Below are 235,549 nucleotides of genomic sequence, written 5' to 3'. Positions count from 1 at the left end.
TTCTTTTTTAATGCAAGACTATTTTACAATAGGCGATTCCGCCAAAGCCCAACGAGCCACCAGCCCAGCGCCAGCCGACCCCCTGGCAGCACCCACCTGCCTTGGCCACCGTGGCCAAGGCTGTTGCACAGCAAGCTCAAGCAAGGCTAAAATCCTCAAAGAAAAAAAACCAACAACAACAAAAATCAAACCAAACAAAAAACCCAACCGCCTTCCCCCGCAACCAGCCTCAAAATTAGTTAAATAACCCAAACCAAGAGTTACAGCAGGTCAACTTCAATTTATCTCCATTAATTCCTCCACAAACGTAGGCACCTTTGAGAGAAACCACGTAGTTAATGACATCTTCTCTAAAATGACCTGTTCTCGCCCGGGCTGCGTGCCCGGTTGCCGGCGCGTCACGTATGGCAGCGCGGGGAGTTGGGCGTCGTGGCCTAAAACCCAAATCTCTTTTGTCTGTGACTTTATCACCCGCATCAGCGGAGACGTTGAAGGAGTTTCCTCATACCAAAGGGCAAAACCACTCATTCCCTTCACACCCAGGAATCAAAAAAAAAAAAAAGAGCACACAGCAATTCCCGCGCACTCGCACGCGGCACTGGAGATCGCCGAGGTCCAGCAAATATTTTAAGTCAATACAAGAGGTCTGGGTTACGTGGAGCCCGTCACGTTTCTGGGTTAATTTGGACAGAGTAACAGACCATGATGGATGGGGACGCACCGAGATGCTGCCCGATTTCTGCCTGTCATCTCGGGGAAGGCCGGGCGGCTGCCTGGTTCGTGTGCCGGCAGCGCCGCGAGCCCGCCGCTGGATGCAGCTCCGCATGGCCCTTCGGCCACGGGGCCATGAAAAAATAAATAAATAAAAAAAAATGAATATTTTCATCTTGTTTGCCCTGAAGTATCTATTCTGCTAAAAAAAAAAAAAATTAAAAAGTCTTCCTTTCCCTGCATATTACTCCAGAAGGCATTAAAATAAAAAATAAAAAGCACTTTACATATGGCTGAGACAAATAAAACAGGTTAAAATTTCTTTAAGAAATGCCCAGGGGCTTTTCCCACAGACGATCAGACGCACAGACTCGTAACGCTGCCTGGAGTATCTGCTGCCTGGAGCCCATCTTTCCTTCTCGTTTCCTTTTTTATTCCAATAAGCCTCAATCCGACATCCCCTCTCCTCCTCCCCAGAGCCTACATCTTCAAACCAGCGCCACTATATGGCAAAAAAAAAAAAAAAAAAAATTACCTTAAATTCAAATATCTGTTTCCAACTGAAAAGATGCTCATCCCTACAGCCACCCTGTAACCCCCCAGAACCCAGTGACCAGCTCCACAGCCTGCGTCCGTGGATAACACCTAAATTCATCCTCTTTGCATCACATCAGGCTTAGAAAGTGGGTTTCCAGGCAGATAAAATAATGCTTAAAGGACCTTAATGCCAACCAGCCCATCCTGGATGGGGCTGCTGTCTCTCCAGCCGGAGGAACCGGTGGCTCTGCCGGTACCAGAGCATCCGCACCCCCCGACCTGCCAGCACAGGGCTGGGGATGGAGCTGCAAATCATCGGATGGGCTTAGATATTATATCACCATCCGCCAGCTCGCCGGCAGTGGGCAGGGTGCTTCGGTCTGGTTGGGATTAGGGGGAGGGGAGGATCTTATTTTTATTATTATTATCATTATCATCATCTTTTTTTTAAAAAAAAAAAAAAAAGGAAAAGGATTCACACACTCAGGTTCAGCACATCCTCCTCCTCCTCCCTCCACCAGGGCTTTCCAAACTCCAGCGAGCCCGCAAGCCAGCGCTTGGATCATCACCTACCTTCCATCATGGTGGCAGAATTGCATTCCTCACTTTCCAAGGAGCCTGGAAAAAAATTAAAAAAAAAAATAAAAATACAGGAGAATACGATCCCGGTGACCAGATGCTTAATGCCAGCCCTCGGATCGAACGCCTCCGAGTCCCGGCTGGCTCAGCGGGAGGAGAACCAGGAGGAGGATCAAAGAGGCGAGCGGGGGCTACGGGCAGGCCATGGATGCTGCGGTGCCTGTATCACCTCCAGGAGCACCGGAGGATGCTGAGAGAAAGGGAGGACGAGCCGGGCTCGGCTCCGCCAGCGCAGCCCGTCCCTCGTCACATGCGTGCTCGCTCCCGACACATCCCCCCCCCCTCTCCGGGAACACACCAACCTATTCCCTTTTTTTTTTTTTTTCCCCACCCCACCCCCCCCACCCCCCCCCCCGTACACACACACTTTCACCAAAAGCATCACCCCTCTTCGTACCTCGTGACGCACTTCCCCTCCCTCTAATCCTATCGCAGCGGCTGGCAGAGCCAGATTAATTACCGGGCGCTATCAGATTAGGAGCGTGCGTGTGTTCGGGGGGCGGGGGGGGTGGGGAGGAAACATGGAAATAAATCGATGGAGCCCAGGGAAGGCAGCGGAGCTCGCTCCGACAGCGCCGGGCGAGCAGAAGGGCTGCGAGCTCGGGGCCCTCCGCGCCTTCTCCCGCAGCCGTTCGAGGGAGAAAATCCGGGGGGGGGGGGGGGGGGGGGGGCTGACGTCACGTCACCCGCAATTAAGCCCCGAAAGGATGATGCGGGAGAAATTTCTCCCCGACTGCCTTCCCACAGCGCCGGGGGAATCATTTCGCGTGCAGAGCGGCCGGAGTCGGGAACAAAAGAGGCTGGGGAGGGCGGGGGGGGGGGGTGGGGGGAGCTGCAAGAGCTGCTCCTCAGCACCTGCCGGGGACACCCCCCCCAACCTGGGGACATCCCCCCCCCATCTCCCATCGCAGCAGGTCCCACCGCTGCCCCAGCCAGACGATACGAGGCCGTCGCAGCAAACTGCCGCGTCCCCCCCCGTTTCTCTCTGCCAGCCCCGGCCCCCCCCCCCGCCCCGGGACAAGCGACCCTCCCCGGCTGGAAAACTGCGGCTCTGAGCTGCTGGAAAGGCTGGGGGTCGGCTGGCAGGGACGCGTAATGCCAACGCAGGAGTTACGGGATGCTCCCAGGATGCCCCCGGCACCGACCCGGGCGTGCGGGGCGGGGGGGACACTATGTGTGTTCCCCCCCCGGGCACGGCGGCAGCGTTTTAAGCAGAACTGGCCCGTTTCAGCCCTCGCAAATGCAGATTTTCAGCGTGACCTCGTGACCGTGATGGAAATCCTGCCTCTCACCCCATATCCCCATCTTTAGGACCATCCCAGTTAGCTGCGCACATTTCTCAGGACTTTAAGCAAGACCTGCATCATTTCTCCCACTAAAAAAAAAAATAAATCTTACTGGTTTTCCTCCATTTAAAAAAAAAAAAAAACTCCATTTTTCCCATTCAAAAAACCCCAAAGCCAAGCATCTCTGAGGGTCTGCTTACACCAGTGGGGGAATGAGCTTCACCACCACACCAGCAGCTCCAGCACAGAGCGTACCCGGCCACAGCCCTCGCCAATCCCAGCTGGCGAGAAACACTGGGCGGAGGGATGGGATTATTTAACAGATGGTCTGTCTAATCCCGGCACAGACCCGGCAGCCTACAGCTCTCAGGATGCTCCCCAGCAGGGCTTATGTTCCTTAAGCAAGTGGGAAGAGCTGGAGCTCCCCCTGCAAACCCTCTCCCAACACGGGTGATGGATAAACAAGTTATTTTTCCCCCAATTCCTCCATTTCGGTGCCAAGTTACGGCAGCGTCCGTACCGTGCCGGTGTGGACCGTGTCAGCGCAGGTGGAAAATTCATGGGTTAGTGCCAACCGCAGCGCAACCCACTTCTGCCGGCTCTGCGGGATGTCTCCACCTTAGGAAATAATTCCTGCCATGTGACAAGACCGAAACTCATCTCCCCAAGGGCAAAATTAACCCCACGCCAATGGCACCGTGAACCCGCACGGGCTCTTCCCAAAGGCGGGTGGTTGCCAGAGCACAGCCGCCTCTGCAGGGAGGGCAGCGTGCTGGTCAGCCCCTCTCATTTCGAGGGAAAGTTGAAATTTATGGATTCCCAAACAATTTCCAACCACGCTAGCCGACACGTGGACATTTCCCAGCAAAAACGCCGGAAATTTCAAGCGGCTCCTGAAGGACACGCGGTAGGAGGCTACGAGTCAACATCAATGGGCAAAGTCAACGGTCTTAAAAAAAAAAAAAATAAATAAAAAGGCAGAAAATGAGTCACTGAGTGCATTACTCATATCCGAGCGCAGTCATGCTGTAGGTACATGTGACAGGCGCCGCGGGCGCGGAGGAGCCCGGCTCGTCCCCCGGCTGGCCGGGGACACGGTGGCCCCGGGGCGGGCGAGGAGCGCGGGGCGCAGCGCAGACGGGGATTTGCTAAATAAAGCCCCAATCTGCCGGCCTCGTCCCCGCGTGGGATCTGGCCCTGGCAAATCCCCCGGCATTAACGGCAGCAACGGGCAGCCGGTGGATTGTTTACATCTCCGCGGCCGTGGCTCCACAACCCTTTCCCTAAACCGTAATTAAACCTTGACTAAAAATAAGCTCATCCCTTGACCTGTTCCGGGTGGAAACGCAGAGGACGAGGCCAGAGCCACCAGCAGCCCCAGTACTGACAGCTCCCATCACCTGCAAAACAGACTTTCCAACAAAGGTCCACCTCTTCCCCTATAAAATGAGTTTCTTCCACGGAGAGAAGGAAGGATCTCCCTTCCTGGGGACACCGCTGCCTGCGACGCTGAACCAAAACACAGCACCCAGAGATGCTACTGGGCTCAACCACCCCGCGCTGCACATCGCCCGACGGAGCCGTGGTCCCTTGGTGGGAGCTGGACCAGCTTGAGGAGCTCACAGCAACCAGCCCTGCCAGCCATCAGGACCCGGCTCATCCCTTCCTGCCCACCCCGGGGAGCTCCCGGCTGCCATCCTGGGGAGCGCTGGCTGGGAAGAGGAGCGGCGCAGCGCCCGCCTGCATCCCTGAGAACAGGGCCCCTCTTGGGATGCAGCTGCTCCCGGCTCCACGGTGACTCCCGTTACCTTCTGCTCTATTAGTTTCTCTCTCTATTCATCCCGGCTTTCCCCACGCCCGAGGAGCCGCCGGGCCCTTTCCATCTCAGCGAGCTGCTCCGAGGCGGGACGCGGGAGCGAGCCCTCGCTCACGGTGCCAGAGCCCTTTGGGGATGTGGGAGAGCCGGAGGGGGCGGCGGTGCTGGGGCAAACGTGCTTATTGTGTGTTTAAAGAGACTGGGTGCACTCAGCTCCGCTCCGGAGACGGAAAATAGCGAATCTTTGGCACGGAGGAGGCTCACCAGGGATGAGCCAGGAGCTGCACCCCCAGCCCCGCTCCTGCCCACGCTTCTCCGCGTGCTGCCTCTTGCCTTCCCCCAGCGGGACGGCCCCGGCGGGCACGCAACCCCTGCAAAACACACCACACCCTGCCAAGCACCCCCAAAACACCCAGCCCGGGTTGAGAACCAGCACAGCGACATCCCACGGGACCCCGAACCACCCTCAGTGCCCGCAACCCCCCAAAAGCAACACAACTCACAACGGGGCTGGAAACAGGCAACAGTTCCTCCAAAACCCAGCGCGGCGCCTTGTGGGACCGACCGCCCCCATCGGCGGGCACAGTGCTCAGCACCCCCAAAAACTCACATTTTGCCAAGCAGAGCCCCCGTGCCGAGCAGCAGCCGGTGCCCCGTGGCACACGGGTGTCGGCGGAGCAGAGGAGCGACTTAACGCTGCCGGAACCACCGCTGCCTTATTTAACAGCTCCCGTGGAGGCAGAGGTAATTGGGCTACGCCCTGGGGTGCCAGGGCAGGATGGGAGCCCTGCGCAGCCGGGATTCCTGCTCCGGATCACCGCGGTCGGAAACACCCATCGACCAGCACCACGAGCCAAGTGGGACCAAAACCCACCTGCATCCAGCTGGGAAGGGCACCAAAACCCACCTTCCTCTGCTGCTGCCTCTTCTTCCTCCCGGCCCCACCCTCCTAATCAGAGGCTGATCAGGGTAATCACCTTCCCCAGCACCATGCCCTGATGGGGATGAGGTGCAGCTGTCCCGGGGGTGCTCAGGTCCTGCCGTCATCCCATGCCAGAGAGAGGACAGGGCTCTGAGCCCAAATCCCTGCCCTGGCACCGTGGTAGCCCGGTGCCCTCCCGGGTTGTCGCCATTTCTGGGCCTGAAAGGGACAAACCACTCAACTGTTCGGAAAAGGGATGGCAGGGGGAATATTGTTAATGGCTTTCTTTTCTTTTTTTTGGGAAAAAAAAAAAGCATTCTTGTTTTTGGGAATGCTCCAAAAGCCCTTGTGTGCCCCACGGGCATGGGGGTTTGCAGCCAGGAGCCCCGCTTCATGCCCCACGCCTGGTCCTAATTATTATTAAGCCTAATTATTGGATTGATAACTGAGGGCTTCAGCCTGGAGCCTGCTATCATGATGCACCCCCCCGAGCCCAGGCAGGGGGTCAGCACTGGCACCTTGGCGGGCTGGGGACACCCCACCGCCCCACGTTGCGGCCGGTGTCCCCATTGGGTGCGGGGAAGCAGGATCCGGATGCTCTCACACGTGCACGCACAAGGGAGCCCCCAAAATACCATTTCATCTGATTCTGCCCAAAAAGGCACTTGTCTCACCCGAAACACTCACCCCGAGGGTGGGAGGGGAGGCTGAGCAGCACAGGGGGGCCAAGCTGGCATCAACTTTCAAATGTAAAATAAACTCTGTAGGAACGGTGCCGGCTGTGGGTATTTCCAAGAAATTTCGTATTTTTGGATATCATTCCCTTGTTAGACATGAGAACAACTAAAAGCAGGGTCTGAGCTCCTGCGCTGCTCCCCTCTTCCTCGAAGTTTAAGCATCAGCTGAATTAGAGTGTCCAGTAGCATGGGGAAAAAAAAATATTAAAGAACAGAACTGGGGTTACCAATATCTGCAATAAAACACAATAAAGTTGGCCAAAGATGCACAACCAGCACCAGATTTCTGCTCTGGCACCAGCTCAGGGGCAGTTCTCCCCACGGGTGAGCACAGCCCCAGGTATCGCGTGGCTCTGGGATGGGAATATCCCATTGGAAGACAAACTGGGAATTTTTGCGCTTGTCCAAACCCAATGATGTTTCGAAGGTGTTTTTCCCTCAAGAGGTGATGGCTTACGGACTCGAAATTGTTTCAAAAACCCCCCAACCTTGACCACGCGGCAGCAAACCCACACTCCCTGCAAGGACCAGGGCTCCGCTGCGGGAGGGTGAAGGTTTTAACCCAAATATCTCAGCTGAGAACGAAGTTATGGAAAAAAAATACATTATTTTAACGCTGAAAATATTCTTACCGCCGTTCTGCCGTTAATGAAGACCCACGGTGTGCCAGGGCGGGCGGGAGGGGAAGCGTTTGTCCCCACCGGTTTCCAAAGCCCTGAGAAGATGCTCTCCAAGCCCCTGCAAAGGGCACGGGCTTCCTGGCGTCCCCGTCACCCTTGGAGGGTGGGAGGACGCTGCGTGGGGAGGGGATGGCCCTCGTTGAAGGCCAACGGAAGCCAAACGCTCGACCTTATTGCTGCCGCCGTGCGTAACCCCACCTTTGATGTGGCGGCAACGTCACCTTTGGACGGGCACCTGCAAACGCCCTTCACGTGATCGCATCTGCCGGCGAGGTGGGTGCCAGGGAGAAACCTTGACCCCGTGCTTGTAAAAAAGTGATTTCTCTGCAAGATCCGTCTAGTAGGAGTCTGTAAAAATAGAGGCGTGGGAGGAAAAGGGGGTGGCTGGGCGATGGGTCAGGCCAGTTTGGGTCCCACCAGCTGCACTCGCACGTGGGCACAGCGAAGGCGAAACCCTCAGCTCCGGTGGAGCAGGAGGGAGCGATGCCGGAGCGCATTGGAGCGGGGAGAGGGCGGGGGTCCGTGCCGGGAAACGCCTGTGCAACCCAACGGAAAAGGCAGACCAGCACCCCAGAGCAGACCTAGAGGCCTCCAGCTGTGCGAGGTTCCAGCTGTGCAGGCATCCAGCTGTGCATAGCTCCAGCCGTGCAATGATCGAGCTGTTCAGGCCTCTAGCTGTACAATTATCCAGCTGTGTGGGGCTCCAGCTGTGTGGGGTTCCAGCTTGGCATGGCTCCAGCTGTGCAATGATCCAGCTGTTCAGGGTTCCAGCTGTGTGGGGTTCCAGCTGTGCAGTGATCCAGCTGTTTAATGATCCAACTGTGCAGGGCTCCAGCTGTACTCAAGCACCAGCTGTGCTCAGTCTCCAGCCGTGCAGGGCCCCAGCTGTGAGCTGCTCCAGATGTCAGGAGGGGGCCCAGCCATGCACCCCTCCAGCAGCACACAGTCCCAGCTGTGCACCGCTCCAGCTGTGCACGGCCCTGGCTGTGTGGGACCACGGCTGGGCACGTCTCCCGCTGTTTGGGACCCCACTACAAACTGCTCCAGCTGCCTGCAGCTCCAGCTGTGCACAGCTCCAGCTGTGCTGGGCCCCAGCTGTGTGCATTCCCACCGTGCGTGTCCGAGCTGTGTCCCTCGTGATGGACATCCGGGCTGTGCCGTGCCCGGCTGTGCGCACTGCGCTGTGCAGTCGTCTGAGCCTCGGCAGATGGAGCTGTGCAGCTGTGCAGGCAGCTGTGCGCGGGCAGGATGGGACCTGTGCAGCTGTGCAGCCAGCTGTGCACAGGCACGATGGGGCTGGCAGTGGGTGCTGAGCCCTGTGCCATGGGGTCCCGCGCTCCCTGGGGACGGCTCCCTGGCCCTGCCCTTGTCCCACACCGACACCCCGCGGCGTGGGGGCGACCCCCTCCTCTGCTCAGCACGGCAGCCCCAAAACGCCGCATGCAGCACCCCACTGCGTGACACGCCGCACCCCAAACCGCAGCGTGGGGCACCCCGATGAGCCGGGGTCGTGACGCCCGGAGCGGGGCCCAGCCCCGGCAGCTCAGCGCGAGGGTGGCAAAGGAAGAAATAAACCCAAAACTATTTCATGTCACCAAAATCCTCTGCTTGGCCTCACCTGAAGCTGCGTCAAAGACCAGCAACGGGGCGGGGGGGCGAGCTGGGGACCCCGTGTGTGACCCACAGCAGGACCCGCTGCCAGCGGCGGCCCCCTCCCGCGGGAAAATCCATTCTGCAATATATATATATATATATATATCTAATTGCAGCAGTCTTCTCTCTGGGGACAAGGATGTCCCCAGGCTGGTCCCACTGTCCCCCGTGGGTCAGCCCTTCTCAGGGATGGGGGTCCTCGGGGACGGGGGGCCCTCGGGAACTGGCTCCTTCTCTCACCCCAAAAGGGACCTTTGGGAGAGGTAAAACACCTGAACGCATCCTAAATCTCCCCAGCTGGGCCACCCCCTGCCCTGTCCTTCCCAGCCAGCCCAGGGACGATCCCGGCCGGCATCCCCGCTGCCGGGACCAGAGGCCCCCCCTCCCCTTCACACGGAGGCTACCGGTGCCGTGAGCCCTCGGGCTCTGCTCCAGCACCGCAGACTCGATAAAATCTGTTTTTGTGCACCAGCCCCCCAGCTCCTTCCTGTTTTTGACTATGAAACTGTCAGCGTTTCAGATTTTCACTTCTTTTTTTTCATCCGGGGGACTTTTAGGTGAACTCTAAGCCAGCGGCACCTAAATCTCCTCCGGGTAGCAAACAGCTCCCAGCACTTTGCAGATCTTTACAGCTGGATTTCAACCTGGGAAATGCTCCATCCCGCTGGCCGGACACCGCGCTGGGGGCCACGGGGCCCCCATGCCAACGTGGTGGACATGAAGCAAACCTTGGTGGGGCCCAAAGTTGAGCAGAAGGGTCAGCTTCCAGGCACCCAGCACCCCCTTTGCAATAAAAGCACATTTCTAAAGGTGTTTTTGCTGCTTATGCAAACTGGAGGCGATTACTGTGGCTTGAGCCATCCCAGTGTTTGGCGTCTGGTGGCACCAACGCAGGGACCTGTATCCCTGTCCCCAGCCAGGCCTGCAGTGAGGGGCATGGGGCACCCCCAAACGCTGGCCCGATGGCTTGGCACAAAGATGAGAAATCCGCATTCTCAAAGAATTTATTTGAAGAAATCCAAGATTTCTTCAATATTTTTCACCGGTGGAGAACACCGTGAGCAGCTTGGGCTGTGGCAGGCACTGGCACCAGCTTGCAGCCGCTGGCACGCATCGCTGCAGCGGACGGCAGCTGGGAACGCCCGCGCTCATCCCGAACTCCTACGGACCAGGGGGGAAAAAGAACATGGAAAAGCAGCCCCACGCCCAGGAGAGCCGGCTCAGCGCCTGGGAAAAAGCAACAGAGCTGGTTTATTATTTTATTTCTTTGCATCATGGTTTCTATTAACAACGCTGACCTCCAGGTCAGAAGTTTCCTGGCAGCGCTGGGGGTTCCGCGGGACCCTTGTCCCCGCGCCCTGGGCAGCCGGGAAGGGCCAGCTCTGCTCCTGGTGCAGAGGGAAGAGCGGCTCATCCCCGGGATTGATGCCCACAGATGGGTTCACAGCTGGTGGAAATCCCCCCGAAACCTCAGCTCCATGGCCTCAGCGGGAAAGTATGTCCTTGGGATCGGCTGCTGCCGAAGCAGGGGCTGTTGGTGACATCTGTCACTAACGCCGGCAGCAAGGAGGGGACAGCGGGTGCCCCCCCTTGTCCTGCAGCCCTGAGCCCCTCCGGCTGGGCTGGGGTCCTGGCACCACCGACCCCACGCACGCCGCAGCCCCTGCTGTTCCCTGCTCGCACACCGCGCTCGCACACGACGGCAGCGCGGCTGGTTGCGCACCGCGGTCGCACACCTGCTTGCACGCCCCGGTTGCAGACCTGGGAGCCGCCCCCTCTCCGGAAAGGCACACTTTCTGCACCCTGTTTTCTTGCATGTTTTGGTTTTCACCCCGTTTTCCCCCAGGATGGGAGCAGCAGCGATTCCCAGCTCCTCTGGGTGCAGCCAAGACCTGCTGGGGGGTGGCTGGAGGCAGCACGGCTGCACCCCGGGGAGGGGGGACCACCAGGGACGGGGAGCTGGCACCCATCAGCGCCACCCATCCGGGCCATAACGAGGGAGGAGGAAGCACGGCATCGCTGCCTGCACGCGGACGTGCTTCCGATGCCGAAGGAAACCGTGCAAACCCCGCGGGGCGCTGGGGGCCGCCGGCAGTTCTGGGAGCAGGGACGGCAAAGCAGAGCCAAGACGTGTCCTCATTCCCCCGAGGAATGAGCCAGCAAGCTGCCCCACACCTGGGCCGGGACTTCCCAGCCCAAAAACGGAAGGAAAACAGGAGGGATTGGGGTTAGTTTTGCAACGTAGCTGCCATGGGAGCGTTTTCTCCGCTGCAGCAGAGAAGGAGAAGTGAAAGGGGCTGTTATTTCGCAGCACCGCCGTGTCTGCGCGTTCCGGCGGTGAAGCCGCTGCCTGGCAGAACTGGGTCATCGGAAAAGAAAGAAATAAAGCAGGCAGAGGCTGGCGGGGGGGGGGGGGGGAGAGAGGGCGGTGGAGAGGGGGCCAGGGCAGAGCACCCTGTGCCCGTGTCGGCCCTGCACCCGGGCACACCACCTCCCCCCAACACGCCCGGCGGCTGCGGGGTTGGTGGTTCACCTGCAACTTCAGCTCTTTGCTGTCTGTCCTACTTGGCCACTGTCTTCACCCAGAACCGTGAATGTTTTTCCAGCCCGGTAATCCATTTCCTATCTCCACACGTCCCCGGGAGCCACGGGCACAGCGCTGGGCACAGCGCCGGGCACGGCCAGATGCAGCCGCCACAGCAAAGGTGCCTGTAAACAATGCACAGAGGTGGTTTCCCTGGAAAAGAGAAATTGGTTGTGGCATCGCCAAGAAGTTTTCAGCCATGGTTAAAACCCTGGTGAGGTGCTGTGCAGAACACCCTGGGAGGCGTTGTGGCTGGTTGACACCGGGCTGTGCCCACATCCATGCTGGTTGGCATCCCCGCTGCCAAGCCCAGGGTCAGCCAAGCTTCAAGCCCCCGTTCCTCCTGGACTGGAGGTGTTTGCAGGAAGGTGGGTTGGGAATTGCTGTTCCCGTGAAATGCTGTGGGAAGGCTGGCACGGGATGGGGGTCTGGGGAGAGCCCGGAGACCCACACGGTGCCATAGCAGGGTCTCCTCTGGGCACCGTCAGCTGCCCCGGCATCACCCATGCCCAGGGTGGCCCAGGGAGAATCCCTGGTGGCACAGGGTCCCTGCTGCCCCCTCCATCACCTGCCGGCAGGATGTTTTTTTACTGGAAATTCAGTTGTTTTGGGTCAGGCCGGGACATGAAAGCAGCCCGCGAGCTGGCCCCGGTGCCGCCCCGCGCCGGGCGAAGGCTGCGCTGCCGGCCACGGCCATCGCCTTCCTGTCTGCACCGCCTTCCTGTCGCCGCTGCCACCGCCACCGGCCCCGCTCCGCCGCCGGCTGCCGCTCAGGAAGGTGAAGGCGAAGGTCTCGCAGCTGGCATGGCACGGTGGAGAGGGCGGCCGTGCCCTCCGGCTGCAGAAACCCATCTCTTCCCCTTCGAAAGACACGGGCTCCACGTGCCCGCTGGGTTTCAGCCACGGGAGGGTCAGGTTTTACTGCGCCCCGGTGCCAGCCGGGTCCCAGCTGGGCACAGCCACCTTGGCACGAGACGGTGCCCGCGCCGACCCGTCCAAAAAAGCCGCACGAAGAGCCGCAGGCGGCGTCATGCTTTCATTTATTCACTTCATATAAAAATCTCTTAAGAATGCATCTGAACACAATATATAATACTATAACATACATTGTGTGAAACTTTTGGAAACAATAAAATAACCACCTGGAACAATGCAGTGTTCAACAGACATACAAACCCATTGATCATGCACGACTGTGCTATTTTCATTAACTAGTTAGTCACAAGTTGGACCAGAAGCTTGAAACATATTTTTACAAACTGAGATTGACACCGCTCACGATGCCGGACAAGCTTTGTCAGAAGAAGTTTTCACAGCACGATTATTACATCAGTTCACATTTTTGTCATAGAAATTCACATTGGGTTGTTCGGAAATTGGAACGTGACATTTCAAAGCCAGCCCGTTCGAGGGGGTTTCTTTTTGTTTTTTTTTTTTTTTGTTCCACCTCCCCCCCCCCATCCCTCCCCTCCAGGTTTTCAGCACTTCCCACCGCTCGCCCGCTGCCCTGGGGTCGGGTTGCCCCCTGGTTTGCCATGAAGACGAACCCCTGCCACGGGCAGCTGCGCCCCCCCGCCCCCCGAATGCCCTCCCTGGGTTGCGTCTGTCTCTTCAGCTATGTTCAGGTTCTTGTATTTTATGCAATACAAAAGGTTACAAGAAAAAAAGGCAACTCTTATTCCGAGTTTTCTACACAATTAACATCGCCGCCGACAGGCGACGTTAATTCATATAAATTAATAACTTACAAAACATTACAGTATATACATTACGTAATAAATACACTGTTATAAACAGTAATGGAGGTGTTAGAGCTCAAGGCAGTGCAGGAGGAGGACGGCGGACCTAAACCTAGGAAACGTCAACGAGAGGCAGGAGAAACACAAATATCCCAGGGCGCAGCTTCCGCTGAGGCACGGGGCTGCCCGAGGGCGAGCGGGCATCACACGCCGCCTTACTGATCCGGGCACTGCGCTGTGCCAGGGAAACAACCCACCCTCTGCCCTGCCCACGGCATAAATAAAACCCCGTCGAGGCCAAAATACTGTCATTCCTAGCGAGCGAACAGAGACGGCGCACGATGGCAGGAGGTGACTTCAAACGGGTGGCCAGGGGTGTGGAGAAGACTATTCAAGGTGCAGTAATGCAGAACAGAGGGTTTCCCTTCCGTTTAGTCTGTAGAAGTGATTAACTGCGATAAAAGTGACAGGTATTGCCCATGAGAAAAGGAAGACTGCTGCTTGTAACAGGAAGAATCAAAAAAATATCCGTCGATTTTGTAACACTCTGCGTCGCTTGTGATGCTAAACTCCCGTGTATTTAATTAAGAGACTCTTGAAAAGACATGAAAGTGTTTACAAAGAAGGCACACAGGTCTGCAGACAGGTGGTCAGGTGGACAGGTTTTATATGGAGAGTTATTGATCAGTAGTTTCTATCAGTCTAACTGGTATAAATTCCAAAACTAACAGTATAAAATCTCTCAGTTGTGTGTCATTTACTCCTCAGTCACCACCCAAGCCAGCTCCAGGACATCACGATGCTCCGAGCTGACAAGGCTTAAACCACAACGCAAATCACCTGTTAATTTCCTGAGCAATCAATCATTCACTCCACCATCTTTAACCCTGACTCCAATCTCAAGTAGCTGGGAGGATCTTTCAGCCCGTGTCGGACACGGGCCTCAGACCCGGGCGGCCGGCGAGTCCGTGAGACCGCCCGCGCGCTCGTTAAGTGTTGAAAATCCACTCACACGGATACAGGACATTATGTGTCGACGGGAGACGTATCCTCTGTCACAATTTCTATGTTGGCTTCCTTCTGTGGATCCTCCTCCCCCGGCTCGGCCACGCAGAGTGTCTTTGTATTGCTGAAGTAGCCCGCGCTCTCGCCGTCCTTCTCCGGTCCGTCCGAATCCTCCTCCTCCAGCGTCAGTTCAAACTGGAATTTCTCCATCAGGCTCTGGCAGTCCCTGCCCCGCTCCTCCAGCGGAGGAGATGGGCTCTGAGGTATCATGCTCTGGTACCAGTTCCTGTTGTCCTCCAGCGTGTCCAGGATGTCTTGGGCATCGGGCTGCACCAGGTCGGCCCACGTCTCCCAGAGCGGATGGACGATGTAGTCAATGAATCCCACCTGAGAAACACAGGAACATACATGCTTAGAGGAAGGGGATGGCCAGGAGCAGATGGTGTCTAAAGAGCTCAAATGCTGTTAATACACGACTTTTACAAGCAAAACACCCACCTCAGAACAAGCCCCCAGACCAGCACGGTCTCATTGCAGACGTAACCCTCTGATACCCAAAGCTGTACCTACAACGTTGGACTAGGTTGACGTCACAGAATCACAGAATGTCAGGGGTTGGAAGGGACCTCAAAGGATCATCTAGGCCAATCCCCCTGCCAGAGCAGGACCACCTAGATCAGATCACACAAGAACACGTCCAGGCGGGTTTGGAACATCTCCAGAGAAGGAGACTCCACAACCTCTCAGGGCAGCCTGTTCCAGTGTTCTGGTACCCCTACTGGGAAGAAGTTCTTCCTCATGTTTAAGCGGAACCTCCTATGTTCCAGCTTAGATCCATTTCCCCTTGTCCTATCGTTGGATGCCACTGAGAAGAGCCTGGCTCCATCCTCATGGCAGTCACCCTTTCCATATTTATAAACATCAATGAGGTCCCCCCTCAGTGTCCTCTTCTCCAAGCTGAAGAGACCCAGCTCCCTCAGCCTTTCCTCATTAGGGAGATGCTCCACTCCCTTCAGCATCTTTGTGGCCCTGCGCTGGACTCTCTCCAGCAGTTCCTTGTCCTTCTTGAACTGAGGGGCCCAGAACTGGACACAATATTTGGACGCAGCCTCACCAGGCCAAAACCAAACCTTGGATTAGAGTTTAACTAAAAGCAGGAGCCAGCTGGAAACTTGGCAACGGAGCTGCCAGTCCCATCCCTGGCTGCACGCATGACTTTCAGTATCCCTGTAGATGTCCTTTCCTGACATAGCGGATCAACCCCTCCCTGCACAACTCCAGGCAAAGCCATCGCTCTGAAGACAGAACATCCCTCCGAGGGATGCCTCTTACCAGCTGTTAGTGCACAGAGGCGTTTTAGAGGACCGTTGCCTCTACCCTAAGCACTGAGAAAGCTCGCCGTAAGCTCGCCGTCTCAGACAGGATGCCCTGCTGACTGCCAGCAAGGCTGGGGCAGTTATTCCTGGCAGCCCAGCCTTACCCCAGGGTATGGATACGGCTGGCAGCCGTGAAAACATCAGTACCCCAGGGCAAGCACCCGCCCTGGCGCCCAATGCCACGGCTTGAACAGCCTGAAGTTTGACCTTTGGGTGTATTTTACTACAGTGTGTGGTTTGTACCCGTTCTGAACTGTTTCGTGGTGCCGCATCCTTAAATCATAGAATCATAGAATCATAGAATGGTTAGGGCTGGAAGGGACCTTCAAAGGTCATCTAGTCCAACCCCCCTGCAAGGAACAGGGACATCTCCAACTAGATCAGGTTGCTCAGGGCCTCGTCCAACCTGGCCTTGAACGTCTCCAGGGATGGAGCATCCACCACCTCTTTGGGCAACCTGTTCCAGTGTTCTACAACTCTCATGGTAAAAAATTTTTCCTAATATCCAACCTGAATCTACCTCCCTCTATTTTAAAGCCATTACCCCTTGTCCTATCACAACAGGCCCTCCTGAACAGCCTCTCCCCATCTTTCCTGTAGGCCCCCTTGAGGTACTGGAAGACCACTATAAGGTCACCCCGGAGCCTCCTCTTCTCCAGGCTGAACAGCCCCAACTCTTTCAGCCTATCCTCATAGGAAAGGTGCTCCAGCCCTCTTATCATCTTCGTGGCCCTCCTCTGGACCCTCTCCAACTGGTCCATGTCCTTAATGTTTCAGCGTTTCTCCTCTGCTCTGCCAAAGCAGCCACCGGAGGAGCTGGCCCCGGTAGAGCTCTCCTCTCCTTCCAGTTTGTTTTGGAAAGAGTGCAGAAAGCAGGTCAGCTCATCCCAAGAAGTACCCCTCCCGCGCGAAGGCGGACAGACTCCCATGGAGTGACGTGCCAGCGGTGGAAACAGTGAGGGCTGCGGCCGAGTCCGTCAGTCCTTCCGCCGGCTGGCGCGTAAGCTCTGAGCTAAATCATTTTCAATTGTCTGACTAAGAGGACGTACGTCCAGGATGGAGAAAACTGAATGGCCATAAAGAGGATTGAAATTCTTCCGTCTTGGCAGAATGTGTCACTCCTCTCCTCGCTCCGCTGGACAACGTTTCTGTGCAGCAGGAAAATGGCTCTCAGAGGGGCCAGGCTCAACGTGCAGATGTTTGCTTTGGAAATCACACATGCCTCCTTCAGACACAACAGGATGTCAATAGAACCATTAACATTCAATTGTAACATACTGTTGCGGGCAGCTTAAACAAAAAGGTGATGAAAATTTCCTGCAGCACATGTTCCAGAGCACTTTTAAAGTGAAAAAAAAAAAAAAAAAAAAAAAGCCCCTCTGGTTAGCCGATGGCTTCGCCGCCACCCAAAACGCTCCAGGGCTCTACGGCACCAACGGCCAGAGATGGGTCACTTCCTTACCCAGGTCATTGTTTCTTTTCTCTAAACAAACATCCCAAATCATGGAATAGCTGCCCAGATGGCTGAGGACTGATCTTAAAATACTTTGATGTAAAGAGGTAACATCTAGAGCTTTGAAATACTCGCACACTATTTTCCAATCAATCCCTTGTTCCACTCCAGAACGGACATGCCACCTCCCCTTCTCTGCCACTAGCTGGGATTTCAACAGTGGCCATTTTGTGCAATTCCTCTTCTTTTTGCACAGCAAAAATGCCATTTTGAAACCTCTGTGAAGTGCGTATGGGAAACAAGAAATAAGTTGGAGCTCACATGCGGAGCACATGGGCATTTTCTGGCCAAGCCTGGCCGAAGGATTCATTTCTTGTTAGGTTAACAAATAAGACAGATTTTTCCAACAAAATCACCATGCGGTTGAGTGAATAATTTTGAAACCACTTGGCTTAGCCCAAGAGGACATTTGGAAATAATTATCATCAATTTTGTTACTTATTCAAGCTGAAAAACCTCAATGATGACTTGCTCAAGTCATTTAAAAACAACAACCAAGACATCATTATATAAAGATTGGAATATGTTTAGGCAAACATAAATTACTGGCCTCATTACGGACCAACCGGGTGAAATTTTATGGCCTGTGCTACGCAGGTCAGAACAAAATCTGACCTTGAAACAGTTTATGAATCAGAACTAGGGATGAGCCAGTTAATCTCAAAAAGAAAAAAAAAAAAAAAAAGACATATCCAGCTCCTTTTAAGGTTTGTATCCACATAAATAAATATTTCTTTGACATCACCTGGCCCACAGCAGCTCCATCAGACCTCTAACTCAACCGGGCAGATGGTGCACTGCAGAACTGTTCTGCACGAGGCTGAGTAACGACTCACATCCAGACTTTGCCAGTGTCCTGAAGCGAATCTCAGCTGGGAGAAGCTCCTAACCCTGCAGTTCAACGGGGCTGGCACTGCTAGAAATGTCTAACACGGGGTACGACATCGGTAGGTTTAGGAGGTGCTAATTAAGGAGGCTGGAGGACGTGAAGGCAGAAGAGACCTGGCAGAAGAAGAGATCAGAACTGCACTTTTCAAGCCCGGGGAGCAAAAGGAAACCAACTCGCTCTGGAAACTGGGACACAAACAGGGCAAGATGAACATGGGTTTGGAAACCAGGAGACACTGAGGGGCACATAAAGGAGTCTGAACAGCCTCGCCAGCCTATATGAGCTCCAGGCACCGCTGGATGTCAGGGTCAATCAGAACCAACCCTCTGAACAGCTAGCTCTTTGCCTAACTGCCCTAGGGAAAGCAGATGAATTTTGTCTCTGCTTCAAAAAATGCAAACTTAGGCAGCACAACAGTGCAGCTCGCGGCCAGTTACCTGTGATTTTTCCACTGACGCGGTGTGTTTGTCGCACATCGGACTGATTTCCATTCCTCTTTCTCGCTCTTTGTCTCCCTGCTGGAAGAACTCCTCCATGATCCTGTCCGTCCACTGCCGGTACAGCTCCAGAGACTTTGTGGGATTACTCAAGTCCGCACAATGTACCATATTTCGGAGAACCTGCAATTACATTAATCAGAAAACTCGTAAAATCAAATGGAAAAAAAAAGAGTTTCAAGCTGTATCTGCTTGCTTAATTCAGAACATTTAACCACAAGACTCTTCGATTATGCAACAGCCTCTAAAAAAAACGAACGTCGGAACGTCTCCGTATACGAGACCAGCTGCTACGGTCCGCTTCGAAAGCAAAACATCCTATATGTTTGCCAGACCCCTCGATACTTACACGGGGTGCAGTTGTGGCAACGTTCATTACATCATACAGGTTTGTTTTTGAATGCAGGTGCTTCCCACCATTCACAATTTATTTCCATGCTCTCAGATGGTTACAAGCTCCCACTTTCTGAAATGAGTAACATCCCTTCCACGCACACAAAAAAAATGTGCCTGACTAACTGTGGCTGCAAGGATTCAGACACCAACGGAGTGACCTGTTTTAACATCAGCAGTCTTAAATAAAAATGTAAGGAGAGTTTTCCCATGAGTCTGTTCTTAAGAAGTTGGCCATCAAAGTGGAAAGAACATCAGGATGTGTCTTGTCCTACTAACTACGCAACCCTGTTCCAGTACTGCTTTGCCCTTTCTGTAAAACAAGGATTAGATTATATAGGGAACAGATTGTACATCACTAATTTCACCTCGGTGTGAGAGTTGCTTTAGGCATGGAGTTACAAATTAAATTCTTGCCATCTCGCAATGCTATAGCAATCCTGCTATACTTTTTCGACCGGAGAATCAGCAAGGAAATTCAGGAGCCCTCCAAAACTCAGCCTTCTAGATTAACTTCAGAAGAATGTGCATGTTTGCAGTTCCATGCTTTAAGTCCCCTTTCCCTAAAACATATGGGACCACCTTGTATCTCTTTGTGGTGCAGAACAGAAGAAAACGATTGCTGAAAATTTAGGTCAGTATTTTCTATACAGGGTCCATTTAAAAGCCACCGTGAGAACAGGAGCACGGTTTCTTCAATCAACAAAATGCACAAAATCCAGAAAACTCAGCTGTCCTACCTGTATTCTGTCTGTGTAGTTGTCCAGAAGGAGGACTCCTGAACTGGTCACTTTCTTTGTTTCCACCATGGTCTTCAGATCAGCTAACAGACTCATATGCTTGGACATATCTGTCGCCAATACCTTTACAGAATTGAAAACAGGACCTTAGTACGGGCAACCACACAAAAAAGCCATTTTTTTGTTTGTTTAACGAAAGGAGCAGGGCGTGCATAGCTCATACCATGTCAATCACCATCTTCCTGAGCGTCTGACGCTGCTTCTTGGTCAGGTTCTGGAAGATGTCACAGTGCTCCTCTTGAAGCAGTTTGAAACCCACAGCGAGATGGTGGTTCTCCAAGACGGATTCGTCGTTGTACATGAGGGCTAGCTCGGAATCTAGCAAAGCAACACAAACACGTGACTCCAGTACGTCAAATGTGTGATTTCAAACAGCGAACGCTTGTCCTGGGCACTGAAATGTCTATCTGCATGCAATAAATCAGGAAACATTTTCTTTTTTTTTGCCTCGTGTGTGCCAAGAGTGTGTGGTTTCCTAATCCGAGCACATATGTGTGTGATACAAACAGCCCTTTGCTCCGTTCTAATGAACAGAATGGTCCTTGGTAGACTCTAGTTATGGGCTTCAGCATTGCTGACAACAGAAAGCATGAATCCTGCAAACACACTTCCCAAAAAAAGAACAATACACATATTTTGGAATCAAGATACATGCTTAGCCTGTTGCAGAACACAATATGAACCGCAATATTTAGCTTTATCGTTGTCAATAGCAATAGCACTATTTATCTTACATTAACGATAAAATTTGCACTCAGGACTGGAAGAATTATTATGTGTGAGCAAGCAGTAATATTCACAAGATTCAAGGGCACTTTGCAAATTGCATTACAATAGCTTCCTCTGTCAGGAATTTCATTTTAATTACTGTATGTATTTCAAAACTTCTAACTAGTTTACCGCACAATATTTTCAGAAAGCAAAGCAGTCTGAAAGTCGTAATTTGTGACCTCGCTGTAATGGAAAACGCATTCCCATTAGTTTCCAGATGAAGTTATTATGGTATTTGAAACAAAACTCACTTGTATTAATAAGAAATTGATTGGAGACCCCAGGGTGATCCACGTCATGGATTGCAGCTGCAAAAATCGCAGCAAGGATTTCCAAATCAGTGAAGACAGCCTAGGAAGGAAAAAAGGAATTTGTCAGAAAAGCCCTTATGTTTTATCTCCCAACAGTTTGGGAGGCTGATTTAGAGAAACAAATTGTGCTTTTTAAATTAGTTTTCTGAGGACAAGACATTTACTCAGAAGAAAGGTCTAGGAGCAGCCCGTGCTCTTTAAGATGAAACAGAGATTCCAGGCAAAGCTGCTGCTGAAGTTTCTCAAAATGAGCCCTCAGAAGAGCAGCTTTTTGCAAGTCTGAGTGCCACGGGCGACTGACTCAGCTTCAGGTTTATCTTTTCTGTTGACACAGGGAACGTGGTGCCTTTCAGCCCACCCTCCCACCTTGAAACACGAGGGCTGCCCAGCACAAAGCACTGGGCTCAAACCAGGAAACTCACGTCCAGCGCGGGGGTAGAGAGCAGAACGTGCGTGGACTGGGCAACATCAGCAGCGTGGAGGCTGTTGTGGTAGGCGACGTCCGAGTGGTAGTGGTCTTCCAGCGTCATCATGTACGTTACAAAAGTGTCTGATGAGATCTTGAATGTTTTCAGTAGATCTCGCTCCTGTATAATGAACGGTCCAAGCACACGTGCGTTTATTAAATATGTCATACCGTAGGAGGCAACAAAGCAGAGAGCCGTTGGAAACCAAAAAAGGGTTGTAAAAGAACAGGAAATTTGATCAGAAAGCCACGAACCTGGAATATAGCGTACATGATGCAGGTGAGCGGCCTGTTGTGGGAATACCGTGCGACATTAAATATGTTGAGACCCCACTTATTCAGATCTTCCAGTTCCTGTTGAAAGGACAAAAAGAGAATGGTTACAATATTTCTCAAGACAATTCTGCGTTTATCACTCGCACCACGTCTTTTGCGTTTTCCCAAAAGCTTAAAAAGATGCAAATTCAATCTTCATTACGATAATTATCTACGTGCATGAACATGTGTACTTAATCATAGAATCGTAGAATCACAGAATGGTTTGGGTTGGAAGGCACCTCAAAGATCATCCAGTTCCAACCCCCCTGCCATGGGCAAGGACACCCTCCACTACACCAGGTTGCCCAAAGCCCCATCCAGCCTGGCCTTGAACACTTCCAGGGATGGGGCAGCCACAGCTTCTCTGGGCAACCTGTGCCAGTGCCTCACCACTCTCAGAGGGAAGAATTTCTTCCTTATCTCCAATCTAAATCTGCCCTCTTTCAGTTTAAATCCACTGCCCCGTGTCCTGTCACTACATGCCCTTGTAAAAAGTCCCTCTCCAGCTTGCACATGAACACAGAGTAACTGTGCCGAGCTGATGCCAAAGCACTTGTACAAGGAGACGGCATTTCTCTGCGTGGCAGGGGAATTATTTGTGCTGTGTGTTTCCAGGCAGCAAGAAGAAATGCCCTGATGGAGACAAAGGCCCCATAGCCAGTTCGCTGGACACAGCGTTGTTACACATTCCTGTGTTTGATAATTGCTCTCTTCAGCCTTCATCACTTTTTTTTTATTATTATTTTAGGGATCTTTTCAAGGAATTTATGAACATAGAATATGCTGTTAGGGCCTGGTACCATTAATTACAGCATTTGTAATGGCCACATCTCTTCAAGGATATCGATTCTAGTTTTACAAGGAGGGAGGGGGGGCCAAATCCAGCCAGCCAGTCCATCCCCAGCTTCTATATAATACCGATTCTCCCAGAACCGCAAGAATCTGCCATACCTTGGCCAGATGATCTTCCTTTTCGGTTTTCACACCAAACCGTGAAATGCTGGTGTTATTCAAGCTTGAACTATGCATTAATTTTTTCACTCCGCTGATCTGCGTCATGAGCTGCTGTTTTTTCTTCTTCTCTCTGTCTTTCTGGGTGGGAGAAGGAATCTCCACATCATTCTGCTTGTCTGTAACAAATAACAGGTGAAACGAGTCAACACCGTTCGCAGCGTGAGCCCCCATCACCCCCCCCCCCCCTAAAATCAACTCTCAGCTTTGCTGATGAAGTGGCTCTGCACACCAGTTCAAACCCATGTATTTCTGTTGGGAGCTTTCCCTAATTTTGGGACCGAACTGAATCAAAATCAAGGCAAAAGAGTCACATAACCCCTGTTTGCCCTCTGCAAGTCTGAACAGTCCCGCCGAGCCCTGCTGGGACATGAAGTGCCAGGCTGCTTTCCTGGTAGCCACTTCCAAGCTGCATCGCTTGGGGACACGGCACATGTCCAGGAGCTAGCTCGCCATGCCTGAAGGCCACCGGGTTCTGTTAATGGCTAGATCTCAATTAATTTTTATTACCTATTTTCACGAAAGTACAATATATATTCAAACAACACATTTTTCTTCAACGAAGCACATAAGCATATATTTTCATATTAACTCTAGTGATACTTATCAGGGCCAAACCCATCTCCACATCCCCTGCTCTTAAAACATCAACCCAGTAACAAACTGGTGTCACTGATTTATTAACGGTCTGCCCTTTACAGATACGTACAGAGCAACATACAGTGCACAGGCCATATTTCTATTGTCATGCTCAGAGTCAGTAACAACAAGTAGGCACCTAGTGGGGCACGAACTTGGCTGTGGAGATGTGTTTAACAAATAAATTTATCTGCATATGCTACATACTGCCTGTACCACTGATGTATTTTCTGCATCAAAATGGAGACAGAGTGGCTCACTACTTTCACACTAACCATTTTTTAATGGACTTTTAGAAAAGGCTACTACAAGCTCTTTGTACCTTTGCATCTCTGAGGGCCTCTGGAGGGACTAGGCATCTAGGCATTAGTTACTTTTGCCTTGGCTTAATTAAAAATCTCTGAAATAAGAATGACCAGTGTGTCTGCGCACTGCAATTAAGAAGGAAGCCATTATTCACAGCAACAGCCAAGCTGACATCAATGGGTGTTTCCCTTGTGTGTTTTTGCTGAACAACAGAAGGACTTTCCTCTATACAGTCTCCTTAGCAATGACTACACCAAGGTAGTGCATAATGGACATTTTTGCACAGAAATCTCTAACTGGTGAACTCATGCAGCAACAACCCTTGCCTCCTAGGAAAGGGCATGTGCTGAAAGGCCATCATGATCTTAGAATCATAGAATCACAGAATGGTTTGGGTTGGAAGGGACCTCAAAGATCATCCAGTTCCAACCCCCCTGCCATGGGCAGGGACACCCTCCACTACACCAGGTTGCCCAAAGCCCCATCCAACCTGGCCTTGAACACTTCCAGGGATGGAGCATCCACAGGTTCTCTGGGCAACCTGTTCCAGTGCCTCACTGCCCTCAGAGTGAAAATTTTTTTTCTTATATCTTCTCCGTTTACGTGATGTGGCCAACGATTAAACCACCATTTTCCATCTTTGTCCTCTGTACAGATCTGAAGCTGGTGTCCCTGCTCTCACTGACCGAGTGGTGGCTGCAGGACTGGCTGCTCTGCAGAAGACTTTGCTTCTTGGTGCCTTCCTCAGCTTGTTTAATATAATACAGTCAAGAGACTGAATGAAGTCATGTCATTTGGTTTTAATATCTGTAAGTTATCCCCATCTAACAAACCAACACTGTCTGGAAATAAATGAATGTCCTATCCACATATTTCTTGGTTTTGTTTGTTCGACTTGCTCAGTTGTAGAGGAGGAAGTTATTTTGTGTGCTCATTTGGTTTTAAACCAAATTTTAGGGGGGAAAAGAGTAATTCATAAAAATGCAACAGCATGACTTCCTAAAAAGGCTTCAAGATCCTTTTAAAAGCTTTACTCATTTCTTTTTAACATGAGCAATCGAGCTGCAATCTGGCCCAATGTGGAGAGCCCGCACCACTCGCCACCGGCACAGCCCTACGTGGCTGAGCGGCCCTCGTACCGCACACAGCGGCGAGGACGTCACCATCGCACGATACGTGAGAAGAAGCAGGAGAGGAATGAACAAGACCATTGTCAAGACGTGCAAAGGGAAACACAGTTACCTGACCCAGCCTGAGCACGGGGAATAATACAGCCCCATTAGCACCAGCACCAGCTTCAGCTAATTAGCCCCCGCTGAGATACAGACCCCACTAACTCGAGTGTGCGTGTGGTTTATTAGTTTTATACCAGGTCCACAGTATCGAGCCACGTTGGGTATTTCTGCTGCAGCACATCCCACTCCAGAGACATATGCTTACTGGCAAGGGCTGAGGAAGAACAAACTCCCTGAAAACACCGTGGTGGTCACGCTTCCCGGGGCGCTGCGTACGCTCCGGGCTCTCCAGCTGAAGAAGTGGCCAGCTGGCTGGCAGCGAGGCAGCCTTGCTCCTCTTCCCTGTGCTAATTCATGTTCTGGATGTCATGCTTAAGCTGAGCAGCAAGAAAGGGCCAGTGGGTTCCCACAAAGCAGCTACGGACTTACATGGATTATTAATGATGTGATGTGCCCTAAATGCTCGCAGTAGTGCCAGTTGCAACTGGCTATTGAAATCACTTTAAAATCCCTTAATGGAAATAATTGTGTGTCATGGAGTGAACGCGTTCTGGGCCATCTTAGCCGCAGGGCATGAGGCTGTCATGAGCTCCAGCATCCCACGTACCCTCAGCGTTTGAAGCTGTTGGCCTCAGAGACACGTATATGAGGGTTCTGTGCTAAGCTTCTACATGCAAACAGTCACAAATTCTAAAGCTGAATTCTGAAAACACAGAACATCATATTTTTTGTAACAAGTGCATTTTGTAAACACAGAGGATTAATCCATGCCAGTATTCCTACGAGCTCCAACAAAACTAATGACGTGCAAAATATTCTCTTTACTCTTTATTCTGCCTTCCAGTGCAAAATGAGTAAATATTTAATATATAAAATCTCTGGGCTCAACCTTCTTGTCTGAACCCTGTCCCTGTGCGGGGGGTAAGGCAGCTGCACGAGGCAGTGGTTGCACAGATGACAGTATGCAGATGGGCTTCCGTCACTTTGTCCTTTCCATAAGGTCAACACAAAAATCAAATATTGCATAATGCAGCTACCAATAGCTTAACTCAATCCGAGCAGAAAAACCTTGGGATATGCAGAGGGAATTCTTTTGTGGATAGACTTAATCAAACACCGGGTTATTTTCCTCCCCTCCATCCATTTTGAAAGTGAAAAATCAAAACATTTAAATAATGCTCTGCCCCGAAGGAAAACTGGGCTGACTGGTGGGTATTAGGATGCCAGTAATCGTTATCGTTCGGGTCGCCCGAAATCTTGGGCTGCGATGCCTTACCCAGGAAAGTGTTGGAAATGTACTCGGACACCTGGTTGCCGGAGCGGCTCATCTCGGAGAGGTGTGTCAGCTCCCGGTTCAGCATCCTCTTGAACTGGGGGGGGGGAGAGGAAGAGCACAAACACAAAGATGGTATTTTTTCCGACTGCTTTTCCAAACGAATACAGCTTCATCACAAGCAAGTCCACAAAAAAAAAAGATGTTGAAAGCAAAATTCTGGAGATATTTGGAACGGAGTCAGAGACATATGGATTCATTTAGATACTGCTCAGCATCATCATGACTAGATATTTCTTTTCAGTACACTAAAACTGCAAAATTAATTTCCTCCAAAGCAGCATATTAGTTTTTGCAGTAACAAACGAGAAGATAACGTTGCAGGTAACATCTCTGAAAGATCAAATTCTTGTATTGGTTTTAAATTCCACATCCTATAACCTTCTTTTGTTCTGGATAAGTTTGCTCCATTTTGAATTATGCAAGTAAAAGACAATTGCATATATTCAGAACACAACAGAGGAGAAATATGCCATAAATCTGAAGATCTGCTTGGATCATTACAGTAAAATGTAGGATTCAAGCATTTGCTCTCCCCGATACACATGCTACGATCCTCCTAATTTTCTAATCACACATTTTCATTGCTGCATCATTTTATCCCGTGACAGTGAATTCCCAAAGGGGAAAAAAAAAAAATGTACATACATGTACGCCGCATGCACAGTACCCACACACACTTATCTCTCGCCACGGAGTACACAGAAATAACCATTTTTAAAGCATATTTTCCTTACAGAGGTTTTATCCAAGCAACACAGCACGAACCCCCCGACCATTTATAATCCTGCAGGATTTAAACCCACCTTAATATAACCCCAAGATACAGATAACAGATAGTTTGCTTCAGGCATTTTGGAAAACTCCACGCCACCGTCCACAAATCCTCCTGGAGAAATCGTTGGTCAGATAGGAGAGCTCCTCGGGCACACGGACACCCCCCTTCCCCGATCAATAAAAAAAAAAAAATCAGCGTTCCTCCCAGGCAGAGATGCTCCGAAGCCCGGCCGTTGCTAAGCCCAGACAAAGCCAGGCTTGGCACAGCATCCTCAGGGAGGGCTGAACGTGGGTGTACGCGCTCGCCGGAGAGAATAACGAAATCCGGGATTGCACGGAGAACCGAGAACTGATCCAAACGTATTCAGCTGGATGGCTGGAAGCACTTATGAATTATGAATCGTCCTGGTTGCTCCGTTGGCTGAAGGGGGTCCCCACTCCACACCAGCCCTGCTCAGCTGAGCTGTACGACACAAAAGCGACGCTGGTTTCCGAGGGGCTGCCAGCTTCAGTCACACAGCCATCTTTTTCTAAGGAAGATTAAAATGGAGGAAGCTCTGTGCATATTTAAACAAGCCAAAAGTAGGCAGCAGCCTCTTCTCCATTTTTTTAATCCTCTTCATTACAGAGACTGAGGGCTTTCAAAGCGCGTATTCATGTCTGGGTTTTTAAAAGCATAATTTTTCACATTTCTAGTGCCATGGTGACTTTTTTCCCCCCTACATGCTAAAGGGCAAAATGTAGCAATGCAGCAAAACGTACCTTTGCAAACTGGGAATATTTTTCAGGTAAAAGGTATAAACTGATAATAACCTTAAATCTGTAACGTCAGGCTGCAATCACAACAGAAGATTTTAGTAAATTCTATCTTTCAGGAATATATTCACAATCTAAATTTCAAGATTCAAGCATGTAATTTTTATCTTAAACTGAAATGCAATCACTTAATCACTTCCCTAGGAAGCTGCAGCTGTCCTCTTAGCATCAGACCAAAAGCCAAGCACGTTGTGCTGTGTGGGCAGCAGGGATCACAGCGCGGCAGCACCGCCGATGGGCAGCACTCGTGCTGCTTCAGGACGTCCTTGGTGATGGCGGGCTGTAACGTGCCGCACGACAGCGGCCAGGATTCCTAAAATAAAAGTGCAATCTTCAGTCTAAAATTATTTCCTTTCTCTGACTGCCTGGACTAAACGCTGTCAGCCCGCTTGGAATGACGTCATGAGGCTTCCTCAGGGGACACGCAGGGCGTGGGGGGCAGCCTGGGATGTGCATCGCACCCCCAGGCCCCCCGCAAGAGCTGACGGACCAGCACTGAGCACCACGACAATCATAGAATCACAGAATGGTTTGGGTTGGAAGGGACCTCAAAGATCATCCAGTTCCAAGCCCCCTGCCATGGGCAGGGACACCCTCCACTACACCAGGTTGCCCAAAGCCCCATCCAACCTGGCCTTGAACACTTCCAGGGATGGGGCAGCCACAGCTTCTCACGCCTCGCTGGCCAGGCACCGCTCCAGCCGCTGCTCAGCGCCATCCGAACGGGACTCCTGTATGAGAACCACCTAGAGCAAATGAAGTTTTGAACCCACCTTCTTCTCTCCCTTAAATGAACGATTATCAGAGATGGAAGCGATGCCCCCTCCCTTTTGCCACGTGGCTTATCGGCGCAGACCAAAGATGGGGTGCTCTCTGCTGGGGCTCTGCCACCACCATCTCCGCTGTCTTCTCTTGCCGTGACCTGCCTTGCCCTGCCAGCGTGGACGTCCCACGGCGAGCTTTCACTCGGTGGGTTACTCAAAGGGTTTAAATACCGTCTCACAGGATCCGGGCAGGAGCGGGATGTAAAGGATGCTGGCTGCGCAGGAGCGGGGTCATGAGCAAGGGCTTTTGCTCACAGGGTCTCCGCTAAAGTTCATGCCAACCAAGAGACACAAAAGCCTTTTTGAAACTCCTAAGAGCAACCTTAGTGATGGAAAACAAGCGAGAGCGAGAACGAACACCAAGGAAGAGAGAGCCCGTGGGAGGAGAGGAGAGCTCTGACCCCGTCATTCCTCACAGTGACGTATTTTTGCCGGTCACAAGCACCAGCCACCGACACGTGAGCGCTCCCACGCACTTACGGCGAAGCATGTGCTGAAACGTTTCTCCGGATCGAGGCCTTTATCTTTACAAGGAAAACACCACAATCAGATGATGGCGCAAGCAACTTCTGAGCAACGTCGAATCGGTCGCATTTTCTATACAATCGCCCCTTTCAGACAAATAATCCCCAGTGGTGGACAAACATTTGGAAAAAATGCCTTTACCTCACAACTGGCTTCACAAAGTACAAAGGGTGGCTGCTGCCTTTTTGCAGAGGCACAAAGAAACTACATGGCCTCCACAAGGTCGCCCAAGCCCTCTGCAGCAGAGATGAGGCTGGATAAAAGACCTTGGGATTCTCATATCTGATATTTAACCAGAAATCTGTCTTCTTCATCTCCTCCGAGGGCCTTCATCTCACTCACTTCTCCAGACTTTTCATCAGCACCCTTTTCTAGACGCAGCCACTGCCGAAAGAACTATGGGTGCCAAACGCAGCCGAGACACCCACAGTGCCATGAGAATACCCACAAAGTTTATTGCCATTTACTACCTGACTGATGCTGGCACCTAAGCAGGATTTACCTGGTAACACCGTACCCTTTTAAAACCAACACAGCTCAGCACGGACGCCGTCGGCGCGCTCGGCGATGGCAATGCCTTCACTGGTGGGTATTGGGTGTCCCTTCACTGGTACCCCCAATGGTGGGCATTTGGGACATTTCCTGAGCTTCCCTTGCTACCAGGATGCTCCGGAGCGACGCTGCTTCCTCTGAACCGCTTTGCCACTTGCCCGCAGGGAGAAGGCACGTCGCTGCCTCTCTGCACGGATCAATGACTGATGTCATGTGCAAACCTCTGTAACGATCCCGTCGGCAAATCGATTTGACAGCCAAGGGTAAAACAAACAGCTCGCACGCCAGCGATGAGAAAATGCCAACTGCTCTGCCATTAAGCAAACAGAAGCGTTGCTGCTTTAAAGAGCTCGTGCCCGAGCACGGCGTGGCACGGCCCTCCGCTTGGCAATTACACTAATGCCTGTCACTAACATGGGGATGTGTGCTGTTATTTTCATAATTAATAACCATCTCGGTGCCTTTGACAGAGGAAATAAGCACCGATAACCCCGCTGTACGGATGGGAATTGAGGCGCACACGAGAGCACACGTGTGCGCGCAGGAGGAGGTGCCCGGGAGGGGATGCCCACCCTGACTCCAGGGGGTTTTCCCTTAAAAAGAAGCAAAATCAGGAAACGGGCTTGGAGCTTCCTTCTCTCTACCCCAAAGCCCAACCACAGGACCACGCAATTAACACATTCGACTGACGAATGAGTGCGGATAACGTAAATAAGGCGAAGCTCCAACTGAAATCTTCAGTAACCAAATGCACATGGCAGTACAGCTGACCTTCCCAGCAAGTCACAGAGGTCTGAAACCATCTGGAGGGTTGTAGGAGAAAAAGCCACCGCATCGCGTGGAGTTTTCCTGTTTTGCACGCTCTGAAGCAACTGCAGAAGTCATCTGAACCAAATTAAGTCTCCCAGAAATTGAATCATTCTTTGATTACCAGCAGTGACTCTTTTTCATATATCCTCTGGTAGAGGGAATCACGGGTTCCTTTCCAGCTTTCCAGCCGCGTGCGCATGCGGTAATTTCCTTGATTACCGTTGGGAAAGTTCACTCACGGTTCCCTTCTTGGCTGCCCACGCTGCACCCGCAGTTGCTCTTTTCTTTTCCTTCTTCTGCAGCAGTGTGGGGCTGAGCGCTGGCCCCACAAGGATGCAACCACCAGGACCTCTGTGGGCACATCGGGTGGCGTCGGCACCGAGGGCATGGCAGCTCCCTCAGCCCCGCGGCGGCTGGTCCTTCACCCCATCCTGACCAAACGCTCCGTAGGAAAGGCTGGCTTGCCTGCCTTTTGGTGTAACAGGAAGAAAAATTGGCCTAATTTATGATAGGGATTTGCCAGATTAAGGTGCCCAAGGACGATGGGGCCACCGTGTGCTGTACGGGGTGGAGTCCAGGGCGGCATCCAGCCACGTGTGGGAAATCTTCCCGCTGCTTCAGTGTGGAAAATCCCACCTTTCTGGCTCCCTATGGAAGAAACAACTCTCTTCCTTTCCTAGAAGAAGGATAGGGAGAGCCACGCAGAGGTACACACAGTTCTTGGCCTTTCCAGCCCCACACCAGCTCCAGCAATAGTCCTGTTGTTATTCCTGTTCCTATTCCCCTTTGGAGTAGGGCATCAGAGGTGTTCCTGGTGCTTTACAGGGAGAATAAAGACAGGAGGATGTATCTGCTGCTGATGTAAACGCTTTGAAGTCAATTTATACCAGCTGGGGTTCCCTGAGGCCAAGAGTCCTTATGCAAAGAGGCTGCTTAAAAAAGTTTTAGTCATTTGCAGGAGCTGAGGGCAATTTCGAGATAAAAGAGCTGCTAAGATGCTGCGGGGTTCCAGCCCGGAGTACCTACGGAGAGCGGGGTCCCACCCCGCACTTTGATGGAGGAATCTTGGTGCAGATCTCCAGTGTGTAAAAATGTTTATAAACCCTGTTGCCGGCGACCCACCCTTCTGACGCAAACATGACATCCCTGGCTCTTCCACCGCTCCTGGAAATCCTCGGAACAAAAGGATTTGTGGTACGAGGGTTACTTTCGCCTTTGATTTCCACGCAAAGGCGGCTGGGCTGGATCCTTCCCAGCTTAATTGCCCAAGTAAATCACTTGTTTCAGAGGTGCAATTAAACTCTGGTGTAACTCCATTCATTCCAACAGCTTTTCTCCTGGGAATAATCGGATGCCCAGCACCGGGAGCTGGGAAGAGCTGACACTCACCTGCCCGTCCGACGGAGCGGGACCGAGAGTCCGGCCGGAAATTATTTACACGCAGGAGGGAAATTACTCATGTGTGTGTATGGCAACCAGGTCAAACAGCAAATGGGTGATGATGCTTTTGTCGGGAGCTCCGGTCGCTCCAAGGGAACGGACATGATGCTCGTGTGCAACCGCAGGTTTTAAAAAACGAGATTAATCTCACTGCCTGTGATTGAGAAGCTGGAAGAAGGATTTGTAAATGCCTAACCTTCTCTTCCCGACACGGATCCCTCGTTCCTGTATCACACTAACCCACGGGCAGACAAAACTCCAGGATTTAAGGTTTCTCCTGAGCACAGGCGGAGGGAGGCTCCCAGGCTGCGATGCCCAGTGCCCCGGGACAGCGGTCGGTACCAAACCTGGACAGCCCCTGCTTGCCCCCGAGCCGGGCGGGGAAGCAGATCTCTGGCACACGAGCACCTTGGAACTCTCTGACAATGATTATTCATTACTCTGGTTTTCCCCCAATCCACATTTGGAAAATTTGCTGATTCTGCAGTGCTGGAGCATTTCTTTTGTTGTTTCTTACCAAGTTTGCAAGTCAAAAGAGTTAAAATTAATTTATTGGAGCAGTAACCTGACCGTTTAGCTGTGCTGTCCTGATGTTACATCACTTCCAGAAAGGAGCGTGCCAAACAAATTTGCAGCTGTCCTTGTTACTTCACAATTTCTATCGATTTTCCTTTTTAAGCACTCGCACGAAGGATGACTGGAAGGTGCATTTAAATGTTAAAAGAAAAAATGAGCCCGTTTCACACTAAATCGGTTTTAAAGGAGAAAGTTTGCAGACATATTCCAGTGCCTGAAGAAAAGTGGAACGGCTGCAGTCAACTATCAGTCATTAAAAAAATCAAAATGCTTTTGCAACTCTTTCTAGTACTTGTTTCCTAAAACAATATAGTTTTTAATGCACTAGAAACTATTTTTAATGAGGTACAAAGTACTATTTGTTTTTTTTGTGTTTTTTTTTTGTTTTCCCTTCAGCTTATTTTTTAAACCAAAAAGTAAACACACGGTTATGAAATCTCCAATTTCACATCAAAGTCGAGTTGATTTATACATACGTTCAAAGGAAGACTTTAAAGGAGTAACATCATGACCAACTTGTTGGCCTTATGTTATTAGAATAATTTAAAAATCCACAATGTAAATGTTGATAAATAAATAGCACGTTGCCATAAATCAGCATGTGGCTGCTCATGAAAGCAATAACACATATCTGATGTAGACAGAACAATATTCAGATTTTACCCGTGAAGTTTAGCATTTCTGAAAGCAGTAGAACCTCCCTTGGGTGGGACGTATTTACGCAACACGGGGCTTAAAAAGTGATGAAGTGGAACCTGAAGCAGGAGCGTTACCACCGGTGCATTTCCAGCTCATTTCCAGACAAATGAGACTTGAACTATGCAAATTGCATTAAAATGCCGGAAAGGAAAAACTCCCTATAGGATCCTGCCCAAGGAAAGCACTGTGGATCAGCACTGCTTAGAGACGATACTGAATTTCCTTGTTTAAAAGCAGGCTCGGGGCATGTTACTCACTTGCTGGGAACTGGTAAGGCAGAAGAAAAACCCCCTCCGCTCCATGCTGGGGAATCGGTAAGGTCATGGAGAAACCACCCCGTTTACTTTCCTGAAAATGAATGTGTCATGTGTTCATAAGGTGTGCCCGCCTGAGTTTTTGTTGGCACCCGGAGAAAATGCCTGCCATACCCTGCAGGGCCAAATCTGCCTACCACCTCCTCCGTCAGGGCAGTATCCACTGCCGACAAATTCCAGTCTCGGTGTAGCCAGTACCATTGCGTTCGGTACCCAGCGGCCCTGGGTTTGGGTTTACATTTGTTTGGATTGATACGAAACGGCAGGACCGAGAGAGTTTAAGATTTCACGGTGTTACAAAGCACATATTGTGCGTCTCCTTGGGCGGAAAAACTGCGGCAGCGGGGTATGGCCCAGCCTGCACCTTGAACTGAAGCTTTGGGTTAGAATCATAGAATCATAGAATGGTTTGGGTTGGAAGGGACCTTAAAGGTCATCTAGTTCCAACTCCCCTGCCATGGGCAGGGACACCCTCCACTACACCAGGTTGCCCAAAGCCCCATCCAACCTGGCCTTGAACACTGCCAGGGATGGGGCAGCCACAGCTTCTCTGGGCAACCTGTGCCAGTGCCTCACCACTCTCAGAGTGAAAAATTTCTTTCTTAGATCTAACCTAAATCTCCCCTCTTTCAGTTTAAAGCCATTGCCCCTTGTCCTATCACTACACGCCCTTGTAAAAAGTCCCTCTCCAGCTTTCCTGTAGCCCCTTTAGGTACTGGAAAGCTGCTATAAGATCACCCTGGAGCCTTCTCTTCTCCAGGCTGAACAGCCCCAACTCTCTCAGCCTGTCTTCATAGCAGAGGTGCTCCAGCCCTCGGATCATCTTCGTGGCCCTCCTCTGGACTCGTTCCAGTAGCTCCATGTCCTTCTTGTGTTGAGTTCCTTTGGAAGAAGCTCAGGTTGCTTTCTGCTTCATCCAAAATGCTCTTCCTATACTTAAGAACAGGTCTCTTCCAGCCAACTAATACATGCAACTCTATCTGCAGTCCACACGTCAGCTTACTAGGTTTTGTGCGGATTTCCTCACCAGTAAGTGCCAAACTGCACGTGGCAAGAGCTCTGAACCAGACAGAAGCTCAGCAGCGATCCCCTGGGACCTGCGCTCTCTCCATCACTGAAAGGTGCATCTTATGCCATAAAAAAACTGCACTGTAAGGAGGAAGGACCACAGATATGGCAAGTTACAGGCAAGGGATAACTCCCAAGACTCGCACTACCTTTTCTAGAGCAGCTGAGCACAGTGTGGTGAGCATTTGTACCAGTTTCTCATCCCTGCACTGCTGTTACTCTTCACTCGAACCAGAGATGAGTCGATCAAACCAGAAACAAGCAAAACCACTTGTTCTGCAAAATCATTTTTATAGAGTTTCACCAGGCGGAAGAACGTTCGTCGTGTTAACTGCGAAAGGAAAATCAGGAAGAAGAGACGCCGAGTGCCAGCCCAAGCTAAAGGCTAGGAAGCAACAGCAAAATTAAAACCTACAGCAGCTTGTTTGTTGACATAAAGTTGATTAAAGAAAGACCTGACGCAGCTGACAACATCTGTGGCCTCCAGAGAAGATAGAGCTCCAGAAGGCTGCAGATCTCAGACCAAAATCTTTTGTCAGTCACACCCATGCAAACCACACCGATGATGCCTCGAGTGCCAAAGGAAGCCAAAGGACTACGTAAAGAGAGCCCACAAACCAGAGCCTCCCCAGCTGCTCGTCCCTGCCAGGGCAGGCAGGGAGTGGGCAGAGGCATCCCTGCTCCTGTGGGGCTCCGGGGTGAACCGTAAGGAGATGCTGGGCATTCGGATGAAATACGCCCGGATTATATTCTCAATTTTCAGAAAAAATAAAATAAAATAAACCCAACAACTGAGGGGGAAGAGCATTTGCCATTTAACAAGAGAGCAGTGCAATCAAACATGGGATTTTGTTAATTGTACGAAGCAGCAATTTAAATTTAATTTTAATTTGAGTCAGGCTCTGCAGTCATCATTTAGGCAAATCCAGCTGGGGTTTTACCTGAGCAGGAGAACAGGCTTTGGAAAATTCAAATAACTTTGAGCCCTGAGATGACTTCGCCAAGATGCCCACGATGAGAAAAACTCTGGCGACTTTTAATCGGCAGAAGTCTGTTTGCTTCAGGAAACACGGGATAAGGAGTAAGTCCTGGGAAGAAGTCAGCATAGCTCCACAACACAGTATTCACCCCAAAAAAACCGTGGCAGTGGGTCCTGCCAAAATGAAAATGAGCCTAATGCAAGCACCAAAACCATATGGAAGGCACTAATTAATGTAAATATATTGAAATTAAAAATCCTTCTGACACAGAGATAGGCAAATGATTCGCAGAATAATTTCTACGTAGCGTTTGCCCAGCTGTGCTAAACCAGCAGCGAGGTGAGGCACTTCTCATTTGTTTGCTTTAAACACAGAGCAAAGGCTTTAATCAGCGGAATCTCTCCCTCTAAGAGCTCTGACGGATGAGCCTTCAAACCAGTACATCTCCACAACATGTTCTGGCTTTGATAACACGACATCTTTCAATTAAGTTTCACCCAGTGCAAATATTTTGATCGCCAGCTTGCCCCAGCGAAAGCAGTTGCTCCGCAACTGGGAAAAAAAAAAAAAAACAAACGAGGAGTTCAGAGTCAGGCTGTGGAAACTGGCCTGGTCCACAAAATCAGGGTCAGGATTAGGACTGCTCCGAGGATTAAATCCCACTTTGAAATCCTTCACAGCTCACCCACATCCCAAGTGATGCTTCTCCTCTGAGATTTCATGCGTCTCCAGTATCCTCACTTCACTTCCAGAGAGCTCACTGCTCTGAACAGTTAGTCACTCTCTGGTCCTGCCCTCAAATCATGATTCATTTTGAACCTGCCTTTGAGCTACTATTTATTTAAGCCCCACCCTAACGTGTTATAACGTAAAAGTCTGAGAATGCAGAACTTTAAAACCCATCACATCCTTAGTACGAGCAGAAATGTTTAAAGGACATGCTAGAAGGTCCTGGGCATCGCTGTGTCCCGGAGGATGGCAGCTCCCCAGAAAGGCTCCTGGGAAGATGGTTTTGAAGGAAAATTCAAACCCCGAAGTCTTCATCTCTGCTGCAGCTATCTAGATGTGCACCAGCAGCACGTATGGTCTGCGGCTGTGGAATCGCCCTCGTATGGGCTTTTCTCACCCGTTTACTGCACCAGTCTGAGAGGATAAGAAAGCATCTGCCACTCAAAGTCACTTTGCTCTAGGAGGGTATCTCCAACCGGCTCCTAATTCTGTACCGGCACTCTTCACAGCCAATGCTGCAGCTTTCCAATATTTCAGATTTTTAATATTTGAATTCACTGAGACGTCTGCAAACTGACAGCCCAGAGGGCTGGCAAAACCAAAAAATTAGATTGTTAAATAAGCCCACGTATGGCCCCACTATTCCACCCCACTCTTACAGCATATTTAACATAAACTTCCAACCCAAACCATTCTACGATAATCAGAATGATTTTATTTTAGAGGCCAAAGAGCAAGGGAGGAGGAATAGGATGGATACGGAGACAGCTGCCCTAAAAGTCCATTTACGATAGCGACGAGAACCGACACACAGCGGGCGAGTTGGACCCAGCTCCCCCAAGTCTTGAACACCCATAAGAGGCTTTGAGGGGTTTCAAGAGTCTGGGGCAGAGGCACCATCCAGACCTGGCTCCTCCTCACGCAGCAGGATTCCCTAGAACCCCATGTTCCCCACTCCCAAGTGCCCCTGCTAAAATCCGGGCTCCCGCATCACGCGCAGCTCTGCCTTCGGCAACGCGGCGCCCCGTCCTCTACAACAAGGACACCCTCAACACACGTGAAAAGCCGTCAGATAAAACAAAGCCGGAGCGAATATTCCCGACCTCGGATACAAAGAGCTCCTACCGCCGTTCTCATCCAGCATAATGAGCGTCCGGTGTCCCCGCTCCGCAACCAGCAGCCGTCCGTCTCGGAAACGGTTAACCGCCGCGGAGCGCGCCCGACTACGTCAAACCCGACCCAGGCAACGCTCTGCAGGGACCAGCTCTGCAGAGCCCGCCGTGCCGCAACGCCGGCGGCTGCTCCCGCCGCGCTCCGCAGGGCTCTCCCAGGTGCTCGGTCCGGAGCCCTGTTTCCGGAACGCCGAGTCCCCAGGCGAGGGGAATACCGGTGCGTGCGGCTGGGGAACCGCGTGCGGAGCTCAGTGATTCATCCCCAGCTTGTAAAAACAGGAGACGTGGAAGTCTCTTTGTCTCGCTGGCCGCTGCACAGGCGAACAAGCCTCTCTTTGTGCGGCGCTCGGCTGTTTTAAAGCACGTTAAACAAAGGAAGTTACAGCAAAAGCAAGGGAAAGACTAAACAGCTCGGCACCGCTCACGGGAAACATCACGTACGAAGGGGACGAGGTTTGGGGCTGATGGAGCGGCAGAGCGAGCGCGGAGGCTGTGCAGCCCGGCACATACGCCGCTGGCACTCGGCCCTGGCGCCGCGCTCGACCTCCACCACGGACCTCGGGAGTTTACACTGCTGTCCAGATGTTTACTTAGCCACTGTCTCCTGAAAGCCGAAAATGCCCTTTGAAACACAAGCAGAACGAAATCAGTTATGTTTATCTTAGCGGCTCCTGGCTCACAAGCTACCCAGATAGGAGTGCGGAGCATCGCCGTGCCGCTGCCCCGAGCTGGTGGCTGGATAAGGCCTTGGGTGGCAAGATTTGAGTCACGCCATTCAGCACCCGCTACAACGGAGACGTCCTGAAGAGCTGAAACAAGAGTTTAAGGATTTGCTCTGCAGTGTTTGTAGCTGCACGGGCAGCGCTGGCGGGGAAGGGTCCCCCAGGGAACGGTCCGGGGAGAGAAGCGGGTTTTGAAAGTTGCAAGAGCACAAGGCAGGCGCCCTGATGACACCACTTGTGTCTACTCAAAATCAGAGTCTCTCCACAGACCACAAATTCTGTTATCTGTACGTTTACTCGATGGGCTGCAAAAAGCTCTAAGTAAGACGGGTCTAATTTCAGGAGACATCAAGGTGCTGCTTCGGTCCATTCAGATATTGCCACTTTACGTGTCATCTGGGCTGCAGCACAGGCAGGTAGCTCTTGAGAAATAATCCATTTTCTCCATCCCTCATTTCTATGATACTACAGCCCCATGAAAACTCGGAGCTGGCAAGACCAGCATTTCAGCTGGGAAAAATATTCGCCTCTTTATATGACTCGGGGGCTGCACTGAGCACGTCCTCCCCCAGATCCCAAATATATTAGGCTATATTAGGTAATAGAGTTGAGGGGGTCCCGTGCTTCCGTCTGCAGGACAAGCGAGGCTGCAGACAGCTGCCTAATGCCAACTGCAACATTACAGGGTGACCACCAGGAGAGAAAATACCCCCTCCTCTTTATCAGCAGGCCTGTGACTCACAAATCCTGCTGAGACACAGCAGTTGCTGTGCTGGAAGCTGGACAGGGTGATAAATGCAGGGGAAAAAAAAAAATAAAAATGTTCAATAATGTAAAAATGTGCGGTCTGCGTCTACAGGCAGCAGCGAGTGCCTGAGAACTTTGCAGGTAATTTTGCTTCATTGCAAAAGCTGCAGTGCCACACTCTGCTCACAGCAAAAGGTTAGTGTAACGTTGGGAAAATAAATTCCCTTCGTGTGGGTTGCATTCTCTGCAACCAGGTAGTTTTCCATGTTTTTTTTTTTTTTTTTTCTCGAGTTTTGAAAGTTCAGGGCACTGTGCAGGGTCAGTTGTTCTTTAGCAGAAGCTTGCAGCTGGAGTGGCGAGGGACTCGGGGCGGTTTGCGGGTCAGGCGCTGCTCTGGGAATGCGTCGGGACTCACGGACGCCGACGACAGCACACCCAGGGAACAGAGTTCCCCTCTTTGCCAATTTTATGCCCGATCCCCGCTCGTAGGACCGCAGGGTCCCACTGTGCAAGCGGCACCGCTCCCTTGGCTCGCACTCATGTCAGCGTAATCAGGCTCGTTAGCTCACAGCAAGATTAGCTGCTCATTTCCTCACTTCTGCTGTAATTAACTCACATCTTAAAAAAGTATACGCACATGTTTTAGCTGATGTTTTCCGAAAACCATCAGCTTACAGCCAGGATGCCGTCCCACATGGCGCTTCCCCCCCCCCCCCCCCCCCCCCAGCGATTCCTTTTCGGCGCAGGGCTTCTGAGAATCGCCCCGCGAACACGTCTGCCGAGATCCTCCCTCTCTGCCTGCTGTTGTTGCAACTCTGGATTTTCTAAACTACGTCTGTCAGGAAGGAGACAGGAAATTCGAGTCACACTTGCAACAGCTGTGCCATGCCTACTATCAGTCTCAAATGACGTAGTTTGGCTTGGGTGGCGCGGGGCCAGGAACTCGGCGAGAGCGGAGGTCAGGCAGATAGGTCACTGTTTATACTGGTCTTGCACTTCAGAGCATGCTGAGCCTAGTTGCCTTCTTCCTATCTGTACTGTTTCTCTTTCCGTTTTTCTTTAATAACGTGGAGCCCGAGCATCCTGTTTTCAAAACATCCGACTCTTTCGCTATTTACCCGTGACAAATTTAAATGCCTTTGACCGAAGCAGGCGACTGAGTGGGATCCTCGATGATGGGAAAAACCTGACCAATTAAGGACCGTCGCAGCCTCCTCCTGAAGATGCACGTTCTCCAACTCAACGGCTTCTCCAACTCGACGGCTTCTCGCACTGGCAGATAGATCGCTCTGCAGATTGCACGTCTGCCACCAAAACGCGAAAACCACAAACCCCCAAACTAATTTGGGTCAATATTTACTGCTGATGAGGAAAGAAGAGCGAGGTGTGAGGCCATTTTATGCTTTGCTTTCACAGATGAAAACGATACTGGAAGTTGACCAAAAGAACGCAGACATTTCAGAGACTGGTTAAGAAAGAACAAAGTTTTGGGAACCTTGTGCTCGACCCAGCTGCAAGCCATTTGCACACAGAGATCACAACTTTTAATTACTACAATAAGCAATTTAGTTAGTCTTTCACCTTCAAGAGTCCAGATGTGGCACTTTTTAGCAAAAATAAAATAAATATCTCAAAAATCAGTGGAGGTGCAGCCTAAACCCTTCTCAACTTTCGCCCTGGCCTCCCTCATCACAAACTCAAAAAAAAAAAAATAGTCCTTTCTTGAAAGCTCGGTCCATAAAACTTTTATTGCTTCCTTTGCCCCTGCACGTCGTGGTAATCACTAACAGAGGAGGAAGACGAAATAACACGGGATTTCTTTGCTCAACTTTTTTTCCATAAAATCAGTTTGTGATTCAGCATTTCTGACTTCATTAATTTCCAATTAGGAAAATAAATACTAACATCAGCCTCGTGCAGTACAACTCAGAACTGGTCAAAGGCATGGATGCAGCGGGCACAGCCCTCATCCCAAGGACCGGGCAAGCTCAGAGTGGGACTGTAGGACCTGCTCCACCGGCCATGGCACGGCTGTAAACGCTCCATGAGAAGCCTGGGTGCAGAAAATGCGCTTGAAAAAAAAAAAACAACCACCCAAGGCACGGGGATGGGGGAGCATCCAGGCTGGCCCGGAGGTGTGCAGGCTCCGCTGGCAGCCAAGCGCTGCCCCGGGCAGCGGCCAGGATCAGAGCGGGGAGGTGGCACCGGCCCCGGGGGAGGGAGTGCCAACCACCCGGCACCCGCCGCTCCGGGAAATTCAGGTCTCACTCGGGGAGATGCTGAAGGGAGATGGGGCAGCGATGCTCTGGCTCGGCGGGACAGGGGCTGGGGAGCCCGGCTGCAGCCCGGTTTGGGAGGGGGCCCAGGCACATCAGCTTCCAAAAGTTGCACCGAGAAGGGCGCGCAGCCCTCGCCTTGCGCTCGCTTTCCTCTCCGCTGCTGCTCAGTACGCCCCTGGGACTCTGCTCTCCCTCCCGCTTGCCCGATTTTTTAGCACACCGTACTTTTTCTTACTTTATTTTAGCGCCTTACTCCTCGCAGAAAAACTCAAGACTCCCTTTTCGCTCCCAGCGCATCAAAAACTAAAGACAAAAAAGCTGCCGGGAGGCGGGCGGGCAGCTGCTCCCCACGCTCCTTCCCGAGGCACCATCTCTGACTTCGCACCCCCAGCCTGTGCTGGCAAGCGGTGCCGAGCCAGCCCACCACATGAAAAACGAAATTAAACGCTTACTGAAAGACAAAACAGCAATAAAATCACGTACCACAATGTTTAGAGTTTACCATTATTACGGACAGACAACAATGAAGATAATTGACTTTTGAAGTGATAATTTGTTAAACGCGGGCGTTTTCGCAGTGTTTCTGGTAATCTCGGTTCCGAAGGGACTGGCGCTAATTGAAACCTCTTTTACTCCTCAGAAACGAGCCTGGCAGGCAGGATCGCTCCCCTCACGCCGTCCCACTGCGGAGGGACACCCGCACCTCCTTTCCCGGGAGTAACCCGAAGTTGCCCTCCCCTACAGAGGCGCAGACGGGCCGGGCATCAGGCTGCCGTGCCCGGCGTCGCTCCGCATCTCCCCGCCCCGCATCCCCCGCTCCGCATCTCCCCACTCCGTATCTCCCCACTCCGTATCCCCCCGCCCCGCATCCCGCTGCCCCGCATCCCCCCGCCGCTCGGCTCACCTTGTTGGATGCCATCTCGCTGACGGAGCGGTAGGTCTGGATGGTCTCCAGCTGATCCAGGCACCAGTCGAGCTCCTCCAGCGTCTCCATGGCCAGCTTCTGGTAGGGCTCCTCTGCGAAGAGGCAGACGGACATGTAGTCGGGCTGGCGCGGCGGCAGCCTCTCCATGCCGGGGCCGCCCGAGCCGCCGCCAGCGCCGCCGGAGGTGCCGCACCGCTCCCTCATCATGCGGCCGCCGCTGCGCTCCCCTCGCCGCCGGCGAGCAAATCCCCGCCCGCCGCTGGCACCCGGCACGGCCCCGGCCCCGGCCGCCCGCCCCGGCCCGCCCCGGCCCGCCCCCGGCCCCGCAGCCCGCCCTGCCCCCCGCGGGACGGGGAACCGGAGCCCCCCGGGCGGGGCGGGGCGGAGCGGGGCCGGGCTGCGGCTTCGGGAGCGCCGGCCACCCCCCCCCTCCCCGACCCCACGCCGGCTGCTGCGCAGCCCGGGCCGCCCCCGCTGCCCGCGCCCGGGATGCTGGTCCTGCGCCAGCCCCGCTCCCCGCCCGGCCGGGCCCCTGCGCCCTGCCGGAGCCCGCTCCTCCCGCCTGCTCCCCAATAGCCCTGCTCCCCAGTCCCGCCTCGTCCTACTTCCCAACCCCACCAGTCCTGCTCCCCAGCCCTGCCTTGTCCTGCTTCCCAACCCCACCAGCCCTGCCTCATCCTGCTTCCCAACCCCACCAGCCCGGCTCCCCAGCCCTGCCTGGTCCAGCTTCCCAATAGCCCTGCTCCCCAGTCCCGCCTCGTCCTGCTTCCCAACCCCACCAGTCCCACTCCCCAGTCCTGCCTGGTCCAGCTTCCCAATAGCCCTGCTCCCCAGTCCTGCCTCGTCCTGCTTCCCAATAGCCCTGCTCCCCAGTCCCACCTCGTCCTGCTTCCCAACCCCACCAGTCCCGCTCCCCAGTCCTGCCTGGTCCAGCTTCCCAATAGCCCTGCTCCCCAGTCCTGCCTCATCCTGCTTCCCAATAGCCCTGCTCCCCAGTCCTGCCTCATCCTGCTTCCCAATAGCCCTGCTCCCCAAGCCTGCCAGTCCTCCTCCCTAATCCCACCTGGTCCTGCTCCCTGCCAATCTCTGTTCCTCAATCCCACCTGTGCTGCTCCCCAGTCCCACCAGCCCCAGTTCTCAGCTCCACCTAGTCCTGCTCCTTAACCCCACCAGCCCCTGCTCCTTGCCAGCCCCTGCTCCCCAACTCTGCCATCTCTGCTTCCCAACCCAGACACCCCTGCTCCCTGCCAGTCCTGGCTCTCTGGCTCTGCTGGCCTTCTTCCCTACCAGCCTTGACCATCGACTACACCAGCCCCGCACCCTGCTGGTCCTGCTCCCCAGTGCCACCCGCCTGTGCCCCCCGGCAGGCCCTGCACCCCAGCCTTGCCAGCCCCTGCTCCCTGCTCCCACCGAGCTCTGCTCCTTGACCCTCTGCAAGCAGGACAACGTGCCCCTGGGTGGCTCTCAGCATAAAAATTGAGGTTTTACACAAACGGATACAGTGAATCATAAAATCTCCCCATGAATGTAACTGCTTCTCATAATACCAGTGACATATGCTTACCCCATAAATCTGTCAAAGTTACTGGATTCAGCATTTCTAATGGCACTGGCTAAGCAGGTAACAGTGACATCAGAGGTCAGGATTGCTATGATATACACTCAGCAAAGTATCTGCTGTATAGCACATACTCTGTATATACATATGCCCCGTACATGCATCTGCCACTGCCCTCCCTATCAAAGGCTCCCTGGGACTGCATGGGGCTGCCACCCTCTGCCACCCTCCGTGGTCCCCCGTGTCCTGGGGAGAAGGAACTGTGCCTCCTGCCTTCACAAGGGTAGATCCTCTTCGTCAGCCACCACATCCGTAAAGCAACGAACTCGGCCGGTAAAGCGCTGCGCGCAGACCGTACGTTCAGCGTTTGAAGTTACGCGGCAGAAAACAAACGCTGCCAAAGAGCAACGCAGCAACGAACTCGCAGGGAGCACTTGGCACGGCCACGTTTTAAAGATTCAGTAAATCTGAATCTTTGTGGCATCGAAAGTTAACCTTTTCTTCTGTGCTGACAGAGCTCCAAGCATGGCAAGTATGCTTACTTCTGTGATACATGTATCAAAAAGCAGGTGGAAATAGCCAAAACACACAAACTTGGGATGTATTTTCCTTTCTAACACGCATATTGTCTATCAGCTACTTAATCATGCAAATTAGTTGACCCGGAAAGACTCAGATCCCTCCTAATAAAAAATGTTTGCCTTGACAAAACTCACACAGGCTAAATTGTGATTTTAGGAGCAGGAAAAAATCATCTCTTCAGACAAACTGCACAGGAGCTGCCCATATGTTCAACTAACGAACTGTGCTGTGTCACGGTAACGTGTTCCGGACCTGGGCATCCTGCTGATCACGGCTCGAGTGTGTGTTCCCCTAGCAGGAGGAGTGGGCTCCCTGCGGCACAGACCCTGATTTAAGCCATTTGGGTATTTCCAGCCCGGCCCAGGGTCGGGGTTGCAGGAGCTGCTGCCCCTATGACTTCCCGTCAAGTCTTCAGAACCATCAGAGCAACCAAGAACAGAAATCCATGCTTGATATTGAAGGACTTCTTTTCTCCAGAGCTGAGGAAGGGTCCAGGCTATTCCCTTACTTTGTAATTTGAGTTTTGTGTAATAAAAGGGGGAAAAAACCCCCCAAAATCATCAAAAAAATATTAGGGAGAACAATGTGAATTATGAAAAAAGGAAACTTTAGGGCTTGGTTATAGAGGGAGTGCGTTTGATACTAGGCTACTTCCAGCTCTAAATTATTTAAATTGTTGGTTTTAGTTTTAGAAGGCGAGATAAAAATACAACAAATGTTTTATACATTCTAAATTTTTTTTTTTTTTTAATTTTTAGCACAGTAGATCTGGAGAGTTGTGCAAAATGACCCTTCCTTCCCACTGGTGTTTGGCAGTGCGAGCTGCCCTTCTGCTGGGTTTCAGTGAGCCCACCTGAAGGAAGGCTGTGAACAGTGGGGATCCCTCCAGGCTGAAGGCGGTTTGCTCCTGTAAACCCACCAGCATTATCACTTCCTTAGGCCTTTTCAACAGAAACATTTAGGGGACAATAGATTAACGATTTAAATGCAGATGTTTGGAAAGGCGCCACTGAAAACATCTCCAGTCACTTCAATGCCAAAGACGTAGTAAAGTGATAGTAAACAGTCCTTGCTACGTATCGTTTTAAGGAAAAAAAAGGTGACATCTGCTACTGTTCAAAAGCTGCTTAGTGCCCAGTCTAGACGAAGTGTATTTTCATATAAAAGCACTGTTTCCTTCCCAACTTGCTTTTTCAGACACTACACCTGCACGTTTCCACTGGCCTGCCCACAGCTCCACCGGGGTTTTGGGACCCAGGGAAAGATACATCACCTGCATCCTTGGACAGCTTTTCTTATCTTTTGGTTTTGACTCATCTAAATATTTTTTCAGTCATTCTCTTAAGGAAATGAGCCGTGTGAAATGAGGCCCTGATGGCGTGCCTCCCTCCAGGTGTCTGCACATCTTTTGGCTTCTCCACCCTCCCTGCCCACCTTCCTCAGTCATTTCTGAACCTGCTCCTGAGTCCCAGCTCAATGTGCTTGGCCAGTAAGTATGTCAAAAATACCACATTCGTACCAGTTTCAAGAAATCAGAGAAACAAGGAGAAGAAAAGACACTATCTGCCTCGACAGAAGGAAGACAGCCTGAGCTCAACCCTTCTTAGAAATTCCATAACTTTCTTCTCCACCCCTTTCTAAGTGACCCAGTCTGAGACCTGGAAACCCCAGCTTGTATCAAACCAGCCCTCCTTGGTTACGTGTAACTCTACTAACTCCCTGTTTGTTAACCTGTTGTGACTATTTACACATAAATTGTGAAAGCACTGGCTACGATCTCACAGGTAAGGCTAAATTTGCACCAGGTGTTTTTGAAAAACAGCATGTAAAATTAAAATACATACGCCGAGTCCCTAGTGAAATGTCGTAAGGAACACAGCTACCCAAAAATAACAGTCAGATTTAAAGCCAATTAGAAGTTTATCTTCTACAAATGTAATAACTTTCTGTGGGAACGATCTTAAAATGGAATAATGTAGGTTTTCTAACTTTCTTAATAGTTACTATTCATGGAGTCACACCACATTAATCCCATTTGAACATTTCAAAATTAACAGCACATTTTGATGCTGATAAGGGAAAACATACTTCATAGCAGAACCCACCACAGACCCTACAAGAAGCAGCAGCTCCTCCCTCCCTGACTGTGCCACGTTCCACCCTGCCCGGCGGTCCTGCCACATCAGCCCCTGCCCATGGCACAGCCAGCGCTGCGCTCGATACAGCACGACATGCTTCAGTGCCAGCACTGCCTGGCACCAGCAGGACTTGCTCCTGTGGAGGTGGCTGTGTGGGACACAGGAGGGGGCTGGAAGCGATAGTGGGGTTAAAATGCAAGTGGGGGAACAGAGGAACTCTACAAAAGCAAGGGGAGAAGAAAAAGAAGTGTCAGAGGAGCGAGATGAAGCGCATCGGGATTCTCTCGCTGAGCGGTATTTAGTGTCACCAGATTCAAATAAACAGTAACCAGAAGTTTCGGTGCAACATGACATGTTCTTTCCCTGAATCCAGTGTGAGTGTCCCACTGACACCAGGACAGCAACACCCTCTGCCAGAAGCACTCTTAAACCTTCTCCGCTCACAGGCTGCGATCACCTTTCTGGTACGGCTGATGCACGTGGTCACTTACGGAACCAGTCCTGCCATTTCTGGATATGGTCTCCTGGAACACTACATGATGTATCTTCAACCGTATCGTGTTTCAGTTTATATCTGGGTGTTGCATAACCCAGCCCTTACCCGTAACGTTATAACTGGCGTTTCCGTCATGTCTTCTAGCGCCCTCCGCGAAATCGTTTCCCACCCAGAAAAAAGAACTAATTAACGAAAGGAGCTCGTTTCAAACATCGCACGGGGTTTGTGGCGACTCTCCATCCTGACGGCAATTCAGCAGGAACTGAGGTGGCATTTTGTCACAAGACCTGATGTGCTGCCAGCCCACGAGAGGACAGCCTGGCCGAGCCTTCAGAAGCAGCACACCGTTTAACATTTTTCCATTGGCACTTTGGACCCTCTAACATACTTAAATGCCATTCACTTACGTGCCAGTATTTTGCCACAACTGCATTTTTTGCCATCTATTTCTTTCTCGTCTCTGCAAGATGATGGAACATAGGGTATCTCTCGCTACAGAAGTGACTTAGCCCATTTTTAGAAGATTTTTCCTTTTTTACTGACTTGGCCATGCTATGGTTTCCTCACGGTGAGAGCTGCTAATGAATACGGACTTGAGGCTTTTTGTCATCTTGAATACTTGTAAAGTGAAAGGTTGCCCAGAGAGGTGGTGGATGCTCCATCCCTGGAGACGTTCAAGGCCAGGTTGGATGAGGCCCTGAGCAACCTGATCTAGTTGGAGATATCCCTCCCTGTTCCTTGCAGGGGGGTTGGACTAGATGACCTTCTTGAAGGTCCCTTCCAGCCCTAACAATTCTATGATTCTATGATTCTAAGATCATGGCCCTTCCTGGGAGTGGCTGGGCATAAGGACACACATGCACCTCATCCGAAGGTCGATGATGGGGCGCAGATGAGAAGGGGGCTTAAGATGCTGAACTCTCGCCCGACGCTCCTCCCCCCAACCCCGCCTGCACCACGCTCCGCTGCAGCACAGAGCGACAGGGACATCCCTGAGCACGAGGCCAACGTTATCTGCCGCTGCAGCCGCGCAGTCGGGTTCCTCTCTTAACCCACAACCTCACTGTTCTCCATCCTGTTATCCAAGAGCACCGCGCCCCACGAGGCAGCGAGGCGGGATGGTGGGGTGGAGAGCAGAGACCCCAGTCCTGGAGCTGCAGGAGCCAATGGTGGCTTTGCCCTTGGCTTAGCACGGGAGTAAACCAAGTTAGGAAACATTCCGAAACTAGATCCAAATGCCAACATTCAAAGTGAGTTTTTCTCTCTCCTGATTCCCTCGTGATTCTCTCTTGTCACCCGAGTCCCTTTTAAATAAATACATTCAGACTTAGCATGCCTGGCAGAAAGGCTAAAAAGTTTTGAGGGGCCCAAATACCAGGTCCCAAACAGGTGAGTTAAAAAAGTTGGAGAGGAGTCGCCGTTCTCCTCTTTGCTCACTACGGCTGCCAAATGACTAAGTTTTCCATGACCTGGCAGGCTAATGTTACTGACAGGTTTCTCTCTTGTGAACAGATTGACCAATCTGGCAGGTGAGAAACGCTGAATGCAAATATTTGCAGACATCTTAACAAACTCAGCTCTCCTCAGCTCTTAAAGATTAAATTATGGACTGACTGTACTGATAAAAGGCTTAATTCCTAATTCTGCAAAGAAAAGAAATAGTTACGCCTAATGGATCGTAACTTTGCACATAAAACTTAGGCATGTAGAGTTTAAGACTCCCAAACCTCCACAAATAGTCTCTATCAGAAAGAGACTTTTTGGCTTTCTGTGCCAAAAAATGTGAAGAGAAACTTTTATGATGAAGGGTAAAAAGCACAGCGCTGCAGATGACTGTGGTCTTCCCAACTTAAACACGGTATATCCTATTCCACGTGCAAAGCCGCTTGTTTACAGTGCCAGTAAGACATCTTCTGGGTTATTTACTTTTAATTGCATCCTGGCTGCAATAAATTGGAGCTATTTATAATTATAAACTTCTTTAACACGAGGCCACCCTTCCCACAAGCACTCTGCGCTCAGCTCCAGCCTGCCTTCGTAGCAGCAATTCCTCTGGGACGTCAGGGACAGCCACCGAGGTCACCAAAGTGCCCATTTTCCAGCACTTCCAGTTGATTTAATAAATAAAAATTATCACTCTATCTTAACCTTACCTCGACAATAATTCAGACCTGGGATCAAATCCGGTCATTTAAAATTATGACGAGCAGTTGCTCACTTTTGCCTTGGAAAGGTTTTAATACTGGATCTGTTCCCAAATCCAGCACGTACAACGTGGCAATAGGCAGGCACCGAAATGTTCCCCGAATGTTTAACAAACTGATAAAATTCAGCAATACCTGAAGCAGATAAACGCTCATAAGAAACAAAAGAGTAAAATACAAGCATCACAGAAGAAAACGCTTCCTAATTCCCACTAGTGACAGGGAAACAGTCCATAATCAGCAGATTTGGTGAACCGAGCTCCACTACGGCTCTTAGGTGAGCTGGGGCTTTTGAAGTCCTCCTGTCCTTGTATGGGAACATGTAAATGTTTATCCTGGTGCACGAAACTCTGCTTTAGGAAATGTCTGAAAGCACGCTGCCAGGCTCCGAACTTGTAGAAATGCTTGAAGATAACATTACGGGCACAATTTTAATCTAGGGGTGAAACCATAGGACACAATCCCTGTCCCAGAGGTTTTGAATATTTTGCTTATTTACAGATATTTAAAATAATTTACAAAGTAAAAAAAAAAATTAAAATGAAAGCACATTCAGATATGGATATTTCTTAAAAATCATTAACAATATACATTATGAGTTTTTATCGCTTAGAATTCATCAGAGGACTTGAAGACAACCCGTTTTTAATTATGTAACATACTGTATTTATTATAGATTATCACAGTTGCTGACATTATTATAGATGACAAAAAAAGATTAACAAGAGAAGAGAGATCCTCTAGAAAGACAGATTCTTTTGTGAGTGGTACAGATATCATTTATGTTTACTGAAGGCTTCATTTACATTTCTCAGTCCTTGACTACTCGTGACTAAGAGCTTGTTTCTAAGGAAGCTGGCAGAAGACCTCTTTGTGGGATCCTTACGGATGACCTGATCCACAAAAGACTGATCCACCAGCTGAACTCAGCTGTGCTTCAGCTGAGACCCATTTGATTACAAGTCCTGATGCAGGTTAGAGAAGAGAAAAAGGAAGGAGAAGGAGAAGGGGAAGGAGAAGGAGGAGAAGGAGAAGGAGAAGGAGAAGGAGAAGGAGAAGGAGAAGGAGAAGGAGAAGGAGAAGGAGAAGGAGAAGGAGAAGGAGGAGGAGGAGACAAAAGGGAAAGGGAAAGGAGAAAAAAAGATGAAGAGTGGCCTGCGTGATTTCACGAGGTATTCATGTGGCCATGGCTTAGACAAAAGTCACGTAGCTCCAGATCACCAAAGGTGCTCCCTCTGGTTCCCTTCAATGAAAGAAGATGGCTATTTTAACTCCAGAAAGCAAGACTCGTTACATGCCCTGCAATAATTACTAGCCAGTGTTTAGCATCACTCTAAAACCCGGGAGCATGGAGCATGTTGAGTCAAACAGGTTTATCAACACAGGACATGCCAAAACTTGATAGAACAGGGACTTGTGCAGGCTGTCAGCCGTTCACCTTCTGCCTTCCCTAATGGATCTGTGGTTGCTTACAGATTGTGCGGACCTGTTTACATATTTATCCTTGACAATGCCGAGCGAATAACTGACACCAAATAATTTATTTGTTTAATGTATCCTGTTAGTGCATTCATCACTACCCGTGAGCAGAGAGCTATTTCCTTGAATTAAGCCATTGTTCTAACAGATCCAACAAACACGTTTGAGAAAAAACGTTCTGTAGACGGGTTTGAAAATTCACAGGAAGCAAAACCGAAGGCACAGAGCACAACTGCAGGGATTCACTTCAAATCTGCAGTGAAAACGTCCAAGTCTGATGGCACCATCTACAAACTGCAACCACTGAAAAAAACCCCCATCCCTTCATGCCAGTTTCTTTTATAGATGCCCTGTATGTTTTCCAATATCCAGGGAGTCTATGGATCAGATTCCCAACTTTTTTTTTTTTCCAAGCACAAAAGCTAGCCATGTACCTAAAAGAAGGTGTTATTCCAAAGCAAGATGTACCCAGAAGGACTACCCAGCACCACACGTGCTGGCAACGCTGCCAACACACAAACATGTTCCCTCTTGTAGTTCTACGGACACTTGCGCATTCCCGGCCCGCTGGTCCGCGGGGCTGGAATCACGCAGTAATCTAAAATCATGGGAACGACACAGCATTTAGATGCACTTCCCCTCCTCCCCAACATCTCACTGTATGCAATGAAACTAATTATATCTTTTGCAAAGATAAGTGCAGATGTGCTAAGAAAGGCACAAAGCCCCAGCACCTGCGGAACAGGTGGAGCCAGTACGCTCTTGAGCAACTCCCCGAACAAATGGATGATCCTGCCCTTCTCCCCACTCCCGATCGTATTTTTGGGACTCCAGTTCGACCAGTAACTCTAGCTGGCCCCTCTCACGTTTCTCACTACACTGCAGCCTCTCTCCGGCGTGCAAGGGAGGTGTGAGTACGAGCGAAGGGCTCCGCGTTTGCTCCCCGGCACGACGCAGCCACGATGGGCACCGGGGGAGACGTGGAGCGGGGCCGGTGGGTGCTGGAGCTCGGCGGGAGACGGGCTCAGCCGGCGTGGGCACGGGCACTGCACACAAATGAAGGGAGAGCAGCACGGCTCAACGTAACGCTTTTGGGGAAAAGCTATTTTAGAAACGTGGATTTTTCTGTTACCCAGCGGTAGAACATGAGATGTGGTCGGAGTGGCCCCGGCAGCGAAACCCCTGCAAAGAGAGACCGCGGTGGGATTGACTGGTACACCGAAGACGTGGCACTGGAGGAGATCCAGCTGTGGGGGAACGCAGACAAAATCTTAGCACATGCTCAAAAGCAGCAGAAACAATGGAGTCCGCATTCAGAGATGACAGAGGAAGATAGAGACCAAAAAAATGAAGTGAAAGCTTTCTCCTGCTAATTGCGAAAAACGCCAGGAAATGAGAGAGATGCTGCTGCCAGGAACAACGCGTGTGATACTGAAACTGTCGATGAAAGTGTTTGACATGTGCTGCAACCTCGGGTGAAAAAATGGCCAAGATTTTGGGGGGCATTTTTCTTTTTTTTTTTTTTTTCCTAAAGCAACAAGTTGGAGAAGAAACGAACTCTTCTGTTACACTGCTGAGGAGTCTGGCATTAAAAATTCCCTAATTAAAGACAGGTCCTTTCTGGGACACACCATTCCAGAAAGGCTGCTGGGAAAACTCAGCCCCTAGAAAAACAGCTCCAAAATCGCTGAAGACGCCAAGGCAGTGATTAAAACAGCGCCCGCCAAGAACGTTGGGGACACATCCAGGTTCAAACTGGAAGACTCCAAGGAGCAAGCAGAGATGCCTCACCAAGAGAAGGCACGGGGACCACAGCAAGCAATGTGAAAGGGAGAAAGAAAAACCTCCTGCGTGTAGAGGATGACACAAGACCAAACTGCTTCATGTCTCCACGCCGCAGCCATCCCAAGAAGGACGAAGCCACCAAAGCGGAGGCTTCCAGTGACGGAAGGAATGCCTGCAGCGTGACTCGGCCACGACACGAAGCGCTGGAGACGTCTGCTAGTCACTCAACTGCCATAGTAGCAGCGATGTTTCTGAGTCAACAGCCAAGGCGCTCACCGCCCCGTCACCGAGCCAGCTGCAGTGTAATCCGAGCAACGCCGACGAGCAGTAATATTAGCCCGGAGAAATGTCACTGGGGTGGGGGGGCTCCTCGGACCTATCTTTAGCCATCGAAAAGTTAATCGCCTAAGCTCCCCGCAGAGTCAGTGGAAAGTGGCTGGGACCTCCAAGGGGTGATCCTGGTCTATTCTCAGCGCGACTGCTGCGATGGGCTGAATCACCCTCCGGAGGTGCCCGTCCTTCTCCATTCACTGCAGAAGGTACCTCTCTACCCAGAGTCACAGAAACTGGCTGGAAGGGACCTCCAGAGGTCATCTGCTCCAGGATCCCACTTGGAGCAGGGCTAGCCCCAGCTAGCCCCAACACAAGAAGGACATGGAGCTACTGGAGCAGGTCCAGAGGAGGCCACGAAGATGATCCGAGGGCTGGAGCACCTCTGCTATGGAGACAGGCTGAGAGAGTTGGGGCTGTTCAGCCTGGAGAAGAGAAGGCTCCGGGGTGATCTTATAGCAGCTTTCCAGTACTTAAAGGGGGCCTACAGGAAAGCTGGAGAGGGACTTTTTACAAGGGCGTGTAGTGACAGGACAAGGGGCAATGGCTTTAAACTGAAAGAGGGGAGATTTAGATTGGATATAAGAAAAAAAAATTTCACTCTGAGGGTGGTGAGGCACTGGATCAGGTTGCCCAGAGAAGCTGTGGCTGTCTCATCCCTGGCAGTGTTCAAGGCCAGGTTGGATGAGGCTTTGGGCAACCTGGTGTAGAGGAGGGTGTCCCTGCCCATGGCAGGGGGGTTGGAACTAGATGATCTTTGAGGTCCCTTCCAACCCAAACCAGTCTGTGATTCTATGATTCTATGATTCTAATACCAACATCAGCCTGATGCTCAAGTAGCTGCAGGGCACTGACAGATACCCCACACCCTTCCTGTCATCAGCCACCGACTGGACATGCAGCCTTCATCACCACCCCAGGGCCTGGTGGTCCAGCAATAGCCAGCCCTGTCAACAGTCTGTTTGTCCAGACAACGCTGCCTCAGCTTCCACGTGGGAATGCTGCGGAAAACAGTGCCAAAGTTCTCCTTGCATATACCCACCCACAACTCCCACCATGTCCCCACAGCCAGGCCATCCCCCCAGCCCTTGGAGAAAGAGGTCATGGCTTTCAAGAACAATTTTCCCTTGGTAAACCTGTGTCTACTATTAACTTTCTTGTCCTTTTGTCTTTGGAAATGGACTCCAGTGGACACCCTCAGTGACCTCTCCAGTGACCAAGAAGAGTCTGACTAGTCCATAGTTCCCCAGGTCCCCTTTGTCTTTCTCAAAGATGGACCTTTTTCCTGTTGTCACAGACCTCCCCAAGCACCACAACTTCTCATGAAGGACACGCAGTGTCCTGTAATCACATCATCCAGCTTTTCCAGCTTGAATCCTGTCCAACGCTGTGGACTTGAACGCATCCACCTGCTCTAGGTTGCCCCTAGCCCGCTGCTCCCTCATTGCTCTCCATCCCTCTCCTTCCCAAGCAGGCTGGTGGGCGCTGGGGCCTGGGCACATGGCTCCATCTGTGAAGACTGAGACAAAAAAGGCACCGAGTACTTCAGCCTTTCGAGTACCAGTTGTCACTAGGCTGCCTCCACCATAGATTAACAATTTTTTCTGAATTTTCTTTCACTACTCCGTACCCACGTTGGAGTCCCCTCGCTAGCCACAGCTCTGTCAGCCTTTGGTCTGCCCAACTTCACCCCATGCGCCCAAACAGCACTTTTACATCCCTCCCTTGTTACCAGTCCTTTTCACTCTTCGCCTGCTCTCTTTTTCCACTTCCACTCGCTAAGAAGCTCCTTGCTTGACAGAGTTGGCTTCTGCTGAAATTCCTGATCTTCCTGCACAACAGGATGGTTTGCTCCAAAGCTCGCAATACATTTTCTTCAAAAAACAGCCACTGGTTAAGATTGGTCTGTAATTCTTAGGTGGCTGAAGTTAGGTGAAATTAATCTTATGACAATGACGGAGTCTTGAGACCAGGCAGTAAATGGAAGCTCTTGGCAGCAAGCAGAGGAGTTTTTGCAGAGCCCCGATGCTGGCCAGCACGTGCCCTGGTCTTGCTTTGATCCCGGTTCCTGCAACCCACCCCAAAGTGAGTGGCAGAAGATCAGTCATGGGGGCCCAGCCACCATTTTGAGGCAAAAATGAAACATTTCAAGGAACACTCATACCAAGAGATCAGCCTGGAGTGAGAGCCAAGCCCTGATGAAGCCAGTTAAGCCACAACTGGACAAACCTGTGAAAGTCCTGACTATACCCACCAGTAGCGGTGTGCAGGCTGGTTGGGGTGGATCACCAGCCAGGTCATGAGAATCAGGTCACCGAGGACCCACACGGGCTGGCAACTCACCCAACAGACCACTGACTGTTGGCAGTAAGTAGGCAATTGCTTGCCAATTAGTCTACAGTGATTGTGGTTTATTATCGTGGGCGCTGGAGATGTCACTCACTTTTGCCAGGCTTTGTGGCAATAACTGCGGGTACCCACAAACAGCACTTAGAGTTAGTCCTCTACCACCAGTGTCCAGGGTTCACTGGGTTGGGCCGCAGAGCACTGAGAGAACCAAGAACACTGCTCCTTCTTGGAGAGGATGATGACATGGAAGAGGCAAGCAATGGCTGGGATACCTGCCTGGGATAATCTTGGCAGTTCTGCCCGGGTGTAGTGCCCAGCTGGGCACAAGAAGCTGAAGCTCTGAACTGAAGGAGGAGTCAGTTGAGGGGTACAGCTGTAGTTTTGCAGGGGCTGCTGACAGCAGAGCCTGTGATATCCTCACAGAAACCCTAAAAACAGACTGAAAAGGAATGAAGAGAACAGGGAGAGGATGTTACTCTAGTATTGCCGTGCAAAGAACTGGATTTACCGAATGCTGCTCGGAGAGAAGGACCAGAGCTTCAGTGGGCATTGCAGCTGAGTGTAGATGTCTCCTCATGAATCTTCATACCCGCAGAATAAATAATACTAACATCTCTCTTCAGCTGAGATGGAGCATTGGAAATCACTGGGAAGAGACTAGCTAAAAAAAAAAGTTCGGGTCCTGAATTAAACTCGAAAAGTACTTTTACATTTATTTTGTGTGTTTACAGGTGTCACACGGGCATGCACGGTAAAACAAACATCAACTTTAAAAATGCTACAGTACAAAGACTGAAGATCAGGCTTCCCAAAAGGAAGTTAACACTGCACCTTTTGCATGACAATGAGCTGCAAAAATGAGGCGTAAACACTAAGAACACCTTCAGGTGGCTAACACAAACCGATGAAGCTTCCCAGAGAGGTAATTTCTGATCTGCAGATAAGCCTAAAGGTTTAATCTGAAGTGCTAATGAGCCGGGAAAACTGGAGAAGTTCTGAAGAAGGATTTAGATTGGAGATACAGTCTCATTTTAGAGTGGGATGGAGTGTTTTACGAGGCAGCCCCCAGTTTCTGCAGTGTCCTTCCCCTCCACGGCTGCCACCAGCAGCAAACAATACAGCGTGGCTGCCACAAATCAGAAGGGTAAGTGACAGTGCTTTTATGGTGCCAAATGGAAGTAACAAAATGCAGGAAGCATCTTGTCAGATGTCACTTAGCAGTGATATCACGGGGGAATCTGGGAACGGGCTTTGCCTGCATAGTAGGAATTCCTCAGGCCAGGGACAGGGAGAAACAGAAATGGCAAGAGGGGCAGAATCTAATCTTGGCCCGTCGAATGAACGGGAAAGATCGCTCAGCTCCAACTTTATTTCGGGGAGCGAACACACGGTTAGGCACGTTGTCGTTTTACTGGGCTTGATTCCTCGTTGCCCTGTAGGATTCCTGCCTTAATCACAAGACAAGAGGGAAAAGAGGATGCAAGAGAGTACCTCTCCTACACAAGGTCTAACAACACGAGTGCAAAAAACTGACTGTGCTTAAAGGAGGGATGTGCAAGGAGTGCACTGAGAATGATTTTTCCCATGATATTTTGTAAGGAAATAAACACACACTTCAAACACGTTTCCGAAGACACATCACAATTACCACGGCCATTACGAATTTTTAAATTAACTGAATCCCCATCACACCTTTACTCAACACAGTCCTCAAAGTGCAGTGAAAAACAGCCCAGAGAGCTGCACGCTGGGGATGGAGACGACCATCAATTTTGACGGGCTGCAGAAGGCAGCCTCCGGACCTGGAGCTGAGCCTGGGGGATTGAAATCCCAATCCCAACTCCACAGGAAGCCCAGATTATGTTTTTGTTTCTCTAGTTAAACAAGGGAAGGGGGGTTGGAACTAGATGACCTTTAAGGTCCCTTCCAACCCAAACCATTCTACGATTCTATGTTTCTATGAAGGCCAGATCACAGCAAGATGAACATTTTATTGTGTGAGTAAAAATGTTTTCTTCCTGAGCACATGGCACGCAGGTGAACGCACGAGTGTGAGAAAGACACTGAAAAATCAGGATATGATTATGAACCTGCCCAGCTACCCACCTAGGATTTACCTGTGCCGCGCAGCGGATTATCTCATTTGATAAACGTGGGCTGGCTGGGAGAGGGCTGGTAAGCTAACACGTGCAGGGAAACCAACTTGGATCCTGGAAGCAACATCGTTGTGCTAACAAGGTGCTCCACCTAAACTAATTAGCCCTGCCTTTCAACAGGCTTAATTAGGTGGGGCACCATCCTGTGCTGTTGTGGCGAGACGGTTTCCGGTTCTGGAGCCGGCTCATCCACGGCCAAGCTGAGGACTTCTGTGCATGGCTGCCCGGTGCCGTGCACCGAGGACGTGTGCGTTGGAGCAGGAGCTCTTGCCCATGTCAGCCCACAGCTGAGCCCAGAGGCAGTGCCCCTCCTGAGCTGTCTCCCTGCGCACGTATCCGTGCAAAACTGCGTGCCCGCGCCTCTGCCTTGAGAAAACTCCCCCTTGAGAAACCATGAGCTGACTTTCACAACAGGCCTGAGACGAGGAAGGAACTATCTGGACAGACCACAGCAACGATTTTAATTCAATAAAGGGAAAAAAAACCCACCTAAAACATGAAAGATGCAAGGGACTGGCTGTATTCTGTCTCACTGCTTCCTAAGAGTTTTGCAAACCACAAACGAAAAGGTCTGCGTTTGGATCTGCCGCAGAACCCAGAGGTTACTCTCATCCACATACCCATCTGTAGCCATTAAATCAGGTTTTGAACCGGCTTAACCTCGAGATAATAAAACAAATGGTCTAAACATTCTGTCACAGTCCTTGGACTGCGGTGAAACAAATACTGGAGTAGGAAATGGAAGAGGAATCTTGGGGATGAATCCTGGAAGTACAAAGCACAATGCCAATCTACCTGAAAAGCTCCACTTGGCCACTTGCATTAGATGTGCTGACAAAGTTTATTAGTAATCGTTAGCTCTTCACGAGGCACATCATTCAGAAATTTTACATGAGGGTCAGAATAAGGCTCCCCGTGTCACCACAGCGACGTAGAACAGGCTACTGGTAAAATGTTAGACTTAATTAAATCATTTTCCTTGGCTCCTGGAAAGGTTACAATTTAACACAAAATTGTCCTCCATTTCTTAATTTGATTTCCTTAAAGTCTCCAGTATGAAAGTTAAGAATGTGGCTCCTGGAAGCATCCCAACCATAATTCACAGGAATTCCTTAAGATCCATACCAACCTTCATGTCCATATCCCCCGCTCTCAGCCTTGGAAAGTCTAGACATACAGTCACCTGTTATGTTTTGAGCCACCATGCCAGCCATTTAAGTGATATTAATTATAAAATATAATTAAATGTTTTTTTTTTCACGGCTAAATGTAATTTCTTGAAAGCATTATCCTTTAGGGTGGAAGCTTAAAAAACTGATTTAGTTTGGAATTTTAATCTGTTTTCCTACAATAGATATTTTATGTACCCAAAGGGTAACGTGTCGACCCCGCCGATTTACCTCATTTGAACTTTTTGCCCTTGTTTAGCCTCTCAAAAGAAACGCCTAGGACTGTCCTCCTGCAGCTGAAACCCAGAGACACTGCTGCTCTGCGTGGAGCAGAGCCACTCGAGCGCGGAGCACGTTGCAAAAAATGCCCTGTTTTGACGTATTTGGTTTGGAAGTGATACTCTGAGTAAGCCCTATCGACTGATCTGTAATTGCACCCAGCGACACCGCGGGAAGTCAGAGTATTGCTCACTGCAGACCGTGGGCCGGTCACCGAGCAGAACCAGCAGAAATAGCTTGAACAAGCTGAAAGCACACGCAATTCAAAAAGTTGTTTCTTAATCCGTGCTCTTCCAGCTGTTGAAAACGCAGACTGTTTCGACACGTGTCCCTCGGGCAGCTCCCTGCCGGCACCGCGGGACGTACGGATTCACTCTTTGCACATACACACCCCCCGTAACTCTGAACGTTCGGAGCGAGCCTCAAGTCACAAAACTAAAACTCTTCAGACCTGCAGTAGCTGACAACAGAGCTCAAATATCCCCCGTGCTAATCATCTGTATTAATCTGCCCCAGCGAACGATTTCGGCTGCTCGTAGCTGTGACTCAGTGTGCTTTATGTTTACTAAACTGCACGTACAGCCTTTTAGAATAATCTGTTTAAAATCACAGAGTAAGTCCCACGGGTAAAAGGGTGGGGAGGAAGAGGGAGATGTCAGTATCCTACAAACCAGCATCATTTGTTTTGACAGCTTTTAATATTCCATATTAATCCTTTCACGTGCCGATCTCCGCCGTGCCTCTGTGTCACCCACACGCTGAGGCCATCACACCCTGGTTCCCAGTTTTTTAAGAGATGTGTTTGGGACACAGGTCAGAACTGGACCACGTTTTCCCTGACAATGCCAGGGACACTGCCTAAGATTCATTCTGTAGTTATCCATAATCAGAAATAGATAATCTAGAACACCAGATAATACTTCGTGTTTTTTTTTTCTTATTTCTGGATCATTTTAGCCAGAAGGGGATTAAACCTGGAGGTCTGAGTCCTGTAGGGCTATTTTCCTCAAAGCTGGGGTCTCAGTCCTGACCCGAATCAGGATGTTGCACTACAGCTCAGCGACCAGAGAGCTGCCCTGAAGGGGCAGGTGGAGGATGAACTTGAACCCAGCAGCGACAGGCAGGCTTGGAAGTGTATGCACTTCTCAAGCCCTTACAGCCAGCAAAGGTAAGAACAGCCTTTCACTCTCAAAATACATTTAATTAAGGCTCTCAAAATATATTTATTTCAGCACCACAAACTGAGTTCAAGGAAATCAAAATGTCAGCTCTGCTAAAGGCACCCTTATTAACGATCTCAGTTAAAATACCAGATTAAACGGACACGGAAATGGAAATGTTTCCCACTGAAGGTCAACTATAGGTTGGTCTAGTGCAGATTATTCCAGTGGTTACTTTTCAAGCTCTAAGTTTCATGCTACGTGGCACCTCCCAGAACTCCTTACACTCATGAGAGGCACCTCAGGTTAGCCTTGGCCGAGGTCTCTGCACTGTCACTCACGCTACTTCCCTCAAGTAATTAATTCTGCGAAATAAATTCAGAGCAATTCATACAATTTCTGTGAAACGTCTGATTTTAAGCTGCACACGACTTTCCATTTAAGGCCATTTGCAGTAAGAGACATTCTAGCCGCCTGCTAAATTGACCACATTTGGATGTGTGACAAAGGCACGCTCAGAACGAGCAGCTGCTGCTGAAAAATGTGGTGCGAGCATCATCTCTTCTTGTGTTTCATTTTTCTGTTCCTGATCTATAAAGTGTGAGTAACAGATTTTTGGCTTTTACCTGGATAGTACGTTCCCACTGTAAGCGGATGGAAATATTTAAGAGTTTCACGCAATACAGCTGAAACCCAGGAAGCTGCAAACAGTTCGTGACATTTCAGTACGAGGAGTTTCGGGAAATACCCTGCCCAAAGAACTTGAATTAAGATGAAGACCAAGCTCTGGATGTGGACCACATGCCATAAAGCATTACTGCTAAACCAGAAAGCACTCCAGTTAGGCTGGAAAGTTGTGTCTGGATTTCTCTTCTTCTAGAAGCATCTTTGGGAAGAAAGGGAGGAAAACATTTCACAACTGTCAAATTCTAGCAAGATCTACGACTGACAAACCCCGCGCTTGTGTTTGCAAATGCGTTGCCAACTCGTGCATCTTTACTTCTTTGGATTTTTGCTCGCAGGATTGGCCCCACGCTGTGCTAAACTCGCCGGGTGATGGTCCCTGTGGAGCAGATGGGTATATCACATCCTCTCGGGCTGTCCCAGACCAGTACCAGTATTCCCAGTGCGGATCCAAACGTCCTGCACTCGAGTCAGTAACAGCAGGGCCAAGATTCCAGGTCACTTCCCGTAAAACCCAGAGAGGGAAGGAGGCAGGGAAGGAGGGAAGGGGAGCAGGAAGACAGGCTGGCTATTCCACTTCTCGGAATAGTAGGCTGGTTTTCAGTGAACACGACAATTACTCTGTGTCCTGCTTTTGTCAATCCAATATATGGTGTTTAAAGAAAAATACTTATTTTTTGTAAAATGTGACATTTTAGAATCATTTTGCTATTAAGTGCTAAGCTTGTAAAATCTCCCTCAACACATGCTTGGAGCATGAAAGGCATAATGGGATTCAACTCACTTCAAATGAAAAACCTTGGGGTGCCTGGAAGATGCTCTAAGGGCCCTGGCAAGCTGGATCCAAAGCCTTGCTCTCAGCACCTGGAGTCTTTAAGATACAACGCAAAACTGTCTGTTTAAGAAATATTTTTAAGAGTGTGGAGGTGTGGTAGAGGAGATTTCATACGCACAGATGTTTAATTTCCTCTCGGAAAGGTGTATTTATGACAGCAGGATATTTATGACTAGAATTAAAAAGCACAGCTCTTTTGAAATTAAATCTAACCACGCAAGTATTTAGTATTGAATAATGAATAATGGCCACCGATCAGGGCTGCTAGCCAACAACAAAGCACAGCTCTGCTCTTGGGCTGATGAAATTCTGTTTGCCACTGGCCTTTGACAGGCACAGTGCTGAACACAAAACCAGAAGACATTAATTGTCAAATCAACAGCCTGCTAGATTTTGGGGGGTTTTGGTTGGTTTGTTTTTTTTTTTTTTTAACATTCTGAATTCCTAAACTGATTAAGTGCCTGAACGTGTAACAAAGGCAATCAATGATACTTCTAGACATGAAAATATATTCCGCAGTTATGGATGTTTTTAGATGTTTTTTAAAGTCTGCTGGTTAAAAAATTTAAATCTTTGTAAGCAGACATATTTTTCCAGTGAACTGAATTAAGAACCTGGCATGTTTTATTAATAACCATAAATAATTAACAGTTGTTTCCTTCCTGTCAAAAAAGTATCATAATTATACAATACTTAAGGCTGTCACTTACAGACACTTCTTACAGAGAAAACAGTATTACAGCACAATGTTTCATTAACTATTGGCGTAATGTTCTTTACCAGTTGCACAATGACATTATGCTTACATTAATAAGCATACTGTGCATAACTATATACATCTTTTTTCAGTCAACCAGGAGATGGAAAGATACTGATAACAAAATAAGAGCGTTTCTGGGTGATTTGAACACTGAAAACAGCCAATTTGTTCATTATTCAGTATCACCATTTGGGAATCGGCGAGTGTAAACCGTATCTCGGAACGGATGCAATTCCCTAACTGAGTAGAGGGAAAAGTGTGCTAGCAATCCTTTACTCCCTTTTTTAATTCTACCTGGATTATACATTGATTTTAAAAGCTCTTAAAAGTTTTAATTTTTATAATTGCTACCCTACAATTGTAGAGTTAACTTTGTGGTGGGCAAAACATCTACCCTACAGAGGACAATGAAAAAATTCAAATTCTGCCCGTCAAGGCCAGTGCTTTACCCTCTGTATATGCCCCTACAAACACTGCTCCCACCAAGCCTAATAAACACAAAACAGCCAGCGGAGCTCCTGCCCAGCTACGGACCGAACCATTTTGGCCGCTGACAATCACGCCACAAAGTCAGAAATACTTTTTAAAACACAACAAGAAAGCAACTTACACTTGGAATCAGATCCTGCAGGAGGACAAAGTTTTGAACATGGGGACTGTCCGAGGACAGGCTGATGGCTCTGGGATTTGTGCAGTGCATTACCCTGGGAACGTCTCCGCGCAGAATGTGGGATGGAGCCTCTCACACTCCCATGGCCAGCTGTGTCCGGGACACAATGCTGCTGCGGCGAGCTCAACCTCGGCGGAGGAAGGAGAAACTTATATATAGCTGCTGCAGGGATGAGCTGATGGGTGCTTTCAGGAGGCCGTTTCAGCTCCCACTGGCTGGAAAATGCTGATGACATGGAAGTTGAAGGGGCTCAAATCAGTGGGACAATGAAGAACCCTATTCATCACTAAGGCATGCTCAAACTCTGCCCCACGACCCAAAAAAAAAAATCCTCGGCGTGCCAGAAGTTTGGTTTGGGTGTTTTTGTTTGTTTTGATTTGTTTTTTTTTTTTCCCCCCTCAGATCAAGCACGCATTTCTCAAACTCATATGGAACTGATTCAGTACACTGAAGACTGCGATGTCAAAATCTCACCCACAGCAACTATTATCGTTCTGTGCAGAAAACAAAAGAAACACAGATTTTATCAACTCTGATATTAGCGACAGCAAAGTCTTATTGTCTTTGCAGAGGCCTTAAGCAACCCAATCTGAATAGGAGCGGAGTAAAGCAGCACAGGGCTTTCAGGGCTTGACCTGTGCTTAAAGAGCAGAGTGAACACGGGGACGCAACGAGAGCACGCCACTACGAAGGTCTCTTCTTTATCACCTTGGCTTTGCAGTTGCCTGCATCATTCAGAAAGAAATCATCCATCAGGGAGAAGCCCTTTTAGCACCCTATGATTGTTTTTATGGTTTTATCGTACGCAGCAGAGCGTGGTATCGTCAGTGAAATGACCTCAACGAAAAACCCCTGTGGTTTGGCTCCTCGACTGTTCTTCAAAAACGCAGTGCTGCTGCTGATTACAACATACCTGCTTATCTTGTCAAAGGAAAGGTACTCCCTCCACCTGGGTGAGGATGCCATCTATACATACCCTTAGGTTTTCAGCTCCCAGCCCCTTTGGAGCCTCTGTCTGACAGCTGGACCCATTCCTGACACTGGGCAAGGAGAACCACACAACCCGGAGCTGCCTTCGGCAGCAGTGGGCAGGATGGCAGCTCCGGGATGAAGGTATCTAATAAACAGTTTGTCTCGGCCAGCCCAGGAGAGCCCAGCCCACCTCAAAATGACAGCAGGACGGCGTGAGCGCCCGCAGGGAGTCCCGCTGGCATCGCGGCCGCTCACCCCACGGCCGCAGATGGCAGCTGGGCCCCAGGGAGTGACAGGCTCCTGATGGCAGCAGCACGTGTAGCATCTTCATGTGACATCCACAGGTGGGGCGGAGGGGAAAACAGTTTTTGTCCGTTGCTATGGAGTCATGATTAGCTTGTGTGTCTTCAGAGCCTGCCGAGGAGAAACGAAGGCTATTTTCTTATATAGATGTCATGAAATCAATCCTTGCAGAATTTCTGGAGTCAAAGGCTAAACAGGTTTGCCCGAATACCTTCTGTTACTTGATACACGAACGAATCTAGCTGGGAGACCTCAAATGAGTGTCGCTTTCCAGCTGGAGCTGTTGGCCAAAAAAACTACTCTTTAGTCTCGTTTGGAGTTGTTTATGCACACAGTAACACAACCAAAGCGCGTTCGACAAAACGCCGCGATTATTTTCGCAGAAAACGAGCCTTAGAAAATCGAGCAGAAAAAAAAAAACCCCTCCCTCATCGCGAAGCTGCAGCGACTTCAGAAGAAACTTTTCCCTCATTCTCTCCAAACTCTAAAAGAAAACCTGATGTTCTTCTTTTCAAATGTGCCTGCCTCTAGGTCTTTGGCACAGGTTTGCCGATGGGAGGGCCGGCAATCTATTTAATGACTGCATTGACGTCAATAGCATAACTGAAATACTTACTAAGATGCATGAGTCCAACTTTCGGGGGGGTGGGGGGGGGGGGGGTGGGGGGGGTGGGTGCTCGCAGGCAGGCGCAACACGCGGAACGGACTCTCGGCGGGAATGAACTGCCCCCGACGAGCAAGAAACGGCCTCCGGACGCCCCCAGCGCGGGCAGCAGCTCTCACCTTTTCTGCAGGTAACTTCTAAAGTTCGCTTTGAAACGCACTTTTCATTTCTCCCAGCAGTAAGAATCACTTGACTGTCGAACCGCCTTAATTTTGCTCGGTCACGTCGTTAAGCTGATACCTATCTGATTTCTTTCACGGTCCTGCTTAGTTCCTAAATAATCCGCATCATTCTAGCACCGCGTCCTTTAAAAATACCATTTGTAGGCAATAAGGAAGTCTACAGCACCACTCAATTTACTGTGCACACCCGGGTACCTCTGGGCTCAGCTATCTGGCCATACGTGGCTCCTCTTGCACGCTTCTTAAAACCACCACATCTACTTGACTCGTACGATCTTCCTCAAAAGGCCAGATCTTCAGCCAAACTCACAGCAGACCAACAGAATTTCAAAACAAATCCTCTATTTTGTACGTGCCCGGAGCCATTCTCCGCACGCCAGGCAGAGGAAGCATGGTGCCAGAGCACTGGCTCCATACTAATTACTTGGGATTTATAGATATTTGTAACCAAGAGCTGACTTTGATGCGCAGGGCTCGTTAACTCGTACAAAAAGTTGGGACTCTCGTTAGCACAAGCACCAGCATTCTCCAGTCTTTCGTTTATGCTTTATACAAATGTTCGTGCACGGGTCTGTGTACACCTTACACCCACATGAAAAATGAAAGAGTACGAGTTCTGAGTTCGTGTAAAGGCATGTGAGAAGTGCAGACAACCGTGCAGATGCACAGCAAAGCAGAGGCTAAGGCACAAGCACGAAAAAACACCAATCTTTCACTCCCATCCCCAGGGAGGAATTTTAACAAAGCTTTAATCCCACGAGCCCTGAAAAGCCTGTGTGTGACATATCCCAAAGCACTACACCCCCCAACGCCTCGGGTTGCGAAGCAAATCAGCTATATTATATTGCTGGGTATATAATTAATTATGAGGACATACTGCCATTATTCAGTGTTGAAAGCATCCAAGGGGCACTCGGCTGCCTGCTCTTGAGAGAAGTTTCTGCAAACTTTTTTTTTTTTTGTGCAGGAAGCACAAAACACTGCCCGACCCTTAACACCACGCTTTGCTCCTGCCACCCATCAGCAACACTTACACGCAACAGCCCGTCACACGAACCAGTACGGGAAAACACCGTCCACCTGGGCATCGATCTTTTGGCAGAAATGCATCACCTCTCCCCTGTCCCCCACTTCATCTGGAGGAGAGGCCTTGATATTGGGAATCTAAGCCAACGGCACCGATCCTGTGCTGAGCTGAGAGGAAGAACAGGACAAGATGGAAATGTCCTGGGAAAAAATACAAAGGAAGCGAAACAGATGGAGAAAAGATTGTACCGAGATGGGGGGAAGAACGAGAGGCTCAGGCTGAGTGTGGGAGCCAGTGAAAGATGATTTAATTCAGAGGGAATTAGGGCCAGTGAAGTAAGGAAATGTGGAGAAAAGAAGAAAACTCAGCAGGAACAGCCAGACGCGTTGCTGGTTAAAGATTTTATTAGTTGAGTCAATCGGGTAGGTACTAAAGACCTTTCACTGACGCCAGGGGAGGAGAGAGCTGAATCAAGAGGAGGAGGCGCTGATGGATTCACTGAGCCCAAGGTAGCACAAAAGTCATTGACAGGAACTGTGGCAAAGGCCACGTTTAAAAAAAAACACACACAAAAAAAGGAATAACAGGAGAAAGCAACACCACAGACCCTTGTGCGACAACGTGTTCACATCATCATTTCTGCAAGCCCAGAGAAGGCAGTCATAGAATCATAGAATCATAGAATGGTCAGGGCTGGAAGGGACCTTCAAAGGGCATCTAGTCCAACCCCCCTGCAAGGAACAGGGATATCTCCAACTAGATCAGGTTGCTCAGGGCCTCGTCCAACCGGGCCTTGAACGTCTCCAGGGATGGAGCATCCACCACCTCTCTGGGCAACCTGTTCCAGTGTTCTACAACTCTCATGGTAAAAAATTTTTTCCTAATAAAAAAAGTCAGGTGGCACCCGCTCACCGTGCTGGCCCCGTGCAAGCGCACTCCCTGCGCCGCTCAGAACCTCACGGTCTGCAGTATTCCCATTATCCTCCCCAGCTGTGAAGCACATGAGCTAATTAAGGATTTATGTACTTTTTGCTACGGCTTTGTATTTCCATGTTAGGGTTTCTCAGTTAATTCATAAAAGCAATTTTGCTCGTTCCTGTGATCTGCAGCTATAACAAAATAACAGGAAAAATCTGCCAGATTTACTTAAGCTGATACCAAGGACAAAACACAGGATGTTCGATACATATTCCTCTTCCTTTTATGGCTGTGGTTATAAGGTTAAGAAAGCGCTGAAATTTACAGCCATCGGGATCAGCTTTGAAAGCACTTTGTCCCGTGAAAAACCCGGCCAGAATTTTTCACGCTTTCAAGAAAACGAAAGCAAAAAAAAAAAAAAAAAGAAAAAGAATTTCGTAATTTCGACACAGCTCATTCATTTCACCACGGGCCTGGGTCCTCCGTGATGCAACTCCTTGGGAGTACACTAGCAACAGACTTGGCTCCTCTGGGATCGAAACGACTGACAAATCCCATAATATTCTAGCTGGAGTAAACAGCTGGCGCGTATTACTTCCAGTGCAGATGCTGAATGTAATTTGTCTCCCTCCAGGGTAATTTTATTAATGCATGCTAGTTTGCTTTAAACCCTGCGTTCTCTACTTTTCCTAACAGGATATAAATCACTCCGCTAACGACAAATAAAAGGAGACAGACACGAGGTGCTCGTTCTGATGTCAACTGGTTGCCTTAAATCTAGGAATCAACGGGTGACATGGGAGAGCTAAAATAAAATTCCGAGCTTTGCCGGCTAACCAACCCAGACAATATAAACACAGCTCATTTCAAAACACGTTCTTTTATCTACGGGGATGTAAGGCGGTCTGGTCCCAACCAAAACATCGCTGTTTCCTTCTCCAAAACTTTCAGGAAAAACACTCTGCGGCCTTTCAGACAGGAGTCATTGGCACGTAACTGAAGCGTTCTGATAGGAAAATCTCTCCTTCCTTTCATAATTTCCAAATCAGAAGCCATCTAGGGAAAAAAAGCTGCAAACACTGAAAAAAAAAAAAAAAAACCCACGCAATCCAAAAATCTTTGTTCTTGCTGCATTTAAACGGAAACTTCCTTAGAAAGCAAACGACCGGCCTTTGTTCTCGGCTACACCGGAATGAATGACAATATATACCAACGGCTGCACATGGGTAAAGGAAGGCAGTGCCCAAGTGATCAGGGCAAGGGCTGTACAGAACGACTAAGGCTCCATGGGAAACAAGAGAGGCTCTACATGAACCTGGAAGATGCTCTGGACAGCCAAGTGGGGACAATGAATGCGACAATAGGGGCAGAAATTCAGAATGGTCTTGGCTTACGTGCTAGAAAAGCACAAAATAAGGACAGAACACCACTGGCATTCCTCACTGCAGCTCTATTTTCAGGTGAGCATGGGGAGAAGGTGAGCTGAGGGCACACAACCCACCATGGAAGCGAGCAGGCAGGTGTCTGGTGCTGGCCTCGCTGGAGACGAGCTGGTCCCCTCTCTCAGCTCCGACCCTGAGCCTTGTGAACTACCTGACAATTTGTGAGTGTGGCAGCTCTATCTGGCTGGTTTTCAGTCTTCCCTCAACGTGTCAGAGCTGCTGTTCCTGCTCACCAAGCTCACTCCTGACCCCCCCAGCACAGGGCTGCGACACAAGATGCAATATTTCAGGCTGGACAGGAAAGGACTGCTTCAGCCTAGAGACTAAATCCTGTGAAGAGTTGGCAAAATTCATCAACAAAGATAATCTGAAACTGAATTTAACTAAGAACCCCAGGCTTTTCCACTGATAATGTCAGTATTGGCTTCCTTCCTGTAGGAAATAACACAATTTCTCACCAATCTCAAAAATATTTCGTATTCTTACCTACAAACTGTCACAATTCACTTAAGTTGTAATCATAGAATCACAGACTGGTTTGGGTTGGAAGGGACCTCAAAGATCATCCAGTTCCAACCCCCCTGCCATGGGCAGGGACACCCTCCACTACACCAGGTTGCCCAAAGCCCCATCCAACCTGGCCTGGAACACTTCCAGGGATGGGGCAGCCACAGCTTCTCTGGGCAACCTGTAATGATACAATTAACATTTTTTGCTTCGTTTGAAGACTTCACCTAAAGCCAGTTAAGGTACGTGGTTAAGAACTCGTTTACTTGAGGGGCCACGAATCCAGCCTGTACTTCTCTACTTTTTACAATTGCCATAACCACTGAGCCGTGGGTTTCTTCCACAGTCCTTTAGTCACCAAATAAAAATCTGCACTCAGAAAACGCATCCAGTGTGAATCATTTCCACATCTGGACATTTTCCTTTTTCACAACACAGGTAAGATGTTAATATAATTTATTTTAGATATATCCACCTATCCCCATGTAATTACCAGCACTGAAACATTAAAAACCATGAGTCAGGATCACAAGGTTAAAAATGCTAAAGGTTGGATTCTTCTCAGTTGCCTTCTCTTTTTGAGTTTTGCAGGGTAACACAGAACTTGCTCTACAATTATGTGTGTCAGACCCTTCAGTCAAAAAGGGAGCTGACATTTTCATGTATTCCTAGCGTTAGAAGCTTGGGTTAGCTAAAAAGTAATAGGTATCCTACATCTCCTGTTGGAAATACTGCAGAAAAAATATCCACAAAGTGTTAAAAAGTTGAAAGCGATTCTTGCCACAGAAAGTGTTAAGAAAATTAATCTAAAAATTCCTGGAAGGGAATTCTCTCCTCTTTATCAGATTCTGTAACCTGCATAAACAGATCTATGAAAAGCTTATGAAATTTTCCATGATTTTTTTTTTCCACACAGGCCACAAAATCACAGTCTTGCTAGAACAGATTTTTAAATAAAGCGACGAGTTGTGTTCCTGCTGGCCCTGACTCGACACTGCTCACAGGGAGTGAAGGAGAAGGCGTTTAAGATCCCGTTGTCCAGTTTTCTTTCCGCATCAGAGGTTCCCACATCCCATTAACAAGTTTTGAGGAACTGAACCTGGAAGTCTCCAGGACTATACATGTCTCCAGACAGTAAATAACATACAGCATGAAAGGAAATGATATGTTAGTTATCCAGGCTTCGCACACTGTAAAAATTAAACTTTACTAGTCCCTCCAAGCACGTAATTATTGGGAAGGCTGAGATTAAACCTTACAAATGGGCACTCCTCCAAATCTTATCTCCTTCTCTGTGGGAGTAACCTTTAAATTAGTGCAAGTAGAGCCAGCTCTGCTCCTGAGAGGGGTCCCACAAGCCCCCAGCACTGCAAGGCTGGTGTGAAAATAGACACTTGTCATAAGGAAACAGCAGGATGCCTCTGCTTCCCATCCTCAGCACTTCATCCTACCTGAGCAGCCCCCTGCTCCCACCACCACCGCTCCCTGCCTCTGCTTGCTGGGCTGGCACTGCTGCCTACCCCCCCTTGCCTTGGCACCCGGGGCAGACGCAGAGCCCCCTCGCTTGCCCGGCACCCTCCATCCAGAAGCTTTCCTTGGTGTTATCCTCCACCAGGATCGTAGTCAAACCTCCTTGTGCTTGCTGTACACGGGGGTGAGGACAAGGTGACCGAGGGACACGGTGTGCAGGGGGGGAGCAGACAGGGCAGAAGATGCGATCGGCCACGCTCACTGACTTCTGCTCTCCTTCCAGTGCTAAATGTGGATTTCAGGAGACCGCAAGCAAAGAGTGAAACTAAAAAATGCCATTCCAGGGCAGCCTAATAAAAGCAGAGGAAGTTTCACCTGAGAAAGGTTTTTGAGATTGCAATTTTTACATAGATCACATGGAAACAAACCGAAATAAACAGAATAAAAAAAATACAGCTGTGTCTGAGCCTGTTCAAGGCTTGTAGGCTGGGGCTTGTCCAGGCCTGTGCAGTACAGGGACTCAGAAGAACAGCAGTCACTGTGGCCATGACTATCAAACCAAAATCATGTTCGTCTTTTATGCTAACATATAAGGATAAACCCGAAACCCAAACTATTTAAATAACAACATTTTGGGCCTGATGGTTCTCTTGTATTGGTTTTGCACGAGTAACTCAGCAGAAGTTCTACGAGCCCAGAATTGCACCAGGGGGAGTAGGTAGAGAAGCAGCTGTTGGTAAAACGATGTGCAATAAGCGTCTTCTGCATTTGACCTGGCAGGTGATTATCAAAGTCACACACGTACCTTGCAGGTTAACCCTGGAGACAGGTGGCTGACTTGTTGCTGGAGATCTCCTAAGAAGGACAAAGAATAATCTATAAATACGTATTGTTTTATCATTTCAAACCTTGTTGGCAGTTCAAACTGCCAACTCCCACAGTTAAAAATCTCTTGTCCATACGCACAAAGAAGCCCAAAACACTTCAAAATGATTTGGCAGTTAATGAGCAGAATCAATATATTTGATAGGAAAACCCAAAGATGTATGTCCCCTGGCAAGGCACACACACTCACACTGGAAAGAAGGTTTATCAGGAAACAAGTGCCATCATCCCACCTTTGCAACTTTTTGCTCAAAATCATAGAATCATAGAAGGATAGAACGGTTTGGGTTGGAAGGGACCTCAAAGATCATCCAGTTCCAACACCCCTGCCATGAGCAGGGACACCCTCCACTACACCAGGTTGCCCAAAGCCCCATCCAACCTGGCCTTGAACACTGCCAGGGATGGGGCAGCTGCAACTTCTCTGGGCAACCTGTGCCAGTGCTTCACCACCCTCAGAGGGAAGGATTTCCTCCTTAGATCTCATCTAATCCAGTCTCTTTCAGTTCAAAGCCATTACTCCTTGTCCTGTCACTACACGCCCTTGTCCAAAGCCCCTCTCCAGCATTCCTGTAGCCCCTTTAGGCACTGGAAAGTGCTGGAAGGTCTCCCCAGAGCCTTCTCTTCTCCAGACTGAACAGCCTCAACTCTCTCAGCCTGGCTCCATACAGAGGTGCTCCAGCCCTCAGATCATCTTTGTGGCCTCCTCTGGACACGCTCCAACAGCTCCATGTCCTTCTGATATTGGAGGCCGCAGAGCTGAAGGCAGTACTGTGGGGAGAGGGTCTCCCGAGAGCGGAGCAGAGGGTCAGAATCCCCTCCCTCGCCCTGCTGCCCACGCTGCTTTGGATGCAGCCCAGGACATGGTTGGCTTTCTGGGCTGCCAGTGCACGGTGCCGGCTCATGTTGAGCTTCTCATCAACCAACACCCTCACGTCCTTCTCCTCAGGGCTGCTCTCAATCCATTCTCTGCCCAGCCTGTACTTGTGCTTGGGATTGCCCCAACCCACATGCAGGACCTTGCACTTGGCCTTGTTGAACTTCATGAGGTTCTCACAGGCCCACCTCTCCAGCCTGTCCAGGTCCCTCTGGATGGCATCCCTTCCCTCCAGCGTGTCCACAGCACCACACAGCTTGGTGCCATCAGCAAACTTGCTGAGGGTGCACTCGATCCCACTGTCCATGTCACCGACAAAGGTGCCTGTAAGTCAGCAAGAGCTTGGTCTCTGTGGCTGAAGGGGTCAGTGGGTCCCTCAGAATCAAGGGCTTCTCCTGAAAAGCTTTTCCCTACAAGGGCTGGGCTGGACCCCGATGTCAAACACTACACCAGTGTGCAGGCTGCAAGGCAATGCCATAAGTAAGGTGAGAAATGCACAGCTTTGAATCCTACAGTTGTCATTCTGAATTGCACCTGGAAGCAAGTAAAAAGACACTGCAGTCACTAGTGTAAGCTCTGAAACAGTTAAAGGAGAATTTTTTGACTAGGAGCAACAATTTCATTAGAAAAGTCTGGATTTCAGAAGGACCAAAAACCTATTTGAAGAATTGGTTCAAGTCAAACAAATAAGGTCTAACTGGAAAAAGGGTGCAGTGTTTCTCCAAATGTCAAAATATTTCATTGTGAGATTTGCCAAATAAAACTGTTAATTTTTCAAGCTGAAACTGTAATTTACTTGGGGGAAAAAAAAAGAGACTTCTTTTTAAAAGAAGTTAAAAAGAGCTGACACCAAAATCAAGATCCTTCATTTTGGATTGAACGCAGTATTTCAGGCTGACCAAAATGAAACTTTGGGCTTCTGCTTCCCTAAGAAGTTTCTGATACATCTTAACCGAAGCCAGATTTCCCCACACTCTCTCTTAGCCAACCTCCTAACCCCAATTTTTTTGAGTCAGCCACTGAACTGAAGCATCCATTATTTGCCAGCTCTCCTTTGAAGCTAAAATCAAAGCAAGTGAGCGGCTCAATTCTGCTGCAATTGTAGCTCCAGGGGGTTCTTCAGAAGTGCTCCAGGAAGGCGTCGCTAACCAGGTAAGATCTGCGTTAGAGGGAGGCAGCTGTGGTCCTGCTCCAAACCCTGGCCACCCATCCTGATGTGTCCTGAGCAGCAGGGTCCCCTGGGCGCAGCGCCCGCTCGCCCGCCGGGATTTCAAAGGCTCAGCTTTTCCGGAGGGAGCTCCAGGACCCAGATGCTTCGAAGGGTTCAGCACAGGGCGCACACGTTGGATGCCGACTTCTCGGAAAATCTGCCCCGACCTGCCTCTGCTGAGCCTTTGAAAAGCCAAATCTCGAAATCTCGAAAAAACAGAAACTCCCCAATAGGGACACCATGCCGGGGCTGCAGCGCTTCCAGTATCTGGGGAGAGGTGCTCCAGGTATCTCCAAACCCTGTGCTGAGACATGCCTTCGGGGAGGGCGGGGAGGGCTGAACCAGTGTTCAGTAGAGTATTCCATGCTGCAGAGCCTGAAAAGGGAACAGCACCGCTCCCGGCATCCTGGAATTACATCCTGGCTGTGCCCATCCCTGTTTCTGGGGCAGTGAGGGCACCAGCAACGGAGACCCAGAGATCTGGGTTTCGACAGCGCTGTCCCTACTTCGACACCATTACGCTCAAGGGTACACGGCTCCCGCTTCCCGCTCCTTCCCTCTTCCCGGCGGGTATTAAGAGGAGCAGGCACCGGATGCTTTCTGACCGTGTCCTGGGCCACATGTGCCAAACTCAGGCACTCTGAAACCATTAATCATACTCTCCTTTTTTTCCAATCAGGAAACTGTCTTAAAAACCCTGACGTTGAAGTCCAAAAAATATGACTTCTACTTGTTTTTTTTTCCTCCAGCCCTTAACATTCAGATTTTCCAGCATTTCTGTAAATATGTGGGACGGCATCCTCTTTTTCGTTCTCGGGGTGGGGGGATGGAGAAGAGGAAAAAAGAGGAGAGAGGAGGGGCTAAAGAAAAGCTGACATTCTCATGATCCCCAGAGCAGAAGTTTAAGTAAAATACCACATATCATGAGACATATGATAAAACCATGAGCTGGCAGCGTGGCCGTAACCCAGCAGAGCTGTCTGGAAACTGTGCGGGAAGCTCCGCAGAGCCTGGAAGCACATTCCGCCACGGACTTGGATGTTTGGTATATAATGGTTTAAACATTTAACGACTTTTGCTTTGGCTGGACAAACGACTTTATACCTCAACCAAATGTGGGAACGTTTTCAAAAGGACACTGCAAGATGCCTGTGTGTCCTACAGGTTACGCCCTCGCTTCCTTCCGGCCCCGTCCAATTTCAGAGTCCTCATTAGGAACTGCTGAAACGCTCGAGCTGTTCAAAAAAGCAAAGCTTGAAAAAAAGGATCTATTTCAGCCATCTGTTTTTCTATGAACCTCCATCTTGGGATGCGGCGGCTCCTCTGCCAGCCCCTGCCGCGTGCCAACCACCAGGGAACGCAAAACGACGGTCTTACTTGTTGGAGGTGCCGTGCAAATTGGTAAGGAGCGTGAAGTTGCTCCTCACGCTTCGTAGGCTCGCCAGCACCTGAGAGGGAGGCAAAAACCCCAGATGTTATCTTCTCTGCATAAGGTTTTCGTTGGCTTTTTTATTTTTTTATTTATTTTTTTTTTAATTCGAGAGGTCAACTCACCTGGGCGAAAGGCGTGACAATCAGGTCGTCGCCATGCCTGAGGAGAAATGGAGAAAATGTGTAAATTTACCTCAAATGGAGCATCGTTCACTCCACGGAAAGAGCGTTTTACAAAAAAACATTAACCCGTGCGGCGTTTATTTACATAAAATCTTGTTCCTAATGGAAAGATCTCACAGGGTCTATTCAAAACAACCCCACTGGAGTGACTGTTCAGACTGGTAACACTGGGCAATAAAAGCCAGGAAATTCAAAAATTAAGGCAGCACATTGGCACCACGGTGGAAAAAAACCCAAAACGTAACAGCCTGGGGAAAGGTCAGCTTTGAATTTCCTGGCTTTTGTCGATCTCTGTCACAGTCTTTAACGTTTTTGTGACGCTGAGCTTTGTCCGGCCGTTTTCATCGTGGAAGATTTGAGCAGAAGTTCTGTGAAAAAGACATCATCACCACCAATAGGAGGGATTTTTTTTTGGTTTTTTTCGATATTATATATAGCACTTGTGCGTATATGAAGAATCCGGTACGATTTACCTAACCGAAACACGGCAGCGTAGAGCTACCGCTGCCCAGCGCAGACCTGCTCGTGGCTGGAAATGAAGGCAAACCAGTGCGGCTGCTGGTGGGCTCCCATCCCGCTGGGTGCTTCCTCCCATGTGTTTTTGATGCACCGAGCCAGGGCAGGACAGCAGGGATGGCTGCAAGATGCCACTGGCACCTCTAGAGAGATGCCCACCAGCGTGGATGACCTTCAAAGTGGTATTCTCCCTGGCTGCGCTGCCCACTTATCCAGACTCAGGTACCAGTGCTGCTAGGTCTATGTTTTAATTAACGTTGTCTCAATGATGCCAGTGTGAAGGTGCTGGTTCCCCGGGGTGCTGCAGGAGCCTTGATGCCCACAGTAGATGGACACCTCTAACTGCAGGCAGCTATGATGCTGGGGGAGCGGGGGTGGTGGGCACAGCTGGATGGGGCCCTCCGCACCCCAGCACACAGCTGGGAACACGGGGCAATTGTTAAAATCCACCTTTTACACAAAACACGGTATTTGCATAATTTGGAGTGGTTACTTTGTCCCTGGTAAATATTTACTAAAGGTTAACTAACAGGGAGGGATGCTCTCTTTCAGGAGAATTCTCCTCACGGATCTCACTAATATTTAGATTTCTATTTCATGACAAAACTTTGCAGGGCTTTCCTAACCCTTAAACTTTTTTTTTTTTTTTTACAAGAACTTTTTTAGAGCTTAATGGTCACTTTACAACTTTAAACTGTGCTTTTTAAAATAAAGAGCTGCCAATCCAGGACACTCATTTAAGCTCCAGCTCTGGGTTGCATTGATCCTCTCAAGCTCAACCATCTGTCTCGACTTTCTGCTACATTTTCTGCTCAGCTCTAACGAACAACCCATGACAGAAAACAGGATGGAGAAGAGTAATATTGTAAATGCAAGTACAGTCATATTTCTGTTGTCCAGGCTAACGGAGCGTTACCTGCTTCAGAAAAAGCAGAGATGATGTTAACCAGGCTCTGAGAACACGTGGTGAGAGCATAATGGAGACAAGAGAGGGCAGAAAATCACTGAGCAAGCCAAGTGCTGGAGTGACAGGGCTCTCCTGCTGGCAGCACCAGTGTGGACACGGGCAGCTGGCAGCGGTCTCTGCCCGCAGCACTGCCCGGGCTTTACCCTGCAGTGTGCTGCAAGCGCTTCACGTCCCAAACACCAATTCCCACGTGGAGAAATAGTACCAGGAAAGGTAAAATGCAAAATTATTTCAGGGTACGGATTTGAAAGCTCCTCTGCTCAATTATGGAGAAAAGGGGAATATTTCAAGGATGGGGAGAAGCAAGTCATGACTTGGCAGACCATAAAAGCGACCGTTTTGGGCACTCAGGCTACGAAACGTGACTAGCACCCATCAGCACCTCTTAACAGAGCTCTGAGGATGGCTGGAGGCCATGTACAACCCTTAGTTACCGTAAAATATGGTGTGAGCTGAACTAATGCTTACTGCTCGCTGGGGAGAGAAGAGTTCCTGGACATGGTCTTTGGTGATAAGTCATAGTCGCTGTCGGATCTGTACAGGAACGACTCCCGGCGCTGGCTGTGGCCGGGGAATGTCGTGTGCAACACGAGTCCTGACGAGGAGCTGGCCTGCGGGTCCAGCGGGCTGCGACCGGGGGACGGGCCATTTTCCACGTCGAAGCTGCGAACAGAACACATACCGTGTGTCACACGCATCTGCCAAAAGGTGTTTTCATAGATTTCATAGATTTCTAGGTTGGAAAAGACCTCAGAGATCATCCAGTCCAACCATCCCTAATCCCCATTAAACCATATCCCTAAGGAGATCATCCACCCTATTCTTAAACACATCCAGGGATGGGGACTCAACCACCTCCCTGGGCAGCCTATTCCAGCGGCTGACAACCCTTTCAGAGAAGAAATACTTCCTAACATCCAACCTGAATCTCCCCTGACTAAGCTTATACCCATTTCCCCTTGTTCTATCACCCATCACTAATGTAAAGAGCCCTTCAGCGCACGGGTCGCGCTTGCGTTGCCCACACCGTGTCATTTGCTCACTACAAGACGCAGGGCTACATGTTCTGGACCCTCTCGCTGGCATATTTCTATTATATGCAAGCAGGACTCTGCATTAGGATAAAACATTTACCCCTGAGGTTTCTTTCTTGACTACATCTGCTCAGTCTTCCTTCAGCCTGAATTTCTCTCAGCTCAGCACAGCTCCTGTCGCTCCCAGCACCAACACGCAGACACCGTCACCGAGCTCTGCAGCTCTCCCGTGGCCGCAGTGTTTGCACAAGTCAGGGGGTTTGGTTTGCCAAACCTCACTCCGAGCCCCACCAGCATAATAGGGACTAAAGGAGCTTTGACATGCCACCAGCCTCAAGCCCTGTCCCCATCTGCTCGCGAAGCAAACTCTTGAAATCCTGCGAGACTGGTGAAGACTTGGCAGTTGTGCAGGTGGCATGCCCGAGGCTCTTTTCAGCCTTGGCTGTTCGAGATATTAGTTCAGTGAATTTCTACGAGCTGGGCTGCAAAACGGAGGACTGTTTAAAAAGTTTCAGAAAAGCCCCAAACCTTCTGTCACCGTTTCCATCATACACCCACTTTCTTACGGTTTCATAACTTGGCTGCTGCAACTTGTGGCTGAAGTCACCCTGGACACTTTAGCAAGTGACACCCCTCATAAACTCTGAAAATGAGCAGGTTGGCCTCCTTTGCTTGGGCATTTGGGTCTGATATAAATACCATATGTGTGACCACGTTCCAACTCAGCCAAGTGAAGGACGGCTGCGCTCAGGAGGAATTTTCTTGCCTTTGGAAGTCTGAGGTTTCATCTCACTTGCAACAGGAGTTGAGTTCTCACTCCTACCAGGGCATGTGCCTCTCCCTGTTCCCGATGTTCTCCCAATTTATTGTGCCTGATGACCGCCCTCAACCACACCGCCCAGCGGGGCATGCACTCGGACCACGGCCACGACGTCGCGCTGCGATCCCTGCCATACGTTTCTCCATCCCTCCCTGTTGCTGCCTGCCCCTGATCAGCCTATTGAGTCAAAAGATCTCCCTAAGCGTGGTGGCCAGGAAGACCCCATCTCTCCCTCCACTCTGCAGAGCACACAGAGTGCTTTTTGCTACTGCAGGAGGACAAAAAAACCCAGCAAAACCTCTGGTAGATCTGCAAGTAATACACAGAATTGCGAAAAAAAATAACGAGCCTGCGTCCAGTTGGAAAATGTATCTCAACTTACTGTCCTTCTCTACTGTGAGTACAGCACAGAGGTTCACAACAGGTGGACTGAAGGATAAATGAGAAAAGGAAAACACTGCAGAAGGGAATGGCAGGTAGATAAAAAGGGAATGGCAGGTAGAGAAAGTCTCGGAGACACCCACTGACACGAACGTGCCATCGCTGAACTCGACCCGCGTTATTTAGAGACACCAGGCGTGGAGAACACCTAATTTGTACGAAGAATGACTGGTGAACTACAGAACCATTTGGTTCCTCAAGAATTAAGAAATGCAGGAGTATATGCATTTAATTAATGCAATTAAAAACGCATAAGCACCAGTGCGAAGCTTTTGGATTCTTTGGAAATCCAAAGGCAGGGCACGGTACATGTCAAAGGAGATTCCTACACCTACTGTGCCTCACTGTAGCGTTTGCTTACTCAACTGTAAATACATCTTGAAACTGGTAATAGCTCAATTAATACTCTTTTCTTTTACTCTTTGTTATCTGCTCTTTTACCAATGACAGCTTGAGCACACTTTATTCGTAGCCACAAAGTAATTCACAGAAGAAACTCAGCTCTGTAAAGATGGCAGCTACAAACAACAGGCAGCTGATAATTAATCCACACCTGTTCAGAAAATTAACTCTAATTACTCAAAACGTTCTACTGAAAAAACCTTAAATGGAGAACATTTAGTTTCCTGACACAAATGGAAATACAGCAATGAGCTAAATCGGAGCATTTAGCTGAGCAGAGCTTCTTCTGGCCGCTTGACACTGGACCAGCTGCTCCCTGGTAGACTTTAGTGATCGGTTTGGGAAGAAAAGTTTACACATGAGGTTTAAAAAATGTGTAAGAGGCAAAGGGAGGGAGGCAGGGGGCAAGGCTGGATCTTTTGCAAAGACGACTACCAGCAGCAAAGGTGTAAGTTTAGTAAGAGGGAAAGTATCCACTGACGATCTGGTTTTGCATGGCTTACTGTAGCATGGCTTCTATATCTCAAGGTAGGTGGAAGATACCCAAATCTCTTTCCCTTTCCCCCTTTTAACATTAAAAAAAAATAGTTCTCTTAAGTTCTTTTCCAGCCTAGGTCTATCCTGACTCACTCCTGCAGAAATTCCCACCTAAGACTCAGGAGATTTTCAATACCTTCAGAGGATCACAGAATCACAGAATGTCAGGGATTGGAAGGGACCTCAAAGGATCATCTTGTCCAACCCCCCTGCCAGAGCAGGACCACCTAGATCAGATCACACAAGAACGCATCCAGGTGGGTTTGGAACATCTCCAGAGAAGGAGACTCCACAACCTCTCTGGGAAGCCTGTTCCATGTGAACAGTGTTATAGCTGGAGGTGTAAGAAGGACCCTGGAGATCTGTAACCTGGGTGAAGGTGGAGGTTAAACCTTGGCAAAGGCAGAGCTCCCCAGGAAACAGTTTGCCTGAACCGTGCAAGTTCTCCAGGTTTCTACAGCACTTGCAGCTCACGCTTGGATGAGCCGGAGACACTGAGGCTGCGGCAGCGAGAAGCCCGGCACAGTTGATGCCCAGCTCAGAGTGCTGTGACTGCTTCCATGCTGCGTGTGCCAGTCGCTGCAGCACGGATCACGCAGTTAATCCAGCTGGAAAGGCGTTTTTGTTTCTTTCCACAAGTTCAGCTTGCAGCCATGCCGGCCCCCTCACCTGGCTCCCCTTTCTTGGGCCTGATCCGGTGCTCGGCCAATCATGTGCTCAGCCATTAAGTTGGCTAAGTTAAGAAAATTCTCCCCCAAAAAGTGAGGGCTAACCAGGAATTTGCAGTCATCTCTACCAAGAGTGTCCTATTTTGTGCTTGTGAATAAGCACTCCCAGCAGCACGGCTGGGTGGGCAAGGTCTTCACCGGGATGGCCAAAGCCCAGGTCTAAGTCTCTGCGGCCGTGTTTTTTTTTAATAGTTACAAGAAGTCAAATATGGGACACTACTTCCCCCAGATGACCTAACATCAGGAGAACGTGGCTTGAGATACGTAGAGCAAGAGCTTGACCTTGTGTTTTTCAGTCTCTGCTGCACATTAAGTTCACCGGTTCCTCTTGGTTTGTACAACAGCCCATCTGGAATCGCATCCTGATGCAAAACACAACTCCCAAACAAACATCTGCTGAAATTGGTAAGAATTGCAATTAGATGGTAAAGTTGCCCTCTCGGAGCTCTATCTTCAACTGAATTTTTTCATTGGAAGTTAACTGATGAGCTCTGCTGGAAAAACTTAATCATCAGTGTGGCATCATGCTCAGAATACTCCGCAGACTGTAAAGGTCCTCTCCAAAGACTGCAGCACCCCACAGTCTTCATGTAAGTGGAAAATGAAGCTGCATTTGTCTAGTTAAAAAGAAGGATGGCCAACTACAAAGCACCACTACAACAGCCTACAGAAAAAAGAGCTAAAATTTGCCTTGCAGTTTATCTTCAAGCAACAGCACTCGCAGTCAAGACACTCCGTTTGTGAAACAGCATTGGCACCGGAGCACCGAAGCAGTGGCAGCAAGCTCTGGAGGTAAAAGATCAGCAAACCCTTATTCTACGGTTGCTCCTCACCCCATGTCCATACCAAGGGATGGTGGACGAAATATCTTTGGTGCAAAGCACAGTCATTCACCATAAAAACCCGTTCCCTGTAGAATCACAGAATGGTTTGGGTTGGAAGGGACCTCAAAGATCATCTTGCCATTGGCCTGGGACACCCTCCACTACACCAGGTTGCTCAAAGCCTCATCCAAGTAGGAGAGGAGATCTCCAAGAGTAGGAGATCTCCTCTCTAAAAAGCGTGCCTTGCTCTACGGTCTTGGGAGCTCCAGTGCACCGAGCTGACACCGTTCCCGCTTGCCTCCCTCATGTGTCAGCAGGTTTATCCAGCCGACGTTTCCAAGTGCTGTGACAGTCTCAGGGGGTGACGGTGTGTCTGGAGGCCACCGAGGGCTTCTAAGGAGTTGAGCCCAGTTGCACAGAGCCAAAAACCGGCTCCACGGGAGGAACGGTGACAGCGTCTGTATGAGATGGGCATTAGTTAACCACTGACACGAACCAGAGGTGCCATCCCTATGCCAGAAAATAACTGCAGACCAAAGATCTGACTGACAGACAGACACAAGTCTCCCGAGGCCCTTCTGGCTTTACTGGCAGATTCACAAATGCACAATTCCTGAGCGGGGTGAGTGGCACCCCTGGGGTGAGCCTATTCTCCGGGTTACTGACCCCCAGCAGAAAGCCAGCAGCAGCAGAGGAAGAGAGGGATCAGTGGACACAGAAAGCCACAAATCCCAGTGCCAGCCAAAGGGAACGGCAGACCCACCGAGCAAAACCCAACCTGGCAAGCGCACAGCCAGCGCGGCGAAGGCAAAGCGTGCGAGACGGCACCGGCAGCGCCGCAGCCCGGCAAGTCGCCCTTTCCAGTGCTGCAAAGCTGTGAAGGAAGGTGGCCTGTCCCTTGGCTTTCTCCTGGAGCCAGGCTACAGTCAAATTTGATGTCCAGGCTCTCTGCTTACTTGGAAAGCCGGGGGCGGCGGAGGAGAGGAGGCGGCGGGGTCGGCAGTGGGATGAGCAATGCTCAGCAAGGAGGTCAACGCGAGCATCGGGGCAGCCGCAGCCCCATTCCCTTTGTCCCTCTGCATCTTTTAATAAATCTGGATCTTAATAAAGTGAAGAGCAAAGAAGAAGACAGCAGGTGGCAGGAGTTAGCTGTCCCTCGCTCCGACTAGCAGCTAAGGGGAGACTTGCCGTGGACCTGTGGGAAGATGCGATTGTAACAGGGTAATGAAGGAAACAGGCACCGGCAAGCCAGGAGGAATCACGCTCAAACACAAGGAGCTTTCATGCATCGTTCTGCAAAGCAAAGAAAATTAATAGAAGCAAAGCCCAGCTGTCCAAATTCTGTAGTTTCACAGCAACGACTACATTTCTCTACCTTAAAAACTACTGCAGTCCTCTATCATAACGGGAAAAGGTCCAACCAAGCCTCTGCAGGACCCCTGCTGCAGGACTCCCCATCGCCCTCCAGCCGTCTTTGCCCCCACCCAGCGATGGGGCCAGCTCCCTGCAGCGTGCACGAGGATCTGTTCCCATCAAACCAGTCTTAAATCAATCCTAAACCAGCCCTGCTCCTTCCTCACACGAAAACACGGCAGCTTCCAAGGTGTCCTGAGAGAAGATGCTGCCTCCAACTCATCCAACAATTCAGGCGTTCGAGCTCTTTGATCTACCTCTGCAAAGTGGGTCTTGGCACAAAAGTTTTTGGTGGAGTAGCAAAAAGGAAGAAGAGAGCATCGGGAACGCACTGTCCCTGGATTAGCATTGCCCGCCAGCAGCCTTGGAACGTGGTAAGGTTTGGCATAAAACCCGAAAAATAGGATTGTGCCGGGATTTTGCTGTAATTCAGAGTCATTTGAATAGTCATTGCAAGTCTGATGGTTACCATGAGAGCGACGCAGCCCCACAGCTTGTTTCTAAACCTGTGATATAAACCACACAGACAGACACATTTAGTCCACCAAATGAGGCAGGTTTGTGATTTTTTTTTGTTGTTTATGTTACAAATTTACACTTTTCGTGAGGATGACAGCACTGACTTTACAAGAGGGCTTACCATCTGCCTTGCCTTCCTGGACTCATTCCTGAGGGAGTTACTCCTGATCTTCTAACTGCAGTACCACCTTTACTCTGGTATCAAATATGGTTCCAAACCACAACATTTCATACAATCATGGAATCACAGAATGTTTTGGATTGGAAAGGACCTCAAAGATCATCTAGTTCCAACCCCCCTTGCCATGGGCAGGGACACTCTCCACTACACCAGGTTGCCCAAAGCCCCATCCAACCTGGCCTTGAACACTTCCAGGGATGGGGCAGCCACAGTTTCTCTGGGTGACCTGTGCCAGTGCCTCACCACCCTCAGAGTGAAAAATTTCTTCTATTTCAGGAAAGTTGGAAAGACTCTGCTAATTATAAAGGTCTTCTCGCAATCATTAGAGCCCTGCTTCTCACCAAGACGTTCAGCTGCATTTTTAACACCGCTGGCAACGAAAAATCCTGTTTCTTACGTCTTCAGATGTGTACAGGCACGGCTGCTTCTCGCTGCTGTCTAATTCTGTGCACCTGCTTCCCATTATCGGAACAGCTTGCTGTTTTTTCTAAATAATCTTTCACGCGGAAAGGTCTGTGCTGGAAACCATCAGCACTTAATGGAACAGGCTCGGACGCGCAGCGGGCATGCCGGAGCTGTGCGCACCAGCAGCCGGTGCAGATGCCCTGGCACGGGCACCAGGCTCCACAAGGCTGACCGTCCACAGCACCGCAGGAATTAGTGCTTTTTTTCCCCGCTCCTGACCTTCTCCCACCAAGGGGAAAATCTTGTTGCTCTCGGGGGGCCTCTCAGAAGTGTTCAAATCCCTCTGCCAGGTTTGTCCCTCGTGACTCCTGACTCTTTTTTTATCTCCCGAGCCTAAACACCCACGTCTCCTGAAATACGGCCACCGAACTCCTCGTGGTGCCCCCCCAGCACCGCATATCCCAGCCGCCTGGCATGGAAAACCCACCAGCACTTACTCAAGAGTTTGTAACATAAACTGTCATCTGCTCCTAAACATAGATTCATAGATTCATAGATTTCTAGGTTGGAAAAGACCTCAGAGATCATCCAGTCCAACCATCCCTAATCCCCATTAAACCATATCCCTAAGGAGATCATCCACCCTATTCTTAAACACATCCAGGGATGGGCACTCAACCACCTCCCTGGGCAGCCTATTCCAGTGGCTGACAACCCTTTCAGAGAAGAAATACTTCCTAACATCCAACCTGAATCTGCCCTGACTAAGCTTATACCTATTTCCTCTTGTTATTAAGCCTCTGTGTGTATCACAAAGCAAAAATACACTCTTATTTGACTTTATTAGCTCAGAATAAAGAAGTTCACTCTTCCTAGCAGCGCTCTTGCTCAACGCATACAACGGAGGCAAACACCAGATCAGCCACCATCTCGGCACGAGCGCTGCTGGGTTTTAAGGGATGTTACAAAGTGCTCATTTATTTTTTTAAAGCCTTTTTCACTACGAAGAAGCCCTTGTGCTACCTGCTCAGTCAGCGTCTGCGGCACATCAGGTCCTTGAGCTGTTACTTCTCCCCATTGCCATTCCTGCCCTGGCGCTGGTGAAAGCCACCAGGCTGCAGAGCCGCCGCGTGTGCCCGAGGATGGCACACGGCGCCGTGCCACGCCGGCTGCAGCCTCACACCTTGCCCAAATGGCCACTGGGAGATGGTTGGAAAAGTACAGGAGGAAGGTAAAAATGAGTTTGGATTTTCTTCTAGTGTGGACTGTTCCAAGAAGTCTAATCCTTTTCGTGTTTACAACAGATAAGTAGCTTGACGTTATCCTATAACAAGGGAACATCATGTGGTTGTTTAAGTCCCCCAAAGAAGAAATCCTGAATTCTATAAACCAGTTGTTATTTTTCCAAATGCACATCCTGGGCTATTTTATCATCTTACTATGGTTCACTGCCATTAATCTCTGGAAAATGCAAGGCATGGTCAAACGCAGCAGACACACTCCCTATTTTCACTTCCAGAGCTTGTAAATGCCGTTGGGTGTGAGCGTCACCGCTCTTAGCACGGGCAGCAGTGCCAATTCCTAAGGGCTTTTTCCTCCCGAAAATATTCTAGCCAGCAACCTACGGAGTAGCTGCTTTCCTTCCCTACCACTGCTGCTCCAGTCAAGGTATTAACAAGGTATTACCCCCCTGTGCAGCACTTACACAGCTCTTCTCACCTTGCAGGTGGTTTTGCCCAGCACCCTCCACCCGCTCACGGCTCATCAGGACCAAATCTGCTCCAGCACACGAGCTCCGCTTTAGCTGCGCTGAAGGACCCGGCTGGGTCTCTCCGAAGGGACAATCACCACCTTTTCCCTGCTGCAAAGGTGCTGGACAGGCAGTCGTGGGCCCGTGGCCAGCGGTGCAGGTGGCCCAGGGACAGCCCTGTGCAGACTCTCGCCGGATTTTGGCATCACCTGCTCTGTGAAACGGCGCTGTTCTGCGGCACAGATGTTTACGTTCAAGTTACGGGACAGTATTTATCCCAGCCTGGCCAGGCTGTGATGCTCTGCTCAGTGTCCGTTCAGTTTTTACAGCTGCTTCTGAGCACCGTAACATTTTACAGACTCTTTCCCAACATGCAAGACACGGATGTTGCCTCCTGTGCAGGTGGCTGCCCACGGTGGCCTGGCTCGTGTGATGGAGACACCAGTGTGGGGCTGCAGCTGAGCCTGGTGCCTTCTGGTGGGGCTCCAGGACACCTTACAGCACCTCTGCCTACAGACAAGCCCCACTCCCACCCCAGTGCCAGCTTGGGGTGGGTAATTCCACCCAGCAAGTGGGTACACAGCGTCCAGCCTCACCTTTTCCCCATCAGGTATTACTGCTAATGAGAGGACTGAGAGTCATATACTGCACCTTTTATCAACGCATCTTAAAGCATCTCATATACCTATAAAGCACGATCCGCACCGAAACGACCTCTGGTTCCAACACGTACGGAATGGTTTCCGTAGCTGTACGGAACCGGAGCATCAGGAGGCTGCCGGCCAGAGGCATGGTTTATTTCATCCTGACCTGAAAGAAGATCAGCTGGGATGGTTCCAAGAGGCACTTTTGCCTTTTCCAACAGGCCAGTGAGCTCACGGCGAGCCCCTTTGCTCGGCCCTGACTCCGTCTGGCTGCAACAGGTTGCACGAAGGCGTCAGCTACAAATCAAATAGCTGTTCTGATCCGCTGTCAAAGAGACTGGAGACAGGAAAAAAGGGACAACAACCTTTAACAAGTTACAGAGACCACAGATTTTTCCATCTTACCTGGCTAATCTGAACCGGGAGGACAGAGAGCCTCGGAGTCAGAAAATTTACAGATTTTCCGCACTAAGGTTTTCCACAACCCTCAGCCCATCTACGACACCCAAAAGTCCAACAGCGTCTGTGCACAAAGCTGCTGCACTTAGAAATGCACCCAGCCTTTTCACTTGGTTCATAAAATAACTATTTGTCCTGGTTTTTGGATTTATCTCCATAATTGGAATCTGTGTTCCCTGCCAGCAAAAAGACAATGAAATGTCCTAAGATGGTATTCAGATTATTAAACTCTTCAGAAACTCAGCCCTCCCAAAAATAATTAAGCCGGTTGGGTGCATTTCAGTAAAATTTCACTTGCTTCACATCTTTCAAGTGCCTGTACTCTTCATCTTTTGTATCAACAGGAAAAGAGACAGTATGCAGCAAATGGCAAAGTATACTGATGCGATTTCAAGGGCAACCTCTTTTATAGCTCTTATTGATCAGTTCAGCCCAGCAGAAGCTGAATGCAAAAGTAGCCTCATCCAAAACACGAGCATCTGCCAACTGGTACTATCTGAGGACAAAATATTAAGGATGGAAAAACCTGGCCCTTTGGCAGAAAACCGCACGTTTAAGTGGTTTGGCACGTGGACCGAACGGACGGTTGGCAACGGCACCCCCTTCCAGGGTCCCGCAGTAACGAACACCAACACCCTGTGGTTAACACAACTTCAATTAAATGTTTGCTGTAACTATTTCCCTGCCAATCGTGGTATTTCCATCATCGCTGCAGCCAAGCAAACACAGAGAAACGGCTCACAGGTACGATTTTAAATTGCAGCTCCTGACTCGCTCCGGTCAATCACGGTTGCAGCCGACACCGGGCTTCTCGCTGCTCATTTGTTTTATTGCCATCAATGTATCAGGTTCTTGGTGGTGAGGCCATTCATCCTGCTGGAACGCCCACTGTGGGATGACGTCCTGCTTCTGTACGTGTACCGGGGGCAAAGGCCAGCAGAGGAGATGAGATCTTCAAGCTAAAGGACAATGCTGGCACAAGGACAAGTGGGTATAAAACGGGCTTGAATAAATTGATGCTGGAAATCAGAGGAAAATTGCTTTGCCTCGAGAGCAGACAGATCACTGAACAGCTTTGCTGTAGGAGTGATGGGGGTAAACACCAACTTGATGTTATTACTGGTGGGATTAATAGCATAATTGACTACAACACTGCAGGACGGAGCCTGGCGACGTAGGAGGCTCATCCCACAGCTGGCCCTTGGGCTTTGCCCCCGATGGTAATGGGAGGGAACCCCCCTCCTGGCTCACTCGGAGGGAGCTGACTCCTGCAGTGCCCACATTTCACCCTCGGTGTCTGTGAATTGCCATGGATGAGCTGTATCCCACTGAACATCCATCCGGCGAGGTGGCAGGGACCCCCTTGGCAGTGACCAGCAGTGACACGCTCTGCCCGCCCGCCCGCCCTTCCTCCTCAGGCTGTTGGAAAACAAAAAGGGGGGAAAAAACCAGGGTGAATTTAAAACACAGGGTTTTATTTTCTGCTGTTAAATCACGTGCTCTGAAATGAGCTTTTATAATTCCAGACAGCAAACTGGATTTAGCAGAAGGAAAACCTTCCACAACATGGAGAGAAGACAGAAATGGTGAGCAGCAAGAACAAAACCGTCTATAGGAGTGACTCCAGGCCCAAAAAGCCAGGCAGGGCGACAGTTTTACAGCATATTTCATGTAGTTTATGCCAAGTGGTGAGCTCATACAGTGAAAACAAGCCCCCGGATTTTCCAGGTGTGGTGGAAGATGTTGGTCCTTGCAGGGCTGCCAGCTGCTGATGGCAGAACGCTTTAGGAAGGAGGGAAACGTTATTACCCACTACACACGATACACATTATCTGGTGGGTTTTTTTTCCCCTTTAACCTTTCTAGCATCCTTACAGCTTGCTCCTCCATCCGAAACAAGTCTGCCAAGCTTGTTATGGTTGGACTCGATGATCTACAAGGTCTTTTCCAACCTAGAAATCTATGAAGCTGTGGCATGGGTCCAGACTGACGCAGTTCTCATCCCAGTTGTCCTGCTCTGGCCGACCCGGCACAGGAACCTCTGCTCCATCCTGGCTCCCACCGTGCAGCTGAACCCCGGCTTCCTCCACGAACAGTTTCCCAACCGTCTTGTGACTCCTCTACAGCACGTCTGCGCTTGCAACAGCCATTGCCAAATCACCTCCTTGCTCGAGTCCTACCTCAGATCATCATCTCACCACGAAGCCCTTCGGAAAAGCTCCTGCCAGCCTCCTACGCTGCCTCCTCGCGCGCTGCGTCTCAACCGGCTCCTCCGCGCTGCCTTTCGAAAAACCTCTTGGGAAGGAATGATTTCTCTGATGTGAAAGCAGATAGCGCGCTGTTGGCACCCAAAATATCGTTTAATAACACTGTTATTTTTCTCCAGACCTGCAAATCTTCCCAAGACCTGCTTCAGGGCTCATTTTGATCTTCCTTAATTAGTGATCCCTTAGAAGCTCGGCTTCATGTTGAAAATCAGTTGCTGGAATCACTATTTCGGAGTCACTTAGCTACAAATCATAAAGCTGCACTGTTCAAAAGAAATAGAAATGTGGGAGCACAGAGCAAAATGTGTTGCAGCTGCAAACAATGCATATGTTAAATGCAGCTATAAGTCATCAAGTCCAGGAGTAGCAAACGATGCAGCAATACAGCCACAAACACTTGGAGATGAGGAAGAAATATTAGCAGGGTACGTGCTACGATTGACTACCATTTAATAATGCAGAAGGTGAGGTTTTCAGTGGGAATAAGCATAAATGTGTAGGCATGGCACAAAATCATTATATCTGACTGCCGTTTAAGACTCACGTCATCATAGTAAAAGCTTCATTCTGGAGCTAATAGAATTTAGATAACCTGAGTATTTTACTGTATTGATAAAGGTTTGTACTGAGCTCATGAAGAACGAGCGGGCAGAGGTAATCAACATCCAGACCCGATCCACTTAAGAAACATTGATGAATTGTGTGAAAACATTCCATGCTGCAAAATCTGAAGACAGTATGTGCAGAAGTGTTACTGCAAGGGGGAGAAAGAAATGTTTGATTTCACTGATGAAACAAAAGAGAGAAAACACCTGAAACTGGGGCAGCAGGCAGGGCTGCAGGGCAGGCAGGGGTGGCAGGGCAGGCAGGGCTGGCAGGGCTGCAGGGCAGGCAGGACAGGCAGGGCTGGCAGGGTGGCAGGGCTGGCAGGGCAGGCAGCAGGCAGGGCTGGCAGGGTCGCAGGTCTGGCAGGGCAGGCAGCAGGCAGGGTAGGCAGGGCTGCAGGGCTGGCAGGGCAGGCAGGGCAGGCAGCAGGCAGGGCTGGCAGAGCTGCAGCAGTGGCTCCAGCACACGCAACCTGTGCCCCGGCGATGCCAGGGCACTGAGCAAACACCCCGGTGCACACCAGCACCTCCTGCGAGGGCTGAGCCCAGCGGTACGTGCTCGACAGTGGTTTTCAGATCAATAATTCCATAAGCTGTAGACATGAACGTTCTTCCCACAGCTCCGCACCCAACCGGGGGTGTTTAACCCTTCATCTGCTTGCAGAAAAGTTGCACGTGCTAGACTGCTGCTAGCCATATCATTTAAATTGGAAAGATGGATTAAAATTAGCCTGTTCAAGCTCAGATTAAATCCCAGCAGGAGACTGGAAGGAGACTCCCACTCCAGCTCAGGCATCTGCCTTCTCCAGCCCAAGACGAGAAGCAGATTCTGAAACTTCTCCCCTTGCTCTCCGGGTTTTTGCTGGACTCCAGCTGAAATTTGTCTCCTTCCTTCCTCCCAGCTTGGAGCTTTCAGGTTAGGAAACCTTTCTGCAAATGTGTTGATGTTCTTGGAACTGGACGATGTCCAAGAAACCCATCAGTGCCGGGGCAAGCAGGACTGTGTGCTATCTGTCTGCCAGCCGCCCGGAGCGTCTGGAAAAGATCAAGATTCCAGAGCCAGGGTGGGAGACAAACAACAGGTATTCCCTTGATACTGCTCAGCCAGAATAAAATGTGACACGCTATATTAATAACCTGGCGTCACCCAGCAGAACATCTGACCGAGGGGAACACAAAATGCCACGCCGATAACGAGGGGCTGATGGCGAGTCACGCGAAGAGCGAACCAGATAGCTGGGTGGCACGAGACGCCGGCGGGGAACAAAACCCTAATGTCAAAGCCCTTTTGTGCTCAGCAGAGTGGGCCCTGAACGGTCGGCCACTTTCGCTTTCTGCCAAGGTACTGCTTTAATTGGGCAAGGGAGAGCGCCCAGTGTGTTCCATAACACAGAGCGGAGGGGAAAATGGCATGTGCCAGGCTCAGAAGCCACCCTGCTCAAGTGCAAAGATCTATTCCTGGTAGGGCACATCTCATCCATTATGGCTTTTTACGTTACTATTGCTAAGAAATGTTCTCCAGGACTTAATCTGATTAACAGCACATCCTTTTTTGTGCGTCGTTAACCAGCCACACACACAAACTGTTCAAATTCTGTCTAAATCTCCCACCCCTTTTCCTTTCCGTAGATTAGCTGGAAGCAAAAAGCCACCGGCCGCTGAGACAGCCCATGAGAACACAACCATGGACACACTGGTGGAGCTCGTCCCCGCGGTGACTTTCGCCCACACTGGCCCGGTGGCTTGGTGGTGGCCAGGAGCCAGCAGTGTCACCTTAACCATACACTGCTCTTACCTGCACGGCCAGGGCAACTCTCACGAGGGCTGATGGAGCAAAGTTCTCTCTCGGAGCAGGGGCTGAAACCTTCTGGGTACCTTCAAGACATCAAAAGTTGGCCTAACTCCTAATCAGAGTGGTGACCCATGGCAGGATGCAGCTTCTCAAGCAGATTTGTGATGTAGAAAACGTGAGCGAGCGTTATTAGTTACTAAACCCTGGGACTTCGTCACAGCAGTTACATCCCAGCACTGCTCCTTCCTAGACTCTTGTAGCAGCTCCACAATCATCTCAATAGCGTCTTCAGTACTTCAACCTCTTGCCAGCACAAAGGCAGTTCAATAGCACCATTCAAGCCCGGAGTAGCTGGACTGGCTGCGCTCTGTCTTCACAAGAGTATGAAATTTTTGCTGCAGTCTAAGCAGGAAAAATCACTTAGCACAAATAAGCTCTTTTAAACCCACTGATTAAATAGATATTCACCAGACAGAGCACAATGGCTTTGATGGAGCCATTGCAACCTATTACACAAATCCTCGTCCATGCCCATGAGAGCTTTTCCTTTTCTTTTTTAATAACAGAAGAGCTAATGCAGCCACGTAAAAGATATTAAATGGCATAAATATGTGTGACTGGTAAGTTCACGACTTAAGAGAATCATCATAGAATCATAGAATGGTCAGGGCTGGAAGGGACTTTCAAAGGTCACCTAGTCCAACCCCCCTGCAAGGAACAGGGATATCTCCAACTAGATCAGGTTGCTCAGGGCCTCGTCCAACCTGGCCTTGAACGTCTCCAGGGATGGAGCATCCACCACCTCTCTGGGCAACCTGTTCCAGTGTTCTACAACTCTCATGGTAAAAAATTTTTTCCTAATATCCAACCTGAATCTACCTCCCTCTATTTTAAAACCATTACCCCTTGTCCTATCACAACTGGCCCTCCTGAACAGCCTCTCCCCATCCTTCTTGTAGGCCCCCTTGAGGTACTGGAAGACCGCTATAAGGTCACCCCGGAGCCTCCTCTTCTCCAGGCTGAACAGCCCCAACTCTTTCAGCCTATCCTCATAGGAAAGGTGCTCCAGCCCTCTTATCATCTTCGTGGCCCTCCTCTGGACCCTCTCCAACTGGTCCATGTCCTTCTTATGTTGGGGACTCCAGAACTGGACGCAGTACTCCAGGTGAGGTCTCACGAGGGCAGAGTAGAGGGGGAGAATCACCTCCCTCGACCTGCTGGCGAGCGAAGAGACGGACAGTTTGGGCTGGATCTCTTGGCTGCTGCTCGGTCCCCAGCTGCGAGCTCGCCGGAGCCGCGCCGTGGCCTTGGCTCAGCCGCACCAGAGCTCGCCGGCTCACTCGGATCAGCTCCGCAGCACCAGCGCTGCAGAACCACCCCTCGTCTGAAGAACGGGATTGAATTGCAGAGTTTATTTACGGATGCACGGGAGGGCTGAGAAGGAGAGCAAAGCACCTTCCAGCCCCGCGGCCAACGTGCGTTCGCTGTACCCGACCGAAGACAATACTTTTGCTAGAGCTTTGGCAATTTGCTGTGTTTCCTCCCCGGAATGGCTTTTTTTTTTTTGTTCAGAATCCACTTCTTAACACATTTAATCTCAAATAAATACGTAATCTAGCATCAGTCATCCGCTGGGCTTGCTCTACTACAGCTAGTGGTCTGGGAATGCAGCAGTAAGCGCAGAGTTTAATAAAATAGTTTTTAAAACGCTGTATAATTTTACTGCAGTAAAGCAAAAGGGGGTCAGCTTGTTCCTCCAGACTCCACTCCAAACAATTTACTATCTTTGTAGATGAAAAAAAATGTAGGCAGCCTTTTGTGATCTGAGTGAAACTAGGACATTCAATACATACCTGCTTCAAAACTTCACTCCCAGGTGTCTGTTCCTTCAGCTAATACTTAATTCTCCAGATTTTCAAGACACCCCTTATGCAGCCTACATGGCCAGACACAGACACAGCGTCTCCTTCACTGCCACTTTCCTCCAGTAAATCTCTGTTCTCATAAGTGTTTCCAGCCACAAATAGATGAACTCAAGTTGCAACCAGGTGGACTCGCTCTCCCCAGAGTTACGGTGTTGTATGATGCTGGGAGCTCGGTGGCCCTACCAGGGTGGTCATGACTTTGGCCCGATACCAGGACTCAAACCAGAAGCCAGTATCCTCGTTGAGACAGCAGCAAGAAGCACGTTGATCTCAAGAGATCTGTACCTTCAGGAGCAGACAACGTGTAATGAAGAAGTCCTCTGCCTTGCTTCTTTCAAGAGAGGGACCAGTTTGTGGCTGCAATGAGTGGTGGGCTTCCATCCAAATCCTGTGCGGTCCACAGGCGTCCACGCAGTGGTTCTTCACAACCCCACAGGACACAGCTTCTTCTCATGGATTTGTTGAGACAGGCTGTGGTCCCCACCTCACACTCACTGCCCATTGATGAGGACAGCATGCAGAACCGACCGCTTCTTTTCTGCTCCTCATCATCAGGAAGGGTTAACAAGGAACACTTGTTAAGGAGACCAACAGGCTCTCAGTCCCAAAACTGGACTCAGATCACAAGAAACACTCATCTTAAACCTCTCTGGGTGCTCAGCCTTGCTCTGCTCTGCTCTGCAGAGGAAACTCAGCCAGGAAAACTGGGAATTTAGTTCATTGGCATCACCCTCCGTGTGAATTCATTCCTTTTCCTCGTGATGTCATCCAGCTTCGACGCTTTCGCCAGAGTCAGGAACTGTTGACACGTGCGGGGATTCTCACTTTGGCTGAAGTAGAGACAATTCATAAGAAACCCCTGACTGTGCTTCCTCCAGCTGGCTTCAGCATCATTCCTTTGGTGTTTTTATGGCAAAGCTTCTCCAGGGCTCAGCCCGCCTGGGGTTGACCACGCTCTCCCCCACCTGCTTCCACCCGGCACAGCGCTCACCTGAGTCTAAGTTTTCCATGGGTTTACTGAGCTGAGCTGGCCCGGCAGGGTCACACCGAGCCACTGATCCCATGGCTGGACCCCGTACTTGTGGGGATGGCTCCCAAAAGACCAAGAGCCAGGAATAGGGATCGGGGTCTCCAAGACCATCAGGACTGGGACAGACTGCAGCACTTCAGTAGGAAGTTCACCTCACTTTCCCAGGTGCCAAGGAGCAGGCGCACGTTTCCATGAAGCATCACGGCGGAGGACCGGTTGTCCTCACGTGCCGCGGTGCCGGCGCGGCTGATGCCAGCTCATCGCTGGCACCAGTAGCCGAGTGGAACGGGTGGCAGCGGGGATGCAGCCATGGGGAAGTGACTTCCCTGGTCACCTGCCGTGAGCCACAGCCTCACTTCTCTGAAATTAATTATTTTATTATATGTTTATCTGAAGATTGCAAACATCTGGGAAATATGAGGCAACTGCTGGAGAGAGAGCAAGCTCCTCTAATTAGCAGGGAGCTGATCATGGCTCCTTCCTCCATTCTGTGAAAGGGGAATTTTGGGGCCAAATTCTGCAAACTTGCTGCCTCTGGCTCCCCACAGTACCTGTGGCAAGACACAACAGGTTTATTCCTCTATTTTTTTTTTTTTTTTCAATCTACAGCCTTTGAATCATTGCCAAATATATTTGGTACCAAATACAACAACTCTACAGCGAAACTGCTTCATGCTCCATCTTGTCTCCAGTCAGATTATGCCAAAATGCTCCAGATCTGCTCCTACGGATGACAAAACTGCCAATAAAATTTTGGTTGGAAAGGTCCCTGTCTACACACCAAAATATGCTTCTTGGATATGCTGCGGCTCAGCTCACAACGGGATTTCAACTGGGGACAAACATGAAAGAATCTTCTCTTCCCAATAGGTACCAACAAGAACATGGGCTGCTTTGAAGTCTACCAAAGCCTTTTTTTTCTCTTCTCAGCTCTAGGTAAAGACGAAAAAAAAAAAAATCTCAATGCTACAGCAACTTTCCACGGGCAAACTTGTCACCTACCTACAAATAAACAAGTGTACCTCAACACTTCAGGTGAGCAGAAACACTGGTGGGAACATGACAAACCGTGCAGGGATCAAGATCTTTTGACTCTGATGCCGTACCCTATGCATCAACGTATGACAACATTGAGACAACGTCCCTGGTGTTCAAGAGCCACAAGTGAAACACAAGGATTCAGGCTTAGAAACACGGCAGGGAATCAAAATGTTACCCAAGTGAATTCTGATGTCTTGGTTTCTTCACCTAAAATCATTTCTAACAGGCTCTGGCTGATGTGGTCAGAAACAAGCCAGCTACACTACAGAAATAGGTCCAGTTCCAGCAGATGGCATGTGGCTCCTCTTGTCCAGAAGGCTAAGAAGGATAGCTGTTCTCTTGATGTTTGTCAGCAATTCCACATACGTTTCCAAAGAGTGTTACCAGGGAAGGATTTCCTGCCCGATTGTCCCTGCCCATGGCAGGGGGGCTGGAACCAGACGATCTTTAAGGCCCCTTCCAACCCAAACCGTTCTACGATTCTATGATTTCAGACTCCTTGGTGCTGAGGGCTGGAGAGCATCATGAAGAGCTTCCTCCAGCGAGGCGCCCACGCAGAGATGAGTACAGCAGACCCACAGCTAGTGGAGAACGATTAGTCTGAAAAAATTACCTGAAATTTTAATTCTGAATGTGTTTTTCGTGACGCTTTCCTCTGCTGGTGTAAGTCATGACACGTGAGGCACTGCTGAATCACGTCTTTGCAGAGGTGAGGGTCAGCCCTGTCTGCACAGTCCCCAGAAATTCAAGACAGCCATGTTGGCGTGTGCAGGTAGGAGATGAAGGAGCCATCCAAAAGGGTAAGCCGGGGTATCCTGCCCCTAGGATATGGGAACAATGCAATGCTTTGATGGACTGAGACCTTAAGGAGGTGACCTTCTAGAATGGATATGGGGCTCCCCCACAATTTCTGGCGATGCAGAACGCGAGAACAAGTATTGCATGTATCTAAAAAGGAGCTGTAGAAGCAGGGTGTGAGTTGGTGTGAAACTGCAAGACAAAGCAGCATTCACACACTGCTCGCAAGGGGCACCCCAGGCTGGGAACGCTGCCCAAGAGCTCCAGTCCGGGTCCAAGGGCTGCGTCTGGGGCCAGCAGCATCCCCGAGCTCTCCGTGCCAGGCTCCCACGACACCCATGTCATGCTGGGGGCCTCTGAGAGGGTTTAACACCCACTTTCCTTTTTTTTTTTTTTTTTAGGAAAAAGATCTTGCCAACAACCTGCCTCTCACTCCTGCAGAGCAGCGGTGCTGCTTTTTCTTGGATAAACACGTACGGACCAGCCCTTGGCAATGAAGGCTGTTTACGAAAACAAGTACCGGTCGGGGGGGACTTGGGTGGCAGCACACGCTCCCTAAAAGCTTTTGGATCTCCTCATCCCCCTCCAGGGAGAGCCAGCAATTAGGAGGCCATGAGGACAACTCCTCCAACAGTTACAGATTCAGCCCTTCTCCCACCCAAGAAACGATGACCTGTGGACTCCTACATGGATTTTCCCCTCCTACCAGTTTCCAAGACCGCACGATTTTACCCCAAATATCTGTTTATAAACTTACGAACTGGTGAATGATGCGCTAAGAAAAGGTGAAGTTTGTGCAGCAACACCTCCAAAGCTGCCTTATTGATAAAGAGTCAAATAAAACCAATATAAACAAGGTGAGATTTAATCTCTTAGTTCTTCTCGCATTAAGTCATTCTGAGGACTTAATTTTAAAACACAGAAGTGTTCTGAGAATATTTTGCAATTACAAACCAATAAGAAAAATCATCCAGGAGGAATAATTACATAATTTCTAGATGAACTCACTGCTTAGAAGAACTCACAGCTCAGAAGAGCAGTAATAAATAGATCCTCATATCATTACTGTTGCTGCGGCTGATGACTCACCACTGTTACTGGGATCATATCCCAGAATAGTCATGCTACTCTGTGCACTGCATACAAAATTAGCCACGAGGGACTTACTATTAAATGAAACAGATTTGGGGTTTTAGGATTCATGTGGTCATACCATAAAAACAAAAGCTGTTAAATATTTCACTCGAACGCAGCGATTTTTCGATCCCAAACCTGAAGGCATCTGCTCTCCATCAGGTGGAATGAGCATCTGCCAACACCGACTGGGTGGTCTGCAGGTAACAATTTCACCTCGTACCTTCTGGTTCTGCCAGTGTAGGACAGCCCTTGAACACGCAGCAGCGAAAACGTGCCGTCAAGAGAGAAAAATACACACACTTGTATAGAAACAGAAGGGATGGTGTATCATTTTGATGGAGCTTAACTCAAAACGCGTAACAAACCAGAAGGAGACATTAGAAACTTCCTGCTATGAGCCTACTCTATCAGCCTCCAAGAAACCTGCTGGAAACACCAACAGTTTCCTCTAATAAATACCTCTTCAATCACGTAAGGTAGGTGGTGTCTGCACTGACGTGCCTCACCCAAGTGCGGTTTTGGGTTCTCTGTGATTTTCAGCAAAGACCATGAGTCTTTGGGAGCTGCAGGGCAGATCCCCACACAAGCCACCTAAGTACGGCAGGACTAAGAAAAGACTTCCCCCACCCGACTTCACAACCTCATTTCCAAACACCTTCTGTTCGTTCACCTTCTGGTATCCATGTACATCTCTAACTGTGCTGCATCCTTCACCTTCCCATCATGTTAACTGGAAAGAACATTAGGAACACCCAAAGTTTACTTTTTGGCTGAATAAACCCCTTTCCTTGTGCATTATAAAATGATCCAGCACGTATTACAAAGGAAACACTTTTTTTTTTTTTCCAAAGTTGCAACAGTGCTGTCTACCAGCTCTAGAGCCAACGCCGATGACCCCGGTAGAGATGTATCTAGGAGATCTATCTCCTAGATGCCTCTGGCTCCCCCAGGGAAAGGATGTGCCCGATGTCCAGCACCTCCATGCTTCAAACACACAACGTGCCTTCAAGCAACTCGTCTCACTCACAGCTCCTTCCCAGAAAGCTCACGGGTAAAGCAGCTCGCTTATCTTCTTGGAGTTGGGGTAGAAAACACAAATAGCCACTGAAATTACACATATGGGTTTTTCAAACCAGGTTGAAGGTTCTCTGAGATCAAGAAGTCGGTTGAACTGGTGGGCAGCAACACGAAGGGCCTCGTCCCTCCAGCTCCCGCCGTCACCCTGCAGCCCACCCCACTGCTGCCTCGTGCTGAATCTGCCTCTTTTTCCACTTCAAACCCTGAACTCCCAACAAACGCTGGGACTTCTTTGGAAATGCGTCAGCTGCTGCCCTAGATACCAAGTCTGCTACGCCAAACGGGCTTTTCCAGACGGCGTGGTGACTACCAGCTTCTTTCCCGTGTTATTCTCAACATCTTTCGGGTCATCCCCATTTCGCGGTTCCAGCCACCCCACCCGGAGTGCCACCATGCTGCTGCCCACCCTTCCCACCTCCCTCTCCTCTCCTCTTCTCTTCAACTAACATGCAGGAAACCAAGTATTGATTTGTCACCTTTTTCAGATTTTTCAGCCTTTAGACAACAAGAGTTTTGCTCATTTCCCTGCAGACAGTAACTCCTCCAGGCTAAGTAAGAACAGGCTCCCTGAAGCAGCCTCTCCCTGCAGACCTTCCAGCAGCCTTCCAATACCTAAAGGGGCTACAAGAAAGCTGGAAAGACGCTTTTGACAAGGGCATGCAGTGACAGGACATGGGGAAATGGCTTTGAACTGAAAGAGGGGGGATTTAAATGGGATCTAAGGAAGAAATTCTTCCCTCTGAGGGTGGTGAGGCACTGGCACAGGTTGCCCAGAGAAGCTGTGGCTGCCCCATCCCTGGAAGTGTTCAAGGCCAGGTTGGATGGGGCTTGGAGCAACCTGGTGTAGTGGAAGGTGTCCCTGCCCATAACAGGGGGGCTGGAACTAGATGAGCTTGAAGGTCCCTTCCAACCCAAACCGTTCTATGATCTTGCTGATGCTCCCTGCATCGCCCACCCGCGTTTTTACCTAACAGCCAGTTTTCTGGCCGTGTTATAGCTCTCCTCTTGTGAGAGTCAACTTGAATACTGGCAGTTGTATTTCATGCTCTCCTAAAAGCTAAATATATACTGTCTATCAAATTCAGTTCCTCTCCCAATTCTCTTACTTCTATAAACAAACCCACCAATCACATATGCTGTGTTTTGCTCATGCTTGTGCTTTTGACAGTGGGCCAAACCATCGCAATCAAAAGAGCTTCTGAGCCAGGGTAGGCAACACAATATATGCTTCTTTAAATGTGGCAAATCTGCTTTTAATAGGCTTTTAACGATGACAGATTTTAATCCTGTGGAAGCAGTTGTCTAGACTACTACCTGTTCATTTTTACAAGCACATACTACATTGGCTTCTTCCAGACCTCTGCTTTCCCTGTATTCCTATCCCAAAACTGTATTACTTAAATCATCAAGTAACGCTTTTATTCTGTTAGTTTGTATTATCGACCGATCATGTTTCATCCATGGCTTCTAAAAATATTTTATAACGGAATCAGGCCCTTTGAATTAATTCAATTCACTATCATTTCACTACATCTACTGGCACAGGTTGCCCAAAGAAGCTGTGGCTGCCCCATCCCTGGAAGTGTTCAAGGCCAGGTTGGATGAGGCTTTGGGCAACCTGGTGTAGTGGAGGGTGTCCCTGCCCATGGCAGGGGGGTTGGAACTGGATGATCTTTGAGGTCCCTTCCAACCCAAACCATTCTAGGATTCTATGATTGCTTTCATCTAAGAAAAAGTATCAATATGCAGCAGGTTCACACATCCTCTGGCTTTTAGGGACTAGCTCCTAGAGAAAACCTTGGCATCATCATTCTTTCACCTTTAACAGCAAATCTGGGGGCACAGTGTGCGGGATTTACTAGAGAGGCCCCCGCTGCTTGTCGCAGATGCTGCACATGGTCCAGCAGCTCTCTGGAAAGCAAAGGGAGAGGCTGGAAGGAATCTTCTTAATACCAAAGTCCACAGCTGACATCTACAAACGACAAATACAAGTTTCACGCTGATACACAATCCAGGCAAACACACAAACAGAAAGAAAAAAGAAATATGGGAAGTCTTCCATCATAAAAGAGGAATCGCGAGAGTTTTTATCAAGTTTCAGAATTACGTTAACCACTACAGACTTAGCTCAGGTTTTTTGCTGTTCCTGCTTACGTGAATCATTAAACTTTATTTGGAGTGACCACTTGCTCGTGGTGGGTATGAACACCTGGGAGGGAGACACACAGCAAAAACAGCTTAAAACTCCCCTTGCCAGAAGCTGGGTTCACTGTGATGCTGCCACCTCGCTGAGCTCCGCCTGCTCGGGATGAAATTTGCCCGGAAAGTTCCTGCAAAAACTACTGAGCTGTTCTGAAGAATAATATTATGGAAAACACCTTCTGCCCGCAATAACAAAGGGTCTGTCAGAAGCCGGCTGGAGGTTGCTGGGTTTGATTTTTTTCCCCCTCTTTTCTGTTCCAGGCTATTGCTTTAAAGGCTTAATTTTAAACTTGGCAAAGGTGCCGACCAGTGTTAGTCAGGGATCAGCCTTTCCCCGAGACAAACACTCATGGTTGACTCACTGAGAGTCTTTTGAAGGCCAACCTCAGCACACACGCACTCATTGGAGCCTTTTTCGTGCGGGTCCGTTAAGCAGCCCCAAAAGCAAGAGGGGCAGGAGCAGCGGCCGGGACAATGAAGAAGCTATTCCAGGGTCCAGGCAACGGATATTCCCCTCAACTGACTTCTGCTCATGATGCTTCTGCCCAGAATAAAGCCAGGCGTGCCCTATGCAGCAGCACCCTGACCAACACCATGCCCGGAGCAGGACAGACGGACGCTGCGCCCTGCCTGCTGCTCCCCAGGTCCAAAGCTCAGCCTAAATTTAACTAAAACAGCGCATTTCCCCTTGTGTAGTCCTGTTGTTGCCCACATCCTGGTCAGCCCTGGGTAAGAGACTGGGAATTACCAACCACGGTATTTATTCCTCATCTAGATGAGATTCCAGAGAAGGACCTTTTTAAAGGAAATCAGATGTGATTCAAAATTGTCCCCCTCACATTGCAAAACCAAACCTGTAATCACTATCCAACTCCTATTTCTCTCCCAGGAAACTCTGGATTACAGCAGATTTATGCCACGAGAGCAGAGCCATCTCGAGCCGTGCCCAGGTCACCCTCTGGTTCCCAACGAGCCATCCTGCCTTCATAATTTGGAGGGAAACCATATACAACAGAAAGATCCTGAAGTTTATAATGCAGAACACAAAAAAATACCATTCCACATAACATAACGATGCTGGCAGCATGCTTGTTTTTTATGAGTGTTGTAAAATTATGTCCTAAACTGACTGAACTACTGTAAAAAAAAGCTGTGTGGCTACCTCTGGAAGAACGGAGAGCATCTGTCTGAGCGGAGGTGCCGGCATTTCTCGGCAAGGAGATGCTACAGACCTCACACATCCATGTTCACGCAGCCCACATGCCCATGAGCTGCTTTGGCATTTAAAATGGTCAACACCCCCCACCCCGTACTCGGAAAGTGTTTTTTTGTTTTTTTTTTTTTTTTGTTTGGTACAATTAACGATGAAAACGGTATTAAAAACTGGAGATGTGAACGTATTAAAGTGCTAAAGCTCTTCACTAAATGTTGGAATTTTAATTTCTTTTTGGAAGAAAAAATAGGGCTCCAAGGTAACAAAAGTGTTGCTTTGCTTATAAAGGGACTTAATAATTACTTTACAGGATATATTCCCCCCCCGCCTCCAATACTTGTGTGGTCCTGTTGCTTTTTTATGTAGCTCTCACTACAAATTCTAGAAAATAAAGTGACTGCAAGCCTTTAATAGCAGTTTATCTTTCTTACCTTTTTTTTTTTTTTTAAGGAAAACATATGAAAATGTGTTAATGCTGTCAATCTAAGTGTTAAACATGAAAACAAGCTCGGTGAGAAGCCGCTCCACGATGCCATTTGACCAACGGAGTACTGCTCTACACTGGGAAGCCACATCTGCTCATTTCACAGCATCTCCAGTTTATCAAGGAACGGTCCCGTTTCATCCAGCCGTTCTTGTCCAAGATGTTCAATCCGGCTGCGTGAGCACGGTACGGCACAGGACCGCTTGGTGCGGCGCTCATCTGAAGAGCCAGACGGCATCTCCTAAGCCACCGTGGAGCACGTGATGGGGAGATGCTGGGAGGAACGGGCATCACTGGTGGAAACGCAGTGGTGGCCAGGATGAGGACTCAGGACATGGCCACAATAGCAGGGAAGTTGAGGGGATCATATAGGAAGAAATAAAATGATCTTAACTCTCCTTAGGGCTATTAGCAATGACTTCTCAAGCTTATACGCAGTGGTGATGAGGGAAGTATAAAAATCAGAGACCCAGAAGCGTGCTTAGAGTTTGGAGAGCAGGGAAGGTAACCAGCAGACCTTTGCAAGTCAGTGGAGCACCCAAAGGTATCCCCCTTCATTAGGAAGAAGACCACTGCCTTCCTCTCTAAGAGCGTTCAAGGAGAACCTGGTCTCATATGAGAAACTGTTTTCAGGGCTGCATCCAAAGCAGCGTGGGCAGCAGGTCGAGGGAGGGGATTCTGCCCCTCTGCTCTGCTCTTGTGAGATCCCCCTGCAGTGCTGCGTTCAGCTCTGAGGTCCTCAACATCAGAAAGACATGGAGCTGTTGGAGCGGGTCCAGAGGAGGCCACGAAGATGATCCGAGGGCTGGAGCACCTCTGCTATGGAGACAGGCTGAGAGAGTTGGGGCTGTTCAGGCTGGAGAAGAGAAGGCTTCAGGGAGACCTTCCAGCAGCCTTCCAGTATCTAAAGGAGCTACAGGAAAGCTGGAGAGGGGCTTTGGACAAGAGCGTGTAGTGACAGGACATGGGGCAATGGCTTTAAACTGAAAGAGGGGAGATTTCGATGAGATAGAAGGAAGAAATTATTTACATTGAGGGTGGTGAGGCACTGGGACAGGTTGCCCAGAGAAGCTGTGGCTGCCCCATCCCTGGAAGTGTTCAAGGCCAGGCTGGATGGGGCTTTGAGCAACCCGATCTAGTGGAAGGTGTCCCTGCCCATGGCAGGGGGGTTGAAACTAAATGATCTTGAAGGTCCCTTCCAACCCAAACCATTCTATGATTCTATTGTAGGAAAGTCAACATGTGGCTTCCTGATCACCCCTGGATGCCACCTAAACCAAAGGGTATTCACCAGAGGCCCACCAAAGCCAGCCTGGGAAGCAGCATCTACTGAGCTACCCAGGGCAGCTCCTCCATCCAGGCTCACCCTGACCTGTTGATGGGACTGACGCAACGAGGGGTGTCTGCATCAAGGAAGGACTTAGATCTCTGCGTCTTAGACAAGTCAACAAGGAGGAGGAGAGGAAAAGCCTCAAAAACCAACTCAATGTGCATGCCAGATATAGATATACATGAACTTGGCTAAAATGAGTTCCCCATCTAAATAAAGTTACATAGACCAGTGCACTGGAAGTTAATGAACGTAAATATGATAATGTAAATAATGACAGGAGCAGCTTCCAGTGCTCTGACTCCTATCTTCTGCCTTGCAAGACCAGTGTGAAAATACAGCCAGAAACAACTTGCAGAGATACAGCATGAAGAGAAGGGAAAGGTCTGTAAATGCCAAGCACCATTCCTCCACCAGAACCCCTCCGTAGGCAGCTTTCCAAACAGCGAAAGCAAACGCTGCGTTGCTCAGACCCAGACAAATCTCCACCATTTTATGGTTAAAAACCCCGTTCCAGCCAGGCATTGTCTTCGCTGCAGACATGTTTCAACAGCACAGTCTTTATTCTTCCTACAGCCATTTGTGAGCACAAGAGAAATATTTGGCTTTCTCTTTCTAAATTGTGCCCACAGATTTCTGAGTTATGTCTCTCAAACCTACCCTCTGCATATAAATCATCTCTTTGTCGAAGACACCACCTATTTATAGAAGGCTACGGAATTTCTACACGAAGACAATCAAAATGTTTTAAGTATGTCTAAAGTCACAGCTGAGCCCCACAAAAGCCAGATAACTTGAACGTAGAGCAGATTTTTACCCATGACAACTCAGACCATACCCAACTCTCTCCTTCTCTGAGGAGAAGGGCTAGGTACTTCAGAAAGGAATTTAAAACTCAGAGTCAGTATATATGGTACCACACTATAAAAAAATACTTCCATAGATTTCATAGATTTCTAGGTTGGAAAAGACCTCAGAGATCATCGAGTCCAACCGTCTCTAATCCCCATTAAACCATATCCCTAAGTAGATCATCCACCCTATTCTTAAACACATCCAGGGATGGGGACTCAACCACCTCCCTGGGCAGCCTATTCCAGTGGCTGACAACCCTTTCAGAGAAGAAATACTTCCTAACATCCAACCTGAACCTCCCCTGACTAAGCTTGTACCCATTTCCTCTTGTTCTCTGCGAGTTGAAGGAGCTAACACCAGGACGGCTGGTTTGCACCCTGTGGTTATCCCCCCCGTGGTAAATATGTTTATCTTCCAGTATTGATAGCCAAGAGCTCGTGCGACTCTGACTGCAGTTCCCCGCGGGCTGGGGAGCACCTCTAGGAGATCCCAGTGATGCCACCCAGAGCAGACACCTGGGGTTTCGTTCCACCACTCCCCCATCAACACAAGGCGGCTGCCATTGAGTCTCTGCATCACTTGGGCAGAGGACAGGCTCGAGTTTTACAACGTCATAGAGTCATAGAATGGTTTGGGTTGGAAGGGACCTTCAAGATCATGTAGTTTCAACCCCCCTGCCATGGGCAGGGACACCTTCCACTACACCAGGTTGCTCAAAGCCTCATCTAAAACGTCTCTATCAACGAGTGCCAACCACAGAGTTCCCCACTTCTCCATCACACCTTTAGAAGAAGTGGTGTGCTAGTGCACTCCCAACCACAGACGGCTCTTTCCTATTTCCCCACACCAGCTTCTGAAGCCCCAGTCCAGCCAGAGCATCCCTCAGCACCGTGCAGAGCCCTCATCTCTACCCCCCCGAAAGCAGAAGCGACCGAAGCCCCACACCATCATCCATGTGCGGACTGGAACCACCAGCTCCTCCTTGATGCTGGTGGAGAACATGGTGCTCGGAACCCGAAGGCCACCCAGGCTGGCCCCAGGCTGCGCCGTCTGAAGAGCTTCTCTGAAATGCATCGTTAGCGTCTGGTTTTAACGATCCCTTTGCAATACAGAGCAGTTGTTTGTTTGCTTGCACACCCACCTGGCAGGGAACGGTTACTTGGTTGATTTGACTTGTTTAATTTAATTAAGACATTTTGGATAGTTCAGATTAGTGAACAGCTATGCTTCCACCAACATCTACAATACTTTTTCTTTTAAAGTTCAGTTAAAGAGCTTGGTTATGCATGATGGGACAAAGGAAAGAGAAGCTCAGAAGAAGACCAAAAATTTACTAAAGAGGAACAAAATGCCTGAGGACACAGTGCAAATGGCTAACGGTAATTAATGATGCTCAGCCATGACGTATGCTCTATGGTCACAATTAGCAAGAATCAGTCTGAAACTGTAACTAGAGCAGTGTGGGGAGAAGAACATCCTTGATTTCCACCTGTGCACAGGTGAAGTGAATTTTTATAGGAAGACCCCTACCTCCTCCTTTGTAAATCGATACCCTTTGACCTCTACACTTTTAAATAATCTGAAGCTCCGCTGATCGATGAGATCAGCTCCGATGGTCCCGCTTGGCTCCGGGACCCATCTCTGACAACCCTCCCTCTTGGGATTCCGATGCTATTGAGCATTTATTTCAGTTCTACGTTTTCTAGAGCTAAAATTACTTATGTTGCTCTTGAGACTCCAGAAATGTATTTCTCCCTTCTCCAAATGAAACGTTTATTTCCGTAACACCCTTTTCCTCCCGACCCGATATTCCTCTACCTTGGCTTACTAGGGTTCCTCCTCAAGAGAAACGTCCTAAATCCAACCAACAATTCCTCCTGCCAAAATGTCAAGGGGAAGCCAGGGTAATAATTTCAAGATAAGTCTTAATATGGGCTCTGCTAACGCGCAGCAACACCTGCCCCTGCGTCAGGCGCAGCCACGCGATTCCTCACTTATCTCCGTCCTTCAGACCTGGCACGTCGCTGAGCGCTGGCAGCAACGGCACATCTTCCTTCCTGAGCTCGCCCAGCCTGATCCGCCGGCGCCGGACCGCATTCCCCACGGCCGGCTGCCTTCGGAGCTTGCTCGTGCACAGAAACAGTTCTGCAGGGACAATGTTATACAGATCTTGACGCTCCCATGGGTGCTGCTTGTCGAGATCCTGCTAGGACCTTCAACGCGCACACCTGGATGTCACATCCGAACTCTCCTGTCCCGCTGCAGACGAACGGGCACGTATGGAGAACGGAAAGCTGAAGTATTTTGCTCCAAAGATGACGAATGCTGGTAACATGCGTGCCTGAAACTACAAGACTGTGCGATGCGTTGCACAGCAATTGTACATCTGACACCTCGATGACATGGTCCTTGTTTCTCTGCAAGCATTACAACTGCTTGGGGGTGAATACAGGAGTCATGGAATCATCATAGAACTGCAGAATGGTTTGGGTTGGAAAGGACCTCAAAGATAATCCAGTTCCAACCCCCCTGCCATGGGCAGGGACACCCTCCACTACACCAGGTTGCCCAAAGCCCCATCCAGCCTGGCCTTGAACACTTCCAGGGATGGGGCAGCCACAGCTTCTCTGGGCAACCTGTGCCAGTGCCTCACCACCCTCAGAGTGAAAAATTTCTTTCTTAGATCTCATCTAAATCTCCCCTCTTTCAGTTTAAAGCCATTGCCCCTTGTCACTACATGCCCTTGTAAAAGTCGAACAGAGTGGGCACGGTAAGGACAGGAGGACAGGAGAGGTGGCACGGTCGCCAGGACGCCCACCCAAGCAGCACGTGCTGGACCTGCTCGGCTGGGGAGGGACCTGTGCTGCCAACACCCTCTGCCCTCTGGAGCACACAGCAGCCGTGTGAGCAGGTGAGGTGACACATGCCACCGGCTCTGCCCAGCCGAAGGGCAGAGGGTGCCCGGGCAGCACCGTGCCACCCGCCGTGGCTCTCCTGGGCCAGCGGTGCCGGCAGTGGGAGGGAGAAGGACCTCGTTGTCCATCCCAACCCACAGGGCAGTGGAGAAAGAGCAATCTTTCCCATCTGAGCTATCAAGGGATTCATCAACACCCCACTGAGCGCAGACGACACAGCCCTAATGTTTATGCAATGTAAGGACAGATACTGTTGTCTTTTTTAATTAAGAAACCCTCACACCGATGTGAGCCGGTCTTTGGGAAGGGAGGACACGCAGCACCTCGCCTGGAGAGCTCATGCAACCAGTGGGACCCTCCTTCCTTCCCCTTCTTGCTGCCTCCTTCTTTACAGGGCCCCTCATTTCTTCCTTTCTTAACGTCTGCTTTAACCAGAGGTCTTCTGCTAAGACACTAATGTGCTTTTCCTTTTCTCTAAATATTTACCTCTCCATTCTCCTGTCCCTGAAGCACCACACACGGCTCTCCTCGACGAGCAGACCCGGTGCTCTGGAGAAGGAAAACTTAACTGTGCATCTTTACAGCCCCGTTTGAAGACTGAGAGCCTCGATATTTTTATTAATATACACAAATACTGAGCTATAGGTTCATCTTGGAGCCTAATGCAGAGGGAGCCACAGTTAAACAATTATAAGCAATAATAAGATTACACAGAATAAATTCCACGTAAGACCAGAATATATGTGAATAGGTAAGATCACAGAAAACAGTATTTGAATATCTAGAATACTAAATTCTCTCTATTTTACATTCTTATGAGATGCTGTCTAGACTACATCTGCAACTATAAGAACACATATCACACAATCCAATGACTTCATACCTGATCTCCAACAGCGGACCTTGACCTACACCAAGGAGAGCCGTTCCGGTGGAGTCTCTCCAACCCAACCTGCGGTACCCGCCGTGGGACGTGCCTCCCAAGTTGCCCTCACATCTCCCTCTGCCCCGACGCGACCGGATTAACGCAGAGGCAGCAGCTCCGTCTGCTCATCACAACGCAACAGGAGTTGACAACAGACTTGAGAAGGTACAGAGGTAACACCAGGGAATCACCCAAGTGAAGAGACGTTTTAGTGACTCATTACTTTTTAAAATGAGAATTTAGGTTCATACACACCTTATAAAAAAAGTAATTCAGCACAATACAAAATTTTGCGTTGTTTTCACACACGTTCCCCCCTCCTCAATTACGAGGTGTCGTGAGGGTGCGTTGCGAGATCAAAATCCGATCAGGAAAGACGGAAGAAAAGAAAATATTCAGCAAGCACCGTGACAATTTTACAGCTCGAGGGACACGTATCTCCTTATCAATGCTTACGTTTAGCAGCTCCTTTTTGCAAATGTAGAATTCCACATTTTCAAGCTCTTTTGCACACCAGAACTGCTCCGAACCGGACAAAACTAAGTAACACTTACCAAATCCACGAATGACGGCGATTAGGCAAAAAATTAACGTTTAACATCTTCCAAGATGATACTTCTCATCTACTTGTCCGAAAACATTCAGTACATTTTCCACTTACTCCAACCTTCTCTCTTTCTGAAGTTGCATCAGTGGAACGTAGATGTTTCCAGGAGTTTTTATTCTTTGTGATTACATGTCAACTCCCAGCGCAGGGTGGACGTCACTTTATATACGAACACAAACGACTCGGCGATCAAAACGTGAGGGTGCATGTGGAGCAGCCTCTACGGGCTCCTATATTTCTTCATTTATATCAGAAGGAAAAAAAAAAAAAAAAAAAAAATCTATTTCTGGCAAAGCCCCGACTGCAGTTTCCTGCTCTCATTTGTATAATCCCTCGCAGTGATCCCGAGCCGGGGCGGCGGGGGAAGCGAGCCTCTTCCAAACGGGAGGAACATCCCCATTTTCCTGTTTATCCTTTCCAGGGCACATCCCTCGTTCATTCACCACCTTCCCAGACGAATCAAAGTTTTCTGACGCCGCAGAAACTCCGCTCGCAGGTCCCTCCTGCGGAACCCACTCCGCGCCGCGAGCGACGAGGCTCCCGGGGTGACAGGGGTGCAGGTGGTTACGGGGGGACCCGGGTCCCCGTCCCGATTCGGGGTTACAGCCGGGAGGGAGCTCGTCTCTCTGGCAAAAGGCCTGGCTTCTCCATCCCACTAAACCAGAGAAGAATCAGCAAAGCTTTCGGAGGGTTGTGGGGTCACCCTGCTGAGCCGTGGGTGTGCTCTGCATCACCCCGTCCCTCAGGGACGGGTGGGTGTTTTTGGCTGGGATGCCCAGCTGCCCCCCCAGCCCTCCCTCCGTCTATCCGGAGAGGTGCTCTGCCCGCAGGAAAATCCTCCCAGCAGGTACGTCCGCAGCTGCAACTTCACCCCGAGCCTCTGAGCGAGAGCAGATCTGCCCGTCTCTGCAGAAAATGGAATTTTACAAGATTTACATCTAAATCCCGCCGCTAAACATCACACCCAGCGCAGCTCCCCGGTGCAGCGAGACAGCAGGGGGTGGGTGCTGTGGATCCCAGCTCCCAAAATAAGGGCTTTCGGCACCGGCGCGGCGCGGGGCTCGGCTGCCAGCCCCCCACCACGCACCCGCTCCAGCGCTCGGTGCCGGGGCCGCAGAGCCGGGGAGGGGACGCAGGGACAAAGGGAGGGCTGGTGAAGTCCAGGAGGATTTAAAGCGCTCCCAGCAGCACCAGCACGACGGTTTGGGAAGGCTGTAAGGGGATCTGCCTGCCCACGCATCCCTGCCCGGGCAGCACCTCCGCCCACCCCAGCGCGGGGGCGAGGACGGGGGTTCTGCGCGTCCTTCTGCCTGGGAAACTGAAAGTTCAATGTCAAGAAATGAGCAGCGTGTACAGGCAAATTTTCCCTGTACTGGATTTTTTTTTTTTTTTTTTTTTTTTTTCCTCCTGGGGAAGTCTAGAGACATTTCACCTTGACAACCAGGCGGGAGGGATTTTATCATCAGCTGAAATCAAATGCATAAGCAACCACCTATAAATGGGCTTTCTATAGGCGGCGTATAAACGGGCTTTATGTTTCATCAGAGTCCTAAGTGATGCACAACGTTCCCTCCCCACGGAGAGGAGGGGACCCGAAGCAGCAAGAGGGGACAGCGCGGGGGCCGTGGGGCACGGAGCAGGGGGTGGCACAGTGTCCATAAACCAAGACCTGAAACCTGCTGGACCACCCCACCGTGCCGCTAAGTCCGAACTGGAAAAGGGAATGAGGAACTCTTTTATTAATTAAGATCCTAAATCCAATTTCAATATACACAGGAGGGGGTAGACTGGCAACGTCATGACACATCAACAGTTTGCACCGACACGGTCAAAGCTAAGAAAAAAACCCAGAACTATGTGCTCTCTTCTGAAACTGTGAGATGAAGCATTAAACCATATTTATTCTATTGAAATTAAAAAATATTTCATAAAAATGTAAGGGCAACTTAAAAGTATAGTAAAAAAGGAACGTGCCTGTGAAGAGGGAGGATGGATAACCAATACGCAACAGTTTGCACCTCTCGTTTGCTTTGCTACATCTCCTCTTCTGTCAATTTTATTTTGGAAGGAGCCCATTTGACACGCAGTGGTGAATAATTTCGCTTTCAAATCACCGTAGACCACAGAATTATGCATCTTTTATATGAAAAAGGCCCACAAACATACATTGTGGGAGGTAAATATACAGATAGGCAGACACACACCCATCTCCAACCCCAGCCTGCGGATTGTGCTCCTGGTACAACAGGTAGTTGTACAAACGGCCAGTTTTACACACAGCCAGCAGAGATGTCAATTCTGCTGTTGCAGGAAACGTATATTGGTTTGGACATGGTTAAAAACCCAGCTCAGAAGATCTTTTGGGCATTTCTTAATGATGTGGAGATTTCTAATCACTGCGCCCTCCGTCTCTTCTGTGAAGTGAAGCCCAACATCACAGCCTGCTTCTCGACACGCTTGGCACCTGCAGTCAGGCTTGCAAAACCCCAGAAAACCCAACACACTGATACCCCTCATACAGTTTTCATAAACAAAAAACACCGTGTATGAGAGTTAAATTGAGCAACTTCCCCCGTGGGGCAGCCTGAAATTTAATTTGCTGTTGAATAAGAAAAATTCAACTCACGAGCTTAACCCAAGTCTCTGGGCTGTTCTCAATGGACGTGCCAACATCGTGGGCTCGGGGAGCAACAAACCACCGTCACCCCCAAAAACCTCCCGTCCGTCACTCTGCTGGCTTCTCAGCCAATCTTCATCCAACGGGTTGAAAACTCTCACATTTCATAAGACTCAAAGAAATTCCTTTTTAATGTCCCCCTCTTGTCCTACATGATTCTGCCCTTTTAGCTTTTCCCCAGCCCTCAGGCCAGTACATTAAAGTATCACCAAGTTTAAAAGGGCTGTGCCCTCCACTCCCCATGCCTGGGGAAAACACTGGCATGTCCCTCTCGAATAGAAAGTCCGTCACGTTGGCCTTCAACGTGGTTCTCACTCTTTTCGGTGAAAAAAGACAAAATTAATTCACTGCTAATTTGGTAGAAAACATTTTCACGCTCTATTGCTTCTTTTCTATCCTACCACACTGAGGTTCTGCATGTTCTCTCCCAGCTCCCACTTGTGTGGTATCTCCCTTCACGTTCTCAACCTTTCCCTTCATCGAGCATCCTGAACTTGATGTGGATAATTGCAGGGAACATGGCAGTAATCAAACGGTGGCTGGGTGGGAAGGATAGTAAGTCATTCTCCTGTTTTCTTCTCCTATAGCTTCTCCGACAGTTGAATAATTATCCTCCACTAAAGACCCAAACGAAAGACTAGCAATTGCAGCATCAACATGACACAAATGAATAGAACTCTCAGGGCTATGATCAGAACCCACTGCTACCTCACTTCTGGGTCTACGCGCCACCGAGTGCCCTGCCTCCTACTCCTACGTGCTTCAAGAAATCATCACATTGTTCATTTTGATCTTTATCCATTGGGTGTCACATCTACATAACTAGTATGTTTATTAATTAGCGGATAAAATGGCTCTACGGGTCCTACTGATGATGAGTCCTAGTCCCACCGGCCCATCCCGGCAGCCCCCATCCCGATGCTCCACTGGGGAAACGTCAAACGTTTTGTGAAAAATCGCACCGACTCCTCAAAACCATTTTCTAGGAAACGGGCATGTAACATTTTTTCACATCTTTCAGACGAGTTACATAACGCAGCGATGGCGCAACTGGCCCAGCTTGGAACGCTCCAGGCCCTCCAGCGCTTCGTTACCTTTATTCCCTCAATCAAGAGCAGGCTGCCGTGAAGGCTCAGGAACGGTCTCTGCCCTCGAAAGGCACAGACACAGCAGCCTGAAAAAAAAAAATCACCGGAAAAAAAACATTCTGGGTGTTCTTGAGACAAACCATTTGTAGAAACGCGCACGTTCGATTTCCAGATTAAAGACCCTACGCCAACGCAAGAGCGTATTGGGGTTTTCACCCCAGGTAAATAAATAAAATACTAAACACGTTGAGAGGAATGCTTTGTCCTCCTCCTAGCTGTTAACAGCGGACTCATCGGGATAACACGCAAAAACTGTTATCAAGGAAAACCATGAAATCCACTCAGAAATGGATTTCTGCTCTAACGCCGCTCCCCGGTATTTTATCCGCTGATGGGCACAGTGGTATCGACCCCTTCACGAAATGTTGATGCTGTCGGGGTTCACGGTCACGTGCCGCTGGCTGCCCATTGATTTGGAAAGGATGCGATTGCTCGCGCGCCAAACCGACCGCTCAGCCACGCAGAAGCTTTTCATTCATTATTCTTTCTTTCTTTCTGGCCACACTGATTCAGAATGATGGAATACTGATTTGCAATTCTAATTTCCCTTTTTTTCCTCTAAAATAGGCCTCGGCCCAAGGACTGAACCAAGAGCTGCAGGAACACGACCTTATCAATCCTTACATTAAATAACACCGTTCTCCATGTGATACTGAAAAATAGACTTATTTAAGAAATGCAATCATAAAATGCATACCCATTCAAAATAATTAGCTCACAAACATAATTTTAAGATGATCTATTTTTTTTTTTTAAATTTCAGAATTCTATTAATAGAATCATAGAAGGATAGAATGGTTTGGGTTGGAAGGGACCTTCGAGATCATCTAGTTCCAACCCCCCTGCCATGGGCAGGGACACCTTCCGCTACACCAGGTTGCCCAAAGCCCCATCCAGCCTGGCCTTGAACACTTCCAGGGATGGGGCAGCCACAGCTTCTCTGGGCAACCTGGTCCAGTGCCTCACCACCCTCAGAGGGAAGAATTTCTTCCTTAGATCTCATCTAAATCTGCCCTCTTTCAGTATAAAGCCATTGCCCCGTGTCCTATCACTACACGCCCTTGTAAACTCACCAAATAATAAGCTATACCTGCTGTCAGGTGACTTGAAACCTGCAGGTAATTTGGTGTGCCAGGAAATTACTGGCTCCAAAACCCGACCTGGATCTCCCACAGACTTTTCTGCAAAATGTGCATGCCAAAGACCTCGCAGGAACACAGTCTGAGATAAGCCAAGCGACTGGCTGCAGAAAGCAGAAGCGTAATTACAGGCACGTGCTCATTAGGGACAGGCTCACTGAAACCTCTTGCCAACGCAGATGACTCTTTAATTGTCAACTCAACTCTTCAGGGCTGTTTTTTGCCCTGCTCTGCAGCTGGTGCAGCCCCCACACCTGTGCGAGGGGTGTTCAAGAGGTGCTGAACGTGAACGATGGGCTCCCCCGCATCGTCTTACGCTTGGGTTGAACTCGCTCCGCAGAGCTCTGGGTAAATACAGGCGGGAGATGGCACAAGAATTTCATGTTTTCCAAAAACGGTACCACTAAAAGTCATTTGGCAGCAGGAACCTTCAGCTGCTGGAACGACGCTCTCACTCCATCCTGAATCTCTCCTCCACAAACGCGAAGCCAAAGTGCCCCCAGGACGATTCATCTTTTCAAACCAGACACATCACCTCCATCTTTCTCACCAACACCTTCCTCCCCCTCACTAAAACTCTATTTTCAAACGGATAACACTCAAGCCAAGCAACTGAACGTGGAAGAGGAGGCGTTTCAAAGCAAAGCGTTCGCACAACGGGGGCTAAATCCGAGAGACGGTGGTTGCCTTCAGAACAGAGCGTGGCTTTTTCCCTTGGAGGAAGCCCCGACCCTCTCTCCCAGCTGCCACTGGGCACCACACAGGGCATCGCCTTCCGCGCCGCAGACCACGCACCGACATGCAGGACCCGGCTCTTACGTCATACCCCAGTCCAGTGAGCCCCTGACGATGTACCAGACTGGTGTGGTTAAGTGGGAGAGGGTCAGAAAGAGCCTAGATAAGAAACAGAGGAAACCAAAAAAGGGGAAAAAAAGAGGGAAAACAGCTCGCTGATACTCGACCCACCCTGCAACTTCCCAGCGAACGCTTCTGAAAAGTTTCCAACAGAAAACAACATAATGAATCAACAACGGCAGCTGGTTTGTGAATACCGAGCGCCATGTTCTTCATAACCATCTCCAAGGAGTCTTGGTACTGACTTAGCTTGCAATTAATTAGCGGGAGAGAGTTTTTCTCTCTTTTACGTCAACAGCATATATGATGACATCCTTAGAATGCACAGTTTTGGTGAGAGGACACCAAAATCCCAAAGCTGGGAATGTGCTGTGTACAGAAGTGCAGGCACTGAACAGGTTTCCATCTGGATTATATTTTGATCTACAGTTTTATGGCATCTTTAGGGAGCTCTAATTTTATGTTCCACTTTGGCTACTTCCAGCCTCCAAAGCTTCCGCAAACCAATTTGTGGAAGAGATGCTGCAGGGGACACGAGTTCCCACCGCAGCACGCAAAGTGACTAAACCAAAACCAATCATCATTTATCTGACGGAAGCAGAAACCACCACATATTTTTCAAAATGAGCTTTGCGCCCGAGATGAAATTTATTTGCTCTCGATGCTCCAGCTCCACTTGTTTGGAGATGCAGTTGCTGTATTACCTCTGTTAGGGAAGAAACATTGATGGCTGCTCTCTGGATGAAATTAAATGAAGTAACAGAGAAAAAGTGCTGAATATTCCTTGCACATCACAGTACCCTCACCTGGAAGCAGACTGATAATTAAAGATGAGGCACCTCAGAATAGTTAAATGGTAACGTATCAAGCATCATGAGGCTTCCCAAGCTTTCCAAGCCATGACTCTGGGCTCCCCCTCCATCGGTGGAGCCATCTGGAAAAGCAGATGCCAAAACAAATGCCCAACGACAGTGTGCTCTTCCATCTTCCCACTCCCTGCTGCAGGCCAGGAAGAAAATCCAAGCACCACACCGGGCTGGATGTCCTCTGGATGAGTAATACAATCATAGAATCATAGAATGGTTTGGGTTGGAAAGGACCTTCAAGATCATCCAGTTCCAACCCCCCTGCCATGGACAGGGACACATTCCTCTACACCAGGTTGCCCAAAGCCCCATCCAACCTGGCCTTGAACACTTCCAGGGATGGGGCAGCCACAGCTTCTCTGGGCAACCTGGTCCAGTGCCTCACCACCTGCTGAGTGAAAAATTTCTTCCTCAGATCTAATCTAAATCTGCCCTCTTTCAGTTTAAAGCCATTGCCCTGTGTCCTGTCACTACAGACCTTTGTCCAAAGCCCCTCTCCAGCTTTCCTGCAGCTCCTTTAGGTACTGGAAGGTCTCCCCGGAGCCTTCTCTTCTCCAGGCTGAACAGCCCCAACTCTCTCAGCCTGTCTCCATAGCAGAGGTGCTCCAGCCCTCGCATCATCTCCATGGTCTCCTCTGGACCTGCTCCAACAGGTCCATAACCACAGCCCTGGGCTCTGCTTTCAGACTCAAGTATCTAAAGCAGGACTCAAATTTGGGTACCTGCATAAAAGACGGGATTTCTAGACGTGGGAAAACACAAGGACCAAGGCAGCAGGAGGGAAGGCGCTCAGCAGCAATGAGCTTTCCTGGCTTCCCTAGACCTCAGCTACAGCACCGAGTTATATGTGAAAAAAATAATTGCCTCTTTAACATAGGTCACAATATTATGACTTATAACCCTCAACACTTCTTTTTTTCTTCTTTTTTTTTTTTTTTCCCCCCTGTGTCTTCAACCCTTTAAGCCGTAGTTTTCGAGAGCATTAGCTTTCATAGCTCCTTGACTGAAGCAGGGGTGTTTCTACATGATGGCATTTTGTGTTAAAACAAGCAGATGACAATTTTGGAGCGCGGTACTTAAGGAGCGATTTCCTGACAGGAGAGGAGGGAAAGCAGCAGTTTCCTCCGGCACTCAGATTGCTCCTTTCTGCTCTCTCCCGTAACGTTAACTCCCATCACGCTCTCAATTCCCTTGCAGTACAAATCCATCTGCAAGAAAATATTTTAAAATATTCTCTGTTACATCTGATCTTGTGACAGGGAGGAAGCCCCAGAACGGACAGGGAATCTGCAGTTTCTCAGACTCCTTCCAAAAACTAAAAAAGCTAAGACAATATTGCAAAAGTTATCAATACTAAGAGTTTATTTAATACATCATTTCCATGGCACATCGAAACTTCCCTCTCAATGATGTATTATATCTCTGTAACAAAGCAGTAACTTATATTGCCAATAGTTATTTTTTTTTTCATATTGAAATCACTCTCATTTTAACTTCCAGCAGCAGAATAATACGCCAGTCTCCATGCATTCATCCAAGCCAGGAGATTTTGGCGTGCTAAAGCCGTGAAAAATCAGAACAGCAATAATTTTTAAATAATTTGAAAACAGCCAATGTGCCATCATTATCCCAGAACATTTTCCCAGAGTCTGCTACACAAAGTAAGCCGAGCTTTGTCATTAAACGCCTGTTACGGAGCGCGGCGCGCTGTGAAATACGTACGGCACACGGCAGTAATTTGCTCTGAACTGGGTCCAAGGCAGGTGAGCTCCAGGGTGGCTTAGACGTCCTATGGATACTTCTACCTCCTCTCAGTGCTCCTGGCACTGCTGGGATCTGGTTTTAAATCTCCTCCACTTGGGGGCATGAAAGAAGTGGTGGTTTGCTGAACGCGGGACGTTTTCTCCTTTTTTTGCTATATTGGCTGAGCTGTAGTCTTTGTAAAACTGCAAACCCCCGAGCACGGGGAACTCCACTCAAATCCTTCAGTGGCCAAGCAAGGTGAAAATGAGAGAATTTTAACCATAGTTTAACAAAATGGGCAGCAAACATGAAGAAACACGCTTGGAAGCTATATCAAGGAGATGACAGCTTCATGGCCACAACATTTACTGGTTTTACACAATCCTCATCTTTTACAAAGACTTGAGCTATTAAACTGATGTATGTGTGAGCCAGATGGATATTTAAACGTCCATCCGAGCACTTTCCGTCGGGATCACCCTACAAAGAGATCTCAACTGCTGTGCAGCAGCAACACAGACGAGCTGAAACGGAACTGAACAAAAATGACGTGTTCTTTGCAAAACCTGCTCCTCCCCTGTATTTAGCAACACATCATGCCACTTACATGACTATTATATTTTGTTCCCACCGAATACACAGAACCGTTATTCGGAAGGTACGTACATCAGGAATCCATCTCCCTCATCTTCCCATCTGCCCTGGTGGGAAACCAGCTTTGGAAAACCAGCAACAATGGATGTAAAGAAACGCAGAGGGAAAAGACTCCTTAAAGTCATTATTAGTTCTTTATTTTCTAAGTTTATTGTCCGGGTTGAATCTAATTAGAGAACAGGTATACCCAGACAGAATCAGGGAATATCCACTTTTCTTCCAAGCAGAGCACTTTCAAAGACAGCATCATTAGGATCAGCTTCACGGGAGCACTTGTACTCATCTGTCATTTAGATGTGCACCGAAGGGGATAATGTCACGGAGCAGTACAGAAAGAGTTTGCCCACACACCGCTCCTTTTCCTGCCAGTCTTACTAGGAGTGGAAAAGCATCTAATTCCCAAGGTACGGCAGCCTTGGGCAATGCTGGTGGGTGTTACAGCACCCACACAGCTCTCCCGCCATGGCTGGAAGCACCGCTTCTCCCAGCGGATCAGACTAGGGATTTAACAGTCCCCAAAGTGTCACTCTCTCTGAACCAGCTGAAATTTCCGAGTTTGGCCAGCAAAGGCTTTGCAGGAAACTGGGGATCTCGCTATTCAAGAGTGTGAGCTCTGCCAAAGCCTCCAGAAAACATCCACCTGTGTTACTGGTTACAGCAACATTTTGAAAGAGAAATGACATTGCACACGATTTAATACATATTGATTTCAAACAGATACATCTGATTAATCTAGCTTGACTGTGCAGTTCAACACCATATGTAGAAGCACACAGTTTCTACAGAAACCAGGGCTGAAACGAGGTTTATGTCAGTCCTGTCTGGTCCAGGACCTGGTAAGAAGGACAGACTTGTTCTGCACCAAGTCTCTAGGCAGAGAGGTGCCCTTAGAAGAGCTTTTCCCATGGTTCTCAATGATGTTTTCTACGGACTGTTCTTGTCTGGCTTTCTGGGTGACCTACGCTATATGGTGAAAAAATACTCTTCCTAGAACAGATTTCATGAAGAGGTTTAAGTCCTTCGAGAGACTTACTCATACATCTCAGAATAGTCCACGTCGCAGCCCGGCATCGTGAGTGTGTATATTTAACTGTTATTCCATATCACTCAACGTTCCCTACCCTCTAAATATCACCATCTCAGGAACAGGGAGAAGGCACGCGCTTCCTAAACGTTTCCAACTTTTGGGAAAAAAAAGCCCTACGCACACACAAAAAACTTCTGGACTTTGGCATCTGGACTCTCTCCAATTTGTTTACTCTCTACTACAGTTTTAAAACTATTTTTATTGCTCTCATTTCCCTGACAAAACAAAATTTCAGAGAAAAGGGCAAGAACTGCCCAAAGCAGAGCACATCTCCATAAGGTTTTGTAGACCTGACAGTAGTGATAGATAAAAACGACAAAAACACGTCTCCCCAGAATACGTTGACTTTCTTTATCTAATACGGAAAATAAAAGCTACGTGTAAAAATGGAGAAGTATTATAAAATAGTGAGTGCACTATTTTAACCGTAAAAGATGCTCCTATAGTACTGCATATTTTTTTCAAGAGCACTTATGTCACCTGCACGGAAGAAACTCCACTGAGCCGGAGTGACAAAGCCCGAGACGCCAGAACTGGGATGCCAACACCACACCGCTTTTTTCACGCACCCAGACAGCGATTTGAGAAACCTGCTCCCAGTTTCAGGAAAACACGAACCCAGATGTTTTTAGAAAAAGGTTCTGCACAGGCCACCGTTACCTCCCGACACCGTTCTCTCCCGGGAGCCTGGTTATGGCATTTTCTTACAGGAAACATTTGATGCAAGGCAAGTGCAGCGCATTTGTTTCCTTGGAAACAAACCCTTTCAACCTCCATTGCACACAATCTTAAGCAAAAGAAAACTCTGCAAATTAGGCCCAAGGTCTAGCTATTTCGAGCCAGCAAGATGTTAAACCACAACTATTTCATTAGCAAAAGAACACAATGAAAACGCACTTATCTCAATTATTGGAGTAGTAAGTCTTGTATCAACCAAAACAATAAACCCATTGAATTACACTGAGAAATATAATTACTTGCCCATTTAAAAGAATTTGTTAGATTTGGATTTAGCTATACTCTGCACCAGGATTAAAAGAAAAACCTTTAAGTGACAAACAAAACTGAAACAATCAAGAGGTGACACTTATCCATTTAGGAGACTTTAAAACCTTGAATAACCATCAACGTGTTGCTGTTAGCACCTGTTGTAAACGACATTTGGCCACAAAGGCTGAAGCACTATCAAATACCACCACCCCCATGTACGCTGTCAGTACTTTCTTCAGGCTCTAGTACCAAACACTCTCTTCAGCACCAACTTTTACCCAAATACTGTTTGCTCTACAATAAACTACTGTATAACACTCAACATATTGCTTGATTGATAGGCTTAGCTATGAAGTTTTTGTAGTCAGGAGTAAAATCCCTTTGCACACCCCAGAAAGATGATGGACCACCAGAGACCCACTTATAAGCGTTGGCAAGGGCTGGCGTGGTTGTGTCAAGATGAAGAAACACGCGTATCCTGGTCTTCACAATGCCTGTTTTCTAAATCTTTATATTAATAAAGAAATGGGCTCAAGTTGCGCCAGGTGAGGTTTAGATTGGACGTTAGGAAAAATTTCTTCACCAAAAGGGTCGTCAAGCACTGGAACAGGCTGCCCAGGGAAGTGGTTGAGTCACCATCCCTGGAGATATTTAAAAGACGCGTAGATGTGGCACTTAGGGACACGGTTTAGTGGTGGACCTGGCAGCGTTAGATTAACGGTTGGACTCGATGATCCTAAAGGCCTTTTTCAACTTAAATGCTTCTATTCTATGATATCACTGCCCAGGAGTCAGAACACAGAATGGCCCAAAGAGTAAAGTGCTCTGGATTTTCACCAGCACGGCTCTCCCCAGCAGAAGCAAAGGTGAACGCTTGTATTTGCTGCTGCAGTCCCAGTGCTGCACTCTGGATGAACACAGCCACCACGCAAAACCAGTTCAAGAATCAAAATACTGTAGTCAGAGAAAGTAGACAGATTCTTTCACTAGAAATACCAATATAGCCTGAGGAACTTAGTTAAAAGGAACTGGGTAGTTTAGTTTCAAATATACCGGCCGGTTCTATTCTGCCTATGATTCCTCGATGTTTTTCCTGCAGAAAATCTCTGTATCGTTTCAATTAAAAATATGCCAATTGAATTTGACCAAAAAATGATCTGAAATGATACATGGAAAAGAATTGCGTTAAATTTTATTGTGAAATTATTTTTTTTTTTCATATAAAGAAGTTTTAAAGAATTGCAGAATTATTTATTCCATAAATCTGTAGTTTTATATCGTTCTGTAACTCTATTGTTAATTTTTAGACTTTCAGAAATTATAGAATATTCTTGCTATGCACTGAGCAGATTATCATGTATCAAAACATTATTTCTGTTAAATCCTACCACTAGACTACTTGGGGGAATGGATCATTAAAAACATGATTTACAAAATTATAACTTCATGTTTCATACAGCAAAACTGACGCCGGGAGTGAAACTGTTTCACAGCCCTTAACTCGTACTTGCCGTTCTCTGGAGATTCTCTCACTTGCTTCTGATAGATTTTCCTTTTCCTTTTATAAATGTTTAAAAATGAGAAAGATTTATTCCATGACCATCACCTCTGTTTGATTAAACGTTACACTGCAGGGTTTTTCCACAATAACCAGAGTGATTTTCAACAAAAGGAAGCGTCTTGGCAATTGTGAGTTGAATCACTTGAACAGACAGAGGTAAATCGCAGGGAAGCGAATGGGAATGCTTTTGTGGATAAAGATTACTGTGCTTAAGTTTCTTGCTGAAACAGAGTTCTCATCTCTTCATGGCCACAGCACCGTCCCGAGAAGAATCACAGCTAATAGTCCCCAACATAAGAAGGACATGGACCAGTTGGAGAGGGTCCAGAGGAGGGCCACGAAGATGATAAGAGGGCTGGAGCACCTTTCCTATGAGGACAGGCTGAAAGAGTTGGGGCTGTTCAGCCTGGAGAAGAGGAGGCTCCGGGGTGACCTTATAGCGGTCTTCCAGTACCTCAAGGGGGCCTACAAGAAAGATGGGGAGAGGCTGTTCAGGAGGGCCTGTTGTGATAGGGCAAGGGGTAATGGTTTTAAAATAGAGGGAGGTAGATTCAGGTTGGATATTAGGAAAAAATTTTTTACCATGAGAGTTGTAGAACACTGGAACAGGTTGCCCAGAGAGGTGGTGGATGCTCCATCCCTGGAGACGTTCAAGGCCAGGTTGGACGAGGCTCTGAGCAACCTGATCTAGTTGGAGATATCCCTGTTCCTTGCAGGGGGGTTGGACTAGATGACCTTTGAAGGTCCCTTCCAGCCCTAACCATTCTATGATTCTATGATTCTAAGAGATGAATCTCGAATCATCATTTGAAAATGCAAAGCTCTGTACTGAAATACTCTGTTTTCTTATACGTGTAGATTATACAGTGGCAGGGGAAGTACTGGGGGAAAAAGGAGAATACTAAGTAATAGGAGGCAGGGAAGGCAAGAGGAGAAAGATAACATTTCATGTTATCCAACGTAAATACACGTGTAAGTAGACACTGCAGCTGAGTCAGCAAAATAAGACTGTTGGGGTTTGAATTTGGGAGGTGCGTGTGTTTTCACAGATGACCTCCACATATTACCACAAACAGCAGTGAAGCTGGTATGTCAGGAACTAGTTCTGTCATGTATTGAGGACAATACATAAACAGCCGTTTGGGCAGAAAACATCATTATAGGGAAAAGATGATGATGAATATTCTATTGAAGGTCCTACTGTAGTCTACTTAGAAGTTATGGAGTCTACTGCTTTTGTAAGTCAAAAACTCTTTCAGATGACTAAAACTACCATAATATAAAATTTAACACAGATAGCCTTGAAAGAAATCTGCTGATCTTTCTGATGGAGAGCTGGGAGGCCATCTTCTCTTACTTCTACAGGAGCTTGTCCTATTAAAGACCAGGGTTTAGAGTCACATTGACATTACAAACACAATAGGTAGGTCCAGGCTGAGCAAAGGTTCCTCCCTTGTGGATTGAAGTGACTCCCTGAAAGATAAGCATTACTTGCCTCTCTATTTAAGTTGATTTGAGAAGAATACATCCTCTCCTATCTTCAGTCAGGTGTGCTTTGGGCCTTCCTTTAAAGAAAGGGCTGAAGGACTCCAACAGAGACTACATGCAACCCAATACCTTCAGGTTTTGGTGCTTCTCTATTATTCACACAGCAATCGAAGAATCACTGTATCACTGCAGAACTGTTACCAACGTTTTCATGATGGACAGCAAATATACGACCCAGAATTGCAACAAAGCTACACAGATTTAGCCCAGTCTGCCCTCATCATTAACAGGCATTCACGAAACGTCCTCCTCCGTTCACGTTACAATACTCCGGTACGTACAGTGTGTCAGGATCTCACCGCTGGAAGGAAGAAGTGGTAGTTAACTCAAAAGTGATGACCTTCACAAACGCCAAGGTGTGAGCAGCGGGGTGTTACGCACACACCCCCAGCTCCACGCGTCCACCGCAGGAAGGCTGGCCAGCTGAAATCATAGAATCATAGAATGGTTAGGGCTGGAAAGGACCTTCAAAGGTCATCTAGTCCAACCCCCTGCAAGGAACAGGGATATCTCCAACTAGATCAGGTTGCTCAGGGCCTCGTCCAACCTGGCCTTGAACGTCTCCAGGGATGGAGCATCCACCACCTCTCTGGGCAACCTGTTCCAGTGTTCTACAACTCTCATGGTAAAAAATTTTTTCCTAATATCCAACCTGAATCTATGAAACGCAAGTTATTGCTGCGGCATGCAATATATTGCTGCTTGTCCCCAAGGAGCAGGTTAGATATTAAATTCTCTCTCTATTCCGAAAGCAACTGACTCCACAGCAGAAAATTCAGAGCTGGATCTAGTCCCCTAAACGAGGCAATTCACGGCTGATAAATGACACTCCTCTGTCTGCCTAAGAAATGCTTCATTAGAAGCGCGGCTCAACCCCTACTGTTCAGAGAGAAAAGATTCACCTACTCAGAGTTGAGTTGGATCCTAATATCATGCCTCTGTCTCTCCAGCTCCTCTGAAACAACGGCTATATACAGCTCTACACATCACAAAGAGACAATCTACCTGCTGAGACAGAAAATTGCCCCAGTTGTCACAGAAAATACATAATACTGGGAAGCAGGTGGCGTGAAAACTCTTGTGTTTTGAATGATAGGAAGCTACGCTTCTTAATGTTTTTCATTCCTCCAGTCTCCAGGGTATGTTGGATTCTCTTCTGCAACAGATGACTTAACACTACAGGTGACATCGTAGGTAGATCATGTTATATGTCAAATTGATACCCAAAAAGTCAGTGAAATTGAACTTTCCAAGGCTCGTTTTGGAGTTTTAGAAAGCAGGTATTCTTCATTGCGGCGCCGGGCAGCACTGGGGATCGCTCCACCACGAGTGCTCCGCCAGATTCACAAAATCGTAGAGATTATGTGTTACACAAGCATACGTATTCATGAAATTTCCGAGAACTAATTTACTTAAACATGAGATTTCCTGGAAATCATGAAAATGTATAAATATCTATCTCGCATGTGCAGTTGTCTGCCTCGGTGGTCTTTGGGGGTCCTCTGGTGGTCTTCCGTTAGCCGACCTTTTTCTCAATTCTGCGCAGTGAGAAGTTTTCTACGTGCTTTGGACAGCACATTTGAAAGAACGCTTGCTAGCAGCTTCATTATCAACACTTCCTTCATTATCTTCCTTTAACATAAACAGTGTTGACTCAGCAGCTTGAATTATGTGCAAAAGGGTTAAAAGGCTATCACCTTCCCAGAGAGTTAAACGAAACACAGTCTTGAGTTAATCAGCTAAGGCATTTACAACATCATTTGTGTCCTTGGTTGGGCATCTTTTTCAAAATAAAGTCATCAATATGCATAAATGTAGTGGAGGGCAATGTGGACCACGGAACCATCCCTCATTTGGAGCACAACAAGACCAGCCTGCGTAAAGAAGATGAAGCAACTACAGTTGCCTCTGTTCTTGCATCATATTGCAAAGTCCCAGAGAACACTGGCCAATTTCTCTGTGGTGTATCAAAAGTTCCACCAAAATCTCAAATGCCAACCTCTGAGAACCTATGAGCCTGCACAACTCAAAAGAGCATTTTCCGCGGTGAGCAGTCACAGGGGGAAGCTGTAATTGCTCCTGAACTTCAGAGAATGGAAACTTGGACCGAACCTGATTTTTCCTCGAAGTCCCCCATGTGAGAAGCACATCTGGAAGACATTAGCCTCCTATGTCGGTGTGTTTAGACATAAGAATTGGACAAAATGCTTTCTAGGCCAGTGAATATGTATTTTTTTTTTTATCTGAAGAGCGACCAAAAACTGTTATGTCTGATATTAGCTGAAAATTTTATCTAGTTAATAGAATCAGAAACAAACAAGTCGAACGTCATTTCTGCTGAAGAAAACAGTAACATATAGATTAATGTTCGTTTAATTGTACATGACAGTAATTCTACCGAGGGGGCTTCGAGTGACAGTAACGAGGCTGAGCAGATTATTAATCTCACAGTAGCCCCTCCGTGGGATTTCAGCTGCACATGAATAATTCAGCTTGCTTAAAAAAAAATAGCTTAATATGTATTTTATTCCAACTTTTTCATTATGAATTTTATCCTCCCTACGCTCACTGCTTTCAAAACTGGAAAGAGTAATTTATTGCGCTTTCAGCTATACTCTTCTCATGGTGCACCAATTTTTAACTCTTTATCTGAGGGAAGTTGGTACGTCTAATCGCCTTTGACTTCAAGGAGATGTTGTTAGAATATCTGGAAATCCGTCCCAGAAAGACTAAAAAATTAGAGACTGATCTATCAGGGAGGTGGTTGAGTCCCCATCCCTGGATGTGTTTAAGAATAGGGTGGATGATCTACTTAGGGATATGGTTTAATGGGGATTAGGGACGGTTGGACTCGATGATCTCTAAGGTCTCTTCCAACCTAGAAACCTATGAAAAAATCCATCAGCAACAGTTGGGAGATCTGGCTGAACGTAACCGCTGGGATAAACTCACATTTTGCTGACAAATAATTAAACATAACTGGTTACATGTCTCCAACACACCAATTGGCACCGAAGCAATCATAAAATTTGTTAATAAAACCCCAGTTCTACTTTTGAAAATTTCACTCAACAAGCCCAACTTCACCACCATTCACACGAAATAGGTCTTTAACACTAATCACTTTAAAGCTCTAGTTTTTGCTAATTGTCCTGGTAGGTCATTATGAAGTTCATTATGAATTCATTAAAAATGAAACAAAGCAAAACATTTAGTGCCAAACTGTACTGCTTTAATACTGAAATGTAATATGAATATTAAAAAAATCACTGAGGACAGATCTAAAAAAGCACGGAAACTCAGAAAAATCAACTCCGAGAAAATGAGCCACACAGATCTGCTGACACAATGCCATTTCTCTTTCACCAGTAAGGTCCTTCGTGTGCCTTATATTCTACTTCTGCATCCATCCAAAAGTCCACAGACTGACTTACCACTGTGCCTAGTTCCCACCCCAACCTGTTGCCATGCACAAATCAGGCTCCTCCAAACTGGCAGCCCCTCACGGGAAAGCTTGACACATGAACCTCACCGAATCTGGCAGCTACCCACACTCGGGACAGAGACGCGTTTCCTAGCAGGGGATCCCAAGGCTGGAGCTGGACACTCACTGGTCAGGCCAGTATGGACAAACTGTCCCTTGGAAAAGAGGTCCATCAAGAGCTGGAGGCAGCAAGACGTGCCTTCCTCGTGGACTACCTGCACACATCTTCCCGTCTATCTCCCCAAGGCACAGAGATCAACTTGCCCAAGCCACAACGCCAACGATGGCAGTCTTCAAAATCGGGATCAGCTCACTACATCCTCATGAGATAATCCTTGAAAACTAGAAAGGCAATTTGCTACAGACACACTTTAACAACATTAAAAGGTATTTGAAGTTAAATCTTGGAAAAAATCTGCGAACAAACGCAATAATGAACTGCAACCTTTTCTGTTTTTTGTTTGTGACAATTTATGGGCATTAACATTCATTATTTCAAACATGAGTAATACAAAAATATGAAAATCACATACTAGGAAAGCATCAAAATGACAGCAGCAGCAAATACATAACTCTTTTAAAATTAGACTACTCTTTTATAATGAAGTAGAGCTCTTTTCCATTGCAGCAAAGTAATATGTAAACTAATAATTTCATGTGAACTGGAAGGTGTGAGAGAAAATAAGAATTAAACAACACTTTCATACTTACAGTAAACTTTACACACTACATGCAAGTGTAGATTTAATAGACCAAGCATCTGGAACCACACAAGGATGCGAGTTGACGTAAGGTAACTGGTTTGTCGGAATAAAAATTGACCATCCTAATGTGTGCTGCATATAAAATTCACTGAATACCAGTGGAATGAACAGAGCCAGGACTTATGGCAATCCTATTTAGTGCCACCTAAGTAATATATAAGAGTTCATAAGATGCTGATATTAGACAAGACAGCTGAAAAAGAAGCGGTGGAAATTCATTTGACGTAGCCTCACCAAGAGAAGTGCTGAATTTCTGAATTTCGTGATTCTGAAATGCAAAAAATACTTTTGTAAATGAAGGGAGTTTGTCTTTTCCTCTCCTTGTTGAGTCCCACAGCCAGACTGGAGCTCGACTTAGGTGCTGGCGTTGGGTTGAGGAGCAATCCAGTTGCAGCAACCCAGAGCACAGCCTGGGCTACCGATGTTCTATTGTCTCTCAAGCATAAATTAAACAAAAAAGAATTCCAAAGTAACTTAATTCCCGTAGGGTTCAATGACGGAGCTAGTCAACAGACCAATTTTTAAAAATGGACTTTTTCTGAGACAAGCACCTTGCCTGAAGCTGTCCTGCCTATGACCCACCCAGTCCCTGCAGGCAGGCACAAAACGTGATCACCAGAGGCTGACCAGATGCAAACTGAAACAAAAAGGTTTAGGCTGGCTCCTCCTGCTCTCTCCCACATTTTTATTTCAAAACTTTACAACACAAATATACGAATTCTTATACGAGCAGGAAAACACCTATTGAATAGTTTGCCTTAGAGTAGCAAAATATTTTCCAAATCAGCATCTAATAAGAGTTATGAAATTAAAAACTGAAGATTTTATCAGTGTGTAGTGAAAACAGGCATTCCACTGATTTTCTGGAAGACCTTTGGGCAACCTGGTGTAGTGGAGGGTGTCCCTGCCCATGGCAGGGGGCTTGGAACTGGATGATCTTTGAGGTCCCTTCCAACCCAAACCATTCTGTGATTCTATGATTCTATAAATGTGTCTTGCTTTAGTGGAAATAAACAGTAATTCCCAGCATCCTCTTGCATATTGAAGTAATACGCATCAACATCCTTAAACTTTCCCAAATGTCCCTGCTGCTCTCGAATTCATCGCACTGCGTTACTATTCCGAGCAAGATACTTACAAAAATTCAGAGCTCTTTTACTGTTCGTATTTATTTTTCATGAGCATACACAGATCATACAAAAAGAAAGAGTGGACTTGGCTTGAGCAATGGTTCAGTACGTTGATTTGATTCGAAAGAGAATAAAATTAAAGCTTACAGACCTCTGAAATAATTTCTTCTGGCTCTGACTGCTGTGTTTGATTCCTAATCAGTAAATTCTGAGGTCGGAACACTATGGGATTTTAAAAAGAGAAGAATTTTCTCTGCAGAACCATATACTTTTCATCTCTGTTACTGCAACAAAAATAGAGTAGAAGACATTGTTAAGGATCATAAGGCTGGAGCAATGCCTTGACATCCCCAGGTCAAGAAAAAAATCAAACTTATTTACACACTCCACTGCTCTTCAGAAAGAAACAAGGACCAATGTCCTTAGAAGTTCTAATTTTAAAGACAGTAACACTGCTAATAGTGTTAAGCGACGTCCAGTGGTGGTATGGCAAAAAAAGAAACAGCACTGGTCTTCAACAGAGATGAATCAAAGGAAGTTGTTGGGAAGAGCATGGGGCAAACAAGCAGTTGTCACAGAGTGACTTCAAAGGAGGCCATAAAGATGATTTGAGGGTTGGAGCACCTCTGCTACGGAGACAGGTTGAACGAGTTGGGGCTGTTCAGCCTGGAGAAGAGAAGGCTCCAGGGAGACCTTCCAGTACCTAAAGGGGCTACGAGAAAGCTGGAGAGGGCGTGTAGTGACAGGACACGGAGCAATGGCTTTAAACTGAAAGAGGGGAGACTTAGATGAGATCTAAGGAAGAAATTCTTTCCTTCTGAGGGTGGTGAGGCACTGGCACAGGTTGCCCAGAGAAGCTGTGGCTGCCCCATCCCTGGAAGTGTCCAAGGCCAGGTTGGATGGGGCTTTGAGCAACCTGGTGTAGTGGAGGGTATCCCTGCCCATGGCAGGGGGGGTGGAACTGGATGATCTTTGAGGTCTCTTCCAACCCAAACCATTCTGTGATTCTGCGACTATGATTCCATGACATGTAGCTCTAAGGGAACACCGGCACTGCTTGGCAGAAGCAACAGGCAAAGCAGTTATCAGAAAATCTCTACCTTCCAATTGCCAGGAGAACCACCAGTCAATTATCCAAGGAAAGAGGTTCAAATCCAAAGATTTGCAAACCACTAAACCCTCTGCCCAAAGGAGAGGCAGCAGCAAGCAATAACGCTGCGGTACAGGCAACGGGGAGGGGAGATGCAGCTCTGCAGATGTGCCACAAAGAGTTAAATCTTTGAGATCTTTGAGAAAAAGCTTCGGGCAAGCTTCAGGTCAACACCTACAGCCTCCTTGTCCCGTTTGATACAGACCTCCGAGCACTTCATTTGCTTGGCTGAAGGTATTTGAAATGACCAGTCCCGAGCCCACAAAGAGGAGCATGCGGACGCGGCGGGCGGTGCGTTCGGAGGTTTGCTGAGGAAACCCATCCCGTGGGTGAGTTCAACATCCCCTTTCACATGAAATTTTATTCTATCAATAAACGAAATTTAACATAGATTTGTAATTATTCACCGTTACATTTGATAGCACCAGTCCGTGGCAAGACGATCAGCCTGTGCGTCCGTCACACTCCCCAACGCAGCCGTCGAGCAGATGGAGCAGTTAGATCCATCCTATGGAAACCAGTCAAGAAAACCTTTGCATCCCTGTTTACTGCCTCAAGTTTCCTGAAAGCGACTGGTACAACCCAATGAGTAGAAACAATGGCAGAAAAGGAGCCGTTTGCACCCACCAGTCACGGCACCCGCAGTCTAAACATTTTAAATAAACAGTGTTCACCAAGAAGCCCGCAGTGACATCTGCGTGGGCGTTTTAACACACTTGGTAAATAAAACGCGTTCAAAAGATCTCTCCAAATGCCTACAACGGAGATGACTGAACGGGGAATTTGTTGACGGGAAGCGGCTTGTGAGATTTGGTGGGATTCCACCAGGAACCCATAAAACCTGTATTACAGTGCCTACCCCCCCGCAGAGCCAGAGCTCTCGGATAAAAATACACCGTTGAGCAGCAGCTGTGCTGGATTTACCCAGGAGTCTCCAGTGAACATCTGAATTGGGTTTTTTGGGGGCTATTTTTAAAGAAATCCTTCAGAGCTGACCTCTGGTTTTCCCTCATTCAAATCAAAAGAAATGCAAACTAAACCGAGAAAATATTGGAATTAATACAACGGTGGTAACACCACAAGAAACTCAACTACCAAAATGAGGGCTCGAACCTCAACGCACATCGAGGAGCTTCTAGAAGAGACAGCAGAATACGCCTTCATTTTTGTACGTAGATGCTGGAATTACTTTTCCATGAAAATGCTGTACTGTCCACGGCATTGCATTGTACAGCACAACTAAAATCATGGTTCTCGATACAATCAAGATACCGTCATGAATTTTTCTACTGGTCTAAAGCTCATGATGGACGACATCCAGATATCAAAGCTTGAATTAAAACAAAACACAAAGACATAAAAAAGAGACTTCACTTTCTGTAGCTTAACGTTGAACGCAACTCAGCAAGGCAGAAATATAATCCGTAAGACACTGGGGATGAAACATTTAAGAAACTGTAATTCTACTAATCTTTAATTGATATAAAGGAAATATAAGAGCTAAGGAGAGAGGAAGAAGACAAATCCTTGGTCTGATCTAGAGCTGAACTTGTAGGAACATCTCATCGTAGGACTTGGGTACTTCACAGAACTTTTCCTTACATCTTTAGGGTTGTCTTCTTTCTTCTTGGAGCAAAATACTGATGCAGCCTCTGCCCTTTACATCAGGTTTTAAGTTTGTTACAGGGTGCTGGAAAACGCAGTGGTGGTGTGTGGGCACTTCTGGATCATCTCTGCAAAGGGCTAAATGGGATAACTCTGCTCTCGTGAGAATCCACCTGCAGTACTGTGTTCAGCTCTGGGGTCTCCAGCACAAGAAGGACGTGGAACTGCTGGAGCAGGTCCAGAGGAGGGTCATGAAGACGATCCAAGGGCTGGAGCACCTCTGCTATGGAGACAGGCTGAGAGAGTTGGAGTTGTTCAGCCTGGAGAAGAGAATGCTCCGTGGAGACCTTCCAGCACCTTCCAGTACCTAAAGGGGCTATGAGAAAGCTGGAGAGGGGCTTTTTACAAGAGTATGTAGTGATAAGGCAAGGGGCAATGGCTTTAAACTGAAAGAGGGCAGACTTAGATGAGATATAAGGAGGAAATTCTTCCCTCTGAGGGTGGTGAGGCACTGGAACAGGTTGCCCAGAGAACCTGTGGATGCCCCATTCCTGGAAGTGTTCAAGGCCAGGTTGGATGAGGCTTTGGGCAACCTGGTGTAGTGGAAGGTGTCCCTGCCCCTGGCAGGGGGGGTGGAACTTGATGATCTTTGAGGTCCCTTCCAATCTTAACCATTCTATGATTCTATGAACTCGAGTGCTCTCTTCTAACTGTCCTGCCGATTGAGACTACGTTAGCAAGGCTTCTGGGCCAGGATGAAGTTCCTGCTGTGCTCTCTGCCACTGCAGCTAATGCAAGAAGGAAAACTACCTGCCTTGAAAGAAGAGGACATGACGCAGCTCCAGCATTAGGTCACCCATGAAGAACACTGAGTCACTCTCACCGACCTGCTTGCCACACCTGCTAACTGAGAGGAAGAGTCGCCATCGGCTAAACACAATGTCAACCCTGAATTAAAAGTTGTTGGGCAAACTACAGGCAAGGAACCATTAAAATGCTGGTGTCACGAGCTACAGAAGTTACTTTCACACAGAGTACAGCCCAGGTGGTAGAAAGAAAGCCTTTAAAAAGATATTAATTTCTAGGAACCAACATATAAAATTTATTTATATCCCCCTACTAGAGGCAAATCTAATACAGAAGTAGAAAGGCAGTGGAAGACATTCTGACACCCTCACTGGCAACCCAGGTAACAGCATTAGGTTTCAAGCAAAACAAAAAGGTTTCTTTTTTTTTTTTTTTTTTTTATTACAGCCGGATTTGCTCCAGGTTACACATTAACCTGCTGCGTTTGTGAGGCAATAGCATCGTGCCGCGTGTGGGAGTCAGCAAATTAAATTGTAAAGCTTCTCTGAAAACAGTCTTCTCACAAAGAACACAAAGCCATTAAAATAACATAAATGATTGAGGTGGAGGAGATTTTTCTGAGTTTCCCGTATTTTTTCCAAGAAGGTATCAGTTACCACCCGAATAAAGATCTCTCTGACAGCATTTTTCATTTTGAAGATCCTCTAAATGATTACATATTCTTACATTAGATGGTAATTTTAATATAAAATTTAGCTTCATACGTAACAGTAGGAATACATTATTCATCTGAATTTTTATGCATTAAGTTAAAACCGTTGGGATTTACTGTGCTTTGCCTCCCAGATGAAAGGGGGGAAGTGAGAGTGGGGATGTGCTGTCCTGTAGCCCAGGGATTCCCCAGGCACGGGGCTGCGAGGACACCATGAAATACCTTGGATGGAGGAAACCCCAGGAAGCCTACCTGGATGGATTAGTATGGAAATTCCTCAGCTCTTTGGCTAGCTTTTAGAAGGATTCACTCCTTCATTGCCTGCTGAAAACCTTGCATTTGACGTCCGCCCAACTGAAACGTTTGCAAGAAAAAATAACGCTGGTTACAGCTGAGACGTAGAATATTACAGTGTGTAATACACGTACATCTGCTTTCTGCTTCATCATCCTACTTTCCCCTTTTCTCCTCTCTTTTCTCCTTCTTTTTTCATAGTGGTCTTGTAGGAAGATTTTTCCTAGCAGCAATGTGCAGGAACTTGCAAGCGTCACAGCTGGTGTGGAGTAAGAAATCAGATTATTCCGTTGCTGCAAGGTATCTACATTCTTTCCTTAGATATCTGAGCTAGCCAATATGCACTAAAGGACTCTAATCTATCTGGACCACAGAAATCCTGGACTCACAGAACAGTTTAGGTTGGAAGGGACTTCTGGAAGAGTCTCATCCAAACCTTGCTGCAAGCAGGTCCAAGTAGACCAGGTTGCTCAGGGCCTTGCCTTGTGAAATTTTGAGCATCTCCACGGATGGTGATCCCACAGCCTCTCTGCCCCCTCTCCCAGCGTTTGACCACCCTCCCAGCCAAAACATTTATACCTTACAGTAAGTCAGAATCTCCCATGATATAAGAAGAGGCTGGCTCTGTCTTCTCGACACCGTCCCATCGGACATCCAGAGGCAGCAATGAGATCTCCTCTTGCTCTTCTCTCCCTAAGGCTGAAAGAACCCAGTTTTCTCAGCCTCTGCTGATACGCCATGTCAACCTGCTGGCTCTGTTACCCATAACCCAGCCTGGTACGAGGTCAGCTCCAAGGGCAGACTCTTGGCTCAAGCTCAACACCTCAACCAGGACCCCCAACCCTTTTCTGCTACGCTGCCTTCTACCCACTGAGCACCCAGCCGGGACCCGTCGCACGGGGTAAGCTGATGTAACTGTTAGTGTTACTACATTCCTGTAGTAGTTAGCCTAGATGTTTTCCATTATTTTCTTCTTTAGTTGTTGATTAAATCTACGCTGTTTTGCCTTTGCTTGGAATCTGGTTTTCATTCCAGAAGTTGTTGTTTTTGAAAGTATGCTTATCATTCCCATCAGCTCTTTACGAACAAACAACAGACCTTTAAAATATTCACTACCTCATCGAAATTGATTTTAATTTGAACTGAAGCATAGGGATAATTTATGTTATCAAAGCACATGCATTTTTCATGAGGAAAGTATGCGTCTTGAAAAGCACCGACTTTAAAAAAATACTAATGGCTTAGCGACCGTCTACATTACAGCTATAAAAAATATACACCCTTCGAAAACACAATAGGAAGATTCTGCTTTAAAAAATATAATTGACTTTTCCAACACTGCCAGCAGGTATTTCCAAGAAGGATGTATGAGTAATGTCTCAAGTATGAAGGGAAGAGGTTATTTGCCCCTTGAATAGAGCAAATAATCAGGTTGACCTGAAACATTAAATGACAAGGCTTAGCACACAACTCGTCACTTACAGTGTCACTAAGAGAGACATATAGAATCATAGAATGGTTCGGGTTGGAAGGAACCTCAAAGATCATCCAGTTCCAACCCCCCTGCCATGGGCAGGGACACCCTCCACTACACCAGGTTGCCCAAAGCCTCATCCAACCCGGCCTTGAACACTGCCAGGGATGAAATATGCTCCATGAGAAACCCCTACACACGGACTGCAACGGCTGCCCTTAGCTCCACACCTCCCCTGTTCTTTGTCCACTTGCTTTGATACCTGATCATCAAGATGAGATCCTGATTTGGTGAGCTCTAGTCAATGAATGCGTCTCAATGCATGTGATTTGTCCCACGACCCCAGGTCAGAAATACAAAGAATTGAGGAAAAGTCTTTGGCTCATCCTACTTTTGTGGAATTCTCTGTGTTATAGATAAATATCATATATGTATTAAAAAAAAAAAAAAAGAAAACAGGAGGTATGTGTTCCTTCTGTATGTACTAGCAATGCACTCAAGTTAGATCTCTAACACTTTTGGCATGAAATATTAATCATTCTGAACATTGGGAACTTCGGTTAGTTCCCACCACCGACCTGCTGTGCCTGGATAAATTCCTGCTTATTACCTATTACGCAGAATTTTTCCTTCCTTCACCTCTCTGGGAAGTGAAGATCCACAGCAACCCTTTTTCTAGAAATAAGGAACGGGAACTGAAATCTACTGCTCCATGACCCTGTTTCACTCCATGGATGGAGAGCACAGACACACGTGTGGATGACCACCTGCAGGCGCGCAAAGCGTGGCAGCAGATGTGGGACCAAAAGGGACACTGGCTCTATCTAAAACTCCAGGCTATGGAACATGTGGATGACCCAACAGTCTATTGACTTGCTCCTTTAACAGGCGGTGCTGCTGTTTGGAAGAAAATGTGAGGAAGACAGAAGATCCTCTTGAACTTCGAAAGAAAAGAATTTATATCTTAAACCCAAAGATCAACTAGCGGTTCTCTAAAAATTCCTCTTATTTGATATGCACGCAATGAAAAACTCTCTTTTTGCATTTACGCTAGTATTTGTTAAAAATAAAGAAAATATGTCGCAGCAGATGCTTTTCCTTCCCCTGAGTTCAAGGAGTTCACATGGGGCAGCCGAGGGGAGGGACTGGCAAACCAAGAATCCAGCACATCCACCCTCACTTCTGCGTGCAAATACGTGTGGTCCAGGTCTGAACTGATGTCAGAGAAACACACATTTATTAATCTGTTCAGAAGTATAAATGAGTGCTGCTAACGAGATAGGATCAGTAAAGTTCACCACGATGCCATAAGAGGTGATGGACAAACACGTAAAACTACCCAGAAACCAGGAATGTCCCCAGTACACCCACTAATTAATAAAACAGATAGATAAATTAAGCGACTTTATACAAAAGGAATATTCTTTTGAGGGAGAGGGAATTTTTTTGTTTATTTAGATGTTTTAAAAAAACTCGATGCTTTTAAACTAGAGCTGAAAAAGATGGATGGAAATGAAGTATTTCACAGGAGTAAACTTTCACTTTATGAAATGTATTCCCTACAGCTGTAATACAACCAATTACAACCTGAAATTCAGATCTCTAATATTACTTCTAAGCAGATGTGATGCATTTCTTCAGGAAAGGGGCATTTTGTTTGGAATAATAAATTAGAACAATACTTTTATAATACAAAGTTAATGCATTTTTATCTGTAAGAACTGAACTAAACAGGCTAAGAAAAAAAACAAAACCCACCTTCAAAGAAGGTATTATTGAAACATGTCCTCGATTCGCATGATAACAGGTATCAGGCACAAAAAATTGTCAATATAATTTCTCCTGTACACATCACAGCTCGATAACTCTTAACTCGTTGCTTCTGGTATTTCCCATCTACAAATCTGCCCCATCTACCACTCGCTTTTTTGACAAGACCATCAGAACACAGTACGTAAAAGAACCGGAATTTCTTCACCAACAGGTTTTTCCTGAATCTGCTGAACACTTCAGATGATTAAACGTCCTCTGAAAAACTCTGGAAAATTAACATAAAACTATTCCCCGAGGAGCATTATTAATTTTTTTTGTCATGTAACCCACGTCATACTCCACTTGGAGCAAGAACTCATTGCAAGCGTTGATGCTGCCCGTCGGGGACGTGTATATACCAAAGGTTTCCTCTGGGCCATTTATTCTACCAGATTTACAAAATCCATTTCAAAACTTGTATAAACGACCCATTGTTAATGACACTTTATACCATCAACTGGAAACCTTGAAAAGATTTCCAGGCTGTCAGTTATGATATGTTTTTTTTCTTTTTGGATTTCAGAGGTGACTATAAAATGGATAAGCCCAGGAGATTTTATAAACAATCTGGATGTGCTGTACAGTATTACCCTGTATTTCCTGGGCTTTCTCAATTTACTGTCAGAGATGGACAGCATCCTGTAATTTTTAAAATATTCCTCCTGATGTAACAGAAAAATAACCCCTCAACTTCCACTGAAGTGGCAGTAGCAATTGATAACGCTTAGACATGAAAGGTTTGGCTTTGAATTAAATCAAAAAGCTCCAGATGGGCTTCTTAGCAGCACGGGGCTGGTGGGGAGGGGGGCTGGAATTAAAGCTTATTGACCTGACGGGTTGGCATGGTGTGGAGACAAGCAGAGATGGCAAATCTGAGGTTTGCTCTGCAGCTTGCAGGGGTATCTAATAACATCTTTTTCATAAAAGATGAAAGAGTTGCAGCTGGAGATTAAAAACGTCACTGAAGGCCTCGGTAAAAAAAAAATAAAATAAAATATTTTCTACCTAATGTTTCTAATCGCAGAATTCTGCTAAGCGTGATAGTGGACAAATTTCATTTTTAAATAGAAAATGGGCTGCTTCTCTGTATATTGCAATATTTAACTCAGACTTTTTTAATAACGGACAACATGAATTTGTTCGACCTTGCAAAAAAACAGATTTACAGGGGCAATGCAGCCACCACCACAAGAAATACAGTTCTGCTGTACCCTAATTTGATTTAAATAGCATCAAAATTAGGTTTACACCTCAGAGAAACCCAAGAAACGACAACTCAGCTGCAATGCATCGACCTGCTCCTACGGTGAAGCGGCTCCTACGCTGCGAGCAGCCTCCTCTCCCACCACGAGAAATGGTCCCACCATGGCATGAGGCATGGGGAGCACCCTGGAACAATCCATTAAGGCCACAGCGATCTGACCTCAGCCAACACCTCGTGTACTGATCTCTAAACTAACGCCCCAGGTCCTCTGAAGCTCCTGCAAGAGGGAGGTAAGGAGAACTACCAGCCCTGCTGCAACCACCAAATGGAGGTGGAGGCTCTTACTTGGTGGCATCCCAGTCACCACAGGACTCAGGTCCTCCGCATGGAAAGCAGTAACAGGACTAAAGATAAAAAACCCACCAAATTAAAAGGAGACTCGTCATCTGCATTGGTATTGTCCTCACTAAAACCACTAAAATCTTGATCAACAGAACAAACAATTCACACCTGAACCCAAAATCTCGCACCAGCTCCTACAGCTCCAGCACAAGTTACAAAGAATAATAAAGAAGAGCAGGACTTGGATGGCAACAGATTCTGTGAAATCATCATGTCCACGAATCACCTTCCTGAAATTAAAAAGCACAAAGCTAATTCAGATGGCCATCCAACACTCTCCTGGGACAAGCAGAACGTGCAGCCACAGGTGCCATCTTCACTTGGGCAGGAGAGACATTGCAAACCGTGGAAAGAAAGCTCAGCTGATGGAAAGGCACTATCTGCACCAACTTCCAGAGCAGAGCCAGAGAAGGTACTTCCCAAAGCCACCAAGAATTACATTAAAAAAATCAGAAAACATTAAGCAGAAGACAGTGATTTGTTCAGATCTAAATACACTGAAAAAGCACCCAAGTGCTGGCCGGTTTTGCGTCCTCGGTGTCGCACAAACGTGTTGGATGAGTTGGCGGCTCTGGGCTGAGATGCCCTCACCCCACAGCACTGCTCCTCCTGGTTCACTTCGGTGCCAAGTCTGACCAGGCACCAGCCTGGGAAGTGCCAGGTTGGCTCACGTCCTTGTGCATAGGGAGGACCTTCAGGCTCTTTACCCTGAAAGGGCTTTCCAACAGCAGCACCACAGGGCCCGAGGCTCAGCAGTGGGCATGGTTGACCACCTGGGGCTCCAGCTCACACTAAACTGGGGTACAACTACCAGTATAACTGGCTCCCATTACAAATATGGCATAAATAGCTCTTAAGGCTTCTTTCGCTTTCAAAGGGTGGATTATTTCTGGACCTGCTTTTTGTGTGACCCTATTCAGACTTCTTTGAGAACAAACACAAAGGAGAAACACAATGAGAGCATCTGGCATTACTGATAGGTCCTTCCCAAGCACCACCAGATTCAACACGCAACACTGAAAAAGGGTAGCGTCAGGGATAAAATTGTACATTCCCAGCCTGAAGAGTTTCTAGTGCTCTTCCTCTTCTCTCCACTCCTTGTGGTGGGCAGAGGTTCAGTTCTCGCTGTCCTTGTTTTGATACCAGGAGGAAACAAACACATGGATAGGGAGCCCAGAAGCGGCAGCGTGGGCTGAGCTCGTTATCCGCAGCGACAGCCGCACAAACGAGCAGCGGGAACATCTTGCTTTCTAAGGCTGATGCCTTCACTGACTCCACGGGAACGAACTCATCAGCCCAAAGCCATCTCGTACCCCACTACAGAAAATCTTCTGGGTCACTCCCATAAACGATTAGTATACTTTCTTCTAAAAAAAAGAACGTGAAACCGTATCGTTTGACTCACTATTATGATAAGAGGGCTGGAGCACCTTTCCTATGAGGACAGGCTGAAAGAGTTGGGGCTGTTCAGCCTGGAGAAGAGGAGGCTCCGGGGTGACCTTATAGCGGTCTTCCAGGACCTCAAGGGGGCCTACAAGAAAGATGGGGAGAGGCTGTTCAGGGGGGTCTGTTGTGATAGGACAAGGGGTAATGGTTTTAAAATAGAGGGAGGTAGATTCAGGTTGGATATTAGGAAAAAATTTTTTACCATGAGAGTTGTAGAACACTGGAACAGGTTGCCCAGAGAGGTGGTGGATGCTCCATCCCTGGAGATGTTCAAGGCCAGGTTGGACAAGGCCCTGAGCAACCTGATCTAGTTGGAGACATCCCTGTTCCTTGCAGGGGGGTTGGACTAGATGACCTGTGAAGGTCCCTTCCAGCCCTAATCATTCTATGATTTCCTCTGGTCGTCTCTGAGTACTGCACTCCATGTTGCCAGTTTCCATCCCCAACTCCCGGACTCCTGTCTCCCTGCCACCCCTGCCCCAGACCACAGTACTCTATCCCCTACTAATATCCATTCCGTGGCAGCCCTCACACTAATGTGTCTTCTCCTGTGCTCATCTTGGCTTTCACCACGTTATTTCACTATGTTATTACATTCAGCTTTTTCCTTTCTCATATCCCTACTCCCTCCCTCTTGCTCTATGAAGCAAGTGTAAAGTAATTTCCACTTGCTTTCCTAACTGCCAAAACTAAACACACAGCCAGGACATTATGGGCTATATTCTGATGACTGGTGCCAAGCATTGTGTAACTATGTTAATGGCACACAAGACAAGGGGCAATGGCTTTAAACTGAAAGAGGGGAGACTTCCATGAGATCTAAGGAAGAAATTCTTCCCTCTGAGGGTGGTGAGGCACTGGAACAGGTTGCCCAGAGAACCTGTGGATGCCCCATTCCTGGAAGTGTTCAAGGCCAGGTTGGATGAGGCTTTGGGCAACCTGGTGTGGTGGAGGGTGTCCCTGCCCATGGCAGGGGGGTTGGAACTGGATGATCTTCGAGGTCCCTTCCAACCCAAACCATTCTGTGATTCTAACTTTGTATTTAAAACTGGATTCATCAGAACCGGTCTTCATATCACAAGAGTTAAGGATCACGGCAAATCTATGGTGCCTTCTCCTCTGAAGCCTCCACCACGTACTGTTAAAATGCCACCCAGCCTTCACTGAAAGGTCTTTTTTGTCCCCACGTCAAGGACAGCAAGAACAAAGTTTTTGCTCTTGACACCAGCCTCCTGGGAAGGGCTTTGCAGAATAAAGCTTAATATTAAGCACAATTTCCCCAAGAGATCCGATTACAACATCTGGACCAACATGTGAACAGACCGATCACTGGATGGCAAAAAACTGTGACGCTCACATGCTAGAAAGAGTCTTCTAGAGCAGGGATTGACTACACAAATTTGAGTACAAACAGAAACAACTTCAGTTGAACGACTCCAACTCATCAAAAAATGACATTTTATGATACCAGAGTCTAAAAGGCCAAATGGACACCCTGGGATGAGGTTGGGGGGTGGGAATGGAAAAAAAGAAAGCAAAAGATCTTTGTATTGTCTCAACAGTCTGATTGCTTCATGATGAAAAAAGAATAGGAGGACGTTTGTACATTCCTCTTTATGGATGTCAGCAGAGGAATCCCCGGCAAGTTCTCATCCTCACTTTGCACGGAGACGAGCTTACGAAGAGTAGAAAATAAGTCCATACAACCTGCAAGCCTCCAACTGTTCTGTAGCTGACAAGACCATCACATTCTTTCTTAAATGCCACTTTTCCCACCTTAATGGACTTATTTTCCTTCAGACTGACATTTTTTTTCCTACAAGCTCTCTTCTATCAGTATGAAATGTAATTGATGAAACGTTTAGCACACTATCAAGGTACTTATTTAAGTAACACTAAATATTTAACATCTCTTGTGTTAATGAAGGGAACCAGACCACGAAACGACACAGTACAGAAAGCAAATGGTTTTGCGACAGTGCAAACAGGAATAATATTGTATTTGTGTGTACGCCACGAGAAATAATTGAGATATAAACATAAGGAACGATGCGGAGAAGAATGGGAAACAGCATCTGTCAGTAAGGCCAGCTCTGGGCTGTATTACGTTTGATTTTAAAAAAGGAGATATGAAAGAATCACTACATTCTAAAATATGAAAAAAAAATTTTAAAGTTTTAAATTTTTTTAAATTTTAAGGGTAAAATTGCACAAAAGAAAATAAATAACCTTTTAAGAGTATTTAGTTAACTAGAAAAATCACTATTTTCATGGTGAATTTCTGCTTTTACAAGTAAGAGGTGTTCATTTAATCCGAGGTGAGCCCTTACTTTACAAGGCTACACCTGCCGCGAGCCCGGTGCGTCGGAAGCCCCAGCACTGATCCCGGCGATGAACGTGGAACAGCTCACAGCTGCCTTCCGAAAAAAATTAGCCAGAAATACTGATGTGGGGCCATCATCACCATGAGGTCACTGCAGGCAGTTTGGAAAGGAAGGTGAGCAGTCCCGTTACCAGCTTCCCTTCCCTTGACCAACGGGCCACCACCGGATGCCAACGAAGCCCTTTTCAAAGATGCCGATGCTGAAGCAAACAGCCCCAAAACAGAATAAACCCCAAAACCTCACCTCCTTTCTAGTCCCTCTGCTCAAACTTGGACAAACCATTTTTGTCTTCCACATTCGGTTTTCTGGAGCTCTCTGTAGACACCGGAGAGGAAGGGTTCAGACCTTGCTCAAGGTCAAGGAGTCCAACATCTTGCCAACATGAGCAACCAGAATACGCAACCCTGTTCCCCTACTGACGTGCAATTTAAACTAAACTAAATCCTTCCACTTTTCAGCTTACATTGTCAGGTCTTAATAATTCATTCTTCTCTGCTGGATTAAATAAACTGGTGTTCTCGGCGTTGGACCTGTACCTGAGTCAGCACTGACCTCCTGCGTGGCACAGCAGCCCAGCTTTCTCCTTTTTGTCTAACAAACTTCTCAGCATTTGTTTATATTCTTCCAATTTTCTAATGTCAAACCTCTTTTGTCAGTGCTTATTTTAACCCTACATGTTCGACTACACAAAATGTGGCTTTCTTTGGTGATGTTCCTCCTAGAGATGGCTCCTTCTAGCACCATAAAGATCTCCAACGGCTGGAATGTTGGCTCATCCATAACACAATGCGAAGCCCACTCTGAAACGATCCTCTTCACATGCCCTCCCATGTTAGAGGCAAAAAAAATATTCCATTAATAATGAAGTTTGTTTATATCAAAAGATTTGGATGATGAACTTCTTGAATTCAGTTTATCTGCATGACATACCTTGGTGTTTGGTGACCTTACAAGTTTTTGACAGAGAAGACTCTATATTTATCTCCTGACAAACAATGTCAACCGCTAGAATACACACTGGGGTTAGAAAAATTACCTATTTCAAATACGTTGAAAAAACAAACTGAAACTAAAGATTATTACGTGAATCCAATGTGCCTATCAAAGGGCAACAAATGATTTAATCACGCTTTTCCTTGGCTCCAACATCCATGCCCGCACTTCCAATAAGCAATGCTGCCTAACAATGTCAAGAATTTCCATGAAACCGACGTTGAAAATGCAGTCTGATTATTCATAATATAATTTGCATAGAAAGTACATTTTCAAACAGAAATAAACCTTTAAATATTTAGTGGTGCTGGTATCACCAGAGCACGTTTTCGCCCAGGAAACAGAAAGTGTTGTCCACAGAATTAAATTAACCAAAACCTAATTAGCATTCAACTGTAATTCTTCAAAATCTTAAGCGTGTTTGTGTCAACAGCATAATGTCCACATTACAGTAATTTCTCAAAGTGATTTTGACACGCTTTGTATAAACTAAAAACTATTTTCCATGAACAAGAACAACCTTTAGGATGTCTGGATTTTTTTATTTTAGATTTAGGGGTTTTTAAGTCTAAAATTAGGAAAGTTTTCAAAAGTCTGAGACACACAATCCAGCCAATCCAGGACAAAGACAGGGAAAATCTAATAGTAGAAAGGATTTTTTGCACTTGTTCCACCACGGAACCTCCTTATCCAGCAGAAGTCTGGCTATTTCTCTTTTTTTTTTTTTTTTTTTGCATTTTGCCCCTTCTCTGTGTTTTATGCTAAATATTTTTAGATTGCCATGAAATTCCAGTAACTCATATCTAGATGGCACATGGAATTTCTCATGAAAAAGGTGCTGTATAGACAATTACACTTTTATTATAAAGCTTAAAATCTCCACTTCCTCTGAAGGGCTTAAATATTACATACAGCTGATGAATTTGTAGACCTATACAAACAACTGGAAAAATAAATTCAAGCAATACTCTATGGCAAGAAACATCACAAACCGCTTGTGCTACCAAAACCAGCTCTTTGAAAAAGAGTGGAGGGTGTCCCTGCCCATGGCAGGGGGGTTGGAACTAGATGATCTTTGAGCTCCCTTCCAACCCAAACCATTCTATGATTCTAAAAAATCTGACACAGAACTAAACATCTTATGCCTTTAATTACATCATTTGTAACGAAGGCTCAACTATGTATAAGCACAGGATGACATTTTTTTTTTAATTACAGCTCTTGGTACACAGAAAAAAAAAATGTTTATACTGGATTAGTGGCTTTACAGATAACCTCCTTTTCTTATCTTTTATGAATGACTATAGTACTTATGATAAAGCAGCACAGTGGACCAGATGAAGGATAAGCCCTGTGCAGGATTGCGCTAATGCGCAGCAAGCCCAAATCGCGTCCTCGTTCCGTTCAATCTGGGGAGCAAGCTGTCGTCGTTTCCCGGAGCACTACAAACTTATCAGTAAAAAAAAAATCTCTGCTCCAAGAAACTTGGACTAATTAGTGACCACAGAAGGTGCAACTCTAGCGAAACCAACGTCCCCAGCACGGGCATCGCGGAGCTGCCCTTGCCCACCATCACGACCAGTCAACCTCCTTCTTCTCTGGGACAGGTTTGCAGTCAGGAACGTGAAAACTGCAGGACATTACAGTACTAAGGAATTCCATATTCTCTCACTTTAGGACACAACTTACATTAAATCCCATTATCTGTCCACTAAAACTTGAGCGAGTGCTTAGGAAGAACGACGCTTGCATAGCACGCTGCTCCGCAGTCGTTTGGGATTAGCCATCAATTAACACCCTGATGAGGTTCTAGCTCTCCTTTCCATCTTCCTTTGCCACCAATTTTAAACCTCCACTATCCATAAGATAAGCTCCAGATTGGGAGGGGAGGTGCATGTCAACCCCACTGAGCGAGCTGCTCCCAGACCCACACCCACGGCACGGGAAAGGTAACCCCGCACGGGAGCGACCGCTTCGCAACGGAGAGTCCCAGCACTGGAGAACACTGATTTCCAGTAAAATTCAAGAAGAAAATTAAGATTTAAATTAAGATTTAATTTAAAAAGAAAGTTAAGATGCACGGAATACTTTATAGTATAATGAAACTTAATAGCTTAATGAAACCGCTCTTTGCTTAAAGGAATAAATATTGCCATGAGATGTTTCAGCATCAAAACCATTTGAAAAACACTGAATGACCCCATTCTCAATTTATTTCACTAGAAGAATTTAAGAAGCGGCTAAAAAAAATCTCCAGCTACTTCAGTGTTGCAGATTCTCAAGACAAGTAACTATATATATATATATATACACCATGAGAGTTGTAGAACACTGGAACAGGTTGCCCAGAGAGGTGGTGGATGCTCCATCCCTGGAGACGTTCAAGGCCAGGTTGGACGAGGCCCTGAGCAACCTGATCTAGTTGGAGATATCCCTGTTCCTTGCAGGGGGGTTGGACTAGATGACCTTGGAAGGTCCCTTCCAGCCCTAACCATTCTATGATTCTATGATTCTATATATTTCGTACTAGAAGGAGGAGTCCAACTTCAGCTCTTACGGAACACGACAGCACTCGACAGGAGAGTCCACGTGGCAAAAACGTTCCGATTCGCTTTGGTGCCAAACCCAAACCGCGAGGAATTCCCGCAGGCGGCGGGAGGAACGCCACCACCTTCTGCTGGAGGAAGAGGAGGGGATGCTTCCAACTGGGAAAGTGTCTGAATTCTATTTCGGATGTGATCCGGATACAAACACTCACCTGGATCTGGGAGCAGCAGCTGGAACAACCAACAGCTAAAGCTGCAAAGAGTTACGGAATGCTGAATTCCCCCAGCTACTCAAAGTAGTAACAGGTGAGTTATTCCTTTGTTAATCCACTGACACAAACCCCACTAAATGGGAACTTGCAGAAGCCAACGGCCCGTTCTGTTGACCTGGTTTTCATTAACAATTAATGATACGTTTCAGTTAATAATGTTAAAAATGCTCTGCAAATGCTGCAAGTCCTCTTTTTTTTAAAAAAAAAAAAAAGTCCGTTTCAGAGATTTTCTTGAGATAAAAGGAAACCGGACGATATTAAAACACAGTATTGATTACATCGTTAATTTTAATTAAAACTACAAAGAGGTTATAAACTGGACTAGAAGCTTGTTCAAGGGAAAGACACAATAGTTATTTTCTCAAGGAAGAAAAAAAAAAAAAGCTCTAAATGTCCATGTTTCCATAGAGACAACCTCTATCCTTTTGTGCTTACTAATCTGTCTTGGTCGATCAATACTTTATGGTAATTGTTTCCATGGTAATTGCAACTATAATAATCCCCCTTTTCAGTATAAAAGGAATGTATAAAAGCAAAAACAAAACAACTTGGGAAACACAGCCTTGTGCCTGCAACAGTGACAGCAGAACACATTCCTTTGTCTTGACGAAAAGAATTTAAAAATTTGTGCTTAATTAACCCAGCCGGAGTTGACAGTTTAGGTGAAGTTTCGTAGGGAAAGTGAGGATGAGGAGGCAAAGCCAGTTCTGCCCAACGCCAGGCTGAGCAAGCCAAGAAAAAATAAACCAGAGAGCTTTTGGGGGAGATTTCCCATGGCATGAAGGAATAGCACGAGGCTCTGGGCATCGCTCCTACCCCTCCGCGCTCCCTTCTTGTCCTGGCACCCTGCTCACGTGGACAGGGAAAAGAATGAGGTGGTGCCAGTCCCGAACATCAGCGACAAAAGGAACGGAAAAGAACGAACCCTTAGTGACAAAATAAAGAATCAGAGACCTGGGGGAGGAGGGGTTTATTTCCTCGCTGGACGCACATCCAACCTGATCACGCAGGCAACACGCAGAAGGTATCACCCATGGGGCACGGCAGAGAACAGCCCCGAGACCTTTATCTTAGTCATTAACCTCCAGAAATGATAATTTAAATGTTAATTATGTTGTTCAGTCTGGAGAAGAGAAGGCTCCAGGGAGACCTTCCAGCAGCCTCCCAGTGCCTAAAGGGGGCCTACAGGAAAGCTGGAGAGGGGCTTTGGACAAGAGTGTGTAGTGACAGGACACGGGGCAATGGCTTTGAACTGAAAGAGGGGAGATTTGATTAGATCTGAGGAAGAAATTTTTTACATTGAGGGTGATGAAACACTGGACCAGGTTGCCCAGAGAAGCTGTGGCTGCCCCATCCCTGGAAGTGTTCAAGGCCAGGTTGGATGAGGCTTTGGGCAACCTGGTGTAGTGGAGGGTGTCCCTGCCCATGGCAGGGGGGTTGGAACTGGGTGATCTTGAAGGTCCCTTCCAACCCAAACCATTCTGTGATTCTATGAATTATCATTCAACCCCAACAAACAATAAAATAAAGTGACAACACAAACTTCACGCTTCGCATGGGTCAGTATTTCAGCTCCAGTTTGCAGTGAAAAGGCTCTCCAACAGAGCCACGCAACGTTAGATCCTCAGTAAAATCATCTCCTTTTAAATTTTTCCTCCTGACCTCGACTTTCTGTTCTGCCCATTAAAACACAGAGCTGCGAATTTTACTGCCTTTTTGCAAAGACAGAGATGTCGCTCCCTAAGTAGTATTTTCACACAGTTAAATCTCAAAGCAGCAGGGTAAAGGTAACGTCAGGTAAAACAAATTTCATCAATATAAAGAGCAGCAATTAGCAGCTAGCTAAAAAGGAAATCACCTGCAATACTTAAGGAAAATACTCCTCCCGAATTAGGACCAATTTAGCAATTTCTGATCGCTTTCCATGTCAACCAAGGAGAGCAACAGTATAGAAATTAATTATGTTGATTATGTACTTGATTACGGGGGATTAAAAAGCATTATACAAGTGCTGTTCCCATGGCACTGGGAACCGTGTCGGCTTCACAAACCTCTGCCACCAAAATGCAGCAGCTCTGAAACCTGGGGTTGGCCAGATCCTTCTCTACAAAGAAAGAAACTGGTCACAGTGGTTTTGTGGTTAAAGCATCTAGAAAAAAGCAAGATGTGGCACTCGGCTGAGCTCGTGGCTTTAGGTCTGCTATATTTATATAAGCAAAAAGTGGAATATAAAGCAGGCACCAGCCAAAGGTCACGTTTGTTACTGTGTGTTGGCTCATGTGCATTTGCCATCGCTCTGAGAAGAGCTCAGCCCGTCGCTTTTAGGGAAGCGGGCACAGAAACCTGAGCCTAAAAAGTACATTTTAATATTATTTTTTTTTAATCATGGAAAAAGGAAGAAATAAAAACAAAGGATACTTGGTGGGGAGAAGAGTAGAAAGGATCTATTTGTTTATGTAATCTACAGTACAAAATAAAATTCCCCACACTAGCCCAGAGATTTAAGCCCTACGCTAACCTGAGCTCATGCCAGGGATTAGCTGGTGGCATCAGCGGTGGCAGCAGCAGCTCTCAGTGGTCAGCCAGAGCGCAGAGGGACAGGAGGGAGCACTCAGATGGCATTCACGTCCCCTCTGAGCCACAACTGCACACAGACCACAGGCTGGCTAACGCACGTCAGAAAAAAGTCGATAATATATGGGTATGAGCCAAAGGAGCCTTCGGTGCCACCTCCCCAAGTGTTGGTAGCTACGTCCAAGGATACGTTTGACCTGACACATCAAGCAGGGAGCCAGTTCCTTTGCATTTTACATCACTTGAAAATGATGACGAATGTTTGAAATCAAGAGCTAACCTGTAAAAACGCAAAGAAAGGGGAAACTTCAGGGGGGAAATCCTGAAGGCACACAAAAGGCTAATTCTGCTTTAACAACAGGTCACCTACTTCGCCAATGAAGGCACCGAGGAACCCGTGAAGACAAGGAGCTGCCAAGCCCAATCCATCAGCCAGCGCCGCGTTACGGCGCAGCCTGCTGTAGGGGCTGACCCTTCTGAACTCTGCCTGCAACGTGCAGAAAACAACATTTGGACCAAAAAAAAAAAACCAAACCCGTGGGCAGAAGGAGAACGGCAAGCCATTTTCGTGACTAACTTCATGCACATTTTATGAGCCCTTCTCTTGAGACAATGCACTAAAAACGGCACAGGGTTTGTTTTCTCGAAGCCTTCTGCGATTGAGAGATGGTTTTCTGAAACAATTGCAACCTGGTTGTGGGGCAGGGTGGAAATATTTGAGTTGTTTGCCAGTTCAGTATTTTATGTTATATATATATATATACACACGTATGCATATACATAAATATACACACACACATATGTATTTTTATATACATATTTATACACTTACATAAAAAAGTACCGACCTGCTTACTGGCTTATGACTCTACTGACTTCTTTGGGAAGGAACTCTTCATCACACAGGAATGAAGAAGGAAACTACCAAGCCCCATGGCTGGCAATTAGAAACTTTTCCATAAAAGTAGGGAGTTTGTGAAAATGCTAAATGTATAAAAGCAACGAAAACACATATTTCACGTACATTATCAAACCACAAAATCTGTATTTCACCAAGTATATTCTAGTACTTGAGTTACTTATGACAAAGCTCTTTTCAAAAGTCATGTAAACACTCTAGGAATTAGAATAAGACATGGAAATTTAGTTCTTTTAGTGCCTGTGGGTCACAATACAGAAAGTGTGTGAATCCTTAAAAATAAAGGTTTGAACAGGTCAAATATACAAAAAGCACCATTGAACACCGTGGCAATACCACTGGGGTATCTCCTATCTTTGGAATGGATAGTGCACTAAAGGAGTCATAGTGTCCCCTGCTAAAGGCCTGATCCTGCTCCCACTGATGCCAAAAGGATTTCTGTCATTGACTTTAATGATGCCAAAACTGTGCCTTCAACGTCAAACAGACCCCTCTGTGCTACAGGGCTAAACAAACACCCAGGTGCCCTTCGCTGGTATCATTTCATTCCAAAATTAAATTCTTTTAATTCAGAATTCTGGAAATCTAAATTAAAATTAACCCTTCTGCATTATTTGTTTTTAATTAAAAGTTTGTTTTAAAAGCTTTAAAGAAATTCAGATGTCTCTGCAGGAAATCCAGAAAAGGGAAGCAAAAACCTGGAAATGTTTCGGTGGAAAGCATCATTTCTTTGATGAGATGAATCAGGAAAGGGAGATAACAATCCAGAAGGGAGAGGAGACAGCACAGGGGGGTGGAGATGCAACTTTGCTGTGTGTGACCTGCCATCCAAAGGGGACTTTCTTTGAAAGGTGGAAGCCAGGGAAAAACTACAGCTATGAATGATAAATAAAAATACTAAATGGGTCCGTTTCATCACAAAAAAAAATACTTGGTATAGCTGTACGCTTCGCTCCACTTGGGAATGCAATAAAAACAGCACAGTGTGATAGCTTTGCAACAGCACAGGAAGCCCCTAGCTGTTCCATTTTTACTAATTTACACAATCACGTTACATGAAAAAACCATACAGGTTCTTGGCTGCCTTTTTAATCTTAAATTGTTGATTTAAGAAGGAGGATCTCCTGCAAAACTCCGCTTAGATGATGGAGATCTACTTTGGCAAGATATTTCGACAGGCCCTGTTTTATGTTAATGTTATCTGGTTCAGGTTCCATTAGAAGGATGTTCCCCATATATTTTTACTGAGAACCATAACGTTTTCAGCCCCACTTTGACAGCCCGAAACTATTAAATAAACCCCACAAACCCAACCAAATTCTGAACTACATATGCTTGTCTTCTTGAAGTTCCCATTATTAAAGTGCATTTCTCTTCCTCCTCCTCCTCAGGTAGCAGATGGAGTAGTACAAATCACACTTCCACATATCCTTGGGAAATCATTTGAATAAATATGGCTCATTTTTAAAGCTGTAGATACCAAAAATATGAGGAGAAACATGGCTGAACACATGTACCGTACTGACAGCCACGCATCAGTGAAAATGCGATTTAAGAACTGATGACAATGGCATACAGCTGCATATGCATATGTAATAGTAATAAATACTCTTCTCCTCCCACTGGAAAACCAGCCTTTGTGTGAAAATGCTCAGCACGATGCTAGTGCACCACGTAGAGTAAGGTGGGGACTCCACTGCCACACCTCAAGTCATGAGAAACACTCAACATCCTAAAATGTACGTTACATTTTAGGGAAGAGTTTGTCCTGGCTGAAAACCAGGTCTGAAAATATACAACACTGATAGAAAATAAGAGAAACTTCTGATCTAAGATGTTTATCTGAAAGCTAAATATGAAGAATTGCTATCTTCATTAAATACCGTATCTAATCTAGACACGGTTAGACTATGTCAACAGCTCAGAAAACTCTTAAGGTGTGGAGTTGCTTCCCATGCCAAGAAGTCATCAAGGCATTTCTGCTATTTTATGTCCTGGTGCCCAACATAAGGAACTTAAACACGTTTGAGTTGCACCGAGGACGTTCCTTACTCTACCAGCCTCCTGCCGGGTCGCAAAAAGACTGGAAGTAATCGCTCCGGACAATAATACAGAATCCAAATGCCAGGATGCATTAGGTTGACCCACAGAAGAGAATCAATGAACAGCCACTTATTTTGCTCTTCAGAAAGCTGCTCAGTGAGCTCATTCCTCCCATCTTCTCCTCCTGCTTCCTCCTTGGAGTTCTCTCCGAACAACACCTTCAGGATTTTGCAGAGTGCGAGGGAGTTGATGGAAAACTCATCAACGATTTCTAGTGAGGATAATTTATGGATAGAGGAAACTTTGATCTGAGGACACAGAACAAAGCACCGGCAGTGCCTTTGATGCAGATGATCGATTGGTTTTGGCAATGCTGCCTTGGTTGTGCTGTTGTTAGTTAAGGGATTTACCTTTCTTCTCAGGTTGAAATGTCTTTTGCCAAATAAAATTTTGATTCCTTTTATGTCAATTATTTTGTGTTGAATATATTGACTCAAGTCATTGTTGTGGGAGTTGCCAGGAGTGAAAAGTTTTTCTACAGCTCCTTCCTTTGAAGAATGTTTCAATATTAAGTATGAGTAAGCTAGAGATGAAGATGAGTCAGACCTATCACTCAATGAAGAGGCAGCGAGAGGGGCTTTGAGCTACTGGAGACGATATGGAAGCCCTCAAGTGCACTGGGGAAAACTTACCCAGATGCTTCTTTCAGCTGGGAGAATCGCATCCGAAGTAGCCTCATGGAACACTCTATCAATAGAGCTCCTTGCATGATTTATTGTATGTTCTCAACATATGTTCAATGGAAGAAAATCATAGAATGGCATAGGCTGGAAGGCACCTTAGAGATCATCTAAAATGCACCTTTATCTTAAAGGGAGCACGCAAATCATTACACAACCCTGAACACTTCATACCAAAGTGATATCCAGTTTCTAGACTTGAAAAGCCCACAGGAATTAAAATAAATCTTAATTTCTCTGGCATTTCTGTTGAATTTATTCCCTGGAGTCAAGTAAAATTTTCCTCAATTTCTCTCAATAGCACAAAAAAGTCTGAAAATTTTTCAAAATCTGTAGCTCATGTTTCTCTCACTACATACTAGAGACAAAAATGCTTAACATCAACTTTACTACTTGACAACTTATTTAAAGCAGGAAAGAGTTTTATTAATAATATTTATCTATGAACATAACAAACTCATTCTTATTGAAAAGGAGGTCAAATGTCCAAAATAGCAGATAATCTTCCTGTTCACTGATTTTTTTAATTATCAGTAAACTCTGAATTTTCATGGGAAAAAAAAAACATCCCTTGCAAGGGGGCTGGAGATCCTGCACATCTCTGGGGAGATAATGTCAGCCTGGAAGCACTCCTGGGATTCCCTCGTCATTATCTACCCTCCTTTCTCATGCCTCGTTGTGGATGACCTCCCGTCAAACAACTCCATCACAAAGGAGGATTACTTTTCTGGCACTGCAAATGCAATGATTCCCTTATCAATCCCATGCTTTTTTTCATACCACCCCAGGGGAAATTGCAACAGGTATAAACAAAAAAAAACACACCCCAAAAAAATTCAACCGTCAGTGGTTTTGTGTCTAATGCACCAGCACGCTACGAAGCATGAAAGCCCTCTGTGTACTCTTTGTTAGACTCTCCTAGGTGGAAAAGACCACAACCACAGCATGGAGGTGGCCAAGGAGGAGGAGCGTGCCTTGAGCCCTGCTCTGCCTTGGCAGGCGATGGCAGCACCGGCGGAGCGCGGTGCCCGGCTTTCCAGTGAGCAGAGGGGTTCTCCCATACAGCATCACTCGGAGAGGACCATGCCTTTGGGTGCTCTTTCGGAGTGTTGTGTTTCTACCTCCTTCCCAGCTTTTCGACACAAAACCATACAGAGAACCTGCTGCAGTACAAAACATGGATGGGATGGGCAGGGAGGAGATATGGCAGGCCAGCAGCACCCAAGCCCCGCGCTGGCAGCGGTGCCGGTGCGTGACATCAACCCGCTGACCCCCTGCCCTGCTTTGTCTCCATCCTTCCTCGCTCCTCCTCCAGCCTCCATCCCTTTTGTCCTTCCCCTCAACGCATTCTCCTCTTGGCATTACTTCATCCCTTTCTTTTACCTTTAGGCTGTTTTTGCACCTCCTGCCCTCCCTTCCTCGGTGATTTTATTTCCAGGTTGGCTCCGGGTTCAACACAGCCATAAAAACACCACTTCCAGGGCACTAATGCCTCTCCCTTACAGCACAGCCAGCTCTGGCTTGCCTCAGTCCTATTCCGTTGAGGGTAGGACCAACTAAGCACAAGGTTGTTGGAGCAGTGGAGTTGCCACTCAAAGCAACGCTGAGAAGAAACCTGCCCGGTCCCCATCCCACCCCCCTCCTCTCCCACCACCCGGCAGCGCTTGGAGGAGCCGGTAACGCACGACGGTTCTCTGCAAGTGAAAGAATCCCCTTTCTGAAAAGTAGAACGATTCCTCGAGCCTGGGGATTGCTTTGCAATTCCAATCTTAATTCTTAGCGTGGTTTTTTTTTTTTTTTGGAAGGCAGAGAGTAGCTGAGAGCGGATAGTTAATCTATATGTAAATGAACAGGAGGCATATGGTGTGGTGCTGGTGAGGACCCTCGCACGGAGAAGCGGAGCCGCTTCGGCTTTGTTCCGCAAACGTTCCAACTGCTATTTTCACGGGATGACGTCCGCAGTGTCATGGTTACAACAATGCTGCAGAACGCGCTCGCCTCTCCCCGCCGACCTAACAGCTCGCTGGGAGCCGCTGAGCCCCCGCCACCCCCCTACCCCCCCAGTGCCATGCGGGGATGAGCCCTGCCCGGGGGGGGGGATGCCCGCATCCAGGTGGCTCGGAGGGATGCTCCAAGAGGGGCGAGGGGTCCGGAGCCGGTTCTGGCTTTAATAGGCAGGAATCAAAGGTGTATTTGCAGCAAGCGCTGTTGCTCAGTACAGGATTATTTAACAGGATGCTCTGCTGCCCAACCCTCATTCCCTCATTGTATTTTAATGGTCTTTGCTTATTAAAAAGTTACTCAGCACTTGCGAAGGCTCCGTAGCCGACTCCGAGCTGTGCTTATTATTCTGTCATTTTTCAAAGTCCCCATCCCACGCAAGAAAGAAGCAGCAGGCAATATTCCCAGCTGCAGGGACACTCAGTAATCCCTGCCAGCTCTAGCAGAGGTCTTTGAACCTTTTTTCCGGCGAGGTGTAATTTAAGCTGGTTCTACATCCTATTTTTCCCCGTTTACAAAGACGAAACGACTAATTTTTCTTCTCGCCAAAACATCACCGAGCTTAATAACCAAGTAACAGATTTCGAGTACATGTCAGTAAACCTCACTCGGGCAGAAATCTCACCAGCTGGGCTTCACAGTATTTTTTTCCCCCCACAATATTTGCTTATATCTCAATTCTTGTGTTCAATTTTAAATCTTAAGTTGAATTTCAAAAGACATCTCCTTCTCTGTTACCTGTTGGTCCTTTCTGAGAAGAAGATTACAAAGGTCAATCATCTTCTTATTATGCAATTTTCTCATTTTTAACATTACCGAGTACTACTGTAATTTCACCATTGCCTGTTTTCAAAGCAGATTTGAAGAAGAGGTTGGTTTGGGGTGGGTTGTTTTTTGGGGGTTATTTTTGAGTTAATGACTCCCACCCTGTGTCTTTCATGGTAGAAGGCAATAATTAAATTGCAGAATTTCAAACATTTCCTTGACATACCGGTTGCTTTCCCATTATCAGACTACCATTTTACCTCCACCACTATTCTTCAAGTGATGAGCAAGTGACAGCCATGAAATGTCAGCGCAGAAAACTGGCAGATCGATGGCGAATGACTTGTGACTGATTATACTTCACTAAGTCTGGCCACCCCCTCTGACACAGTACCAACAAGAGTTAAAAACAATTGTTCTGCAAATAAGTTTGAAAAGGGTAAAACCCACGCCAGTTTGTTTTCTGCTGGTTTTTGCCCTTTCCCCCCTTTCTTTGTTTTTTTTTAATCAATCAGCTGAATGCCTGGCACATGGCAGCGTTCAAAGATGCTTGTTCTTTGGCACAATAGCCCCCAAAAAAACTGCCCAAAGAAAAAGCCCTCAATTTCTGTAGAATCATAGAATGGTTCGGGTTGGAATGGACCTTCAAGATCATCTCGTTCCAACCCCCCTGCCATGGGCAGGGACACCCTCCACTACACCAGGTTGCCCAAAGCCCCATCCAACCTGGCCTTGAACACTTCCAGGGATGGGGCAGCCACAGCTTCTCTGGGCAACCTGTTCCAGTGCCTCAACAGCCTCAGTGTAAAAATTTCTTCCTTGGATCTCAGCTACATCTTCTCTCTTTCAGTTTAAAGCCATTTCCCCTTGTCCTATCACTACATGTGATCTACTTGTGCTTCAAAGTTTCAGACAACCAACAGAACTTGATGTACTTGAAGGAGGTCATGAGATCCTCCAAGTGCTACTGAATTAGGGGTGTGAGGTGGGCAAGGAACACCTGGCTGGAGAGAGCAGGTTCTGAGAACAGCAAGACAGGCTCACCTGGTCATTGCTGCAACGCTGCTGGGCTTTGCTCCTACTTGCAAAATATGCTAAATGGAATACACAGGTATATTGACTTGACTTGAAACTTTTCCAAGATTTATAATATAAGAACTTTTTTTCTCTCCTGATTTCCTCTCGTGTCTTCTTTATCAGTAAATCAGTGCACGCATTGAGGAAAGTAGGACTGAAATAAACCCAGGAAAAGTCAGATTCATTGAAGACAAAACATCCTAACATCGCTACAGCATCCACATTCCTCACCCCACGCCTTAACGGTTACTACAAAAACATGCTTTAAGATTCCAGCAGAATCAGATCTTAGGCAAGGAAAACACCTGCCAGAAATTAACTCTATTAAGTCTCACCAGAAGGTACAATCTACAGATTTCTGATGATTAAAGAGGAGTAACTCCTGCTGCTTTCCGTGTTTGAGTAAATTGTGGCATTTCACTAAAGTGACTTGAAAGTCCGAGCACACAAACATATCGAACTGCAAGACAGAATGGAAATTTCCACCTGAAGAGATACTTTTTTAAAAAAGAATTATTTTACTGGTAGGCACCTGTTTTCCTTTATTAGCCTCTGCTGATCCCAGTCCCCCAGCAGCAAGGATGTCTTCTCTGTACGCACCACCCACCTTGGCCAACTCCTCAGAGAACACAGTATTTATTTCTTATGGCACCCACATTTTCACAGCACCTGGGTGCTGGCACCTCATTTATTGCATCCATGACTACAGAACACAGAAAAGGCACAGGAATCTCAAATTTTTAGCATGCCCCTCACTGCTTATCTTCTCCTGCTCCATCCTCTTCCTTATTTTAGCCAAGTTTCCAGCATCTCTCTGCTGTAACTTTTTGCTTAAGTTACAAGTCCCCCGAACTCCTCCGGTTTCTCTCTCCACAGTGCCAAGGGCAGCCTTCATTTCTTCGTCAGGATATGTAAAATATAGAGCCATTCAAGTTTTCATTTAAATGAATTCACAAAACTAGCCTGAGGCCTGAGGGAGGTGAAAAGGAAGAACACTGTTTAAATTTAAATCTCAAAAAGGGACCCAACGCATATATTGAAAGGTCAAACCTCCCAATGTTCTCTCTTCTAAAGCACTACAAATAACACTGGAAATCCTTTTCTGTGTGTACGTGGTTTTAGGTGTGTTAAGGGTTCTCCCTATGCCTACGGTAAGAACTATTGCTCAGTGAAGAAGGGGACATTCAGAAATTGCTCCCAGAAGAGAATTCACTCCAGTGAAAGGCAATAAATCATAACTCCTACTTCAAAACAAATAAATACCCTGAGTTAGTTCTCATTACTGCTAACCCAAGGAAATACGCAATCATTTCCTATTGTTCTTGATTTGTTTGCATTAAACTTTACTACACATCCTTGTGATAGGACAAGGGGTAATGGTTTTAAAGTAGAGGGAGGTAGATTCAGATTGGATATTAGGAAAAATTTTTTACCATGAGAGTTGTAGAACACTGGAACAGGTTGCCCAGAGAGGTGGTGGATGCTCCATCCCTGGAGACGTTCAAGGCCAGGTTGGACGAGGCCCTGAGCAACCTGATCTAGTTGGAGATATCCCTGTTCCTTGCAGGGGGGTTGGACTAGATGACCTTTGAAGGTCCCTTCCAGCCCTGACCATTCTATGATTCTATGCAGACAACAGGACCCTGTCAATCTGAAAATGGTATCATTTTCTTTGAAACAAGGATCTCCATTCACAACCAGCGAAGACATAAGGACAGACCACAGCAGAAAGGGTTTCCATTACCGGGACAGCAATGGGATAGCACTCAGTCACTCCTCAAAGCGAAGCAGAATCTCCCAGCAACAGGGAAGAACTCACTCCATTTACAAATTCATGAGGTCATCTAATCAGGAACACGAAATAAGAAGGTTAATTGTATTGAAGCCCTACCCACTGCAGAGCAGATGGATCATTTGCACGGACCAGAGCCCACGCAAGGCTTCTCCAGTAAGAGCACACCCAGCAAACACCACGTTGCCAAGAGAGAGAGTGCTCTCTCATGCCAACCCCTTCCTTCAGGTGGCCCTGTAACTAGAGGTCTATACTACACTATACCACATCCTTACAATTCTCCATAACGCAAATGAGATTCACGGGTTTGTAAGAAGAGATGCCGACAGCTAAAAGAAACAATCTTTGTTTTAATCCTTGAAAATGCTAGCTAACTTTCATAATATACTTAATTAATAGAAATTATATTTAATTCTTTTTTTTTTTTTAAGTGAAAATTGCACGGCTTCACCTTACTGAACAAAATCCCAGGTGAGGGGACATACAACACGTCACATGAAGCAAAGCAGCTATCAACCTAAGAGCAAGTGATAGAAAGGGATGTTCATTATACAAGATGCAGAAGGTGAGCATTGCTCATACAAAGGAAGGATGGCTTGACTGGGGTTCACAGCACAAGTCGTACCAAATTAAAACCGAAACAATCCAGAAATACACTGGTGAGGCTGGTCCTTAAGTGGTTACATTCATTCGAGCTGCCCATTGCCACGCAAGATGTATTATAAATAAAATAAAAGCTTATTAAGGAGGTAATGATGCTGTATTTCAAACCCTGGGTAGGTATATCCAATTCTGCCCAGAATGGCTGGCATCAGAGTAAGGGATTATCCACAAAATTGTAATTAACCTCATATAAAGTGTTCCTGGCTAACATAAAGAGCTGCCTTTTATTCTATTCTGTAAGACAAGAAAAGACTCAAGAATTAGATTAACGATACAAAGATTTATACTTTGGTAAGAAAGCCAATTATGAAATGAAATCCTGCCCATGAAAATCCTGGTGTTTTTTGACATCAGAGGGCTGGAAGTCCAACCCTACGCCTGTCCCTAAATCAACTGCAACATCCTCCAAAACAATAACAGTGAAAAAAAAAAAATCTTCTGGCATGGATGGCAAACAAAATACAAATGCATATTATTTAACTCCTCAATGAGTTATACAGAAATAGCCACTGTACTCTTAACGGTATTTTCATCTCTACAGTCAGATGTGAATGAGATTTGGGGATACTGGTAACAACTGAAACCATTCACCAACACTGAAAACAGGTGAAAACTCCAGCAGAGAGTTGTACCACTCGCCAGTTTCTCAAGCCAGCCAAAACGTGTATTTAAATAATAATTATCAGGCATTTCACAGGACATCGCTGAAATAATTTGAATAAAGCAATTTCCTTCCCACGAAAGTGCTAAAGAAGAGGCAGTTACAACAGATTTTTAAAAAATTTCATTCCTGTTACATAAACAACTGGGATATAATTTAGGGGGCACAAGACTACCAGGGAGATTTCCCTATGGGGCATCTTTTTGTTTGTTTGTTTTTATTGTCCAGGTTATAACATCATCCCTTTCATGCTTCACCACACTGTGGTTTCTCCTCCTCTCCATACGTCTCCTCCAGACACATATACTGACACACATTTCAACGTACACATGCTTCCAGCACACTCTGCTCCTCCTCACTCCTGCCGACCCAATTTAATGGTGGTAGCTACAGCATCAGTCACAAAATACGACTGCATTGTTTCCGTGGTCCCATGATTAACTGCCATAGTAACCAGGTAGTAGTGGATTTGTAGCCGACTCCCCCATCTTATTTTTATTTGAGTTCTTATTCTTGAGGTCAGAGTATAAAGGCAATTCATGACACTAGTTTCCACGTTCTGTATCATGCAAAAAAAACTCAAAGTGAACCGTAAGCGAGGAAGAAGAAATAGGGATGACGGCCACCACCATGCAAGGCACACAGATACTCACTGACCCCACTTGGAGAAACAGGTGCCATGGTTTCTACCTTGAAAGCAGGTAGGTAAGTGCACCTCTTGCTGGAAGGGACCACGATCCGTGTTCAACAATCGGTGCCACCAGGTTTACACCCTGTATTCCTGCTCTTGTTCACACTGGAAGCTGACTTTGGAAGCAACTCTCCCAGCTGTCCCCATCAACGGTACCTTGGTTGCAATCTGGGGCAATCTTGAGGTACACAAACTGGAGCTTCTCAGGTGACACTGAACTAGAAGGTGCACCCCAGATGCACCCATGGCTCTCCACCTTACAGAACCAGTCCAAAGTAAAACCCTGAGAACAAATCTCTGTGGACACTGGTTCCTCACCACTGTTTTCCTCTCCAGATTTGCTCTTATTGACCCTCCTATTACCATTACTTGCTAACATGGACAACACTTGATTATACCAACAATAGCTCTTCCTATAGTCACCAAGGTGGCAGACCTTAAAGACCGAACTAAGTCAGCCTGGGTACCTCTGCCTGTTGCAGAAGAATAGTATTTTTTTTTTATCATGGAAAACCTAAAAGCTGATAACAGTTTCATTAATGCTAGTCCACAGCAGATGTAAAACTATCTCATTCAATACACCTTTTTTCCCCCCTTTCTAATTAAGGATCTATACTTAAAAAATATTTCACAGATCATCTCCTTCCTCTGGAGAGAGGACTTTGGTCTCATCAGGGAGAGGGGATGCGTATCACAGAGGGGCTGCTAATGGAGTTGAGCTTTTCCAACAACACAGATGATAAATATTTGGAGAAGGGAGGCAGGAGAGATCACAGCTGCACTTTTACGTAAAAAGAGGAAAAAAAAAAACCCTCAACAAATAAGATGAGCCCACTGAGGAGACCTGCAGGATTTGAGATTTGCATGGTGTGCCTTGGAGCTCAATAAATCTGCCCGGGGGACAGTCCCGTTGAGGACGGGAAGGTCATCCTGGTAACATCTCTGACACGTTTACCACCACCACCACCGTGTGACCGCAGGGGCCACTAAAACGGGATACATGACCTGCGCTGTCTTACGTAACTGCAATCATCAATCTTTCCAGCAATTATTTTCCAGCTCTGACCTCGGGTTCAAAACACCAGATCCATACCTAAGGTGACTTACGCCTTCCCAGTGAGTATGGAGGGATGTAATTTAGTTCCAGTTACTAAGAAGCCCCTGGACTTGGCACAGGGTCACCGCAATACCAGCAGTGCGCCAAGCAAAGAGATTTTTAAGGAGAAGAACGTTGGTAAAAGCAGTCATGTGAATGCTGCAATCCTCCATTTCCACTGCATTATACACCCTCACCAGCTTCTCTGCAGCACAGACACAGCCCTTACACCTTCCAGTCACTGGCACCAACACACACCCAACGGGAAAATGGTGGGAGGTTGGGTACATCAGCTGACAGCGGAGAACATCGTCACACAGCAGGTTGATACGGGGATAGGTATAGGAGTAGGCATAAGACTACATAAGACTATATTAGCTATTATTTCTATGGATAGGGATAAGAATAGGCATAAGACTCTGGGAAATACAGAGCTCTGTGAAATAGCTCTGTGAATTGCTAGAAGTTATCAAATACTAATCCCTGCTTTGAAACACTAACTACCCCAAAGAAGGCTGTAAGAGAGACAAAATAAATGATGGCAAGGTTGTAACTCATGACCCATAGGGAGAAAAACAGACAAAGAGGAGAGATAAGGACTAACGAGAACTAACATTTGTCTTCAAGCAATAACAAGTAGGAGACAGCCAGGTGTCCACTCAAGGCCAGGGAAACGGTTTGGCTCTACGGGCCCAGCCAAAACAAGAATTGTAGAGATTTAGGGAAGAAGTGAAAACACACAGCGAAGAAGACCTACGGCCTTCATCCCAAAGACCCCTGCCCACGACCACCAGGAGGCGTGTCAAGGAGGAGCCTGAGGCGGATCCTGAGGCAGGGGCTATGGAAATGATCTCCAGGGAGAGACTGCCCTTTTCGGGGAGGGGTGATGAGTGTGTCTGTATAAATACAAGAAAACTGCTACGGCGGGTGTGCACGTTTGTGGTGGAGCGATCCCCCGTGCACCCAGCGCTGCAATAAACATACCTACTTTACAACTTTCCAAGTTGTGGAGTCTGTTTCCGCACATCAGTTTTGGCGAGCCAGGCAGGAGACTCTCTGCTCGACTGTGGAACCGACTGCGGAGCGGACGCCCCTAGGCGCGCCCCGAGAACTTTCCTCGGAGGAGCCTCCTCTCCTCAGCCGATTACCCAGAGGCAGACAAGGACTTCCTGAGCCGCGGACAAACGGTATGTTTGGGTAAGAATGGCCGGAGACGTCCGGCGTATGGGGCTGCTGGTAAATCGCGCGGAGACGTCCGGCGTGCAGCCTTGTCCCCGGGCAGGGCAGGGTGCCCTGCGGTAAGGAGGGCCCTGGGGAGTTTGCTGCCTTAGAGGATCAGAGACTGGTGAGCTGGAATCTGTGCCAGCAAGATCCAGAGACTGAAAACAGAGACTGGTGAGCTGGAATCTGTGCCAGCAAGAACCAGAGACTGAGACCAGGGACTGGTGAGCTGGAATCCAGATCCGGAGACTGGGCCAGCAAGAACCAGGGACTGGCAGGCCGCTAGCGATCTTGCGAGCAGATCGAGCAAACTCAGAGGCTTTCGCTACTTCCCTGAATGGCGAGGCGCCGTTTTGGCATTTCACTTGGGCGCCCGAACACTGAGTCTGACACAGAGGGTGGGTAAGTAGCGCAACCTCACAGTCATATGGCTTATGGAATATTGGCAGCTGCAGAAGGGGTAATAGCTGGATCGGTAATTGTCTGTTATCTGCTCTGTTATACGTTCTTTTGTTCCTGTCGTTCTGTGTTTTGTGTAAGTAACAAGAGAAGACATTTCGTTCCAGCCGCACCTGGCCCTATACCCTGAAAAGGGTGAGAGGTGTCAGAAAGCAATGGGGACGATTTGAAATCTCTATATACTGTTATCTATTGCAAAATCTGGTACTGTGTATTTCGTAAAGTTTATACCATTCAAAGTTTATATCGTCTAACATCAGCGCATGTATAAGGCCTTTTAATGTTTGTATAAGTTTGCCAGGCTAGCCCTGAAATGTGTGATTTTGTGATTAATCACTGAGTGAGTGTTTAAGCGAGTGAGACGCAGCCTGGCTGCGGAGCAAGTGTGCCGTTCTGATCCATGGTCCCGTGTTCTCCGTGAGGAGAGCGGCCGGAGACGAGTGAAGCGTGTGATACCGTAAAAGCGTACGTGTGAGTGGGTGAGACGTGTAATTGTGCACAAAGCGAGTGCAGAGTCTGAATCCGCGGTTCAGTTCTCCCATGAGGGAAACAGCCGGAGACGGACAAAGCAAGTGACAAACTAAAAATTGTATTATTATTCACACGAGCATCAGACAGAATATTAAGGTGCAGTTAAAAGGGAGGAATGGAGTAAAGGGAAAGTAAGTGAAATGGGGGGAGGAAAAAGTAAACCTTATGAAAAATCCCCTTTGGGATGTATATTAACACACTGGAAAGATATAGCGGGACAAGGAGGCACGGAGAATACGAAGAAACTAATCAAATATTGTAACCAATGGTGGCTGCTTTATAAGCTAGAAAATGAAGCTAAATGGCCCAGTGAGGGTGGAACACTAAACTATGACACGCTTTTACAATTAATGTGTTGTTCCTAAGAAGGGAAGAAAAATGGGATAAAGTTAAATACGCAGATATGCTCTTTGTTCTCTGAAATAACCCTGAATGACAGAGAGATTGCAGACTAATGCCTCCACGGGATCCCATAGTCCTTGCATTAGAAAAGGAAAACAAGAGGGAAAACAAAAATAAATTAAAAAGCTGCTGCTCAGTCTGCAGCATTGGACAAAGGTGTACTAGAAAAAGTAAAACCCGCCAGGGCACAGAACAAGATCTAACTGATATTTTCAAGCCTCCCCCTCAGTCTCAGGAGCAAAATGAGGACTCAAACGAGACCCCTACTCCTCCAGACAGCCCGATATCCTCCCGCACTAAGAAAAAACGGCTGGCGGCAGCAGAGCAGCCAACAGCAACAATTCTGCAGGCACCCCTCCGGGAAGCAGCAGGACCGGATAGTGGGACAATAAGAATTAAGGTACCATTTTCCTATAATGATTTAAGGGAATGGAAGACAGCTGCTCAGGAATATCGCAGCGATACAGTAAGCACCACCCAAAATCTTAGATTCATAATAAAGCAGCGCAACCCTGATTGGAATGATATGCAATTATTGCTAGAATGTTAACTGAGACAAAGAAACAATTAGTCAGAAAACTGCCGAGGATCTTGCAAAAGATCACTATGAGGCTAGGGGAGGAACAAAAGGAAATAGAATTTTTACTAGATACGGTGGCAACATACTCCGTTTTAAATCAAGACTTAATGCCTTTAGGAAATTATTACATTGTAGTAAAAGGAGCAACTGGCCAGAGTGAAAAGGCTTACTTTTTGAATTTTTAAAATATAAACTGGGTAAGCAAGTGGGCATTCATAAATTCTTGTATATGCCAAACTCCCCAAAAGCCCTTTTGGGAAGAGATCTATTAGAACAATTGGGAGCCACGATAAAATTCAAGAAAGGTGAAATTACTCTGGAGGTAAATGATCATCAGTATGTACAAATAATGAGCTTGCTTTTAGTTAATATTCCCACAGAAGGAAAAATCGACACGGAAATCACTGACCGGGTGTATCCAGAAGTTTGGGCAACTGATGTACCAGGATGTGCCACAAATGTCCAGCCAGTGGTAAAAGAAATCATAGAAACAAAATAGCAGAGGATCAATACACTGTGGTTGCTAATCCATATACCCTGTTAACCACTCTGACTCCTGATTTGACTTGGTTTACAGTTTTAGATTTAAAAGATGCCTTCTTTTGCCTCCCTCTCCATGAAGCCAGTCAGAAAATCTTTACTTTTGAATGGGAAAATCCCAAGAGTGGTCGAAAGACCCAGCTCACGGTGTTGCCACAAGGTTTTAAGAACAGCCCTACGATTTTCAGAAACCAGCCAGCAAAAGACCTAGAGTCACGGGAACCACCACAAGAAGAAAGAAAAGTATTACAATATGTAGACGACCTCCTTACCGCGACCAAGACCAGAGAATCCTGTGTCATCTGGACTGTAAGTTTACTAAATTTTCTTGGGCTCCAGGGGTACCGGGTTTCTCAGAGAAAGGCACAAACAACATTGCAACAAGTTACATATCTTGGGTATGAAATCAGTGCTGGTCAGCGTTTCCTGGGTCAAGCCCGGAAAGAAGCCATATGCCAGACCCCCCAACCACAGACTGTGAAAGAGCTACGAACTTTCTTAGGAATGATGGGGTGGTGTCGGCTCTGGATATACAACTATGGCTTGCTTGTTAAACCACTGTATTCTTTAGTAACATCCAGCCAAAAATACCTCCAATGGGATACGGAGCATTCCACCAGCTGAAAAAGGCCCTGGTGTCAGCGCCAGCATTGGGACTTCCTGATGTGAGGTAAACCATTTTTCTCAGAGAATAGCATTAGGGATACTGGCATGGGACCTGGGACCATGCAGACGAGCTGTGGCGTACTTTTCCAAACAACTGGATGTTGCCGCAAAAGGATGGCCCAGTTGCCTGAGGGCAGTGGCAGCAGTCATCCTGAATATTCAAGAGGCCCGGAAGTTTACCTTAGGCCAGAAAATGACTGTTTTCGTGTCCCACACAGTGTCCACGGTCCTTGAAGCAAAAGGGGGACATTGGCTCTCCTGCAGAGGTTCCTGAGGTATCATGGCCGAACAGGATGATGTTGAAATTATAACTACTAACATTGTTAACCCAGCTTGATTTCTCAGTGGGAACACTGGAGAACGAGTGAATCGTGACTTTCTCGAAACAATTGAGGCAACACACTCCAGCCACGCTGACTTCAAAGATGCCCCCATGAAGGGGGTAGAACACTGGTTCACAGACGGAAGCAGTTATGAGTGGAATGCGACATTTGGGATACGCCGTCACCACTTCTGAAAAGGTAATAGAATCGGGACCATTACCAACTGACACCTTGGCACAGAAAGCTGAAATCATAACCCTGACTCGAGCTCTAGAAAGAGCTGAAGGAAAAGCTATCAAGCATGCAGAGAGACTTTAAAATTTTTAATGCAGTACAACTTCCTGAAAAAGTGGCAATTATGCACATCGGCACACCAGAAGGTGAGCACAGAATTGGAAAGAGGGAATGAACTGGTGGATAGAGAGGCAAAACAGGCTGCTAGAAAAGAGATACAGGTAGAAGGGGCACTAATCCCCAATGGATGTATATCTTTAGAAGGTAAGCCAGAATATACAAAAGATGACCGTAAACTCATTACAGATCTAGAAGGATCATATAATGAGGATGGGTGGGCCATGACACCACACAAAAACTTACAGTTCCTTCTTATATGGTTTGGCCATTAGCCCGAGAAGAACACAAGAAAGGCCATTGTGGGGTGGAAGCATTATACAAATATCTTATCAAAAGTATAGTAGCTCAAAATCTGTATACCGCTGTCAGACAAGTAACTCAGCAATGTGATCTCTGCCTCCAGACTAGTCCAAAGACCATTGCACAGCCAGAAATAGGCCAAATTGGGAAAGGGAATGCTCCAGGACAACATTGGCAAATTGATTTCTCGGAACTTCCTAGAAAAGGGGGGTATCAATATTTGCTTGTACTAACTGATACCTTTTCAGGCTGGCCAGAAACCTTTCCATGTAGAACAGCTAAAGCTCGATAAATAACCAAAGCATTACTCCAAGAAATAATACCCAGGTTTGGAGTCCCAGCAGTAATATCCTCAGACAGAGGAACCACACTTCATCTCTGAGGTAGTGCAACAAATTAGTCACCATCTAGGAATAGATTGGCAATTACATACTCCATATTGGCCACAATTGAGTGGCCAAGTAGAGAAAATGAATCATTTGATTAAACAACAAATTGTTAAATTGGGACAGGAAACTAATTTGGCTTGGCCCCAATCTATGGGCGGCCTTATGGAGTACAAAAGGGGGTGTCTTCACAAATTGGTGAAGAAATTATGACTTCCTATATGGTGGCGTTAAGCAAACAACTCAGAGAAATTGAAAAACATGTATTTGGAACTCGGAGCAGAGGTCTAGATGGACCTGTACATAATATACAACCTGGAGATTTTGTATATGTCAAGTCTCTTGCAGGAAGAACTTTGGAACCACAATGGGAAGGACCATTCCGAGTACTCCTCACCTCCTACACAGCAATCAAGATCAAGGAGCAGAATGCCTGGATTCATCACACCAGAGTAAAAAGTCCATAGATCTCCATGGAAGGTCACGCAAGTCCAACCAGGGAAATTACTTTTCTCACAGTCATAATTATAATTCAGGGGTGGGAAAGCACTTATAGCCAGAATGACACTGAGTGGCCTTGGTAGGTATATTGGATCCATGGAGAAATACTCTGCTCGAGAAGGTTTAAATCTATCTACTGTGGTTATGTATGGAAATCAAGAATATTTAAAACAAGAATGGAGTAAGGATACAAAGGGAATTCACCAACTTCAGGGAAATGTAGAAAAAAAAAAAAAATCAAAGTAGGATGCCAAATTATTAATTGCCCCACCCATAAAAAGGCATCCCAAATTACTAAAATTACTATCTCAATTACTCCCACAAATAATGTGCTTCTAAAGAATTAGATTGTTGGCATAATTTCACACTAGTGCAAAACCACTGAAGTGGCTTGTCTCTGAGCCAATAGTGCTATTGGACTTTCATTTAAATTTAAAATAAACGCTGGGCCAGTTACAACAATGCCCGCTGCGATAGTTACACATCATAAAGAGATAAGTCTACCACACGACCTATGCCAGTACCTAAGCTAGAACCCAAAATTTATGAAATTGGTCCATGTGTAATAAGAAACACAGGACAGCAGTAAGTGTTATTCAACCCAGAATAGTCTCTCAAAAGGGTTGAGTTATCAATGCAGATTAATGTATCAGAAATCCAACCATTGTGTTCTCCTTTCTTACAAACCTTTTATGAAGGATGGGCTACTTGGCTAAGAAAGAGGAAAGGTATTTCTCAAAGACAAAAACCAAGAGACCTGACGGGGCTATTAGGAACAAGGTTGGGAGTTCTGAGTACCATAGACTCAGAAGTAATAATGAACAAGCTGGCCGCTGTCACTGGAGATCTGTCAAAACTGCAATGGCCCTTACAATCCTCGTTATTGACTTTAGGAGCTCACCAGTGGTTAGCATCACAAATCTTACCAGATTGGGAGCAAACAAACATAAGAGACCACAATATAATTGTGGATGTGATCGACGGGCTACAAGCCAATATCTCACTAGCCCTGAGTTGTGTTCAGGCCCAACTATGAATGTAATCAGATACTATAGTATCGCCTCTATTATAAGAGAAGGAGAAGAAGGGATATTTCCCACTGAAATCCGAAAGGTAGTCTGGGATGGTGCCACAAGTAAAGAAAGAGAGCTTCAATCCTGGTGGAATATGGTAAATTTTACTTGTAGCCCCACCACGCACACAGTTACAGCCTTTGTACTAACCATTTGTAATGTTCTAAAAACTGTGATCCATCCCATTATAGCTTTAGAACCCTGCTTTATCCTTTCGAACATAGAACATGGGCCCAAAGGGTAAGAGACAGATGACAAGCTCTAAAATCCTGCATTGTGTGAGAACAAGGATTTCTAAGTGAAAGTAATACCCTAAGAGCACAAGATATCTGTCTTGATACTGATCAAAAGGTGTGTCATTTTGAAATTCGCCCTGATGTTGGCTCAAAGACAATCATAATATATGCAGGGAAAGGTTGTGCATGTCTACAAACAAAATGTAGCTCCATATTTGTAGAAGAAACGGAAGTAGGCACTAAAAATCATTCAAACTTCTGCATCTGTAATTTCACTCGAATCACGGGATGTGACTTCCACTATTCTGCTCCCGTCACATCCCATCATATTCTAAAATCAGACTATACATTGATCTATGAGTTAATACCCACACCTATAGGAACAAATCTAACTTTGATAAAGAAATTGCTACAGCATCCTGGTTTATAGCAAATACTGGGCAAATTAGAAAGAGTGGACAGAAAACTCTGGTGACAGTTCATTATGATGCAAACAAGATAAAGAAAATTGTAAAAAGAGAGTAGAGAAGGATGGAGAACATAAATGGTGGGAAGCACTTTTGGATGGTCAGGATTTTTCAATCATCTAATACATCCTGTTATAATACTGTTAATAGCTACAGCTGCCTTGATGTTGTTGCTAACACTGCTGTACGTATGGATTTGGTGTGTGTTTCGAAGGGTATCTTCAACGCACAAAGCGTTATATCAATCGGGAAACTTAGGCAAGTAAAAGAATTTACTCGATTTAATAGAAAAGGGGGGACTGATACGGGGATAGGTATAGGAGTAGGCATAAGACTACATAAGACTATATTAGCTATTATTTCTATGGATAGGGATAAGAATAGGCATAAGACTCTGGGAAATACAGAGCTCTGTGAAATAGCTCTGTGAATTGCTAGAAGTTATCAAATACTAATCCCTGCTTTGAAACACTAACTACCCCAAAAGAAGGCCTGTAAGAGAGACAAAATAAATGATGGCAAGGTTGTAACTCATGACCCATAGGGAGAAAAACAGACAAAGAGGAGAGATAAGGACTAACGAGAACTAACATTTGTCTTCAAGCAATAACAAGTAGGAGACAGCCAGGTGTCCACTCAAGGCCAGGGAAACGGTTTGGCTCTACGGGCCCAGCCAAAACAAGAATTGTAGAGATTTAGGGAAGAAGTGAAAAACACACAGCGAAGAAGACCTACGGCCTTCATCCCAAAGACCCCTGCCCACGACCACCAGGAGGCGTGTCAAGGAGGAGCCTGAGGCGGATCCTGAGGCAGGGGCTATGGAAATGATCTCCAGGGAGAGACTGCCCTTTTCGGGGAGGGGGTGATGAGTGTGTCTGTATAAATACAAGAAAACTGCTACGGCGGGTGTGCACGTTTGTGGTGGAGCGATCCCCCGTGCACCCAGCGCTGCAATAAACATACCTACTTTACAACTTTCCAAGTTGTGGAGTCTGTTTCCGCACATCACAGTAGTGTTAGCAGATGTCTCGTTTCTCTTGGGTTTATGCAGCAGAATGAGATTTGTACTCACCTACATGCCTGCATAACAAAGGGACTTTATATGGGAAATAAATGAGTAATATTTTTTAAGATAAACATTCTTTTATGTTCGCTCCTGTTATTTTACGATACATACTCCATTGTCACAGAAGATCTCTTTCAGTGCTGTCACAGCAGTCCCTTTGAACATCTACCACACCTCTTGAAAGACATCCCTGTGAGGGATTTCAAGAAGTCCTCTGGTCTTCCAAAACTTTCTAGCTTCACTCAACAAACATTTCAGGTTGAAGACCTTACAGCCTGCCCAGGCAATGGGGTTCAGTTCTTCATCACCCTTCCACCCAAGCTTCTCTGAATGCCTATAGCCTGATAACCTCCCTTGCTGCAGGACCTGCTAGTTATTTCTTGCCCTATCTGCAGCAGACATGGAAAGAAGTTTCCTTCTCCTGAAACTGTTTATATAACTAAAAGAAAGTAATTGTCTCAAGAGAAAATAATAGCAATTTTTTAATCTTTCCTGATAGGCAGTTTGCTATTTCTGCCATTTTCTTGCAGATTCTCTCAAATTCTTCTTCTTGAAGTGAGGTCCCTGAGTTGGACACAATAACGTTGCTACTTGCAGATTCTCTCAAATTCTTCTTCTTGAAGTGAGGTCCCTGAGTTGGACACAATAACGTTGCTACTTGCACTAGGGCAGAGTGTCTCATAACTGCCTCGTTTTCTCAGAAAAGCAATATCATAGAACCATAAAACAGTTTGGGTTGGAAGGGACCTTCAAGATCACCCAGTTCCAACCCCACTGCCATGGGCAGGGACACCCTCCACTATACCAGGTTGCTCAAAGCCCCATCCAACCTGGCCTTGGACACTTCCAGGGATGGGGCAGCCACAGCTTCTCTGGTCAACCTGTTCCATATCCAGCATTGTGTTCAAAGCCTGAAAAAAGCATCAGTGGTAACTCGACTTTCAGTCTGACAATATTGCATTTAGCCATCTCCAGACCATTACGACGATTACTAGAAATGCAACTCTTTGCTTTTTTGGTGTTCTATATATAGATTAAAAACAACCACAAAAGCCAAGGCCTTTCTGATGTATATCTCACCTGGCTTCTTTCTGTCTACCACGCTTTTTCACAGTAAAATTCTGTAACGTCTCACAAAAATAACATGTGAAAATGCAAGTGATTTGCTCCGAGGATGTTTCCTCAGGCTTCTCCAATGTTATACTTGCCTTGCTGGACATAGAGATTACAAGCAAAAATATTGCTCAGCCAGCCAAATAGAGATATGTGTTGCAAGAACAAGAAAATTATTATTTTAACAGATTACAACGCACAAAACAATGTTTCTAGTGCTGTAGGCAAAAGTATCTATCCACTCTGTTGGCCTAATATCAATAATTCAATATTAATGCAGCTCGGATTTCCAGCAAAAGCACAGGCTTTTCAGTGGAAGTATTCTTCAAGTGTGATGTCTACACACAGACCTGACACGCAGATCATAACCGTGAAATTGGCTAAAAATATTCTAAAATTGATTTAACAATTACAGTTGAGAAGATGCATATGGATTAATGAATTACAATTTGTGTTATGAATATTTTCTCAAGTAAACAAGCTGCAACACGAGTACGTGCTATTGTGATGGCTTATTCCGTGGCGCTGAAACTCCTGCAAGAACGCAACTGTGAATCATCTGAACAGTCATGCTTCTCAGAGGGAAAAAATCATCCATGAATATGTTTAAATAAAAAAAAAATAATGAATCTCTTATGACTCTCTGCTTCCAGAATGCCCCATCACTTTGGGGTGGGCAATGGAGGCTCATCAGGACTCATTGGAGTTTCCCCTTCTTCCTTGGCCAGAGGAGGTGACACTGGGTGGCATTGGGTGTTCCACACAACCAGCTTCACCCAGCAGAGATGGCTGTTGGTTCTGCTGCATCAAGACAAGTCTTTCCTCACCTGGCTGGTATCTGCAAATACCACCAACCCAAGGCAGCCATGAAAAACAAGGGGATGGTCACTCCAAGAAGAGGAAATCCTCTATACTGAGTATCAGACAGCAGCCAAGATGAGCCAAAAGTCCCCAGTATACTCATCCTCTTCCTCTCCTTTCTCATCATGTACGGTGAACTCATTCACAGAGGAGCCCAGTGGAAATTGCTAATCGTGGTTATGTCAAAGTGAGCTTCCACCAAACCTTTTTTCCATGGTTTTGACTGAAGGTCAACGAACTGGGTACACCTAACACCCATAATTCCTGACCACAATGTTCACTAAACCAAGCCATACAGATATGAATAACTTACATCTGTATTAATTCCGTTAGTGAAAAACTACTCAAATTCAGGAAAGAATTTATGGGATGACTCTGGACCTCCGAAAGAAAAAACGTGCAAATGAAATACATCATGGAAATTGCACGTTACTTCTCATGCTGTGTTGTGTTAAAAGCACACCGACAGGCTCCGGAAACAACCGCAGCAGAACGAGGCAGCAGTTTGGCTAATTTGTTTTGGAAGCAGACCAAAGAATTATGGTTTATGGTGCAACCTTCTGGTTTTCAGCCTCATTTTCACCAGAGATCATCCCACAATCACACAGCACCTCAAATTTTGGACTGGCCAAATTTCCAATTCTGATTTCAAGGAGAAAACTGGAACAATTTTCACTTTTAGTCCATCTGGACACTCCATCGATATTTTCAGCCCTTCAAAGTTACCGCGTGAACTGAAGGACTACTTGTACTGAAAAGCAAATTGTTTTCCAAAACTCGTAAAATCCAGCTCCCCCAAATCCAGCGGTGCTCTACCAGGGACTGCAGGTTTAACTGTGGTTGTTTCATACACAGATATTTTGAGAATGGAGAAACGAAGTATACACACCGCACTACTTAACAGCATGATCCACAGGAAAATAGACAGCTTATTTAGGGACAAAAGACCAATTAAAAATAGTAGATGAACCTAAACAGCAATTGGTGTAACTACTGGATTCGGTCTACTACTGCTTCAATCACAGCACGGTGCCCTGCAATACCCATCTGCCAATAAAAAAAAAAAGAAAAAAAACAAACCCACAACAAAACCTGGGATGAATTCAGCTTAAAAAAACAACAAAAAAAAGAAATTTAATCTCTTCTCATGGATCTGATTGGTACTTTGGGATAATCTCTTGCTGACAGCCAAACGAAACCTCCAGTGCAGGAGAAGGGGATGGATGAGGAGACAATATGTATTGCTCAGGTACCTCCCAGAGGATGGTTTCCTGCTCTCCGAAAAGCCTCCCCATAACAGAGCTTCCCGAGCCCTTGTCCAACTCACTGCAGCTTAAACATTCCTGGAAAACGTACGCGGTGCTGGTGCATCAGGAGCAGCAGAGACTTCAACACTGTAAACCTATCAACAGGCCCTAGAAATGATACGACAGGTCCAGAATGATGATGTATGAAGTGGTGGAAAACTGGGCAATAGTCAAGCACCCGCCTCCTCTTACCTACATCCCTCTGGACACGGAGCTCATCTGCTGCTAGCCCCACTCCTCACTGAGCATCCAGAGTAACTAAAGGTCTTGCTTCCAGTCTCCAAGAGCCCCCCAAGTATCCAAGCATGAACCTGAGTGATAACATTGCTCCTCAGACCCAACCATGACGTTCACCAGCCATGCTTCAAGCTGTGAAATGAAGTCCCACGGGAGTGAAGAGCTGCTTCCATTCCTGCTGCTCTCATCGGTGGTGTAGACCAAGACCACTGCTTCCCATTGGGACACCAGGGATGGAACAACACAGCCTTGCCCCATGCAGGCTGGCGTTCACATATAACGACTTTGACTACTGCAAATCAAAAGACACCGGTGAAGAGCAAGGAGAACCACTATCTGGACGCTGGCAAGGAACTTTCTGTACAAACAGCAACTCAGAAATGTTCAGCACAGAAAATTCCCCTTGCTCTGTCTGCGGAAGACTTAAACATGATGACCTGGAGATTAATCTTCTGCATATAACGTAAATCCAAGTATAGCAGCAGGAGGCCCACACATGTCACACCAATCAAAACGGCTCAACCCAACCCGTCCAGGAAAGGATTACTGCAGCGGGATGAAAAAAAAAAAATGTTTTAGAAGCAAAATAAGCTAGCCAGTATCTTAAAAATATTTGAAGACATGAAGATGCTCCCCATGTTTCTAAAAATTAAACGCATGATTAGAAACGTGAAGTCAATATATTCCACCCCAGTTTGAATGCCGATTCATACACTCTCTACGAGGTACCGACTGGTAAAAGCAGGGACAAAAAACCAGATGCTACAGCTGATTAAAACCTCAGCTCAACAAATTGTCTGCAGGAAAACGCATTAGCCCGAGAGATGTAAGAACAGCAGGACACTCAAATGAAATTGGATTCCTTAGATCATGTGTCTAAAACATTAGAAATTCCCTTGTTTATCAGTAAAAATTAATACCATAGGGATACTCCAGGCATGGAAAAACAAACACCATGCTGACACCTGCAACGACAGTCTGTGCTATGGAGGAACTAGATATGTTTGAAAGGAAATGGAAAACAAGCATAAAAGGCCCCATGGGATTAGTGTATAGAAAGATTAAAACAGGAAAACAGGCATCTTCTAGGCATGTTATAGCTAATACAGTTATTGTCAACATTTGTTTCCAGGTATTAATACAGGAAGGAAAAAAAAATAAATTAGAGTGGTAAAAGATAAAAGTATTGCTAGAATAATGGGATGAAATGCAGAATAAAAGTGTAGGCTATTAGAAGAAGCTTCTAGACCACGATATTTACTAACTACAAATAGTTCATCAAGTAGCTGAAGCTCTGACACTAAGGACAATTTACTCCAGGTTCGTAGGAATTCTCATCCGTGTATTCTGCAGGTGAGCAGGTTATCAGAACAGGAAACTGTGCTGGATGAGGAATTCCTCTCGCCCCGTAGACTGTGAGCATGGAGTAGACCGAGAGTATTGTCAGAGTATCATTTACCTTGTGTGGGACCCAAATCCTCAATAGCCAACAGACGATGATAGGACAAGGGGCAATGGATTTAAACTGAAAGAGGGCAGATTTAGGTTAGATATAAGAAAGAAATTTTTCACTCAGAGGGTGGTGAGGCACTGGCACAGGTTGCCCAGAGAAGCTGTGGCTGCCCCATTCCTGGAAGTGTTCAAGGCCAGGTTGGATGAGGCTTTGGGCAACCTGGTGTAGTGGAGGGTGTCCCTGCCCATGGCAGGGGGGTTGGAACTGGATGATCTTTGAGGTCCCTTCCAACCCAAACCATTCTGTGATTCCATGATTCTATGATCACTAGGTATATATGAAACACAATTAAACATGGGCTAGACATTAAAAAAATACAATAAATAAATGTTATTATGCTCAACCCTTCAATATTTATTCTGCTCATGTGTTCTGTAAACTAAAGGCACTCCTCACTAGTTAGGATTCAGAGACTTTGGGGGTGAGGGGAAGGAAGACCTCAGTAGTAGCATGGCTATACAAATAACTCTGAGTTACTTCACAGTTAGTCAATTCTTTCGTTTGTACTACAGCTATTCATCCTATTTAACATAATTACCAAGATGTAGAAAAGGTTAGCAGATTATTTTGTGATCCTGAAAGGTTGACCAAAAATGATTAAAAATAAAAGAGTCTTAAAAGCAGAATAGAATCTCGTTCCTATGAGACCTGTAACAATTTTTCAATAAAGGAATTATCTCATGGAAAATACATTTGTAATAATTTTTCAACGGGAATGGTTGCACATCAGGTATCTATTACTCATATTGTGCTCATATCTTCTTTTGGTCTGTACTGACTCCTCCCTACCAAGACCTTACCAAAGTGAATGCCATTTCCAGTAGCACAAAAGACACAACTAACATTATTGATGAAAACCTTAATAATGCATAAAGTTTGATTCCAGTTTGGGGTACCCAGCTGGAAAATAAGAAGGGTCTCAATATGCAGAAGTTTCTCACTTTCCTCAAAGTGAAGTCACTGGTTGCTCCGCAGCTCATCAGAATCAAACTCAATGACAAATACCTACTATAGCAAACACCTCTGAAATTTGAGGAGTCCAAACCTCTAATCCATGACAAATCTCCAATTTTTCAACTGTGGCAGTAAGCCAAAAAAACTAAAATCAAATACCACCCCCCTCCAAAAAAAAATTATATTCTTCAGCTATGCGACACGGTTAGTTGAATACCTTTGTCACAAGGGTTGATAACATGAATTAATCAAAACCAACAAACAGCTGCAAACACTTGTACTTAGTAGTCTTCCATCTGAACACTGCAACAGAGGCTTCTCTGTGGTATGTCCCCTTTCCCCCCACAGAATCACAGAACGGTTTGGGTTGGAAGGGACCTCAAAGATCATCCAGTTCCAACCCCCTTGCCACAGGCAGGGACACCCTCCACTACACCAGGTTGCCCAAAGCCCCATCCAACCTGGCCTTGAACACTTCCAGGGATGGGGCAGCCACAGCTTCTCTGGGCAACCTGTGCCAGTGCCTCACCACCCTCAGAGCGAAGAATTTCTTATTTAGATCTCACAGAAATCTCCCCTCTTTCAGTTCAAAGCCATTGCCCCTTGTCCTGTCACTACATGACCTTGTCCAAAGTCCCTCTCCAGCTTTCTTATAGCCCCTTTAGCTACTAGAAGGTGCTGGAAGGTCTCCCTGGAGCCTTCTCTTCTCCAGGCTGAACAACCCCAACTCTCTCAGCCTGTCCCACAGCAGAGGTGCTCCAGCCCTCGGATCATCTTCGTGGCCTCCTCTGGACCCGCTCCAACAGCTCCATGTCCTTCTGATGTTGGGGGCCCCAGAGCTGAGTGCAGCACTGCAGGTGGAGTCTCTTACTAAACACTAAGAAGTTTTTAATCTTGGTTATTCCTTTCAGTTGAGTCATTACTGGAATATTTTATTGGCTTCCTGAAATGATTAACAGTAGTGACCTTTTCAAAATTTGGAAGGATCTTTTCTGCATGCTAAGTAATACCACAACGGCTTAATTTGAACTACAGCACAAAACCAATCTACCTAAATAATCTCTGTCAACAATTAATTTAACATTAAGAAAGTCAATTAAAAATGCATAGTCAGTAGCAGTTCTGTTTTTCATTCATTTGCCCTTTTTAATATCCTGCTCACAGCAAGAATTATTGGTGACAAAACCAGTCACCGTTATCGCATCAATTTAACTTCAGTGCACGCAGCCAAACTCACTTCAGGGGCAAGAATCTGCAGAAATCACTTTTTCAACATCACAAAATTCTCACTGTCAGAGTTCCTTGGTTCCTAGATCCTAAGAGACTCAGTAAGCCCTATGGAAGATCAGATCACCATAAAAAAATAAAAAACCAAACCAAAAAACACCACATCTCTATTGCCTCTTATAAATAAATAAATAAAACCCTACCCCAAAACCAGAATTGTACCAGCACATCTCAACAAAAAAGTTACTTGAAGGAGATGTCTGCCACCAGAAAGGGCCCACTGACGGGTACTGAGAGCTCTGAAACTTGAAGTGATCGTTGCTATTTCTTTTCACTCAGATAAAATTACCTGTAATTTTTGTGAACAGTTCTCCCTCAGAGTAGGCATATCTACTCAATTGTTACAAGCTACAGGATTCCCAACCCAAGGCCTTTATGTCAAATGGGGAATATCAAATAATTGCCTACCCTAGAGTCACACTGAACTGAAAAATAAAACGTTATTTCCAATTGCAGCATACTGCTGTTTTTAGAGATTTCTGTATTACTTTAAACCCAAAATGCCTTCAAAATGTGTCTACTTGGAAAGGTGATGTATGTTACAAGGCACTGAAATTCTTTATTTGGCTTTGAAATCCAAAATTTAAATTTCTGAAAATGTAGACCAAGACATCTGGGATGAAAATAGGTCATTTGCAGCTCCAAAAAGCATCCGTATTAACGTTTGCTGTTCTCATTCCAGAACATCAACATCTCTGCTTTAATTCTCCTCCCTATTTGAGATTTACTTTTATCTCTCCTATCTCTTTTTAACCTTTATCTGTGGTAACTGTTTTTGTTAAGTCTTGTTAATTAAGCCTGCAAGCTCATCAGGGAAACATCCTCTCCTTCTTCCAGTTCCCCATCGCACCTGGCAGAAGTACAGCACCAATAATGCAACAGATACTGGGTTCAACAAAACCATTTCACAGAATTACAGAGTATAGACATGAAGGTCCTGAAGTCCACCTGTGAGCTTCTATCGAAATGCTTCTGCTCCCATAACTTAGTGGTTTATTAATATAATAGGCTTCTGGGGAGAGATTTTAATATTGACTATGAAAAAAATCTATCAGAATTAAATCATTCCCTCTTTTGGCAAAAAGCTGATGCTCTTCAAAGGTTCACAGCATCCCCTCCCACCGCGCCAACTTCCCAGTTTGGTCGTTGTTTAGCTAAATGCTGTGTATTTATTCTCTTTGTCTATGGCCCTGAACGTTGGCTTTTAAGTCTATATGACAGGTTTCATAAATTTGTGACTCTGAATTATTCATTAGATATTTAACCAAATGCTCTACCAACACCCCCAGTTGCTGTAAATCTAACAGAAATATGTTATATATTCTATTTTTCTCTACATAGCACTAAATAATTTTTTTTTTTCCAAAAGATTCCTTAATGCATCACTAGCTTTTACCTTAAGTGATACCACAATAAAAGCCAGATTTAATAATCTGTTTCAGTTTCTTATCTTCCCTTTCCTTGAACCATTAATATAAGCGAAAGCAAAAATGTAACTCAGCTTGTTATCTTTGCAAAATCAAATACATTAGACAGGGTATTATTTGCCTCAGGCAATGCCATTTCAAGTTTGTATCACTCCTAGCCAGGACCATTCAGGCTACAAAGAAAAAAACTGGGATTTGACAATGACTGCTGCCACTCATTTACAATGAGCAATTGCTCTTTCACCAAGAAATCAGCTTCCGCCCCAGTACATTTGAATGAACAAACCTGTGGTGTTTATTACATAGGAAATATTTCCCCCCACAAGTCTTGAAATAATTTGAGTTTATTTCTCTTTACCTTCAAAACACACTAACAAGAGAAATCAGAAATTAACCATGAACTTTCTTATGAGAGCAATTTTATCTTTATCAACTTAGAAATCAGATTTTTAACCATGAAATACAGTGTTCGGATGAGAATCACTAAATACAAAACCCAACCAAGCAACTAAATGCCTGGGACTTAAACCTCCAGGATGACTGCTGCAATCGTCAGCAGCTTGAGGGTCAAGTTGCTCTCCTGTCGACATTTTTGGACGTCTAAGTCACTCATCTTGGAGACAACTTCAAAACTTAATGCTCCTGGTTTTGCAAATTTTGACCAATAAATTGTATCACTCGATGACCTGTAAATATTTGCCTTATGCTGTCACGCACACAACTTTAAACGACTTTTTAAAACATCAGCCCTATATATTTTTGAGCTCATTTCCTTACTCTTTATTTACACAGTCAATAAGAGGAGGCTCCGGGGTGACCTTATAGCGGTCTTCCAGTACCTCAAGGGGGCCTACAAGAAAGATGGGGAGAGGCTGTTCAGGAGGGCCAGTTGTGATAGGACAAGGGGTAATGGTTTTAAAATAGAGGGAGGTAGATTCAGATTGGATATTAGGAAAAAATTTTTTACCATGAGAGTTGTAGAACACTGGAACAGGTTGCCCAGAGAGGTGGTGGATGCTCCATCCCTGGAGATGTTCAAGGCCAGGTTGGACGAGGCCCTGAGCAACCTGATCTAGTTGGAGATATTCCTGTTCCTTGCAGGGGGGTTGGCCTAGATGACCTTTGAAGGTCCCTTCCTGCCCTAACCATTCTATGATTCTATGATTCTATGAATAAAGTGACCCTCCATATCGTGCTTGACCATCTCCTGCCATGTTCTCTTGCTCCATCTCCCAACCCTTCAGCACAGAAGCAACACGACCGTTTCTCAATGCTATTGTTCTTTTGAGATTTACGTAACAAGTGAGAACAAGTCATCTAACAGCAAGACTGAGTAAAAAGCCAGGTCTGATATTTGAGGCTGAACGATGAGAGGTCCGGCGACAGAGGTGATGGTGAGCGAGTGAGTGATCTAGATCAGGATTGACAGGAATAGTCTGACACAGAAATGCAGTTGTCATCTCGGGCCACAGGGAGAATCTGTAATTTCTCCCACGTCTATTATTACAGAATAGATACATCTTCGTTCCTAATATTTTTCAAATTTCACTTTGTGAATTAACATCCATTTAAGCCCTTTTAATTAATTCGAAATTATTTTAACCAACCATTAAATCCAAACCCACTTCTCAAGTCTACCTTGAGGCTATTTTGAGCAAGTAAACTACAAAGGGAGGACGCTGCCAAATATTATTAGTGGTTAATATCACGTGAATTCGAAACAATACAAATACGCTCTGAATACAATAAAACAACCTATCAGAAAATATTTCTACCCTACAGAGCAGAGTCCTGATGTTTTTTACTTAGCCTTCTGTGGAATTCTAGTTTACAGGATCTGAATGACGGAAATTCCAACCCAAAGTACATAGATTATTCTCAAAAAAACCTCAACGCTTTCCAAGCACAGTTGAAGAAGATTCCCATGCAGTTCACAACGGGCTGACCAACTGCAAGCATTTACAACTTGTAACAAAATTCTTTTTTTCGTTGTAAAACAACAACTGACAAGTACAAGACAAACGGTAGCAACTGTCTGCGCTGGGCATGCAATTGTGAAGGCACACGGCAATGCGAGAGCTTCTTTCTGGATATGCTGTGAAAATAGCAAAGCCTGACATTTAAAGATTTTGGTTTTTCCCTTATGGAGGCAGGTTTCAAGTACAGCTGTGCAGATCTTCATCAAACCCTTCTTGAAAACAGAGCAAAGCCTTTGGTCTTGGTGATTCAGGAAGGTGTTTTTGTTGAAGGCAGAGAGTGTGAGAAAACATCCGTAGGTCTATGGAGATGACAGCTTAACGCTCCTGTAAGCTAGAGGAAAAGGCAGCAGCTGACTCTAGGTCCCAGACTTGGGAGATTGCCAAGATATCATGCTCCAGAGAAGCCTATTTCAAGATTGTGTTTGTAGGAAGCGTGGCATTCTCATTACACCATCTTCTCTTTCAACGTACATCTTCCAGTGCTACCTCCTCATCCTCTACCATCTTCTCTCATTTGATCCTTCTTTGCCATGATGCCAATGTAATCACCTGCACCCCATTACCAATATGATAGCAAAGATCTCTCTTGAGACAGTGGGATCGTTCCCCATACATTCTTCTCCACATTTAAGGACATTCGTCTTGCAAATATCAATTAAACGACAACAGAGTTCTTTGTTGGGTATTTTTTTTTGTTTTGGGTGTGGGCTTTTCTGTGGTAAGGACATGATTTATGATTTGTTACCAGCTGTCTCTGAGAGCAAAAATAAATAAATAAAGCCTTAGTGGCTCTGATTCGGAAACATGCAACGTCTGCAGCTTCCACCAATTTCATCTGCAGCTGAAGGAGCTCAGTATCAAATCAAAAGGGCTGCCTTGTAATGATTTATGAATGCAGCGTGACCTCTTGATGAGTATGTTTACTGAATGCATACATTGGTTTAATCTAACAGCAACGTGTTGGAAAAGTAAGCAGCAAGGGCTGGAGGCAGCCAGCCTACAAACGCTGGAGGGACAACGCAAGAGCCGTTTGTTTTCATGCTCCACCTCTGACCCCCAGCAGCTCAACAGAAGAGTTTGTTAAGGGGATCCAGTCTGACAAGACAGACCTTGATTTAAAAGGACACGTTCCCTAAGGGGGAAGAGACAGCTTTGGAAAACAGACTCATACTCAGATCTCAAAAGTTAAGGGTGGCTGCGGCTTGCCATCATTAACTCATAGTGATCATAACTAAGAGATGTGTAGAATTAAAAATTTCCTGTTTAAGTCAACCACTAAAGAAATTCTTCAATACAGAACACTATCCACTTACTCAGATAACCATGAGCAAACCCAGTTGATCTCTGAATGAACAGGACAACTCAATGAGATAACTCCAAGTTCTCTGCTTCAAACTGGAAAGCACGTTTCCCATCCACAATACTCTGTGATCCCACACCCCTCTCCCCAAAAAAAAAAACAGAACTCAGGCAACTGGGATAAGGATGGAGCCAAGTGCATGATCACAGAGTAAATTACCACAGTAGTAACAGCAGGGAAAGGCAGCATGGCTGGAGAGGCACAGCATCCAGGTTGCCCCAGCCCGGTCTGATGGCTGGGACACAGGGCAGACACAGCTCCCTTAGGTGCTGCATGCCATGAAGGATGCACAGCAAGGATGCCAGGAGCTCTACAGTGGTGATGGCCCTCAGGAAATCAAGCCCTTGTACACACTGTGAAAGTGCTCATGATTGTAATAACTAAGCACTTATGGAAAATGAGCTTCCCTAGGATTACCTGCCTCATTTTTACATCAATGTTCCCATTTCCCATCCATCTAACTTGCTTCAGAGGGGATAAAATAAGGCAAATGGGCTGAGAACCTCTTAAACGAGCATTCGCCTGTTAACATACAGGAATTAGATCCTCAGCTGGTCACACCATCATGTAGGAACTCCAGCAGTGGGACTTCCAACCACTCAGCCATTTCTAGCAGCCGTGCGATGCTCCCACTGAGCGCCATGCCTTTGGTCCAGCAGCAGAGAGGTGTCTCCATCTGCGGTGCAGGAGAACAGCTTGATTTTGTGACAGAGGAAACACTGCTCTAACTCAGTCTGCTCATACTGATGGTCATTATGCTGCTATTTCTGCTTCCGTGAAAGCTGCAGTATGAGCAGTCTTTGGTAGGAATAGGAACGCATTCCAGGTTGTGAGGTAAGGGAATGCCATGGAAACGTACATGCCCAGAGGAGAAAAATCTACTAACAAGGTTATCTGAAGCTGCAAGAAGAGATGCCAATAGAGGCAGAGATATCTAAGTCAGAAAAATTAGATTACCTACTCTGTGCTTTTAGCATATTCATAGGAAAACACCAGTATTATAAAACACATTTACAACACTGGGCAGAGAAGGAACTCCAAATGCTGCGCTAAGGGCCTGGGGAGAGCTAGAGCACGGAGCCACCAGAAGCAGGTGCTGGTGTAAGGCTCTCCAGAATAGCTCCTCAACAACATGGGCCTGTACGTTTTAAGCAAATACTTCTGCCAGAGTACACCACCTGTCTCTTAAAAGCAAATAATATTGCTATAAAAATATGTGGAAACTTGATTTTTCAGGATAAGATTCTAGTTCCTAAAGATAAGGTAGGGCTAGGACCAGAAGTGCCTCACGCTGTGAACATTGCTTATTTCCCCAGAAGTTTCACAATGCTCTATGAATAGCATCAGGACCTGGATTTACTTGGTTTTCCTTTCTTCGTTAGGTAAATTAGTCCCCACGTTGCTTTCTGCAACATTTGAACAGCAACAGTCTGCCTATATGTTTGGAAGCCTTCAAGAAATCTCTTAAATATGGTTTAATAAAGATTTCCACATGTCATTTCTGATTGTTTTTCATTCTTTCCCCATCCCTTTCAGAAAAAAATAGAAAAGAAAATAACCTATAGATAAAAAAGAGGATTGCTTATCTAAACAATATTATAGGATAGGATGCTTTTAACTTGTTCATTTGGTAACTTATTTTCTCTTAAAAAAAGAGAAACACCGCAGCACACAGCATCCAACAAACAGAACTACAGTCATAACTGGACAAGTAGGTCTCTGACAATCATTACTTTAAACAATAATATATAATTTGACTTAGTATATTATTTTAAGGAACAGAGATCTGAAAACACCCTTGAACCTACACGGACTAAATGTCTTCTGAACGGTGCCGAGTCCCCTTAAACCTCATTTCTGTGGCATGAGCTTCAGAACGCACCAGGCTCAGACTCCCCAATTATCTCAGCAATAATGAATCCAATAAAATGGCAGAGCTAATTTAGCATTATTGTTGTGAAAGAAAACTTCCCCTCTAACCTACTGAAGTTGTCCATCATTCTGCAGTTATTACCCGCACACGTACAAAATCAGCAGGGTCCATTAAAGCTTTCTGAAACGGAGTAGCAGCACAAAATGTTTCTAATTTCCAGATAGCTCTTTGTATGGTTCTCTACATATTGAAAAAGCAGCAAGCAACTGCTAATTTATAAACTATATTCTGCACATTTTAAGAACATACAGTAAATACTATGGCACAAACTACACACTGCCATAATAAAAGGTAATTTCTCAAACAGTTTTGTGCTTTGTCAGCCTGTATCAGTGAAAAAGCTATGCCTGAGCTGAGAGAAAAATCAATCGATTTCTGTTTTCTTTTATTGATAAAATGAGATTAATGTCTCCTTGCATTTCCTTTCAGGAGATACGCTTTCGGATGGTACAACGTGCTTGCTCTTTCGTGCCAACGTCTAGACAGCTTGCTACGTCAGAAATGAATAAAACAGGAACTCAAGAAGTTACCGTACCGAGACAAACATGAAATGGAAATTATTCAGTATATGCAAATGTAAGAATCTACCTGCAGTACATCTGTATTCAGAATAAAACTCCTTTTCTGAGGTCTGCATCACGATGCATCATCACACACTGGACACAACTGCACAAGGAAAAATCATCATCTGAGCAATAACTGAAGTACACAATGCTGGACACATGGAGCTATTGGAATTGCAACAAAAAACTCTTTCTCCACGTGAGTACAGACTGATTCAGGGCAAATCGATGACATGGTTCCCATTTAGTTCCATCAACTGCCACGCAGATGTTTTGCCTTCATAGCATTTAAATCTGTTGTGGAGAAAGCTGCAATAAATCGCTCTATCGTGATAAAATGCAACTTGGTGGCTTAGGAAAAAAAAAAAAAAACAACCAGAAGGCCTTTACACAACGTTGCATTGAATAGATAAAGGTAAACCTGGTTCTAGGGAGTGTGGGCATCCTAATGCTACCCATAAAAGCTCTCCTTTTCTGATCCAAACAAGTTCTAGACAGTAGCAAAGTAGGCAGCTTCCTACTGTGGCAGATTATTATGGCCACAACAACAAGAGCAAAAAATAAAAATAAAACCCCATGTCCCCGGTGCTTTCTCTGCCAAGGACAGCAAAGCCAGCTGGTGGCTGCTGCTGCAGAGGGAAGCTGCTGAGATGAAGAGGCTGGTGGACACGTCCGGCAGCTGGAGCAGGTGTAACCCCTGGTCTCACTCTGGCCATCCATCTCAACTCTACCACTCATGGTAGGGCCTCATCTCTGAAGCAACAGAAGTCTGTCTGCACCACTGGCAAGTTTTAAAACAGCTCTTTTTCCTACTCCAATATTATTTGTAATGTCAAAAAATACCTCAAACTGCACATTTTTGGATCCTCAGCACTGCCCTCTCCTATCTGCACGTCTCTCCTCCCTCCTCATCCCCTTTAATGGCTGGCTTGAATCTACATACTCTTGTCAGCCTTCTTACTCTGAGTTCTTCTTACATTTTTGTCAATCAGTTTTATTGGAAATCATCAAAATTCAAGGCAATTTGGGTCAAATCTGATTCCTATTTAAGTGCACCATCCTAGTGACACAGAGAATTTGAGTATACTACAGCGTACCACACCAGGAGGAAAGTCTGTATTTATCAGGAGACACCAGTAGATCAATCAAGTGTTCTTTCCAACACAAAAAAAAAAAGTTGGGTTTTTTTTTACCAAAAGAAGAAAATAAACCAGCCAATATATCGCTGTTTCTCCAGAGTCTTATTCTTACATTACTTAATACCCGTTCTGCCCCTTAGCAACACCTATTTGTAGTGTTGAGAGAATAAAAAAACTTGAGAAAATTAAAAACTTAATGCTAAGTTTTCTTCCAGCACCAAATCTATGTTTGCAAATCCACCCGTCACAGAATCAGCAGAGCACTTTCTGTGGCACTTCTGCCAAGAACATCATCCATCTTTTAACCCAAACGAGTTTTTTGACTATTACAGAATGTCCAGACTATGATCATTATGGAAGAATCTAAAACCCAACGTGTCAAACTATCCCAAAATTTGCGCCGTGCGACACAAAAACACGCTGTCATCGTGGAACCCGTGTGATGTTCTCATCAGGTAACGCAAGGAAATCAGGTAGTACAAGGAAAACATGGAGAACATGGAGGAGAGCTATTTGTGGTTATTCAGAAACAAAAAAGCTGAAAAAGACTTAAAAAAAAAAAAAGATGGACTGGAGAACATATAGCTCTGCAGTGAAGCTAATCTACACTGCATCAATTATGTGGCAGACACGTTCGTGGTTTATCGGTCTGTCCTGGCAACCAACGTTGCACGTAAGAAGCAAACTGTACCTCCTAGAAACACGCAGCACAAATCTGTAGATGCTATCACAACGGCAAGTTTCACACATCAACACAGCTTTCCACAAAGCTAAATTCAACAGCAGAGCTTCCTTCAGAAACCATTTTGGCACAGAAAACATTAACTTAATAGTTAAGCCTGTGTAGGAGAGTTGGAGGTCGTGGATTCTCTAGGCAGGTCTCGGATACCACAGTAAGTCATGGAACCTCTCCCAATCTATATTCCTTGTAGATTGGCACATTGTAAACATTAAAAACTTACTTGAAGGTATTACAAATTCCAGAAACAGTGTTTATTTCTCTGAGAAGTGATCCACTCTCCTTCTCTCTCTCCCTCTCAGAGAAATGGGTGAATCTACTGAAATCAAATTATCATTAACATAATAATCTGTTGTGCTTTGCTTGAATCTTTAACAGTTGGTGAGTATTTTAACACCATGTTTTCCCACATAAGTGGCTGGGAGACGAAAGAAGCTTGTCCTTTCTGTCCTCTGTGGTTGTAGACATGGTTTAGAGGCAATATATACAGTCAGAGCAGATGTAAAGATTACACAGCCGGTTCTGTGCTTGTTGTGTGTGCTTATTTCTGCTGTCTGAAGAGCTCTTTCCTCCTCACCCTCATGTCCTTTGGAATCTTTCCTGCCACTTGCTGCTAGCGCTCAGGAACTCTCCTCGGGACAGATGGGAGACCATATTCAGCAGAGAAAAATTGAGGAACCTTCTGTTTTTTCCCCATCCTTTTCCCTACTCACTTCGGTTTGTTTCTCCTAGGACTTTCAGTAGACAGCTGAGCAACACAGCGTGTCCAATACCAGTCCCAGCTCACAAGAGAAACTCCAGAAAGCTAGAGAATCATCCTGCTTCTCCAAAACGAAAAAAAAAAAAAAAGAAAGAGCTTGAAATCACATCAACAGTCAGTGAGAAACACAAACAGATCAGCTCATCGAAGTAAAGACAAACGTGTTATTCAACGCTGGAACTATGGAAATACATCCTGCTATATGTACAGGAAAGCCGAAACGGGTCCAAAAGCACATCAGATAGTACTTTCAGGGAGACAGGCTATGCTGAGACACACTAGCTTTGTCTCAAAAGCCAAAGTCAGTTCCTCTAGCCCAAGTGTTGCATGAAGCTGGCCAGGAGATCTCCGATGAGGGGACCTGGCACATGGGATGCCAGCACAGGGCAGAGGCCACCTCACCACAGTTGGATGTGGTAGGGCTTGGTGCCGAAAGGGGCTCCAACAGCGACAAGGTCCCACCAGGAGCTCCTCTCCACCGCATGAGCTCTGTCCTGCGACTGCTACACACCATCATAACATGACCAAACCACTGGAGAAATGTACAGATCTTATAAACCCCTGTTATCCTCAGCAACTTCAAATATATGGACGGTCTCCAAAACTGGAATTTTCTGAAGCACTATTCTGAGTGTGAGTTGCCACTAGGTAAGTCTTTCTTATTCAGTTCCAGAAGCACAACCATCAGAAGGCAAAACAAAACGTGACATCTTTTGAGAGCTTGGCTATGCCTACAGCACATTGTGCAGCTTCGAGTAATTAAAGCGAGCTGTTGTTATTCACCAGGCTTGGAAAAAACTCAACTGCCACCCCTCCGACTGGATCGTGCCATACTATTTAACTTACTAAATTCCACCACTGAAGATTATTGTGTAATGAAAACAGATCATGTTTTCAAAAAAATTAAGGCTAGCATATGATTTACATTTTACATTATATTTTAAAAAGCAAGCTTTATGTCTGTATTTCAATTGCACTAAAGGATAACCAAGAGAAAAAATAGAGCAAAATTTCCTGGCATACCATTCTGTCCTGCATTTTCTTTATAAACTAGATAACAGGTACAAAGAAACAAAACAGGCTTAACACCACTAAAATGCTGAAAGCTAAATGTGAATTTATTTGGAAAAAAACACAAAAGTCTTTGTTAAGAAAAGACAATAAACATTGTACCCTAGAAATGACATCATTAAAAAGCTAGTGCTCATCACACAGCACAGTCAACGACTGCCTATACATTAAGAAACTGATCTAGGTTGTATAAATATTATTGAAGAACTATTTATAATCTTGCAGACAAATACTGCAAGATAAACAAAACTGCAGCAGAGTGCACTTAGAAAACATCTACTTTCTTTTAGAAGACATTCAAGATCTTCCAAGACATTTCTGAGAAGGCCCTTGCTTTGAGTGTAATCCCAACGGTTTTAACAGAACTGCTTCACCAAAAGAAGATGGCAGACCTATAGAAAGACCATTTTTAAAACTATTGCTTTGGAAATTCTCGGACTACGGCCAGGACGAGGGAGAAGAGACCATGAGCAATGGAGAGGGAACATGGTTCACATGAGAAGGTGCTGTGGACCAAGCGTATCTCCTTGTCTTCTGGAGATGCTGTCCTCTCTCCAGTGACTGCAAAGGAAACTCTGCAAGTAGGGTGCACGGCATGTTCCAAATTTCCCTGGCTACTAACAGGTGTCAAGTCATGTCAACGACTGCCTGCTCTTTTCCTCACAAACCTCCCCAAAATGTAAGTGATACAAGAGGGACTATCAGAAAGGAAGAAATAGGGCTTTCAGGATCTCCAGGACAAAAACGATAGATGCAAGAGAAGAAGAATGAGACTCTTGGATTCTGGTAGAGCAAAAAGGCCAAAGGCTGCAGAGTTTTTGTACTGTTATTTTATAAGAATGAGGTATTTGAAGACCGGACACAGCAACAGCAGCCATGGTAAACTGTTTAAGGGGTTTGGAGCAGGGAGAGATCAGCTTGACAGATGTTTGAAGGCAACTGTGTTGACATGTTGGTCATTTACCGTCGTGAGAACTGGATCCTGAGGAAAAGAAAGATTCGGAGCACAGACGCATTTGAGTCATGGTCTTATTTTTAAAAAAAATCTTAAATTTTGCTTTCCTTTTTCTTTTCGGATGAAATCTGACGAGCGGATATCGGAGAGGACTGGTGATGATGGAGATTTCATCAGCATAACCAGGAGAAAGAGGTTGAAATGCATCCAGTTACAAAAGAAGGAAAACGCCTGGAAAAGGCAATTCGTTACAAAGGAAAGGAGAAGAGCAAGGGAAGGCAGAAAACTGAAAATAAGGAACACAGAAGAGTGAACAGAAGATTCATCAGGTAACAACATTAGCGATGATGATAAAGGTGATGAAAGATCATAATTCACGATGCCACTAACCCCCAAACTGAGGAATTTTACTGTTTCTGTTCTGTTTACGAGGCTATGAAAGTTATACATTATATGCTATCCAACAGCATGAATTAATTTCCTTGCTTAGTATTCCAGTGTAGTTGGTATTTTGTATGAGAAATATTTCGTATTTACTCCTGAGGTCATTGCTTTGCTACCCAGATACTAGTTCCTAGCTCCACACAAAAGAGCACCTTACGTAAGTGGCCTTTTTGCTCAGCACAGGTGATGATGTTTTCATGCCCTGCACAACGAATTTGCAACTAATCGGCAAATTCAGTTACACAGCCCAAAGTACACTGTCTACAACACACACGCAACAGCTGCACAGACGTTCTAATGAGATGTTGTATCACACTTCAATAGTTTAAATTCCCTCCTATTCTATAACATGCTGCCCATGAAATTTTTTTTTTCCCTTTTCATTTTCCCTGCCCATGGCAGGGGGGCTGGAACTGGATGATCTTTGAGGTCCCTTCCAACCCAAACCATTCTGTGATTCTATGCTAAAGCAAACTGAAAATAAATCTGGATTTGCTATGTTTTGCCTGCGTTAAACATGTACTCACACGTAAACATTCTTGAAATCTCCAGAAGGGTGATTTTCTTCATTTCTGCAATAGTTCACTTCTTAAAAACACTTATGTGCAGTTCATAACCACCTGATATTAAAAACTTTCAAAAATGGAAAGAGCATGAGAACCTTCCATCTTTCCATTAAAAAATGAACTTATAGCAATCCCACCTCCTTTACAAGTTGATTCAAGTAGAGATTATCTGTTACATCTATGAACATGTGTGTGTGGGCGCATATATAAATCATAGAATCACAGAATTTTTCACCAAACAATACAGACACCCTACGTTGAGTCCAACCACATTCTGCTCTACTCATCCCAAACAGTACTGTCTTTCCACAACACACATTTCTTGCAACACAGGAGTGGGGGGAAGATGAGCAGCACCCCACTGTTTCACTGCTGAGAGGTATGACAGATGCTCAAGGGAATTAATGCATATAAACCTAAACATCACTGACTACAACCAATTAAAATGCGAGAGGGAGCTAAAGAACATACTGAAACCTTGACAGCATGTAACCAGTTTGGGTGGCTGTTATTACTGCTTGGATTAAAAAAAAAAAAGAAAGGCAGAAAGTCTGCATGATTCTAGAATTCTAATTTGAATTGAATGCTGCTATACCTCTAATGCATTTCAAATTAAAAAAAAAAAATTAAAAAGTCAGTTGTCTCGGTTCTACTCAGTACAATTCCCTGGTATCAAAGTTTACAGCTTTTCCTCTTATTTTTCTTACTTTTTAACAACACAAAACAACCTAAGAACAAGTAATCCACTCTAAACAATTAGTAATTCACTTCAGAAGTAAATACAGCTTTGAAATACTTCAGTATTACCCAAACGAACAATTTAAAAATAATGTTCTATTTTAAACAGAAGCAGACAAGGATGGGTATTTCAGATACCCCAAAACAACCAGCCCATACAGGTACAGATGGGACATCCTCATCCTCTCTCCTCTGATTCAATCTATGGAATAGGAAAGTAATGGATATGGCTACGTGTGAGCAGGGCTTAGAAATATTCACGTTACTGAAAGTTTTCTGGTTTAATTCCCACCGTCAACTAGTGCATATTTATAGAGACTTTTGGAATTTAAAAGGGCGACCATATAAGACCCACATAGAGTAAATTTAGAAAACGAACCAAGGAGGTTATCATAGATTTTCCTCAATTACATATTTTGATTACTGTTTATGGTATGGTTTAACCAGGATAACCAACAGACAGAGGCAGCTCACAATCCACTGCCGCGGCACACAAATTGGCTATTTGGGGTTAGTAATTTGAAGGGAGGGAAGAGACGACCCTCCGCTGGAGTTTCCTTGAAAAAAATGGCTGAAAAAAGGGATATTTGTAGCCAGCAAAAACTGTTTAAAAGCCCCCCACAGAGAAGTTAAAGCCATTTCCAGCATTTCACTCCGAGAGCACCCTGCCCAAACCACCCGGTCTGCGCTGTGCCGTCATCTGCAGTCGGAGCTGACGGGGGCAAAGAAAAAAAAAAAACCATGTCTTGAAGGTTCTGAAATGAATTCATGTGCTCTACCTACAACAACATGATGCCTGGGAAAGTTACCGGCTGCTGCCTTTGTTCGGCAGAGCTGAACTAACGGCACACATGAATAACGGGCTGGATTTATTCCGGAGAACAGAAGCTGAATGACAATTGCCGAGGCACTGCATTATCCATACTTTGGCTGCCTTCTGCTCTACACATTTCCCACTCGCAGGGAGTAGGGTGAATGAAGCTCAGCTCGTTTTTCCCAGTTAAAACCCACAGCTACACGCGCCGCTTCGCAAACCCGCGCCGGCACCCGGCAGATCTTACCATGTATGTGCCACCGTAAAGCGACGACGCTGGCGGATGCTTTTGTTCACCAGCAACTTTCTGAAAAAGCACGGAGAGTTCCTCGGTGAACTGCGAGGAGAAATTTTGGGAGACGTAGGTCTGTTCCCAGGCAGCTTGGGAAGCTCGAGCTCTAAATGCATTTGTTCTTTGAAAGTCCTTATGTAAATCTCTGACTCTGGAGTAGCAAGTTCCCTGGAAGAATCTTTCGCTGTCATAGCTTAGACGTGACGCGAGCTCTCACCATTCAGGAAACGGAACAAAAAACACATCACGCAGGCATCGCCGCGGATAAATCGGCACAGCTCATTCACAAGGCCGGGCTCCAAACGGAACGGCTGCCCGGAGCAACAGCAGCAGAAATGGAAGGACGGAGAAGCCAGGGCTGTCAGAAAACCCTTTATCAGCCCGGCTCTCCCTCTGAAAATGCGCCAGAGTGTTTCCGTGTCAGCAGCCTCCCCCTGGATGCGGCTCGGCTGCCAGCCACGCACCGCCGCGCGCCGGAGCCATTCAGCCCCGCGCACCAGCTCATGAAAAATTCATCACAGCCGCCTCCCGATCCATCCCTTTCCCATAGCGTGTTGGCTCCGCGTACCGAACGGAAAAACGCTGGATTTTTCAGCACGCATTAATAAAAAAAATCAAGGAATTCCCTTGCCTGGCGCAAGCCAAGCGACACGATTCATTCAGGTCCAGTATGTTCCATAAAAAGGTCCTTCATTCAGAATTAGTTTTCGCCGTGCTGCAGGAGCTCCACCCATGACATGCTTATTGGCTCCGTGTTATTTTGACGACCGGACACTGTTCGGCTCCGTCTTGTGTCATGAGCGTGTCGGATTTTCATGAAATTTTAACGGACCGTCTAACGCCGTGACATTGTTCCCAGGGATGGCCAAGCGCATCCCGGGCACACCCGGAGCGACCCCCGGGGCCGGCAGCAGCACTGGCTCTGATGGAGATGTACGCAGCGCTCAGGGTGGGCCAGGAAAAAAAGGTTTAGCTAGGAAAAAAAAAACAAAAAACCCACAACAAACAAAAAAGCCAGGAATAATATTCCGCAAGGACAAAGCGTGGAAGAATGCACGCTCCACGTATGGTCAAAGGGCACAATCACTGCCAGACACTGCACAGTCCAACCCAGCAACCGACACCGGAGAAGCTGGCACAGGGAGAGAAAACAGGGGGAACCACCAAAGGATGGGGGACCTGGCCCTTCCCTGCAAAGACTATGTGTCATAGAAACACAGAATCATAGAACAGGTTTGGGTTAGAAGGGACCTTAAAGATCACCTCATTCCAATTAATTTAAGCAATGTATGTATTTAGAAACACAAAACCCAAGATTTTTTTTTTTTTTTTCTGGACATAAACACCATGAAACCAACGTATGCACTTGCAAGGCTAAAAAAGAAAATCCAGGCGAGGAAGTTAAAGACAAGATTCGATGCTGACAGTAAGAACACACTAAACACGACAGGGAGTGGCAGAGCATCTTGTTGACTGGTCAAAAGTAGGTGACCTTAAATGTAAATAGAATATTTTTTTTTCAAGGAGGAGGAGACAGGAAAGAGTATACCCAGCCAGCCCAAGGTGAAAGTGCTCTGATCTGCACGCAAGAGCTTGATTGCACAGTACAGGCACCAATTACGCAACAAATCCCTACACCTAGTCCCTATACATTCCATACATCCCAAAACACTTTACCAAAACATTAGTGTGCCTTTCTCAGCTTCAACCAAAAGGCTTGCTATAGGGAGCTGCCCTATAGCAGAGGCTACAGAGGAGTTACCAGACATTCTACCCAGCCTGCTGCTATGCTTTTCACCATTCGCATTGATTTTTAGGGTTTTTAAAAAAAAATGTAGAAAGATCTGCCTGAGCCTAACCTAAGGCTACTGGAAATTGCAGCGTTAGCTGACACTGAGAGGCTCACGCAGCAGCAGAACAGGAACGTTTAATGCTTTAGGAATTATGACATGTTAGACTGTGATCTGTTATTCTACGTCTCGACTGTGCTGACAGCCGGTGAAAGACAAAAGGGAAGCTTGAGAGCTATGCTGAATGATAAATAAAATCCCCACGAATGCTTAGGATCTGGAATTCCAAACAGAAAAAAAGAGAATTTTCTAACTCATCATGAAGCAAAACGGGATGCTGGAGGAGGGTTGTGAGAACACACCTGATATTTGTCAAACTATTTCCACGCCTTTGCATAAAGCTATTAAAATGGCAAGGAGAAAAAAGGGAAATCCAATTTTTAAAAGCAACAAAACATGCCGTACAGCGGCACGCTCCTCGTACTGAGGGTGTACTTCCCTTACCTGAATTCAGAGACGTTTCAGAAGCAGCGTCCATTAAGGGAGTGCTTCTCATTAGCTGGACATTCATAAATCAATAATGAGACGTCAGCCCCACAGATTGTGGTTCCACAGTAAGATGTGCGAGGGCTGTTGATGGAACGAAGAAATGCAAGAAAAGCTAAGCTAGCAGGATGGAAACAGGGGACTGTGGGGACAAGGAAGGCTCTGCTCTCCCTTGCAGAAGCAGAAAGAAGGAGAAGACAAAGTGCCACCCGCTGCTTTGAGTAACCAGAATGTAGGTGCTTCTCCAAGCTGAGGTCTAGGACACGAGTTGCTTGGCACAGAACCTCCAAGCATTTTGGAGGCTGACCATTGGCACAGGATATTTCTTCTGTTAAATATCTCCCAGGTCTTGGTGGCAACAAGAGATAAGGATTACCTGAAAAAGGCTGTAGAACATCTCTCTCTCTGCTTCAGCTGCCATCCTTCATACTGCCAACTTCCGATGTTGCACGCACAGAGGATCGTGCGGCCAATGTCTAAATAGTCTCTACTGATTTGTAGTACTGGAATCTGTCAAGACATGCTGCTTTACTCCAGGATAAGCCAAGAAGAGGTGAGAACAAGAACATCCCAAGAGACTTGAGCTAACTGGCATGAAAGCTTGGGATCAGAATGAACTTGGCAGTAATTCTGAAAAACTAATTTTGCTGTGCTTGCTGAGGTTACCATCAGCAACAGGAGGGGATGGTAGACAGAACATCTCAGGTACCAGAACACCTCGAGGGATTACTGGGTGCAAGGACCAATTTACTTAAGTTTCCCTAATATACACCAAAAAAAATGGTCAACAGGCATCTCACTATCTCCTCGACTTCTGTAATGTCCCAGTAACACAGGGTAAGGTGATAATTTGTCTATCGTTACAGATTATTGCGTGCAATAGGATCAGTAGTCCAAGAGTAACAAGTAATTCCAGCTTATCAGAAAAGAGGCCAGTAACACGAAGGAAGAGTCGAGGAGGGGAAAAAGATGATTCAAGAAAAGGGCATGGTAGCGCTGGCAGGAAAATGAAACGGCTTGGGAGAACAAGGACAATTCAGGAAATTTGCAAAACTTTAAGTATACTTTGGTGATTTTTCATAAAAGCTTCCTAGCTGACCAAAGTCAGAGATTGCAGAAGGTTTTAATATATTTTAACATCTTTTATTAGAATAACTGATACAGGTGGAAAACATTTTCAAGCCTGTCATTGCTCATCAAAGGCTGATCTTCACCATGTTGAGAGCAATTCCTAGGCAACAAGAACGTATACATTTTCTTTACAGTGGCACTATTATTTACCTGTTTCTAAGTCATAATTGCCAGGATAAAATAAAAATACCAGGGAAGAGGCAACTGTGAGATGTCCTACATGCTTCAGTAGGAAAGGCAGAGTGGTTGGTTGACTTTTCACAGCGCTTTCAGTCGGCGGCAGAGTAATTGGGTAATTCTCCCATACAGCACACTCTCTAGAAGCACATTTAGATAAAACCAGCTCCCCTCTTTTACTTAGGTCATTGTTCCACCCACCCACATTAGCAAGGCATCCCAAAAAGATAAGGCTAACCTAGCAGCAAATTAATTAGAAAAACTATTTCAAGGGATTGCAGTTTTACTTCTTTTTCAAAGGAAGGAAACCTAGGGGAAACATATTTTTAATGAGTTACAGTCTCCTTTTCAGAAATGCTGGCTATTAGTATTCTGCCTTCAAAAGTAAAGATAAAGATCTTTTTCAAGCTTTCAAACAATTTGAAAATTAAGACTATTACATGTGCCAATCATCATCAAATATAACACACGGATCCTTCCCGCACATTTTTAATTGTTCAAGCAATTTGCTGTTTAAATGCACACATGTAATAATATGGGCTCCTGAAGCAAGAAAGAGTCTGTTCCTTTGTATTTGTTAGTCCTGGAAGGGCTTTGATGGTCCCTCATTGTTTGCTTGCTTTAAGTCAGGCATCTGTGCAAACACGGGATCGGAAAGGTCACTCGGGAGAGATGGTCGTCTCTAGAACCTTTATTAATAGTTGATGATGCACAAGGGAAGGACTTAATCTGACTCTTAGGAGCCAGCATCTTTCTTTTAGACTATAATTTGAAGACATTTGATGTAAAAGAACCTATTGGGCCAGCAACGTTACGGAATCTCACGGCGCTGTCGCTACTTAACGTCTGGATTTCTGCCAAAAGTACAGGGTAGAAGATGGATTGGGAGAGGCTCTACGATGGACTTCCAGGAGAGAAACTCCAGAAGCCGATTAGCTCCATTAGCTCAGAGAGAGATGAAAGGGCAATGCGATCCTGAGTAGGAGGCAGTGAAATCATTGTCTCTCTCTAAAAGGTCAGCTAAATCATATTTCCATTATAAAAGAACAGGGTTGATGAGAGTAGGAGTGATCATGCAGGAGACTAGAAATTGGAATTAGAATTGGGTCATTGAAGCAAGTGATGAGTTTAGAGGAACAGAGCAGTTGAGGAACATCTGTGTTTGCGAAAGGACAGAAGAACAAGATTTTGAGGAAAAGGGGAAACGTAAACAAACATAAGGGAGGGAAAAAAGCTATAAAATTACAATTTTCTCTTGAACTAAACCAATAAAGACATGTGAGTAGAGAGATGAGAAGGCAGAAGAGAGAGTCACGAATAGGGGAATAGTCACTTGCCCTGGGAAAGAACTCAGTTACAAAGACTGCAGCAGAGGCAGGGAATAAATCTGCAGTGGAAGTGTCACAGGACTGACATGGATGTGATCTTCAGTCCGACGCCTAAGGCAGAAGATGTAATTGTCGAGATGAGCCAGTACTGGGAAAAAATAAGAGCAACACAGACAATGGGAGACAGGCAAAGATGCGAGGGGGAGGTAAGCGAATCAAACAAAAGAGGAATGTCTAGGAGGAAACAGAGCAAGACAAAAATACATCAATGAACTGGAAGCTGCAGAAGGATAAGTGGCCAGGAAAACAGGTGCCAAGGAATGGCAACGTGGAAATATAAGTCACTGCGGATGAAAACGTGAGGACAGAAATGACAGTCAAGGCTTTAAGTCACAGCAATGGCTGGTGAGACAGAGCTAGAAAAGTGACAGTAGTGTGAAAAGAAAAGCTGGATGCAGCATTGCTAAAACCTGGGAAAGATCCCAAGAAAATTTAAAAAAAAAAGCTGTACAGCCAGTGTTATACCCAAGGATGCGTTTGTGGTGGTGAACTTCAATCTTTCCAGTGATGGAGTTAGCTCTCTAGACACAACAGAAGTGGAGAAAAAGGGAAAAGAAAGGTGAAGAGTGTAAGCTGAAGAGACTGACATGAGAGGAAATGACAAAATATGTACTTCATGCCTCCTTTATTTCCTTTCCATCAGGACCAAGAAGCACACTGTGTCCATTCCACCAGTGAGTGCTACTGATTAGATTAGAGGCAGAATCAATATTGGTTAATTCTACCCCACCCTAGTCTGGATTTCACTTGTAGCTCCCTCAGAGGAGCAGCAAATCTGGTGATAGCCTCTACTTAAACGTACACCTACAACTGACATTTTTAAACCATCGTACCAAATTCTGATGCTTTAAAAACGTTTTAGCCTGAATAACGAGAAGTCACCACTCTAATTTGAGATGCATTTGATCAGCCACATCTTCCTACAACGCAGTAAAGACACAACACAGTGATCAAACTTCCAAAATATGCAGTACAAACCTAGTACTTCATATAATATATATAATACATGCAACTTAATATAAACATAACAGCAAAGAAATAATATTTGGAAGCTGTGAAGAGATGCTGATGTAGTAAACTTCAACCCTCCCTTAATAATGCCTTTTTTAATAGAAGACTGAGCAAAACCCAACACAGGAAAGTCTGTCTGGCTCAGAGGTGGGAGGCTTTTTGGTATTTGGTTTGAAACTTTTTAAAAAAAAAAAAAAAAAAAAGCCTGCCTTTGCTCAATTGCAACGTCTGTGCTGTCCCACAAGCTAGAGCTTCTAAAAGATGGCTTCATGACAGAAAGCTTTAAATGACATGTTTAAGGATTTTTCTTATCATTTCCTGAAAGTTTCCAGAATTGAGATGCTGAATGAGAGGCAGAAATACATCACTAATTACTAGTTTGCATGACAAATTTCCCACATTTAAGAGGCAACAAAAAAAAAAACCCCAAACAACAATTCACTGCAATTTTTATTACCATTGGAAGATAAGGTTTTTCTATGTTTAACAGTTTAAAATTATATAGTCTACATCTCCATTCCCACGGATTTAGGAGCCTCTGAAATTTTCTGCAGGGCAGACACCAGTAATTCCCATACAGGTCTTTGAGGTGATGTTTTGGAGCACTATAAATGGTGACAGAAGACAGAACCACAGCACCCAGCAACCCTTTGGTTTGCCATGCAAGAGCTGAGCCAACTGCAAATGAAAGAAGCAACTAGAAATGTCCATCCTTATTTATTTTTGAGAGTCAGGACAGCAGCACAGAGAAATTACCCACATCTATTAGCTCAGCCAAGGCTGAACGGGACCCATCCTATAGAAAACATGACCTTTTGAGCTCTTCCCATTTCATGAGCACCCAGTTGCTTTCAAACAGGCTATTCCTCATTCAGTAAGTTGCTTTTATATTAGTTTTTGGTCTAGCACCCAACAACTGCAGCCTCTGTATATGATTTCATAAGTTTTTAGGTCTTTAAAACACCCAGTACTTCTAACAAGGTCAAGAAGATCCAGAATACTTTTTGGATTAGTCACAAATAAATGAACTCAATCTTTAAGAACGATACCTTGAGAGTTTTGAGTAGCCTGGATGCTCGTCTGTTGACATTGAATTAGTCATTTACGTCAAACAGGTCATTGTACCATTTGAGCAGAGCACTACAAGGTGTCCTCTGTCAGAAAAAAATTATTTGCCTTCAGAACACGAATGAAGAAGTCAATAGTAACAGTAAGCCTGATGGCTTTCACCTGCCATTTAGTCCTTAAACTGGATTTGGTACCTTTTTTTCCCCACAATAAACCACACCACAGAAAGACAGAGTCACAATTTATCTGAGTTCCTTGCGCTTTTCAGTATTTAAGCAAAAAAGGACAATTTCTTATCACGCCACAATGCCATTTCTTTTTTGCAGGTATATATGTTATGTCCTAGTAGATACATATGAGGAAGTAAAAGTATATACTATAAGTCATCGGGGCATGATGTAAGATCCCTTATTTGCACCGGTAATCTCCGTAGCAACTTCGATTGTGCTTGATTTAGAGTATTTCTCAGAGAACATTTAAATGCCTTCTATATTATCCACCGTGAGTAATCACGTATGTTAGACCAATCTGTATTACTTGCCATGACTTTCTCATTCCAGAAGCTATAGGTTAATATTTTACAAATGAATTCAATAAGCCAACTTATTCTTCACGGGCAGAGACCTCTGGGGCGACTCCAAAGAGAAGAGAAGCCAATGTGAAAAAGCCTTACAATGTCAGGCATCCTTTACATCTGATGCTACTGCAGAGATGTCATATGAAGGAATCTCTAAAAAGACACTTGCCCGGACAGGCTGGCTCACCTCTGGCCAGGCTGTTTGATCCATTTGGAGGTGTGTTATCTGACTGGGACTGGCATTAGTTGCACCTGCCTGTGCCAGGAATTTGCCTGTGACTAAGCACCTCATCTCAGATGAGTCACCAGCGCTCCGTTCCACAGCCAGGATCAGGTCTTGGCTCACCGCTGTGCGGAGACGCCTCTGTGCCCCTGTCCAGAGGCAACTATGGGTACCACAGCTACCGGCCAGCATCACCCCTTGTAGTTCAGTCCCAGGTAACCTCCTTGCTAAACATGGAATGCAAACAAATGTTAATATCTGTAATTTTCGTGTAACTAGAATGAAAATGTCAAAATACAATGACAAATATGAAAAAAAAAAATCAATATTGCTCTGTCAGAGCAATTCTTACTGAAAACAGATAACCCCACGTAACCAATTCAGATCCTCGCTTCATCAGGTCATTTGGGCATCCTGCCATACATTCTCCTGAAAAACTCCAGTTTGGTCCGGTTGGCAACATCACTGCTCAACACAGGCAATGGAAAGGGTACAAAACCAAATGCTTACCCTTGGACAACCCTCCTCCTCCTTTCGAAGACAGGAGGTCTAAAGGCATTTGACACCCACCAGTGCCAGGTGGATTTGGACCACAAGTATTTTATCAGGATTCGTCAGTACTTGGAGGAGCTGAATTCCAGTTATCCTAGAGATGTTCTGGCAAACACAGAACAAGAAGAATCAACCAGGGACACACTTCCTACACGCACACCCAGAAGGAGTCACCTGTGCTAAACACAAGCCATATCATGCAAGGCTGTCGGGCTCTGCTGGACCACCTCAGCATCTTGGTGTGGCACTAACCACAACCCCTGAAGACAACCCAACCCCAGGATGGAGGGTTTAACGCCAGCAGAGCGAGCAGGTTTCCCCTGTGCTGACAGCAGAAGCACTCCTGTCTCAGGGGGACTCACCAAACAGAGGAACGGCTCACGGCACATCAGAGATAATCAATCGGTGTTAGCAAAGTGATTTAGCAGCTTGGCTACAAGTACTTAGAAATGTGATTTATAAGTTGATTTTGTTGAATTTTGGCTGGGAGATGAGCGTGTGGCGTGCAGAATCAAACTCCAAGCATAGAATCATAGAATGGGTTGGGTTGGAAGGGACCTCAAAGATCATCCAGTTCCAACCCCCCTGCCATGGGCAGGGACACCCTCCACTACACCAGGTTGCCCAAAGCCCCATCCAACCTGGCCTGGAACACTGCCAGGGATGGGGCAGCCACAGCTTCTTTGGGCAACCTGTCCCAGTGCCTCACCACCCTCAGAGGGAAGAATTTCTTCCTTAGATCTAATCTAAATCTCCCCTCTTTCAGTTTAAAGCCATTGCCCCTTGTCCTGTCACTCCATGCCCTTGTAAAAAGCCCCTCTCCAGCTTTCCTGTAGCCCCTTTAAGTACTGGAAGGTGCTGGAAGGTCACCCCTGAGCCTTCTCTCCTCCAGGCTGAACAGCCCCAACTTTCTCAGCCTGGCTCCATAGCAGAGGTGCTCCAGCATTTAAGCTTCCCAGACGTCCCAGGACAGGAGTTGCAGAAGCAGGTGGTCTGGCACGACGCTGGGAAGCAGAGCTGCCCCCCAGCCCCAGAGCAACCTAAACACACTCACCTTTCCTGCTTCTAACCCCTCGTCAAACACGACGTTAGACTCCATGGATTGCTCCTCTGCCGCTCCACAGTGGCGGCACGGCCAAACCCGTATGCTGGCACCAGGATCCACACCTTCTCATGCACCACGTTTCAGAGCTTCAGCGACAGTTCAGGTGTCGCTGAAAAGCCACGTAGGCACCGCAGGGTGCAGGGGCACGACTGCCCATGGAAAGAAAGCTGGGAGGAACCGGAAAACACGGACCATTCTGGCACACAACACTTACTTTTACTCTGTTGTGGGTTTTAAGAGGTGCACACACCTTCACAGCAGAATTTAAACCAACTTCTTTGCCTGCACAGCAGCACAAAACAGACCACCACTGGAACCATCACGTGTAACACTGAGCAAAAATACGTCTAACACCATGGATCAGCTGAGAACCAGAAGGTAGTTCTCCAGGTAACAAAGCAAACTGGGTTTGAGTTTTCCTTTCAGATGAAGTTATCATCAGTCAGAAGCTTAAAGAGAAAAGAAAGGAGTGTCAAACTCTTGTCTGATTCAGCTTTTGTATCAGCTGTATTTCCATAATCTCCATTTATTTTATATTCTTGGGAGGATGAAGTTTGAACATAATATTTCAGAAGCTTCATTGTCTTTTGCTAATTAACAGTGACTCATTTCTTTCCATTCTAGATACATTTCAAGCTGCCTTCCTTCATTCTGGATCGAGGTATATAATTATAATTGAATCATTAAAAGCCTTTTCTGTGTGCCTACAGCTACCTCTGTTTTGAACAACTAGTATCTCCAGGCAAATCTTGCAGCACCAAACCTCAGGATCATCTTCAATAAAATTACTGGGCTCGCCTTGCAATTCATACAAAAAGGGGATGCTGTCATTTTGAGCAGGTAAGCAGACTAAAATCCAATGAATCAAATAAACCTAAACTAAGAAAAATATTATATTGCAATACCAAAATATAAATTGCGTACAAAACCACATTTATAAAATAATGACATTTTAAATTCAAAACCTATGACTAATCCCACTTTATGTTTCTTCTTAAAATTCTTCTGTACCAACTACAGCGCACATAAATCATAGTTATTCTATTTAGGCCTTCTAGAAAACATAAAAATAAAAATATTCCAACTGAGAGGAAGATCCAAGAGCTTCAAAAACTGACAGCAACAGACAATGTCTAAATATAGGCAGTCAAAACACTTATCTGTATATTTTTAGCTGAGAAAACTTCAGAGATAACTCAGAGATAGCACAAATTATCTCTGCAGCAGTTTCTTTTTAGACGGGGTTGCGTTTGTACTGACGACGTACAAAATGAGCAAGCAGTGACCTCTGTATGTTTGGGTTGCCCACCTCTTTTTTTTTTCCTATTATGATGGATTCTTGTGACTTGTTTTCATACAGATCTCCAGGATTTGTTGTGTAATGTCAGCTGGGGACGAGGGTCCACCAAGGACCCCCCACAAATCAGCCTTCTCGTGGCGGAGCCCGGGGAGTCGGCAAACTGTGAGTGCCAACACAGCATCATGGTTTAGTTTTGTCTCTTGGATTGATCCTCTACTCTACATAGCTCTTAGTCAGGAAGAACCACCATCCATCCCCTCAATTAAGTCCGTGAGGACGGGATATTGTCCGCTGGAAACATCTTACTAAAGGAGAAAGCAGGAAAATTTTAGAGAAGACATTTCTCTAAATTATCTCACTACGTAGGTTTCCTCCTCTACTTCTTAGTGAGGTGTTAAAATGAAGCTGTGAAGGGCAACAATGACAATAAAATCACGGAATCTTCCTCTTCCCATACTAGGCAGGCAGCTCCTATCTCCCACCTTGGTGATCCCAAATAGATTTAAGCCTTAGTGAACTACTTTATGTAATTTTTATGCTCTACCTGTAGACAACGTAAGAATTCTCTCACAACGCAACATTTTCAGCTTTTCAGAGACTATCTTGAGGAGTCCCCAGTTGAACTCCACGTTTCTACCAACTCCAGTGTTCAGCACCAGGAATGAGCCATCCCCAAACGTACCAGGTAATATTTCTACCTACTGAAGAACAAACAAAATCACTGAGCAGACGAAATCCTTCAGGACTGTTTCCAGATTTAACACTCTTTAATACCCTTTACATCTTTCATACTGTTAGAAAACTTAGGACAAATCATGGTAAGCCTGATTTTCAAAACTAAGCTATCATATACAGTGTAATTAAAAACTATTTTCCCCATAGAATACATGAGATGTTACGACGAATACAGTTGACCTCCTTTTCCAAGGTAAGTAAATGCCCCACAGAAATTTGGTAGGAGCTTTTGAAACACAGGAAGCATCTTCAATCAGAATAATTGATCCTCCTTTACTGCAACAAAAACTGATGTGATTTATCTAAATAATAAACATTTTGGACCAGATGATGTCCAGAGGTCCCTTCCAACTTCAACCATTCTGTGATTTATATCATTTTAAATACAGGTATAAAAATCAAGAACATGTTTTTAAGGGTTTTTTTTTTTCCTCCTAAGTTTTTATTTTTCACATCATATGGGAAGCCAGCTCATCTATTTTTTTCCTGTCGCAAGCTTGCAGCATATTTCCTCAGCTCTTACCTAGCTGAATTGGAAATGATCTCAGAAATAAGACTTCAACCTATTTCACAGGGTATTATCCCACAGTCTGAAACAACAGTTAAAGAAACAAAACAGAAAAGCCCCACACTTCCCCAAAACTGCATTACTCCTTCAAACTTCTGGTTTTCACCCCACTATTCTTACTTAAGCTTCCTATTACCCTAAATATTTCCGCTCATTTCATGGGATTTACAGATTTCAAATATGTAAAGGAGGGACTGGGCATATTACTCTCTGCATACTTTACCAGCCTGACTACAGTTTTGTTATCCTTTTTAATCCTCCATGGACATCTCCATCCTCTTTATCCTTCTAACTTTCCACATCTATCCCTCAATTAGGGAGACTATCAGCCTAACAGCATCACGATGGCTATGAGCCGGCCCCAGCCGAAGTCAGCATTTCTGCTGAAGGTTTGGACTCGGACTCAGTTGCCCAAATTGATACTGAATTTGGGGGGGGGGGGGGGGTTCTTTTTGCTTTTGTATTGAATTTGCTGCCCACGATCACCATCTGGAGAACAACGTGCAGTACTACAAGCGTAGATTTGACACCACGTACGCACGCTGCGGGACACGGCGACGCACTCGCGCGCCCTTCTTTGCACATCAGGGAGATTTTCAGATGGAAAACAGGATCAATCCCTCAATATTCGCCTTTTTAGGTTCTGACCACCAACCTGCACAATAAAACCCTTTCAGCAGAAAGCAAGCTGTAGACCTGGTCACTGATAAATGACCACCAATGATACAGCGAGCTCACAGACACACAAAACACTACAGTTTGCTGATTAATTATGAATGCTGTAACAATTAGCAACACCCCAACTTGATGCAAAACTGTCAAAAGTCTCCATGGACCTGAGTCAAATGCGTAGAAACGGTGTAAATCAGAAGCTAGCTGTCAAACTCAACCCAGGAGCTGGTAAGAATCAAAAAGTAGGGTAAGATGACTATTTTGGATGCTCTAAGTGGAGCTGCAAATATATTCTTCATGCTCTCCACTTTCCCTCTTGCCTGGATTTATTATCGCGAAGCTTTAGTTATAAAATACAGACCACGACTGTGGAAAATATTTTAACAACTTTTATGAAAATATGGACAAAATTTGTGCAAAAAAAGCTCATAAGACTTCTAAATTCAGATTGCCACTTGAAGATCTATATCTTAAATAACTCTTCCCTTTCATGAATCACAAGAGCTACTTCCTATGTGTACTGCCTCACCATTTTCACACAAAATATTATTACATCATAGCTGGCTTAAAATTATTGCTTTGGAGTCAGCCTGCCCATTTTTTGTTTGCTGGTACCAGATCTTGTCAGCATCGGTCTCAAGAAAACACAGTTCTAATATGAAAAAGAAAAAAAAAATAATTCGGGGGCAGCTTCGTTTTTTAGGTTCTCATACATCTTAGGTTAAAATATTTACATAAGTCATGGCTCACCCTCTCATGGTTCTTACTTTTGTATTACCACTGGAAGTCAAATTGAAGGTGATTTCCGAAAAAACACGGCAGAAAAACTACTTACAAAAGGAATTGGCTCACCTTCCTCTACCCTTCTCAAATAATATGTTCTGTATTTGAACCCTGTTATTCTTTCCTCCAAACCACAGTTCCTGCAATCCCAGGAACAGCTAAATTTCCCCAATTAATGCACTCTTAGCATATAGTCTGCGGCACGGCGCTGATGTTGCGGGTTGAATTTTGCACCATTTCAGTGACGATGGAACGAAGTTTCACCTCACCAATAATGAACGATACTTTTCAAAGGAAACAAAGCACTGAAGCTGCTGTAACATAACCTGGCTACGTTCTCCATCGAGCAGTGAGGCTTTGCAAAGAGCTCGGTAACGTCCAGAGCTGTGTGAGACGCACGGGCTCTAGAGCCCTACCACCACTACCGGAATTAATGCTGCTTGACCTGTTGGTATCCTACCGTGGTCAAGAGGCAGCACAATTATTTAGTTCTAATCTTACTCCAGTAAGTGCTGCTAGAAATCAATCGAGACTTTTTTAGGTATATACACAGATAGATTGCCCCCTCACTTCTCCTCTTAGCCACAGATTTATTTTCATGTCTTTGGATGTTAACACAACTCTTCGGAGTCATCTCAGCCCATTCATGATCCTCCCTCAAGTTAACATATATAGAATCATAGAATCATAGAATGGTCAGGGCTGGAAGGGACCTTCAAAGGTCATCTAGTCCAACCCCCCTGCAAGGAACAGGGATATCTCCAACTAGATCAGGTTGCTCAGGGCCTCGTCCAACCTGGCCTTGAACGTCTCCAGGGATGGAGCATCCACCACCTCTCTGAGCAACCTGTTCCAGTGTTCTACAACTCTCATGGTAAAAAATTTTTTCCTAATATCCAATCTGAATCTACCTCCCTCTATTTTAAAACCATTACCCCTTGTCCTATCACAACAGGCCCTCCTGAACAGCCTCTCCCCATCTTTCCTGTAGGCCCCCTTGAGGTACTGGAAGACCGCTATAAGGTCACCCCGGAGCCTCCTCTTCTCCAGGCTGAAGAGCCCCAAGATCTATATCTTTATATAGATAAAACCCCTCCACCAGTTAGCACGAAACATTGCATTTCACATTTGTGGCATCTCCTAAATTGCTCCAGGAAGAACCACAGATAGATTATTGTACGTAAACTCTCTTCCGAGATTTCGGTTTCGAAATCTCATTTGATGACAGAGCTATTTGCCATTTGGCATTTTGCTCAATACAGAGCACAAACAGTGAAATGCTTTGGAGCAATGGAGATCAGAGGGAGCTTAAATAAACCATCCAGAATAAAGCGAAACACTATTCCAGCACAAGAACAATAAAAAGTTAAATAACGAGCGTATAGTGGGGATTTTGTGCTAACGGGAAATGGAAGAACTGGAAGAATGGCTCAGCAGAACACACACCCCAAATATACGCAGTGAGAGTTTCCCCAGGGATTTACTCAAGTTACCAGGAGAAAAGGGAAATAACCACAACAGAGGCAGAGCTTTTTACTGATCAGAGCAATCCTCTGGTGATCAGGTTTTGATTTATCCCTGTCTCCCCAGAAACTTCATTATCACTTTTCTGGTTAAGATGACAAATTTCCACAAAGACTACAATGGCTTGCACAAACAGGAAACAAAACCCCAAACTGAAGTGACTTCTTTGTTCAGTATGAAATGCCCATGGAAAGCCCCACTTCCATCACACTTGCCCCAGTAAAAGAGACAATGTCCCTTCTTAAAGTTTTTCATGTGTTTCTGAAGATACACTAAACAAAACAGCGTCATGAGGAACTTCTGTATCAACGTGAAAAGTGAACTGTCATCACGGTACCACCAGGAAGCTCTTGCACAATCTTACAGTCATTACAAAAAAAAAAAAAGATGATAGCTCCTCTGCACAGCAGACAAATTAAATAAAGACATTATTTCTAGGAATCACGCTTCACGTCATAATAACGAGGCGTTTCGCATCCGCCTTTGGGGTTTCGTATGCACAGAAGCAGATGGCAGGAAGCTCGGGTAAACCTACACCTTTCTGGACGAGTCCTATTGATCTCTTGCAGAAAGCATCTCCAAGATACAACTCTACGTACTGTCAGAAGAAAACCCACCACGCTAAGTGAATGTTAAACAATTTGTTTTGGATGCATCAGAGTTCTGATGATTTACCTTACAGAAAATCTAAATCTGGACCTTACATTGTTCACGCATTTTAGTTGTGTGGATCCCAAAAGCCTCAGACCAAGGCTATTTACGTTTACATGTTAGTGAAGAGTTTCCTTTTACACGATTCACCAACACCACTGCTGTAACAGTATCAGTGAACTTGATCTTGGGCAAGCTGTGGCACAACTGTCTACCTTTGGGAACATAAACAGAGGTCAGGAAACCTCTGTGTCCTGAAGCTAAACCCAGGGAATAGATTTAATGAACAATTTCTGTAGCCCAGAGACACCACATTAGGGGCCTAAAGCAGCACAACGTGAATATTCTCAACCTGGTGGATGAGAAGCTCACCATGAGCCGGCACCGTGCGCTGGCAGCCCAGAAAGCCAACCGTGTCCTGGGCTGCATCCAAAGCAGCGTGGGCAGCAGGTCGAGGGAGGGGATTCTGCCCCTCTACTCAGCTCTTGTAAGACCCCACCTGGAATACTGTGTTCAGCTCTGGAGTCCCCAACACAAGAAGGACATGGAGCTACTGGAACGAGTCCAGAGGAGGGCCACAAAGATGATCCGAGGGCTGGAGCACCTCTGCTATGGAGACAGGCTGAGAAAGTTGGGGCTGTTCAGCCTGGAGAAGAGAAGGCTCCAGGGTGATCTTATTGCAGCCTTCCAGTACCTAAAGGGGGCCTACAGGAAAGCTGGAGAGGGACTTTTTACAAGGGTGTGTAGTGACAGGACAAGGGGCAATGGCTTTAAACTGAAAGAGGGGAGATTTAGGTTAGATATAAGAAAGAAATTTTTTACAATGAGGATGATGAGGCACTGACACAGGTTGCCCAGAGAAGCTGTGGCTGCCCCATCCCTGGAACTGTTCAAGGCCAGGTTGGATGGGGCTTTGGGCAACCTGGTGTAGCAGAGGGTGTCCCTGCCCATGGCAGGGGGGTTGGAACTGGATGATCTTTGAGGTCCCTTCCAACCCAAACCAGTCTGTGATTCTATGATTCAGTGCTGCATTAACGGAGTATTGCGGACTAACGAAGATACATGCCACACTTCCAAGGAACAGCACGCTGCCGTCATTTTCACCAAAACGCTGGGAAACAAGACAACTGGCAGAAGACGAATCAAGAGAGATTCTGACCAGACATACAGAGACTTTTTCCGAGTTGAGGACAGTCACGCAGCAGAACATGTGCCTGATCATCTTAGAGGCCTTCAACTCTTTATTTCTGCTATACCCTTTTTTTGAGAGGAAGGACCAGAGCTGTACACTATATTCAACATTTGACCAAATCATTGGTTCCTGCCATGGTGTCCTGATATTCTATGTTTTATCCTCTATACTTTTCCTTCAAATCTTCAATAATTAATTTTGCTTTTCCGACCATTAATAAGCACTGAACTTGCAGCTCTATTGGACTTCTATCCTACATCCACCATCTTGCTCCTGAGTAGTAACATTGTTTTGCAGCTACAATTCTTCCATGCTCAGATACATCACTTTGTATTTACCTACACTGAAACTTTCCTATCACCTTATTGTCTGCTCTCCAAGTCTCTTAACGCTCGTATCATTCCAAAGCTGTTTCATCACAATGGTACATATCGGGCTTACACAAATATAACCTGCATCTGCGGTGTATTCCATGCAGAATTGAACCACCATATAGAAGTCTCAACAGCCTGGGGCCCAGATCCCACTTCTACACAAAAAAAAAAAAAAAAAAATCTCAATCGTGACTGTGCTCCCTGGGAGCGTGGTCAGGCCCTGAGTAACTGGAAATTCCGTAGGTAAGGAACTGCCAGGCATGGGGTGGAGAACAGTGCTAACCTAGTCAAAAGCCCTTGATGACTAGAACTTAAAACAGAAAATGGGAAAGATTAGACCAGTTTTGCACCCAGCTGTAAGAGCAGTCAATCCAACTGGTGCCCGAGGCAGAAAGGTGAGGGGGATGCAAAGATTCCCGTGTAGCAACGTGTTGGAACAGCACTCTGCATCACGGTCACACTAATCAACAAATCCCAACTGGCTGTAAATAGATATGACAGATTCAAGCAAAACAGAGGAGTCAGAAGTCATCTGCTCACTTACCAGAGATTAACAGCAGTAAAGAAACAGCAGTAACCTGAGTATCAGTCGTGTTTGCTCGTTGACCGGCGATAGCGTTCAAGAAAAACCCGCGTTGTGCGACACGATACGCGTACGTGGATTCTGCTGTAATGGAGGAGAGGAGCAGCAATGCCCTCTTGTGTTCTGAGGGGTAAGAATGACAAATCCATTGCCATTCCTTGCGTTTTCCTAAATCGTGAATGAAGGGGTATTCAAAGAGCAGAACTGAGTCATTCTTAAAAGCACACCTCGTGAATTGTCTTGCAGTCAGGATTACAAACTGCTGCAGATGCACAAGAGGGAACGCTCGTAAAATGCTCATCAAGGTAAACCAACCCTTTCACTGGCAAAATTCACAATCCATCCGAAATTAGATAACTCATTCTGTTAAATTTATCCACAGCAATTAAATGCAAAAATGGAACAAAAGCCTCTGCAAATTCCTCTTTGATCCCTGTATCTCATCTATTCAAGCGTATAGTTTAAACCCCCTACTTTCAACAGGAAAACTATTTTTAAAGGACTAACAAATTAATCTGAGGTGTCCTCTGTAACTGTTCAAACACAAACTGAAATGTCAACTCTGAGCTTAACAGAAGCTAAAACCAGATTCAGACTTGGAAATGGTGATGTAAACATGTCTTGTAGCCAGCAAATGAAATCGAGAGTGGAGCATTTAAAAACGAGAATCTAAAGCACACTTGAAACCTGAAGTTGAGAGTACAGGTTTTAAGGTCACACTGCGATGCTGTTTCAAGATCCACACAACAAGGTGGACACCTAACCTTGTTTTGCCATTAAAATCTACCATTGTAATTCCAACTCACCAACACTTGGGGCTTTGTCTTCCTCCCTCTAAGTGAATTTCCTTGTTTTGACACTTAATGTTGAGTTTCTGTTTTGGAACTCACCTCTTGGCAATCCTCTTTTAATCCGCTGAGAGTTTCTTCGGGACTTTTCTTGAGCTTAACATCAGATTTAAACACTTTTCTAAGCCTTTCTTCCAACACTTGGACAAGAAATAGCCAGAGAGCTAAAGCCTTTTTCCTGAATCTGTTGTAAAAGTCTACCACCAACCTGAACTCTTCTGTAGGTGGAAAGTCAGTAACACAAATCCTCTGGTCGAGATTGGAATTTACAACAGAAAAGTTTCATGAAGACGGACAAAAAAAGTGAACAGACGCGATTTTAACAGAAGTACAATTTTAAAAAAGGCAATTATTTTGTAAATTTAATCCATGATGCACCAGCTGATAGACATCAACAATACTGATTAATATATATGATAATTATCTATTGCCTTTCAAAAAAAAACAAAAAAAACAAAAAAAACAACTCAAAACCAGAAAAGAAAACAAAACCTAAAAAACGCAACTATGTGAGATTCATAACAAAGGGAAATAACCTACCAGTCTTGGTAAGTGGTGATTGCAATACTTGGAGGTGTCAACAAAGGCAGAGTCGTTGGTCTACAGACAATGTCTCTGTCAGGTGTCTTGGCTTTTTCTGTTTGTCTTTGGGATAGTGGTGGTAACTGCAAATTGCCAGAACAACATCTTCTTCCTCTCCAGAGGTCTATGCCCAGAGCGTGGCTGGACGTACTGTAGGACTTACTCAGCCCACACTCCAGGTAATCCAGAGCATTCTGCAATGACAGAAAAGCCACTCAAGTTCTGCAAACAAATGTTCTCCCCCATGAGGATAAAACACATTCAATTTTTGTTCTACAGTCATAGCTCCTCGCCAACGGTAACTGCATGAAGAAATCTTGTTAGAGTCTGACTGCTCTGCATTGTTATTTTATCAAGTTAACTTGAAAATTAACTCATAACTTGTCTAAGCTAAATTCAACAGCTAATTATAATCTAATTGAACACCTCAGTAAACCAGGTCACTTTGGTGACATGTTAAACTTTTGATAGTTTGAACTGTTTGATCACCTCACTCAACATCCATCTAAAGTATCTAGAGTATTCCTCTCCACAGCACAAACATAATGGTTTGGCCCTTTTTTTAGATCAGTAACCAGGCAGAGAAAGGTGCCAAGAATACCAGACTAAGACACATCCTGAAATCATCCAAGAGCTATTCGGTGGGAGGAACTCCTAGCTAGGCTACCCTACCCTATGTCTGGAATTGCTAGTAGAAATAGTCCCAGAAAAAGGTTTTGATCAGTTGAAGCAGTTTTTCTTCTTCTAGATTCTACTCATTTTTACTTAAAAGCATCACCATGATTACAGAACTGGCTGCCAGTCTTCTCAAATCCAAGCCAGAAGTTCTCCCACAGCAGAACAGCACAGCAAGAGGGTTGTCAGTTTTGGTCTTACCCAGGGAATTATCTAGTCAGAGTTGTCCAGTATAAACAAGAATATTTCTGTATTGTGTGTGATGATCTACCAGTAGAAGCTGGAGGGTTATTACAATCAGTATATATATCTATGGCAACTCTCTACATTTTTCCTGTTCTTCTACCTGCTCCTGAATTTTGATCTCTGCCCTGATCTCTCCACCCTTCGCAGACCTTTCCTGTCCCACCTTATGGCCTCCCCAAATCCCTTGGTTCACTTTCCCTACAAACTGCTACCACTGCGCTCTCCCAGCCAGCACTGAGCGACTCCAGAAAAAATGAGTGGTTTCATTTTCCATAATTAGTTATTAGGACCTTCATGAACAACTGCAAAGTAGCGTGAGTCTTCCACTGTCCCACAGTTTCTAATAGAAAGTATGTTCTCCGTTGTCATGAGACCATTAAAGTAAACAACTCTGTGGTACCATCTACTCTTACCTCAGCAAGGAATCCCAACGTGGGAATGAAAGACAAAACTGAGGGTAGGAAGGCATACTACCAGTTTTCTCAGCTTTCCCTACTTGCTTGCCCATCCCTCAACTATGTGAAGCATCCAGACAGGAAACGACATGGCCCACAGCTGCTTTGCTCCTTGCATATAGCCTGAAGTGCTGGAAGGCATGCTGGTGCACATTCATGAAGTTTCTAAGGCATCAAAATCATAATGACCTAGATAGAAGTTCAAAACATTTGGCATGCTGCGTTTCCAAAAATACGCTAGAGATCTTCAGTGATCCAAACCCTACTCTTCCACAGCAAAAAAATCAGGTCAAAAATACTCCTAGGAACCCCAGAAAGGAAAGTCTGCCTTCTATATGAGGATCTGACTTCACCTGCCTTTATTAATAAACTTTATAGGACTGTTTTGGGTTTTTGTTATTATTTAAGAAGCGCACAGCAGAGTATTCTAGTTTCCCATCAGATCTCAGACGCCTGCTTTCATCAAAACCAGCAAGGACTGAGTGGACCCCACATCAGGCTCAGGCAAAGTGACTATAAAGAGTCAGTAAAGACTAAGAGTCCTAGACTTTAGTCTAAGAGCGTAAAAGAAACACTTATTTATTGAAGTAGTGCTACAGGATACACTAATTATTGGGCTCCAGTCCTCCACTGTATTTTCATAAACATTCCACACGGTTTTCCACCTTTGGCAAGCCCCAGCTGTGACAAAACAAGACAATTAAGGCTGCGGTTATCACGCCACCATTACAAACTGCTATATTTCTCCAGAGAATGGGAAATGGATTTTAATTAATAGGGGATTATGATGTTGGTTAGCCAGTGTAACAACGGAATAACACATGTGTCATCACATCAAGTGCTCAGCAACCTCGGTGGGGAGAGACAGTGAAACACTTCGGAGTACACAAGGACAGCCCATGGACAAAGACGGGATCCAGAACAGAGCTTCCGTAAGGTACGTGGACGTTCCCTGCTGCCTGCCAGCATCACGCTGACCAAAGACCACTAAACTATATCATAGAACCATAGAATGGTTTGGGTTGGAAGGGACCTCAAAGATCATCCAGTTCCAACCCCCCTGCCATGGGCAGGGACACCCTCCACTACACCAGGTTGCCCAAAGCCCCATCCAACCTGGCCTTGAACACTGCCAGGGATGGGGCAGCCACAGCTTCTCTGGGCAACCTGTTCCAGTGCCTCAGCACCCTCTGAGTGAAAAATTTCTTCCTTATATCCAATCTAAATCTCCCCTCTTTCAGTTTAAAGCCATTGCCCCTTGTCCTATCACTACACACCCTTGCAAAAAGTCCCTCTCCAGGTTTCTTGCAGGCCCCCTTTAAGTACTAGAAGGCTCTGCATAGGGCTCCTCCAAACTTCTCATGGTGTGGGGGTTGGTTGGTTTGTTTTCAAATGTGCTGGGCTTGTCTTCCACTTATTACATGAGCCGCAAAGAATTCCACGGAAATCTATGAGTAATCAAAGCCAAGCCAGCTGATACTTACAAAATAAGACAAAACTATTTATTGCATTTTCATAAAGTACCGGGAAAAATAAAACATGCCTTTAGAAGAAATTTACCTCATCTGCAGTTACTGTCATGACACTTCTGCTTTTCTTCATTATCGAGATTAAAGCGCACCCCGTTACCAAAAAACTCTTCTTGTTAAATCCAACTTCTTCGGAACCTGAAAGAAAATAAAATGGTATTTTTGAATAACAAACTCTTTTTGATAACAAACTACGGAGCTAACTGCTAACATCACAGCTGATTGATAACTTACTGCCCATTTTCACAAAACACTTGGCTGCACGTTATCCAAGCGCAGCTCATGCGAAGTTCAACATTTAGTGATGTAAAAGTAACCACTATTCACAAGGCTCAAATCTGAGCGAGCCTTGAAACACGTCTAGTAACACAAGATCAAAGCTCAGGGGTTCTACTTGCAGAGAATTTTTCTCTAAATGAGCCCTTTTCAGAGCTACAGAAGGTCTCCAGGAAGGGCTGGAGCTGGCTCTCACAGAAGAAAAGGAATTGTACGTGATCCTAAGATGTAATCTTAACTGTGGATTTAGTGCTTGTAAAAAAGCTGCATTCATTATTATATAGAGAGAACATTGAGGGTTGTGGGTTTTCTCTTTCCTGCCCCAAAGAACAGGTAGAGCCACTTCTTGTGCGCTGACAAATTTTCTCCCCTTGCTTGGCAGGGAGATCTTTAAGGTAGACGACTGCTAAAGGGCCACTGTTCATAAAGCTCGTTGCTGAAGCCACCGCAAGAAGCTGTGGAACGGTTTCAGGCTTGGTGGTGTTGCTTCTGACATGATGTTCACTCTAAGAAATTAAACATTTTTGGCTGTGTTCAGATTGGCTGTTGATGCAGTGCAGGTTCAGGAGAGCCATAAGCAATCCAGACTGCCTGCAAAAAAGGGCTGCCAGACCCTGGCCATCTACCCAGCCCATGACGAGCAGATGGGGCATCAAAATTAGGCACCTAATTCTCTTCCCTGCCACTACCAGCAGTCGGGGTCTCAGAAAGCAGGCAGCCCGCACCACTCACTTCCAGTGTGAGGTTGGAAGCCCCGGCAGCAGGTCCTGAAAGTCACCGTACACAGCAACTGCTGGTCCTACAAACCTGTTCTCAAGCTCAGCTTGGCTTACAGCCCCAACACAACTGTGCCATCGAGGGTTCACATTCAGCTTAATGCCACCGTGCCCAGGCTAAACGCTATTTAGCTTGCACCTCCACCTATTTAAATCAAAAAAGCTTAAAGGTAAAAAACCACACCAGCTCTGAGGCATAGCATCTGAATACAGAGTGGTGCCTCTGATCACAGAGGTCTAAGGACATCGTGGTCTCCACCAATTGCTCCTCTGCTCTTCCATGCCCAAGAGAAGTGCTGTAAGGAACCTGCTTCATAGATTTCTAGGTTGGAAAAGACCTCAGAGATCATCAAGTCCAACCATCCCTAATCCCCATTAAACCATATCCCTAAGTAGATCATCCACCCTATTCTTAAACACATCCAGGGATGGGGACTCAACCACCTTCCCTCTAAACCAGATCACCCCGGGGAAAAAAAAAGAGAGAGGGGGAATAAAACCAACTCAAAGGAAGCACTAACACACGATGCCAGCACTGCAGCTGAGCCCGCCTGCAGTTCTGGCTGTGGCACAGGCACCTCCAGTTGTTTTCATTCCCTGCTGGTTCCTACATCCAACACACATCCATCCCTTCATCGCCAGCCAAAGCATTCGGAGCGCTCAGATCCACGCCAGACACAACTCACTGCCATGTCGGCGCAAGTGCCAGCACGCAGGGCTGTACGCTTCATCCTGTATGAAGCAGCATTGGGAAAAAGCTGGGATTTGTCTTCTAAAGCACCTAAACAGCTTCCCTCCAGAAAAGGATGAACAGGACCATCGAGGAGCAAAGGATAGAAAAATAGCAAAAAGCAGCATGGTTCTGTGGCAACGTCACTTCTCTCTGCAAACCTTATCTAGCTCTTGATCTGTGTTACAATTAGATGAGCAGGCTAGAAGTGAGAGAAGTCATTACCCTCTTACCAGCATAAAAGTCATACTACAGCATCAGAATAAAATTCTAGAATAAGGTTAACAATTTCATCAATCTTCAGCAACTGGGAGAAACTAAAAAGCCCTGTTACAAAAAGAATCCAAAACTAACAGCAGACAGCAAATTAGATGATATTATCTGAGATACCGTGCAGGTAAAGAAGTCTGTGACAGTGGTATGTATGCACAGACTGGGAATAATATGGCATGATGATTTGCTGCCAGAAATAAATACGTGTTCTGCTGTAATAAACTGATAAAATTCACAGGAAGAACAAAAGAAGGAAGCAGTTGCATAAGCAGCAGAACTAAGCAGACTACAGATTTGTGCCTAAGAAAGCACAGATCTGTGCTTAATCAAGTACAAGTTTGAGATGTTCACGCCTGCCTGGCTGTGCAGACTTCATGATGCCCAACACAAACCAGTTCACACCGTGGCATGTCCCACTAACAACTGCATCTCCCTCCTGGATACGTGTCAGTTCCCAAACCGACACAAATAAATAAGTACATACATAATAAAGTAAATAAGTGAGTAGATAAATAAGTATCCAGGAAAACATCTTTGGAAAAAAAATCTGAAAGAATGAGAGCCTAAGAGTGTCTCCTAAATTTTGCTGAACTTTAGGATCATAATCAACACTGGGAGACAAGACATGGAGAGATGCACCAGACTGACCAGCAGATCGTTTCTGTGGAAGCCTGAGCCCTCCTATACCTCAACTTCCTTTCCTTTATAAATATTTATCAATTTGTCAAAGTAAGTTTAACCAGAACATGAATAAGTACAAAAAACATTGTTCAATGTGGATCACATTTCTGAAGAGCCTACCAAGATAATCTAAGACTTCCATTAGTCATGACTAAATTAGAGTTAAAATCTGAGTCATTCTTTTCTTGTGTCTCTACATAACAGATCTGACACCTGGGATGAACATCTAGAAGAAAAGAAACAAACTGAAAAACACCCCAAAGAGGCTTACTGGATTTTTTTTCTAATTCTTGCAATCTGCTGTTACAAGCAAAGAGATTCTCTCCACTACCCAAATTTTCCAAAAACAAGCTACGTCCCAGCAGGCTGGTTAACTGTGGGTAACAGGGAAAAGGTTTTTTTTCAGTGCTGCTGTTGGATCTAATCCATTTTGCCAGAATATATCCTAGGTAGGGGATGAGATTTCTTTACACCCAGCTGACCTAGTTCTTCCACCTGAACTTCTTCGTGCTCAATGACCGTGTTTTTCAAAAATGACAGTAAATGCTCCGGCAGCTTCCGAGTGACAGAGCCTCACACCGAAGGTATGAATTAATCGGGTTCCAAACTGGCAACTGACAGTGGTGAGGATAAAACTGCATGGATGCGTGTGACAAAACCTGCTTTTCCTACACACTTGTTTCAAAATAGCTATTCAACTCATCCAGTGTGAAATCCACTATTTAAAGAAATTCCTAAAATGCATCTCAATGTGCAAGTTCTGGTACGATGTGGAATACAAGACACACATGTCACCGTGTTGCTGTTTTTCCCACACATTTTGGCTTCTGCATGGGCAGGTTTAAAGCCACAGGGTTACAAAACAAGCAGATTAACACTCTCACCCCTAAAAATCCTCCCTTCCCCGATGAAACACAAACAGGGCAGGGCCAGGAGGATTAAATTTTTCCTGCTCACGCAGTGCTAGTTCTTCGGATTAACAAAAGGTTCTGGCAAGCAGAACTGTTTATCTGGCTCCTTTCATACCCTAAACTCATTTCCTCCCACTTTTCAAGAAGGCAGGACAAAGATTGAGAGACAGAGAAAAAAAAAAAAACAAAACAAAACCCAGTGAAACTCGGATAATTTGGCACATTCTAACTCGGATAATGCAGCACGTTCTGCAGAACCATACCTGTTTCTTCCCAACTGCCAGCAGTGCTGCCGGGGCCGTGACACACGTTACTGGGGCAATATTTTTTCCTAGCAACAAACTGCTGAACCTTACAGGTTCAGCAGAACCTGAAGATGATGAGAGATAAAAACAGAAACCTCGATGGTGGATTAATAGAGAAGTTTTACTAAGGCACGGGCTGGGATGAAGGAGATGATCTGATCACACAGATAATTACAGCTGGGATTCAAACAACTCGATTCTCCTTAAAGATCATCAGAACTTCACCGGGTGAAGGACATACTTGGACAGGGTGACAGTCACCAAACAAGTGATAATCTCGGGTCTGTCTCACCCGGGCAAAACCCATGGGAGCTCACTTACCTTCAGCAAAACCCAGAGCTTCAAAAGGTGAGGCCAATTCTTTGCCCTCGGATCGCTAAGGAGGTCAGCTCGCTTGCCAAAAAGGAAACGGAGGTCATGGCCAACTGGTTGCACAGCGTGGCAGCAGCACCGCGGGCGCCGGAGCCGGACACCTACAGCAGGAACAAACATGCAGCACGTTTACAAGCTGTACCTACAAAACACACGAAGCTTCAAAGAAATACCAGTCAAACGTTTCTGCCCAATTACATTCCCCTGAAAAAAAATAAGTTTCGGGATTTTTCACCATTTTATTTTTGCACCACAAACACAAAAGCCTTGAGCCACAGAAGAATTAACTGGACCTTTTCCCCTTTCACCAATTTAGGTGCTGGGTTAATTTTTTTTCCAGCACTGAGCCCTAAACTTTTAGCTGTGCAACTGCCACTATTATGTCCAGCTACTTGGACGCAGCTTCCCAGAAATATATACATTAAGAACTTCCCAAAGGGCCCTTTTTACTACTTATTTAGAGAGCAAAAAGTTGTTTTATCAGTGGTCTTTTCCCATTTCACGTGAACAGAAACAACTAAACTGGTCTGCAGAGTTTATGGCAGCTCCAAGAACCTTACTCCTCCTCAGAAAAGTCAATCCATTATAATTTTCCTAAAATTCTGAGCACTACACAAAATAAAAGCATGGGCATCTATTGGCACAAATGCCTGTAATTTATGGAATCAGACTCAGAAAGGATTTGCCCCGAGAGGTAAAGCTAGCTTTATTTCTTATCACTGCAATTCTCACATAAACTAAGTTTGCTACAGAAGTGCTAAGGATCTACCAGAATTATCCAACTGGAGAAGCAACAACTTCAGTTTGCCCTCTTCCAAGGCTGCCTTAAGCTTTCTCATAATTGCCAACCTGCAAATTACAGGATGAGTATGCAAACCAAGTCTAAATTAATTTGCTGGTTTAATCTGTCAGGCATCTGTGCGATGTAACAAGGCTGCAAATTTATCTTCAATATAAAACAAATCAACTATTTTACTGCAAAAAGTGAATTCTGTATGAGGATACTCTTTGTACGCATTTGGGAAAGTTCTGTCAAAGTCGCACAGGGCCAAATAAAAAACTAAAAAACATCCCATCTCCCTTCCCATGTTAGCACTGAGCAAATTATCCTTATTGAAACAGTGTCTTAACTTTCATTAGGAGGTTTCTTACTGAAATATCACCAAGGTTAAGAGGATTGCAAAGACTCATCTTTCCTCTGGCAACCTAATCATTAAAGCTGAGAATAACGAAGTCAGTCTATTCTAGAAATTCCAGTAACTCTTTGATTTCCAGCAGAGGGTACGATCAGGTTGTCATTGCTCTTCATTCATTTCAGTTAAGAGAGGAAAATCAATAATTTGAATCTATCATTACACTGCCTGCTGTCATTAGGCCTAACGTGCTCTGCAGAACTTCCATGAAATACAAATGATACTTTTCACTATTACTGCAGAGAAAATATGACCGTATTTTTGGGGGGAAAACTTTCAGGCAAATGTTAATAGCCTGGGCAGAAGAAAGAATTGAAAAAAAAAAAAACAAACAACCCATTCTATTTTCTGTACTACAATAATGATTTTTAAGTCTTATATTTCTAAAACAGTTTGTCTACTGTCGCAGACAAATGCCATTAATTTAAATATCAGTTCTGACAGCAACAAAGGATACAGTTTAATAGTGCTACCTGCCAGCACATACAGGATTTTCAAGGTAATTACTCAGGAAAGTGAAGCACACTATAAAAAGATGCAATTTATACCTTGTTCCCTGTGCAAATGACGAGCAGAGCCTCCCACTCCTCGGAGTGGAGCTCAACAGCATTCAGAGAGCAAAGAACAATTATTAATTATGATTTTTTTTAAAAAAAAAAACCACGTATCAGTTTAAAAATATAACAAAAACCAGAAAAAGCACGCGGGGAGAAATTTCCCCCTTCAGACGGGTAGGTTGCCTTTTTACAAAACAGGCTTTGTGTTCCCCACGTGTTTTTGTTAGGAAAGGAGCATAATGCACTAAGCTGTGCTGGTCCCCGCCGGTAACGGGAAGGCTGCAGCTCAGGCAGGATTAGCATGTGCTGCATGAACAGCGTGGGGAGACTCACCGTGGCACCGCCAGCTAATGCGGCACTTGCCACGTGCCACCAATTTATTCCTCACCTTCCTCAACTCACCCAGCTATTGCTCTGGTCCAAGAGGAAAAGTTCTAAAATCCTCAGAGCTCTCCTTCCCCTACGGTTTTTATGGGAGGAGTCAAGTTCAAATAGACTGCAAGAAGGATATTTTTTTTTTCCTCTTTTTTTTTTTTTTTTAATACTGGAGCCACGTAGCAACCAACACAATGATCCTAAGCACAGAAGTACACAATCAAGCCTACCAATAAAGAATATCCTCAGAAGAAGACATCCTCCAGAACTCTTATAACAGAGGAACACTGCTAATTTTTGGAAAAAAAAAAAAAAAACAACTAAAGAATGGTGGGGGAAGATGAAATGCAAAATCAGAACAGCAGGAGGTCCCTAGAGAACCAAAATAAAGCCAGCTGAGACCTGCAAAGGAGGGGACCTATGAAAGAAAGAAGAAATCTTAACTGTGCACCAACTGCACAGCAAGAGGCTGAGGGAGAAAGCCTAAAGCACAAGGTCTAGAGGCAAGAGGAGAAGTCATGGGCCAACACTGCAGCCAAGGAGGCTCCATCCAAGTCAAAACCTTGCTATAAATGCCGTTTCCTCACCCTATGTCAAGCCAGGTACCACCTCAGCCCCTCTCCAGCCAGGCACACAGCCTCCTCTCTTTTTTTTTTTTTGCCTTGTATTGTTTAGGCAGGTAAAAACTCCATCAAAATTAACAAGAATCTCCCTTGAGTCTCCCATAACCCCTTCTTGCTGTCCTGCCTTATTTGCAGATGGCTTATAAAGTGGGAGATGAGAGGCTGAAGGAGCATGATGAGGTACTGGGCAACACCTTCAAACAGGAGAAGGCACCAGCCAACAGCTGGGGACAAGGCTCTCTGTGCCGTGGTGGCCTGCTCTACCAGATAGTCACTGCTCATCTCACAGCCCAGCTGCAAAAACACAACCGTGGGGGCCCCGAACCACCACCTGAGGCAAAACCTATCCCGTGGCCAGAAGAAATGCTTCCGTAGCCATACCAGCGAGATCAGGTAACCAGCTTTTTTGACCACAGACGTAAAAATGCAATAAAAAGGGAAAATGATGCTCTGTGCCGAGGTAAACAGCTGCTGCTGTTTGGCTCCTGCCCCACTGTGTCCTCTCTCCATCATGGAGAAGGATTGTGCAGCTGATAAATTGCATTTTCATAAATTGTGCATCCTCGACTGCTCGTAAAAGACAATCCTGTAAGGAGTCCAAGGAAGGAGAAAGAAGAATCTGGGACAGACCTCTCCGTGCTGTTAAATGAGTCCAAACCACGGTTACTTCTCGGGTTAAAAGCATCTCACCATGCACGATATATTGTTTCATAACAACTCTGCCTGTCTGCAGCACCATTTTTGTCAGTGAAATCGTGAAGGCTTTATTTTTTTAGATCTCAGATTTTGTGCAGCAGGAGCTGCTATTTATTGCTCTGTTATTAAGTACAGGAATAATCATTCCGTGCCACAGCGCACTGCCGCAAAAATTCTCTAAAACATACTGGCACACGCACACCAGAAGAAAACCAGCCATACATCAACAGCAAAGCTGTTGTCTCAGCATCTCCTGCCTGGGTTCTGGATACACTCAACATCATTACACCCCTTCTCACCCACGGACCTCAACGCATTTGGCAAGTGTGCCCAGCCTTACAGCAGCGGACGCAAATCCAAAGAGAAAAATAAGTGGCTGATTCAAACTCACTTATCGGTCACAGCAGAGCCAGAAATAAGACAGAGAACCGGCTACGCTCACCACTGCACAAGAGCACCCAGGAAAGAGAAGACGAGCTGTGGATGCACAGATTAGAAAAAAGAACCTATTTTTAACTCGCCTAAGTCCCCTATTGACGACCAAACAGTTACATTCAGAAGATTCGAAAATAACTTAATTGCCCAATTAGAACTAAGGAAACTCTCTAAATGTAGGATTTGAGGCTTGTCAGGAGAACTCAAGCCCATTCCAAAATTTATGCCTAAAAGCATCTGTCATAACGCTGTCACTTTGGAGGATAAGTGGTGCATCAAACGGCTCCGCTTTTCAGAAAATCCCCTTTTCATACAGAAACAGAAAAATTAAATTTCACATCTCAGCTGCAATGGCAAAGCATGGCATTCGGGGTATTAAAGAGGACAGGACTGCATTAGCTTAGCATGGTCAACGGTCAACTACAAACCTGGTTTATCCTAGTTTTTCTGCCATGGAAGGAAATCTCTGTCTGTCCATCTCATAAAAAAAAAAAAAAAGAAAAGAAAAATTTAAGACAAAACCAAAAGCCTTTGGGATTCTTCAAATGCGCAGATGTTTTCTACCTACCACTAGCTAAGACCACTTCTATTAAAATATTTTACTCCCTATATTTTAAGAGGCATCCATGGCGACATCTTTGTATTCTGAAAAACTGATTTATAACAAGAGGTTTAGAAAAAGCCTGATTTAAGCATTAACATTTAAGCTTTCTTATTCCAGGATTTTTCTTTTAGCCAAAGCAGATGTTACCGTCTCTTTATAATACTGCGCACTATCTGATATTTTGCTTGTTGGGAAAATATTTGCATTATTCTAGATTTTGGGCTGAAATGATCAGCAATTTTTTTTTTTTTTTAAATAAAAGAATACTTTAGATCACACTGCAATTTCCTCAGAAACCAAGTGCTACTGTGTTAGGTGAAAGTGGTAACACCAGCATTTTCCTCCAACTTCTCATTGTAACTTTTTTCCTAGTTATTTAAAACTCTTCAAACCTTTAATTATGTGGGGTGACACTTCCAAGACTCAGTCTCTGCCACATGCTGCATACTTTAGAAAGTTTTGATCAAATTCAATCACTTCAGAGAGAGCAATTACGGATGAGCTCACTGTTCAGTAACCTCTACTCGCAGCATCCACACGCTTCAGAGCACAGATTTAAGCATTTCGCAGGGACCATCTTCGTGTCACGGTCCTTCTGCGTGCGTCACCAGGAAAATTGTGGCTCTCCTGTCCAAATTATTCAACACTGAAGTTGCAAAGGGAATTGCAAAACTGGAAATTCCAAAACATAGGGATGTATGAAGGTCATAGGTTGTTCAAAGCATGGTCAGAGGAATCCCAACCCGGTCACATCCAGCCTCACCAAGAAAACAACTACTGCTCTGCACACAGCTGGTAGTTTGGAGAAACTATAGTAACTGAAAATGGAGTCTGGATGTCAAAAGTCAACATTTGTATCTATAGATGCAATAACTGACACCATTTCAATAGTCTCTGACCCATAAAGTAAGAGGCATTCAACCATTGGTAAAGAGGAGCCTGGCAACTGCAATTAATCATAGATTCATAGAATCACAGAATGGTTTGGGTTGGAAGGGATGTCAAAGGTCATCTGGTTCCAATCCCTCTGCCATGGGCAGGCACATCTTCCACTACACTAGGTTGCTCTTCTAACAAGATTTGAAAATTTTGGGGTAAAAGGCAGCGTCTCACCTTTGCAGCAATGAAGCAAAATAATGTACAAAATAATATTTGAGTTCTTCTAAAAACAAGTAGTTCTGTTGGCCACAGATGATTACGTACTGCCTCATGTATCTTTTTTCCAGAAACAAAATATTTAGGTATTATCACCACAGCATTCTTTCCAACTAATCTTAGGTTAGGGTGGAAGAATGTGGTGCTGTTTGTTCCAATGCAAAGAAAAAAAAAAAATTCAAACCAACAGCATGGTGCAGACACAAAATGACCTTTTTATGCCACTAGATATCAGCCTACAAAATGCTATAACTCACCAGAGTGTCCTAACATTTCTGCACGGTTTCCTGTTGTGTTTATACAACGCAATTTATTCAGACAAAAAAAAAAATGCACTCCTTTCTCTGGATGGCAAAGTAGACTTTTGTTCTGGGCAGAAGAAATGCCACCTTTCAAGACAGAAGATGTCTTGTCCGTCTGATATTCTTCTCCCATGAGCAACATAGAATCACAGAACGGTTTGGGTTGGAAGGGACCTCAAAGATCATCCAGTTCCAACCCCCCTGCCATGGGCAGGGACACCCTCCACTACACCAGGTTGCCCAAAGCCCCATCCAACCTGGCCTTGAACACTTCCAGGGATGGGGCATCCACAGCTTCCCTGGGCAACCTGTGCCAGCGCCTCACCACCCTCGATGTAAAAAATTTCTTCCTTGTATCTAACACACTGACCTTGCTGCTGCTCTCAGGAACGGAACTGCCACCGGCATCACGGAGGCTGCTCGGATCATCCAGGGCTGCATGCGGACACGATGCCTCAGCACGGAGCTGCTCCAGTCCCATCTCAGCCATGCAACAACCCAACGGCCATGGCGATGTGTCCCTCCCCATACGTGCCCTCGAGACCCATCTCTCCCGTATGGAAAAATCTTCAAACCCACCAACTTTTTACAGCATCGCCAGGTAAGCAGGGGCTTCCCACAACGCTCCCAGGTAACAGAATTTTGAGTCGGTTAAGAAAAATAACTCAATTAGGGCTGCTCGCTTGTTTTCCTTCATTTCTATAAATTGCTGTGCGAAGATAAAGGTACGGATTTTCGAAGATGAAGGGCAGATTAAGAGGATATATGATTTACTGTGGCCTCACCAAATCATTAAATTACCACCCAGCTACATGAATCCCCATAAACATCACAGAGGAGTTTTTAAGCGTTCGTCTTTCAGGATTACCGTATGGAAAAGCTAAAGGGCACCCGTGCTCCCCTAGTAAAACAGTTGTATTAAATTACTAGATGGATTTTCCTGCAGGGATTACTCTCCTTGCGAAATTTAAAGCAATCATCAACATCTTTTTTTACAGTTTGGAGAATATAATGCTTAAAAAAAGAGAAAAAGTATCAGCTTTCCCACATTAAACAAGTAACAGAGTATTTCCTTGGGGCCTTTAGGACAACCATATACGCACCTGCAATTTTTGTACAGTTAAATATAAATGCATTTATCTCCTATGAATATAACAAACTTTCCTATTGACTAAATGAAGCCTGATTACTTTTAACCTTAATTGCTGACAGACCAAATGCTAAGTTTGGATCAGAAATTAAACACTTGGATACCCTTATATTTCATCAGAAACAAACGTCTACCTGTAGCACGTGAATTCCACATAAACCTGAAGTCACTGAAACACTAGGCCAGCTGATAAATCAGACCAGTCAAACACATATCAAGAAGTCTAAATACATTTTCCAGCACAGTCAGCCTCTTACCTGTATTTTTGGTTTTTTTTTTAGGAAATCCAAATCCTTACATAAAAACGGCAAACCTTTTTACTATTCATTTTTAACTGAACAAGAGGCAATAAATCTCTGTACATTGCCTAACTATCTTAAGATCACCATAGACCATCACACTACATCAAATTCCTTCTGGGTTTAGAGCTTGCCATGGCTCAACAAAAACCTCCTTGTTCCTAAGGCAGAAGATACACACAGTCATGAGAGCTACACGACGAAATAGCAAGTCTTTGCTATTTCAAAGGTTTATTATAATAAATTCCGGACGTAGGATTATGAACTAAGAACCAACCAGTTTACAATGGCACAAAACATCTTCACCCCAGGCTGAAAGAAGCAGCCCAGATTCCTGCACTCTGTTCTGCAGACACCCATGCCCATCCAGGGTTGGACAAGGCCCTGAGCAACCTGATCTAGTTGGAGATATCCCTGTTCCTTGCAGGGGGGTTGGACTAGATGACCTTTGAAGGTCCCTTCCAGCCCTAACGATTCTATGATTCTATGATTACCTGACAGTAACACTTGCAGAGCAACAGCAAAATGTTAATGTACTGTTCCAGCAGCAGCTGCATCCTGAGAAAACACGGAGTGCAAATAATCAAAGCACATAGATATGCAAATAAAACAATCCTTTGCCACATTCACTCCCCACAAGTGTTTTTTAACAAGGTTAACAAAAGTAATGTACTTCATTCTGCATCTATAAGCAGATCTCAAGTTAGTTATAGGAAAGAAATATCCTTTTTTGAAACCTCAGTAGATATCCTCCTTCCAGGGGACCTCCAGAAACGAGGCGGTGCTACTCTGCAGGACACAAGAATCCACAGATTCCTTATTATCCATTACAAAAGTGTCTCTCAGAAGGACCTAGCACTGCTACCACAACCACTTATTTTGGGCGAGTTTTGCCAACTTTCTTCTCAACGCTGCAGAGACCAGCACTACTCGTTATGCAGATATACAACAGGAAAACCACAGGAGTTTTTTTGCAGCAGATAGGGTGGATCAAATAAACTTCTCCTTCCTGCTGACAAACATGCTCAGGCTTTGGTAAGCATCTTAACCACGCAACGTGCCTACAGCAGAGCTTCCCGGGGCACGGACAGAGAAGAAACCACGGAATGGGATGCTGCCAGCTCTCTGTACGTGGGCTTTCGGATCCCTTCCCCCAGAGCTGAGTCACTCAGATCATACATTTTAAACCTTAGCTTCCCAGTTACTATAACAACTTAATGGATTTCTTCTTGATGTTATTAATTACATTCAGTTTAATCTGTTCATATAGGATCTTGGAGGAGGCACTATATGATAGCCTCTCTTCTCCTTTCAAAAGGCTTTTACATTCCTAACTCACACCAACACTCAGGTGCCCTCCCTGTAAATCTCCTTCCACTGAGATAAGGGAATGCTCATATTCCTTCCTTTGAGAACCCAGAATAGAGGGAAATTATTTTTCCCTGAAACCAAATAAGACGCCCAAAATAAATCTGCAAAAGATGGACCCTCAGCTGTTTTTCTACAACAAACACGGTGCACAGAACAGCTCGTAACCCGGTTGAAAGTGGCATTTATAATGCATCCCAGAAGAAAGAGACCGAGTGCTTTGCAAGCAAAACTACTGCGAGCCCAAGCGCAGAAGCAGTCAGAATCTAATTTATCAGGTTTACATTTCACAGCCTCAGAGTACAAGCAGGCAGACCTCTGCTGCTGGAAACGTCAGGAAAACGCAAGAAACTCGAGGCAAATCCCAAGGTTTGCAGCAGCGTCGCAGCGTGCAGGGTGAGCCCCCTTCCTTTTCAATTGTATCAGCTTTGGTGCCGGAGATCAGAAGTGCCACCTCTGCCCAACAGCACAGAACCAGGGGAGAAAAGAGAAATTTTTCCTTCCCTTGGCAGCGCCGTGGGACGGGGAGGATGGGCAAGATTCCCCAGCCTGGCTGCACGAGCGGGCAGGGAAGGAGGATGCTTTCCTGCTCCGCTCCTGCAGGGATGAAACAGCACCGACCTGTTTGAGAAGTTGTAGAACGCTGTTTGAGAGTTGTAGAACACTGGAACAGGTTGCCCAGAGAGGTGGTGGATGCTCCATCCCTGGAGACGTTCAAGGCCAGGTTGGACGAGGCCCTGAGCAACCTGATCTAGTTGGAGATATCCCTGTTCCTTGCAGGGGGGTTGGACTAGATGACCTTTGAAGGTCCCTTCCAGCCCTAACCATTCTATTATTCTATGACCTCCTGCTACTGCAAACCTGCACAGCATTTAATTAATGCCAAAAGGCTCCAAACACCAAATTCCTTCCTCTTCCAAAGACCAGCGGGACCCTGGCACGCCGTTTTGAGGGCGACAGGCTGGAAAAGACTGAGAATCAGTAAGTCAAGATCTGTAGGGGGGCACTTGCAGCAGGTCAGCGTTCAGCATACATTGCCGTATGTCCGTCCGGGGGCAGACGTTAGCCGTTGGCTATTTTCCTTCTCCTCCAGAGCTCGGAGCAAGGGGAGCCACCATGCCGCATCCCTCCTGCAGGAGGGGGCTGCTCAGCACCCAGCTGAATTAACCTGGCCTGGGAGACAGCCTGTGCATCCTTCCGAACGACTGCGGGGCTCTGGGAGAGCAGTTCTGGCAGACACCCAGAGAGTTAATAAATTAAAATTACAATATCACCTTATACACTTAATTTTGGAAAAACGTCGACTGCTTACTTAAAGAAGCCCTGCTTCCAAGGGCCAAGCCGTAAGTACAGGGACAACTGGGTGCAATGGAGAATCTGAACTTCCTACAGCCTGAACGACTCAGGAATGAAGTATTCCTGCTACTTTCTCCATTTAGATTTATCCATTTTAGCTGTAGAGTGTGGAACTGCACTCATCTGCAGAACCAGAGCCGCTCAGGATAATTTTAACCCCACAGACATATGGAGAACGCTCCTTTCACCCTCCTCTGCAGAAAAAGTAAAGATGATCTGATCCTACAGACTTCCAACAGGGAAAAAAAAACCACTACCTTCTCCAGATATTTTAAATTAAAAAAAAATATCAAGGAAACGATAATAATCATTGTTTATATTTACAGAGTAAAAACATGCACTACATTTTAGTCACCAAGTCCACAGTGATAACTACGAGAACATGGGGAACAATTCTATGCTGCTTGCAAATTTTATTTCAAACAACTAATTTCTATGAATTTAATTACTCTGATTACAATGTACAGTTGTTAGACACCTACAAGTACCCTTTTAAAACCTATCATTGTAACCATACTTTTAAAAAAATAACATTGCAAGAATATGTCTGAAGGGAAAACCAGTAGGAAGTGGTGTGTGTGCCACACGACTGCACTTCACAGCACCGATCCAGGTGCAGCTTGTTTGCTCCCAAAGCCACAATATCAATATTGAAAACCAAAAATCCGTTTGCTTTCCTGAAAAGCATAAGCTTTCTTGAAGAAAACCTGTTTTATACAACCACAAAGCAACCAGTACAAATGAAGAAATAGAATGAATGTGCTCTGGATTAAAAGTGCTCTGGCACAACGATGGGAATAATTACCAAATGCATATGTGTTGCTCACCAGCCTGAGCTGTGGCTCCAAGGATGTGGTTGCATCTCCCACAGCCAGGAGGAAATGGCCCACCTTTTGTAGGCAGGGTCTCAACCTTAATTAGATAATTACAAGCCAGCTGGGTGATATCCATACATATGTATTTATCCTGAAGTAGTGGAGATGGGAGTGCCATAGCTCTGGGAAGACGCAGGTAGACCTTAAGATGGTTTTAACTATCACTTGTGTTTTCCCAAATCCACAGCTCATCTGCAGACTGGAAAGATGCCCTGCACTGCTCAGTGTGCTATAAGGTATTGAATGTATTGAACTACAAGGTATTTAATGGTGGACTTGGCAGCGTTAGATTAACAGCTGGACTCAATGATCTTCAAGGTGTCTTCCAACCTAAATGATTCTATGAAGAGGAGTTCAGCAGTGTCACAGGTATGGCAAACCACTGCCTTCAGAACCAGGCAATACACAGACCCCTCCGCACGGCAATCACTCACTTTCATTGCCACATCAATCCACTCTTTTCACCCAGCTGGGATCCACCTCCTAAAAAGAGTGTTGAAAAACACAAATTCAAAGCTCTGTGACTGTCCAGCCCACTCTAAGCAAGCAAACTTGAAAAAAAGTTGACCCTGGACCCAACAACACCGCAGCTCTAATGCAGAGGCTTCCAACTCAGTTCATCGTCTCCTTACTGTTTTCACATTGTTATGCTGGAAAGCAAGTGCTGGTGCCCACCAACATGCAGGTCTTTGATCCATTAGGCAGCCACAAGACCTACCAAATAAAGAAGCAATTAGACATCTCTGCAGAGTAAAATGGAAAAAGCAATAACTACTCCAGGGATGGCACCGTACTGCAGCCTAATCATATAGAGAATTACAGGAAGGGAGAAGGGCGTTTTTTCTTGGGGGCTGGTTGCAAATGCTTTCTCTGATGTGTAGGAAAGGAGTTTCCTACAAGATGAGTGCTACAGCAGGAACATCACTACCACTACCCTCAGGTGAAGCAGAAAAGGAGCATGTGCGTCTCTGCTGGTGAAGAGGCAAGGAGAAGCAAAAACGTTCCATGGAGAGGAGTTTGGAAGAGGTCTCCTGCTTATTCCTTGCTTTATAAATAAAACAATGGCACTAACAAAAAACCCACAGCTAGCATCAATTCCTCCTGGCAATACGAGCAACAAGGAAACTCCACAACAGTAGTACCTCAGGTCAAAGGAGAGAAGTAATTTTTAATCTAGAAAAATCCACCAAAGATTTCTACTGATGTGCACAAAGTCAACAGGAGTTTCCTTAGCGATAAGTTACTATTTTTTATCACGAGTTTAAAAAAATACCTTATCTTCTGCTTACCAGATACTACCTAACTTTTACTGCACATTAACTGGATTGAGAAATTAATTTCATTACAGCTATGTTACATGGCAGGAGTCTTGCACCACAACAGTACTGGTCTTGTGTGGACTAACTAGTCTTCTAGGCTAGTACTTGTACAAAATATTTTTTACACTGATAGTGGATGATTAAGAAACAAGGAAAGATGCTAAAGAATGTATCTTTCTACTTCCTTCTAGTTAGCTACTTGCCTGTGACCTGATTATTTTTCCTTTTCTAAAAATATATGTTTTTCTGTGAACATGCCAATAGGCTCCAGAAGAAAACTAAGCATTAGGTTAACGAGTATTTATTTTTATAGTTCGTATGCCTGACTTCATTTGAACACTGCCTTGCTCTTGGCTTTCTGAGAAAAGGCATTTAAAAATCTTCAATTTATATTTTAATTGATTCATCAGTAACCCACAAGCAGCTTGGAAAAAAATGGTCCTGTGGCTCTTCCAAAAATCACAGAAATGAATCCAAATGAATTAAAGATGTGAAAACGCACACGGGTTCAGTTCACCTACAGAAGAGGGAAAACACTGTCCACACAGCAAGTAACACATCAAACCTTTACCAGTACAAGCAGGGGATTTTAGGATACCAAAACGTTCCGCGTTTGCTGAAAGCAAATGAAAAGCTCCAAATGAGAAAAGAAGATCACCAGTCTCGTGAAAGTGCCAGGCTTCTCATCATCCTGCTTCTCCAAGTATTTCTTTTTTGTTAATGGTTTTCATCCGAAGGTCTCTGAGCTACATCTATACATGATTCATTGGGAAGGTGCAGTGAAGAGCGGTTATAATAGAAATTTCTGGATAAATTCTAGAAAGGAAATGCAAAATTGAGACAGAGGAAAAAAAAAGAAAGAAAAAAAACAACAAAAAAAATCAAAACAAAACAACAACTGAGACATATTCCCTTCTCCCAACCTGCCCACCTGGGAAAAAACAGCGGGGAAGGGTATCCTGAGAACAATTATGGCATAATATTAATTGTTATGATAACAGCAGACCGTTTGCCTAGAGGTTCTTGATGATGTACCTCTTTTGGAGTTGTCTGAAGCAAGAATCTCTCACGAAACCCTCAGGGTTTGCAGGTGAGGATGCTGCTGCACCCGATCTAACCCTCCAACTCTGTTCCTTCTGCACAGTACCTCCCTGGAGAAGCCTCTGTAACTTCCAAGGATGACAAAGCTGGGACAAGTTCCCTGCTCTCCTTTCAAGACCTCAACAGATGTATCCTAGATACCCTGAGAGTTTTCTCCAGTGGGAAGAGCAGCATTTCTAGAAGGAGCGATGATCTGAACCCAAGCTCTCAAAATAACCCTTGTCATCCTGCTTCTAGACGTTCTTTGTCAGCCACCCAAGAATGGGTTATTGCGAACCCGAAACACCGCCAGCCATTCTCAGATGAAAAACAGAGAATCTTGTGCTATTTCAGGGACAATTTTCCAAGCTGATGCCTACAGCGACTGGAAATGTTATACATGGGCGCCTGTTCTTCAAGTGGAAGGACCAAAATAGGCACTAGTGGGTTTAGTCCTTGCACCGCGCACAGGCACTGCGAGACTTATGATCAGTATTCCGGAGCACACTGTGCATCCTGAGAACATGATTTTCTTTGAACAGAATCCCATCAAACAGAGCAGCTTCACCCTGAAGGTTTCCATATGTTTTATACTTATTTTCTTCTCAAGAGCTCTTGTGAGGTTGGATCATTTTCTGTTTCTTATTTGAGCTTGTAGTTTCAGAAATGGTTACTACCAAGGATTAATCACTTCGGATTCCTCTCTTCCTGAAGTTCCTGTTTTCACTATTTATAAGCACTCTTGAAAGTATCCCTGTTGCAAGGAGCTCCGCTCCAGATTTATCTTTCACATCAAACAAGTGCTCTGGCAATTTCAGAAGATTTTTTTCCGTAGTGTTTATTCAAGCGGTACGCAGTCTATTGCTTCCTCGAGCAATTACTGAATTACAAAAGCATGAATGAAACAAAAATCAATTGCAGGAATTTATTTTTCAATCTAGGCATAGCACTGTTCCTTCAACCAAAGCTCTGAAGTAGTTTTTCACTTGCTGACCATCTCACAGGCAGAAAGCGTTCAATCCACATCAATCTGCATGACTCAGATGTTAAACTTGGTTTAGCAACAAGAAGGTTGGAGAAGGTTCTTCCTCACCAAGGGAAATTCCTCCCCTTTTTTCTTGACATTTCATAGTTTACATTCCAAAACTGATTCTTACACATCAGTGAGAAAACACTGTGGCTCCAACAACTCCCAGACTTCTTGCATGTTGCAGACAGTCGCTTTACCTGGATTAGTTTCCAGAAGAAACACTATTTCTTGTGTGTGTCAGCGGCACCTGAGTTCACTCAGGACCCCGGGCAAAAACAGAAATGAAAATATCATGGTTATTTATCCTAGCAAAGGAAAGGGTCAACTTCTTGTTTACAAGTTCAGAAACACTGTTATAAAAGAAAAACATCTAAAAGAATACTGAGGAGAAAATCCTGGCGTTAAGCTCTGACTCTAGCCATCTTTTGCAGCCTCCCTGAGGTCTCTTTGTCTGTAAAAAACACATAACCACTTCAGCAGAATATTGTCTCGAAAACATTGCCAACAGGCTGGGTTTCCTTCTGGGTTTAGGAGAGCAGAGATGACTTCTCTTCCAGAAATGACTTACAAAGCCACCCTACGGCACCAACTTATTTGCTGCTCCCCACTCTGCCGTGCTTGCCCAGCATTCTGTCGTCTTTGAGACCATATTGGTTCCCTGAATTTATTTCAGATGACCTGCCCTTCCCCTTTTCTCTCTTCCTACTTCTTTATTTGCAGAACAGAGCTGCTCCTCTGCGCGTTGTTTTCCAAGACGTGCCTTGGATACCTTGTGAAAAACCCTCCTTTCATTGCAAACATCACCCAAACAATCCCTGTCCTACTTCCTGCAAGTTGAAAAGTATTTGATACAAAAAAAAAGGTATTAGTACCCGCTGCTTGGCTACCCTTTCAGTCAACCTTTTGTTACCTGTTATGTATTAACCAAAGCCATCCTAGTTCTGCTGCTGCTCACTAACACTTGGTGCCTGGAAGGGGTATGTTTTACCACAAATAGCTGCTGTTCCCTGCAAAATCTGCTGCTTGTAATCGGGTCAAAAGTAGGGTATTATCAGCTGTGCTGCAAATTAGAGAGCAAAAGGGTACATGTTAACTGTTTAGCAGCTAAGTCAGGTCGGTTTGATGTTCTCCACAGGCAGCTGTTTGCAAACGAAGCGGATTTCAGCAAATGACATTCCAAGTTTTTCTCGGAAATGGCATCTAACACTTTGCATCCTCGTGCTCCCATTGAAACGTAGCCTTCAACGTAACACAGAACCGCTGCAGAGGTTCTCCATCCTCTTCTAAGCATCTCTCACGATGCTCCAGGAAACAAAGAGAACATCGGTCACCTCATCTTCTCTGATGCACTGCAAAGGATCCTGGTGGCTTCCACCGCTTTTCTGCTAGGAGAAACTCCTTTAACATATGATGAAGTACATCACAGAACTGCTTTAAGATTTCTTGGTCAACCAACAGTGAAATCATGCAGGCCTTCAACCACTCCAGAAGGAAAGGTCCTCTGAATCAACTAGTGTTTCAATTATAAAAAGAAACTTAAAAAGAGTCAGCTTAGTGCTTTCATTTTCAGAGAATGGAATGCAAAGAGAGAGGAGAATACCTCTGAAGAGTAGTCATTAGGATTTACAGTCTTCAATGATAGAAAAATTCATGAAGCTTGCCACTGTTTTTGATCAAGCTCATCTTTCCTGTAAGAGCCTGGACAGGACATTCCTCAGGCTCCAGCTTCCCCAAGACGGTCTCTACGGTCTGGTCTGAAGGAACCTCTGGTGTACAGCACTAAAGGGGCTGACACATTAAGTTTGATGTTGGATAATCATGTTGGTTAAACCTGTGATTTGAGTCTCTGAAAGGAACATCTACATTTATTCCTAAGGCTAAAGCCAGGGAGACAAGGGACAAACAGCTTGGTTTCCTGGCAAGGAAAGGTCAGTATGGCTACACCAAGGGTTGGACGGAGTCCTTCACGGAGTGAAGGCTCTAAAAACCTTAGAGCTGACTCTACTTGCTGGGACAGGAAAGCAGTCTCTACATTGCTGCTGGCCAGGGTGACTACCTAATGGTAAACACCTGAGCATAATAAGTTTTAATGGAAACCTGGATCTTAACTCCATCTCAGCAAGGCTGCCCATCTTCAGAGCCCATCAAAAGACATTTGCCTACTTGGCTTCAGCCATCACAGCTTAAGGACCATAATTCAGCGCATTTCCTAGTGTGTTAGCTGCTCCCATTTCCAAATCCAAGCTCAGAAACTCAACCCTACCCCTGTCTGTGCCTTTAACCACCATCCAGTCAAGACTTCACTTTCAAGGCATTTCCCCATGTTAGATACAGAAAGAAACAGTCATCAATCCACATCCTGTCGACCCTTGACCCTAATTTTAGTCACAATACTACATGTAGCATTTCTACACGTGGGGAAAAACACCTCAGCTCACCACAGATCTCATCCCTTTTCCAGTGGCTTTTGATGCCACGTCACACTGAACCCGCAGGTAGTTCCACCCCATCACAATCTCCTGTAACTTCACCTAAGCCAACAGGAACTCCATACCCCTCACCCACGCCATCCTGAGTCCAAACACCAAATCCAAAGCAGCCTCATCTGGCTGTCCCACCGCCCATCACAAACCATTTGTTTGTGCTAGCACCAACTCTTATCCGTCTCTCAACTCTTTTAACGACTTAACAGTAAAGATGTTCAGCCCATAAGGTACCAAGCTTGATAATTCTATCCCAAATAAGCTGCCTTTTTTTCTATATAAAATAACTCACTCTGTACAATACCTTTGGTCTACACTGTCTCAATTCCCACGCTACATTTTCAGTACCACCGAGATTGTCCTCACTTCTTCCAAGCCCTGAACCTGCACAGACCCCTCCAGATCCTACGTCTCGGTTTGTCATCGCCTGGTTTCACGGCTCCC

General features: G+C 46.1%; 1 protein-coding gene across 3 annotated transcripts; it reads right to left on the bottom strand.

Annotated features, from left to right (window-relative positions):
* Window positions 1–13,416: 13,416 nt before the first annotated feature.
* On the bottom strand, window positions 13,417–213,954 carry PDE4B (phosphodiesterase 4B). 3 transcript variants are annotated; one of them, XM_086617761.1, is made up of 16 exons: window positions 213,913–213,954; window positions 210,935–211,170; window positions 76,779–76,973; window positions 74,768–74,804; window positions 74,591–74,661; window positions 71,047–71,096; window positions 42,102–42,214; window positions 26,111–26,204; window positions 22,595–22,773; window positions 21,581–21,679; window positions 21,282–21,446; window positions 20,800–20,899; window positions 19,941–20,095; window positions 19,718–19,840; window positions 18,525–18,707; window positions 13,417–14,696 (listed from the first exon to the last, which is right to left on the bottom strand). In XM_086617761.1, exons 1-16 carry the CDS (start codon window positions 213,952–213,954, stop codon window positions 14,331–14,333), a joined length of 2,208 nt encoding a protein of 735 aa, XP_086473887.1. In that variant the 3' UTR covers window positions 13,417–14,330. The 3 variants fall into 3 exon arrangements, with proteins under 3 accessions (XP_086473887.1, XP_086473888.1, XP_086473889.1); XM_086617762.1 differs by lacking the exons at window positions 210,935–211,170; window positions 213,913–213,954 and adding an exon at window positions 191,552–191,787; XM_086617763.1 differs by lacking the exons at window positions 42,102–42,214; window positions 71,047–71,096; window positions 74,591–74,661; ... (2 more) ...; window positions 210,935–211,170; window positions 213,913–213,954 and adding an exon at window positions 26,974–27,021.
* Window positions 213,955–235,549: the final 21,595 nt, after the last annotated feature.

This window comes from Tauraco erythrolophus, chromosome 10 (genome assembly GCF_009769465.1).
Source record: "Tauraco erythrolophus isolate bTauEry1 chromosome 10, bTauEry1.pri, whole genome shotgun sequence".
In the NCBI taxonomy this organism is placed as follows: domain Eukaryota; kingdom Metazoa; phylum Chordata; class Aves; order Musophagiformes; family Musophagidae; genus Tauraco; species Tauraco erythrolophus.
The sequence above is the reverse complement of the archived record's forward strand: the minus strand, read 5'-3'. Positions and strand labels throughout refer to the sequence as shown.

What these genes read in the sequence shown, in the direction of transcription:
- PDE4B (XM_086617761.1), bottom strand. Translation starts at nt 213,954, where the DNA reads ATGAAGAAAAGCAGAAGTGTCATGACAGTAACTGCAGATGAG. An exon ending in ATCACCACTTACCAAGACTG is followed by an intron (nt 76,974 to 210,934) that starts GTAGGTTATTTC and finishes TTCTGTTCGCAG; the next exon opens with CTTCGACGTGGAAAATGGCC. An exon ending in ACTACACAGACAGAATACAG is followed by an intron (nt 18,708 to 19,717) that starts GTAGGACAGCTG and finishes ATGTAATTGCAG; the next exon opens with GTTCTCCGAAATATGGTACA.